Source organism: Phocoena sinus, chromosome 3, assembly GCF_008692025.1.
Source record: "Phocoena sinus isolate mPhoSin1 chromosome 3, mPhoSin1.pri, whole genome shotgun sequence".
Lineage (NCBI taxonomy): Eukaryota > Metazoa > Chordata > Mammalia > Artiodactyla > Phocoenidae > Phocoena > Phocoena sinus.
Window position 1 is genome coordinate 44,523,523 of NC_045765.1, and position 203,581 is coordinate 44,727,103.

At 44.1% G+C, this 203,581-nt stretch overlaps 3 protein-coding genes across 21 annotated transcripts; 2 read left to right on the top strand and 1 right to left on the bottom strand.

Moving 5' to 3' along the window:
- Positions 1-36,691: 36,691 nt before the first annotated feature.
- Positions 36,692-136,329, top strand: SLC36A2 (solute carrier family 36 member 2). 19 transcript variants are annotated; one of them, XR_004349411.1, is made up of 19 exons: positions 42,855-44,678; positions 47,886-47,976; positions 48,597-48,685; positions 49,227-49,322; positions 52,999-53,083; positions 56,362-56,580; positions 57,971-58,069; positions 68,687-68,856; positions 82,746-82,836; positions 85,314-85,402; positions 88,191-88,286; positions 92,076-92,160; positions 93,096-93,314; positions 95,868-95,966; positions 96,342-96,508; positions 114,104-114,273; positions 117,254-117,434; positions 131,392-131,585; positions 134,128-136,329. XR_004349411.1 is itself a non-coding variant. In XM_032628823.1 (18 exons), exons 4-18 carry the CDS (start codon positions 48,597-48,599, stop codon positions 117,520-117,522), a joined length of 2,043 nt encoding a protein of 680 aa, XP_032484714.1. In that variant the 5' UTR covers positions 36,692-36,925; positions 44,513-44,678; positions 45,168-45,220; positions 47,886-48,596; the 3' UTR covers positions 117,523-117,847. The 19 variants fall into 19 exon arrangements, 15 of the variants coding, with proteins under 15 accessions (XP_032484714.1, XP_032484707.1, XP_032484709.1 ...); XM_032628823.1 differs by lacking the exons at positions 131,392-131,585; positions 134,128-136,329 and adding exons at positions 36,692-36,925; positions 45,168-45,220 and having other exon boundaries at positions 44,513-44,678; positions 47,886-48,685; positions 117,254-117,847; XM_032628816.1 differs by lacking the exons at positions 131,392-131,585; positions 134,128-136,329 and adding an exon at positions 36,697-36,925 and having other exon boundaries at positions 44,471-44,678; positions 117,254-117,847.
- GM2A (GM2 ganglioside activator) lies at positions 128,544-141,910 on the bottom strand. The gene is made up of 4 exons (XM_032628840.1): positions 141,619-141,910; positions 136,358-136,519; positions 130,743-130,925; positions 128,544-130,404 (listed from the first exon to the last, which is right to left on the bottom strand). The coding sequence occupies exons 1-4, from the start codon at positions 141,706-141,708 to the stop codon at positions 130,249-130,251; spliced, it is 591 nt and encodes a 196-aa protein (XP_032484731.1). The 5' UTR covers positions 141,709-141,910; the 3' UTR covers positions 128,544-130,248.
- Positions 141,911-149,776: 7,866 nt separating this feature from the next.
- CCDC69 (coiled-coil domain containing 69) lies at positions 149,777-203,296 on the top strand. Its single transcript, XM_032626502.1, has 10 exons — positions 149,777-149,798; positions 163,617-163,840; positions 179,627-179,696; positions 182,734-182,840; positions 183,345-183,432; positions 195,349-195,422; positions 196,331-196,432; positions 196,918-197,037; positions 197,948-198,045; positions 199,017-203,296. The coding sequence occupies exons 1-10, from the start codon at positions 149,777-149,779 to the stop codon at positions 199,192-199,194; spliced, it is 1,083 nt and encodes a 360-aa protein (XP_032482393.1). The 3' UTR covers positions 199,195-203,296.
- Positions 203,297-203,581: the final 285 nt, after the last annotated feature.

The window sequence follows — 203,581 nt, forward strand, 5'->3', positions numbered from 1 at the left end:
CCCTAGCCGTACGTTAACACGTCTCACCGAGCATATGTTGCGCTTAATAATCGAGAAATAATGCATCTTTTCAAAACTTTAGTCATACTTTTAAACGTTTGCCCAAACGTGTGGTTGCGACTGGAAATGGGGCAGTGAGGTAAGTCAATACCCTCTTTTTAATATATTTTAAAAATGTAAATAACATTTTTTAATGGCAACGGGGGTGTATGTCTTATCTACGCTCCTCTTCCCTCCTCCTAGCAGATTTTACTTTTAAAAATTACGGAGCAAAAAAAAAAAAAAAAGCTATTGAAACAGGTACAGAATGGATACATCTTAATTATACTGAGTGAAAGAAGCCAGAAAAAAAAAATTCTGTTTATATAATATTCTAGAAATTTTAAAATACTCTACACCGACAGAAAACACATCAGCGGTTGCCCGGGAATGGCTGAGGAGATCAGGAGAGGAGAGAGTGATTATAAAGGGACATAAGGAAACTTTCAAGGTGACAAATATATTCATTATCTTTTAAAAAAATTTTTTTAATATAACTTTATTTATTTATTTTTGGCTGCGTTGGGTCTTCATTGCTGCACACCAGCTTTCTCTAGTTGCTGTGAGCGGGGGAGGCTAATCCTCATTGTGGTGCAGTGGCTTCTCCTTGCTGTGGCTTTTCTTGTTGCAGAGCATGGGCTCTAGGCCCATAGGCTTCAGTAGTTGCGGCTCACAGGCTCCAGAGCGCAGACTCAGTAGTTGTGGCGCACAGGCTTACTTGGTCCGCGGCCTGTGGGATCTTCCTGGACCAGGGATTGAACCCATGTCCCCTGCATTGGCAGGCCGACTCTTAACCACTGTAACACCAGGGAAATTCTTGCGTAACATTTCTAATAAAAATATGTTACTGCATTATATAATTTTTACTGAATATTTTAACAGCTTTATTATGGTTTAATTTATATACAATAAACTGCACATAATTAAAGTGTATAATTTGATAACTTTCAACATATGTATTCACCTGTGAAACCATCACCACAATCAAGATAATGAACATGGACTTCCCTGGTATATATAAACAGTGAAAATTTCCCTTCTCCCAAATTCACTCTCCTCTCCAAAGATTTACAGTTACCAGCATTTGAGTATTGTTTTCCAAACCCTATGCCATGTATTTATAGAAGTATCTATATATAGGCATGTACAGATGTGTGGTGTTAAAATTTAGAATCATGAATACCAGTACTTACTGTTTTCCTTAAGACTTTTATTCTTCACTGTCTGTACTGTTTAAATTATTTCATAAACATATATTACTTTATGTATGTATGTTTAAAATCTCTATATGTTCCATAACCTATATATATATTTTTAAAAATCTATTCCAGTTGATTCATTTCAGCAGGGAAAGAGAAAAGAATGTAGTCAAAATATGAGGATGACTGAATTCATCCCATCCCTGGTAGAAGTCCCCAGTTCATTGACTGCTCAGTGCTAGGAGCTGTGCTTGGAATGCTGCTGAGTCCAAGTCTAGGAATGCCCCCTTTAGGTCATCTCCCACCTCAAATTTCATTGATTCTGTGGCTCCTCCTAATCTTTTACCCCAGAAAGGCAGAGCTTGTGAGAACCACATAGCTCCCTATTGGAATTACTGATGGAGGTGGGACTTTGCCATCTGCACCTGGGATGCACTGACTCTAGATAAGGTTCTTACTTCTGTGGTGACCACTACACCTTTATCAGAGAGACCCTTGAGAAAAGGCTGCACAATTTTCAGATACTGTTAGGACTCTATCAACCTTATCATTTTGCAGCCCTAATTAGAAACAGGCATACAATAACATCTCCTTATCTTTCCCAGATAACTTTTCTCTAATATACAAATCTCCACCTCTGCCCCCACTGTTTACTCAGAAATATAAAGATTTCTAGTGCAAAATGGTTGTGTAAATAACCACTTTGACTTTTACTCTTAGAAACTGTACAAAAGCAAAAAGGAAAAAACTGCAAATTCTATTTACAGCAAAGCCAGAAGAGAAATATAATCCATAGTTACCAAAATACGTGTAAGGACCAACAAAAGCAGCTGAGATCAGACAGAAGCTGTGCAGGAGAAAGGAGAAGAAACTCAGAGAGGAGTGAGGGGACCCAGGGTGGGGGGTTAGGGGAGAGGGCAGATCTCAGAAAAGCATCAATAAAAACTCTTTCTGAAGGTGAAGAGCTCACTCAGAGCTGCACAGCTTATATCACCTTTGTTTGAAACGGCACTCTTGGACAGTTCAGCAAGACTAACAACAAAAACTCTCCTGAGTCTCATTTGGTTCAGGAAAGCCAAAGAGATGAGGATGACAGAAAGAACTAGACAGGTGAGCCATATTTGCAGCAGTCCATCTGTGGCAACAGAGAAGAAAAGAGTGGAAATACATGTGTTAGTGAGGATGTGGAGCAATTGGGACTCTCATCCCTTGCTGGTGGGAGTGTACAATGGTGCAGCCACTTTGGAAAACTCGTTGGCAGTTTTTTACGAAGTTAAATGCATACCTATCCTATGATGGAGCAATTTCACTCTTTTTTTTTTTTTTTTTTTTGGTGGGGTGGTACGCCGGCCTCTCACTGTTGTGGCCTCTCTCGTTGCGGAGCACAGGCTCTGGACGCGCAGGCTCAGCGGCCATGTCTTACGGGCCCAGCCGCTCTGCGGCATGTGGGATCTTCCCGGACCAGGGCACGTACCCGCATCCCCTGCATCGGCAGGCGGACTCTCAACCACTGCGCCACCAGGGAAGCCCGCAATTTCACTCTTTACCCAAGAAAAATAGAAGCATATTCAGTAGTTGTGCCTTGAGTGGAAAATTTAAGGAGGGGCTCCCTCTCGGGGTTGTGCAAGTGCAAAGTTGGCACTTATAGGTACACAAGAGTGAGGGCCTCCTTAAATTTTGTGAACTAGGTTTCCCGGCTTGCCTCACCCTAGTCCTGGCTGTGATCCATACAAAGACTTGTACTCACAGGTTCACAGCAAGCAGCTTACTAAAGCTAAATTAGTAACAACTCAAATATTCATTAATAGATGAATTGATAAACAAATTGTGGCATATATAGCAGGAAGGAACTACTGATAAGGATGAATCTCATTATGCTAAGTGAAAGAAGCTAGACACAAGAGACTACATGCTACATGATTCAACTAATACAATATATAGAATGAGCAAAAAACTAATCTAGTGACAGAAAACTGATCAGTGGTTGCTTGGGATGTGTGGGGTGCGGACTGACAGCAAAGGGACTTGAGAGCTTTCCGGGGCAGTGCTAAAATGCTACATCTTGATTGGGATGATGGCTACCTAGGCTTAAACGCTGGTCAAAAGCCATTACCTGGACAATTAAAATATATGAACTTTACTGTATTTAAAAGGTTAATTTTAAAATTTGAAAGAGATTACCAGACATCTGAGAAAAGCCTCTAAGAAGAATAATCAAATGCACAAACACATGAAAGCACGTTGGATGAAACTATGCAAAACATAAAAGCACAAACTGGTGTCCCTGGGCCAACAGTATCAGCATCCCCTGGGAACTTACTGGAAATGCAGATTCTGGGGTCCCACTCCAGAATCTGCATCAGAAACTCCAGGAGTGGGGCCCAGCAATCTGTTTCAATAAGCCCTCCAGGTGATTCTGATGTTGCCTCTTGTTGGAGAAATGCTGCCCTAAAAAAACCTCAGAGAGATAAGATGTTGTAATCATGAAATAAAAACAATATGCTTTAAAAAAGAATATTCTGAGAAAAATAAAAATTATAAATTTTATATTTTAAAATTAATTTTAAATTAAAATTAAAATTTGGAAATTTAAAATAACAGAAATTAAGAATCAAATCAAACAGTAAGAAGATAAGGATGAGGAAATGTGTTCATATTTTTATCAATAAGTATTTATTGAGTATCATTGTGCCAGGCTGTAGGGATACAACAGTGAACAAAATAGACAAAAACCCCCGCTCTTGTGCAGTTTATATTTTAGTGGGAGGAGACAGGCAACAGAAATAACTAAGAATAACTAAGTAATATACATATGTCAGCGGTGTATCTGCTGCGGAGAAAAATAAATCAGGAAAGTGGAAGAGGGAGTCTGGAGGCAGAGGGAAGGGATTGCAACTTTTAAAATAGTCAAGAAAGCTCTCACTGAGAAGATGAAATGTAAATAAAGACCTGAAATAGGTGAAGAAACAGGCCATGTGAACACTGGGAAGAGCATTCTGGGCCGAGGGAATAGCGTATGCTAAGGCCCTGGGGTGGGACTGCGCCTCATCCGTTTGAAGAATGACAAGGAGGTCACTGTGGCTGGAGCAAAGAGAGCTAGGGAAAGAGAAGTAGATTAGGTCAGAGCAACAACAAATGGGTGAAAATTGTATAGTGCTCTGTGAGCCACTTTAAGGGCTTTGGCTTTTATTCTGAGTGAGATGGGAAGATACTGGAGGAGTTTCAGCAGAGGAGTGCCATGATCTGATTTGGGCTTAAAAGGATGCTTTGTCTATTGGGTTGATATAGGCAAGGGCAGAAACAGCGAGACCTGTTGGGAGGCAGTTGTAGTAAGCCAGGATAAGATTGTGATGACTTGACAAGAGTGACAGCAGTGAAGGTGGTCAGTTTCTGAAAATAATTTTATCGTAGGTTGGACACATTGATGGACTGGAAGTGGAGTATGAGGGAGGAGCCAAACACTTTGGCCTGAGCAACGGGAACGATAGAGTTGACTTTTACTAGAACAGAAAGACAGTGGCAGGGCAGGTTTTGGTGGGGAGCAAGGGGAGACGGTTGTGTGTGAAGCGCCTGTTAGACATCTAAGGGAAGGGGTCAGGTAGGCATTGGGATGATTGTGGAGAGTAGAGAGGTCCAGCGTAGAGATAAAAAATTGGCCATTGTCAGCATATTTATGGTAGTTAAGCAAAGAGACTAGATGAGCTCACCAGGGAAGTGAGTGCAAATAACTATGGGAGGAAATCGAAAAATCAAGTCTAGGAGAGCATAGAAAGATGACTAGGAATGAGTAGAAGGAACCATGAAGGCTGAGCTAGGAGGCAAACCAGAAGTGGTGGTGTCTGGGAAGCCAAGTGAAGAAAGTTTTTCAAGGAGGTTAGAGACTACCTATGTCAAATGCTACTGCTTGTTCACATAAGAAGAGGACTGAAAACAGACCATTGTGTTTAGTAAAGAATGACCATTGATGGTGTTCAAAAGAGCAGATTTGATTGGCCGCTGGGAGTGAAACCAACTCTGTTTGGAGAGAGTTCTTGGCCAACATTATTTATCTGTATCCCAACCCAATACCATCACCACCACCACCACCACCCTGATTATCTATTCCCACCTAATGCCCCTGCACCCTAAATTATTTTGAAGCAAATTCCAGTTATATTCCTAAGGGAAAATATGAAGAGAATGGTGATACAGCCTTTTGTATAAAAAGGAGAGGGTATATGTTTATTGATTGTGTATGTCATATGAGTCCTGCTCAATTTCCCCTTTTTCTCTCCATCTCTTCTTTCAGGATCCCTTGGGTCCCCGATCCATTTCCTTCACACTCTATGACAGATGGGGGAAGTGCAGTCCACAGCCAATTACTTAAGGGGGATGGGAACCAAAGGTCAGTCCCCTGACTTTAAGGTGGGACCAGCTTATGATACAACCTGTGCTCCAGAGCTCCCTGTGGGATCAGGCTGAAGCTAGTCTCCACCTGAGACTGCACCCTCACTTAGCTTTTCCCTTTTCTTCCCTTCTGCTTCCCTCACACCCCTTCTCCTGAGAACACTCCCTTAGTAAATCACTTTCTCAAGAAACCCTGTCTCAGCTTCTCATTCTAGGCATAAGGCATTACCCCCATTTTACAGATGAGGAAAGTGGGCTTTAGAAAGATTTAAAACATTTAGGGTCGCACGGCTGATCATCGCTGAAGCCAGAGTGCCAGTGACCACGTACTTGACCATCTCACCGCACCCACCACTCAGCAGCACCCACGGTTAGTGAAGCAGCAGGGTGGGGAACGCCATCAAAGGGCAGAGAACACGCAGGAGCCCAGCCTCCCCGGAGAAGCTGAGCGAATGCCTCCCCAGGTTATGGGTACTGGGACAAAAGTGTTGAGATAGAGCTTCCCAGCCTCCTATACCCCTGGACACATGACATGACCTCTTGGGGCTTAACCTCCCTGGGCCTCTGCCTCCTCATCTCTCAGCCAGAAGAGGGTCTGTTGGGTTTCAGAGCACTTGGCACACTGTACGGATCAATATACCCACACAAGAGGTGATTCTCATTACTCTCACTGTCCACATCCAGTGGAGGGACAGACCTGGGTAGCATGGGGGGAACATATGTGCTTCGCCTCTCTGGGTTCTTCATTCAGGAACTGGGAGTTGTTTGGCTTCATGAGGATGTGAAGGGGAAGGGCGACCTACAAACACCTTAAAGGAAGGAGAATTCCTGCCCCCGCTGTCTCAGAAGGACTCCATGAAAAGTGCTGACAGTGACAGTAAGATCTCTGATTCACTGAGTGCTATGTGCTTTACAAACTCATTTACTCCCCACTGAGATCCTATGAGGTTGTTATTTTTCATTCCACTTAATAAATGAAACTGAGGCAAGGAGACAGGAAAACTATGCCCAAAGTCACACAAGAATATAAGTGATAAAGCCAGGAGTCAAACTCTGTATAACTCCACAGCCAGTGTTCTTAAAAAACATTGGGAATTGAAACCTATTTTTTAATAAATGAAGTCCATACTCACACTTTGTGAGTCTAGGCATCTTGCTGCTTCTTTCCTTTCCCCTTCTTTTATCAGCACGTATCTGCTCCTTCCCGTTTTTTTTCGTAGCTGTTTCTTTTCCTTCCCCTTTGTTCTCTTTTTCTTCTATTTACATCCCTAGACATAAAGAGAATGAGGGATTCTTCCAGGGAGCCTCCTTTAACTCTAGATTATCAGATCTGGAAAGCCCCTCTTGGGTCAGTGAGTCCAACCTCTCATCCTTAGTGGAGAAACTGAGGCCTAGAGAGGAGGGGCAACGCACCCAGAGTCACAAACGTCATATGTCTCTTGGTTCTGGCTTCCCAGCCCTTGGCCCCCACATACATGGCAGTTACAAAATAGCACATGTAGAATGAGCACATTTGGTTAAGGAAAAAACAAAAACACCCAGGGTACACAACACGGTCTCTGTATACATAGCTGCATTACATGTATTTAAGATGGTGTGGTATAAAAATGTTCATGAAGTCCTACTTCATATGCAGAATTTAGAGTATTTAGAATCCTACGCAAATTTAAACTTTCACGAGGTATCTCGTAATAGCCTGACTGATGTTCAAAAGACTGAACTGTAAAGTGTGCTACACTTCGGCTGGGACACAGAAGTGCCCACCCGTTTTTGTCAGAAACCAGAGAGAAATGCCGTTGTTCACATGGAACTTCTATGGGTGGATTGAGTAATTATCTGTAGTATAAGCATTCTTTGTTAGTGTAATTTAAAATATTCTGTAAGCCATAACAGTAGAATTCATTAAGTGGCACAGAGCCAAAAAGTTCACTTAAAAATTCTTAATTTGGGGGCTTCCCTGGTACACAGTGGTTGAGAGTCCGCCTGCCGATGCAGGGGACAGGAGTTCGTGCCCCGGTCCGGCAATATCCCACATGCCGCGGAGCGGCTGGGCCCGAGAGCCATGGCCGCTGAGCCTGCGCGTCCGGAGCCTGTGCTCCGCAACGGGAGAGGCCACAGCAGTGAGAGGCCCGCGTACCGCAAAAAAAAAAAAAAAGAAAGAAATGGCTATAGAAATTAGGAATTGTTATAAAGAAAGCCAAACACCATCATTATGTAACATGCTGATGACCAAGGAAGGTGCATCCTGTTCAGTAAATTAGCAACGTGGTTGAAATGAAAAGCAGCCGTTAAAGCAAGGACCCCACTAAGGGAACAAACAGCAGCTCAGATACTAGGAAAAGTGCTGGTGCCATATCTACACTACAGTGTGCCTCTGAGCCAAGCTCTTGTGACTTTTGATGATTAGAACGGAGGTAATGTTGATAAAATGTTTTACCACTAACGGCTTTGTGGTAAACGAAGTATGTTTAAAGAAAAAAAAAATGTGTTACAAAGTTAAGAGACGTATGCACTCTGAAGACCCAGAGAAAAATTTTGCAAGCTGTCTAAAAAGCCCATCCAGAGAATCCAACGGGACCTCCCTGCCACCAACACCGACACTCTTGGTGCCTGGGAGAATGCGCGAGGGATGGGGAATTCTGCAGGGACAAAGAACCAGAGGGCATATGGGAAAAGATGCCAGCAGTCTGACAACCTGAACTAACCTGCAGGCAGGATTGCAATGACAGGAGCGTCAGGGCATGTGTATGAGAACCCGGGTACACTCCTTGGAATTAAATGCTGCTCACACAGGAGCATATCAGAAGAACAGGCTTTAAAACATATTATATTGCTTTAGTGTAAGGAAGACTTTGCAGTGGTATGCAGTGGCCAATGGCGTACCATAAGTGGGTTATAGGGGTGCTGAGATGTTGATACTTTTGCCCCTTGGAGCAGCCAGCTGGGTCCTAACGTGGCCAGAGCTTCTGAGACAATTACCTCTAGTCATGAGTAGGCTTGTTCTTTTATCCTGAGGATCTATAAAATGTTATTGTTTTCCACATGTGTTATGGTATAAAAGAGATTGGGAAACATTGGATAAGTGGGGTGTTATAATTTTTTGTTCAAGTGGAGACACTTTTGAGAATAAAAGGGGCTGTATTAATATTTTTTTAAACATCTTTATTGGAGTATAATTGCTTTACAATGGGAGCTGTATTACTAGTTACACCAGGACACCAGGCATATAGTGGGACTGTTCCAGGTAAACTGGGATGAATGGTGGAGTAGGCAGAATAATGGCCCCCAAAGCTGTCCAGGTCCTAATCCCCACAGCCTGTGAATATGTTACCTTAGATGGCCAAAGAGACTTTGCAGATGTGATTAAGTTAAAGATATTGACAAGAGGAGATTATACTGGATTATCCAAGTCGAGCCTAATGTAATCACAATGGTTCTTATAGGAGGGAAGCAGAAAGGTCAGAGAAGAAAAGATGCTCCTCTACTGGCTTTGGAGATGGAGAAGGAGCCACAAGCCAAGAGAGTGCAGGAGGCCTTTAGAAGCTGGAAAAGCAAGGAAGGGGATTCTCTCTAGAGCCTCCAGAAAAAAACACAGCCCTGCCAACATCTTGATTTTAGGACTTCTGACCTCCAGCACTGTAAGACAACAAATTTCTCTTGTTTTATCCACAAAACGTGTAGTAATTTGCTAAAGCAGCAATAGGAAACTAACACAAATACTCTTTATAATTTAAGAAGTTTATCTTTATGCTTATATAATTTTTAAAAGTACAAAGATAGGTAAAAAAGAACTAAAAGTGAAATAATTATATTGGCAGGAGGAGTGGGGGAGATTAACAGGCATAAATTTTCATCTAACAGCATGTTGATTAGTTGAGAAATATCATTAAAGTGTATTATACAAAGAGATGGAGAACTGAAGAACTAAAACAAAAAACCAATTTAAAAAAAAAGGCTAGCCCCAGAAAGAGGAATGGAGAGGGTCAGATAAGGAGACTCTAGCTTTAATTATAAATCCTTTGATTAAAAAAGTTAAGGGTTTAACTATGGACGTCTTTTTAAAAATGTGAATTATATATATATATATATTTTTTTTTTTTTTGGCTGCGTTGGGTCTTTGTTGCTGCACACGGGCTTTCTCTAGTTGTGAGCGGGGGCTACTCTTTGTTGCAGTGCGCAGACTTCTCCTTGTGGTGGCTTCTCTTGTTGCGGAGCACGGGCTCTAGGCATGCGGGCTTCAGTAGTTGTGGCTCGCGGGCTCTAGAGCGCAGGCTCAGTAGTTGTGGCGCATGGGCTTAGCTGCTCCGCGGCATGTGGGCTCTTCCCGGACCAGGACTCAAACCCGTGTCCCCTGCATTGGCAGGCGGATTCTTAACCACTGCGCCACCAGGGAAGCCCTGTGAATATTAATTTTTAAAGTAGGAGTGTGTGGTGGGAAGCCTCCGAGAGCTTACTGGTCTCAGGTTCTCCAAAGCTCTAGCTTCCAATCTACCTGAAACCAACTTACAGCTTCCATCGTACCCACAGATCCTCCCCTAACCTCTTACTCAGCCAACAGCTTCCTTTATCTCAGTCTCGGCATAAGACAGCGCCAACTGGTAGGTCCTCCTGAAATAAGGCAGGAAAAGGCAGCATTGGGTGAGGAATATTCCCAGGATTGGGACCAAGCCCTCTAAGAGATCTGGAGCAAACCCACTAAGCCCCTGTAGGGCAGGCAGACCTTGGGGTTCCCTCACAATGGTAACAAAGGACCTGGGAGAGCTGAGAAGAGAGAACTGCCTCCTGTTGCCAAAAAAACACTGATGTAGGAGCCCAAAGGAAAGGGCTGAGGCTAGCTCTGCCATGTACTAGCAAGTCGCTTTCATCCGGGCTTCAGTTTCTCACCGATGAAATTAATAGGGGAAGAAATTCATCTCCCAAATCTTTCAGCTCTGTGCGTCCTTCTTTTCCCTGCTTCAGCAACATCCCTCCCTCGAAAGAAGACTGGATAGGCCCTCAGTCAGCCACAGAATCATTATATATTACACTTTAGAGTTTCTTTGAGATGGTCTGCTGCAACCCATTCATTTTTTTTTTCCTTTTTTCTTAGCCACACCACTTGGCTTGCGGGATCTTAGTTCCCTGACCAGGGATTGAACCCCAGGCCACGGCAGTGAAAGTCCTAACCACTGGACTGCCAGGGAAATCTCCCATACATTTTATATATGGGAAATTGAACCTCAGAGAGACAAAGGTGTTTGGTCAGGGTCACACTTGGTAAGAAGTGTGAGAACCTTTGGGTTCTCTTCTGACCCCTCACTTAGACCCTAGGGTTCCGTGGTCATGATTTGCCATATGAAGGTACAGAATAGTACCTGTTTAATATGCAAATAACTTGTGTCTGAGTTTTAAAAAATACAGTATGAGATGCCACTATGGAAAAAATATAACCATATAAAAGAAGATGAGTGGTTATATTAGTTTCCTATTGCTGTGTAATAAATTACCACAAACTTCATGGCTTAAAGTGACATACATTTATTGTCTCACAGTTTCTCTGGGTCAGAAGTTCAGGCATGGCTTAACTGGGTCCTAAGCTTATAGGGGCTTACAGGCTGCAACTACGTGTTGGCTGAGCTATAGTCTCATCTGGAGGCACAACTGGAAAATAATATTCCTCCAAGCTCGCTCAGGTTTCTGGCACAACTAATTCCTTTGCTGTTGTAGGACTGAGGGCCCCAGCTTCTTGCTGGCTGTCAGCTTCTTGCTGGCCCTCAGCTTCTTGCTGGCCCTCAGCTCCTACCTAACCATATGGGCCTCCTAACATGACCACTTACTTCTTTAAAGCCAACTAACTTTGAAGTCTCTAGAGTCTGCTAGTAAAACAAGACCTTATATGGCGATGTAATCATGAAAGTGACATTACATCATCTTTGCACATTCTATTGGTTAGAAGCAAGCATAGGTCCCACCCACACTCAAGAGGAGGAGATAAACAAGGGCATGGATACCATAAATATCAAAGGAGGTGGAATCTTAGAGTCTATCACCACAGCGGTGAAAATAGTGTGTGTAAAAAGGACTGAGGAGTTCCCTGGTGGTCCAGGGGTTAAGACTCTGCGCTTCCACTGCAGGGTGCGTAGGTTTGAGCCCTGATCCCTGTTCGGGGAACTAAGATTCCACATGACGTGTGGCACGGCCAAAAGGAAAGGGGGGTGGGGACTGAAATGTCTACTCCTGTCAAGTCAACTGAGAAGAGGGCTAAGTTTTAGCCATTGGATTTGGCAACAGGAACCATAGTTGCCACTGGCAAAAGCAGTTTCAGTTAAATAATAAGGTTGAAAGTCGGCTGAGGTAGATTCAAGAGAATGGAAAATGAGAAATTGGAGAGAGTGAATAGAGACTACTCTTTTAAGGAGTTTTGCTATGAAAGGAAGCAGAGAGATGAGAGATTAAAGGTACTATGATATGTTTATATGTTCATGGGAATGATGCCGTAGAAAGGGAAGGGCTGATGGTGCAAGAGAGAGGGAAGGATCATTGCAGGAGGAAGCATAACTTCCTAAGCATAACTCTTTAGGGGTCCATTTACTCAACATTACTGAGCACCTGGGCATCGTGGGGCTACAGCAGTGAGCACATAACATCATTCACGTCCCTGCCTCTAAGGCTCTCGCAGCCCAGGGAGGAAGAGATGTGCACACAAAACTGAAATAACAGAGAGGATGACATGGGTGAAGTGCCTCAAACATAGTTGATACTCAGTAACTGATGGACAAATTAACTTTTGAAAAACCTGGATTTACATATCAATTAATTTCAATATATATTACCATGTATAACTGAATACCATTCAATTGGATAAATGTATCATCATTAATTTCCCTAGCATTATGACTTGACAAATAGCTTGCTTATAATTTTACATGTATAACTAAGGCTGTGATGAGTGCCCTTGAGTTTACATACATGTTTGGAACACTCCCTATTATATCCTATAGGTAAACTTCTAAATATAAAATTGTTAGTCAAAATGTGCTAATTTCCATCTAATATATATTTTCCACTGTCTATTGGAAAGATTGTAACACACAAGGAAGAGGAAACCTTCAAGCATTTTATGGGAGGGGAGAGAACGTTGAACTAGATGGCTTCTAGGATGCTGGACAACCTGTAGTTAAGATCACAGAAAAACACACTCATTCCCATCCTGCTTTTGTGACTTCCATGTTAGCTGTGTGACCTTGGGCAAGCTCTCCCCATCTCTGAGCCATAGGTAAAATGGTGAGAATAAGTCCTATTGCTTAGAGTTGTTGAGAGGGTTAAAGGAGACAATGGGTATTAAGCACAATGTGGGTAGCACTTATAACAGGGATTTCTCCCTCAGATTGTGGGCAGGGCTAAGTCTGGTTCTGGCATCCTGTGAATTTTCTGTCACAACTTTACCCATTTCATGGGGAGCTTTCTCCTCAAGAGCCCACAAGGCAGCAGAGGAAGGAAATGTTCTTTATCACTTATCCCCAGAAAACCCCCAAATTAAGGTCAGGCCCCCTGTCCTGGAACCCTGAGTACAATTAGGGCCAGACTTAGCATCAGTGCCAAGGGAACAAGAGAGAGTAGATCTGAGAAGCCATGGGACACATCAAACTCACCTCTGCTTGGGCGAGTCAGGGCCTGGAGATGCAGCCAGGGAAGTGAGGGGCGAGCTGGGCCACCCCTTTCTCCTGCCAGCATCGCCACATGTCCCTCAGTAAAAACACTGGATTTCGAGGACTGCTTTTTCTGCCATGGAACAATGTGGAAAAGTCATAGAAATTGAGAGTAGGAAACTACATTGTAGGTTTTGCACATCCCTGCCTCCCATCATTCAGGGTTAGGGTAGGAAACCGTATTTTACGCAGGAAAATACCAGAAATAGATTTCATAATGGGAATTAGGGGCTTACAGAGCCATTAGGAGGGTCGGAGGAGGGGGCTGTAGACTGGACTTACAGGAAGGATTCTCAGAACAATGCCTCTGAAGTGGCACCCGGGGAGTCACCACCTCCCCCATAATCAGGAAGGCAGGGAAGCAGGAGACCCCTGGAACCACTGTGGTCAGGAACCCAAGGCTGCTGCTGTGACCCAGGGATTGGGACTGGGGCCTGCCGCGGCATGCCTCTAGACAACCTCGAGAACAAAGCCAGGATGACTCTATAGAAAAACCCCTCCTCTCTACAGCCTCTCCTGACAGCAGAAAACAGCCTGAAGCAGCAGATATCCTCCACCACCTTTTGACCTTCCTGTTTTATAGACAGAACTGTAGCTTCCGGGAGTATAGGAGATGTAACTAACTGTTCCCTTTCCAGCCTCTGCAATAGAGGAAGACACACCAAAAAGATGTGGGAATAGAAACTACCAGTCAACCGTGTCCCGCATACCTTGATCTCTGCTTGAATACCCTTACTGACAGGGACCTCACTACCTCAGCAGTCTTCTAGGGAGAATGTTGGAAAGATCTGAGGGCTTTCTTTTTTTTTTTAATTTTAGTATCATTGAATTACAATGTTGTGTTAATTACTGCTGTACAGCAAACTGACTCAGTTATACATATATATATATATATATACATATATACACATTCATTTTCATATTCTTTTCCATTATGGTTTATCACAGGATATTGAATATAGTTCTCTGTGCCATACAGTAGGACCTTGTTGTTTATCCATTCTATATATAATAGTTTGCATCTGCTAATCCCAAACTCCCAATCCAACCCTCTCCCACCGCCCCGCCCTTGGCAACCACAAGTCTATTCTCTATGTCCCTGAGGGCTTTCTTAGATTAGTAGGAAAGCTGCTGCACCATATGGCCTGCTGTTGACCTTCACCCCACCTGGATGCACAGCACTTTGTACTCCCTTATCTTAATGACAGCCCTTCAAGGAGGGGCAGGGCATGAGTCTGGCTGTCCTAATTTCCACAGAGTCCTTTCAAGCGCTTCTCCAAGACATGTTTCCTGGGCCCTGCCGTCTTAACTCTCACCTTCAGACAGGTTCCAGTCGTACAAGATCTTTGATAAAGTGAGGAATAGGAACCGAGTCCAGGAGTGCAGCCCCACAAGGAGCTGCCACTTGCACTCTTCAGAGACCGATCCAGGGTGAGAAGTGTGGCACCCAGCGCTTTGCTGGGATAGACAGAAACAGCCCCTCTCACCCTCGGCTTGTGGAAAGCAAATGAGTGGTACCCCTTGGAGGATAATTTGTTACTGTGAAAACTTTAAAAGTACATGCCCTTGACCTACCAAACCCACTTCCGAGAATGTATCTAACAGGCAAATTCTCATATATGTAGGAAATCAGATGTGCATAATTACCCGTTTCAGCTCGGGAAAGAGCCAAAATACTCACCAGTAGGGGACTGGTTAAATAACCCATGATGCAGCCTCTAACAAAATACTACACAGTTGTAAAAACAATGAAGAATGAGCCACATCTGTTACACACTGATGGGCACAATCTTGTTTTTTAAAAAAGTAAAGGTAGAAGTGAATTTAATACTGTATAAAGGGGTATAAGCATATGTGGCCCTCCTAAAAGGAACCTGCCCAAGTACAGTCACCCCTTCCCTGGCTCTTTTGAGTCTCAGTTTTCTCACCTATAAAAATGGGTATTGTGGGACTTCCCTGGCAGTCCAGTGGTTAAGACTCCGCGCTTCCACTGCAGGGAGCACGTGTTTGATCCCTGGTCGTGAAACCGTGCGCCGCTGATTGGGACTTGAACCCACGTGCTGGGACTCAAACCCAACCTAAACCCAGACTGGGACTTGAACCCACAGTCTTTTAATTAGAGTCACTCACCTGTGTCTGGACTTAACTGAGGCTCAGGTTCTTTGTGTCTCAGCGCAGAAGGAATTCAGCGAGAGGCAAGGTGATAGGCAAGAAGTAGATTTATTAATATAGGATGCTTGTGAGGGATACAAGCTGGCAGGTGAGGGGGCTCTGCCCCAAGGATTAAGCAGGCTACATTTTTATAGTCAAAGGAAAGTGGGGGAGGGGGAAAAGACCGCCTTCCTCATTCTTCGAGTAGGCTTACATCACAGGCTCCTCCTTTGTATCAGGCAGGAGAGTGTTTGACCCTATGAGGTCACATTAGCACTGTCATAGCGCTTACTCAAATCAGCAGCAGGGTGGTAACATATACTAAAATATGTTGAATAGTCTCAGGTTTCTGTATAATGAGGGTCTCCTACTTTGGAATGTCACCTTCCCCTTAAATTCCTGTCCTTGGTCCTAAGGATCCCCGTCTTGCTGAACTCTACCAGCAGAATGCAGACCTCATTTTTTTCTTTCACTTAATAACCTGGGCATATCTCATGTTTTTATTTATGGCTTTATAGTTAAACAAGCCTGCTTCGTTGCACGACGTTCCCGATAGTTCTTGAGCGATCATTAACTTACAGTGGTCTCCCAAAGTTCCCTAGGTTTCCCTCTCTATTTATAATCCCCTACTGGGACTTCTACAGCTACCTGTGATGGATAGAGTAAGATAGAGTACTATCCTACTCTATCCCTATCAGTGGAGGAGCTAAGATCCCGCATGCCGTGCTCAGCTGGCCAAAACAAAAAAGGAGGGGGCGGTGAGGATTAACAGCCTACTTATTGGAAAGATTAAGTAATGTATGCAAAGTTATTTTGTAAATGTTAGAGTACTTGACACTTAAATGGTTGGGGTTTTTTTTGTTTTGCGGTACATGGGCCTCTCACTGCTGTGGCCTCTCCCGTGCTCCGGACGTGCAGGCTCAGTGGCCATGGCTCACGGGCCTAGCCACTCCGCAGCATGTGGGATCTTCCCGGACCAGGCCACGAACCCGTGTCCCCTGCATCGGCAGGCGGACTCTCAACCACTGCGCCACCAGGGAAGCCCCACTATTACTTTTAACATAATTATTGGTTAACGATTCTTACTGAGTCTCCCTAGGCCATGGATCTTCTTAGGAATTTGATAAACGTCATGAAATTGTAGGCAAAGTTTAATGATTAATGTTTGCTTTTTCTCTGAGAGGATCAATTCTTTATCTCATGGAAAAAGAAATTTGTGATTCACAAAAAGAAGAAAAGTTCTGAATTTTCTGAACAGTCTAGTGGAGTGATAACCCTTTAATTTTTCCCTTGTTTTATAAGTCCATATTATCTTCCTCTAAATGCATTCTTATGTCCAGAGATCAGCCCCTAGAGTCTGTCCTCTGCCTTTCCTTCACCAATGATGTTGGAACCTCCACACCCTCCATCCTCTGAAGTTTGCTGTGCCCTCGGGGCTCTGCCATTGTTCTCTGTGATGTTAGAGGTAACTGGGAGAGTGTCCAAGGTCAGACCCATTTCCTGTCTAACATCAAGTGCTTTTATTTTATATTCTCTGTTCTCCACTCCCAGGCCACAGAAACTAGAGGCTCTTCCTGCAGAGTGGTGGAGAGGGAGGGCAGAGGAGTCTACCTTCTTCGAATCCTGATGCCACCACCGATCAGCTCTGTGGCACTGGTCAAGTTCCCTGATGCCACCACTGATCAGCGTTGTGGCATTGGTCAATTTCCCTAAGCCTCAGTTGCCCCATCTGTAAAACAGGGCTAATAGTAGAGAGTTGTTCTCTAGATTAAATAAGACAATAATACTTAGTAAATGGTTACTCTAATTAATTACCCTTATCAATGGTTACTCTAATTAATTACCCTTATGTTAGGAAATGTTCAAAAAGTTCTGCTCCCAGGAAATAATGCATAAAACCTTAAGAAATAAGAGACCCTTGAGAATTGCAAGCCCACTTTACACAAAGAGAAAATGGACCTAGAGAGCGGAAGGGACTTGTCCCAGGTTGCACAGCAAACCAGAGGCAATGCCAGGGTGAAAACTGGGCACTGAGCTCCCAGCACAGGGAGCTCCTGTGCCTCACACGCCCCACTGGATGGGGGAGAAGGGCAGTTACAAATTCTTTTTTTTTAAAACAATGGTTAGCATCTTTTTATTTGCAGGTATCAGGAGCACAAATATATATAGCCAGCTAGTATACTACTAGTCTCTAGTGTGTTGATGGAACCCCTGATAGGAGGGCTTGGTGCCCTTTCTTTATCCTGTTTCTCTTTTCCTTTTGGCTACTTACTGCTCCAGCCTACTCTCTGTAGTACCTTGTTGTCTGTCCATGTGAGACTAGTCATATACTTACATCATTAATATCAAACTAGAGTTCTTAGTACCCCTGTCTACATGTCTTAAATATTTGGAGGTTTCGGGGTTTTCTTTAATAGACTTTGTTTCTTTTTTATTTATTTATTTTATTTATTTATTTTTGCCGGAACTGGGTCTTCGTTGCTGCACGCAGGCTTTCTCTAGTTGTGGCAAGCGGGGGCTACTCTTTATTGTGGTGCGCAGGCTTCTCATTGTGGCTGCTTCTCTTGTTGCAGAGCCCAGGTTCTAGGCACAGTCTTCAGTAGTTGTGGCACGTGGGCTCAGCAGTTGTGGCTCCCGGGCTCTAGAGCGCAGGCTCAGTAGTTGTGGATCATGGGCTTAGTTGCTCCGCGGCATATGGGATCTTCCCGGACCAGGGCTCGAACCCGTGTCCCCTGCATTGGCAGGCGGATTCTTAACCACTGCGCCACCAGGGAAGCCCTCCATGTCTTTTTATGGCTTGATAGCTGATTTTTTTTTTTTTTTACTGCTGAATAATACTGCACTGTCTGAATATACCACAGTTTATCTGTCCACCTACTGAAGGACGTCGTGGTTGCTTCTAAGTTTTGGCATTTATGAATAAACCTGCTATAAACATTTGTGTAAGGTCTTTGTGTTGCCAAAAGTTTTCAGTTCATTTGAGAAGATACCAAGGAATGCAATTGCTGAATCATACGGTAAGGATCTGTTTAGTATTGTGAGAAACCACCAAACAGGTTTCCGAAGTGGCTGTTTCATACCATTGTGCATTCCCACCAGCAGTGTGAGTGTTCCCGTCACTCCACATTCTCACCAGCATTTTATGTTGTCAGTGTTGTGGATTTCGGCCATTCTAATAGGTGTGTAGTGATATCTCCATGTTGTTGTAACTTGCATTTCCCTGATGACACATGAAGTGAAGCATTTTTTCGTATGCTTTTTTTGCTTTCTGTACACTTCTTTTGATGAAAGGTCTGTTCAGGTCTTTTGCCCATTTTTTAATCGGGTTGTTCATTTTCTTATTGTTGAGTTTTAAGAGAGATAACGGTCCTTTTTCAGATATGCTTTTGCGAGTATTTTCTCTTAGTCTATGGCTTGTCTTCTCATTGTCTTCACAAATCCATTTTTGTCCTGTTTTTCATCCTAACATACCTCCTCAACTCCCTTCCTTCTGCCCACATCGTCCTCTCCATCTCGGTCCTGTCAGACTGTAGGTGGTAGGCTGTGGCCTTGCACCACAAGGGTGTCCTAATGAACTGTGCCTACCGCTTTTGCTGCTGGTGAGAGCCTCTGAGCCATCTCACAAAGAAGACTTCCTTTGCTTTAGTTCTAGCCTCAGGTTCTGCTGGTTCTCCTGCCATCTCTTTACACACATACCAGAACAAGCCCTCTTGACTGTGCTCCATCAGCCAAGAGTTTGTTCCATCACAAAAGTAGCGTCCTTTTTTCACTTTCAACACACACAGTTTTATTTAATTTATTTATTTTTTAAATATTTATTTGGCTGTATCGGGTCTTACTTGTGGCAAGAGGTCTCTTCGTTGTGGCATGCGGGCCTCTCTCTAGTTGTGGCGCATGGGCTCCAGAGCACGTGGGCTTAGTTGCCCCACAGTATGTGGGATCTTAGTTCCCTGATCAGGGATCGAACCCACTTTCCCTGCACTGGAAGGCGAATTTTTAACCACTGGACGACCAGGGAAGTCCCAACACACACAATTTTAAAAATAATATTGAATATGTGTTTAAAACTCTACAGGATTTAAAAAAATAACCTATTTAATATATATGTATATAAATTATTTATACATAATATTTATAAATATATTAAAAAGGCCTGGACTTAATCACACTACACTGTTAAAAGTAGTTACTTTTGAGGAAAGAAGTGGGAAGGAGAATTAGATTGGGATGAAGTGGGGAGAGGGGTATGAATACAGATGTTCCTTTTTTACGTATATACTTCTGTACCATTTGACCGTTGTATAATAATCATTCATCACCACTATATTTTTTAACTAAATGGGAAAAAAGTCACATTACTTCTCATTTCCTTGAAATTCTGATGTGCCCGTGGGAGTATGAACCCCTGCACTCCTGGTAAAAACTGTCATAGTAAGGGGTAGCGTGTATGATAATCTTCATTGCTAGCACAAAGACCAGCAATTTTTGTGGTGTCTGGGAAGCAGCAGGGTGTAATAGGAAAATCACTGTTGTGAAACCAGGAGATGTGAGGTCAGGTCTTGAATCAGCCGTGTGATCTGAGGTGCTCTGCAAACATCTTTACTCACCCTTACTGACTCTGTTAATTGTGGACCAGCCTACACAGAAAGAGCCAAGGGCCAAGGCAGGATAGGACCCAAGTGTAGGATGTGGGCAATGGAGGCCCTTCAGCTCCACTGGCTTCAGCAGCCAGGACCAAGAAGCTAGAAGTTGCAGGTAAGCACAAAAGGCAGAGGGGCCAGGTTAAGGAGGCCCAAGGGCAGTATAAGATGGCTCATGACCCTGAACAGCATGCAGCGACTTAAAGTCAGACGGAGCCTGTGTGTACTTCCTAGAAGATCAGTGCATCCACTGAGAAACCAGCATCTCGTTCACTCATCAGTTCATTCATCCACTTACTGAACAAGTGTCAATCGAGTACCCACTATAGATCAGGCACCATGCTAGCTGTTAGGGAGATAAGGATAAATGAAACAGGTATGATCCCTACCTTGATGGAGTTTCATGACCTAGTGGCAGAGACAGAAAATAAATAAGAAAAGAAGTAAATGTATAATTATGAATTAGGATAAGAGCTACAGGGGGATGGGGAAAACCTGTCCGAGGACGTGAAGTTTAAGCCAAGATATGAAGGACAAGAGCCGACCAAATGAAGAGGCGTGGGAATGGTATCAGCAAAAGGCCATGGAGTGGGAAGAGCTGAGAGTCCTCCAGAAGCTGGTGACACATCGGAGTGAGGAGGAAGAGATGTAGAAGGAAAGAAGGGAAAGGGAGGCCGGAGCCGATCATGTGCTAGAATGTTATTCCAAGAGTAGAGGAAAGCTCCATAAGGGTCGTAAGCAGAGGAAGGGCATGACATAATAATTTTTTTTTTTCGGTATGCGGGCCTCTCACTGTTGTGGCCTCTCCTGTTGCGGAGCACAGGCTCCAGACGCGCAGGCTCAGCGGCCATGGCTCACGGGCCCAGCCGCTCCGCGACATGTAGGATCTTCCCGGACCGGGGCACAAACCCATGTCCCCTGCATCAGCAGGCAGACTCTCAACCACTGCGCCACCAGGGAAGCCCCCATAATCAATAATTTTTAAAAGATATCTATAGCTGCTGCATGGATCATAGGTGGGCGAGCCAAAAGAAACAGATGCATTCCATGCGGTAAGAGGTGGCCTAACACTGAGCAGAGTGTTCAGTGTCCAAGTCAAGTCAGAATTTTCAGGGGTCAGAGCCTTCCTTCTTCAAGCAGATGAGACTGGGCAGCAGATAATGGGATAGGGAGGCCAAGGCAGGCCCTCGGCTCCATAACTACCTGGACACAGAGGTTCTGCCTGGGAACACACCTGGACACATGTAAAAAGAGCCTGCCAGGGCATTCCTGCCTCTTCTTGAGCAGCAGGAGGTCTGAGGCTGCCACAAGGCTTCCTACCTATGGCTGTGGGTAGCAAGGGCACCCAGGCAGGACAGGTGAGGCAGAGGGTAATAACTCCAGCACAGTGAGTAGCCCCATTTTCTCTCTGCCTTTCTTCTTTTTATAACCAATAATCTTCTCCTCCCAACACCCACATGCAATCATGTTCTTCCTCCTGCTTGTGGACTAGCTGGGATTCTTCTTTGTGTTCCTCATGTTTGTGGTAGATAAGTGTAAACAGGTAGGGCAAAGCCCTGGAGCAGAATTGCAAGATGGCAGGAGATATGCCAGCTTGAGCTTCCAGCAGCTCCCTCCCAATCAACCAAGTTAGTGAAAGCCTAACCAATTGAGCCTTTGCCTTTGAAAGCCTAAACAATTCAGTCCTTATCTCAAAGCAGCGACAGATAAAACCCGAGCATACCTTTTCTACTTGAGAATCTTCAAGGTCTCCCTACCGCACAGGATATATTCTAATCTGGCTCATAAGGCTGTGGGCAACCTGGCCCCCACCTAGCATCCAGCCTGATTTTCCACTTCTCTTCTGTATGTGTCCTATGCTCCAAAACGTGAGTTCTCTAGTGCTCCCACATATATCTCCTTTCCCACAATTGAGCCTTTACTTCTGCTGTTCTTCTCACATGCAATGTCCTTCCTCCTCCACTCTCTCTCTCCGAATATCTAAATCAGGGGTCCCCAACCTCCGGGCCGTGGACAGGTACCGGTCCGTGGCCTGTTAGGAACCAGGCCACACAGCAGGAGGTGAGTGGCGGGTGAGCGAGCGAAGCTTCTGTATTTACAGCTGCTCCCCATCACTCGCATTACCACCTGAGCTCCGCCTCCTGTCAGATCAACGGCAGCATTAGATTCTCAGAGCAGCGCGAACCCTGCTGTGAACTGTGCATGTGAGGGATCTAGGTTGCGCGCTCCATATGAGAATCTAATGCCTGATGATCTTCAGTGGAGCTGAGGTGGTGATGCTAGCGCTGGCAGTGGCTGCAAATACAGATTATCATTAGCAGAGAGGTTCGACTGCATAGAGACCATAGTAAATCAATTGCTTGCAGACTCATATCAGAACCCTACTGGTGAGTGGCAAGTGACAATTAAGCTGCAAGTGAGTTGATGTACTTCAGTTGTACAGCTGCATCTGATGGCAGGCTTTAAGTCAGAATCTGACACTTATTTTAGCTCGGGTGTGGCCTGCCCATTATTTTCTTTACCACTTCCATCCACGCCTCTTTCCCACACTGCACACTTGTCTCAGTCACAGTTTTGGTAAGTCCACAAGCTAACCCTAGCCAAAATGAGTGAAAAACAAATGTCGCTGGGGAGCTTCTTTGAAAAGGGGGAAAGACCCAATGATGAGACAGCAGAAGACTCTAAGACCTCCAACAAAAAGAAAGCTGCATTTAAAAGAAAATACCAAGAGTCCTACTTAAATTACAGGTTCATTGCAACAGGTGATTCACATTCTCCAAGACCGCTTTGTATAATATGTGGCAACTGGCTATCCAACAAAGCCATGAAAACTTTAAAACTGCTTCACCACATGGAGACCAAGCACCCTGCATTAAAAGACAAGGCTTTGGAGTTTTTCAAAAGAAAAACACGTGAACACGAAGAACAAGCAATTATTGAAGACCACCACTTCATCAAATGTATCTGCACTGAGAGCGTCATTCTTAGTGGCTAACCGCATTGCTAAAGCTAAGAAGCCCTTTACTGTTGGTGAAGAGTTGATCCTGCCGTCTGCTAAGGACATTTGTCATGAAAATTTAGGAGAGGCTGCAGTTCAAAAGGTGGCACGTGTTCCTCTTTCGGCTAGCACCATAACTAGACGATGAAATAGCAGGGGATACTGAGGCACAGTTGTTAGGATTAATGAGTCACCATGGTACGCAATCCAGGTTGACGAGTCTACCGATGTTGACAACAAGACAACGATGCTTGTTTTTGTGCAATATATTTTTCAGGAGGATGTTCATGAGGATATGTTATGTGCGCTTTTGTTGCCAGTCAACACCGCAGCTGCAAAACTATTCGAGTCTTCGAATGATTACATGTCAGGAAAACTGAATTGGTCATTTTGTGTCGGTACATGCACGGATGCAGCAGCTGCCATGGCTGGATGGCTTTCTGGTTTCACTACTCGGGTCAAAGAGGTCACTTCTGAATGTGGGTCTATACACTGTGTCATCCATGGAGAAGTGCTGGCTAGCCAAAAAATGTCACCTGAACTTAACAATGTTTTGCAGGATGTGATTAAAAGTATCAGTCACGTTAAAGTACATGCCCTTAACTCACATCTGTTTGCGCAGCTCTGTGAGGAGATGGACACAGAGCACACACACACACACACGTCTTCTCTTATACACAGAAGTGAGATGGCTTCTAAAGGTAGATCTCTGCCTAGAATTTTTGAGTTACAAGAGCTGCTCCAGAGATTTCTTTTAGAAAAACAGTCACCACTGGCAGCACATTTCAGTGACACAGAATGGGTCACAAAACTTCCTTACTGGTGTGACATATTCAACCTGCTCGACGAACTCAATCTGTCACTTCAGGGGAGAACGACAACTGTGCTGAAGTCGGCAGATTAAGTGGCTGCATTCAAAGCCAAACTGGAATTGGAGGGGGCGGGGCGACAAGTGAACGTTGGGATTTTTGACATGTTTCAAACATTAGCAGAGATTTTGAAAGAGGCTGAGCCAGGGCCTTCTTTCTCCCAGCTGGTGCATGATCACCTATCTCAGCTTTCAAAAGAGTTTAAGCATAATTTCCCAACCACAAAAGACCCCCGAAATGAGAAGGAAGGCATCTGAGACCCATTTGTGAATAAGCCAGGTGAATCAACTTTGTCCGTGCTAGAAGAGGATCAGCTGCTTGAGATCGCACATGACGGTGGCCTTAAAAGTATGTTTGAGACAACTTCAGATCTCCATACGTTCTGTATTAAGGTCAAGGCGGAATACCTGGAGATTGCCAGAAAAGCACTGAAAAGCCTGCTTCCATTTCCAACATCCTGTCTTTGTGAAGCAGAGTTTTCTGCAGTGACAGCAACCAGAACGAGATCATGGAGTAGACTCTACATAAGCAACACACTTCGGGTGCCGCTGTCTCCCATCACCCCCAGATGGGACCATCTAGTTGCAGGAAAACAAGCTCAGGGCTCCCACTGGTTCTGCATTATGGTGAGTTGTATAATTATTTCATTATATATTACAATGTAATAATAACAGAAACAAAGTGCACATTAAATGTAATGCGCTTGAATCATCCCGAAACCGTCCCCCCCACCGACCTGCTCCGTGGAAAAATTGTCTTCCACGAAACCGGTCCCTGGTGCCAAAAAAGTTGGGGGACCGCTGGTCTAAATTACACCCGTTCTACATGCTCACCTCCTCTGGGTATTGTTGCCTGATCCACACAGCAGAATCGCCACCTTATTTTTCCCTTCTCAATTCAACCCTATTTAAAAAAAAAAAAAAGGGAGGTAGATTTATTTTTTCCTTTAATTTATTTATTTAAAAATTTTTTTAGTTTACTGAGGTAACATTGATTTATAACATTATATAAATTTCATGCGTAGGACATTATATTTCGACTTCTCACCACCAAAATTTAGTTTCCATCAATCACCTGTTGATTTAAAAAATATTCACAACCTGAAAGTTGAGTTGTGTTTTATCCAGTGGGAATTTTTAGGACTCAAGGTGGCAGGAGGCAGCCCCTCAAGTAACCCTGAGAGAACTGCTTCAAGGAGGTGAGGAGGGGAGCCAGGTTATATAGAAGTTTTGCAACAAAGGGCAGGTAGTCTGGAACATCAGAAGATTATTGTTAATTAAAGAAAACCAGATACCCCAAGTTAAGGAATTTAGCACTTTTCTGTGTATGGGAAGATGCAAGAGTCTCGGCTCACTGAACTCATTCCTTTGATATGTATCTCAGCTATCTAGGGACAGTATCTTATATTTTCATATTCTTAGTTTCCTCAAGGCTCACAGTAGGGAGTGGCTGCAATCTGATGGCTGCCTAATGGGAGGTATTCTTTCCTTCCTGAGTTTCCTCAGGGCTCACCGGCTCACGTTGGAGGCCTGCAATCGCTGATGATTGTGACATCCTTTGTTTAAATATTCCATTTATCAGTCCCTCCTTTTGGTCCGAAATTTGATCAATGTTTGGGAGACATTTCATGACCAAATTTTGTCCCACAGTGCTGGGAGGCTCATCCCAGATCAGGAGAAAATTCTTGTTGCTATGCCATTCCAGGTGTTAATTTTTGGATTAGGCCCTGTTGGTAATTAAAGATTCTCTGGATCCTCTGTCTTACTAGTCTACTATGATCTAGGAAATATTTTTCCTTATCGTTTCTTCCCATACCTAGAATCACACTATTACAATTAGTTTATAAGAGTCATAAATGTGATTTATTTTTTCAAGATGTTTAGCCATCATCAAATTTGTTGGAGGCCTGGTTACCCACTAAGTACTGTAAGAGACAACAATCTTATAAGATAGACAGGATATAAGTAATGCAGCTAGTAATATTGACAAAGTCATAGTGCAGCAGGGAGACACAAGTCATCAACAATTCGGAAATAAGGAACAAATTAAAACAAGGATTAGTATAACTAGTTGTAATAAACCATCAAGTCCATAGGAGAGCCAGCTGGAGAAGTCAAATTATGGGCAGAATCAGGTACAGAGAAAAAGATAAATGTTTTATCTTTGTTTACAAAGGTATACTTTATCAAGTTGTATGTCATAGCATAAGAAAAAAGTTTTTTCTGAAAAACAAAGATTAAAGCTAGTATACTTCCCAAAGTCATAAAAGTTATAAATCATATTCATCAGTTCAGTTCATTCAGTCCCATGTAATTGATTCCTGTTGATCTGGATGAAGTAATCAGGTTTTCCGTCATTTGTTACACAGTAAAGGCCATCAGAAACTTACGTTTGTTAAAAAAAAGTTCTTTTTATGAGTCTTGAAAATCTTCATTTTGTAAAAGCATCAGGACAAAACTTAAAATAACGTGGTTAAAGATTTGAGAACAAGGCAATTAGTAGGAAACATGGATATTTCTGTGACATGTAACATTTTAGAATAACCGGAATTATGACTGATAACGTTACATCAGGGCATACCAATGTTAGGAATTCCATATAAATTTTGGAATATCTATATTAATGACATTTATCCATACACTATAACCTAATTTTCATCTCCAGTCACTTGACATTGTTTCTGAAGTAATTAAACATACGAAATAAACTTAGTTTAACATTCCTCTCTAAGATGTCTGACATGTTCCTTCAAAGCATCCCAGAGTCAGCTGGAGGCTAAAAGAGCTTTAATAGGATTTTAATATTTGGGAAGTTTGTTAAAAATATCAAAACATTTTAAAATATAACAGGTCACTGTGAAACAATATTTATTCATTTAACCAAAGTCACAAAAAGATTACTTAAGGGCACAGAAACTCACACAATCTGTTATCAAAAAGGAGCACTCTGAGAAACTTTGTTCAAATTCCAGTCTTGTACCGGCTTATTTAACAACAAAATCTATTTACTTAATTAACTTCAATCTAAATTTAGTTAATCCTGACCATGTATAAAACTTATTCCCCCACTCAGGGTTTTCTTCCACAACCTTTCATCACTTCTGTCTTTATATCAGCCTGTCCCTTATTTTTTTATCCAAATAAACCAACCAGCCCTAAGACATATTTTTTTCCTTTTCCCTCAATAAAATGTAATTCCATTCCTCAAACCTTCTTTACTGAAAACGCACATTCTACTTTCCTACTGTACACTGAAATGTTTCCATATTATTCCTGTTAGCTTTAATTACATGTTTAAATTGGAATCCTCAACTCTTAAAAACCTTAATTTCTAGTGAAAGTTAACAAGTAAGCAATTATGAACTGTCTTTCACATTAGCATTCTGTAGATTGGTGGACATAAATACCAGTGATGATTTCTAAAAACATTTGTTTTCTTATAGAGGACATCTCAGGGTGGCACCAAACATTTTCATTAATAGTCCTAAATACCTTTAGTTTCTCTATTTAGTAATTGATGTCTCAGTATCTTATTTTTTTGGGAATTATCTAGCTATTTAACAAACTTCCATCACTTAAATTAGCAGAACTCTAGAACTTTAAGGTATCAAGTATCTGTAAAGATCATTTTAACTAGACATTTCTAAAATATAATTAATTTTAAAGAGTTTACCCAAAAGTTCTTATCTCACTTACATTTACTTTAAAGTTTCAGCATATCAAGTTATTTCCTTGCAACAGGTATAATAAGGTCTTATTTGACTTCTATTACCTGGGTAATAAAGCATTATACTTAATGTTGATGACTAAGGATATGTCTATTAATTAGATCAACAAACAAACTTTAATACCAGATATCAACTTCATATTGAATATTTCCCAGTTCATGTGAACCTGAAGTCATTTTGGCCGGTTTCTTATTTGTAATCACTTTCCTTTAAAATTAAATAGAGCTCTTTATAATTCAATTTTGATAATACTTTCCAGAGGTAGAGATATTTCATATATATAATGTGTACATAGACACATAAACAGGCAAAACTGAGAGCTCATGGCTTCACTTTAAAAAAAAAAAGTTATGAATCAGTATTACAATATAACTTACCATTTACAAAGAAACAGTTGGAAGACGTTAAAGTTGCTTGCTCAGATGACTAAGGCTTTACTATTTGTAAGTTTGGCTGAGGGAGCATTCCCAGCGGTTTGAATTTTAAAACTGCCACTTTGCTATTTTTTTTCCTTGGATTCAGGTCTTGCCAGACTGAGCTATTATGCTCAGTCTCAGTTCCTTGTGGCCTGTATTTGCAGTTTCAGTTTGTAGAGATTTGCAACAGAAAGACAGTTGCTTTTAGTTTCCCAAAGAACAGGTTTGTTACCTAAACCATACTAAAAGGTTTTTTCAGTGACAAGATTTCTAACTAAACTGAAATTTATTTACGAGTTCTGTGTTCGAGAACTTTAGTGTTTAATTTCTCATGCCTTTAATGGTTTGTATAAGGCATTCAGCAAAGGCCTTCTTTCTGAGTTACAAGTTAAACCAGAGCAAAAATCACTGTTTTTCTTTTTATTAGTCCTTGAATGTTACTTCCCAGTTTTAACGTATTTTTATGGCTCAGGTAACACTATTGGTGGTCTTTAGTATGTTCAATTAATATTTCCTGAGGGGCGGACTTATATGCCTTGTCTTATAATACCATGTAGGAGAGGTATTTTCTAGTGAAGCATGCCTATCCCACAATATAATTAAACAAAAACAGATGTATCCATCTTATATAAAGGTCCATTTAAATATACCAATTTTATATATTTGTCATCTCAATGCCGTCAACTTTATACTTTTACTTTTCATTAGGATCCAATCAACAAGCTTACAGGAGGAGTTCTAGAAGTTTTTCTTTTTTTTGTTCCCTATGTTTATCTATTTTTATATAAAGGCTCTGGGATCCCCAGAGTGGGGTTGAGCCAAGGAAGCCCAGACCCTTTGGCCTAGCTGTTGTCCCAAGTCGTTGTTGGTCAGGCATCTCAGCGTTAAAAAAAAATTTTTTTTTCTAGCCCCTTAAATATATTTTAAAACTGGGGTAAAAAAAAAAAAAAAAAAACAAAAAAAAACTGGGTGAATAGAAACAGACTTGTTTGGCTTTAATGTTGGGGACCAGTAGGGGAGTCCCTTTTGACCCATTTAACCTTAGGTCATGTAGTAATGTCAGATACCTTGTGTTTTAATTACATAAATGTCCATTTTATTTATCCCTTTTTAAATAACCATCTAAAGATTTCTTTATTTATTTGACATGATTCCTTTAAAATTTCTACCTTGGTGGAAATAGTATCCAGACTTTCCTTCCAGGATTTTTCCTGTTAACATTAATTATTCTAATGTTTTTATTAGCATCTGTAAGACCCACTGAGGGAAAGCAAAGATCAGGAATGCAGTTTCCCAAACCAGTTTTCTACTTGTTTTAAACTAAAGAAGTTCTTAGGTTAATTCATTAGATGTATTTCTTTTTTCCACCTTTAATTGATTTTTTTGTTTTTATAGGCACCAGTAAAAACAGTTTGTTTAATATAAGAGTGCACTAGATTCACCAATTTGTTAGTTTCTCCAGTTTTAAAAGGATCCATCATTTGGCCATTAAAAACATATATGTATTTTATAGTGATTCAAATCATTAAGACGCAAGAGGCTTCCCATAAGAGAGTGGGGGAGATTGTCACCAAAGTAAATACGAGAGTTTACTCTCAGAAAACAGCATGGCAGAGGTCAAGTTTTCCAAACATATACATACACATATAGACATACATGGAATGTCCTAGGAAGATCAGGTAGAACATATACATCTCAAAGACACAGGAAGAGAAATGCAGGTTTCCCTTTACCAGGACTTTGTTTAAAGTCAGAATTCTGAAAAGGTATTTTTATCAAGTCAGCTTTTTAACCTTAATTTAACTTAACTGCCTCTGCACTAAAAGGGCCTCTTCATTTTTAGGGCGAGATTTACTTTAATTTCCAATTAAGTGAATACTAATTGATATAGATCTGAAAACCCGGGCTCATAGGTCCAGATGGTTAACTCAAATTCCTTAGCAAATCCCAATGGATTTTTTTTTTAATACTTATTTATTTATTTTGGCTGCACCAGGTCTTACTTGCAGCACGTGGGCTCTTAGTTGCGGCATGCGGCCTTCTTAGTTGCGGCATGCGGCTTTCTTAGTTGCGGCATGCATGCAGGATCTAGTTCCCCAACCAGGGATCGAACCTGGGCCCCCTGCATTGGGAGCGCAGAGTCTTACCCACTGGACCACCAGGGAAGTCCCAGCAAATCCCAATGGATCTTGACTTGGATCGGGAAGTTCCTTAGCCAAGGCTCTAAGTTCTGTTTCGGTCCAGGGTGTGTACCTAAGCACCAAGGATGGCTCACCTCTCCCTGTAATAGTTTCCTCCTTAAAGAGAGCTATAATCACTTCTGATTTTTTATCTATCGTTGCTGGGGAAGAGGGAGCAGCAGGAAGTGGAAGAGTTGGAAGAGAAAAAGAGATAGCGTCTGGGCCAGGGAATTCTGGTAGGAAAGGATACATGGGAGGAGCAGAGGGAGAGACAGAGTCAAAGACAGAGTGCTAGCAGGCTTTTTTAGTTCTGATGGTTTCAAAAAGTTACTCTATCATTTCCTCTTTTAGAAGCTTCTAGGTACCAATCAATGTAAGCTTTCCATTCAGTCTGGTTGGTCTTATGGCCGGCTTTTTCTAACTGTGCACACAAATATAGCAATTTTGGAATATCTGAAGAACCTAAATTTGGCCATTTTAGGTTGAGATCTCCTTTAGTATAATTTCCCCAATTAACTAGGTACTTGTAAGTATGAGCTCTGTACAGTGTTGTACGTGAATCTGGCTGAGGTGTTAGTCGGAGGTCGGTTTTCTGATGCCCCTCGTTTCTCTGTTTGAGAGATTCTGTTTCCCATTTTAAGTTGAATTTGTCAGGGATGAAATTTACTAGTGAAGTTGTGTCATGGGCCAGTGTGCTGCTTGTGAGCTTTACTCCTCTAGGCATCACCCTAGAGTCGTTTCAGCCCTCTTCTCCCTTCTGTGGTCTAAGACCACTGCAGGTGCTTGGATCACTGAATGGCCAATTCTTGTCCGCGACCCCTGGACGAGCAAGTGCTTTAATGAATGAGTAGATTTCCCTATGGGACCACTGCACGGGTATGAGGCCTCTGCCTCCACCACTCCCGTAAATTTCTCAGTTGCCTGAGAAAGCTGTAACCGGCCGGGGGCAGTCTTGTCCCTTTTCTTTAGAGCGAGGCTCTCATGTAATATCTTCACTTTTATCCCGACAAATTCTATTAAGGTAGCCAAACTGAGGAAAAGCGTCAGATCAACCTCTTACCTAACTACTCAGCCAACCACTCAGTCTCCTACAACTGAGCAAACCCTGGTTTCTTTCAACCGGGCACTCCCCCCACTCTACCCTCCCCCCACCCACTATCTTTCAACTGGGTGGGTATTTCCCTGGTATCTTTCAACCAAAGCCTGGGCGGGGGCAGGTACCCGCTATACACCACCAAATACAACTCAGGATCATCAACCAACATGGGAGATCCGAGAACCAGGAGAGACTTACCCAAATTCGTCTGAACTCTCCAAGGAGGCGGACGGGCACAAGGGGCCTCTGCTGGTACCAAGCCTCCGGTTCCTCATAGAGTTCAGGCAAAGGAGAGAAGTCCACTCTGGGTCCCTTGCTCATGGTCAACATAACTGTTGACTTAAAAAAAAATGCACAACGTGAGAGTTGTGAGTTAAGTTTTATTTGGGGCAAAATGAGCACTGCATCCGAGGAGACAGAGTTTCAGATAACTCTGAGAAACTGCTCTAAACAGGCAGGTTATATAGAAGGTTTGTAACCTGCCATCTAGCAGCCATCAGACTGGGGCCACTCCCTACGGTGAGCTCTGAGGAAACTCAGGACTTGAAAATACAGGATACTGGCCCCAGATAGCTGAGGTACATATCCAAGGAATGAGTTCAGGGAGCCCAGACTCTTGTACCTTCCCATACATAGAAAGGTGCTAAATTCCTTAACTTGAGATATCTGGTCTTCTTTAATTAACAATAATCTTCTGATGTTCCCGACTACCTGCCCTTGGTTGCAAAAACTTCTGTATAACCTGGCTCCCCCCGCTCACCTCCTCAGAGCAGTTCTCTCAGGGTAACTTGAGATGCTGCCTCCTGGGCTTGAGTCCAAAAAATTCCCTCCGAGTAACACCTAACTCTCAACTTTTAGGTTGTGAATAATTTTTTAAGTCAACACCTAATGGAATATTTCTCTCTCTCTCTTTTTTTTTTAAGGTAAGGTACTAGTTTTATCTATCTATCTATTTAATTATTTATTTTTGGCTGTGTTGGGTCTTAGTTGCTACGCGCAGGCTTTCTCTAGTTGCAGTGAGCAGGGATTACTCTTCGTTGCTGTGCGCGGGCTTCTCATTGCGGTGGATTCTCTTGTTGCGGAGCCACAGGCTTTAGGTGCGTGGGCTTCAGTAGTTGTGGCACGCGGGCTCAGTAGTTGTGGCGCACAGGCTTAGTTGCTCCGCGGCACGTGGGATCTTCCCGGACCAGAGCTCAAACCCGTGTCTCCTGCATTGGCAGGCGGATTCTTAACCACCGCACCAACAGAGAAGTCCCTCGCTATTTTTTAATGCCCAAACTTCATAGCATAGATATATCTCTCCCACTATAATTTTTCTGTACAATATTTATTTAGGAAACATTTACATTTATGTCCCCAGACTCAATACAACAGGTTTAACAAAACAATCTGTGAGAAATACCTTGAGATATTTCTTACGCTGTCTTACATCCCAGACACAGCCAAATGTTAGAATCCCACACAGACAGCCTAGAACACAGAACAGATGTCCACAAAGAGGATGTGGAAGATGTTACTGTAAACAAAGCAACTTTTTGTAACAAGCACATTAATTTGTGTTCAGAATCACATTGTAAGCATCTATAGCCTAACATCAGTTAATTACGTATATAGCAACACTCTACTGAGTTTTAGTTATGTTTCAAAATTGGCTGAGTGTTTGGGTTGATGTGTCATGTGACATAATCTTTCCAATTCAAAATAATAGGAACTTGATTATCAGGCATGTTTGCACAGGTCAAAATTTTAGGAGCAGGTTACTGATATTAAGAAGGGTTTCTTTTCCCCACAACAACTAGGTATTTTGTTTTTAGGGAAAAACTGTAATAAGGGGCTCTCATTCAACTCAACCTAAAGTAAATGGGGAACAAAAAGGAGACTGTATGAGAAAGATCTTGGGAATGTTCATGGAACGGTCAAGCCCCAGGAAGGATCCTGAGGCAGTCAGAGGTGGGAGCAGACACACCCAGGAGTCAGGTCATATCAGGGCTTCCAGAGCCTCTGCTCAGGTTGACTCTGTGTATTGGCTTCCTTCCTTCCTTTTGATGTGAATGAACTCTATCCACAGCTCTTGACTTTTACTTTTTACCAGAAGGAAACTACTCTGATGATGTCTGGTCCCAATAACCTAGGGAAGGGGCTTCCCTGGTGGCGCAGTGGTTGAGAGTCCGCCTGCCGACGCAGGGGACACAGGTTCGTGCCCCGGTGCAGGAAGATCCCACAATGCCGCGGAGTGGCTGGGCCCGTGAGCCATGGCCGCTGAGCCTGCGCGTCCGAGCCTGTGCTCCGCAACGGAAGAGGCCACAGCAGTGAGAGGCCCGCATACCGCAAGAAAAAAACAAACAAAAAAACAACTTCATTTAGAATTTGACTTGGGAAAGTTTGTCAAAGGTAACAAAAGGTTTTAAAACACTTGGTCAAATGGGATCGCAGGTCACTGAAATAATACTTATTCATTCAACCAAAGTGACAATAAAAGATTTAAAGACAACTATAGAAAGTTATACCAGATTGCTTAACGGTAAAGAAACTTTACAATATGTTACCAAAAGCAGATCAGTATTCTAAGAAAACTTTGTTCTCTTAACATAGAGAGAAAACCGAATTCTAGTTTTTGTACCAGCTTACTTTTAATATTAAAATTTATTTGCTCAATTAAATTTCACTATTATCCAGTCTTTCTTTTTTTTTTTCCCCCGAGAGAAGGAAGGATTAATTATTACTTGCAGCAAGTAAGGAGAACACTGAGGATCTTTTCCACAGCAGTGTCTCCCCAGACAGCAAAACTGGGGGCATTTTAAGCTAAGGGTACATGCATATTCATGAGGGGGCTTCAGCAGAGGAAAATCTAGCATAGAATTGGGGCAGAGGTTGACAGAGTGCAAGCTTTAGTTGGTTGAAATCAAGAGGTTCCACATCATCATTCTGTCCTCCATGTGGGTGGGGGGCCCTCAGTTCCTGCACAACTCAAAGATGTATTATTATGTATATCCTTTGGGAGGAACTAAGACTCTGCTTTACCACCACACGGTTGTTTGACTGCCATTTCTCTGTTCCTGCATTCCTTTGTTCCCTTAAGATCATTAGTTACTGAGAACTATTCAAGGACAAGCATTGCAGCCAGGCTTAGATCACAAAATTAGTGCAGGAAAGAAAGTGGGGCATGAGAGGGTGGTCACATCCCACCCAGGTCTCAGGCGAATCCCTAGGATGGCTGCTGAGTATGGGTTCTTGGCTCAGCACAGGAAAGAATTCAAGGGTGAACCAAAGTGAAAGAAGCCTCATTCAGGGAGATACACACTCCACAGACAGAGTGTGGGCCATCTCAGAAGGCGAGAGGCCAATATTAGCCAGTCTTGACCACGTACAAAACTTTTCTTGGGTTTCCTTTCCCACAAACCTAAAACTTTCTTTTTCACCTTGAGATTTTGTCCTGTGTTTTCCCTTTCTTTGTCTCTCTCCAGGACAAAATTACTTTCTTTTCTCTTAGCAAAATGCATTTCCATTCCGTATACCTTTTCCTTTCATATAAAAGTGTTTTCCTTATTTTCACTTAATTTCTAGTGAAAACCAAGAAGGAAGCAATTATGAACTGTCTTTTACATTAGCATTCTATAGATTGGTAAACTTATAAATATTATTTATGATTTTTTTAATGTGCTATTTTTATAGAAAAAATTCACTGTAGCACCCTGGTGCTACACTGAAATTTCAGTCCTAAATATCTTTAGCTTCTCTTTAAAAGGAAGCTTATGTTCAGTAATTAATGTTTCAGTATCTTATTTGGGAATGATATAGATATTTAATGAACTTCCATCATTTAACTTAGCACAACTCTCAGGTTTCAAGTTACCAAAAATCTGGAGAAAGTTAATTTTAAGTAGACATACCATAACATGTAAGTATTCTTAAAGAGATCACCTGAAAGTTCTTACCCCATTTATATCTATTTAATTCACTTGTTCCCAACAATTATGTTTAGATTACCCATGAAACTTTTATGAGACATTAGACCAACTCAGCCATTATTCTAAGCTATTTTTCTTACCAGTGAATTTTATTTATTTATTTTAATTGATTGATCAATTAATTAATTAATACTTTATTTTTGGCTGCATTGGATCTTTATTGCTGCACGCAGCCTTTCTCTAGTTGCAGCACGCGGGGGCTACTCTTCATTGCAGTGCGTGGGCTTCTCATTGCTGTGGTTTCTCTTGTTGTAAAGCACGGGCTCTAGGCGTGCAGGCTCAGTAGTTGTGGCTCGCGGGCTTAGTTGCTCCGTGGCATGTGGGATCTTCCCAGACCAGGGCTCAAACCCGTGTCTTCTGCACTGGCAGGTGAATTCTTAACCACTGCACCACCAGGGAAGTCCTTACTGGTGAATTTTTTTTTTTTTTTCTTTGTGGTACGCGGGCTTCTCACTGTTGTGGCCTCTCCCGTTGCGGAGCACAGGCTCCGGACGCGCAGGCTTAGCGGCCATGGCTCACGGGCCTAGCTGCTCCGTAGCATGTGGGATCTTCCCGGACCGGGGCACGAACCCGTGTCCCCTGCATCAGCAGGCGGACTCTCAACCACTGTGCCACCAGGGAAGCCCCTTACTGGTGAATTTTATAAGAGAGATAATATAACCTTATTTGACTTTTAGTAAACCTGTATTAATTAAACCAACAAACTCTAATAACAAATATTAACTTAATATTGAATATTTCCTAGATCATGTGAACTTGAAATTCATTTGGGTTAGTTTCTGTTACATTTAGAAATATTTAATTTGTAAGCACTTTTAAGTCAGTTAAATAGAGCTCTTTTATAAATTTGATTTGATAATACTATCTGAAGGTAGAGACATATCACATGTATAATGGACACACAGAATATAAACAGACATTTTCAGAGATCTCATAGCTTCATTTTAAAACTTAGTCATGGGCTTCCCTGGTGGCGCAGTGGCTGAGAGTCTGCCTGCCGATGCAGGGGACACGGGTTCGTACCCCGGTCCGGGAAGATCCCACATGCCGTGGAGTGGCTGGGCCCATGAGCCATGGCCGCTGAGCCTGCGCGTCCGGAGCCTGTGCTCCGCAACGGGAGAGGCCACAACAGTGAGAGGCCCGCTGTACCACAAAAAAAAAAAAAAAAAAACTTAGTCATGAATCAGGTATTAATGATACAGTTTAAACTTACTAGTTTATAAATAACCGTTGGAATAAGTTAAATTTATTTGCTTAGATGACTAAGGCTTTTTTACTATCTGTGGAGAAGACTTTTTAATCTTATTTTTATTTATTTACTTTGGCTGCTCCAGTCTTCGTTGTGGCACACAGGATCTTCACTGTGGCATGCGGATCTTTAGTTGTGGCATGCAGACTCTTAGTTGTGGCATGTGTACTCAGTTGTGGCCTGCAGGCTTAGAGCATCCTGCGGCATGCACGCAGCATCTATTTCTCCAACCAGGGATTGAACCCAGGCTCCCTGCATTGGGAGCGCGGAGTCTCACCTACTGGACCACCAGGGAAGTCCTGTGGAGAAGACGTTTAAGGTTTGTATTTGTTCTTAATAAATCTTTATGGAGACTGTGAATTAAGATTTTGGGGTGAGGGAGACTTTCTAGCAGTTTGAGTTTTAAAACCTTCTTTTTCCCTTTTTTTTTTCCCCCCCTTTGGTTTCAGGTTCTATCTGATTGAGCTAATTAGGCTCAGTCTCAGGTCATTGTGGGCTATATTTACATTTCTGATTTGTATAGATTTGCAAGACAAAGATACCTGCTTTTAATTCCCCCAAAGAACTGGTCTGCCACCTAAATTATATCAGAAAATATATTTGCTAGACTACATTTTCCTTAATTTGATTTTTTTTTTAATATCAGCAAGTAGATTTCCCACTAAACTGAAAATCAAGGGCTCTGTGTTCTAGAACTTTAGGATTCAATTTATTATGTTTCCAGAAGTTTGCACAAAGCATTCAACAAAGGCCCACTTTCTGAGTGCACAAGTTAAACCCAGAGCAATTTACCCTACGGGGAAAAAAGTCTCCATTATTGCTTTTATTATCGCTTGAATATTAGCCCCCAGTTTTTACTTCATATTGTGTGGGCTCTGGTAACTCTCTTGGTTTCTTTTAGTATTTTAATTGATATTGACTGGGGGGCAGATTTATACACTTTGTCTTCTAGTGCCAGGAATACTGTGCAGGTATTCCCCAGTGAGACATAATGTCTATCCCACAATATAATTAGGCAAAAGAGATGTAGCCGTCTTATATAAAGCCCATCAATTTTTATCAACTTTCATCTCAATTCTATTAACTCTTATACCTTTAACTTTAGCTCCATTAGGACCCATTAACAAGACTTGGTCTTACAAGGAGTCTCAGAAACTTTCATTTTTATCCCCTGGCCATTTTACCCATTTTTGTGTAAAAGGCTTTGGGGTCCACAGTGATGGGTTGAGCCAAGGGACTCAGGCCCTTTTGTCAATCTTTTAACTTGATTAATTGATCTAACTGTTGCCCCAAGCAATTGCTGCTCAAGTATCTCAGTGTAATTTTCTTCCAGCCTTACAAATTTTTTTGAACTGGGGTAAATAGAGCAGACCTGTTTGGGTCCCTTTAATGTTGGGGGGGAATGCTAATAGGGTCCCTTTGGCTCATCCAACTTTAGGTGGTTGGTGTTGTATCAAAGCCTTTGTTTTAATCCCATCAATTCATTTTATTTATCCCACTGCTTAATAACCATCTAAAGATTTCCGTCCTGTTGGGAGGAGTACTTTTAAAATTTCCACCTTGTTGGGGAGAAGTCTCTTGACTTTCTCCTCAGCTTCTTCTTTGTTAATCAACCTAATTAACATTAATTAATCTAATATTTTTATTAGCATCTCTAAGACCCATTGAAGGGAAGCCAAGATCACAAATAAGGCTTCCTAAACCACTTTTTTTTGTTTAATTTGTTTTAAATTAAGGGTGTTCTTAAGATTAGCTGTTATATTTTTTGTATCCACCTTCTAATTTGGTCTTTCCATGGTACCGATAAAACAGCTATTTTTAAGAGAACTCTCTAAAACTTTACCAATTTAGAAGTTTCTACAACTTAAAGGATCCATTGTCTGGCCATTGATGAGTAGTATTTTAATAGCAACTCAAACCAAGATGGCGCAAGAGTCATCCTCGAGAGAATTCAGAGGATGTGTCACCGAGTCCAGGCTCACTCTGCTTGCCACACGACAGGCCAATACATCGGGAGACGAGGTGTTGAGGCAAGGAATAGCGACTTTATTTGGAAAGCCGGCAGACCGAGAAGATGGCAGACTAGGGTGCCCCAAAACCATCTTGTCAGGGTCTGGATGCCAGTTTCTTTTATAGAACAGAGAGGGAGAAGAGGTGAGGAAATAAAGTAAAAAGGCCATTTATGTTGCAAAATAGGAGGGGATCTGTTAATTTCTTCTTTTCTGCAGCCATTCACAGGTGGGTAGGGTCAAAATGTCTCTGTGAGCTGAGCAAAGACACTTTGGTACCCTGTGGCAGGATGCTTACAGCCTTAGACAGTGATTATAATAACAAAAGCAATGAAAAGCGAAGGTTAAAGTAAAACAGACCCAACATGGATTCAGAATTGGCTCTTCCCTGTTACAGATGCAGCCTTCGCAAGATCCAGAAAGTTTACTCCCCAAAATAGTTTAAGAAAGTAAAGGCCTGCATTGTAGAGGCGATGCAGCAAAGGCTGAGATGACAAAGGCTCCTTATGGGCTGGGACCCCTTCTGATAAATTTCCCTGAAAACTGGCACAGTTAAAGAGACTGCTCGGAATCCCAGTCTATTTGACTGACTGCCAAATGTATGTATACCTTCTGGATGGCAGAGACCAAGCTCTCGAAACACAGAACAAAATGTCTAAAAAGATCAGTTAGAACATTTACATCTTAAAGGCATGGGGAGAGAAATGCAAGTTTCTCCTTTACTGGGGAAAGAGGAAGCAGCAGGAGGCAAAGGTGATGAAAGAGAGAGAGAGATGGCATCTGGGTCAGGCAGTTCATATAAAAGAGGATATGAGGGAGGAGCAGAGAGTGAGGCAGGGCTAACATTAGCAACTTTTAAAAAATTCTGATGTTGTTTCAAGCAATTTTTGGTTGATTTCCCACAAAGAAGTTAGTTTATCATTTCCTCTTCCAGAAGTTTTTTTTTTTTTTTTTTTTTTTTTTTTTTGCTGTACACAGGCCTCTCACTGCTGTGGCCTCTCCCGTTGCGGAGCACAGGCTCCGGACGCGCAGGCTCAGCGGCCATGGCTCACGGGCCTAGCCGCTCCGCGGCATGTGGGATCTTCCCGGACCGGGGCACGAACCCGCGTCCCCTGCATCGGCAGGCGGACTCTCAACCACTGCGCCACCAGGGAAGCCCCCAGAAGTTTTTAAATACCAATCAAAATAAGCATTCCATTCAGTCTGCTCTTTAACTGTAGACACACACACAAAAATTAATTTTGGAACGTGAAAAGAGCCCCAATTTGGCCATTTTAGGTTGAGGTTTCCTTTAGTATATTTTCCCCAATTAAGTAAGCATTTGTGAGTATAATTTTCACAGGTAGCATACATGAACCAAGCTGGGGTGTTAGCTGGAGGTTGGCAATCTGTTGCTCCTTTTTTTTTTTTATTTTGAAAGCTTTGTTTCCCATTCTGGGTTGGTTTGTCAGGATGAACTGCTACGGATGATTGTGTGGTGGGCCAAGGTGCTGTCTGTGAGCTTAACTCCTCTAGGTGTCACCCTAGAGTCGTTTCAGCTCTTTTACATGTCTTGGCTTTTCCCTTTGGCAATCTAAGACCGCCGTGGTTGCTCAGATCACTGAGTGGCCAGCTCTTATACGTGGTTCCCCAAAGGAGCAAGTTTTTTAAATTAAATAACTGGGTTTCCCTATGGGACTGCTACCTGGTATGAGGACTTGCCTCCACCACTCCTGCAAGTTTCTCAGTTGCCTGAGAAAGCCATTGCTGGCCAGGAGAAGATGTCCCTTTTCTTCTTTAGAGCTGAAAACTCTCATGTAACATTTTTACTTTTATTCTGACAAACTCAATTAAAGTAACCAATTCGAGGGAAAATAACAGGCCAGTCTCCTACCTAATCACTCAGTCTGAACCTACTTTGTATTTTTCAACTGGGGCAACCCAGGTACCTCTTCTTGAAACTAAGTTCAAGGAAGACCTACTCCTCACAGGGAGGGGTTTATCCACCACCATATAAAACTTAGGATCATCAGCCAATAACGGGAGATCCAGGACCCAGGAGAGACTCAACCAAATTCATCTGGAATCACTGACGAGGCAGACAGGCACAAGGGGCCTCTGCTAGTACCAAGACTCTGGATCCTCATAGAGTTCAAAGGAGAAGAGTCTTCTCTGAACCCTTTCATGGTCACCAAAACTGTTGACTGAAAGAAAAATGCACAACGTAAAAGTTGCGAGTTAAGTTTTATTCAGGGACCTTACTGAGGACTGTAGCCCAAGAGACAGCCTCTCAGATACCTCTGAGGTATCTTATCCAAAGAGCTAAGGGAGGCGCCAGGGTATATGAGTTTTTCTGCTGGAAAAACAAAAAAACACACAGTCAAACATCAAGAGATAATCACAAAGAACACACATCTCAAGCTAACAATTTTAGTGTTTTTCTTTGTATGGGAAGATGCAAGCATCTGAGTTCATTGAAATTATTCTTTAGATACGCATTTTAACTATCTAGAGCCAGTCAAAGCACAAAATGCTTCCTGAGTTTCCTTCAGGGTGAACTGTCAGTGGGCGACTGCAGTGGCTAATGGCCTAATCCTTGCGGAACTGGAATGGCAGGCCCTAAAATTCATTTGGAAATTTGATTGATGCGTGAAACCCCAACGTCTTGAACCACATAAACTATGTACATGGGAGGGTTTTGTTTTGTTTTAATTCTAGAGTTTCTACTATGCACTAGGGATATAAGGGAACATGGGAATAACTAAACTACAGCTTCAGAGGCTTGGATTCAAATCAGAGCCCTGCCTTTAGGCAAGTGAAGTAAACTTTTCTGAGCCTCGGTTTCCTCATCTAATGAGGATAATAAGAGTGCCTACCTTATGTAACACACTTAGTCTAGAGCTAGGCACATGTGAGTGTATTATCATTTTTATCTAGGCAACAGGAGAGCCATAGTAAACAACCACAGGCTATGGAAAGGTGGCTGAGGAAACAAGGATGGGGTAATAAATTCCACCTGAGTATTGGTTTCATTGTTGTTTTTGAAGTCCCTAACTTCCAGCCCAAAAGAGTACTTGTGTTCATTTCCACCAGATTATATTGGGTTGGCCAAAAAGTTCATTCAGGTTTTTCCGTAACATCTTACAGGAATCCGAACTTTTTGGCCAACTCAGTACAACCTCAGGCAAAGCATTCCCCAGCTGTCTGCCTCAGTTCTCTAATCTATTAAAGAGGGACAATTCTTCCTAGTCCATAGAGTAGTGGAACTCAAACTCTGGCCAGTATCAGAACCACCTGGGGAACTTGGTAAAAATAGAAAGGCTCGAATTCTCCCTACTTCAATAAGTCTGGGTCTCTGTGTGCTTTACTATCTCCCCAGGTGATTCTGATAACACACCAACTTTCCAAACTGCAATAAAAGAATAAAAAACACAAGGTTCTCTGTTTACTTTAAAGGGTCATAAAGATTCTCATTATTTAAATCCCATTTGTTCCACCTTCTATGGAGAGGTCAGGCAGTTCAGGCTGTCCTCACATAAGTCGTATGTGCCCCAACCCAAAAGGAGCCGGACCTGCATCTCAGCATCCAGTGGGAATGAAAAGCACAGGCCCTGGGGTCCTCAGTCCCTTGGAGGCCCTCTATAATCTAGTACCTATTTCACCAAGGGGGAAAGGGGTGCAATACCTTTCCCAGGATCACAATGGTAGAGCTGTAGTGGAACCCAGAGCTACAGTTGCCTGGACCAGTGTTAGAAGGGCTTATTTTGGAGCCTCTCATCCTGGAAGAATCCCTCTTGCCTGCTGACAGGTGGTACAACAAGTTGGAAGTATGCAGGCTGTGCCCTGCAAGTTTTCTTGTAGGTGATGATATCTGGGAAGGGCCCCAGCCAAATTCTGATATTCTAGCAGCCCTGTTCCCAAAGGCTTGAAGATTAACTCAGGGTTCTTCTCCAAACCTGGAGAGGAAAGCAAGAACTAGTCTTTTTTTTTTTTTTTGGCCGCACCGCATAGCTTGTGGGATCTTAGTTCCCTGACCAGGGATTGAACCTGGGGCCACCACCGCAGTGAAAGCGCCAAGTCCAAACTACTGGACAACCAGGGAAGTCCCAAGAACTATTCTTTTTTTTTTTTTGTGGTACGCGGGCCTCTCACTGTGTGGCCTCTCCCGCTGCGGAGCAAGTCTCCGGACGCGCAGGCTCAGCGGCCATGGCTCACGGGCCCAGCCGTTCCGCGGAATGTGGGATCCTCCCAGACCGGGGCACAAACCCACGTCCCCTGCATCTGCAGGCAGACTCTCAACCACTGCGCCACCAGGGAAGCCCCCAAGAACTATTCTTGTATCTGAACATCTCAAGACAATCTTATTTACTGATCTTGTTGCCTGAACAAGAAAAAAGATCGGTGGATCAGATCTGAGATTAGCATCACATTATGGAATCTCTGCCGCCCCACAGGCCAGGGATACTGCCACGTAAATGGTGCTGGACAAGGGAATAGAGGATGTTTCTCAAACCACAGTGAGTGTTTCAGTTGATTCAGGGCAAGAAACTTGAAGAGTGGGGCAAGGATTCAAACCAATAGGTCAGTGTAGTGGTCAAAGCCTCAGCCTTCAGAGATAGAAAGATCTGACTAGGGTAGAGTTTGGGCTCTGCAGAGGATTTGCTGTGGCCTTGGGCAAGCTATTCTTTACTTCCCTGAGCCTCAGTTTCCACATCTGTAAAAACAAAATAACAGTGCTACCCAGAGAAGTAGACAGGCTTTGTGGAGTCTGAAGCTTATACCACTGGGAAGGGGATTGAGGGTAGCAGTAAGGGGTGGAGAGAGCCTCTTTAAGAAAAAGAACACAAAATTACAAATTCAAAATTGCATGTAGGACCTTGGAAAGGGTCCCGTGTGAGGGAGGGGCCCAGACAAATCTGTCTCGAATGCTACCAGTTAGCTGTGAGACCATTTAAATAAAGCTCGTGGCAGATGAGATGATGACGTGGGGAATGGTGTGGCTTGAGTAAATGCTATCATTTTGAGGGAGGAGGAAATTTTGGCCTATTCATCTGTCACTGAAGCAGAGATAATGACAGAGAACGGAAACCTCCAAAGCCTTCTTTAGCTGCAGAGTTCTGTCCTGACTGCCACATGTGACCTTAGGCAACTCACACCCTCTCCTGCGGCCAGAGCTAGGCTAAGGGTTGAACAATCTCTGCCTCTCCGTCCCTTTGCAAAAGAATCCCCACTCCTCTCTCCCTGGAGCCTTACAGAAGCTAAGAAGCAGTTCGAGGTGAGTAAGTGCTCCTTTTTTTCCAGCTTAAGAAAGGGAGCTCCCAGAAGGATGCCTTAGAGCGGGCATGCAGCCAGTGAGAAGCAGAGCCCCTGCCCCAACGGAGGTGGCAGGGCGGGATAGATAGTCTCTTGGATGTAGAAATAGGTTATTGGCTAAAAAGCCTGACGCGTTGGGCTCTCATCCCTACTCTGTCACTTTTTTAGCTATGTGACCTTAGGCAGGTCCCTTTAGTTCAGAGCCTGATTTCCTCATTAGTTAATTTATAGGACTAAGTGAGAAAATATAGGTAAAGCACTTAGAAGAGCATCTACCCCTTAGTGAAGTGATAATAAATAGTAGTTATCAAAATGATCAGTGTCGTAGTCGCTGTTGCCGTTACTGTTGCTAGGTAAGCGGGGATGACTCCCTCCGCAGTGCCCTCCCCTCCTCTCCTCCTCCTCCTGGCCATTGCTCCTCGTCCACTGGGCTTCTTCGGGGCCGGAGGCGCACCCTCCGGCGGAGGTGGGCGGGGCCTCGTTCCCGCTTGGCCAGCACCTGCTAAGGGCACAAGCCGCAGCTGAGCTGGGGTTTGCACCTGACTGGACACCTTCCTGCTCAGTGCAGACCCCACCATCACCGGGAGCCCTCTCTTTGTGAGCAGCCATGTCCATGACAAAGAGTGCCGGGGGTCCCCAGGGAGCTGTTGACCTCAAACTGGACCTCAAGCCCTCTTCCGAAAGTGCCAAGAAGTTGCAGAACAAGGATTCCAGTTTCTTGGATGGAAGCCCTTCTGAGTCGCCGGACTTGGAAACGACCAAGGGCATAACGTGAGTGCTCTTTTCTGCCATCCCCAGTTCTGCCTTCCAGCCTGGAAGCTTGCAGTGGCAAAAACCCTGAGGCGGGTGTGTCTGACCCCCAACCCATCATGCAGCCTTGGGGAAACCAGAGCTGCAAAAGGTACAGTCAGAGACTGAGTCAACTTGAGAACTTAAAGGGGCAGGAGGGGAGACTGTCAGAAAGCCCTTAGGATAGAGTGTTGTAGCCCCCAACATGTGCAGGTGGGGAAACTAAGGCAAGTTACCCCAGGCCACGCACTGGCTCATTGGCAGGAAGGGGGCTGGACTCCAGTGCTGGCCCTAGAGTCTGTCTGTCTGTCTGTTTGTTTCTTTTTAATTGAAGTATAGCCCTAGAGTCAGTTTTGCTCCTGGCCAGTCCTGATAATGTCCGGGAGAGGGGCAGAATCCCCAGCCTCTTGGTGGAGAAGGTGACACTTGAGCTAAAACCACAGACAACCAAGCATTGCCTCCTTCCTGCAGTTACCCGGGCCTGTACTTCCATTGACCACTGCAGTGACAACATCAAGAGCACAGTATGTAGAACAGTCTAGTTTCTTCCACCTCCCTGGGGTATGTTTGGGTGGAAGTGAGGGGGGTCACTCATGAGGCTTTCAGACCGTGATAAGGAGAGGTGTACTGAAAGAGTTTCGGCAGGGAAGCCAAGCTCCAGCTCCCTTCGCCTCCACCATTCAAGCAGCGTGGCTAGTTCACTGAGGAAAATGGGTGGGGCGACTGGCTGGCGTGGTGGTCAGGTTCCACAGCTTGATGATGAAAATGTTGACCCTGTCGGAGTAGTAGAAAGGTCACTTGCATCCAAGGTGTGAATCTGCTCCTTCTTTCTCGAAGCCTCAGTTTTCCCCATATGCAAAATGGGGACACATTGTGAATTTAAGGAGGTTGCCTGTGGCAGTTACATCTGAAAGGTTGAGTGTTGTGTGGGTCGGGGGAGAGTGTGCAGCAAAGAGGGAGAAAGAGGCAGGCAAAGCTCCTCCCACTGCCACCCTGTGGGACCATTCAGGGATGGACACAATGACTGACGTTGTGACCGGGTTCACTTGCCCCAGGACTAGTCCCCCAGGGTTGCTAAGAATTCAGGATCCTGAGGGTGAGATCTCCAGGCCTTGGGGCCATCCACTGCTGAGGTGAGCTATTTCTCCATCGGAGGCCTTCAGGGAACCAGTCCTGAACGGTTGGGTTGGAATAGTGACATCTTATGGAAAAACCCGAACGAAATTTTCGGCCAACCCGATAAGATATGGTTTGATGGCAACTTTAGCTACTTAAGAATCAAAGAAAGAAAGCAAGTCAGAACTAGCTCCTGGCTTGGAGGGAGGTAATAAACAGGTTGGGTAAGCGTGATACCTATGGAGTTAGCTCACCGGGGTTTGAATTCCCACTTTAGCTACTTACCAGCCTGAGCAAGTGATAGAACGTAGTACTCTAGTTTCTCCCCTGTGAGATAACAGTTGGCTCCTTCCCAGGGTGGCTGCAAAGACAATTTGTGCAGGAAGCCCCCAAGCTTAGTGCCCGTAAGCCGACTACTGTGACTACCGTGACGTTCTGAAGTCACCAAAGGAGTTAAGGCTAGAACCCAGGTCTCCTGCCTCCCAGCCCAGTGCTTTGCACAACTCACCACATTATTAAGTTGTCTGAGTGGCCCAAAGTTAAATTCAGATTTCCTAAGTCCTTTAGTTAGAAAGTTCCAAGTGACCCTTTGACCCTAGTTGCAAAACAAGTCCATCATTGGAGGGCCGTGGGGTGCAGTGCTCAATCAGCGATGTTGACACCCACAGGGAGAGAGAAAGGGAAGCAGAGACTCTCCACCCTCTTTCTCCCACAGTTTTTCTTTTAACTCTTAACAAATAAATGGGCAGATCCTCAGGAAGCTAGAGGATTCAGGGATTAATATAAAGAACATTTATATCAATCCCTGAATGTTTGAGGCAGTTCTTCCAAAAATATTCCTCCTAACATTCATAGAGGCTCAGCAAAGTGGACATGTTGCCCAAGATAACACAGCTAGTTAAGTAGTAGATCAAACCCATGCCCCCGAAGTAGAGGTGTGGAGTCTTAACCACTGGACCACCAGGGAAGTGCAGCCTTGGGTTTTAATCCCTGGTTTGTCCAACCCCAGAGACCAGGCTCCTTCCATAATACCTCTGCTGTTCTTCACAGTAAGTCTCTTCACTTGGAAGGCTCTCATGGGGAATTTCTAAGGTTTCTCAAGTTATAAATGTTAACCCGGTACTCATCTTAGTTCAACCTTGTCCAGGTACAAAGAGGTGTAAAAATAGGTTGTTTAGTTAATTCACCACCAGAGAGGATACCTCCCTAGATCTTTACCCCGGCTGGCTTAGACCTTGTCTTCTGGACCACCTTCACATCTGTCTTAACAGTCTGAGTGTTGGGTTTTGTTTTTGCCGGAGGTAGGAGGAGACTTGCCATTCCCCAGTTTGATGTCCTGGCCTGAGGGAAAAAAAAAATCCCTCTGGAGCCCAAACCCTAAACAACCCTGTCCCAACAGACCCCATCTGGGGACCAAGTCATTTGACCTCTTCATTAGTCATAATGATTTCTCTTTGCTGCCTGCCCTTTCTCCTTTTCTATGAGTTCAGTCCTATATCTGCTACCAGTATTATGACCTTGGGCTGTTCGCTGCCCTCTCTGAGCCTTATTTCCCTCAATTATGAAATGGGGCTGTCCCTTTAACCCATCTCTCTGGGCTCCTTTCCCGGGGGGCAGTCCAGTAGAAGTGGGATGAAGAACAAAGACTCTGAGGCAGTTCTGGGTTCAAATTCTGGCTCCCTAGTATATCCTTAGATAAGTCATTTTTTAAAAATCTCTATTCCTCAGTTTCCTTATCTGCAAAATAAGGGCAATAACCTGCTTCCTTGTCTTGACAAGAGGATTAAATGAGATAATACATGTAATCCTTAGCATAATGTCTGTTATATAGTAAATGTTCTAATGGCATATATTGAGTGTTAGCTGATAAAACCAGGACAGTTCTGGGCAAACTGGGATGGTTGGTCACCCTACACGAGACCCAGAGTGCCAGCAAAGGCCGTGGAGACTGAGAGACAACCAGGAGCCCACCTATCCAGCTCAGCTCAGGTGTGGGCACGCTGGGAAAGAATGCCTGTTGGACCTCCTCACCTCTGCACACCCACATGCTCATGTCTTTTTCCTCTCCTTTAGATCATTCCAGGCCTTGGTTCACCTGGTGAAAGGTAACATAGGCACAGGGGTCCTGGGACTACCCCTGGCTATGAAGAATGCAGGCATCCTGGTAAGAGGGGCTGCCACAGGTGGGGCCAGTACAACTGGATGGTCGCAAGGAGGTAGGAGGACAGCCTCTAAAGGTTTATAGTGGCCTACAGTGAGCAATCTTTCTGAAAGGCCGCTTGGTCCAGACTTGGAGTCTAGATATCTAGCCTAGGTTTGAGTTCTGACCCTGCCACAGACTTTGAGTGGCCTCAGCAAGTCAGTTGTCCACTGTCCAGGCCTCAGCTTCCTCCCCTGTGGAATGCAAGGGTTGGACTATGACCAGTTTTCCAGCTGTGCTCTGTAGAGCACTAGCTCTCAGGGGCACCTCAGAGGCCACTAAGGACCGCAGTTCTGAGCCCTTACTCCTTCCACAATACCCCATTGTGATTGCCTTTTGCACTTTCCCAGAGTACGACTTGAGAGCATCTTTGCAAGAATAGATAACATTGTAAGTCAAGTATACTTCAAGAAAGAAAAAAGAAAAGAAAGAATCGCTGTTACTGCTAAAAAGGGTTTGCAAACCAGTTTGCTAGAAAATTCTTTGAGTCCGGAATAATATCTGCACTGCCAAATCTCTCCTGGCCGAGTTATTCACAAGTCCATTCTCTTCTCTCTTCCCTTGCCCCTTGGCCCTTCCTCCAGATGGGCCCTCTCAGTTTGCTGGCCATGGGCTTCATCTCCTGCCACTGTATGCACATCTTGGTCAGGTGTGCCCAGCGCTTCTGCCACAGGTGAGGAAAACACCGTCCTCTTGTCACTTCCTTTGGTACTTGGTTCTCAGGGACATCCCAGAAGCATCCCACATATAACAAGAGTTCATTTCTTCCAACAAGGCCAAGAAAAAGAGAAAAGCATTTGGGGCAGGGACCTAAATGAAGCTCTACCACATGACTCATTAGGTGATCTCAATCAGGCCATTGTGCTTATCTGCTTGGCTCATCTATAAATTGGGCATAAACAATCCATGCCTAACCCTGCCTCAGAGAATTGTCATGAGGATCCAATGGGATCAAGGATATGAGAACTACTGTACCCATGCGAGGTGTGTATTATTACCCATGTTATATAGTCACCATCCCACTTGACAGGTAAGGAAAACAAGCCACCAAGGAAATACCACCAGGTGTCAAAACCTGAACTAGAACTTGGGTTTCTGCCCCAGTGTTCTTTCCGTTCTAGCTGGGTTCTGTCTTGCTATGTGTCTCCTGACTTTTCAGTATATTATCTTAATTTAAACTGCCTCTTGATAACTGTATGCGGTCTCTCCTGCAGACTTAACAAGCCCTTTATGGACTACGGGGATACGGTGATGCATGGACTAGAAGCCAGCCCCAGCACCTGGCTCCGGAACCACGCACACTGGGGAAGGTACCTTGTTCTTGCTTTGCCCAAAGTAGGGAGGACCTGTGGCTGTCAGGGATGCTCTCTTCCCTGGAAAGTTGGCTCGTGTAACACAGAATGCTGGACTTAACATGAAAGGGATTCAATGGCAGTCTTCCTGATCCAGCCCCACTCCTTGTATATACAGGGTTCTCATTCCTTTGCTATGCAACTTGAATATCATTCACTTTTTTATTAAACCACATTTATCTAGTTGTGACTACGTACCAGGCCCTAGAAATACTGTGGGGAACAAGGCGAACAAAGCTTTGCCCGTGCAGAATCCATAGTCCAATGGGAAACACAGACCTTAAACAGTTTAGGACACAGTTACTTAATAGCCACTGGGATAAGTACCATGAAGGAAAGAAGTACTAGTTGCTACCAAGTAGGTAAGGAGATGTACATAGGTTCAGGTAGGCTTCCTAGGATGGAACAGTTGAGATGAGTTCTGAAGGAAGGCATTCTTAGGAATGAGGAATTACCTAGGGAAAAGTGGGCAGGAGCCTGAAGGGCCTTCCAGGAAGAGGAGCAAGCTATGAGGTCCTGAAGCAAGAGGGACTATGTGACAGTTTCAGGGTAAAGAACGACCAGGTAGCTTGAGGGCAGATAGGGAGATGATGCTGAAGAAGGATCCAAGGGCCCAAACAAGCTGTACATTTTAGACCCTTTTCAAGGTCTTGTTCTTTTCTTAAAAGCAACCAGGAAACCATTGGAGGGTTTTAATCAGAGGCTTTCCTGTTTTAATCATATTTGCATTGTCTGAAGATCTGTCTGGCTTCTGTAAGGAGAAGAGATTGTAAGGGAGCAAGAATAGACTTAGACCCATGAAGAGGCTGTTGACAATGTCCAGGCAGGTGACAGTGATGGCTGGGTCCAAGCTGGTGGCAGTGGGGATGGAGAAAAGTGAATTTGGTCATGATTTGGGCCCCAAGGTTGTGGGGAAAGGAAAGAAAGAGTCGAGGTTGACTCAGACTTCTGATGACTTCTGTTTTGCAGATTCAAGCAGAGATGTCAAGTGGGTAGTTATATGTATAGGTTTGAACCTGTCTTCATGCAGGAGACACTGAAGTCATCAGCTATGATGCCAGGGGACAGAAGAGGTCTCTTAGGGAGAGAGTATGTAGTGAGAAGAAAAGAGAGAAAAAGACCAAGACGTTGAGGGTTCCTTGGTGAGCTGAAGTCTACCTCCTGCAACCTCCACTTTTTTGCTTTTGGAGATGATGGAAACAGTCAACGCCTTCTGTCTCCTGGTACTTGGGACTAAATCTACCCTTTTGTCTTTGTTTTCCCACCTCTCCCCACCCTGTCTGTCTACTCTTTTCTACTCACTTCTAGATTATCAAAGTCTCTCTTGAACTGTGATACCCCAAACTGCACTACCTGAGGCGTGCCTTGCTCATGAGCATCATGGGTCTGGCACGTCTCTTGACCCAAAGCCCATTCACATACTGAATTAATAAATTCAGCCTATGAGCAGACTAGGAAGGCTATGGGATGATTTCTAGTATTTTCCCAATTGTGTGACCCAAGAGGTGGCTTTTGCCTGTCACAGTGCGTCAGATCCTTCTACTTATTGTTGGGCATGTAAGGTAGATTTTCCTAGGAATTTCACTCCACTAATTATCTCCTCTCCTATAACTTGAACTTCTTTTTTGAACTATGGGCTCTTCCTCTCAACATTGAAATGTGTTCATGTATCTCCATCTTAAAAATAATAAAATAAATTAATAAAGCCTCCTGGACCTTGTACCGTCCTCTATGTCATATTCATTATCTGATTATTCAACAGATATCTACTGAATACCTGCAGTGTGTCAGGAAGTGCTTTAGGCAGTGGGTTTACTACGATGAACAAAACGGGCACCTTCAAGACTGGAACTCACACTCTAGCTTTATGAAAGAATAGCCCACCCTCTAATTTTACATCCATACACCCCATTCACACCTCCTTCATGGGTCACCTGGCTTTCCTGTCCTATACTTCTACTGAAGTCCTTTCCACCAATGTCCTAAAAGACCTCCCTATTGTACCTTCTTTGCCCTAGAGAACCTCTCAGCAGCAGTGGGTACAACTGACTGTTCTCTTCTTCAAACATTCTCTCTTCACTTGGCTTCTGTTAAACCCTTTTTCATCCTAGTTTCCTACCTACCTCTCTGGTCATTGCTTTGCAGGCTTCTTTGTTTCTGTCCTCCCTTTAAATGTTGGTGTTCTCTAGGGTTTGGAATGCTGCCTTCTCTTCTCACTCTGCACACTTTCCAACACTAATTTGCCTTCTCAAGGCTTTATCCATCACTGACAAATCAACATTTCCACACCCCAATATGTGGTTGTCTCCTGAATGTCTCCTGTAGGAACCTCAAGCTCAACAATACAGGTACTGAATGTGCCATTTCTTCCTCTTCCCCTAAAACCTGTTCTTCCTTCTGAGTTTCCCAGTTCATTTTGTTGTCCAAGCTAAAAACTTGTCACTCACCTTAAGTCACTTCCTTTTTCCTTCCCCTAGATGTAGGTGGCCACCAGGTTCTGTAAGTTCTAGTTCCCTAGTATCCCTTAAAATGCTTTCAGTTCTGTCACCCTAACAGCTATGTCTTTGTCCAGGTGGCTGCCATCTTTCACTTCCATTATCTGGTCTTCCCATCCTGAACCTTGCCCCCTCCAATGGACTCTCCACATGGCAGCTAGAGAAATCTGCCTAATCCCTCTGCTGAAATGCTTTTTCCTCACTACTTCTTCACCATCTGCCCCTCCTCTTTATTCCTTTTTTTCTTCTCTCATTCTCTTTCCTCCTCTTCCCAAGGGACTCCCGCTCAGGTATTGGTTTTTTCTAAGAAGGCTGTCTGCTCTTTAATTCAGGTAAAATTCCCTTTTTACCATGGCCCTTAGTGCCATATTATTATTTTTTAAATTAATTAATTAATTAATTTCTGGCAGCACTGGGTCTTCGTAGCTGCATGCAGGCTTTCTCTAGTTGCGGCGAGCAGGGGCTACTCTTTGTTGCAGTGCATGGACTTCTCACTGCGGTGGCTTCTCTTGTTGTGGAGCACGGGCTGTAGGCATGCAGGCTTCAGTAGTTGTGGCTCGTAGGCTCTAGAGCACAGGCTCAGTAGTTGTGGCGCGTGGGATTAGTTGCTCCACGGCATGTGGGATCTTCCCGGACCAGGAATCGAACCCATGTCCCCTGCATTGGCAGGTGGATTCTTAACCGCTGCACCACCAGGGAAGTCCCGCCATATTATTTTTTATCCATCTCACCCACTAGTCTCTAAACCACTAGAGGAAAAGACCATGTGTTATTTGTCTGTGTATCTTCAGTGCCGAATATGGTGTCTGGCACATGGTAGGAAAAAATTTTAATGATTGCTAATAAGTTGTGCCTATTGCCTTACATCAGTTAGTATCAACACAGAGCTGGGTATGGGGCAAGGTTCCTGATGATGAAGAATTTTACCACTGCTGAGTTGAGAGTGTGGAGGTGGTTGAGAAACATGTTTTTCAAAGAACTATTGTTACATCCCTTCTACTGCCCCATTGTTGATTGTGGTAGCAGGACCGAGGGTGCTGGTCGAGGGTTACCAACCCCTGGGAATAGAAATGGAAATGACAAGCCAGCTCTTCTTTTATAACAAGTTTTTTTCTTTTTCTCTCTCTCCTCTCTTTCAGGCGCATCGTGAGCTTCTTTCTTATAGTCACCCAGATGGGCTTCTGCTGCGTGTACATTGTGTTTCTGGCTGATAATTTAAAGCAGGTAGAGTCTTCTAGAGAAGGCGGGAGGGAAAAGAACATGGAAAAGGAGGGTCCTCTTTTTCTAGTTGTTCAACAAATAGCTTCTTCTCTTTGGGCCCTAGTATCCTCATCATACAATGAAGAAAGTTAAACTGAGTGTTATCAGAGAACCCAGGCTTCCCCCAGTTCACATATCTGCAGATTTCTGTAAGTGGTTACTTTATCCACAGTACCCTTTGTCCAAGAGTTGTCTCTAAAACTGGACCTGTCCTCAAGGTTGGTCTTTAAAATTGAACTGGAAGTAACCTTGGATTTTGTCAATCGTCCTGCCTTGGTACGTAATTATCCTTAACTCTTCTTAAACTGATACAGGTCTTTTTGAATAATACCTAATCTTTGGGCCATCTGTATCTACCTTTAGCTGTTTAATCTCCTTGGTTTAACAGTTTCTTGTCCCCGAGAAATTCTTCTGATCTAACCCAATAGTTATCTTGGAGCAATTTGAGCAAAATAATGTGGGTAATAACAGAGGCTATCCTTAATCAATAAGCTTAAAAAAGAAAACTATTCTTCAGGGCTCTTTTTCTGTTTATAGTAATACCAGAAATTTGGAAATGTAAACAAAAAACTAAAAAGAAGGAAAAAAATAGTAAGAATTCAGAATTAGCTTCTATTATGTGTCAGGTACAGTGATCATTTTATGTTTTCCCTCATTTAATTCTCTCCATGGTCTTATCAGAGTGGGTACTATGGTTATTCCCATCTTGCAGATGAGAAAACTGATGTTATGAACTCTATAATGTATATAAATATGGTCACAGAACAAAGGTTAAAAACACAGGCCTTTTTAACATCACAGCTCAAGTTTTTAAACACTATGCTATACTGCTTCTCAAAATAAAACAAAATTATTCTTAATCCAACCACTCATGGATGGTTTTAAATGAGTATTAACTGATTAGCATTTTTAGATGTCCTTCAATTTTTTAGTGTAATTTTTAATAGTTTTATAATTTTCCATCATACAGATGACTTGGTCTTTTATCATCTGATATTTTCTGTTTTACTACTATAATCTGTACAAGTCTTTGTACAACCCTTTATTACTTTAGTATATGTTTTTTTTAAGTAAAATTACTGGGTCAAGGAATTTGATTTGAAAGCTCTTAATTGCCAGATTGCTGCTTGGAAATCAATCTGACATTAGCAGAACTTTATCAATCATCTGTCTAGAGACAAGGTAAGCACTGTCTCAAGGAGTTTGCAGACTAAGTGGGATGTGCTCTAAGATGTATAAAAAGCTAAATATCAATATAATATGTCGGTGTTGGGTCAGGACTCCACTAACACCCTGAGGTTGGGGATGCTTAATTGTGAACTAAGGGGCAGAAATGTATGGGAGCAGGAGAGATCATTGGAGCAAGAGAAGCCCCCCTTGAAGAGATGCACCTGAGCTGGGCATTGAAGGGCAGGTTGGAGAAGTAGTGGCAGCCAAGGTGGGAGGAGGAATAAACACCTGAAGGCAGGAATGTACGGGACTTGCTCAGGAGAGGCAATACAAGTGGTTGTAGAAGAAGGTGTGGGCCTTGGGAGAGGAAGAGCTTTCACAGTTGAATGGGTCCATTTATGGAAGGCCTTGAATACCTGGCTAATGTTCCAAGTATTTTTCCTACTGTAGTGAGGAATCAGAAAAAAACAAAACAATGATTTATTTAAGTATTCATGATGTGTTCAATGAAAAGGAGATTTTTTTTAAATTAATTAATTTATTTATTTTTGGCTACATTGGGTCTTCGTTGCTGTGCATGGTCTTTTTCAAGTTGCGGTGAGCAGGGGCTACTCTTCGTTGCGGTGTGCAGGCTTCTCATCGCGGTGGCTTCTCTTGTTGCGGAGCAGGGCTCTAGGCGTGCAGGCTTCAGTAGTTGTGGCACATGGGCCCCGTAGTTGTGGCTTGCAGGCTCTAGAGCACAGGCTTAGTAGTTGTGGCACACGGGCTTAGTTGCTCTACAGCATGTGGTATCTTCCTGGACCAGGGATCGAACCCATGTCCCCTGCATTGGCAGGCAGATACTTAACCATTGCGCCACCAGGGAAGTCCCGGAAAGGAGATTTCAAAATAAGAGTGTATACTATAATTTCAGTCTTGTAAAATAAAAAGGATGCGTGTAATACATGTAATTTGTGATACTGCATAGAAAATGTACAGATGAATATATTGCAAGGCATTACCATGGCAACCCATAGGTACTGAGATTATCATTGATTTTACATTTTCTTCCTGCTTAAATCTAGTTTCTAATTGTTCTGCAGTGGACTGTGTTGCTTGCACAATAAGACTGTAGCCATTAAGTCATGCTGATTCCAAAGGAGGGTGGTACCCTCCCTCCTACCACCACTTTGCTGGGAGGTATTTGTACAGCGTGCAGGGGGTGTTCCTTGTTTGTCACAGTGATGGGGAGATGCTAATACCTTTTACTGGGTGGCGCCCAGAGATGCTAAATGTCCTGCAATGAATGGTCAGATGCTCACAAGGAAGAGTTCTCTCACTCAAAATGTCAGTGTTGGTCCAATTAAGAAACAGTAAGTGATGAGCTTTTCTGGTTATAAGCAAAAGAAACAGATTCAGTGGAACTTCAGCAGAAAATGAGTTTAGTGGAAGAATATTAGCTAACTTCCAAAATGACAGAGAAAACTAAAAAAAAAAAAAAAAAAAAAAAATGGGTCTCAGAAAAGGACAGGAACAGGAACCAGGGCAGCTAGGGGGATGTCGATAGAATTGATGAGCAGTCTCCTCAGGGATTGCCTATCGTAATTACTGTTTACCCTTTTCTAGGTCTGCCTTGTGTCATTTTGCTTGTTATTTAGATTCATACTCCAGGGAGAGATGTGAGTGCCTGTGCTTGAGTCAAAGGCAGTGCTTTGGCTCTGCCACATGATTGTGATTTACAGTCCACCAAGGTCGTATTCAGGTGAGAGAGAATGCCCCAAAAATAAAAGAAAATCAGGAGGAATGGATTCTGCGTTGCCAAAAGCTAACAAATGGCCACTCTAAGTTTAGATATTTATGTTTATTAAGTTCGTTTTTTATTAAAGTTATTTCTGCAGCCTCTTTTGAGGAAGTATGGTACAGAAGATTTGCAATAAGAAGTCCTAAAGTCACTCTAACTCACTCTGAGACCCTGGCACGTGAGACATGCCAGCTCTTTGTGAGCGAGTCTGATTATGGGCCAGGCTCTGAGCTAATGATGTGGCCAGAAAATTCATCGAATCTTCTCCTTGCTTTTCCCATTTGTCTCCCAGGTAGTGGAAGCGGTTAATAGCACAACCAACAACTGCCATTACAACAGGACAGTGATTCTGACGCCCACCATGGACTCGAGACTCTACATGCTCTCCTTCCTGCCCTTCCTGGTGCTTCTGGTGCTCGTCAGAAACCTCCGAGCCCTGTCCATCTTCTCCCTGTTGGCCAACATCACCATGCTGGTCAGCTTGATCATCATCACCCAGTCCATCATCCAGGTTAGCACACCACACTCCTCACTCCTCTAGTGGGCAGAGCCTTTTATCAATGATAGACTGACACCTGGGGCCAGCCCTGAGGGTCGAAATGTATGCACTCCCCTCTTCAGCTTAGAGCTCACTTTACTGTAACATTTCTTCCACAAAGCTGTCTCTGCGCGCTCTCATTTTTCTGGGTATCTCCTCTTTGATGTTGCTTCTCCAATACTCGTTTTATGTCAAATCCTGGTTTTAGAAAAAAATTATGCTTTGCAAGGAAAATATCTTGATTGGTTAACTACAGACCATTCCTGTAATGGTTGGATAGCAGCAAAAGGCAGATAAAAAGCAGGATTTTCTACCACAGCTAAACCTTATTGAACTAGTCTTACATCCTCTAAGCTATAATTCCAAGTAATTGCAAAATTACCCCTAGGGAACTCAAGAGAAAACAACAACAACTAATATTTAGTCACAGAGGTATAAATAGAAAGTCTTGAAAGACCACAAACAAATCTGTCATGATGTAAATCACACGTCTTTGAAGTTGAGTATGGATATTCATTTTCCCTCAGTTTCCCACTTTTCTCTCCTTTCTAATTTTCATTTTATAATGGACAAGCCTACGTAGAAATTTAAATCCAGAAGACCCTTGGCCTGCCTAATACCTTTCAGATGTTTTCCTCTTTCAGAAGTCACAAGAAAAAAACGTTATTTTGTCCATGGAATTTAGTAAAAATAAGAGATTAGCCAAATATTTTAGGATAACCACAGATAAGTCTTAAGGCAATATTGATAGATTCTACAAAATTGAATTTCCCAATGAAATAGCTACCTCTGATTTATTTTTGGACTATTCCAGAGGTTGCTCAATTAGAGAAATTGTTCTGTCATTACTTTCACATACTAGGTCACAGGGTACATAAAATATTTATTCCACACACTTTTCTTCTCCTTCTGTTTACAGCTCATTGAAGAAGAAAAGGGGACTTTCATATGTAACGAATTACTTTGGGCTCCCTAGAATATCACTGTAACTATAGTCAAAGTAATTTCCCATGTCTGTAACCACTGGTACATTCAAAGTGTTCTCGGGCGCTTTAGGCTAGTACTAACCTGTGGTGGGCAAGATTGTCTTCTGGAGGATTCTGATAAACCAGACTCCCTCTGTGAGATCCCTGATCCTTCAGTACTTTGAGAATACCTTAATCTTTCTTTCCTCTGGCTCTTTGCTATTGGGAAGCGTTAAAATCAACTCTAATTGTGGCCTACTTCCTTGTGAAGTTTTCTGAATTGCTTGATATTCAATTTTTTTTTATAATTCAGCTTTACTCTCAGAATACTCTTCTCTTAAGGGATCCTAAACATGCTTTGACAGAAAATGTCTTGACCACATTTCTCTCCCCCATAGGGAATTCCAGACCCCAGCCACTTGCCACTGGTAGCAAACTGGAAGACCTACGCGCTCTTCTTCGGAACAGCCGTTTTTTCATTTGAAAGCATTGGTGTGGTAAGGTTTCAATTGGGGTAGACTTTCCAAGGTGCTGTGGGTGGCCTTCTGAACAGGAGCTGGGAGCTCTGGGCTCTGTGTGCACGGGAGAAACTAACCTCTGACCTCACTTGGGTCAGGTGGAGAAACTAACCTCTGACCTCACTTTGGACCAGCAGGATAAAGTAGGTTATAGCAGAGAGGTTAGAGCAGTCGGGAGAGTTTTATTCCTGTCCCAGTACATTTGTTAAACCTTTATCTTCATATCAACATGTCTTTATTAATCTTTAAAAATCAAGATAAATGGAGGTGTACAACTTAAATTACAGGATTTTTATGAAACATAAAGGAGTTTTAAACTGGAAAGTACAGTTTATTTACAATGGATTATTATATAGTCTCTACTTCCACACTTGAGGAAGGATAGTGCTGTGTATAATTTTTTTCTTCCAGTTTTATTGAGGTATAATTGACATACAGCACTGTATAAGTTTAAGGTATACAGCATAATGATGTGACTTACATATATCATGAAATGATTATCACAATAAGGTTAGTGAACATACATCATCTCATATAGATACAAAATTAAAGAAATAGAAAACAATTTTTTTCCTTGCGATGAAAACTCAGGATTTACTCAACTTTCATATGTAGAATAGTGTTAATTATATTTATAATTGACCTACAGCACTATGTTAGTTCCTGTTACTTACAATATAGTACTTCGATATTTCTATGGCTTTCAAAATGATCACCATGGTAAGTCTAGTTATGATAAATGTCACAATACAAAGATATTACATAGTTATTGACTGTTTTCCCTGTACTGTACATTTCATACCTGTGACTCATTTATTTTGCAAGTAGTAGTTTGTACCTCTATGCTTTTTAAGTTTACTTTTAATTTATATACAGTACAATTCACTTTTATTTGGTGTACATCTCTTTAAGTTTTGAGAAGTGCAGAGTCATAGATGCACCACAATCAGAACACAGAACAATTCCCCCACCATAAAAAGCTCCCTTGTGCTGCCCTTTTTGTAGTCAACTTCCCCCTACTCCCACTAACCCCTGGCATCCACCTTCTGTTCTCTGTCTCTATTGTTTCACTTCTTCCAGAATGCCATCCACATGGGATCATACAGTATGTAACCTTTTAAGCTTGGCTTCTTTCACTTAGCTGCATATACGGTCATCCACGTGGTTGCATGCATCAGGAGCTTGCTGCTTTCTACCGCTGAGCATCCACTGTGTGAGCAGTACCACAATTTGTTGAACCATCACCTGTTTAAGGAATTTAGGTTGTTTCTAGTTTCTGACGATTATGAGTAATGCTACTGTAAGCATTTGTGTACAGGGTTTTGTGTGAACATACGTTTTCATTTCTCTAGGAGTAGGTTTGTTAGGTGACATGTTAACGTATGTTTAACATTGTAGAAAATTGCCCAACAGTTTTCCAGAATTGCTATACCATTTTGCATTCCCACCGGACGTATGAGTGTTAGAATTCCTTTGCATCTTTGCTAGTTCTTATCTGTGTTTTTAGTGTTTTTTTAAATTTTAGCCATTCTGATAGGTTTGTAGTGCTATTTGATTGTGATTTAATTTGCATTTTACTAATGACCATTGATTTTGAGCATCTTTGTATGGGCTTATTTGACATCTGTATATCGTCTTTGGTATAAGTGTCTGTTCAAATCTGCGAATTTTTAAAGAACTGAGTTGTTGTCTTTTATTGCTGAGTTTTAAAAATTCTTTATATATGCCAAATGCAAATCCTTTATTAGATGTGTAATTTGCAAGTATTTTCTCTAGTCTGTAGCTTGTCTTTTCATTCTCTTAACATTGTCTTTCATAGAGAAAAAGTTTTAATTTTGATGAAGTTCAACGTATCAAAATTTTTCATTTATGGATCCTACTTAGTTTATCTAAGACTTTAGTTTTATCTAAAACACTTTGCCTACTCCAAAGTCACGAAGACTTTTCTCCTATATTTTCTTCTAAATGTTTTGTTTTCATTGTACATGTAGATCTATGATATATTCTGAGTTAATTTCTGTTAAAAGTGTTTATAGGTTGAAGTTCAATTTTTTTAAGGATGCCAGTTATTCCTTCATCATTTGTTGAAAAGACTATCTACTCTCCATTGAATTACCTTTGCATCTTTGTAAAAAGCTAATCGATATATGAATATGGGTCAATTTCTGGACTTCCTATACTGATTCATTGATCAATGTGTCTTTCCTTTCACGATACCAAAATATCTTGGTAACACAAGCTTTACCTTAAAATCATGTAATATTAGAGCTCCAACTTTGTCCTGATTAATATTTGTGTGATACATTTTTTTCCATCCTTTTAATTTTTTTACTGAGATAAAATTCACCATTTTAACCATTTTAAAACATATAATTCAGTGGTTTTCATTGCCTTCACAGTGTTGTGCATTCATCACCACTGTCTAATTCCAAAACATTTTCATCATCCCAAAAAGAGACCCTATGCCCAGTAAGCAGTCAGTCTCCACTCCCCTCTGCTCCCAGCCCTGGCAACCACAATCTTTGTCTTTTAACTGGTGTGGTTAGACCATTTGCAGTTAATGTAATTATTATGTTTATTAGGTCTGCATTTTATTATTTGTTTTCTGTTCTACCCTTCCTTTTGCTTTCCCATTTTCTCTTTTTACCTCCTTTTGGATTCTTTGAATACTGTTTAGTATTCTACTTTAGTTTGCCCGTCAGAGGTTTGACTACATCTTTTTCTATAATACTTTTCATGGTTGCTCTAGGGATTACAGTATACATATATAACTTTTCACAGTTTACTTACAGTTACTATTTTATCATTTCTAGTAAACTATAGAAATCTTATAGTTGTAGAGTTTTTTTTTCTTTCCCCACTTTTTGTTGTAATGACCATATGTATTACTGGTTTGGCCAAAAAGTTTGTTCGGGTTTTTTTAGGAAAAACTCGAAAAAACTTTTCAGCCAACCCCATACATCTAAATATATCAAAACACCATCAGAAAAATGTTATAATTTTTGCTTTCAGTAGTGCCACATGGCCCTTTTGATAAACTTACTGAGGGAAAAATAGTCTAATGTATCTATCCAGGTACCTACCATTTCTGTTGCTCTTTCCTTATTCCTGAAATCACAAGTTTCCCTCTGGCATCATTCCCTTCAACATGAAGAAACTCCATCATTATTTCTTTTAGACTGGTGACAAATTTTTTTCATTTTTTTTAAATTTCAGAATATCTTTATTTTTTGCCTTTATTCCTGAAGGATGTTTTTGCACAATATAGAATTCTAGGTTGGCAGTCTATTTTTAGCACTTTGAAAATATGGTATCCCTTCCTTTTGCCCTCAGTGGTTCTGGTGAGGAATCTGCAGTTATTTGAATCATTGTTCCCCTATATGTGATGTTTTTTTTTTTTTGTTTTTTTTGTTTTTTTTTGTGATGTTGTTTTTTATCTGGTTACTTTCAAGATACTTTTCTAAAAATCTTTGGTTTTCAGCAGTTGTATTGTATTGTCTGGGTTAGTTTTCTTTGAATTTGTCCTGTTTGAAATTCACTTAATTTCTTGAATCTGTGAATATATGTCTTTTACAATTTGGGAAGTTTTCTTTTTCAAAAACTTTTTTCTGTACCAATCTCTTTTTCTTCCCCTTCTGGGACTCCAGTGACCTGAATGTTAGACACTTTGATATATGTCCTGCTATTTTCTAAGGCCCTATTCATTTTTAAAAATCGTTTTTTCTCTTTTATGTTCAGATTCAATAGTTCCTATTGATCTATTTTCAAGTTCACGGACTGTGTTCTGTCATTTAACATTGGACCTCTCCAGTGGGGTTTTTCAGTTCTAAAATTTCCATTTGGTTCTTTGGTTCTTATTCCTTCAGCTTCGTTGCCAAGAACTTATATCTGTCCATTTGTTTCAACAGTGTTCTCCCTTACTTCACAGAGGATGGTTATAACACTTGCTTTAAAGTCTTTGTCTGATATTTCCATAATTTCTGTAATCTTAGGGTTGGCATCTGTTGTCTTTTCCCTTGAGCAGTGTTGAGATTTTCCTGGTTCTTTGTATGTTGATTAATTTTAGACTGTATCCTACACATTTTGAATATTATTTTATGAGACTCTAGAGCCTGTTAAAATCCTCTGGAGAATGTTGACTTTCGTATTTTAGCGAGCAGTCAATCTGATTAGATTCAAACTACAAGTCCTGATATACCTTCAGTAGACCATGGTTTTAATATCAGATTAGTTTTCAAAGACTTTGAAGTGATATTTGGCTTCACCTTGCTTATATGCTACCCAGGGGCCAGACGGTGGTCTGTCTACACAATAGTTCTCAAAGCCTTTACTTTGACGCTTCACATCAGTTCCATACATGTACAGCTCAGGGCTAAGCCCAGACTTCATTCACAGGGATGAAGGGAATCACTTTCTCTGGCTCCCTCCTTTCCGTGTTTTCCTGCACACTCACCAGTGTGCTGCACATTCACCCAGCAGCTTCTTTTTCTGGTCCTCTGGCTACAAAGCCAGGGTTTTAACCTCCTTATACTCCTATACACTTCTTGTGACTGGGCCTAACTCGAGCGTGACCACTGAGAGTAAAAAGAGAAGAAAAGAGCAATAGGGATTCCTTCCAGGTCTGGCTTCATGGGCATGTAACCTGTGTGGTCACATGGGCCTCTGCCTTTAAAAGGATTTCACACTTGGTTTAATGCCCTGTGTTCATCATCTTGAATTTCTTGATCTTTGACCAAGTAGCCTTGCATTGTCATTTTGCACTGGGCCCCACAAATTATGTAGCCAATCCGATTCCCCCCTTACCCTTTGGACTCCCAGAGTCCTCTTTCCCTGTTCCTCTGCTCCAAGAGAAAGAGTTTGTCTTGTCTCAGATTTTTAGGTGCCTAAGTAACTACCACAGTCCCTGATACAACAGATTGCTGCTTCGTGACTGAGACTTGCCTTGGGGAGTATGGCCTGGAGAGTAAAAAAGGAAACAGAATAATAGGGATTTTCTCCATGCTCTCTGTCCCACAGGGTCCCCTATTTTAGGTCCCTCTGGCCAGAAAGAGGGTTTCTTTTTGAGTTTTTCTCTCTGCATCCACTACATAGTTCTAGGATTTGGGCTCTCCTTGAGTCTAAACTAGGAGATACAAGAAGAAAAAAAAATCAGGAAACTCACTGCCATGATGGCCATTTTTACTGGTTTTGAGCAATTCACCTTCTATTATATACTTTTCAGAGTCCATGGATAGTTGCTTTATGTATTCTGTCCAGGGCTTTTAGTTTTAATTAGTGAGAGAGATATGGTGCAATGTGCTTACACCATCTTAATGGGACCGGAAGCACTTTATATTTAGAATTTTGAACAGTCATGGCAAAAAGAAGAGTGGTTGAGCAAATGACTTTGGAGGCAGAATGTGCTGGAATCTTACTTTAGTCACAGGCTAATCTCTGAACCTTATTCTTCAACTATAAGATGATGATTCTACATGTTCAGTAAGTGTTTATGAACATCTACTATGTGCTAATGATTATTAGTATCAGAGTTCAAATTACCTTTAGAAACCTTCTATTCCAGTCTCTAATTTTACAGAAGAGGAGCCTCACTCCAAAGAGGGATAGGGTCTTGAGATGCGTCACCAGTTGGGAACTGCTACAGCTGGTACTATTCACTCCCAAGCCAGAGACCTTCCCACTTTATGTGAATGGCCATTTAATCTCTTTGATTGTGGGGAGGCGCGGGGGGCGGAGGGAGAAAGCCAGTTACAGTAAATCTCCTACATACAAACCTTCAAGTTGGGAACTTTCAAAGATGCGAACGCAAGGAGTGAAACTGTGCAGCTTGCCTTCTGTCTCCTATTGCTGACGATACTTCAGCTCTACATCTCCCACCTCCTCTCCCTCCTCCAGTAAGTAACTCTTCTTGCCTGTTCACTCCATACCAGCCCCTGTATGCCATCTGTTGTACTGTGCTGTACTACTGTACTTTTCAAGGTACTGTGCTGTAAGATTAAAAATGTTTATTTTTTGTGTTTTTTATGTATTATTTGTGTGAAAAGTATTATAAACTTATTATAGTACAGCACTATATAGCCGATTGTGTTAGTTGGGTACCTAGGCTAACTTTGTTGGATCTATGAACAAATTGGACTTATGAACGCGCTCTCAGAATGAAACTCGCTCTTATGTAGGGAACTTACTGTACTTAGTATGAGCTGGCCTTGTAAAAAGATCATCTTTAGCCTAGGGAATTTATGCAACAAAAATGTATTGCAGGGTAGGAAAGCTCACGTTGGATTGCTCTTCACCTAATCCCCTGGACATTTTCCCAAGCACCTGCTGCATCTAGGAACGTGCACCTCACCCAGAAGAAAGTGGAAAGTCCCAGACATGCACTCCCCTCAAGCGTCTGCCATTCACATGGGGAGGAAGGGGAGGTGCATACAGGACAAAGAAGGATTTAACAATACAAAGGAATAGGTGCTAAGTTCTCACTGAGTAATAAACAAGCCCAGGGCTGTGGGAGTTTAGGCAAGATGGGGTAGAAGTACTTGGACTTTGGAGGACAGCCCTGGTTTGCAGCCTTCCTCTGCCACTTCCAAGCTGTATAGCTTGGTGTAAGTTACATCATCTTCAGAGCCTTGTTATAAAATAAGAATTACACCAAGTACCAGCTTCATAGAGTTGTGGTCTTTGCAGTATTACCAAATAATTGTAGTTAACATTTACTAAGTCCTTACTGTGCACCATTTCAATGCTCATGTAATTCTCCAAAAGATTCTAACAGGTAAGTTTTCAGATCAGGAAACTGAGGCACAGATCACCCTAATGGTGCATAAAGTGTGCTTAGCACATGGCTGGATCAAGGAGAAGGGGAAGGTGAGGGTGGGCCCTTGGTCAGTAGAAGTCTGAGGAGGAAATTATGAGATGAGGCCAAAGAGTTGGTACCAAAGATAGAAGAGACCTTGGAATGCCCAACAGGCCCAAGAGGCAGGCTGGCCGCAGTTTGGATTCTCTTAGAGCCAGATATGCATCTGGGGAAGAAGGATCCTGAGAACATGGTATGTGGGGAAATGTGCCTCTGGGGAGCCAGGGTGCTCTAGTCCCAGTGCTGCTGCCAGCCCACTGCATAACCTGAGTCTTGGCCTTCCCATCCGTACAGAGAGGGGCAAGTGCACTAGAATTGGGAGCCTCAAACTCAAGTGCTTTTGGAAGACAACGTGGGTGGAGAAGCCAGGTATATGTCAGTGTGAGAGGGAGAGGTGGGCCTGGTAGGTGGAGAAAGAATGTTGTGCTTAAAGGCATTCATATTCAGTTGTCTGAAAGACTGGCCAAACAAAATGCACCGGCTGGGCCAGATCAGGCCGCCCCAGGGAGTTGAGCTCCTTGGTCTGGTCAACCTGCAGGGTGCTTCCAGCTCTGAACGGTCCAGGGATCATCTTGTGACTGCAGGCCTTCCTTTCCTTTTTTTTGTTTTTAAATTATTTATTCACTTATTTTGGCTGCGCTGGGTCTTAGTTGCAGCACGCAGGATCTTCATTGCGGCATGTGGACTTCTTAGTTGCCGCATGCGGACTCTTAGTTTCAGCATGCATGTGGGATCTAGTTCCCCGACCAGGGATCGAACCCCGGGCCCGCTGCATGAGGAGCGCCGAGTCTTACCCACTGGACCACGAGGAAGTCCCTCTTTCTTTTTTTTTTTTTTTTTAATTGTGGTGAAATATACCTCACATAAAATTTACCATCTTAACCAGTTTTAAGTGTACAGTTCAGTGACGTAAAGTACATTCATATTGTTGTACAAAGATCATCCATCACTTTTCATCTTGCAAAACCAAAACCGTCTACCCATTAAACAGTAATTCCCCATTTATTCCTCCCCCCAGCCCATGGGACTCACCAGTCTAATTTCTGACTCTGAATCTGACTACTCCAGTTACCTCATATAAGTGGAATCACATAGTATCTGTCATTTTGTGACTAGCTTACTTCACTTAGCTTAATGTCTTCAAGAGTCATCCATGTTGGGGCATATGTCAGGATTTCCTTCTTTGAAAGGCTGAATAATATTCCATCGTATGTATGGACCACATTTTGTTTATCCATTCCTTCATTGGTGGACACTCAGCTTGCCTCCAACTTGCGGCTACTGTGAATAATGCTGCTATGAACGTAGGTATACAAATGTCTGTGCATGTTCCTGCTTCCGATTCTTTTGTGTACATACGCCGGGAAGGGGCATGCCTTTCTTCTTTATGCTTGTGTTCCTCTTTCTCCTCCTCTCTTCTTACATTGGGCGTCTCTGTAGGTTCTGCCCCTGGAAAACAAGATGAAGGATGCCCGCCGCTTCCCAGTCATCCTGTCTTTGGGAATGTCCATCGTTACTGCCCTCTACATCAGCATCGGGACTCTGGGCTACCTGCGGTTCGGAAATGACATCAAGGCCAGCATAACCCTTAACCTGCCCAACTGCTGGTAACTCTATGGGCTCTCAGGCGGTAGGGACTCAGGGCCAGTGGGAACAGGAACATATAGGTCACTTTCTCCTCCTTTCCGCAGAAGGTAAACTGAGGTCTGGAGGGTCTCCACAGGGAGAAGCAGAGCTGACACTGGAACCCTGGGCTCTGGATTCTCTGTCCAGGGAGCTCTTCTTCAGCAACAGCCTCCCATGTTGAGTGAGGCCTTGATAGCTAGCTTAGTATGAGGAAGGACATGATTTAGGAAGAGAGGGGAGAAGTCAGAGTCCTTGGTCACCTAAAGAGAGAAAGGAGGGGCACAGAGAAGGGCAAGAGGCAGAGAGTGGAGCCGGTGGGTGGCTCCAATTACATTTACTAAGGCTGTACTACCAAGTCCTGCAGAGTAGCTAGGATGACAAAGTAGTAAAACAAGAACCAATTGGGGAAGACCACTAGAATCTGGAAAATGTTTATATCAAGTGACCCAATTCATATAACAGTTAGCTGACCCAGACTTCAACACTGAATATTTAAATAGACAGATGAACCCCTATCACATTGTGCACTTTCTCCCACACTGAGGCATGTCATTAATTACCAGGTGCCTGTCTTTTTAAGGGTCACTTGGAGACTTAATTTGTCTAAATGGGGCTCCTTTCCCAAGTTGATCAATATCATTCATCAAGCATTTACTGCATCCCAATTACACGCAGATGCCAGTCTAGGCACGTGGTGTGGAGGGTGCTGATGTGAGTAGACTATGATTTTGAGCTTCACTGTCTTCCTCAGCTCATGGTCCCATGGGAATGGGGAATGGATAGTGTACGTACACAAACACAACATAGAACAGATAAAGAAGCCCTCCAGAATAGTGGAGAGGACTTGGGGACTCCCAAGGAAAGAAAGTACATTGGAATGGGAGAACAGGGAATCTCCCTGTCCAGTGAGAACTCCGTCCAAACAAGGACAACGACAGCACCTCTGAATCCAAGACCCAGTTACACCAACTCCTAGCTCATCATGGATGGTCATGGATGGTTTATTTAACTTCTCTGATGTTCAGTTTCCTCTTCTAAAAAGCAGAGTTATCATGGGATTAAGTTGGGCATGCCTAAAAGCATCTGCAGTGTAGTAGTACCTCCTCTAAAGATGGGAATTTTTAAAAATAGGTGGGGTTTGCACAGATGGAAGGGGAGTAGAGAGGGTGTTCCAGGCAGCAGAAATAGTGTGAGCAAGAAACACAGAGATGTGGAAGTTTGCCTTTTTAAGGAATGGACTAAATATACACAGACACAGTCATACAGGTTTATTTAACATGCCAGATGCATCTACCACATTAGTGGGCTAAATGAAAAAAGCCTTATCTCCATTGGTCAAAAAAGGCATCGATAAAACTCAGCATCCCCCATCACATGCTCTCCTGCCCCCAGTCTGAGGCCTGCAAGTAACCCTGCCTCTCCTTTTATCCCCCAACCCTCACACAATCCTCTGTGTAGACTACCTCTTCCCTCAAGGATTTGGGATTCTGCAGTTCATTCAATCACCTGGAAGCATTTGTTGAGAGCCTGTTATATGCCAGGTGCTTTGGGGGATCCAGAGAATTCCTAAGAAAAGAGATTACAGAAGACCAGATCTTTTAGACCCAGGTTTTTTGGTCTTCACCACTTATCACTTGTATCTCCCTGAGCAAGGTACCAGGCCTGAGCCTCTGTTTCCTAAAATCTAAAATTCAGCATCAAGTGATGATGGTTTATGAAGGTGTTATATATACCCATACCTGAGATTCTTTTTATGTAGAGATGACCCTCTCAACGGTTTCCGTTTGAATCTGTGATGCTTCACTCTATTTCCACTGCATGCTCTGCTGTGACTTCCTCTCATAGAAGGTCCCTCCCCATCATTTTCAGACAAGGAAACATTTGCCTATGGGACTGTTCCAAGGTCAGAGGTTAATGTTCAAGGAGGCCAGGGACTTCCCTGACAGTCCAGTGGTTAAGACTCCACACTTCCAGTGTAGGGGGCTTTCAATCCCTGGTCGGTGAACTAAGATCCCACATACCTTGCAGAGAGGCCAAAAAAAAAAAAAAAAAAAAGCAATAACGAGGTCAGGTGTCAGAGCACATTGGCCTTGAGAGCACTGCTCTGGTTTGTCCTGTAGGCTGTACCAGTCGGTCAAGATCCTCTACATAATTGGCATCCTGTGCACCTACGCCCTGCAGTTCTACGTCCCTGCAGAAATCATCATTCCCTTCGCCACCTCCCAGGTGTTAAAGCGCTGGGCACTGCCTCTGGACTTGTTCATCCGCCTCGCCATGGTCAGCCTGACATGTGAGTAAAGAGGCAGAGCACCTCGTTGCTGTTTTCCTGAGGGTTATCAGGAATCAGCCAGATGGTAGATAATAGTCATGATAACCAGCATTTATTGCATACTAACTGTGTTTCAGGGACCATTCTAAGGCTTTCCAAGTAGTAATTCATTTCATTTATGCTTTAGGGGCAACTTAATTCTTACATGTACCTAATTAGACAAATTTACCGGTGTCCAGCTTGAGGGAGTGACAACTTATCAAATAATAATCACAATAAGAACTGACTTTTATTAAACACCTACTATGTGCCAGCCACTGTGCTAAGCTGTTTCTGTTCCATATTTCATAGTATTTTATTCAGTCCTTGCAGGAACTCTTATGAGGCAGGACTGTGATAAACTCTACTTTGTAAATGAGAAAGCTGAAGCAGAGAGTGATAAGTAATTGGGCAGGAAGTGCCAGAGGTGGGATTTGAACCCAAGTCCAGGCCCATCACCCTTCACCTCCAGGACAGAGGTTGAAAATGGTGGCCAGTGAGTCTAATCTGGCATCAGAGGTATGTTGTTTCACCCTCATAATGTTGTATAAATTTGGGCCAACATTAAAAATGTGGGAGAGGTCTCACATACACATGCAGATTTCTAATGTTTGGGGGAATAATAAAATGATTTGGCAAACCTAGGGTCACATCCCCATTGGCAGCAGTTCCTTGGCCTCCGATGGGCTGGTATTCACCTGTTGGCTTCAACTGTCCCCACTCACCCACTCGGCAGCCCTCCTTGTGCTCCAGGCCCTATGATCCAGGGTGCCCCTTTCTGTAAGTATTTTAGTGGAGGCGAAGATGATAGAGATTCCTGTGTTGTGTTTGCCATGGCCCAGCTGTCCCTAAGCCTCCTTTTAATTGTGATTCTTGCTGTGCTAGACAAGCCCATATAAATCATGGGACACTGATTTTCTTCCTTTGAAGTTATTTGTTCCCAATTTGTCCTAGGAGGCAGGGACACTACCCTTCAGAATATTAGAGACTCCAGAAAGATCAATGAATTTGCCCCAGATATGAAGATAACAATTCCTTAAGCTTCTGTATGCATTGCCCCAGTCAGTACATATGCAAACAGTTACTTGCAAACAAGTAATAATAATAAAGTAATAACGAAATAATAACAAAAATAACTTTTCTGAGTGTTTTACACGAATTAACTCATTTAAAACTTTAACACCTGGGCTTCCCTGGTGGCACAGTGGTTGAGAGTCCGCCTGCCGATGCAGGGGATACGGGTTTGTGCCCCGGTCCGGGAAGATCCCACATGCCGCGGAGCAGCTGGGCCCGTGAGCCATGGCCGCCGAGCCTGCGTGTCCGGAGCCTGTGCTCCGCAACGGGAGAGGCCACAAGAGTGAGAGGACCGCGTACCGCAAAACAAACAAACAAACAGAAAACAACTTTAACACCATTTGCAGTATGACCCATAATACCTAAAAGGATAGCTACCATCCCCATTTGGCAGATAAGGAAAAAAGCTGAGAAACGGGTGGAGACTTACCCAAGGCCACACAGGGAGAAACCAGAATCCTGCCTTCCAGTCCTGTTTTGTTCTGTTATACCACATTCCATCTCAGGAAACCTGGGGGAGCCTCCTGGGCTTTCTTTGTAACTAGGAAAATTGTCCATCAGGTAAAATAAAAAATGTAAAAGCCCAGGCCTATAAAACAGCCTACAAAAAAAACTATATACATAATATATAATTATATATAAAAATTTAAACATATAATTATATATTACATGTAATATATAATTATAAAATATAATTATATAATTATAATTATATCACATATATGTATATATTATATATAATTTCAAAATCTTTATTTTAGCTTTTAGTATTTCTTTGTTAGATGTTTTCTGACATGTATATAAAACCTGGAGAAGATACTGCTTTAGAGGGACCCTGTGATCTTGTTCCCACCGAAGACCCCTTTCTATAAATAATTTCACATTCTAATTGTTTGCAAGTAAGAGGTTCTTGCAGTCATGTTACTTATTAATGTTAGTTCCACGAAGCTAGGGTTTTTTTTTGGTCTATTTTGTACATTGACACATTCCAAACAGCTGGACAGTTCCCAGCACTGTTATTTAGTGTTATTTATTAAGTAAGAGCTTAATCATTGAACACGTAGAGATTCGAAATGTACTTCCATGGCATAAAAATTATCTTAGGCTAAAAGCATTAGAACAAGCAGCCACAGGGGGCGCAAAGCCTTATCTAAACTTCCTTTGCTGAATTAAGCAGGAACTTCTGAAAAATACAGGCACCATAAATCCCCTTTCTGGGAGATTTTCAATCAGAAAGAAGACTAACCATCATCACAGACTGAGTAATTACTTAAATTATCAGAGAATGTCATACCTTCCACTTGTTCTTGCATGGAAGCTATTTCTCCCCCATCCAGTTCCCCTTCTTTGCTTGGAGAGCCAATTCATCTGAAGGCTCCCTAGCCCGAAATAAACTTTGTCTTTCCTCCTGTTAATTGCCTAATTGTCAGTTAAATTCTCAGGCCCCCAAACACTTGAACCTGAATGGGAAGCGGGAAGGTTTTTCTCCCCAACAATATGAATGTATATATTTGAACAATAATTGGTCGAAAATGATTGAAAAGAGACACACCAAAATTTTAATGTATAAACCTCTAGTGAATGTGATTGGGGGGTATTACAGGAGTTTCAACTTTTTCTTTAAGTAACTGAATGTATGAGAAACAACTGGTATATGTTTTAAGAAAAAGATTTTTAAAACAAACTTTAAAATTTTGGCTAAGCCTGGGAAGAGCCTTCTATCCCGTATCGTCTCCCACAGGCATCTTGGCCATCCTCATCCCCCGCCTGGACCTGGTCCTCTCTCTGGTGGGCTCCCTGAGCAGCAGTGCGCTGGCGCTCATCATCCCGCCCCTCCTGGAGATCACCACCTACTACTCAGAGGGCATGAGTCCCATCACCATCATCAAGGATGCCCTGATCAGCATTCTGGGCTTCGTGGGCTTTGTGATGGGGACCTACCAGGCCCTGGACGAGCTGATCCAGTCAGAAGACCCTCTCACGTTTTCCAACTCCACCATTTTTATTCAGTGAAAATGGCACTGCTTCTTACCCACCAGCACCTGACATTTAATGATATAAATCTCTTCTATATGCATTATCTATATTTTGCTGCTTTACCTTTCTCTGAGTCAAGTCACAGTGAAACAAGCACGGACTCACCAGCTACAAGGTCTAGATGGTAATTTAAAAAAAATTTTTTTTTAATTTATTTTCTTTCCATCTCTAGCTTTCCACTACACTGAGAGCTCTCTCACTGAAGGCTCTTGATTCCATTCGGGTTTTTGGTAATTCACACGATGAATTTCACACCTTGAGTGGGGCTATGCAAGAGGAAGCCACCAGGGGGCATCCAAGAAGCAGCACCTGACAGAAGGAGGTGCAGCCAGCTAAGGCTGATGGTGATTTGGTAGACAAAAGGGTGTCCTCTTTGCCAGATCTGTTTAAAGAGCAAAGATTAAGAGTGGGGACGTAATCCATAATCCAGCAAGGTGTGCACAGCTCCAGCGTCAAGATGGACAGGATCCACAGGTCCATGGTGAGCTGCAACTCTCAGACAGAAAGGAACCACCATATTTAAGTCAAGGGCAATAAACTTTCTAAACAACTGGATAAAGTTTTGGCCCAATTCAAAGATCTCAACAAGGGACAGTCGTCACAGAAATGGATGTGCCAATGGCGGGGGGTGGGGGGTAGGGTGGGGATGGACAATGATTATTTCATTATTTATCTCTTGATTCTTTTTTTTTCTTTAACCTCTTGATTCTTGCAACAAGCGTTCTTTCTTACCTACCACACACCAAGCATAGTTCAAAGTTCTTGTAATAGTTTGAAAAAATGGCGACAAATTCCTCTTGACAATGTGACATTGCAGCTCCCATCAAGAAGTGAAATCTATATCTCTACCCCCTAGAATCTTGTCTTGGCCTTGTAACTTGCTTTGGCCGATGGGACATTAGTAAATGTGACGCAAGCAGAGGTTTCGTGATGGCTAATGCATTGGAACTTTCATCGTGATGCTCTGTGTAGATAAGAGCACCAAGTGAAGAAGCCGGGGCTAGCCTGCTGGAGGAAGAGAGACCATGTGGAGCAGAAATGAATCATCCCAGTTGAGCCCCATCTCCCAGAACAGCCAGCCTGCCGACTTCCAGACACGTGAGTGAAGTATCCTAGACTATACACAGCCCCAGTCAACCTGGCCTGGACCATAAATATTGCTCAGATGATCCACAGAATTACGAGAAATAATAAATGTTTTTAGTTTTAAGCCATAAGATGTGGAAGCTTTTATGCAGCAAAAGCTAACTGATACATTTCTCTAAAGGGGATACACTAATGAGTGAGAAAAGAATCTCCGTCCTCCAGCTAGTCTGCTCTCCACTGGGGAATAATGACAGGTCATCAACTAAGTTAATACCATCATAGGTCCTTTTGAGGGCAGGGGGACACTAACTGCTCTGGAGTACTGAGCATGTCTTTCCACCGGTGGCACCATTAGAGCTGGATTTTGAGTAGAACTTGGGTCTCCCAACACTGAATCTGACCCTCCTTCCACTCAATCCTGCTGCCTTGACATTCCCGTGCCTTTTGTCATGTCTGAGCTTGGCTGAGAGCCAGGAACCCCTCAACCCAACACAGCACTTCACCCTTCTTGGTGGTGACGGCTCCCTCCCTCCTCCCTAAAATAACTAAAATTGGGGAAGGCATATAGATAAATGAGATGTTGTAGGCAGATCTGTAGTTTAGTGGGGGGTAAGGATGTTTCTTATTACACTCTCTATGGTGTTGGAAAGTGACCCATGCTTGTTTCAGCCTCAGTTTTAGGACACCATTTTAAACAGCCCTTTCCTGCTTATTTTTATCCATCATCCTCCCTTTGCAGCCTAGGGAAGTTACGGAGGGGTGAGGGGCGTGTCTGCCCCAATTCCCAAGTCCTGGTCTCCTGTTTTTGTGTGTTACTTTCTACCTGCTGGATTCCAGAAGGTACTTCATGAACACAAGCTCCACACCCAGATCCCATAGTCTGCAGAGTACTTGCTGGGAGATGGGACACTCATAGCCTCTGCAGTGGTCCACAGCCTATCTGGCCAGAGAGCTGGGTCATCATTTCTACATCAGAAATGTAAAAGACCCAAAGGACTTCCACTGATTGGTTCAGAGGCTTGGCAAAGTGGTCTTCCTCTCTCTGACCCTGTCTCCTCCACCTGGCTCAACTGTCACCCCACCCAACCTTGCTAAGTTTAAGATTGTTTTCTCTGTTATTAAAAAATGGTCACTCTCATTCTCCAAGGACAAGTCCCTACTGTGTAAGATGATCAGGTTAATCTTATCATTTAGACCAGTCTGGCTAAAGTTAAATCTTGGAAAGAAAGAAATAAATTTAGCAACATGGATATAAGCAATAAAAGCAATCTGGGGAGACTTATTAGTAATTGTCAGCAACACTAAAGATACCAACTATTAGAATTGTGTGAGTGTTGGGGGTATTAAAATTTTTTAATTGTTCGATACTGGGTTTTTACACACACACACACACACACACACACACACACACACACACACAGAGGCTTCCCCCTCCCTACCCGCCTACTGATTCTTTAACTTTGGGAGCTTGCTTTTGAATCAAGGATCAGAGAAAGTCATTCCATTCCTCAGTGAGCACTTTTTAAGTGTTTTGCATGTGCTTATCTCATTTAATCCTTACAATGAAACCATGAGGTATATATTGTCATTGTTCTCATTTTCAGATAAGGAAATAGGCTTAGAAATATTGAATAACTTGCTGACGATCAAACATGTAGTGACAAATGGGTTCAGGACTGAAGACTTTCCACACCAACACTCCTCACTGCTTTGTAGAGAGCCCAGGAGAGACCTTTGAATGATGGTAGTTAAAGTAAAAATGGGAAAAATGTGTCCAGTGGATTACACATTTAAAAAAATTAGAAACCCCACAGCCTCTCTTTATAAGTAATAAATCAGCTGTGAACTGAAGAGGGGATTTCTGGAGACTGTATGGTGATTCAGGAGCAAAGCAGGATTTCCTTGCCACCCTTCAAGTCTGCCTGATGCTATTTAAACTCTTCTCAGGCCTAGAGAGAAAAGAAAGTCTTCCCTACTTTTTATACAAAGATATCCTGATTCTGATACCAAAATCTGATAAAGCACACAGAAAAACCATGACCAAATATAAACATAAATACAAGCATCTTTGGGACTTCCCTGGTGGCACAGTGGTTAAGAATCCGCCTGCCAATGCAGGGGACACTGGTTTGAGCCCTGGTCCGGGAAGATCCCACATGCCGCGGAGCAACTAAGCCCACAAACCACAACTACTGAGCCTGCACTCTAGAGCCCGTGAGCCACAACTACTGAGCCCACATGCCACAACTACTGAAGCCCATGCACCTAGAGCCCGTGCTCCGCAATAAGAGAAGCCACCACAATGAGAAGCCCGTGCACCACAATGAAGAGTAGCCCCCACTCGCCGCAACTAGAGAAAGCCCGCATGCAGCAACGAAGACCCAACACAGCCAAAAATTAATTAATTAAAATATAATCTGCAAAATCATTATCTATCCTACATACTAATTGTCATCAAAAAAACAAAATGAGTGGAATGATATCAGCAACATGGAGTGAAGAGCTACCTCTCTCTCTCCCCCCTTAAATCTACAATCCGTCAAACATCCACAACTCAACAAAGGCTCCTCTGCCCAACACACCAGGACACTAGAGAATTCTAAACATCTGTATACCTAAAGGTGGGTAGACTGAAACACATAAAGGAGGCAGAACTGACTCTTACTGACTCTTACTGAGGCAGTAAGAATCTGCTTGCCAATGCAGGGGACAGGGTTCAAGCCCTGGTCCAGGCCAGGAAGATCCCACATGCCGTGGAGCAGCTAAGGCTATGAGCCACAACTGCAGTCCAGAGCCCGCGAGCCACAACTACAGAGCCCACGTGCCACAACTACTGAAACCCACGTGCCTAGAGCCTGTGCTCCGCAACAAGAGAAGCCACCGCAATGAGAAGCTCATGCACTGCAACAAAGAGTAGCCCCCGCTCGCCGCAACTAGAGAAAGTCAGCGCACAGCAACGAAGACCCAACACAGCCAACAATTAATTAATTAAATAATTTTTTAAAAAAGAAGTCAAAGACAAATACTCTATGATTTCACTTATATGTGGAGATTATATGTATTAAAAACTAATAAACAAACAAAAACAAAATAAATGAACAAACCAAACTGGACAAAAACAAACACATAGATATAGAGAACAGAACAGTAGTTTCCAGAGGGGGAGGGATGGGGGAGGGCAAAATGGGTAAAGGGCGTCAACTGTATGGTGATGGATGGAAACTAAACTTATGGTGGTGAGCATACTGTAGTGTATAGAGAAGTAGAAATTTAATATTGTACACATGAAACATATAATGTTATAATATTGTACACATGAAACATATAACGTTATAAATCAGAATTACCTCAATTCAAAAATAATAATAAAAATATATAAAAGGGGAGTTATTAGAAATCCTACACATAACAGGAAACAAGAGCACCTAGAAACAAACTTTTAAAATGTGCTATATCTATGTGAAGAAAAAGTCTACTAAGAGGCATAAATTAAGATTTCCATAAATAGAGTCATAATGCATGCTTTAGATGGGAAAACTCAGATTGTAAATATGACCATTTTGCCCAATATAATCTATCAATCTAACTTAATCTCAATAAAAATGCCCAACTAGATTTCAGTGGGGGGTTGAGGGGGTTAGGAGATTCTTAAAGTTATCTAGAAGGATTAATGGAGGGGGGAAATAAAATCATGAAAAAGGTAAAGTGGCCCTTTCTTATCAGATATTAAATATACTACATAATTAAAACAATTTGGTACTAGCATTAGAAAAGACTAACCAATGGAAAAGGAGAATACAAAAAAAACAGATCCAAGCCTACAGAGAAATTTGATTAATATGAGGGAAACCTTTCAAATAAAATAAGGAAAAGATAGATTATTCAATATATGGTGTTGGGAAAACTAGCTAGCCATTTAGAAAATGTATTAGCAACAGTAATAACTTATTGGTGCTTACCAGATGCTGAGCACTGTTCTAAATGCTGTACACATGTTAATTCATTTAATCTTCCTAACAATGCTGTGACATTGGTATTACTATCATACTCATTTTACAGATGAGGAATGTAAGGCACAGAAAGGTTAAGTGACTTGGCCATGCCACACAACTAGTAAGTGGCAAACCCAGAATTCTATTAAGAATTAAAAATTAGATATTTAAAGGCAAAAATTAATAGCCATTAAAAATATACATCTTTATTTTTCCAAAGAAGACATACAGATGGCCAGCAGGCACATGAAAAGATGTTCAACATTGCTAATCATCAGAGAAATGCAAGTCAAAACCACAATCAGGGACTTCCCTGGGGGCACAGTGGATAAGACTCAACACTCCCAATGCAGGGAGCCCAGATTCGATCCTTGGTCAGGGAACTAGATCCCACATGCATGCCACAACTAAGAGTTCGCATGCCACAACTAAGGAGCTCACACACCACAACTAAGGAGCCCACGAGTCACAATTAAGGAGCCCGCCTGCTGCAACTAAGACCCAGCACAACCAAATAAATAAATACTTTTTAAAAAAACCACAATGAGATATCACGTCACACCTGTCAGAATGGCTATCATCAATAAGACCACAAATAACAAGTGTTGAGGGTGTGTGGAGAAAAGGGAACCTTTGTACACTGTTGGTGGGGATGTAAATTGGTGCAGCCACTATAGAAGACATTACGGAGCTTCCTCAAAAAACTAAAAGCAGAATTACCATATGATCCAGCAATTCCACTCCTGGGTATATATCTGAAGAAAACAAAAACACTAATTTGAAAAAATACATACACCCCAATGTTCATAGCAGCATTATTTACAAATACCAAGAGATGGAAGCAACCTAAGTGCACATCAGCAGATGAATGGACAAAGAAGATTTGGTGTATATACAATGGACTATTAGTCATAAAAGAGAATGAAAATTTGCAACAGCATGGATCGACCTGGAGGGTATTATGCTTAGTGCAATAAGTCAGACAGAGAAAGACAAATTCTGCATGTTATCACTTATATGTGGAATCTAAAAACAAACGAATGACTATAACAAACTGTGAGGAAAGAGACTCCACAGATACAGGGAACAAACTAGTGGATACCAATGGGGAGAGGGGAAGGGGGAGGGATGAGACAGGGATAGGGGATTAAGAGGTACAAACTACTATGTATAAAATAAATAATATACTGTACAGCACAGGGAAATATGGCCAGTATTTTATAATAACTTTAGAGGCTAATCTATAGAAATTTTGAATCACTATGTTGTACACCTGGAACTAATATAATATTGTAAATCAACTACACATCAATTTAAAAACAAAGCCACTCCACCCCCACGCAGCGAAGGCGGCAGCCAGATTACCCTCTGTTGAGCCACACCTGCGTCCTGCGAGTCAGCAGCACCTTATTGGCCGGGCAGCCTCCATTGTGATGGTAGTTCTGGTTTCCTCCTTACCAAAGACAGACAAGCCCTGAGCCTGGCCCTACATCCAGGCACCAGAACCTCCAGTCCAATGCTGTCTTCTTCCTCCCAGTCACACAGTTCACTTTGCCCTAAAGCACTAAGGGCTAAACTGGGAGGGGCTGAAAGCCCGGGCGAGTCCCAGCGTGTGGCGGGGGCAATCACAAGGAGCCCTGAGAATCATCCTGAGATGAGACTCTCGTAAGTCCCCAAAGCCAAGTGAGGCATATAATCGACATCAGCGTCCCCCTCTCACCAGCGCCAGGGCCAGGCACCCTTGGGAATTAGGAGCCAGCGTCTCAGTCCTGCAGCTTTGGTTCCTCTGGAGAAAAACCCATGGGAGGCTGGTTCAAGGCTGTTACAGTCCTTAACCCTGAGCCACCACCACCTACCCACCATGCTGAAGATCTCATTGCGTGCAAGGGACAACAACAGCGAGCCCAAGTCCTTGGATGATGGGTCCAAGTCACTCTCGGAGAGTAGAAGTAGCATCACTTCAGAGAGTGTCCGCCCTGAAGAGGAAGCCAATGGATTATCGTAAGTGGCTGCATGGCCTTCCTCTATCTGAGGTCAGGCACTGCTGCCTTCACAGAGCTGGGCCACAACTTCCTACTTCTCTCTTCTTAACACGTTTATTCCCATTGAACAGGAGACACGTGGATTAAAGACGAAACCTTCAGAATCTAAGAAGTTTGACCCATGTGGCTCTGGGTATTACACCTGTTTCACAGGTTTTGCAAAATCGCGGAGAGTCATCCGCAACATGAGCTTCTTCTTTTTTTAAAAAAATTAAGTAATTTATTTATTTAACCTGTGCCAGGTCTTAGTTGCGGCGCTCCGGGATCTTAGTTGTGGCATGCGGACTTCTTAGTTGTGGCATGTAAACTCTTAGTTGCAGCACGCGGGATCTAGTTCCCTGACCAGGGATGAAACCCGGGCCCCCTGCGTTGGGAGAGTGGCGTCTTACCCCCTGGGCCACCAGGGAAGTCCCCAACGTGAGCTTCTCAATTCCCACAACAATTTTCTATCTCAGGCTGACTGTTCTTTCTTCAACAGTTTCAAGCTGCTTTCCTCTCTGTCGACTTCTGCTATCATTCATACTCTCTCTCCCTCTCCCTCTCTCCCTCTCTCTCCGCCCACCAGCCTCCCTCTCCCTTCCTCATACAAACCCATCCAGGAAATAGAAGTTCACCTCCTAGACCCATGTCCCTACTTTTACTCCCATAAACTCAGACACGTGGCTCTTTTCCCCAGGGCTGTATTGCCAATCAGACTATTATTTAGTAATCAGATCAGATAATATCCATGGTATAGAGAGATTGTAAATGACAATACCCAGTGTTGAAAGGATGTCAGGAAACGCCCTCTGTCGTGTCCTTTTGGGAAGAATTAAGCTAGTACCTTTCTAGATGGCGATGTTGTAATATATGTCGAATCCTAACACATATTTATATAAAACATACAAATACTTATTTGGCCTATGCTTTCTTTTAAAGTACACACACACACACAAACAACTGGCCGTAGTGGCTGCTTCTGGCTAAGAGAATTGGGAGACTGAGAGGCAGAGATAGAAGAGACATTTATGTTCACTACATAAGGTTTTTTTGGGTTATGTTTTAGTTTGTTTTACCTTTTGAATTTCATACTGTGTTACTTAGGGTTTTTGTTTTTTTTTTTTTTTTGGCTGCGTTGGGTCTTCGTTGCTGCACGTGGGCTTTCTCTAGTTGCAACGAGCCGGGGCTACTCTTCGTTGCGGTGCGCGTCGTGCTTCTCATTGCAGTGGCTTCTCTTGTTGCGGAGCACGGGCTCTAGGCGCATGGGCTTCGGTAGTTGTGGCACGCGGGCTCGGTAGTGGTGGCGCACAGGCTTAGTTGCTCTGTGGCATGTGGAATCTTCCCGGACCAGGGATCAAACCTGTGTCCCCTGCGTTGGCAGGTGGATTCTTAACCACTGTGCCACCAGGGAATTCCCCTACTTAGGGCTTTTTAAGCGTAAGTAAATATAAATAAATAAATCCTTTGATCAGTTATACCACTTCCAGGAATTTTTCCTAAGGAGACAATAATGCAGGTATGAATGATAATTTTATTGAAGCCAGATCTTAACCTCAGATCTGGTTGTAATACTGACAATTGAGAAACAACGAGAGATTATTTAAAGTATGATACACATAGTGGGATACAATACAGCCATTAGGAGCGATGAAGGAAATCTATGGTTGTGTGAAAATATGTAGGACATACTAGTCATAAAGAAAATTAAAATACAGTATTATAATGGTTCTCCTTGTGTACAATCTGTGTGCATTTATAGACAAGTAAGGATGCCTAGAGGAATGTTAAAGTGTTAAAAGTAGTTTTTTCCAATTGGTGGAATTTGAGTATTTCCTTTTATAATGACAATGTATCATTTTTCAAGGAAAAAAAAATAGAAACTTTTTTTTAAGTCCCTGGGAGCTCCCAACATGTGTTTTACTCCTCACAGCCCTGCTCTATGATGCTGTTAACTGAGGTGCAATGTTTTCTCCAAACCCTTATCTCACCCTTCCCAAGAGATTTGATCAGGTTGGGCAAGACGCTGCTATAGGAAAGAAATGAGAGATGGAGGGATGGAGAACAGGAAGGGGGCACATCTTTTGGAGAAATTACTATCAAAGAATTGACAAAAGATTGTTTTAAATAGGGTGGGTTTTTTGGGGTTTTTTTTTTTTTGACTTTGACATATTTTTCAAAAATTGCAGTTACCAAGAAATAGAAATTTCTGTTGGAAGTGAAGGGACAGCTTGTACCACCACCACCCCCTTTGCTTAGGTGAAAAGTCTGAACTCACAGAGATGCAGGAAGTCACTCTCTTCTCTCAGCCCCAGCCCTCTCCCTGGGCAATACTGAAATGCCAAAACCTGACCCAGCCCTGACACCCTAACCAGCAGGACAAGACCAGGAGATGTGAGCACTGACTCGCCATGTGACCTTGGTCAGTTTATTTCCACCCTCCGGGCTGCCTCCAGACAGTCCAAAGGCTGCACAAGGAGGTGCCTCCAATGTCCTCCTCCAGGTACCTTTTGTTACAGGAGGAGAGGGCCCCACTGCCTGCTTAAACCAGCCTTTGCTTGCCTTTTTTCTATCACCCCAGCTCTGTCTCCTCTTTAGGAAGCCGTTTCAAACAGGTGAGCACCATAAGGCCAAACCAAAGGTGGTGGTGGTGATGAGGATGATGATGATAATGATGGTGATGGTGATGATGCCTCACATCTGTGAAGCACTTCACAATTCCAAGATTCATTACGTCATTACCTCTTCTGATTCTTATTATATCCTTGGGAGGTAGGCAGGTCAAGATGAACAAACAGAAGATGTAAGCAGCTGAGGGGCCTTCCCAAAATAGTGATCAAACACAGTCGGTTAATGGCAGAGCTAGAACTCAGAGTCCAGTGGTCCTACCGCAGTTCAGTCCTTTGCAGTCAACTTTTGATTTCAATTCCTTTTTGATTCTCTTCTCAAGATCCTGTTCCACATTCCCCCTCCCTAGTGGACTGGTGGTGCCTGAGCAGGTGCTGCCAGCACTGGTGTGGAGAACATTTAGAACCCTGGTACCTAGCGCCCTGCCAGGCACATAGTAAGTGTTCTATATGCACGTTTAGCAACTGTTATTAAATTGTATCCGGTGCATAGCACGGAATAAGTTTGCAGTGAATATTGTTGAGTAATTGGATGAAAGAGTGAACTAGAACCAATAAATACTCCATATGTGGTGGCAGACGGTTGTTTCTCTAGTGAATGAATTAATAAATGACTGGGCAGCGATAATTACATGTAAATTGAGAAAATTCTTATTATTTTTTCCATTGTCTATCTAAATGCCAAACATCTAGTAGGTCTCAATACATTTTGAGTGAAAGTATCACGAAAGAAATCGTTGAATGCATTAATGAATAAACTGGTACTAGGGAGTTATCCAGAATAGTAGCAATGGTTATTAACTTTTTCTTTAGAGCCTAGTGTGTGTTAAATATTTGTTGAGTCACCTGAACAAGCACCAGCCCTTGATCAGAGGTTCCAGAACAGATCCTGGGAACTGAGAGTTAAACCAGAGTCCCCTTCATCTGGTTTTGTCTTCCCACCACAGGGTGCCTGGAGAGGCTGAAAGAAGCCTGAGTGTTGCATCTCCTTTCCCTCTGCTAACATACCCTTTTGTTGCCTTATGCTCCCCCTACAGGATTATGCAAACCTTGATTCACTTATTGAAATGCAACATTGGCACGGGGCTCCTGGGACTTCCTCTGGCCATGAAAAATGCCGGCTTATTGGTAAGATGGACCTGTGCAACGGGGACCAGGTCTACCCATTTGGGGGAAAGGGTTGGCGGGTCCCTAAGGCCTTAGTACTGTTTATCAATGGGCAATAAGCCTATTGCTTAGGGGGTCACCCTTTGGAATAGGAAATGAGCCTATTGGCATCAATCCACTGGAGCCAACCCAGAGCTAAATGGAGCATGCCTGGAGGAGACAAGCCATTCTTTTTTCTTTTTTTTCCAGTTTTATTGAGATATAATTGACATACAGCTTTGTATAAATTTAAGGTATACTGCATAATGACTTGACATACGTATACTACAAAATGATTGCCACAATAAATTTAGTTAATGTCCATCTCCCCATATAGTTACAAAAATAGATGTTTTTTCCTTGTGATGAAAACTTTTAGGATCTACTCTCTTTGCAACTCTCAAATATACCATATAGCAGTGTTAACTAAGTCATTGTGTTGTACAATACACACCCAGTACCTTTTATCTCATAACTGGAAGTTTGTACCTTTTGACCACCTCCATCCAGTTCCCCTTCCCCACCATTGTTATTAAAGACTCACCATACTTGCATACTGATGCAGAATCTACTTTGCCACAGTTCTCCCAACTCCCTAGGATTATATCCTTGGTATTTCATTCATTTATATCAGCAGCCTGGCCCCTCCAGGCATTTGAGTGTGTGACTCCTGTTTGTGATTGATTGTGAGAAAGTGGCTTGGAAGATGAGGATAACGAATTCTCTACCAATCCCCTGACACTTCCTATGCCCTCCCACCTCTGTCTTCTTGCATATGCTGTTACCTCCTCCCTTATTTCTGTCTTTTGAACTCCACCTCCTCTGTAAAATTTGACTGTTTCTGATTAAAATTCCTTCACCTTGTGTTTTTCTAGAACTTATATATACCTAACCTGGAATCCTTCTAGCACTTACAAAGATGAAACATGCTTATTTTTTAAAATACCTATCTTCCTCACTTACCTGAAAGCTCTGAGGGCAGGTACTCTCTAATTCATCTTTATACCTCCCCACAATACCTGCTATAGAGACTGGCACACTGGAAGTCCCAATTTGTGTCCATGGAATTGAATAGATAGTTTCCATTTAGTTGAAACTAATTTCTCCTTCTCTCCAGGCCTGCAAAGTGGCCCTCATGTCTAAAAAGGTCACATGGAGACCCTGACTACTGACATGACTTCCAATCTGAATCAGTTCCAACCCAGAGATGGGTTCCCCTTTAGAATTCTCAGGGTTCTAGAACTTCTGAAGAGCATTATTACCACATGGCCCTCAACCAAACTCTCTTTGCCAGTGTGGTCTTTGCTTTTTAAGATAACTCTTTTATCCTTTGATTTTGGTTCCTAAGAGTTATTAGGTGATTTCTTTACCCTCCATCTCCCATCAGAACCTGTAATCATGATTCATTTGAGAAATATATATTGAGCACCTACTATTCTTAAGCCCTGGGAATATAGATATAAACAAGACAAAAGAGTCTCTGCTATAGGGAGGCTACATCCTGGTGCAATCTAGTGGTGCTCTTCATCTCTCAAATTTCTTTGTGATATTAGCACAGGTCACATCTATAAAGGCACAGGTGTCCAGCACAAAGAGGGTAAGAGAGTCCCTCTTTGCTCTGTGCCGTTGTGATCACATCTGGGAAATAATGATTAATAATGAGCGCTGCTTTTTAATCTCATCGCACATAAAAAACATGGAGACTATGTGAGGAGGAGACTTGTTCATTAGCTTGACTCTAGTCATCATTTCTCTGTGTATGTATATCAAATCATGTTGTTCACCTTAAATACATACAATTTTTTGTTAAAAAAATAAAAGGGACATGGAAAGTAGACATACGAGAGCAGTGATTCTCAAATGAGGGTAATTTTGCACCCCCTTACCCAAAGACATTTACAATGTCTGGAGACATCCTTGGTTGCCACAACTTGGAGAGGCGGGGGAGGGAGTGCTTCTGAAATCCAGTGGGTGGAGGCCAGTGATGCTGCTAAATATCTCACAATGTATAGGACAGCCCCCTGCAACAAAAAAAAATCAGCTGGCCCAAAATATCAGTAGTGCCCCTTTTGATAACTTTGTACTAAAGGAAGGAAGCCAATCCCTAAAAGGAACCTTGGTCTTCAAGCGTCTTGGAGGAGGTAAGGGCTGGGATGTGAGAAGGAATGAGAGATCTAGAAGCGGAACTAAAGGCCGATGAGGAAAGGCATGGGCTGTCTGGGAGGTAGTGAGCTCTCTGTTACTGGAAGTATTGTAGCACAGGTTGGGCAGCCACTTTGCAGTGATGCCAAGAAGGGTATTCAGGCCAGAGCATCTGGGGGCACAAGGACATTCAGGCAGGGGCTCTCATCCCCAAATCTCTATTATGAGAGGGACCCTAGCACCCAGGCAGGGAGAGGGCCAGGTAGGGGAGCAATCCACCTGTGGCTCACTGTGCCCACATCTCCTTTCCCCTCCAGGTCGGTCCTTTCAGCCTGCTTGCCATCGGGATCCTCACTGTGCACTGCATGGTCATCCTGTTGAACTGTGCTCATCGCCTAAGTCAGAGGTTAGAGTCCTGCTTCTCTGTCACTTGGTGCCGGGTTCCATCTCAGGGTGTTCTAAGTTTCCCTGGATCGCTGACCCAGTTAGCTGGCCCCCTCTCCAGGCCACCACCCCTGCTCCTCTAGATACTGCAGAGGCGGTGGAGGGAGTGATTAAAATCCCACCTGGGAACTCCTAGGTCTGGACCCAACTCTGCTGCTAACTAGCTGGACAACTTTGCCAAGCTCCTGAACTCTCTGAGCCCAAATATCCCTATCTAGAGAAATCAAAAGGGATAAAGGACACAAATGTGCTCCTACATATCCATGAATATGCGAGATACTTAAGATGTCTTTCTTTTCCTCTTAATCTCCCCACCCCCATCTCCCCCCAACTCCAATACATGCACCTTCGAAGGGGAATTTTTTCCAGGTAAACCCTTCTTGGGACAAGTTAGTAACAGTAAAAAAACATAGTTAGCAATGAGATGAATAGCTCACAGGGATCTTAGGGATACCCCTAATACAGGGATCATTCACTTCAATCCCTAATAAAGTATACATACAACACTCAACGTTTATATATTTAAAACTGTAATGCAAAACAAAATTCCAGAAGGAAAACACAAATGCAGTGAAAACAAACAATGATGAGAATTTCATATTTATAAACTAGCAATTCATGGTGATTAGCAATTCTTTACAGCCAATAGCCTTATGGCTTTCTGTCCACAGGGCTCAGCTTCTCCCAAGGCAGGCAAATCTAAATATTGTCCTCATAGATGTGGAGAAAGTCCTCATGAGTCAAAGTAGGGATATTAAATGAAGCTCGTCATAAAGTCAAATTATCATAACCCAAATAGGTGCATCTGGAGTATATATCAATCACACCTAACTCGTGTGGTACTTTCCAGCCCACGAAACACTGTTAAGCGCATTTACTCATTCAGCCATTAAATTTATTGCAGAATTACTTGTGCCAGGTGCATGGCAAGAGCTTTGCAAGTCTTCTTTTATTTACTCCTTACAGTAAAATTTTATGGTAGGCACTATTTTTCCCGTTTTATAGATGATTAAACTGAAGCTTAGGTGAGTTTAATGCCTCGATCAAGGTCACACAGCTAGGAAGTGGCAGAGCCAGTATTCTAAGACCTGTCTGACTCTACCCCTTAACCTATCTGCAAATCTTTTTCTTCCCTCAAGCCTGCCAGGACCATTTTATCACCGTGCAGGTTTCCAACATCTCTGTCATTTATGACAACTTTTCCCTGATTTTTGCTTTTGATTATTTGTTTTTCCTTTTTTTCCTCTAATACAGAGGTTATAGACCCATGGCCTAAGAGCTGACAATGGTTTTCAAATATACTTAGGAGGACTTCTACTGTTTTTTTAAAAATATTTATTTAATTGACTGTGCTGGGTCTTAGTTGCAGCAGGGGGGCTCCTCAGTTGCGGTTCATGGGCTCCTTAGTTGTGGCATGTGAACTCCCAGTTACAGCATGCATGTGGGACCCAGTTTCCCGATGAGGGATCGAACCCAGACCCCCTGCATTGGGAGCACAGAGTCCTAACTACTGTGCCACCAGGGAAGTCCCTTGGTTTTTTGTTTTTCGCCAGCGTTTAAAAACCTGGGGATTTCACATAAAAAAAAAATCTGTACCTTCTTGCCAGTCAGACACTCTGCCACTTCTGCGGCTTCATTCCTTCATCATTCAGCTGGAGCCACATCCTGATCAACCCCTTTTGGAGCAAGACCTGTACCAGAGCCTAGGATACTGTCTCCACTATCCCCTATTCTGTCTCATATCCAGCACTTCTCACCACATTACTGATACCTTTCTGATCCCCATTGCTTTTGAATTTGTAATCCTCAGAGTAATGTATTTGCCAGTCCTATGCAATGTGACCTCGTCTATATTTCATATGCCAAGTGCATTGAGTAATAATAAAAACAGAAGCATCATGCCATGTTCTCAGTGCATCACCATATTCATCTCTTACTGGCTCCTCCCCAAAACCCAGACTGCATGTAAAAAAACTGAAGCCTGGAAGTATCAAGAGACTTGCTCAAGGTCTCCCAGCCATCTAAGGGGGTGTGTTGGGACTTAAACCCTAGTCCCTGACAAGTCTGGGGCCCTTTCCCTCTCCAAGCTACTCCCCTGAGTCATGCAATTAACTCCAGGGACCTGGGCAACTTGCTCCCACTTGCTCTGTTGACAGTCCTCAGCAGGGCCTTCCTGTCCCTTAGGAAGGACCACCTAGGGAAGGAGGGATGAGGGAAGAGGGATAGGCTGGAACTGGGGTGTCACATCCTACAGGGGTGCTGGGCAGGAGGCTAAAGATTACCTTTGCATGGTGTCTGGTCCGGGGCAAGCATCCCAAATGTTCCAACACCCTCAACAGTGGGAAGAAGGGAATGTAAGTCCAGAAAAGACAGAACCACTGTCTTGGCCATACTCATACCCCGTCCCCCTCCCTTCTCCTCCCTCTAACCAGGTGTGCACACCTCACAACTTTTGTATCCTCTCTGCCCTTATTTGCAGACCTAATCAATTCACAGCTACTGTCTACCTAAATAATAATAATAATATCCACTTAAATATTAGTGTTAAAAAAGACAACTACAAAAAAGAGGCAGAATTCTGAAACTTTTAAAAGTATACCATTATAAAATATCTCAATAACACTGTTGCTAGAAAATTACCAGAATGTCCCATATTAATATATGAATATATAATAATTACTCACTTCGGAAGTACAGTGTACTTTAAAAAAAAAATGTTTTAAGTTATTCATTGCTTGTCCTTTCCCTAGACTGCAAAAGACTTTTGTGAACTATGGAGAGGCCATGATGTACAGCCTCGAAACCTGCCCAAACACCTGGCTGAGGACCCACTCAGTGTGGGGAAGGTAGTAGTCATAGATGTCACAGTAGTAGTAATAACAACAAACAACAATAATAATAACCCTCACCTGTTTTTTCTTTATTTCTAGTAACACAATTTTAAATGAATATGGTCTTGTTGAAAACTATTGAACAATATAATCTCCTCTGATAGCTCCATCCCCCATCCCACTCTTCACCCAAGAAGTAATCACTGATATCTAGTCAGTAAACATTCCTCTAGACTTTTTCTCTGCATGTACTTTTTCTCTGTATATATGTGTACAAATGGAAATATATATTTTGTTTTGTATTTTCTTGTATATTAATTGGAATATTTTTTGCAAATTTGCTCTTTCATCTAATAATATGATTAATTTCCTTCCACATTGGGACATGGAAATTGACCTCATTATTTTGTAAGGCTCACGATGTTCCCCCGTGTAGATGGATCCTGTGGGGTTTTTTTTGCAGTACGCGGGCCTCTCACTGTCGTGGCCTCTCCTGTTGCGGAGCACAGGCCCCGGACGCGCAGGCTCAGCAGCCACGGCCCATGGGCCCAGCCGCTCCGCGGCATGGGGGATCCCCCCAGACCGGGGCACGAACACATGCCCCCCGCATCGGCAGGCAGACCCCCAACCACTGCGCCACCAGGGAAGCCCAATCCTGTGGTTTTATTTAATCCTTCCCCTAATGGTGAACATTTAGGTTGTAACCCTCGCTGGATAAAAAGTTTATGGTGTACAGAATGCTCTTCTCTGTCTGATCTCCTCTGATCATCTCAATGACCTTGTGAGGTAGGTAGGTGTATCTTTATTGGGAGGAAATATGGTGGTAAAGGCTCACAGAGACAGAATAATGTGTCCAAGGTCACAGGTATAGATACTGGTGAAGCAGAGTTTTGACCAAGCACCTAACATGTTAGCCTTTCCCAGCAGAGCCCCTCAGGAGGTAGTCCCTCACCTGCCAAGGTCCTTCCTGCAGCTCCTCTCTTGGGAATGTCAGTAGGTCACTGATCTCCCAATCAGGAGTCACTCTGATTGTCAGACAGGAAAGGCACGGGGCAGCAATAATAGAGATCTCGCAATTGTCCATCCTTTCTCACGAAGATTTATCAGCTTCTGATGACACCCTGAATAAAACTTTCAGGCAGGAAGGCTCCTTGGAGATCACTATATCCATGCCCATTCAAGTGGAGGAAAATGAAGACCAGGTAGAACAATAAAGCTGCTCAAGTTACCCAGGGATCAGAGCAAGGACTGAAATCCAGAACATTCAGCTCTCATCCACTATACTGTGCCATTTCTCTGGAGGCCCAGCAGCTGAGAAAGAATTGGGAAGCTATTTTATTTAAACGAATGATCTGTAATTTTTAGTATGCTAAGAAATACCTGGGGAGTTTGATTAAAAATTACCTATTCCACATAAGCAACAGTCATCAATTGATGCTCATTGTGAAAGGTCATTGGAAAACTATAAAGCAAGAATACACTGGCATCACCTGACCCCGTGTAGTCATCGACTCATGTCTAGACATGGGACAAGTGGAAACGATGTGTCTTATAATACAGTAGGGAGTACAGAGGACCACCTCTGAAATACCCTTGCCAGAAAGATAAATGAAGAACCTCAGTCTTATCAAACCACTAGATCTAATATCAGTTTACAGGGAACGCAGGGGATAGAAGAACAAGATAAATGATATTATGAATTCATCATCTGAATCTAGAAAGTGAAACGTACTACAGGGCAATTTTCTGGTATCTTCAACAGCAACCAAAAAAATTAAAGTTGCAAGGGAAAAAATAAATAAGGCAAGGGGAATGTAGCAGATTTAAAAACTTGAGACTTAATTACAAAATGCAATGAATAGACTTGTTTAGAAACCAACTGTGAAATAGACATTTTTGAAAAAATTGGGAAAATCTGACTATGGATGGAATATTAAATGATATAAGAAATTATTGTTAGTTTTGTAAGGGGTGATTAAGGACATGATGGTTATATTTTATTTAAATCCTTGCCCATTAAAGCTGCATACTGAATTATTTACAGGTGGAATGACTTGACATCTCCAGTTCGCTTCAAATACACCAACAAAATAAGCTTGTGTGCAGTGGGGGTGAAGGAATAGATGGAAGAGGATTGGCAAAAAGTTAATTGTTGAACCTGGGATGAGCACACGAGGAGTCATTGAATTATTATCATTGTTTTCATGTATGTTTGAAAATCTCAACAATAAAGAGAAAAAACATCCCTATTCTGAAGTCTTATGTGACACTGCCAAGCTTCTGACTCAACAGGCTGATATGAGAGCCAGGACTCTGTATTCTTACCATAAACCTCAGATGATTCTGATGCAATGGTTACTACAACCCGGTCTTGAAAAACATGGATCTAAACCTTAGAACCTAAGTAGAGGAACATATTTTTGTTCTCTTAAAAAATAAATGCAGGGCTTCCCTGGTAGCGCAGTGGTTAAGAATCTGCCTGCCAATGCAGGGGACATGGGTTCGAGCCCTGGTCCGGGAGAATCCCACATGCCGCGGAGTAACGAAGCCCATGCACCACAACTACTGAGCCCACACGCCTAGAGCCCGTGCTCCACAACAAGAGAAGCCACTGCAATGAGAAGCCCGTGCACCGCAACTAGAGAAAGCCCGCTCACAGCAAGGAAGACCCAATGCAGCGAAAAATAAATAAATAAATTTATTAAAGTAAATAAACGCATCTCCAAATATGGGACAATTTAAGAATCCAAAAGAATAACCACAATAACAGAGTTTAATATATTAAATAGAGAATAATTAATTGAATTTACTGTGATAAAAAAAGAGGAAAGGAGAATATATCTTTCTTAGACGTTAGCTAATAAACTTAGATAAAATGACAGAACTAGAAAATCACCACCTTGCAACTACCAGTGAAATAACTGATTCAGCAAGGATCATCAATGAATGTTAAAACCCTTGGGTTGAGGAGGATAGGCTATTCGTGGCATCTCAAAGTTTTTACCTCCAGGTTGCAATGTAGGAAATGTACACTTTCAGTAGAGAGGCCTAGCTTTCGCCATCACAGTGGACATCCTGTGCCTCCCAATGTGATGACACACAAGTACACAGTATCACCTATGTGTGTGCTTGCTTCTCTGAATCATGAGGAAACAGTCACTTAAGCCCACGATGTGGGACATTCTACAAGACAGATGGCTTAGATTCTTCCCAAAAAGCCAATGCCAAGGGAAACAAAAAAGGTGGATATGTACAGGGCAGCTCTACCCGAAAAAAAATACTAAACAAACATAGCCGAATGCCATATATGAAGCGTGATTAGATCCTGAATCAAAAAAAATTTTAAAACAGCTATAAAAGATACTTTGGAGAGAATTGGGTTATTTAAAATATAGACTATATATCTGAGTATATTGAAGTTGATTTTCTGGACATCATAGTCCTAAGGGAGGACTATGTTATGGTCTTTAGGGTTGACATGTTATAATATCTGCAATTAATTTTCAAGTAGTTCTGAAAAAATGCACGTGTGTGTGTGTGTGTGTGTGTGTGTGTGTATGGATAAACACATTCATCCATACATATTTAATGCAGTTAGGGCTAAACTTTAGCAATCAGTATATCTAGTTAAAGAGTATATGGATGTTAATTATACTAGTCTTTCAACTTTTACTGTGGACTTCAAATTTTTCAAAATTAAAAAATGAGGAAATACTAAAAATAATAAAAGAAATAATTGTCTCAAAAAATGCATTTAAAAATAATTTGTTTCTCCCTCTGTCTGCCTCTTGTTTTCCTTCTCAGGTACACTGTCAGCTTTTTATTAATCATCACCCAATTGGGCTTCTGCAGTGTTTATTTTATGTTTATGACAGACAATTTACAACAGGTAAAGAGGCCCCTTCTGGGCAGAGTGGGGGAAAGCAGACCTCCTGCTGCTAGGGTTGCATTAGCAAAATTATAGTTTTTGGATCATGGGAAGAGAGGGCTTCATTTCTACTCCCTGGTCAGACTACACTTGGGAGTTCTTTCAGTCCTGGGAATCACTCTTTAAACAGATCATAGGGAAGCCGAAGCAACATCTGAGGAGTGTAACCAGGACGGAAAGAGAGACTTGCAATCCTGTCCAATCAGAAATAATTGAGAATTTTTAGCCTGAAAAGTGTTGGTGAGCTTTTCTTTAGGCAGCTCAAGGTTGTCATGTAGACGACTTAAATTAAGGCAAACAAGTTGCAACATTGACTTCATTGCATTCCTAACAGGCATTATAAATGAATCACAGCATTCTTTCTTGGTTTCATGGAATAAAGGAAGCATACTTGTTTTCGTGCACTCAAACAGCCAGAACTATGAAAGGCATTATAGATGGAATATTCAAGCAGACAGATTTTGCTCACTATTCAGAACTTTCTAACTTTTAGGGCTATCTAAAGTTGAAGAAGATATTCCTGTGTAATCAATTCCTATTCTCTGGATGTATGAAGGAAAACCATTTGGTACGGAAGAAGAGCTTTGGCTAGATAAAAAAAAGGACCCTTCAGGCTTGAGATTTGATGATTCTAAGGGTTTCTGGTTGTCACAGTCATGGGTACTACGGTTTAGGGTTACCAGATTTGGCAAATAAAAATATATGACACTCAGTTAAATTGGAATTTCAGATAAGCAGCATATTTTTTTTTTTACTACAGGTATGTCCTTATGTAATATTTGGGACACACTTTTACTAAAATGTTATCTGTTAATTATCTGAAATTGAAACTTAATGGCATCCTGTGTTAATGTGGCACCTCTAACTACACTGCCCTTCCTTGTGTTCCACATCAGATGGTGGAAGAAGCCTACGTGACCTCCAACACCTGCCAACCCAGGAAGATCCTGGTGCTGACCCCCACCCTGGACATTCGTTTCTACATGCTGGCAATCCTGCCCTTTCTGATCCTACTGGTGTTTATCCAGAACCTCAGGGTGCTATCCTTCTTCTCAACACTGGCCAGTACCACCACCCTGTGGAGCATGGCTCTGATCTTTGAGTATATCGTGCAGGTCTGTGCCCAAAACTACCACAGAAGGGGGTCAGTGTCCAGGGCTTCTGAGACCCTTGGGGAGGGTCACTGTTGTCACGGGCAGATGAGAGTGAGGAAGGTGACCTCCTGCTCTGAGCAGCCCCTGCCAAAGTGATGTCCGTGAACACCTGCCCGTCAAGCTATAAAAGCTAGTCACCATCATTATCATCACACTGGACAATGGGTCATTCAACAAATAGTTATTGATAGCTTCTATGACCCAGGCATTGTGCAAGGGGTGGGGATTCAGTAGTAAGTAAAATTGATGAGGTGTCTGCTTTCATGGAGGTTACAATCACTTGGGGTAATAAATCTCAATCAAATAACCAACCAAAATTGTAGCAGTGATAGGTTGACAAGGGATACATGGATGATAAAGGAATTCGATTTACTTTGTGCCAAATTCTTTACATAGATTAAATCTTCACAATGATGCTATTTTGGAAGTAATACTACTTTATCCTCAGTCCACAGACAAGAAAACTGATAAACAGAAAGTAATTTTTCCACTAATTACAGTCATTTTGCCTCCCAAGCCCATGCTTTGCTATCATTACAGGCCCTGAAATTTCACCATTATAGTTTCATTTCTTTGAAAGTCTCTGGGGTTGTATTAGTTTCCTGCTGCTGCTGTGACAAATTACCATAAATCTGGTGACTTCAAACAGCACAAAATTATCTCAGAGTTCTGGAAGTCTCACTGGGCAGGACTGCATTTCTTTCTGGAGACTTGTGGGGAGAATCTGTTTCTTTGCTTTTTCTGGCTTCTAGAAGCTGCCCTCATGCCTTGGCTCATGGCCCACTTCCCTCTTCAAAACCAGCAATGTCAGGCCAAGTCTTTCTCATGCTGCCATCTCTCTGGTTCTCTCTTCCGATTCTCTCTTCCACTTTTAAAGTCCCTTGTGATTACATTGAATCTACCCATGTAATCCAGGATAACCTCGTTATTTTAAAATTAGCTTCAGGGGAAGTACAAGGCATTATCCACCTGTGCGTCTCACCTCTCAGTTGTCTCCTCAGTTGTCTCCTGCTGCTGCCCACGGCTCACATTCAAGTGCAGTAGCCTCAGTGATGTACGCTGTGATCACACCCATGCTGAACCCCTCCATCTGAGAAATAGAAATAGTCTGAGAAATAGAGACTTAAAGAGGGGCCTGAAATTGCTCTTTGGAAAGGAAACTATAAAAGGTCCTATTGTCCTAAGGGCAGAAGTGGTGCCTGTGATGGCAGAGCTCAAAGCCTGAGTCCAGTGTTGCCAGTCTTTGATCAGACTGTGGAAGTAGAACTTGCCTTTTCTATTTTTCTTGGAATTTCTACTTTGATTTTGACTCTATACAATTCACGTAACTCACCTTTAAGTTTTGTGATAACTCTGATATCCAAGAGTTTTTCCCTTTGTCATTTTCGTACTCTCCCAATTGTATTCCCAAACTTGGATTTGAAATATCTGGAAATTCCCATTTATCTCAAGGGACGACATGAATCTCTTAGGAATAATTTCTTCTCAAATAAAATATATAATACTGTGAACTAAATAAATGAATAAATAAAATTAGCTCGATTAGCTACCTTAATTCAGTCTGAAAACTTAATTCTCCTTTGCCATGTAATGTAACATATTCAAGGTTCCAGGGATTAGGATGTAGACATTATTCTTCCCACAGGAGTCTATTAAAATAATCATTCCCTCTAGATCTGTGATAGCTACTGTGCCAGCCAGAAGACTTCACGGCTCCGAGAGAAGTGATGGGAAAGAGGTATTAGAGAACTGGGAAACAGAAGACCTGAATTCTTATCTGGCTCTGCCACTCACTTGCAGAGTGGCCTTGGGCAGTTCCCTTCTTCTCCCTGGGTTCCATTTTCACCACATGTAAAGATGTGGTAAATCAAAGTGTAAATATATACAATGTATTCCTTAAGAAGGAATGAAATTCTGATTTATGCTACAACATGATGAACCTTGAGGACATTATGCTTAGTGAAATAAGCCAGCCACAAAAAGACAAATATTATATGATTTCACTTGTGAGAGGTACCTAGAATAGTCGAATTCATAAAGACAGAGAGTCGAATAGGGATTACCAGTGGGCTGGGTAATAGAGAGTTATTATTTAATGGGTGCAGAGTTTCGGGATGATGATAAAGTTCTGGAGATGGAATGTGGTGATGGTTGTACAACAATGTGAAGGCTCTTAATAGAGAGTTATTATTTAATGGGTGCAGAGTTTCGGGATGATGATAAAGTTCTGGAGATGGAATGTGGTGATGGTTGTACAACAATGTGAAGGCTCTTAATGCCACTGAATTATACACTTAAAAGTGTTTAAAATGGTAACTTTTATGCCATGTATATTTTACCACAATAAAAATAAGTAACTTGTTTAAAAGATGAGAAGGCTGACTCAGCTGTAGATACCTCATGGGTGCTTCTAACACTGTCTCTGTTGACGTCGGGCAAGCCCAGCTCTCTACCAGATTTGGGGAGACTTCTCCGCCTTGGCAAAATGAATGCCCTTCTTCTACTTCCTTTCAGGAGATTCCAGATCCCAGGAACCTACCCTTGATGGCTAGCTGGAAGACTTTCTTGCTGTTCTTCGGTACAGCCATCTTCACGTTTGAAGGCGTCGGTATGGTAAGATGGATGTAGGGTTTGATGGAATGGTCCCCAGTGCTCTCTATGAAAGCCAGTCATTGGTCTAGGTGTCTAAATAGTAGTATTTATGAAAAGTGCAGAATATGATCTTCTCCTGGTGGAAGGGGAAGTCAGTACCCATTTACAGGGTGCCACCTGCCCCATACACCACACCAAGCCTTGAAGACTGAGTGAGAATTTACCATCAGGCCAGATGGAGTGGGGCACTCCTGGCTGTAGAAAATGTGGGAGAAGATGAAAGGGGGTGTGGCCCCTTCCTGACTCTGGGCTGCCTGATGAAGGATGTCTGTGCTTGTGGGGGAACCTGCTAGCTTTCTTTCTACCTTTTCTTTCTCAACCTCCTTTCATCTCTAGGTTCTGTCTCTCAGAAACCAGATGAAGCATCCACAGCAGTTTTCTTTTGTTCTGTACTCGGGGATGTCCCTTGTCATCATCCTCTACATCTGCCTGGGGACACTGGGCTACATGAAGTTTGGGTCGAACACCCAGGCCAGCATCACCCTCAACTTGCCCAATTGCTGGTACGTCCCTGCCCATCTGGGGTTGGGGGGAAGGGGAGGGGAGTCACAGGGTCTGAGTCTTAGCAACAGAATGTGGCATCCCTGAGTTACCATTAGCAACAAATATTAACTGCTAGTATTAGTATTATAATAACAGGTACGTTTAATAACCCAGGCATTGTGTATTATCTCATTTAAGTCTCCCAACAGCCCTATGGGTTAGCATTATTATTATCAACTCCATTGAATGGATAAGGAAGTTGGTATGTGGAGAGGCTGTAAGTAACTTGCCCAGCTCACACTGCTTATGCGAAGTTGAAACTTGAAACTGAATCTGTCTGACTCTATGGTTCACAGGCTGTCAAACAGGAATGATCTGAGAGTGTCTATGAAACAGAAATAGCAACAACAAAAAGTATAACTCCAGAGTAATAATTGAGGGGCCTGCAAGTGGACTGCTACTCAGGACCCCAATTCCAGAAATGGGCCTAAGCTGCCACTGCTATGCCCCACTTGGTTCTTGGACTGGAGTTCTTGCATTCAGTCGTTGATTCACTTACTCATTCATTCATTCATCCAGGAAGTGTTTTGGGGACTGGCACGTAGCATTCATCTAGTATTAGCTATTGTCATTATTCTGGCAGTATTGGGTGCAGAATAACTAAGCAGTCAGTAGAACCAAGTGTTTAAGAGCACAGATTCTACACCTGAGCAATGGGATTTGATCCTGGTTCTCACGTGACCTTGGATAAGCTAACCTAATCTTGCAGACCTCATTTCCATCCTCCATAAAATAAGGATAATACTCTCGCCTATTTGTATCAGTCAGGATAGGTTGTGCTCTGGTAATAAAATAAACCACTCCAAAGTCTCAATGGCTGAACACACAAATGCTTAATTGTATGTTCACCCTACATGTTCTTTATGGGATGGCTGGGGCTCAGCTCTGCACCATCCCCACTCCAAGACCTAGACTGATGGAATAGCCACTCCCTGAAACATTGGTGGTTTCCATGGCAAAGGGCACATTGAATCATACCCTTTACCATGAAGCTGCTAAAGCTTCTCTAGGAAGTGACATATGTCTCTTCTGCTCACACTTCATCCGTCAAAGCAAGTGGCCACGCCTCACTCCAAGGGGCAGGGAAGTGAAATTCTACCATGTGTCTGGAAGACTGGGAGGTATTTGGCAAACGGCGCAAATGACTGCCATGCTATCTCAGGGAGTGACTGTGAGGGTGAATTGGCTTAATATACATAAAATGCTTAGAAAAGTGTCTGGCATGCAGTAAATGCTCATTGCATGTTAGCTATTATCACTGCTATGTCTCCGCGCAGCCTCGGTCTTTTGGAAGTGAGTAGGATGGTGGGGAGTTCGTTTCCCATAAGGCCACAGCTGTAAAATGAGAAAAATGTCACCAGTCCCACCCGCTTCACTGTGTTGTGGTAATGACTAGATGAGATAATAAACGTGGAATTTCTTTGAAGTGGTGACTTATTTTACACGAGTAAGGTATCAGCCTAATATGCTGTTATTCTGGGTAATTCGGGCTGCCACTAGCTACCTTGGGCAGGGCGGGTGCTTTCCTTCTGGGATATCAGCTGGAAAAAAACGTGCATCGGGTGCTGTGAGAACCTCACAGCTTCTCTGAACCTGGCTGGTGATGAGATTCTCCAGAGGAGGCTTAAAGAAGGAATGAACAAATATCCCCTCCCAATGAGCAAAAGACCAAAACCCAAGGAGAAATGGGCCTGAGCAAACAGTTCACAGGCAACTCAGAAAGTGACATTTTCTATATTTGAAAAGCTACTCTGTCTCCCTCATAATCATAGCAATGCCAATTTTACAAAACACAACGGCACAAACCAGCATGTGTTCACACACTGTGTTTTGCCAAGGATGGAGGGAAGCAAGCACTCCATTATACTGCGACAACAAATGTGCAATATGTCAAGAGTTATCAAAAAAAATTTTTTTTAACATCTTTATTGGAGTATAATTGCTTTACAATGGTATGTTAGTTTCTGCTTTACAACAAAATGAATCAGTTATATATATATACATATGTTCCCATATCTCTTCCATCTTGAGTCTCCCTCCCTCCCACCCGCCCTATCCCACCCCTCCAGGTGATCACAAAGCACCGAGCTGATCTCCCTGTGCTATGCGGCTGCTTCCCACTAGCTATCTACCTTACGTTTGGTAGCGTATATATGTCCATGCCTCTCTCTTGCTTTGTCACAGCTTACCCTTCCCCCTCCCCATATCCTCAAGTCCATTCTCTAGTAGGTCTGTGTCTTTATTCCTGTCTTACCCCTAGGTTCTTCATGACATTTTTTTCCTTAAATTCCATATATATGTGTTAGCATACGGCATTTGTCACTCTCTGACTTACTTCACTCTGTATGACAGACTCTAGGTCTATCCACCTCATTACAAATAGCTCAATTTCGTTTCTTTTTATGGCTGAGTAATATTCCATTGTATATATGTGCCACATCTTCTTTATCCATTCATGCGATGATGGACACTTAGGTTGTTTCCGTCTCTGGGCTATTGTAAATAGAACTGCAATGAACATTTTGGTACATGACTCTCTTTGAATTATGGTTTTCTCAGGGTATATGCCCAGTAGTGGGGTTGCTGGGTCATATGGTAGTTCTATTTGCAGTTTTTTAAGGAACCTCCATACTGTTCTCCACAGTGGCTGTATCAATTTACATTCCTACCAACAGGGCAAGAGGGTTCCCTTTTCTCCACAACTTCTCCAGCATTTATTGTTTCTAGATTTTTTGATGATGGCCATTCTGACTGGTGTGAGATGATATCTCATTGTAATTTTGATTTGCATTTCTCTAATGATTAGTGATGTTGAGCATTCTTTCATGTGTTTGTTGGCAGTCTGTATATCTTCTTTGGAGGAGTGTCTATTTAGGCCTTCTGCCCATTTTTGGATTGGGTTTTTTGTTATTAAGCTGCATGAGCTGCTTATAAATTTTGGAGATTAATCCTTTGTCAGTTGCTTCATTTGCAAATATTTTCTCCCATTCTGAGGGTTGGCTTTTGGTCTTGTTTATGATTTCCTTTGCTGCGCAAAAGCTTTGAAGTTTCATTAGGTTCCATTTGTTTATTTTTGTTTTTATTTCCATTTCTCTAGCAGGTGGGTCAAAAGGGATCTTGCTGTGATTTATGTCATAGAGTGTCCTGCCTATGTTTTCCTCTAAGAGTTTGATAGTGTCTGGCCTTACATTTAGGTCTTTAATCCATTTTGAGCTTATTTTTGTGTATAGTGTTAGGGAGTGATCTAATCTCATACTTTTACATGTACCTGTCCAGTTTTCCCAGCACCACTTATTGAAGAGTCTGTCCTTTCTCCACTGTACATTCCTGCCTCCTTTATCAAAGATAAGGTGACCATATGTGCGTGGGTTTATCTCTGGGCTTTCTATCCTGTTCCATTGATCTATCTTTCTGTTTTTGTGCCAGTATCATACTGTCTTGATTACTGTAGCTTTGTAGTATAGTCTGAAGTCAGGGAGCCTGATTCCTCCAGCTCCGTTTTTCATTCTCAAGATTGCTTTGGCTATTCAGGGTCTTTTGTGTTTCCATACAAATTGTGAAATTTTCTGTTCTAGTTCTGTGAAAAATGCCACTGGTAGTTTGATAGGGATTGCATTGAATCTGTAGATTGCTTTGGGTAGTAGTCATTTTCACAATATTGATTCTTCCAATCCAAGAACATGGTATATCTCTCCATCTATTTGTATCATCTTTAATTTCTTTCATCAGTGTCCTATAATTTTCTGCATACAGGTCTTTTGTCTCCTTAGGTAGGTTTATTCCTAGATATTTTATTCTTTTTGTTGCAATGGTAAATGGGAGTGTTTTCTTGATTTCACTTTCAGATTTTTTATCATTAGTGTATAGGAATGCAAGAGATTTCTGTGCATTAATTTTGTATCCTGCTACTTTACCAAATTCACTGATTAGCTCTAGTAGTTTTCTGGTAGCATCTTTAGGATTCTCTATGTATAGTATCATGTCATCTGCAAACAGTGACAGCTTTACTTCTTCTTTTCTGATTTGGATTCCTTTTATTTCCTTTTCTTCTCTGATTGCTGTGGCTAAAACTTCCAAAACTATGTTGAATAACAGTGGTGAGAGTGGGCAACCTTGTCTTGTTCCTGATCTTAGTGGAAATGCTTTCAGTTTTTCAGCCACGATGTTGGCTGTGGGTTTGTCATATATGGCCATTATTATGTTGAGGAAAGTGCCCTCTATGCCTACTTTCTGCAGGGTTTTTATCATAAATGGGTGTTGAATTTTATCGAAAGCTTTCTCTGCATCTATTGAGATGATCATATGGTTTTTCTCCTTCAGTTTGTTAATATGGTATATCACGTTGATTGATTTGCGTATATTGAAGAATCCTTGCATTCTTGGAATAAACCCCACTTGATCATGGTGTATGATCCGCTTAATGTGCTGTTGGATTCTGTTTGCTAGTATTTTGTTGAGGATTTTTGCATCTATGTTCATCAGTGATATTGGCCTGTAGTTTTCTTTCTTTGTGACATCCTTGTCTGGTTTTGGTATCAGGGTGATGGTGGCCTCGTAGAATGAGTTTGGGAGTGTTCTTCCCTCTGCTATATTTTGGAAGAGTTTGAGAAGGATGGTTGTTAGCTCTTCTCTAAATGTTTGATAGAATTCGCCTGTGAAGCCATCTGGTCCTGGCCTTTTGTTTGTTGGAAGATTTTTAATCACAGTTTCAATTTCAGTGCTTGTGATTGGTCTGTCCATATTTTCTATTTCTTCCTGATTCAGTCTTGGCAGCTTGTGCATTTCTAAGAATTTGTCCATTTCTTCCAGGTTGTCCATTTTATTGGCATAGAGTTGCTTGTAGTAATCTCTCATGATCTTTTGTATTTCTGCAGTGTCAGTTGTTACTTCTCCTTTTTCATTTCTAATTCTATTGATTTCAGTCTTCTCTTTTTTTTTCTTGATGAGTCTGGCTAATGGTTTATCAATTTTGTTTATCTTCTCAAAGAACCAGCTTTTAGTTTTATTGATCTTTGCTATCGTTTCCTTCATTTCTTTTTCATTTATTTCTGATCTGATTTTTATGATTTCTTTCCTTCTGCTAACTTTGGTTTTTTTTTGTTCTTCTTTCTCTAATTGCTTTAGGTGCAAGGTTAGGTTGTTTATGTGAGATGTTTCCTGTTTCTTAAGGTAGGACTGTATTGCTATAAACTTCCCTCTTAGAATTGCTTTTGCTGCATCCCACAGATTTTGGGTGGTCGTGTCTCCATTGTCATTTGTTTCTAGGTATTTTTAAATTTCCTCTTTGATTTCTTCAGTGATCACTTCGTTATTAAGTAGTGTATTGTTTAGCCTCCATGTGTTTGTATTTTTTACAGATCTTTTCCTGTAATTGACATCTAGTCTCATAGCGTTGTGGTCGGAAAAGATACTTGATACAATTTCAATTTTCTTAAATTTACCAAGGCTTGATTTGTGACCCAAGATATGATGTATCCTGGAGAATGTTCTATGAGCACTAGAGAAAGATGTGTATTCTGTTGTTTTTGGGTGGAATGTCCTATAAATATCAGTTAAGTCCATCTTGTTTAATGTATCATTTAAAGCTTGTGTTTCCTTATTTATTTTCATTTTGGATGATCTGTCCATTGGTGAAAGTGGGGTGTTAAAGTCCCCTACTATGAATGTGTTACTGTCGATTTCCCCTTTTATGGCTGTTAGTGTTTGCCTTATGTATTGAGGTGCTCCTATGTTGGGTGCATAAATATTTACAATTGTTATATCTTCTTCTTGGATCGATCCCTTGATCATTATGTAGTGTCCTTCTTTGTCTCTTGTAATAGTCTTTAAAGTCTATTTTGTCTGATATGAGTATAGCTACTCCAGCTTTCTTTTGGTTTCCATTTGCATTAAATATCTTTTTCCATCCCCTTACTTTCAGTCTGTATGTGTCTCTAGGTCTGAAGTCGGTCTCTTGTAGACAGCAAATATATGGGTCTTGTTTTTGTATCCATTCAGCCAGTCTGTGTCTTTTGGAGGGAGCATTTAGTCCATTTACATTTAAGGTAATTATCGATATGTATGTTCCTATTCCCATTTTCTTAATTGTTTTGGGTTCGTTATTGTAGGTCTTTTCCTTCTCTTGTGTTTCTTGCCTAGAGAAAGATCCTTTAGCAGTTGTTGTAATGCTGGTTTGTTGGTGCTGAACTCTCTCAGCTTTTGCTTGTCTGTAAAGGTGTTAATTTCTCCATCAAATCTGAATGAGATCCTTGCTGGGTAATCTTGGTTGCAGGTTTTTCTCCTTCATCACTTTAAATATGTCCTGCCAGTCCCTTCTGGCTTGCAGAGTTTCTGCTGAAAGATCAGCTGTTAACCTTATGGGGATTCCCTTGTGTGTTATTTGTTGTGTTTCCCTTGCTGCTTTTAATATGTTTTCTTTGTATTTAATTTTTGACAGTGTGATTAATATGTGTCTTGGTGTATTTCTCCTTGGATTTATCCTGTATGGGACTCTCTGTGCTTCCTGGACTTGATTAACTATTTCCTTTCCCATATTAGGGAAGTTTTCTACTATCATCTCTTCAAATATTTTCTCAGTCCCTTTCTTTTTCTCTTCTTCTGGAACCCCTATAATTTGAATGTTCATGTGTTTAATGTTGTCCCAGAGGTCTCTGAGACTGTCCTCAGTTCTTTTCATTCTTTTTTCTTTATTCTGCTCTGCAGTAGTTATTTCTAGTATTTTATCTTCCAGGTCACTTATCCGTTCTTCTGCCTCAGTTATTCTGCTATTGATCCCATCTAGAGTATTTTTCATTTCATTTATTGTGTTCATCATTGTTTGTTTCCTCTTTAGTTCTTCTAGGTCCTTGTTAAATATTTCTTGCATTTTGTCTATTCTGTTTCCAAAATTTTGGATCATCTTTACTATCATTATTCTGAATTCTTTTTCAGGTAGACTGCCTATTTCCTCTTCATTTGTTAGGTCTGGTGGGTTTTTATCTTGCTCCTTCATCTGCTGTGTGTTTTTCTGTCTTCTCATTTTGCTTATCTTACTGTGTTTGGGGTCTCCTTTTTGCAGGTTGCAGGTTCGTAGTTCCTGTTGTTTTTAGTGTCTGTCCCCAGTGGCTACAGTTAGTTTAGTGGATTGTGTAGGCTTCCTGGTGGAGGGGACTAGTGCCTGTGTTCTGGTGGATGAGGCTGGATCTTGTCTTTGTAGTGGGCAGGTCCATGTCTGGTGGTGTGTTTTGGGGTGTCTGTGGACTTATTATGATTTTAGGCAGCCTTTCTGCTAATGGGTGGGGTTGTGTTCCTGTCTTGCTAGTTGTTTGGCATAGGATGTTCAGCACTGTAGCTTGCTGGTCGTTGAGTGAAGCTGGGTGCTGGTGTTGAGATGGAGATCTTTGGGAGATTTTCGCCGTTTGATATTATGTGGAGCTGGGAGGTCTCTTGTGGACCAGTGTCCTGAAGTTGGCTCTCCCACCTCAGAGGCACAGCACTGACTCCTGGCTGCAGCACCAAAAGCCTTTCATCCACACGGCTCAGAATAAAAGGGATAAAAAGTAGAAAGAAAGAATTAGTAGAAGTAGAAAGAAAGAAAGAAAGAAAGGAAGGAAGGAGGGAGGGAGGGAGGGAGGGAGGCAGTAAGGAAGGAAGGAGGGAAGGAAGGAAAAAAAGAAAGAAAGAAGATAAAGTAAAATAGAGTAAGATAAAATATAATAAAGTTATTAAAATAAAAAAATAATTATTAAGAGAAAAACAAAAACAACAACAAGAAAAAACAACGGATGGATAGAGCCGTAGGACAAATGGTGGAAGCAAAGCTATACAGACAAAATCTCACACAGAAGCATACACATACACACTCACAAAAAAAGGAAAAGGGGGAAAAATCATAAATCTTGCTCTCAAAGTCCACCTCCTTAATTTGGGATGATTCGTTGTCTATTCATGTATTCCACAGCTGCAGGGTACATCAAATTGATTGTGGAGCTTTAATCCCCTGCTTCTGAGGCTGCTGGGAGAGATTTCCTTTTCTCTTCTTTGTTCTCACAGCTCCCAGGGGCTCAGCTTTGGATTTGGCCCCGCCTCTGCGTGTAGGTAGCTGGAGGGCGTCTGTTCTTCTCTCAGACAGGACGGGGTTAAAGGAGCCGCTGATTCGGGGGCCCTGGCTCACTCAGGCCGGGGGGAGGGAGGGGCACGGAGTGTAGGGCGAGCCTGCGTCAGCAGAGGCCGGCATGACGTTGCACCAGCCTGAGGCGCGCCGTGCGTTCTCCCGGGGAAGTTGTCCCTGGATCCCGGGACCCTGGCAGTGGCGGGCTGCACAGGTTCCTGGGAGGGGAGGTGTAGATAGTGACCTGTGCTCGCACACAGGCTTCTTGGTGGCGGCAGCAGCAGCCTTAGCGTCTCATGCCTGTCTCCGGGGTCCGCGCTTTTAGCCGCGGCTTGCGCCAGTCTCTGGAGCTCCTTTAAGCAGCGCTCTTAATCCCCTCTCCTCGCGCACCAGGAAACAAAGAGGGAAGAAAAAGTCTCTTGCCTCTTCTGCAGGTCCAGACTTTTCCCCGTACTACCTCCCGGCCAGCCGTGGCGCACTAACTCCCTGCAGATTGTGTTCAAGCCACCAGTCCTCTCTCGGCGCTCCTTCCAAAGACGGAGCCTCAGCTCCCAGCCCTGCCCAACCCGGCGGGTGAGCAGACAAGTCTCTTGGGCTGGTGAGTGCCGGTCGGCACCAATTGTCTGTGCGGGAGTCTCTCCGCTTTTCCCTCCACACCCCTGTTGCTGTGCTCCTCCGCGGCTCCGAAGCTTTCCCCCTCCGCCCCCGAAGCTTTCCCCCTCCGCCCCCGCAGTCTCCGCCCGCGAAGGGGCTTCTAGTGTATGGAAACGTTTCCTCCTTCACAGCTCCCTCCCACTGGTGCAGGGCCCGTCCCTATCCTTTTGTCTCTGTTTATTCTTTTTTCTTTTGCCCTACCCAGGTACGTGGGGGGTTTCTTGCCTTTTGGGAGGTCTGAGGTCTTCTGCCAGCGCTCAGTAGGAGTTGTTCCACGTGTAGATGTATTTCTAGTGTATCTGTGGGGAGGAAGGTGATCTCCGCGTCTTACTCTTCTGCCATCTTCCCGGAAGCCTCCCAAACTTTTATTTTTTATTTTATTTCTTTTTGTTGAGGTATAGTTGATGTATAATGTTATATAAATTTCAAGTGTACAACATAGTGATTCACAATTTTCAAAGATTATATTCCATTTATAGTTATTATAAAATATTGGCTATATTCTCTGTGTTGTACAATATATCCTGTAGCTCATTTATTTATTATTATTTTTTTTTTCTGGGTTAACATATCTTCAATTGGATTTTTTTTTTTTTTTAAACATCTTTATTGGGGTATAATTGCTTTACAATGGTGTGTTAGTTTCTGTTTTATAACAAAGTGAATCAGCTATACATATACATATGTTCCCATATGTCTTCCCTCTTGCGTCTCCCTCCCTCCCACTCTCCCCATCCCACACTTCCAGGCTGTCACAAAGCACCGAGCTAATATCCCTGTGCCTTGCGGCTGCTTCCCCCCAGCTATCTATCTTACTACGTTTGTTAGTGTGTATATGTCCATGACTCTCTCTCGCCCTGTCAAAACTCACCCTTCCCCCTCCCCATATCCTCAAGTCCGTTCTCCAGTAGGTCTGCGTCTTTATTCCTATCTTACCCCTAGGTTCTTCATGACATTTTTTTCCCTTAAATTCCATATATATGTGTTGGCATACGGTATTTGTCTTTTTCTTTCTGACTTACTTCACTTTGTATGACAGACTCTAGGTCTATCCATCTCATTACAAATAGCTCAATTTCATTTCTTTTTAAGGCTGAGTAATATTCCATTGTGTATATGTGCCACATCTTCTTTATCCATTCATCCGATGATGGGCGCTTAGGTTGTTTCCATGTCCTGGCTATTGTAAATAGAGCTGCAATGAACATTTTGGTACCTGACTCTTTTTGAATTTTGGTTTTCTCAGGGTATATGCCAAGTAGTGGGATTGCTGGGTCATATGGTAATTCTATTTGTAGTTTTTTAAGGAACCTCCATACTGTTCTCCACAGTGGCTGAACCAATTCACATTCCCACCAGCAGTGCAAGAGTGTCCCCTTTTCTCCACACCCTCTCCAGCATTTATTGTTTCTAGATTTTTTGATGATGGCCATTCTGACTGGTGTGAGATGATATCTCATTGTAGTTTTGATTTGCATTTCTCTAATGATTAATGATGTTGAGCATTCTTTCATGTGTTTGTTGGCATTCTGTATATCTTCTTTGGAGAAATGTCTATTTAGGTCTTCTGCCCATTTTTGGATTGGGTTGTTTGTTTTTTTGTTATTGAGCTGCATGAGCTGCTTGTAAATTTTGGAGATTAATCCTTTGTCAGTTGCTTCATTTGCAAATGTTTTCTCCCATTCTGAGGGTTGTCTTTTGGTCTTGGTTATGGTTTCCTTTGCTGTGCAAAAGCTTTGAAGTTTCATTAGGTCCCATTTGTTTATTTTTGTTTTTATTTCCATTACTCTAGGAGGTGGGTCAGAAAGGATCTTGCTGTGATTTATGTCATAGAGTGTTCTTCCTATGTTTTCTTCTAAGAGTTTGATAGTTTCTGGCCTTACATTTAGGTTTTTAATCCATTTTGAGCTTATTTTTGTGTATGGTGTTAGGGAGTGATCTAATCTCATACTTTTACATGTACCTGTCCAGTTTTCCCAGCACCATTTATTGAAGAGGCTGTCCTTTCTCCACTGTACATTCCTGCCTCCTTTATCAAAGATAAGGTGTCCATATGTGCGTGGGTTTATCTCTGGGCTTTCTATCCTGTTCCACTGATCTATCTTTCTGTTTTTGTGCCAGTACCATACTGTCTTGATTACTGTTGCTTTGTAATATAGTCTAAAGTCAGGGAGCCTTATTCCTCCAGCTCCTTTTTTCGTTCTCAAGATTGCTTTGGCTATTCGGGGTCTTTTGTGTTTCCATACAAATTGCGAAATTTTTTGTTCTAGTTCTGTGAAAAATGCCAGTGGTAGTTTGATAGGGATTGCATTGAATCTGTAGACTGCTTTGGATAGTAGAGTCATTTTCACAATGTTGATTCTTCCCATCCAAGAACATGGTATATCTCTCCATCTATTTGTATCATCTTTAATTTCTTTCATCAGTGTCTTATAATTTTCTGCATTCAGGTCTTTCGTATCCTTAGGTAGGTTTATTCCTAGATATTTTATTCTTTTTGTTGCAATGGTAAATGGGAGTGTTTTCTTGATTTCACTTTCAGATTTTTCATCATTAGTATATAGGAATGCCAGAGATTTCTGTGCATTAATTTTGTATCCTGCTACTTTACCAAATTCATTGATTAGCTCTAGTAGTTTTCTGGTAGCATCTTTAGGATTCTCTATGTATAGTATCATGTCATCTGCAAACAGTGACAGCTTTACTTCTTCTTTTCCGATTTGGATTCCTTTTATTTCCTTTTCTTCTCTGATTGCTGTGGCTAAAACTTCCAAAACTATGTTGAATAAGAGTGGTGAGAGTGGGCAACCTTGTCTTGTTCCTGATCTTAGTGGAAATGCTTTCAGTTTTTCACCATTGAGGATGATGTTTGCTGTGGGCTTGTCATATATGGCTTTTATTATGTTTAGGAAAGTTCCCTCTATGCCTACTTTCTGGAGGGTTTTTATCATAAATGGGTGTTGAATTTTGTCGAAAGCTTTCTCTGCATCTATTGAGATGATCATATGGTTTTTCTCCTTCAATTTGTTAATATGGTTTATCACATTGATAGATTTGCGTATATTGAAGAATCCTTGCATTCCTGGAATAAACCCCACTTGATCATGGTGTATGATCCTTTTAATGTGCTGTTGGATTCTGTTTGCTAGTATTTTGTTGAGGATTTTTGCATCTATGTTCATCAGTGATATTGGCCTGTAGTTTTCTTTCTTTGTGACATCCTTGTCTGGTTTTGGTATCAAGGTGATGGTGGCTTCGTAGAAGGAATTTGGGAGTGTTCCTCCCTCTGCTATATTTTGGAAGAGTTTGAGAAGGATAGGTGTTAGCTCTTCTCTAAACGTTTGATAGAATTCACCTGTGAAGCCATCTGGTCCTGGGCTTTTGTTTGTTGGAAGGTTTTTAATCACAGTTTCAATTTCAGTGCTTGTGATTGGTCTGTTCATATTTTCTATTTCTTCCTGATTCAGTCTTGGCAGGTTGTGCATTTCTAAGAATTTGTCCATTTCTTCCAGATTGTCCATTTTATTGGCATAGAGTTGCTTGTAGTAATCTCTCATGATTTTTTTTATTTCTGCAGTGTCAGTTGTTACTTCTCCTTTTTCATTTCTAATTCTATTGATTTGAGTCTTCTCCCTTTTTTTCTTGATGAGTCTGGCTAGTGGTTTATCTATTTTGTTTATCTTCTCAAAGAACCAGCTTTTAGTTTTATTGATCTTTGCTATTGTTTCCTTCATTTCTTTTTCATTTATTTCTGATCTGATTTTTATGATTTCTTTCCTTCTGCTAGCTTTGGGGTTTTTTTGTTCTTCTTTCTCTAATTGCTTGAGGTGCAAGGTTAGGTTGTTTATTCGAGATGTTTCCTGCTTCTTAAGGTGGGCTTGTATTGCTATAAACTTCCCCCTTAGAACTGCTTTTGCTGCATCCCATAGGTTTTGGGTCGTTGTGTCTCCATTGTCATTTGTTTCTAGGTATTTTTTTATTTCCTCTTTGATTCTTCAGTGATCACTTCATTATTAAGTAGTGTATTGTTTAGCCTCCATGTGTTTGTATTTTTTACAGATCTTTTCCTGTAATTGATATCTAGTCTCATGGCGTTGTGGTCGGAAAAGATACTTGATACAATTTCAGTTTTCTTAAATTTACCAAGGCTTGATTTGTGACCCAAGATATGATCTATCCTGGAGAATGTTCCATGAGCACTTGAGAAAAATGTGTATTCTGTTGTTTTTGGATGGAGTGTCCTATAAATATCAATTAAGTCCATCTTGTTTAATGTATCATTTAAAGCTTGTGTTTCCTTATTTATTTTCATTTTGGATGATCTGTCCATGGGTGAAAGTGGGGTGTTAAAGTCCCCTACTATGAATGTGTTACTGTTGATCTCCCCTTTTATGGTTGTTAGTATTTGCCTTATGTATTGAGGTGCTCCTATGTTGGGTGCATAAATATTTACAATTGTTATATCTTCTTCTTGGATCGATCCCTTGATCATTATGTAGTGTCCTTCTTTGTCCCTTTTAATAGTCCTTATTTTAAAGTCTATTTTGTCTGATATGAGAATTGCTACTCCAGCTTTCTTTTGGTTTCCATTTGCATGGAATATCTTTTTCCATCCCCTTACTTTCAGTCTGTATGTGTCTCTAGTTCTGAAGTGGGTCTCTTGTAGACAGCATATATAAGGGTCTTGTTTTTGTATCCATTCAGCCAATCTGTGTCTTTTGGTGGGAGCATTTAGTCCATTTACATTTAAGGTAATTATCGATATGTATGTTCCTATTTCCATTTTATATATTGTTTTGGGTTCGCTACTATAGGTCATTTCCTTCTCTTGTGTTTCGTGTCTAGAGAAGTTCCTTTAGCATTTGTTGTAAAGCTGGTTTGGTGGTGCTGAACTCTCTCAGCTTTTGCTTGTCTGTAAAGGTTTTAATTTCTCCATCAAATGTGAATGAGATCCTTGCTGGGTAGAGTAGTCTTGGTTGCAGGCTATTCTCCTTCATCACTTTCAGTATGTCCTGCCACTCCCTTCTGGCTTGTAGGGTTTCTGCTGAGAGATCAGCTGTTAACCTTATGGGGATTCCCTTGTGTGTTATTTGTTGTTTTTCCCTTGCTGCTTTTAATATGCTTTCTTTGTATTTAATTTTTGACAGTTTGATTAGTATGTGTCTTGGCGTGTTTCTCCTTGTATTTATCCTGTATGGGACCCTCTGTGCTTCCTGGACTTGATTAACTATTTCCTTTCCCATATTAGGGAAGTTTTCAACTATAATCTCTTCAAATATTTTCTCAGTCCCTTTCTTTCTTTCTTCTTCTTCTGGAACCCCTATAATTCGAATGTTGGTGCGTTTCATGTTGTCCCAGAGGTCTCTGAGACTGTCCTCAGTTCTTTTCATTCTTTTTTCTTTATTCTGCTCTGCAGTAGTTATTTCTAGTATTTTATCTTCCAGGTCACTTATCCGTTCTTCTGCCTCAGTTATTCTGCTATTGATCCTATCTAGAGTGATTTTAATTTCATTTATTGCATTGTTCATCGTTGCTTGTTTCATCTTTAGTTCTTGTAGGTCCTTGTTAACTGTTTCTTGCATTTTGTCCATTCTACTTCCAAGATTTCGGATCATCCTTACTATCATTATTCTGAATTCTTTCAGGTAGATTGCCTATTTCCTCTTCATTTGTTAGGTCTGGTGGGTTTTTATCTTGCTCCTTCATCTGCTGTGTGTTTTTCTGTCTTCTCATTTTGCTTATCTTACTGTGTTTGGGGTCTCCTTTTTTTTTTTTTTTTTTGCAGTACGCGGGGCCCTCACTGCTGTGGTCCCTCCCGCCGGGAGCACAGGCTCCGGACGCCAGTGGCCATGGCTCACGGGCCCAGCCGCTCCTGCGGCACGCGGGATCTTCCCGCACCGGGGCACGAACCCAGGTCCCCTGCATCGGCAGGCGGACTCTCAACCACTGCGCCACCAGGGAAGCCCCTGGGGTCTCCTTTTTGCAGGCTGCACTTTCGTAGTTCCCGTTGTTTTTGATGTCTGTCTCCAGTGGCTAAGGTTGTTTCAGTGGGTTGTGTAGGCTTCCTGGTGGAGGGGACTAGTGCCTGTGTTGTGCTGGATGAGGCTGGATCTTGTCTCTCTAGTGGGCAGGTTCACGTCTGGTGGTGTGTTTTGGGGTGTCTGTGGCCTTATTATGATTTTAGGCAGCCTCTCTGCTAATGGGTGGGGTTGTGTTCCTGTTTTGCTAGTTGTTTGGCATAGGTTGTCCAGCACTGTGGCTTGCTGGTCGTTGAGTGAAGCTGGGTGCTGGTGTTAAGATGGAGGTCTCTGGGATATTTCCACCGTTTAATATTATGTGGAGCTGGGAGGTCTCTTGTTGACCAGTGTCCTGAAGTTGGCTCTCCTACCTCAGAGGCAGAGCCCTGACTCCTGGCTGGAGCACCAAGAGCCTTTCATCCACACAGCTCAGAATAAAAGGGAGAAAAAGTAGGGAGAATTAGTAGAAGTATGAGTAAAGAAAGAAGGAAAGGAGGAAAGGAAGGAAGGAAGAAAGAAGCAAAGAAGGAAAGAAAGGAGGGAGGGAGGGAGGGAGGAAGGAAGGAAGGAGGGAAAGAAGGAAAAAAGACAGAAAGAAAGATGATACAGTAAAAATAAAATAAAGTATAATATAGTTATTGAATTAAAAAATATTTAGAAAAAAAAATATTTAGAAAAAAAATATTTAGAAAAAAAAAAAGAACCTGAGGACAAATGTTGGAAGCAAAGCTATACAGAGAAAATCTTACACAGAAGCATACACATACACCTTCACAAAAAGAGGTAAAGGGGGAAAAATCATAAATCCTGCTCCCTGAGACCACCTCCTCAATTTGGGGTGATTCGTTGTCTAAAGGAGGGAAGGAAGGAAGGAAAGAAAGAAAGAACGAAGGTAAAGTATAATAAAGTTATTACAATTAAACTTAATTATTAAGAAAAAGAATTTTTTAAAAAAAAGTCATGGAGGGATAGAGCCCTAGGACAAATGGTGGAAGCAAGAGTATACAGACAAGATCTCACACAGAAGCATACACGTACACATTCACAAAAAGAGGAAAAAGGAAAAAAATCATAGATCTCGCTCCTAAATTCCACCTCTTCAATTTGGGATCATTCCTTGTCTATTCAGGTATTCCACAGATGCAGGGTTTATCAAGTTGATTTTGGAGCTTTAATCCGCTGCTTCTGAGGCTGCTGGGAGAGATTTCCCTTTCTCTTCTTTGTTCTCACAGCTCACAGGAGCTCAGCTTTGGATTTGGCCCTGCCTCTGCGTGTAGGTCGCTGGAGGGCATCCTGGAGGATTTTATTGGATGTTATTACTGGAGCCTCATCATTTACTGATTCGACAGTCACAGAAAGAGTTTGAGGCAAACTCTGTTTTCCAAGCTCTGAGCTATTTGCAAAGGTGGTGAAATTGTCAAGAAGGTCCTCACTATCATCATGAACATAGGAAATCAATTCATTTCCTACTCCACCCTTTCTTCCAATGGAGCAATCCATTTATTTTATACACAGTAGTTTGTATCTCTTAATCCCCTACCCCTATCTTGCCCCTCCCCCATCCCTCTCCCCACTGGTAATCACTAGTTGGTTCTCTATATCTGTGAATGTGCTTCTTTTTTGTTATATTCATTAGTTTGTTTTATTTTTTAGATTCCACATATAAGTGACATCATACAGTATTTGTCTTTCTCTGTCTGACTTATTTCACTTAACATAATACCCTCCACGTCCAACCATGTTTTTGCAAATGGCAAAATTTCATTCTTGTTTAGGGCTGAGTAGTATTCCATTGTGTGTATCTGTGTGTGTGTGTGTAACATACATATATATATATGTATATACACACTGCGTTGAACATGGGGGTACATGTATCTTTTTGAATTAGTGTTTTAATTTTTTTTGTCTGTTATATACCCAGGAGTAGAACTGCTGGGTCATATGGTAGTTTTGTTTTTAGTTTTTTGAGGAACGCCCATACTGTTTTCCACAGTGGCTGCACTAATTTACAACACTGTATGACAGTACCGTTTTCTGAGAGCTATCAAAATGCTAAATCACATATACTTTTACCCAACATTTTTACTTCTGGGGTCGTATACTGTATGTGCATAGGTATATGTACAAGCATATTCTTTACTGCATTGTTTACTGGCAAAAGACTAGGAATAATCTAAATATCCATTAATTGGAGACTGGTTAAAAAATTATAATATATCCATGCAATTGGAATATCAAGCAGCTATTAAATAGAAGAGCCAGAGCTATGTATCTATGTGTACTGATAGGGAACAATCTCTAAGAAATATTTAATGACTAAAAGCAGAGATCAATGGTGTGTAGACGATGCTTCTGTGTGTGTGTGTGTGTGTGTGTGTACACCTACATTCTGTGTAAGTTTGTATCTATACTATTTCTGGAAGGGCTTCAAGAAAATTGTTTGAAGAGTTGCCTATGGAGAGAGGAACTGGAGACTGGGAATCAAAGGTGGGAAGGAGTCCTGGTATGACCTTTGTACTGTGAAATTTACTCCATACAGGTATACCTTTTTTAAAAAGTAAAAGAAAAAAAGAAAGGCACAGATTCCTGAGCCACAGGCCTATTGAACGAGAATATCCAAGAATGTACACTTTTAATAAGCTTCCCAGGTGGCTCTGGTGGCGGGTCAGGCTGAGTCAGTGGAAGTTAGGCAATTCTATAACTCAACTAGTCCCAGCTTCCAAGTAGTGGATGAGTCCTGTGCGGCCCTGCCCAGGAGCCACGTCGAATTTCACGTGCTGTCCCTCTCTCTGCAGGTTGTACCAGTCGGTCAAGCTGATGTACTCCATCGGCATCTTCTTCACTTATGCCCTCCAGTTCCACGTGCCAGCTGAGATCATCATCCCCGTCGTCATCTCCCAGGCGTCAGAGAGCTGGGTGCTGTTTGCAGACCTGTCTGTCCGCACGGCCTTGGTCTGTCTGACCTGTGAGTAAGATAAAAGGGCTCTCTTTGCCCAAAGCTGTGGCCGGGAGCCACATTGACAGCTACCCCCATCACTGGCTTGGCCACTAGCCAAGCAAGATATTTCACTTTCTGGAACCGCAACTTTCCAACTGAAAAGTGGGCTTAACAGAACTGTCACATAGTAAATGTTATAGTAATCTCTACCGTCTACACATAGAAAGAATACATTGACTGGTTTGAGGGAGAAAGAAGCGTCATTTATTCATTCCTATATGCCTCCTATATGTCAGGCACAGCACTGACATTATCTAAGACTCATGACAGCCTAACTATGTAATATGACCAATTGAAGGAACTATGACCCAGGAAATTAAGTAACATGCTAACATCATAAACAGCTGCTAAGCGACAGAGCTGGGATTTGAATGCAGGTTGTGTAGCACCAAAGTCTGTGTTTTCCATTGTGCCATATTCCTTCCTATCATAAATTAAAGTCAAGTCTCCTTAAAGTGGCGTTTAACTATAGAGAAAAACCCCAAGGGGCTGATTTGTGACAGTCTTGGAAGTCATTTTCTCCTCCCTTCCTCCGTCCCTCCCTTTCTTCCTTCCTTCCTGCTTCCTTCCATTCATTCATCCATTCATTACCTCACTCATTCTACATCAGGTGCCATTGTAGATGTTTGGGAAACATTGTGAACAGGGCTGGGAAACTCTTTCTCTGAAGCATGTTCAGAGAAAGAAGATCAAAACAGGTGTCCCATGAAGAATGAGGGAAAGAACTATGGAGGTTTTGCCTGGAGAAGCAAAGCCTTGGGTAAATTCTATATCTGGTCTCAAACACCTGTGGGATTATTGTGCAAGAGAGAGAGCAGATTTCATCTTAAAGTCTCCAGGAGTCAGTGTTTACAGTTGAGGGAATCCCATCTCAGTTCAGGGTCAGGAGAAAGTGTGTAAATCTTGGAGCAGACCAGCAGAACAATATACTACCAGATGCTATACTCCACATAACTGGAGTTCTATAAGCAGAAACAGCTTGGCCTGAGGTGTTGTTAGGCCAACTTGTTGTTACAGAGAGTTCCCAGTCTGTACCAAGACATCAGGAACCTGTAAATACATTGTTTTGAGATCTTTCCCAATAGGAAGGGTGTACATTGAAGAGAAACACTGAATAGTTCAGGCCACTTGGTATCAGGGAAAGGGTATCACTAGAGACAGCTGACTTTCAATGACATGTCCTGCTTCTGTTCTGTGCTGAATGACTACTTCTTCCTCTTTTATTCATCTGTCAATTCTGTTATCCTTCATTCAGTAATCATTTCTTGAACACCTACTATGTGCCTGACATTGTGCTAGGTGCTAGGGATACAATAATGAATCATGAAAAAGACATGGCTCCTGCCCCCATGAGGCTTATAGTTTGAGTGGGAAATATATGCAGGCAAATAATTATAGCACACTGTGATGAATGTTAAGATGGTACACAGTGATGTACCAGAGGTTAGTTAAGACTGTAAGAAGAGGCTACCCTAAGAGCACCTGAGAAGGTCCTATAACTTAGCCTGGGCCAGGTCAGGAAGTCCTCGCCACTGGAGTGATAGTTAAGACCTAAAAGATAATTAGGAGGCAGGTGGAGCAGTGGAGAATGTACCACGTGCAGTGAGCAGGCTCTGCACAGATTGGAGGCAAGTACTTACATACAGCCTCTCTGGAGAACTGAAAGCATAAGGAGTGATAAGACGCGAAGCCACAGGATTTGACAGGGCCCAAGTCCTAAGGGACCTTGTGCTAAGGAGATCAGGCAGTGGGGAAGGGCCCACAGCAGTGGGTTAGCATGACCAGATCTGACCCTTCTAGAGCACTCCTCCAGTTCACCGTGCATTGTAGCTTTCCTTGAGCATATCTTCTCTCTGCCCTGCCTGCATGAGCTCTCCTAAAGAACAGACACTGAATTTTCTCTGTACTTCCTCCAGTAAGCAATTTATTAAATATCTGATAAAGGAAAGCTGTGGATGAGGATCATCCCATCAGAGAGGTGATGGATTCTCAACCGTGAGAGTCTATGAGTCTCTCTTGTTCTCTGATTAGATGTGCTGGAGCAATTTCAGAAAGAGGTGATGTTTTCTTCAAGACCCAGAAAGCTAGTCTGAGTGCTTTCCAGAGCTGGTTTTCCCTAATTTATTCATAGGAAAATCATATGGCTGTATAAAGTTAAGTCACATAATTTATATGTTTATTCATTCAAATATCAAAATTGGACTCCCCTCGAAAATCCATGATATATGTTCATTGTATGTATAAAAGGTGGAAATCTAAGAGTGTCTATGGAAGAGAAGAGATGGTGAGTGAGCCGCCTAATGCTGTCTGCATGTTTTATATCCTCCTTAATTACCAGTTTCCTTCTAAGAGTAGGAAAACCAGTGGTTGAGAGTCTGAGAGCAGCAGAGCCATCTCTCATTGTTTATCCACCTTGCTTCTAGACAGCGACTATATTGTGTAGATTAGTACAAATTCACTGTAGATGCAGTGCCTGGGCAAGAGTCAAGCATTTATCAAGCACCTACTGTATATCAAGTTCTTTCACGTACATTAGAGGCAACCTAGTAGGGTGGAAAGGGCCTTAGATTGGACATTTCAGTGGCTTCTCATCTCAGCTCCGTGTCACCTTGGGCACAGCCCATTCCCTCTAGAGCTCTAGATTTCCCCAGCTCTGTGATGACAAGGTTATAATAGGTGGTAGAGGATCCTTTTCAATAAATATTTTATGTGAAAAACCTAATAGATAAAACATAAAAGGAGAGCATGTTTTGGCAGCTAAAACACAGGTGGGAGTCCAGAGCCACAGTGCCTGTTCTGCTCCAGTTCACAATGGGCTCCTTTCCCACCTCTCCAATGGTCTGTCAGGCACCTGTAGAATTGCACAAGTCTCCAAAGAAATGATTTGTTTCTGGGCTCCCTTCCTGCAGAAACGTTCAGCAATTCTAAACTTCTTTTTTCCCCGCAGGTGTCTCAGCCATCCTCATACCCCGCCTGGACCTGGTCATCTCCCTGATGGGCTCTGTGAGCAGTAGTGCCCTGGCCCTTATCATCCCGCCCCTCCTGGAGCTCATCACCTTTTACCCTGAAGACATGAGCTGTGTCACCATTGCAAAGGACGTCATGATCAGCATCCTGGGCCTTTTGGGGTGTGTATTTGGAACATACCAAGCCCTCTATGAGTTGATCCAACCCATCAACTATTCCATAGCCAACTCCACAGCTGTCTATGCATAATTATCTATTTTTATTCTGATAGTTCTCCCTTACTCCCATCCCCAATTTGACTTCTATCGTGGATGTTATATACATTCATCAAACCCCAACATCTCTATATTAATTAGTGGCTTCTTTATCTTTCCAAGAGAAATGCAGGTGACACAAGTCAGTACTGATACCTCTCAGGCTATGTCTTTTCTGTTTTTGGATTTCTCTGGAGGTCTTTTGTACCTCCTAACCAAAACCACATTCAACCGTTTGTATTATCAGCCTCATTTAATGGGAAAAAGGATGCCATTTGCCCATGATATCCCTGGAAACAGAGACCAAGCAAAAATATAAATGCAAAAGGAATTGTTTTCTCTATTCTGCAGTAACTACCCATAAAGCATCAGGTTTAGAAATGTGTATGTTGGGGGAGGAGGAGTTTCTATTTAGGTATGGTTCTAAGTGGAAGAGTCACAGAGCAAAAATAGTACTTAGCAGTAATTTTTGTAACCAATAGCTCTGACACTGATTTCCTATGGCATCTTTTTTTTTTTTTTTAATTTTTATCCTATGGGATCTCTGGCAAGTTTCTCTCCCTGTCCATCTCACTTTCCCATTCTATGAATTGAAGGATTGGATTAATTGGCTGTTACAGGCTCTTCCAGCTCTGACATTCTGAAAGTGAAAAACAAAGAAAAAAAGAAAAGAAAAGAAATGAATTTATCCTTTAACACATGTGTGAAAATCGAAGGGTTTTCTGCCAGCAAGTTACCCTGTTGCCCTGGAGACACAGGCATACCAGAAGTAGGTTAAAGGATAAAAACATATTTCTTAGCAATCTTTCATTATGGTGACCTCCCTACTGAGAAGGACATCACCTCTTTCTCTCTTTCTTTTTCTCTCTCCCCCCACCCGACCCCCACCTTCTCGGATATCTTAAGGCCACTTAGAGCTGATTTAGGCTAAAGGGGATGAGCAGTTTGTGTGAGGGAAAGGATTTCATCATGTGCAAGGACCACTGACCTTTTGAAAAATAATACTTAGTTTTGGTAAGGGTTCGGAAAAACAATCTTATACTCTGCAGATGGCAGAATACATTTTTATGGCTTTTCTGAAGGACAATTTTTATAATACGTAAGTTTTAAAATGCATAGCCCTCTGACCCAATTTCACTTCTGGGAGTTTATCCTAAGAATCTTTTATGTTTGCAAAAATGTATGCATTATTTATGTTGGAAACAAATATCCAACATTAAGTTAAATTATGATTCATCCAGAATAGAATTCTGTGATGACCCCAAACACTGCAAAAATGCACCTATTGATATGCAAATATATTTGTGATTTATCAGTGGAAAAAAAAAACTGGTTTAAAACACTCTGTGAAACAAAATTAGGCAAAGACATTACAAGAAAATAGAGCTACAAACCAAAATCCTTCATGGACATAGATGTAAAAATTCTAAACAAAATTTTAGCAAATCAATATAATCAATGTAATTCACCATATTAACAAACTAAAAAGAGAAAAATATATGATCATCTCAATATATACAGAAAAGCATTTGGCAAAATCTAATGTCTATTCCTAGAATAAAACTCTTGGCAACTAAGAATAGTAGGGAACTTTTACAATGCAATCACAAACCCAATGAAACAAATAGACCCTGGGTTGCAAAAGAACCTCTGGAAAAAGGAAGGCAAGAATATTTGCTTCTTGTGGCATTGAACAATCTGCAGATGGTGGATAGCCAACCCTGGCACTAAGGGTTGAATGCAGAATGGGGCAATATGCAAAATCAGATGAGGGAGGTAAGCTACCAGACAAGGAAACCCAGGCCACCATGTGACTGGTACAGAACACATTTACTGACTGCAGCCAGCACTGACAGGACGCAAATTGGCCTTTCCAGTTTCATCGGTGTATACTGAATTTTCTGCTGCCATGTGCTTCTTTGGCAAAAACTGGGACCTGGTAGCTGGAATAGAGATGTCTGGGAGGATACAGAGGCTGTAGGGGGATTCCTGACCCCCAGAACCTTCAGAATCATCTCCCACTGCATTTCTGGGCTCCACGAGCATGATCTGTCTCAACATGACTGAGATGGACTGTGGTTGGGGCATTGAGGGGAATGATATACAAAATCACTTTAAGGAGAGGCTGAATTCGGATCTTCAACAACCCATCGAAAGAAAGAGGAATGAGAGAGTTGAGATTGCTAAGCAACACAAGCCCTGCGTGGGGGTGGCAGCAGAAGTTGCCCGTGAGAAACTGAGGCATTAAGAGTTGGCTACCAAGTGGACACAAGTGACATGAGTGGCCTATAAGCCACCATGACCCTGAGAATGAAACTGACAGAGAACTCTATAAAGATTCACAAGATTTGTGACTAGCAAACAATGTCCAGACAGTGCCTGACTCAAACCCACGAAGGAGCACCTCAAGCAATTCCCTGAGCTCTGAGCTCTAATGTTATAAATAGGGTGTCGGGGGAGCACAGAACCTCTCCCTGGCATCTGACACCACTTGGAAGTGAAATTGCACTGCTATGATATTGCACTGAAAATTTTCTTAAGGGAAAATTTTCAGGTGGACCATAACTTAGGAAGTTGGACTTGCCAGTCAGGGAGATTCACACGTGAACGACAGGCCCTGTGATCTGGTCCTTCCCTACCTCTCTTGCTTCTGGCACGAATAGCACCTTTTCTCTCCATCCGCACCAGCCTTTGTCCAGTTTCCAAAAAGCAGCTCCTCCTTCCTGCAGGGCCTCGGCATATGCTATTCCCTCCACTTTGAACTCTTTTCCCCCTCTCTCTACCTACTTAATTCCTACTCATTTGTCAGATCTCAGTTATCACTTCCTCAGGAAAACCCTCCCTGACTTCACCCACTGACCCAGGCTCTGCCATTCCCGATAAGCTTCTATTTCATAACACTCCTCAGTTGTCATAGAAAAACTTCAGCAGTATATTTTTACAACTTTTTATTTTTTTTATTTTTTTTGGGGGTCGTTTGTGTCTCCATTACAAATTTTAAGATTTTTTTGTTCTAGTTCCATAAAAAATGCCATTGGTAATTTGATAGGGATTGCATTGAATCTGTAGATTGCTTTGTGTAGTATAGTCATTTTCACAATATTGATTCTTCCAATCCAAGAACATGGTATATCTCTCCATCTGTTGGTATCATCTTTAATTTCCTTCATCAGTGTCTTATAGTTTTCTGCATACAGGTCTTTTGTCTCCCTAGGTAGGTTTATTCCTAGGTATTTTGTTCTTTTTGTTGCAATGGTAAATGGGAGTGTTTCCTTAATTTCTCTTTCAGATTTTTCATCATCAGTGTATAGGAATGCAAGAGATTTCTGTGCATTAATTTTGTATCCTGCAACTTTACCAAATTCATTGATTAGCTTTAGTAGTTTTCTGGTGGCATTTTTAGGATTCTCTTTGTATAGTATCATGTCATCCGCAAACAGTGACAGTTTTGGCTAGGACTTCCAAAACTATGTTGAATAATAGTGGTGAGAGTGGACATCCTTGTCTTGTTCCTGATCTTAGAGGAAATGCTTTCAGTTTTTCACCATTGAGAATGATGTTTGCTGTGGGTTTGTCGTATATGGCCTTTATTATGTTGATGTAGGTTCCCTCTATGCCCACTTTCTGGAGAGTTTTTATCATAAATGGGTGTTGAATTTTGTCAAAAGCTTTTTCTGCATCTATTGAGATGATCATATAGTTTTGTTTTGCGTTACGTGGGCCTCTCACTGTTGTGGCCTCTCTCGTTGCGGAGCACAGCCTCCAGATGCGCAGGCTCAGCGGCCATGGCTCACGGGCCCAGCCGCTCCACGGCACGTGGGATCTTCCCAGACCGGGGCACGAACCCGTGTCCCCTGCATCGGCAGGCGGACTCTCAACCACTGCACTACCAGGGAAGCCCAATCATATAGTTTTTATTCTTCAGGTTGTTAATATGGTGTATCACATTGATTGATTTGTGTATATTGAAGAATCCTTGCATCCCTGGGATAAATCCCACTTGATCATGGTGTATGATCCTTTTAATGTGTTGTTGGATTCTGTTTGCTAGTATTTTGTTGAGGATTTTTGCATCTATATTCATCGGTGATATTGGTCTGTAATTTTCTTTTTTTGTAGTATCTTTGTCTGGTTTTGATATCAGGGTAATGGTGGCCTCATAGAATGAGTTTGGGAGTGTTCCTTCCTCTGCAATTTTTTGGAAGAGTTTGAGAAGGATGGGTGTTAGCTCTTCTCTAAATGTTTGATTGAATTCACCTGTGAAGCCATCTGGTCCTGGACTTTTGTTTTTTGGAAGATTTTAAATCACAGTTTCAATTACATTACTTGTGATTGGTCTGTTCATATTTTCTATTTCTTCCTGGTTCAGTCTTGGAAGGTTATACCTTTCTAAGAATTTGTCCATTTCTTCCAGGTTGTCCATTTTATTGGCATAGAGTTGCTTGTAGTAGTCTCTTAGGATGCTTTGTATTTCTGCAGTGTCTGTTGTAACTTCTCCTTTTTCATTTCTAATTTTATTGAGTTGAGTCCTCTCCCTCTTTTTCTTGATGAGTCTGGCTAAAGGTGTATCAATTTTGTTTATCTTCTCAAAGAACCAGCTTTTAGTTTTATTGATCTTTGCTATTGTTTTCTTTGTTTCTATTTCATTTATTTCTGCTCTGATCTTTATGATTTCTTTCTTTCTGCTAACTTTGGGTTTTGTTTGTTCTTCTTTCTCTGGTTCCTTTAGATGTAAGGCTAGATTGTTTATTTGAGATTTTTCTTGTTTCATGAGGTAGGCTTGTATAGCTATAAACTTCCCTCTTAGAACTGCTTTTGCTGCAACCCATAGGTTTTGGATCGTCGTGTTTTCATTGTCATTTGTCTTTAGATTTTTTTAAATTTCCTCTTTGATTTCTTCAGTGATCTCTTGGTTATTTAGTAACGTATTGTTTAGCCTCCATGTGTTTGTGTTTTTTACGTTTTTTTCCCTGTAATTCATTTCTAATCTCATAGCGTTGTGGTCAGAAAAGATGCTTGATATGATTTCAGTTTTCTTAAATTTACTGAGGCTTGATTTGTGACCCAAGATGTGATCTATCCTGGAGAATGTTCTGTGCGCACTTGACAAGAAAGTGTAATCTGCTGTTTTTGGATGGAATGTCCTATAAATATCAATTAAATCTGTCTGGTCTATTGTGTCATTTAAAGCTTCTGTTTCCTTATTTATTTTCATTTTGGATGATCTGTCCATTGGTGTAAGTAAGGAGTTAAAGTCTCCCACTATTATTGTGTTACTGTCAATTTCCTCTTTTATAGCTGTTAGCAGTTGCCTTATGTATTGAGGTACTTCTATGTTGGGTGCATATATATTTATAGTTGTTATATCTTCTTCTTGGATTGATCCCTTGATCATTATGTAGTGTTCTTCCTTGTCTCTTGTAACCTTCTTTATTTTAAAGTCTATTTTGTCTGATATGAGTATAGCTACTCCAGCTTTCTTTTGATTTCCATTTGCATGGAATATCTTTTTTCATCCCCTCACTTTCAGTCTGTATGTGTCCCTAGGCCTGAAGTGGGTCTCTTGTAGACAGCATATAGATGGGTCTTGTTTTTGTATCCATTCAGCAAGCCTGTGTCTTTTGGTTGGAGCATTTAATCCATTCACATTTAAGGTAATTATCGATATGTATGTTCCTATGACCATTTGCTTAATTGTTTTGGGTTTGTTTTTATAGGTCCTTTTCTTCTCTTGTGTTTCCCACTTAGAGAAGTTCGTTTAGCATTTGTTGTAGAGCTGGTTTGGTGGTGCTGAATTCTCTTAGCTTTTGCTTGTCTGTAAAGCTTTTGATTTCTCCATGGAATCTGAATGAGATCCTTGACGGGTAGAGTAATCTTGGTTGTAGGTTCTTCCCTTTCATCACTTTAAGTATATCATGCCACTCCCTTCTGGCTTGTAGAGTTTCTGTGGAGAAATCAGCTGTTAACCTTATGGGAGTTCCCTTGTATGTTATTTTTCCCTTGCTGCTTTCAATAATTTTTCTTTGCCTTTAATTTTTGCCAGTTTGATTACTATGTGTCTTGGCGTGTTTCTCCTTGGCTTTATCCTATATGGGACTCTCTGTGCTTCCTGGACTTGGGTGACTATTTCCTTTCCCATGTTAAGGAAGTTTTTGACTATAATCTCTTCAAATATTTTCTCGGGTCCTTCCTCTCTCTCTTCTCCTTCTGGGACCCCTGTAATGCAAATGTTGTTGTGTTTAATGTTGTCCCAGAGGTCTCTTAGGCTGTCTTCATTTCTTTTCGTTCTTTTTTCTTTATTCTGTTCCGCAGCAGTGAATTCCACCATTCTGTCTTCCCGGTCACTTATGTGTTTTTCTGCCTCAGTTATTCTGCTATTGATTCCTTGTAGTGTATTTTTCATTTCAGTTATTGTATTGTTCATCTCTGTTTGTTTGTTCTTTAATTCTTCTAGGTCTTTGTTAAACATTTCTTGCATCTTCTCGATCTTTGCCTCCATTCCTTTTCCGAGGTCCTGGATCATCTTCACTATCATTATTCTGAATTCTTTTTCTGGAAGGTTGCCTATCTCTACTTCATGTAGTTGTTTTTCTGGGGTTTTATCTTGTTCCTTCATCTGGTACATAGCCCTCTGCCTTTTCATCTTGTCTACCTTTCTGTGAATGTGGTTTTTGTTCCACAGGCTGCAGGATTGTAGTTCTTCTTGCTTCCCTACAACTTTTTATTTTGAAAAAACTTTAAAGTGGCAAAAATAATAGAGTCCCCATATACCCTTCACCTAGATTTCAATAATGTTAACATCTTACCCAAACAGAGCACAGTGATCAAAACCAAGTAATTAACACTGGTGAAATCCTATTTCTGGTCCTTTTTCTAATCCAGCATCCAATCCAAGTTCTCACAATTTCTATATTCTCTTCTAATCTGTGACTGTTCCTCAGTCTTCCCTTATTGTTCATGGCCCTGATGCTTTTGAAGACAACTAGCCAGTTATTTTGTATTGTTTCTCAATTTAGGTTTGTGTGATCTTTCTTTTTTTTTTTTTACATCTTTATTGGAGTATAATTGCTTTACAATGGTGTGTTAGTTTCTGCTTTATAACAAAGTGAATCAGTTATACATATACATATGTTCCCATATCTCTTCCCTCTTGCGTCTCCCTCCCTCCCACCCTCCCTATCCCACCCCTCTAGGTGGTCACAAAGCACCGAGCGGATCTCCCTGTGCTATGCGACTGCTTCCCACTAGCTATCTACCTTACGTTTGATAGTGTATATATGTCCATGCCTCTCTCTCGCTTTGTCACAGCTTACCCTTCCCATATCCTCAAGTCCATTCTCTAGTATGTCTGTGTCTTTATTCCTGTCTTACCCCTAGGTTCTTCATGACATTTTTTTTCTTAAATTCCATATATATGTGTTAGCATACGGTATTTGTCTTTCTCTTTCTGACTTACTTCACTCTGTATGACAGACTCTAGGTCTATCCACCTCACTACAAAAAGCTCAATTGCGTTTCTTTTTATGGCTGAGTAATATTCCATTGTATATATGTGCCACATCTTCTTTATCCATTCATCCGATGACGGACACTTAGGTTGTTTCCATCGCCGGGCTATTGTAAATAGAGCTGCAATGAACATTTTGGTACATGACTCTTTTTGAATTATGGTTTTCTCAGGGTATATGCCCAGTGGTGGGATTGCTGGGTCATATGGTAGTTCTATTTGTAGTTCTTTAAGGAACCTCCATACTGTTCTCCATGTGTGATCTTTCTTGTGATGAAATTGAGATTATACGTTTTGGGCAATACCAGAGAAGTGTCACTGTCCTTTATCAGTGCACCATATTGGGAAGTGCACAATGTCAGTATGCCTTACTGGTGATGTTAAATTTGATCAGTTGGTTAAGTGGTGTCTGCCAGGTTTCTCCACTATATTTTTCCCCTTTGTAATTGTATCCTGTAAGGAGATATCTTGAGACCATGCAAAATCCTGCTTCTCATCATACGTTTATCCAATAATTTTAGCACACATAGATGTTTCTTGTCTGCAACAATTCTTACAATGGCATTTGCCTAATGACGTTTTTTTCCCCATTTTTGCCATTTCTTCTACATTTAATTGGGATTTTGTTGTGTATGGACTCAAGGATGTTTATTCAATGGATTATAACCCATTACTGTCAATATTTCTTTTCTTGACTCAAGTTGTCCAAGATTTGGCCACTGAGAGCTCAGGTTGGTTCCTGTGTCCGTTCAATATGCCCCTATGCTCTCAGTGTCCATAATATTCATTTTCTCAATCCTAATATACACATGAAATACTTTCAAAATTGCTGACTGCTACTCCTGTGAAAAAACTAATTGACTAATTAGAGTACATTCAGTATTTGTGTGCAGTTCCTTTTTTCTGTTGCTTTATAGTACCCCATCAAAATACTGTAATTTTATTTTTTCCCCACCCACTTCAGTGTGGTTGTATTATTTGAAATGGGTTTTCATTTGAAATAGGTTTTGTTAGTTTGTATTCCATGTTAAATTTCCCTTATCTCCTGGTTGATTTTAATCATGATTTGGGAATCAGAAACATTATATGGTTGTAAGAGTCAGATACACAAAAAGATATACTCAGAAGCATCCCATCCTCTTCATCCTTTATAAACTGTTATCATTGCCCTCTTCTTTCCACTCTCTGTAAGTAAGCAATTCATTAGTTCCTGGCTCATTTTTCCTTATGTACAAATGAGCAGACACACGTCTATTTTTCTTACACTCTTTTCTTACATGACAAGTAACACTGACAAATTCCCCTCAAGGACTGAATCAGTTTGCATTCCTACCAGCTGTGTATGAGAGGACCTGTTTCCACACAGCCTTGCCTGGTGGGTTGTGGTGGTGTACTTATTTTTTACTAACCCAAGAAATGACAAATGTTATGTCAATATTGTTTCAATTTACATTTTTCTGACCTTGAAGTGAGTTTCAACATTTTTTTTCATGTTTAAGGGTCATTTTTATACCTTTGTGTGAGAGTTTGTCTGTTCAATTCTTTTCCCAGTTTTTCTATCAGGTTTTTGATCCCTTGACAATTCTTTTTTTTTTGGGGGGGGGGTAGGAGTTTATTTATTTATTTTTGCTGTGTTGGGTCTTCGTTTCTGTGCGAGGGCTTTCTCTGGTTGTGGCAAGCAGGGGCCACTCTTCATCACGGCGCGCGGGCCTCTCACTATCGCGGCCTCTCCTGTTGCGGAGCACAGGCTCCAGATGCACAGGCTCAGTAGTTGTGGCTCACGGGCCTAGTTGTTCCGTGGCACGTGGGATCTTCCCAGACCAGGGCTTGAACCCGTGTCCCCTGCATTAGCAGGCAGATTCTCAACCACTGCGCCACCAGGGAAGCCCCGACAATTCTTTATGGTAGGAATGTTATTAACCTTTTATCTATGATATGTGCTGTAAATATTTTCTTCCAGTCTTTTGACTGGTGTTTCTTGCCAAGCAATTTTTTTTTCATATGTAGTCAAATGTATCAGTCTTTATTGCCTCTGGATGTTTCACCCATGTTTCCTTTTAGTATTTGTATGGTTTCATTTTTAACACTTAGACCCTGGATTCACTTGGAGTTTATTCTTGCATATGGCATTAAGTATAGATCTAATTTCAACTTTCTCCAAATGGCTTTCCTTTTGGCTCAGCACCATTTATTAAAAAGTTCACTTTTCCCTGTGATTTGAGATTCTCACCATCTCCCCACACAACCTCTCACTGCCCCCCACCAAGACTTGGAGGAGCATCTGAGCCGAGAGCATGGCATGGCACACAAAGACTAACCGAACTATCGAGCTTCCTTCCGTGCAAGGATGCAACTGGGAGAATAATGCTCAACTCAAAGATTCAGGAGGGGGAAAAAAAGGGCTGGAGAGGTCACAGTGTGATGGGAAGGCAAAAAAACAACCAAGGAAGCTGGATGGTGATGAGACAGAATGAAGCTGAGATAACAAGCACAGGAGACAGAAACAGAAGAGTCAGTCCCTGGCATCGCCTCAGCTCACCTGTCCCACTGCCACAAACTCTTCTGGCAGAAACAGCCCAGAAAACAAGCTCCGGAAATCCCGAGATGTCACTCCAGTCAGAATGGGCATCATCAAAAAATCTACAAACAATAAATGCTGGAGAGGGTGTGGAGGAAAGGGAACCCTCTTGCACTGTTGGTGAGAATGTAAATTGACACAGCCACTATGGAGAACAGTAAGGAAGTTCCTTTAAAAACTAAAAATAGAACTACCATACAACACAGCAATCCCACTACTGGGCATATACCCTGAGAAAACCATAATTCAAAAACAGACATGTACCACAATGTTCATTGCAGCTCTATTTACAATCGCCAGGACATGGAAGCAACCTAAGTGTCCATCAACAGATGAATGGATAAAGATGTGGCACATATATACAATGGAATATTACTCAGCCATAAAAAGGAACGAAATTGAGTTATTTGTAGTGAGGTGGATGGACCTAGAGTCTGTCATACAGAGTGAAGTAAGTCAGAAAGAGAAAGACAAATACCGTATGCTAACACATATATATGGAATCTAAAAAACAAAAAAAGGTTCTGAAGAACCTAGGGGCAGGACAGGAATAAAGACGCAGGCGTAGAGAATGGACTTGAGGACACAGGGAGGGGAAAGGGGAAGCTGGGACGAAGTGAGAGAGTGGCATGGACGTATATACTCTACCAAATGTAAAATAGGTAGCTAGTGGGAAGCAGCTGCACAGCACAGGGAGATCAGCTCCGTGCTTTGTGACCACCTAGAGGGGTGGGATAGGGAGGGTGGGAGGGAGGGAGATGCAAGAGGGAAGAGATATGGGAACATATGTATAATTGATTCACTTTGTTATAAAGCAGAAACTAACACACCATTGTAAAGCAATTATACTCCAATAGAGATGTTTTAAAAAAAAAAAAGAAATCCTGAGATGTGATCAATGAGAAAATATGCAGCCACAACGAAGGAGGAATTCACCTCAAGTTAAAAAGATTTATTACAATTCTAGCCTTCATGTGAGCCCAGAACCCGGGGCTGGTCATGAGTAATTAAGTTGTCATGAGAGGACAGGACAGTGAACAAAGCCAGGCACGTGACATGAGTCCACCTCTCTTCGCTGGATCCCTGCTCCACAGAGTGGCTGCTGGCGGGTCCGCCTGTTCAGCCTCTGCCCCACTCACCCTGACAGTGCTCCAAGGCCAGGGCAGGCAGCCTCGTGATCCCTGAGCTCACAGCTCTGAGGCCGCCTCCACTCCCCCAGCACTGGAGGAGCATCTAGGGTCAGGCACTATGGCTTTGACCCGATGGAGGGAGACACAGTGGTGGAGGAGTTGTCTCAAGGTTAAAAGGACAAGGCATGCATGTTCTTATATCCAAGGCCACGAACTGGCCACCCATGAGCCAACCAAATTTCCCCAGTGACAAGTCTGTTTGGCCCCTTCTGCCTGCTCAGTATTTAAAAAAATAATTCGTTGCCAATATTTAAAAATTGATTTCATATAAAAGTCTGGATTTCTGGCTTCTCGAGTGAAAAAGAAATTGAGAATATTTGGCAATGCTGGGCCCATACTCTCCTGTGGTACTCACTAGCTATAGCTAGATAGCAGCTGTCCCTACGGACCAGATGTGCCCTTCCCAACTCACCCCACTCCCCACATCCCTGATTATACCCCCAGCTCGAGACTGGGCAGCAGCTGCCTCAGATCAGTTATGTTATACAAAGGAAAAAATGGAAGATGTGCCAGCGAACAACACGTTCCTCGTGGTCTCATCACGTACTGATGTCTTGCGCTTTGCCCTGCAGGTACCTGAGTTCGCAGACTATCTTAAACACAGAGCATTCTCAGATATCTCTCCCATCACATGCCCTGCCTCTCCAGGATACACTGTGCCCCACTGTTAACTGGGCAAGTCTAAAAAGAATACTAAATCATAGACGTTAATGGAGGAACAGACTGAGATCGACTCCTTCAGACCCTTCGTTGTAAGAGCGGGGTGGGAGTAAAATGAAAACTGTTAGTACTCTCACTCTGCTTTTAGGTCAGCGATGCACACAAAAAATCAATGAGAAAAATCATAAAGGTACTTCAGGAGACCAAGATTGGGTCAGCCTGAACGTGGGGTCACAAAACGTGTTAGCCCCCTTCCTTGACCATTTAGAAAATGAGTTGAGCTCTTAGAGAGAAAGCCATGGGGGTGAGGAGGAAAATGCAGTGGCCAGCCCAGTAGATGTCCTGGGCTGTCAAAAACCACCAGGCTCGGGGCTTTCCTGGTGGTGCAATGGTTGAGAGTCCACCTGCCAATGCAGGGGATACGGGTTCGTGCCCCGGTCCGGGAAGATCCCACAGGCAGAGCAGCTGGGCCCGTGAGCCATGGCCGCTGAGCCTGCGCGTCCAGAGCCTGTGCTCTGCAACGGGAGAGGCCACAGCAGTGAGAGGCCTGTGTACCACAAAACAAATAAAAAAAACCACGAGGCTCATTCTCCTTTAGGTTAGGGCTGCTGGCCCACACCTAAAAATTTTGTAGGTGGCATAAAATGACTTTCAGCGGGGGAGTGTCATCATTGTAGAAAGGGGCTTGAGAAAGGACAGAGAGTAGAATCTGGCCTTGGCCAACGTAAGACAGAAGAAGAGGATGCCTTCCTACATCCCCTTCATTCTGCTGTGGCAGGTGCCACCTTATTTGCCCTTTAGGGAGGCGGAGATTTTGACACAGCCCAGATGCTCCCCGTTGATGCTTAGGATGATCTTCGAGCGGTAGTTCCCACTGCTGAGCCAGCTGGGCAGCTCCAGGTCAGGCAGGAAGAAGTCAGACTTGGGAAGTGAGTAGGTACCCTGTGGGAAAGGCAGTGGACCACAGGTCAGTGAGAGCCTACAGATGGGACTTTCTCCTGGAGTGACCTCTAGGATTGCAGCTGCAAACCGCCCCTCCTCCCACTCTCCTAAGAGCCAGGTAGAGCATAGAATGTGACAGCAAAAGGACACCAGAGGTCAGATCGAGCTTCAGGTCTCCCATTCACAGTTGGATAAAACGAGGCCCCCAAAAGATAAGTGATTCAGGATAGATCATATCAATTTACACCCACAGACATCCAGGTCTGCAAGAGAATGTCTCCAAACCCCATGTCTCTACTCTAGTCACGGTGGGAATGCTCTCCCCTCCCTATACTTACTCGTTTGAAGGGACAGTGACAGGGAAGCCCATAGGTGTGCAGGGGTTCTGGGCAGGGATTCTCATCGGGAGTTAACACTTCAAGCACATTACAGAAGTTCTCGTAGGTGCAGCTGCCAAGTTGCTCCACACATGGGACTTTGACCCAAAAGCCAGCCACTTCCTTCTCCAGAGTTAGTACCACCTGGTGAGAGAGTTGGAGAAAGTGTAAAATTCCAAGGCAAACATACCAGTTCCTCTGCCTCTTTAAAAGGTCAGCCTTTTATTTTAACAAGAGTTTTTAATTGGATGGGCTCTGGGCGATATTCTGATCGAGAAATGACAGTATTGTGGCACGTGCTCCAACACTATCCTTTCCTGTGCCCGTGGCTGACATTAATAATCAAATGTAACATTTTTCCCCCTGCACTGAACCACAGTCTTATAATTCTTTAGGTAGTCACTACCCATTGGTTGAAGTTGAAATGCACTTGTCATCTCACTGCTAATTGGCTAACTGTGGCACTGCTTCTAGACTTTCCTTCTCAGCCCAATCTTGGCTTCAGAACCTTTTCCTTCAGAGGACTTCAGGCAGCTACCACCAACTGATTGGAGTTGGTTACCAAGATGAAACCCATCTGCTATTCTTGGATCCTATTTTCTCTGTACAGCCATAGAAGACAGAACTGAAAACAATAGGAATTTACAGAGGGATCATTCTGGGATTGCTATTAGGAAGATCTTAACAATCATAGCAAAGTTACAACAGATGGAACTACCTCAAGAAGAGATGGGCTGCCTGGACCCTGTTGCGGAAGCTACTAAAGGACTCCTGCACCCAGAGAGAAGCTGGATGGGGAGACCTGTGAGTACTTCACACCTCTGTGCTGCCAAGATTCTGCTCCTGTTCTGGAGGTGGGGGCTGACAAGTTGTGCATGGCACGGGCTAAGCATTCACTATGTGTTAGCTGCCTAAGAGCCAAATGAGTGGTGCCTTAGGGACCATGATCGTATCCCCCCAAAGGTGTCAGGGAAAAGTGTCGGGAAAGGGCAGGAGGAAGTCTGATTCTCTGTGGGTGTAATGGCAGGAAACCACTCTCAGTTGTAACATCACAGCATTCTATGAATCCCAGCCCCCAAGCTCACTTGATTCAGGGCTTTTGTTTCTAAGAGACAAATCCTGGATGGGCACTATTCCCCTTGAGCATGCTGGGCTCAGGCTGGCTCCCCAGGCTGTGGACTCAGTCCTCCAACTGCCCCAGGTGTCAGGATCCAGGTCCAGGAGGAAGGGATAAGTCCGCGCAGCCTGTATCCTGAGTGGACAAACTCAAATTTGCCTCATCCCACTCTGCTGACCCACATGTTATTCCCCACCCCAAGTCATGCACGGTCCCCTCCCAGCCCTCCTGTCTCCTCTCCTGCCAAACCTGCTTCAACCCCTTTGCCTAGAAAGAGCTGAGGGCCTGGAGTAGAATGCTACTTTGGCCACTTCCTACTCTTGTGCCCTTGGGGAATTTCTTCTGTCTCCATTCCCTTATCTCCAAAATGGGACATTTTAAGAGTGTCTGCCTCTCTCACAAGGTCCCACTGAGTGAGACAAAGCCTGTCAAACACTTAGCATAGTGCCTGAAATCCAAAAATTACTTCCTGCTGGACTTCTCCCCTCCATACCCCTCCTTGTTTTGCTAACACCCCAATGAAAATGGTTGAGCCAGTTCTGCCCTGAACAAGAAAGAACACCCAGCTGAGGGGACCAGCGGGGACCAAGTCCTGCCTGGGCTCCTCCCACCACACTGGAAGCCTGTGGGGCTGCATCCACCAGGAGCCAGGCCTCCCCCAGCCAGGACAAGCACAGCACAGGAGGTACTCAGCGAGGGCACCCCGAACTTAAGGCAACAGCCATGCCTGCCATTTGGGGATTAAAACCATGGCTGATTTTCCAGTCCTTGTTCTCAGTCTACTTGTTCATATGGCTCAGAAGAGCAAGCAGGGGGAGTTCCCTGGGCGGTCCAGTGGTTAGGACTTGGTGCTTTCACTGCCATAGGCCTGAGTTCAATCCCTGGTTGGGGAACTAAGATCCCACAAGACGTGTGGCGTGGGCAAAAAAAAAAAAAAAAAAATTCAAGCAAAGCTGAGTAATAAAGGACCATCAATCCCTCTACTCCAGGACTACCTTAGCACCTCCACAGCTCAACCTAAATAAACCCCTGTGTCATGGGACCTGGTTCCACAAGACAGAGGCACTGACGGGTAATGGAATCATGATCCCTGTACCCACCAGGGTGCTTGGGCAAGTCCCTTCCCCCCCTCAGGCCTCTGCTCCTCCATCTTGACCATCTTGGCCATGGAGTATTTGGATCTCATGATCTTGAAGCGACCTACCAGTTCTGACATCCTAAGAGTCCAAGTTTCTTGCAAGTTGAAAACAATGACTTTTCTCTTGGCCTCTAGCTCAGGGCTAGGCACACAAGGCTCTAGATAAAGACCCACTGATAGGGGCTTCCTTGGTGGTGTAGTGGTTAAGAATCCACCTGCCAGTGCAGGGGACACAGGTTCGAGCCCTGGTCCAGGAAGATCCCATATGCTGTGGGGCAACTAAGCCTGTGCGCCACAACTACTGAGCCTGTGCTGTAGAGCCCACGAGCCACAACTAATGAGCCTGTATGCCACAACTATTGAAGCCCACGTTCCTAGAGCCTGTGCTCCACAACAAGAGAAGCCACTGCAATAAGAAGCACATGCACCGCAACGAAGAGTAGCCCCCGCTCGCTGCAACTAGAGAAAGCCCACACACAGCAACAAAGACCCAATGCAGCCAAAAAAAAAAGACCCACTGTTAGCAACTGACTTGAAGGGGAGACATTTTGATGAGATCAGGGAAGGGGCAGTTATATCTCAATCACAGGGCTCAGGCAGGGGCATTGCAGGTACAGGACTTTAGAGGGAAAAAAAAAGGTAAACCATCAGGGCTGAAAGCTATGTGTCTAAAAGCCTGAAATAAGTGTACGTGCCAAATGTGGTAGCAATTTACGATTCCTGAGGATGGGGAAACCAAGGTCTCAGAGACTGGAACTTGAGAGCTCAAAGAAGGGAGTTGTAAATTATGCCAAATCCTGTGGAGCACATCAAAAGAAAAAGGCGTTCCTGTACAGACTCTAACCTTGCCCATGGCTCACAGAATCTGGCGCGTCCAACTTCTAAAAATTGTAGCTGGCATCAAGTCCATCCAGGTTCCAAATGGGACTTTTTTTTCCTCTTAATTTTTTGTTTAATTGATTTAATTGATTTATTTTTGGCTGTGTTGAGTCTTCATTGCTGCACGTGGGCTTTCTCTAGTTGTGGCGAGCGGGGGCTACTCTTCGTTGCAGTGCCCGGGCTTCTCACTGCAGTGGCTTCTCTTGTTGCAGAGTTTGGGCTCCAGGCACGCAGATTCTTAACCACTGTGCCACCAGGGAAGCCCCAAATGGGACTTTTGATTGAAGAGATTTCACTTCAGCAAGGTCAGAAGAGGAGGAGGCTTCTCTCCTGCCACTAACAGGTGCGTAGCCTGGACCAGTCACTCCTCTCTGGGCCCCAGTAACAAGGAGAGAAGCCATTAACCTTAAGAGCCCTTCAGGCTCATACAGTGCTTGCATCCTAGCAGCTCTCCTGAGGGGCGGGGTTCTTTGCTGTCACGGGGTAAGTCCTGGCATACTCCCCTGCTAAAACTCCAAGCACTAATTCCACCTCCCTGCCAGAAAGAGCTCAGGAATAGGAAACATTAGACAGATAAGGACACCAGCCTTGAATGCTGACCTGGGGCAAGTTGCATCCTTCTCTGAGCTTCAGTGTCCCTTATCTGTAAAAGGAGACTCATCATCTTTTCTCCTACCCAAGTGGTGAGAGGCTTTCATTTAATAGCTAGTATGCACATACCCTAAAAAGATAAAGGAACCAAATCAAAACTATATACATAAGAGAAATGTAGGAGGAAGCGAAGGGGCAGTGGGAATCTGAGTCCAATTTTAAAAAGCTCAATGGCCCAAATCTGTGACAGGTAATAAAGTACAGACTGATGATGGTTCAACTTACAATTTTTCAACTTTACGATGGTACAGAAACAATACACATTCAGTAGAAACTGTACTTCCTGTTATGAATTGTGATCTTTTTCAGGGCTAGCAATATGTAGTACCATTCTCTCTGGTGATGCTGGGCAGTGACAGGAAGCCACAGCTTCCAATCAACCATGCGATCACGAGGGTAAACAACTTAAACCATTCTGTACCCAGACAACCATTCTGGTTTTCACTTTCAGTACAGTATTCAATATTCAACACCTTATCATAAAATAGGCTTTGTGTTAAATGATTTTGCCCAACTGTAGGCTAATGTACATGTTCTGAGTGTGGTTAAGGTAGGCGAGGCTAAGCCGCGATGTTTCGTAGGTTAGGTGTATTAAATGCATTTTCGACTTAACGAGATTTTTCAACTTATGCTAGGTTCACTGGGACGTAAGTTGAGGAAGATCTATAATAGAAAATGGGTGGGGGGGAACCCATCTTAATGGCCTACAAAGAAGCCAGAAAAAGGCTGGGGGAAGAAAAAGGAGTTCACCAGCTTTTTCCTTCCAAGTCAGTTGTACTGCATCAGTGTTCTTGGAAACGTCTGCAGTTTGCATGGCAGTGGCAGAAGAGCAAGCATGATGGCCAGCTCGCTAAAGAGCGCTTTGCTCCAGACTCAGTGGAGGTAGTGTAGAAATGTGACCCTGGTAGAAAATCACTTGAAGAACAGCTAAAGAAAATGCAGTGACCTAGCCTGGAGAAGACTTGGGAAGAGGTGCTGGGCAAAGCAAAGCCTGAGAGCTGCTTGCACGTACAGGACTCTGTCTGGGTCAAAGAAGCCACAGGAAGAGATTGATACTAACGGAAATATTAACAAGGGCTAACATGTACCGAGCTGGTCTTGTGTGCCAGGCCCTGTGCAAGGAACTATCCATGTTATTAACTCAGTAATCGCTCAGAGAAATGTATGAGGTAGGGGCTGTGATTAACCAAGTCAAAGGGTAGTTTCAGGTACACAGATTCCAAATCAGAAATCCTTTTAAAGAGTCAAAAGGAAACTGGTACCAGAAGAGATCTGCACCAGGACAGGCTGAAGGCATACAAGAATACAGTATATGTCACAACTACTAAGCCCACATGCTCTGGAGCCCGCGTGCCACAACTAGAGAGAAGCCCCGCGCCCTGCAATGATGAGCCTGCATGCCGCAACTAAGACCTGATGCAGCCAAATAAATATTAAAAAAAATATATATGGTATAAAGGTAGCGATGCAAACCAGTGAGGAAAGGACTACAATATATGGAGTTGCAATGGATACACAGAAAGTTTCTATTGTTCTGTATGAAAACATGCAAATACCCACCCCCAAAGCAGGCAACAGGCATGAATGAACTGGTTATTCCTAAACAAAAACACAAAAGGCAAATAAACTTATGAAAGGACATTTAACAAATCCATGCTTCTTTTGCTGCTCTGGGATTCCAGGATTCCAAAATGATTCAGTTCCCTGAGCATACATGCCTCAGGGCCCTCCCTCTGGCCCATAGCACCTTCCCTCCAGCACCTCCCTGAACCTGCCCACCCCTGGGCTCACCTTCAGAGGATCTTTGAGGTACGCAGTGGTCCTGACCTCAGCACCGACGGTCATGTTCCCAGGAATGACAATGGGGTCAGGTTCCACAGTCAGGCTGTTGATCACCACAGGGTCCTTCCCTTCATCGCAGTTATCCCAGGAAAAGCTACTGAGCTGGGAGAGCTAAGGACAATAAGGCAGCAAGAAAAGAAGAGAAAAGAAAAGTTGACAAAAGGAACAGTCACAGGTTAGAAGGATTAACAGAGCAGCTTACTGACAGTGTGCCCATCGGCGAGGTACCTGCCCTCTATGAGCTTCATCTTCAACTCCACATCTGTAAACCTGGAATAACATCGGTCCTACCCATTTCATAGGCAGGACTAGACTAAAAGACAATCTCCCAAAAGTGTGCCGTGAACTATAGAGCACAGAATCACAGACCTTGGACTTCAAAATAGGAGACTAACCATATCCACCTTTGGTAGATACCTTCTCTGATCTCTCACCTCCCTGCTCTCCACTCCTCTCCAACTAGTCTTGGCATCTCCTTAGAGGGAGGCTTTTGGAGGATTCGGCTTTGCAGCCCACGCCCAGAACCTTATTCACGTCACAGCCCAGGCCCAATCCAGGGCCAGGAACGATAGGGAACACAAAACACGGTGGGAAACATAACAACATCTAACACCCTACCCTCAAGGAGGCACAATTAGCCCAGGGAGGGACTAGGACACACCTGAAAAGATCCCCAGTGGGCCATCTGTTGATGAGCAATCCCTAGTGAACAAACTTGCACAATCCTAACCAGTGCTCGCTTTTTTTTTTTTTTTTTTTTTTTTTGCGGTATGCGGGCCTCTCACTGTTGTGGCCTCTCCCGTTGCGGAGCACAGGCTCCGGACGCGCAGGCTCAGCGGCCATGGCTCACGGGCCCAGCCGCTCCGCGGCATGTGGGGTCTTCCCAGACCGGGGCACGAACCCGTGTCCCCTGCATCAGCAGGTGGACTCTCAACCACTGCGCCACCAGGGAAGCCCTAACCAGTGCTTTCTTAACTCCCATTGCGCATGCCCTGCCCTGTCCCACACCCCACGTCCTTCCCCTCCCCTCTGCTGAGCCATATCTCCTCCTCTTCCTCAACATCCCCCAAGAGGTCTCCTGATTCCTGATTCCACCATCGCGTCCAACTACACATGACCACTGACTCCCCACTCCCACAGAACCCTGTCTATGATCTTTAACACTTCCTATACCATGCAGACTCTGCCCACCCACTCACACCTTTCCCAGCCCCCTGAAGGCCACCTGCGAGAGACCTTCAGCATTCCCACCACGCACATCCCATCTTAGAAGGAAAACCTGCTAGTACCATGTCCCCAAGTTGACCCCCGTCATCAACACAGCCACAGGTAGATGGGCCAAAAGAGAATACTTAACCCAGGCCAGGCGGACAGATTCTCTCTGCCTCCAATTTGGGAAGTGAGACAGAGGCAAAATCATTCAGAGGACTTTGGGCTTTGAGCTGTCATGGGGTCATAAGCTTTAAGTCAGAGCCAGAACACCTAGACTCATGACCAAGCCAAAGGGACAAGAACTAAGGGCTCTGCTGGTCTGTGGAAAAGAGAACAGAGTCGCCCCCTGCCTCTGGCCCCCTATCTAAATAGGCAGTGAGGGGGGACAGCCAGGGGCATGGTTTTAGACTAAGATATAGGTAAATCAAGGCTTTAGTTGGCAGACATGGCTTGAAATCATAGCTCGACCCCCATATCATGTGACTCTACAGGCCAACTTCCCCTTTGGAGCTGCAACTTCCACATCTTTTAAGTGCAGTCATTTCTACTTCCCTCCCAGACCTGGTGCGAGGGTGAGAGCATGTACATAAAGCTCATGACACAATGCCAGGCACAAAGCATGAGCCAGCTCCCTAAATGACAGCCATTAGACATCCCAGCCGCTACTTCCTGCCATTAGTTCCACGAGATTCCTAGTATACCTGGAATAAACTTCCCTTTACTTGAGCTTCTTGAAATGGGCTTCTGTCCCTTGGAATGAAGCATTGGGCCATGACTAAGAAAGGCCTGATTCATCCCTGCATTCCCCACAGCCCCTTAGACAGGGTAGGTACCAACAAATGTTTCCTTCAACATTCATTCCGCAGATATTTATGAAACAGTGATCACAGGCCTGGGGCCAAGGGCTGTTCATAGAGGTAAACAATTAGAAATGTGCCTGCCCTTCGGTGAGGAGCTTACAGTCCAATGTAAATAACTATTACCCACTATGATCTCTGGGTGCCATAAAAGAAACAAACAGAGGGTCGTGTTGAGAGTAACAAGACTCACTTAAATAGGGCGATGAGGAAGTTATAATCCTGCAGGATGAGGAGTCAGCCACGCAAGTACTGAAAGAATGCTCAGGCAGAGGGAACATGGGCAAAGGCCCCGCACCGGGAAGATGCTCAGCTGCTCTGGGCCCTGCAAGGCCAGTGGGCTAGAAGTAGTGGATGAGGCACCCAAGTAAGCTTAGAGGGGTGGCAGGGTCATTTAATTCCTGCCAGACCTCATAGGTCATCCTCAGGAGGCTGGATTTCCTATATGTGCAATGGAACGCCATTGCAGGAGAGGGCCACGCTCTGGTTTACGGTTGAGAATGGACTGCAGAGGGTTAAGTTTAGAACACGGGAGATCAATTAGAAGGCCACTATCAAATGAAAGCATGCCTGGGATTAAGAGTTGGGCTGGAGGGTGGGTAGGAGGACTAGCCATTTTCTAGAGCTGCTTTCACAAATTCCAAGGCAGCCTGATTCACAGCGAGGATTGATTCCAGGCTGGAGGAAGTATCCAGAGTACCCCGCTCCTCCTGCCCTCAGGCTCTGGGGAGACTTGACAAGGTGGTTCCTCGATGGCTGACTAGAGGCTTCTGTCGCAGTTAATTCTGCAGCTGAGTCCAGGCTCATCCGGAAAAGGAGGCATGATGTGTTAGCACTGCCGACTAAGGGCAGGCCTGCCACCAAATATTTGTCATCCCAGCCTAGGCTAACATGTGGGAAAATGCAACGTATGGCAGAGGGCAAAGGCACAGCTGTGGAGGCAGAAATATGCGTCCAAATCACAGACCTGGATTAAAACCATACCTCAGCCACTCTCACTAGCTGAGAACATGCGTCAGTTGACCCCTCTTGAGGCTCAATTTCCTCATATATTAAATGGGCATAACTATATCTTCTCACAGGGCTACTGTAAGAGTGAGAAGTTTGTATACAGAAAGTACAGGTCACAACTCCTCAACATTGTCACGGCCATGAAAACACAAGTCTGAGAAACTGTCACAGACCAGAGGAGACTGGGGAGACAGGACAACACATGCAATGTGGTGCCCGAGACTGGATCCTGGAACAGAAAGAGGATGTTAACGGGAAAACTGGTAGAATTCAAACAAAGTCTAGAGTTTAGCTAGTGGTAATGTACCTAAGCTGGTTTCTCAGTCTTGACAAATGTACCATGGTAATACAAAATGTTAACATTAGGGGAAACTGAGTGAGGAGTGTGTGGGAACTCTGTACTGTCTTTGCAACTTTTCTGTAAGTCTAAAATTACTCCCCTAAAAATGTTCATTAGGGAAATAATGAGCAAAGCACCTGGCTCAACACATAGCACATAGTATGTGCATAATAAATGACATTAGACAGTTATCAGAGAGTCTATTAAGTACCTATTTTGCACCCAGCCTGGGGCTAGACATTCTCCCCTTTTATCTAAGGATCACCACAGCCCAGGGGCATGAGACTGGGTTAATGCTTTTGGAGGAACTGGAACTCCCGGTTTCCTGATGCTCAAACACTCACTATCACCCCACAGCCTTCATGTGGCCCAGGGTTTTAGCGTAAGGGTTCCGAATCACATGAGCCCAGAGAAGACCCGGTGATAGCAGATGAGAATGGAAAGTGCCCCTTGCTGTGTAATCTCAGATGAGTCCCCTATCCTCTATGGGGCTGGGTAAGGTGGGTGAACTCCCTGATGTCTCATGGCCTGTCTAAAACTGCCAACGTAAGACCCTCTGGTCTGGGACGGCATCCACAGCCAAGACGTGTAGGAGAGCGGGGATGTCGGACTGGTTCCAGACTTAGCCACACCACCTCATAGTGGTCAGATGGAGCCAAGAGAAACGTTCTCAACCTACACTCAGGGACTAACTGTGAACCCTCCAGGCCAATAAGGCCAAGAGTTCTTTGCTCCTCCATTCAATAGGCAAAATAGACTCCTTGCCCCTGGGGCAGGGTGAGGCCGAGCCCACTGGCTTCTATCACTTTATGAGTTAAAGATATAAGAGCTTTTCTATCCACGGAAGCATTTCCCTTCACCCACAACCATCAAAGAAAGGCAGGTTGGCACTATCCAGCCCATTGTACAGATAAGGAGACCAAGGCTTAAGGAACCCAAATGCCACTCCCATGGATTAGAGACAGGGGAGGAATCAGAAGCCAAGCCTCCTAGTACTATCCCACTTTCCCTCACACCGCCCTGTTCCTGGCTCTGACAAATATTTCCAAGGAGGTTGGCAGGAGGGGACCTAGGCTGGGCCTCTCTCTTTGACTGCTGCCAGAGATACCAAGTGTCTGGCCCCCAGGTATGCAGCAAAGAGGCCATGGAACTAGGCTTCTCTACTTCTCAGAATGACAGAACTTCCCCTTCCCCAGGGTCTGGAGCACAGGGTGTCTGAGAAGATAAGGAAGAAGCTTGTAGGCTGTTGCCTCTGCATGCCTCGCACCCAGGAGCAGGGCTGCACCTTTGTCGCCAGAGGAGCAAGTATGGACCTTCTGGCCTGAAAAGCCTCTCAAACCCACCCACCCACGAGGAGGAGCAGCGCCTCAGAGCAGTACAGAGGGGAGGGGAAAGGTTCCAGGCATTTTCATGGCGGAAAAGAGAGGGCACGTAAACGGGGGTGCGTCTCTGGGCCTGGGATTAGAGCCTTGGTCTTGCAGTTCCGTAAAATTTCACTCAGACGTTTGGAAAGAGGACAGGAGTACAGACGGGACTGAGATTAACCCTTCCAAAACAGTCTGGAGCAGAGCAAAGCCTTACAGCCCACCCCTCTGTACAGATGGGGAAACTGAAACCCGCAGAGAGCAAAGGACCCACTCAGAGTCCCACAGTTAGTGACTTTGGGAGGCTCTGCTGCAAAGAAGTAATTCTAGAGACCGGAGAGGCCACCCCCATATCCCACCCCAGCCCGCACATCCCGAGCTGGGCTGGGATGCTGGAAGCAGCCTCCTAAAGGATAGGATGCTCACCCGGTTCGAGAAGACGCGTGCAGCTGCCGCTGGGCCGGCGAGAAGCAAGCCCAGGGAGATGAGGAGAGGGGCCTGCATCAGAGAGCTCATCGCAAAGGGTGAGTCCTCACCGGGTTAACTACAAGGTTCGTGGAAGCGACGACGCCTTTAAATGCCTGCCTGTATTGGTTATGCAAAGCTGTGCATTGCTATGCAAAGCTGAGTGCGGCCACTTCCCCGTGCGTCCCGCCCCCTCCGGATCTGAGATTTCGGGGCCGGGGATTGGACAGAGCTCTCCCGGATCCGCCCCCCAAAGGTTCCTCCTTTAGCCCCGCACTTCGCCCGTGGGCGACAGGCCCCGCCTTCAGTGGCGAAGGCAGAGCCTGAGGAGGAAAGGGGTGGGCGAGTACGGGGCGGGGCGGGGCCGGAGCGCGAGGGAGGGGCGGGGCTGTTGTTTCTGATCTCACGCTGTGAACCGTCACTGCTGGAAGGGCCGTCATGTTTTCGTTCGCCCAAGTCCTTCTTGACAAAAATATCATGCTCCCTGTCGATACTACGCTTCCCCTTAGCTGTGTTACAAATCACTGTGTCTTTTAAATAATTATTATAATGATAACGATAATTTTTAGTAAGTGCTTTAATGCATGCCAAGCGCTGTTAAGCACAACGAGGGAATCCATTTTTTGGTCCCACTTTACCACTGAGGAAACATACATGATAAGGCAGGTTAGCTTTGCCAAGGTCACACAGCTAAGAAGTGATAGAGCAAGGATTCTGCTTATATATACCTCATCAGCCAAGATTTCCCTAAGCTACTACACTTCGTAGTTGAGGTTTAATTTTTTTTTAAAGCAATAGGGACCCTATTCCTGCCAAATTACCACTAGATTGTAAACCCCACAAGGGGTGGAACCATGACTTCTGGTCACTAGTAATGTGACACATAATAGGCAATCTTTGTTGAGTAAATGAACGCATTAATAGAATTTAAAACAACCTAATCATCTTTTAAAAGAAATTTTTAATTTTGGAATTAATTTTAGATTACAGAAAAGTTGCAAAAATAGTGCAAAACTCTCTCCTAGTTTCCTCATTGTTAACATTAAGATATAAGGGTATTTTTTATAAAAACTAGGAACCAGCATTGATGTATTAACTAAGCTCTAGACTTTACCTGATCTTTTAATATGCTTTTCTAATTGCACACCTTCCTCCCATTCTGATAATCCCTTCCCTCTCTCATCTAGCACAACCTCTTCATTATACACAAGTCCATTTTGAGGCCCCCTGAGTGAGAGGACTTGTCCAATGTCACATAGCAGAAGCAAAACTAGAACTCACTTCTCCTGAGGCTGTTCCCTCAGAGGTATAAGAGGTGTCAAACTAATGAAAGGGTGCATGCAATCAAGCACACATCTCGGTAGAAGGTTGCTGCTAGTCACAAAGAACAGATATCTTAGTCAATGGTTTTAGTGCTTTTCTAATTACAGGAAGATGCAAGAATCGGGTTCATAAAAATTCTTCCTGAACATATCTAAATATCTAAGACCTGTTCTGTCAGTTTTCCCAGAGCACAGAGTGTCTCATCCTAATCTCCTCCCTGAACCCCTTTCAGGCTGCACTGTAGGTAAAACTGGATGGTGGGCAACATTCTTTGTTTTACTCTTTACTTGCGGATTGCTTTTCTTGAATAGACCCTAGTTTTTGTGGAGGTGGGATAGGGTTATAGGAATGGGGGCAGGGCCTTTATTTTGTCAATTCCAAACTCCCTAACTATCCCTTCTGTTCACCCTTCCCCACTGGTAACAATAAGTTCATTTCCTAAGTCTGTGAGTCTGTTTCTGTTTGGTAAATAAGTTCATTTGTATCGTTTCTTTTTAGATTCCGCATATCCTTTGATATTTCTCTTTCTCTGTCTGACTTAACTTCATTCAGTATGACTGACAATCTCCATGTCATCCATGTTGCTGCAAATGGCATTATTTCATTCTTTTTAATGGCTGAGTAATATTCCATTGTGTATATGTATAAGGTGAAAGGTTAATCAGCAACTACCTGCATGATCGGCTGGACACCCAGCTAATGATGTTTCTAGTCCTTGAAGTAGAACGGCTCCAGTATGTTCAGTTATCAACAGGAAACAGTGGCCCCCTTGCAAGGGTTACTAACCCAAAGAGCTGGGTGGGGGGGAGGCTCCAACAGTCCCCCTGGCAACTAAGGAGCCCTTCTGACGTCATGCCCCCTGTAACTAATAGCCTCCTCCTCCCCTGTGTAGCGGAGATTGCAGCTGTGCCCTGCCAGCTGCCATCCGTACACAGTGGGGGGTCGTTCCAGGACATTTGCCTCTGACTTGCAAGATTCCCTGTCCAATAGTTGATGCCTCTGTCCCTGACTCCCTCTGGGTTCTTTCTTCAGTCTCATGGCTGGGCGACTGCAAGGACTGCAGGACTTCGGGGTGCAGCCCTACATCATTTCCTCCCAGCTCCTAAAGTCTCCATTCTCTCAGCCTCAGGCACGCTCCTTCACACAAGAAGTTGATGGTCTTGGGCAGTAAAAGGTCAAATCTCCTGGCCACTTAGGAGAACCCCTCAATGAGGGGGCACATCCCTTGGGAATCAGAGTGCCTGACATCTCCATCTGGAGGGCTTTGGAGGAGATTGTGCAAAGCCAGAGACACAGTGACTGGAAACCAAGACCATAAGGAAGATGCAAGAAAGAACAGGACAGTAGCTTGTTCAGAGTGCTTGCTTCCAGTCAGGCAGACCCAGGCTTGTCTTGTAAGAGCCTGAGCAGGGGCCTTAACCTCTCTGGGCTCAGTTTCCTCATTTGCAAAACAAGGATTAATAATAATAATAATAACAAGAACAAGCTATTCAAAAAATATTTATAGATTCAAGTCAGATAAAATAAAGGCCCTGCCCCTATTCCTATAACCCTACCCTACCTCCACAAAAACTAGGGTCTATTCAAGAAAAGCAATCCTCAAGTAAAGAGTAAAACAAAGAATGTTGCCCACCATCCAGTTCTACCTACAGTGCAGCCTGAAAGGGGTTCAGGGAGGAGATTAGGATGAGACACTGTGCTTTGGGAAAACTGATATAACAGCCCTTTAGATAGTTAGATATGTTCAGGAGGACTTTTTATGAACCTGATTCTTGCATCTTCCTGTAATTAGAAAAGCAGTATAACCATTGACTAAGATATCTGTTTCTTGTGACTAGCAGCAACCTTCTACCGAGATGTGTGCTTGACTGCATGAACACTTTCACCAGAATTACACATATACTGACCTCTCCCCCAACTCCCTCCACCTCTTCAGAGCAGTTCCTCAGGACTGAGAGGCTGTCTCCTCGGCTACAGTCCTCAGTAAGTCCCCAAAGAAAACTGAAACTCACAACTCTCATTTTTGGGTTTGTTTGATTGGTTGTTTTTTTTTTCTTAGTTGATAAGACAAACAAGATACTATCCAAGAGTATTAATACCCAAAGACAAGAAATCAGGTTAAAGTAATACAAAGTGCAGGTGGTCAGCATTCTTGAGTCTAATAACTCTCAGACCATCTGGGAGAAATAGAAACATCTGGGAGAAGAGCCATTGTAAAATTTTAAATGGTCCAGACCATCAGGCCATCATTCTTAGCCAGGACTGCACACTGCACTTCTCTGCAGAGCGTTTACAATTCCCAGTCGCCAGGCCATACTCCAGACCAACTACACCTAAATCTCTGGAGGTGAGACCCAAGGTTGGTTTTTGTTTTTTTTTTTTAATCCCAGACGATTCAAATGTATGACCAAGGTTGACATAAAGCACCTGGCATACAATAGACTCACACATACATAAAAGTGGCAATTACGGGACTTCCCTGGTGTTCCAGTGGTTAAGACTCCACGCTTCCACTGCAAGGGGCGCAGGTTCGATCCCTGGTCGGGAACTAAGATCCCGCATGCTGCATGGTGCGGCCAAAAAAAACCAAACAAACAAAAGTGGCAATTACTAAAACAAGACCATTATCCTTGAAGAACCCACATTTTAGGAGTGATGGGTTGCAACTTGAAAGTTGTTGCCACTCTAATGTTCATCATCATGGGCTTCCTGGAGGAGCAACTGGGTCTGAGCCCTGGAATAACACGGCTCAGGATGACCTCCCAGCCTTGCTTGTGTGTGGTTGGAGACCCAGTGTGAGCGTAAAGCCTGGTGTGGGAAGTGCCCTTGTTGCTGAACCCAAAGGTCACGCACCTGACACACAGTGAGGCCAAGCAAACCGAAACACTGGAGTGTGGAGCTGAGAAAGTTTTATTGCAGGGCCAAGCAAGGTGAATAGGCAGCGCCTGCTCAAAAGACCAGAACCTCCCAGTGGTTTTCAGGGAATAGTTTTTAAAGGCAACATTTGGGTGCCGGCTGCAGGGTGCATGACTTTCTTCTGATTGGTCGGTGGTGAGGTCACAGGGTGGTGTCCCAGGAATCTCAACCATCAGCCTCCTGGCTCCGAGCAGTCTGGGTTCTCAGCATGTCCTCAGCATCCTCATCTGGGTGGGAGCCTTAGTTCTTGCAGAGCAACTCAAAGACATGTGTCAGATTGTTGTGTACATCCCCTGAGAAGCTAGGACTCTGTTTCGTCACTGAACTACTTTTTGTTGGCGCTTTTCCTTTGTGTTTGCACTCCCTCACTTCCCTGATTAGTAGCTGCTTGAACTCAGGGAAGGTCTAGGAGACTAAAACCCTTTTTCTACAAACAAGAAACGGGGGACATGGAAAGGTTGTTGTACCCGGGAGTGTCCCGCAGGGTCCTGCTCAATTTCAGATTTAGTGAGGAATGCTTACCACCTCAAATGCATGTGAAGACGTCACAGACAGCAACACAAGCCTCAAATATCATTTGTTTGTGTATGTGGTATTTCTTAGAATTTTTACTTTTTTTTTTAATTGAAGTATAGTTGGTTTACAATGTGTTAGTTTCTGATTCAGAAACTATATACATATAGTGATTCAGATGTATATACATATATATGTATGTATTCTTTTTCAGATTCTTTTCCATTATAGATTATTACAAGACATTGAATATAGTTCCCTGTGCTATACAGTAGGACCTTGTTATTTACCTATTTTATAGACAGTAGTGTGTGTAGTTGGTTTTTACTTGGTTGTCAGTGTATAATAAAAGCAGGTGATTTCTCATTAAATTATGGACTTCCAGCTTTCCTGAAAAACTCAGAGAATCTGGAAACACTGGCCTGCATTTCTACAGGGCAACAGTCTATTGAAGCTGAGTTGTCACTGATGGGATTCTGCAGCCTCCAACAGCCCCTACAAGCTGTGCATCTCTCACTTTTGTTACTGCCTGGTCTCTGTGGGTTTCAATCCCCAATTCAGCCTGGACCTCTGGTTTTAAAATCTTAACTCTTTTTGTTATTAAAGGGTTTTTTTTTTTTTTTTTTGCGGTACGCGGGCCTCTCACTGCTGCGGCCTCTCCCGTTGCGGAGCACAGGCTCCGGACGCGCAGGCCCAGCAGCCATGGCCCACGGGCCCAGCCGCTCCGCGGCATGTGGGATCCTCCCGGACCGGGGCACGAACCCACGTTCCCCGCATCGGCAGGCGGACTCTCAACCACTGCGCCACCAGGGAAGCCCTAAAGGGTATTTTTTATTTATTAAAAAAAATTATTTACTTAATTTATTTATTTTTGTATGCATTGGGTCTTCTTTGCTGCGTGCGGGCTTTCCCTAATTGCGGCGAGCGGGGGCTACTCTTCGTTGCGGTGCGCGGGCTTCTCATTGCGGTGGCTTCTCTTGTTGTGGAGCATGGGCTCTAGAGCACCGGCTCAGTAGTTGTGGTGCACGGGATTAGTTGCTCCGCGGCATGTGGGATCTTCCCGGACCAGGGCTCAAACCCATGTCCCTTGCACTGGCAGGCATATTCTTAACCACTGCACCACCAGGGAAGCCCAAGGGTAATTTTTAAAAACAAGGTAAAATCATAACTCTTGTACAGATATGAAATGAGCATGCAGTAGTGATTTTATTTTTAACTCCTTCAATGAGGGAAACTGTGAGATGTTACAACCAGTGCAAAGGAGAGTTCAAAGAACAAACACAAGTATGGATCAGGAATATTGAGATAAAAGTAGAAATGGAGGCAAAATCGGCCTCTTCCATAGTGGGGGAGGGAAGTCAATTTAACCTCCACAGGACAAAAATGAAATGTCTATAGGCAAAGATTATTTTCTATTGTTATGGGTTATCTACAATTTCAGATGTAGATAACCTTCAATGACAGACACAGAGTCTGCATAGAACCAGAAGTAGATATGTAGAAGGGTATGCTTTAGACAATGAAGAGTTTTCCATTGAAGTCAAAAATTTTCTCTCAGTGGTAATGGTATTTCTTTTTTTATATATAAATGTATTTATTTATTTATGGCTGCATTGGGTCTTTGTTGCTGTGTGCGGGCTTTCTCTAGTTGTGGCTAACGGGGGCTACTCTTCATTGCGGTGCACGGGCTTCTCATTGTGGTGGCTTCTCTTGTTGTGGAGCACGGGCTCTAGCCGCACAGGTTTCAGTCATTGTGGCACACGGGCTCAGTAGTTGTGGCTCGTGGGCTCTAGAGCACAGGCTCAGTAGTTGTGGCACACGGGCTTAGTTGCTCCGCGGCATGTGGGATCTTCCCGGACCAGGGCTCGAACCCATGTCCCCTGCATTGGCAGGCGGATTCTAAACCACTGCACCACCAAGGAAGCCAAGGTAATGGTATTTCTGACTTAAACAATGCCTTTAACCTTACCGGGCCTCAGTTTCCCCATTTGTAAGAAGGTCCGATTAAACTAGATGACCTCCAAGTTCCCTTTCAACTTTGAGAGTCTGTCTACATAGTAGAAAACTGGAAGAAACACTAGAAGTTATTTCAATCTCCTCTGACTAGCCCATTTTAGAGATCAAGAAATTGAAGCCCAGAGAGGGACAGACCTTGCCGAAGGCCACCCAGCTGAAATGGGATGAGAATCCAGGTTTCTGGCCTCTTGGCTCAGGGCCACACCCCTGGGCAGAATTGCAAAGCTAATAAGAGCACGAACCCCTTTCTCACCTCACCCTTCTGAAACCTGAGAGCAGCTGGAGGCCTGACAGTGCCTTGGGGAGCAGGGGTTGGACTGGTTGGGCAGGCCCAGCAGGGCTGGGGAAGGTGCCAAGGGAGGGCCCAGGGTGGGAAGCCCCACCCAAATTTGCATTGCCTTGATACCCCCAGATTTTCATCTCATTAGAGCCTTTGCCTGGAGCTGTGATTCTCAATGCTGGTTACACACTGGAATCACCTCGAGAGCTTTATTTTTATTTATTTATTTAATTTAAAAATTTTGGGCTGCATTAGGTTTTCATTGCTGCGCTCGGGCTTTCTCTAGTTGCAGCAAGTGGGGACTACTCTTCGTTGTGGTGCGCAGGCTTCTCATTGCTGTGGCTTCTCTTTTTGCGGAGCGCGGGCTCTAGGCGCGTGGGCTTCAGTAGTTGTGGCATGTGGGCTCAGTAGTTGTGGCTCGCGGGCTCTAGAGCGCAGACTCCGTTGTTGTGGCGCATGGGCTTAGTTGCTCTGCGGCACGTGGGATCTTCCCGGACCAGGGCTCGAACCCGTGTCCCCTGCATTGGCAGGCGATTCTTAACCACTGCGCCACCAGGGATGTCCCTAAATCCTTCTTTTAAATGGCTGTAGCACCTGGAGAGCTTTAAACAAATCACCTGGGAGCCCAGGCCCAGACTGCTGCCCATGGTGGGACACATGCAGCAACATTTTTTAAAGTAACCCCCCAGAGGATTCCAAGGTGCAGCCAACTTGGAGAACTACTGGACTAAAGCAGCTTTTCTCTAGTGGTAATACACATGCAAAACACCTGGGATCTCATTAAAATGTCCTGGGCAGAGCCCAAGAATTTGCGTTTCTAAGAAACTGATGATGAGGCCAAGGCTGTTACCCAGAAGACCACAGAGTAGCAAGGGTCAGTACCAGACACTGTCTCCACCACTGAGTTGCAGGGTTGGGATACAGATGGAGTCGCTATTTCCTTCTAAGGAAGGCATCTGGTGAACTTTCCCCTTCTCCTCTGTTTACTGAAACCCAGCAGAAAGGACAAAGCCTCAGCTGTTCGCAGGTTCTCACTCTACACCTCATTGCCCTACTGCTTGTACAGGCAGGATGGATTCCATGATGTCTGAAGGTCAGTCCATATGCAGCATCCTTTGGTTCTGTGAAGTGTCTAGCTTCAGTGAGTTTATCAAGGAGAGCTGGGTGAATCCAAGCAGGCTGTCCTGAAGCCTGTTCTTTGAACAGGTCTGCTCAACCTTTGCTACCCTTCCTCCTGATTCCTTCCCTGCCCCTTGGCTTGTCTCCAAAGTGGTGCTAAAGATAATTTAGCCCGTTGCGGAGCACAGGCTCCGGACCCGCAGGCTCAGCGGCCATGGCTCACAGGCCTAGCCGCTCTGCGGCATGTGGGATATTCCCGGACCGGGGCACAAACGCGTGTCCCCTGCATCGGCAGGCGGACTCTCAACCACTGCGCCACCAGGGAAGCCCGACCCTGACTGTTTTTGCCAGTAATTTTTCAACCAAGGACAATCCTACTGACTTATCAGGAAGGAGGGCAATACTTAAGAACCTTACTTGTCTGATGACTCCCACCAGGGGTGGGGTTAAGGGGGAGGGTATGAGGATCTTGTGCTTTCTGAGGGCTTGGGACCTGGACTCAGGGACGGGCTCACAATGCGCTGGCAACACATTTCAGCCGGGCAGCACCACGGTCAAAACTCCTTCATGGGGACCTTGACAGTTGAAACCGAGTCCGCCTAAAACTGAGTTCCCTCTCTATCCAAAACTTTATTCCCTTTCTTGTCCCCTCTGACCTCAAGGCTGTGCTAACTGAACACTAATCAGCTAGAGTCAGATAACTAAAATTGCAGTTGTCGATAACATGTTAGCATTTGCTGGGCAGAGCAGTGCCAATGTCCCGACCCTAGGCTGTAAAACTGAATCTGCCAGCACGCAGAGTACTCACTCGTATTGCTCCAGGTGCCTCGCACAACTGCAAGGCTGGGCAGAAATGTGAGGGCGTCAGCCGCCACCTGTAGTTACGTATATTCTGCCAGCAGGGGGCGACAGCTACCCAATTCGGGCTTCTTGTTTCCTGACACACTGGCCCAGTGTGGACAGACCCGATATTTCAAGAGAAGCTGGAAATCCAGATTTTTATGTGAATGTTTCAAATCGTTAAGGACTGGGCAGCGAATTAAGATCCTAATGAAAGACGGTATGAGTCTGCAGGACAGATGTATCCTAAAGAACCCCAGTGGGCACTCTCTGAAGTTTTGAGTGTGGGATCCTGAATTCATTCAAAAATGCCAGCGCTTTACATCATTCGTCAAACGCCCGCATTTGACATGTGGGGAGACTGAGGTTCAAAGAAAAAAGGGACTTGCCCAGCTTTGTTAGGGCAGAGCCGAGAGTTGGAGTCGGGCGTCCTGATTTCTGGTCCAGGTCTTCTTGCGGTGGGAAGCTTTCCCACCAGAACCCTGGGGTCCTCAGCGACACAAGATTCTATAGCTCCGGCAAGGGCGGGCTCCGAGAGCTGGTCCTGCCCAGGGGAGCCCTGACGGGGCTGGGGAGGTCGCCAAAGCCCAAGGGCAGGAGGGGGAGCCAGAGTTTATTTTTAGCTGCCTAGAATGTGCTTCTAAGCCTTATTTAGACATCAGGCGGCAGGGTGAGCTGGAGGCAGCAGGAGGTGGGAGGAGGAGATGGCTGCCTCCCCCTCCCCGGGCTCCTCTTACAACTGCTCTTCCCTGCCTACCCCTTATCATCCTTTCTGGGGGCTCTGGGGCTGCTCTAAATAGCAGCCCTTGCTGGCATGGGCGCTGTCCTGCTCCGGCTGGCTGGCTGGCTTCCTCCTCCACCTCCACCCCTTTCTCCCCATTCCCCACAGTCCCACAGAGAAATAGAACTCCAGGGTCCTAGAATGTTTTCATCTTCTGCGGTCACAGATCCCTCTGAGAAGCTGTAGTAATTTACTGCAGTGGCTTAGAGCTTATTTTGTGGAGTCTCGTGGACCTGGGTTCGACTCCAGTATATGACCCTAAGCAAGTCCTTACACTCCCCAAACCCAAGGTTCCACTTTAGTACAGTGGAAATGGTAACCCCTCCAACCTCCCTCGTGGTTCCTGAAGATTAAATGTGATAAAATATGTACAGACCTTAGCTTGCTGTAACAAATCCTCAGTAAATGATGGCAATATTGATTAAAGCTACAGACCCTCTACCCAGAAAAAAACTGAACTGCTCATACATGCAGAGTTGTTAATGTAATTTCAGGAGGTTCAGGTAGCCTCTGAGGCCTGCTGATCCCAGTCCAACTTCGGACCCAATCCAGCTAATTCATCCATTCATTCATTTGTTCAACGAACCTTTGCTGGGAATGTTCTGGTGGTCCAGTGGTTAGGACTCCACGCTTCCACTGCTGGGGGCCGGGTTCAGTCCCTGGTCAGGGAATTAAGATCCCGCAAGCTGGGCTTCCCTGGTGGCGCAGTGGTTGGGAGTCTGCCTGCCGATGCGGGGAACGTGGGTTTGTGCCCCGGTCCCGGAGGGTCCCACGTGCCGCGGAGTGGCTGGGCCCGTGGGCCATGGCCGCTAGGCCTGCGTGTCCGGAGCCTGTGCTCCACAGCGGGAGAGGCCACAGGAGTGAGAGGCCCGCGTACTGCAAAAAAAAAAAAAAAAAAAAAGATCCCGCAAGCTGTGTGGTACGGCCAAAAAAAAATATATGTATATATACTGTAGGAGTTTGTTAAATTTACAAAAACAAAACAAACAAAAAACAAATCTTTGCTAGTGCTTACTCCATGCCAGGCACTGGGTAAAGTGTGGGGTGGGGAGATGTGAGGCCAGAGAAGTGAATGTATGTGAATTATCCAGGGTCAAAATGCAAATCGATAGCAAGCCAAGGATCAGAATGAAAGTCTCTCTCTTTTCTAAAACAACTTTCTTGAGGTATAAATGATATATAAAAAAAACCTGTACGTATTTAACATATATGATTGGATGAGTTTGGACATATGCATGCACCCCTGATACCATCACCACAGGCAAGGTAATAGACATGGCCATCACTTCTGAAAGTTTCCTTGTGCCCCTTTGTTTTTTGGTTTCGTTTTTGTGGTAAGAACACAAAACATGAGACCACTCTCTTAACAAGTGTTTCAGAGCACAATACTTTAGTATCGTTAACTGCAGACCCTATGTTGTACCACAGATCTCTAGAACCACCTTTCTCTGCTTCTCTGAGACTCTTTGAGATACAAGTGGAATCATGCAGTATCCTTCTGTGCCTGGTTTATTTCACTTAGCATAATGTCCTCCAGGTTCAGCCATGTTGTCACAAGTGGCAGAATTTCTCTCTTTTTAAAGGCTAACTAAACTTTGGTTGTATGCATACAACCATTTATCTGTCAGTGGACATTTGGGTGTTTCCATATCTTGGCTTTTGTTAATAATGTTTCAGTGAACATTGGGAGTGCAGATAACTCTTCATGGTCCTGATTTCAGTTCTTTTGGCTATATACCCAGAAGTGAGACTGCTGGATCATATTACCATATTTTTTAATTTTTTGAGAGCTGTCCATACTGTTTTCCATAGCGACTGTACCATTTTACATTCCCATCAACATGTACTAGAATGAAAGTCTCTTGAATGCCAATCTTTTTTTTTTTTTTTTTTGCGGTACGCGGGCCTCTCCCTGTTGCGGCCTCTCCCGCTGCGGAGCACAGGCTCCGGACGCACAGGCTCAGCGCCCATGGCCCACGGGCCCAGCTGCTCCGCGGCATGTAGGATCTTCCCGGACTGGGGCACGAACCCGTGTCCCCTGCATCGGCAGGCGGACTCTCAACCACAGCGCCAGCAGGGAAAACCCTTGAATGCCAATCTTGATTCCTTTGAGGAAGAACTACTGTCTCTGAAGGGGGGACCACAATAAATACCCCTTCCAGTCACAATCACAGTGAATCTGAGCACCCATTCCCTCAGGACCCCTATCTCAGCAGGCCCTTGCAGTACTTTCTCCAACATGCCCTATCAATGTTAGCCTCTCCTTGTATACCTCCCACAATGGGGACCTCACTTCCTGTCAAGCCAGACCCCTGAATCTTGGACCAGTTGGAAGGTCTTCTTCCCCAAGGAGCTGGACCCCACATTCCTGGGCTACGCTACCCACTAGTTCTGGTTTTCCAGGACAGCTCGGAACACTGTTCATCTTCAAGTGCTCTGGATGCAAAAGTGTCCTAAGGAAGGAAGAGTGGAAATGGGGTGACCTGGAGATCTGATCTCCTTCCACCTTGCCCATCTTCCAAGCCCTGCCTGAACTCGGGCTCTCCCAGCAATCCAAGTTCCGAGGCTCCCTCCCTCTGCAGCTACTTCTTTAAGAAGTACCACAGAGGCTGATCCTTGCTACTGTCCTTGGATCCTGTCCAAGGCGCTGATTTAAAAGGTATTGCAACGTTTTTTCAAAAACAAACATGTGTTGAAACCCAAGGCCAAGAGGAAGGGAAACTGCCCACTGCCTACCCCACAGCACCCAAGCTCCGCTGCCTCCTTTGCAGTACCTGCCTCATTACCATGGTATCTCAGGCTGGGAGCCCAGTGGGGGCAGGGCCAGAGGTGGACCTGGGGGCTGCAGGCTTCTGGACCGAAGTGCCTTTAGGAACCGCTCCGGTTCCCTCCTGAACCATTCCGGGAGATGTTTGACGGCTCCAGGAGAGAGCTTTCTGTCTGCCCTCCACCTGAGTCCCCAGAGTGACCGTGAATAACGCCAATCTGATCGTGCCGCTCCCACTGCCCACAGGATAAAGTAAGAACGTCCGAGAAAACCATAATTCAAAAAGACTCATGTACCACAATGCTCCTTGCAGCTCTATTTACAGTAGTCAGGACATGGAAGCAACCTAAGTGTCCATCAACAGATGAATGGATAAAGAAGATGTGGCACATATATACAATGGCATATTACTCAGCCATAAAAAGAAACGAAATTGAGTTATTTGTAGTGAGGTGGATGGACCTAGAGTCTGTCCTACAGAGTGAAGTAAGTCAGCAAGAGAAAAACAAATACCGTATGCTAACACATATATATGGAATCTAAAAAACAAACAAAAAAAATGGTCAGAAGAACCTAGGGGCAAGATGAGAATACAGACGCAGACCTACTAGAGAATGGACTTGAGGATACGGGGAGGGGGAAGGGTAAGCTGGGACAAAGTGAGAGAGTGGCATGGACATATATACACTACCAAATGTAAAATAGATAGCTAGTGGGAAGCAACCGCATAGCACAGGGAGATCAGCTCGGTGCTTTGTGACCACCTAGAGGGGTGGGATAGGGAAGGTGGGAGGGAGGGAGATGCAAGAGGGAAGAGATATGGGGATATATGTATATGTATAGCTGATTCACTTTGTTATACAGCAGAGACTAACACACCATTGTAAAGCAATTATACTCCAATAAAGATGTTAAAAAAAAAAAGAATGTCTTGGTCAGGGACCTCCCTGGCGGTCCAGTGGTTAAGACTCTGCGCTTGCACTGCAGGGGTCATGGGTTCATTCCCTGGTAGGGGAACTAAGATCCCACATGCGGCGTGAGAAGGGCCTTCGAGGCTGTCCTGTCCATCTGTGTCCCTCTCCTTCCCTAATCTCACCCAGTACTCCAGCCACACAGAGCGGCTGAGCCCCCCTAAAAACCAATGCAGTACTGCTCACTGGGCACGCATGTTCTCTCCACTTTCTTTTTTTTTAAATTTTATACATATATGTATACATAAGTATGTATGTGTATGTGTGTATATATATATATATATATATATATATATATATATATATAGCAAAATGATCAGCACGATGATGTAAGTTAACACAGTCATCCCCTCACAGAGTTACACTTCCCCACTTTCTTGACAAGAAGAATCCTGGCCTCAATCTACACAGCCCAGGTCAACCATCACATCCCTGAGGAAGCCTGCCCTTCCCTTTCCTCCCAGATAGAGTTCGTTACTCCTTTTGCTTCCATGGTATTTTTCTGTACCTCTTGTTACATTATTTGTCTACCTAAACCAGAAGCTATGTAACCTCCTGCAAATATTTTGTTTCGCTTGCATGATGGCATGTGTGTGTGTGTGTGTGTGTGTGTGTGTGTGTGTGTGTGTGTGTGAGAGAGAGAGAGAGAGAGAGAGAGAGAGAGTCTGAGAGAGAGGCAAATTTTACATTTAAAAAAACCCCCAGATTTCTAATTTCTCTTGACAAATCGGAAGGTCAGGCCAGCTTGGAGTTTCATTTCCTTCTAACAACCATCCACCACAACACATCCACTTGTGCTCCTTTTAGAGGGGTATGTGGCCCCAGTTTAACCCCACCCCTGTCTTATGCCCTCTTCTCATTTACGTACCTACCCAGCCTTGTAGATAGTTAGGTTTTAAGCCTTGGAGCTCGATCATGCTTCTCATGTGTTCTGTATCCATTTACAAATATCCCGCCTCCTTGTCCCCATAAACCGTTTAGCTGTCCTAGAAATTCCAATATGTTGGCAAAGAGTAAATGAATAGAATCAGGTCAATAAAGAATATAAATGTCACAAATTCCTTTGTTAGATCATGTGCTCCAATTTTTGACTTGGAAAACAGTCCCTGCCTCACCATCTTCCAACTCTCACTCCAGTTAGTTCCCTGTGGGTAAGATGCTCCCATTGGAGTGGAGCAAGGAAGGTGGCACCAGGGCAGGAAACAAGAGTTTTCCAGAAAGGAGAGGTTTAGGGCAGTTATCTGTTCAAAAAGGGTTGCTTAAATTTTGATTACATAGCAAATGATATAGGTGGGAAAATATTCATTTTCAAATGAGATGGGCTGGTGGAAACTGGGATTGCACTAAAAATATACAGTAAGTTTGTTTGGAACCGCATGGAATTGAGAACGTGATGTTGGGTGGGAACGTGCGGAAGGTGCAAACAGTCTGGGGCGTACAGGAGGGGACAGGTAGATGGCCGACTTCCAGGCAGACAAGTCAATATCCATCCTTGATATAGGCCCGGAAAGCTCAGCTAGTGTTGAAGTCCTGCTCATTCAATTACATTTTAAAAACTTTTTGATATTTATTTATTTGGCTGTGCTGGGTCTTAGTTGTGGCATGTGGGATCTTCGTTGCGGTATGTGAACTCTTAGTTGCGGCATGTGGATCTAGTTCCCTGACCAGGGATAGAGCCCGGGCCCCCTGCATTGGGAGCATGGAGCCTTAGCCACTGGAGCACCAGGGAAGTCCCATGATTCAATTACATCTAAACGAACAAGCTGATCATCAGGGGACTCTATCTGGAAGGACTCACCCTTAGTCCCTAGATGTGAGATGGCTCAGGGCCTGGCTCAGAACCCATGGAACAGTACTCTGTGTGTCACAGGAAGGGCACGGTTAGGAGTGGCCTGGAAACCAGACACTCAGCCCAGCCAAGGATGTCTCAAACACGGAAAATGGGGCTTACTGGAGACTCACTGAGCCCAGGACCTCACTCCATCTCTCATCTCTGTGCCCATTAAAAAATGGATGACAGGGACTTCCCTGGTGGTGCAGTGGTTAAGGATCCGCCTACGAATGCAGGGCACGCGGGTTCGATCCCTGGTCCGGGAAGATCCCACATGCCGTGGAGCAACTAAACCCATGTGCCACAGCTACTGAGCCTGCGTTCTAGAGCCCGAGAGCCACAACTACTGAACTCGCGTGCCACAACTACTGAAACCCGCACGCCTAGAGCCTGTGCTCCGCAACAAGAGAAGCCACAGCAATGAGAAGCCCAAGCACCACAACGAAGAGTAGCCCCCACTCGCTGCAACTAGAGAAAGCCCGTGTGCAGCAATGAAGACCCAACAGCCAAAAATAAATAAAATTAATTTTTTTTTTTTTTTTTTTTGCGGTATGCGGGCCTCTCAGTGCTGTGGCCCCTCCCGTTGCGTAGCACAGACTCCGGAGGCGCAGGCTCAGCGGCCACAGCTCACGGGCCCAGCCGCTCCGTGGCATGTGGGATCTTCCCAGACCGGGGCACGAACCCGTGTCCCCTGCATCGGCAGGTGGACTCTCAACCACTGTGCCACCAGGGAAGCCCTAAAATTAATTTTTTTTTAATGGCTGGCAGGAGGACATAACAGTTGAAAGTAGCTCAAACATAAGCACACATCAGAATTACCTGGAGGACTCATAAAACACAGATTCCTGGGCCCCATACCCAGTGTTTCTGAGGCAGCTCGTCTGGGGTGGAGCCCCCAAATTTGCATTTCTAACCATTTCCAAGAGATGCTGATGCTGCTGATCCCCAGACCACATTTTGAGAACTACTGATGTAAAGAAATGTTTACTAGCAGCCTCCAGACCCTAGAGCCCACTTAAAGAGGTGATGTGTAATTTTCCCTAGAATCCCTAGGTGATGCTCTGTACCCTCCTGGTCTGCATCACCACAGAAGCTCCTTGAAGACCTCCATCCAAACTTCATCGAGCAGAGAAAGCATTAACGAATGATTGGTGGCATGAATTCACTCTTGGTATAAAGAAAGTGGTAGAGTGAATCTTGCCACCTCTCCCAAGGCAGCCCCAAGACTCAAGCCACAGGTCTTCTGGGAAAATAGGCAGGGATGGCTTCTTGCTAATTAGCATTACCCACACTCAATTCTCCTTTCCAAGGCCCTCCCTATTAATTCAGTTCAACACAATTCGATATAATTAATGTAATAATTTGATTCCCTGGTGAGATAACCTACCACAACAACTGGAGCAATAAGCTTCAAATTTTATTGTGAAAATTCCTCAGACTCAGCCCTCCAGGGCCTGACTCAATAGATGGGAAAAGGATCCAGATGATTCTGAAGCACATGAGCCTGCCCATTCCCTGAGAAACACTCCAATAGAAGCCTAAGAACTCGACAATTTTAGGTCCCCTCTCATTTCCTTCTCTTACATATATTTCCAGGAGGAAGTTGTCAAAACCAACATTTCCATCAAGAGTCTGGCAAATCCAGGATAACTTTCTCAGCAGAGCCTCGTGTCCCACTTCCAGAACTGAAGCTGGGGTACATACAGTATCTCCAAGAGTAAATTATTCTAATTAAATTCAATATAACAAATGTTAATTAGTGACCTATGAATTGGTTAGAAATTGCATTCTGCTGCTAGTGACAGAATCTCAGTGGCAGTGATCTCAGTGGCGGTGGCTTAAACAAATTTGTTGTTTATTCTATTACGTGAAAATATTAGGAAGTGGTTGATCAAAGCTGGGACTGGGGTCTTCCCTGGTGGCGCAGTGGTTGAGAGTCCGCCTGCCGATGCAGGGGACACGGGTTCGTGCCCCGGTCCGGGAAGATCCCACATGCCGCGGAGCGGCTGGGCCCGTGAGCCGTGGCCACTGAGCCTGCGCGTCCGGAGCCTGTGCTCCGCAACGGGAGAGGCCACAGCAGTGAGAGGCCCGCGTACCGCAAAAAAAAAAAAAAAGCTGGGACTGGGGCTCCATCAGTTCATCAGAGATCAAGGTTCCTTCCACCTTCTTGCTCAGGGTAATAAAATGGCTGTATTCCATCATGTCTGTATTCCAGGCAGGAAAAGCAGGGGCAAGAAAAGGGGGAGACCTGCTCCCAGCTGAGTCATTCTTCTGTTAAATGTTGTCCTGGAAGTCCCAACCAGTAATGCCCCCTTACATATCACTGAGCACCCCTTGATGCAAGTGAAGCTGAGGAAGTAGCACACCCCTGACCCACAGACTATCAGGATTCCATCACTAAGGAAGAGAGAAGAATGGAAGTTGAATAAAGTGACTGGAAGTCTCTGCCATGACCTACTAAGGACCAGGTGGCATAAGGAGGCAGGCGGCAGAGCTGTGTAACCCGTAGTCCATTAGGGAGGACTCACAGAGCACACAAACAAGTAAAAGAGTTGTAGAACAGGTGCTGCAGGGCTTTTGTCAGGAGAGGGCATTTGAGTTGTTTCCTGATGTACAGGTAGAATGGTAACTCACACAGGTGGATAGTAAAGAAAGTTCCTCTGGGCAGACAACATGTTTGGGAAACAATTGGGCTCAGTCAGAACCCACACAGAGAAAGCTTTCAGGGCTAGAATGATGTTTAGTGACCACTGCATTGAGAGGTTCTTAACCTGGGATCCACACACAGCCCCACTGTGTGGGCTGCAGAGAGCCCTGAAATTCCTGAAATTCTAGGCGAAACTTTTTATGTGTGAGTATATTGTACTTTTCATATGAAAGGTGTTCAAGATAATTCCAATATTGTTCTTTCCAATCTTTCCCCCAAATTGCTCACCCCATCCTCCACTTTTGTCCCTTTACACACAACTTAGTCACCAACACTAATTCCTCCTTTTTCCCCAACTCCCCAACCTCCACCCTCTACCCTGACTTGACCCATGCTGTTCCTCCCTCTTGTGATTACTCCTTCCTGCTTCTCCTCTTCCCCCTAGATATGGAAAGATAGGTAGTGATTTCCCCATCACTGGAAGTATTCAAACATAGACTGCACAAATACAGTAGGAAAGGTAATTACAGAAGGGAAATTATAAAAGAGATTTATCTGAGTTAGAAGCAACAGAAGTGAAGCATCAGATCCCATCCCAGCCTGAGATTCTAGGATTCCTTTTGCCATGAATGGCTTTTGGCTTTAGTATTTCTCCAGGAAGTCTTCCTTTCCCATTCCCATCCACCACTGTCTCTTATGTCCTTTTAATGCTAATACTTCCTGCATGCAATATGCAACTTGACATTTGCTTTATAACCTGTTTTTGTAAGTTTCCCATCTTTTCCTATGTATAGGTCTAATGTCAAGAAAATAGATTATAACTAATTCAAGACAAGAACTGGGTCTTCACTGTCCTTGCCCATAGGGTGACCAACTGTCCCAGTGTGCCTAGGACTGAGGAGTTTCCTGAGACATGGGACTTTCAGTGCTGCAAGTGGGGAAATCCTGAGCAGACCAGGATGAGTTAGTTACCCTACTTGCCCAAGAAATGGGCACATCATAGTACCTGCTTGTTGATTGCTAACTGTGGTAGACATTTCTGCTGTTCACCAGTATTTCTGGTTCTCTTCTCCTTCTGGGCACACATTACACTTCTCCATCCCCTTGAAGTTGTGCATGACCATGCGACTTGCTTTAGCCAATAAAATGTGAGTGGACTTAATGTGTGTCACTCCTGAGTGGAAGAATTTAAGACCCCATGCACCATTCTCCATACACTGTCTTCTCTTGGCCTGGCAAACCCTGATGCCATGGAGTTGGGATGGCTGCATCTTAGAATGGTGTCGGATATCTCTGTGAAGCAGAGCCCTCGGCCTCCCCATGCTAGATGGGTCGTGTGAGCAAAACTTAGCTTCACTCATAAGTTGCTGAGATTTGCATGTTTTTCATCACTGCAGCAAAACCTTACCTAACCTGACTGGCACGACCACCACCAGAAATCTCATTAGCAACTTATTTAAACTCAAGTTCCTAAAGCAAAAAAAAAAAAAACTCCTTAGGGTTTTTTCTCAGGTGGAACTTCAAAGCACATAACCAAAAAGCCAGTTGTGTGAACATAAGAAATCTGAGCCTGGTCTCCCAGGAAGCTTAAAGAAGCCGGAGGCAAGAGCTCCTGAGAACAGAGTCTCTGGGAACAGAATTTGCCTTCCTGGTTCCTACCCACCAGCCCAAGTTACTGATTCCAACTGCTGACATTAAAAGTCCAGATCATTTTAGAAAGTTCAACTCTTCGATGTTCAGATGGGAAACTCTCCAAAAAGAGAAACAACAGGTTCAGGATCACCCAAGACATTACTGGTTATGATCTCCCTACACATTTTTGGCCCTGTTTGTCCTTTACATTGCTTTCCTACCTAGTTCATCACAATCATTGTCTATTTCCTTGGGATTTCACATCCTTACCCACTTGATGGTGAAAAACTAGTCTCAATCTTATGCCTGGGTTTAAAAACATAAATATTTTTTAAATTTATTTATTTTTGGTTGCATTGGGTCTTCGTTGCTGCACGGTGTGTGGGCTTCTCACTGCAGTGGCTTCTTGTTGTGGCACGTGGGCTCAGTAGTTGTGGCACACGGGCTTAGTTGCTCCGCGGCACATGGGATCTTCCCGTACCAGGGCTTGAACCCGTGTCCCCTGCATTGGCAGGCGGATTCCCTGCGCCACCAGGGAAGCCCTAAAAACATATTTTTTAGAGAACATTTTTCTTATTATGACAATAATTTTCTTCTTATAATAGTAGAAGTGTATACTCATTTTTTTTAACATAAGAAAATGAATATCCAAAATCTCACCCTCATGTAGAGGTAATCACTATTAACACTTTTAAAAAATAAATTTGTTACATTTTATGACATTTAAAAACTTCATCCTCATCAGTATTTTAGCAGGTTACATGATATTCTATTTTTATGGATATATCATAATTTTTTTAAAAATTTATTTATTTATGGCTGTGTTGGGTCTTCGTTTCTGTGCAAGGGCTTTCTCCTGTTGTGGCAAGCGGGGGCCACTCTTCATCGCTGTGTGCGGGCCTCTCACTATCTTGGCCTCTCTTGTTGCGGAGCACAGGCTCCAGACGCGCAGGCTCAGTAGTTGTGGCTCACGGGCCTAGTTGCTCCGCGGCATGTGGGATCTTCCCAAACCAGGGCTCGAACCTGTGTCCCCTGCACTGGCAGGCAGATTCCCAACCACTGCGCCACCAGGGAAGCCCCTATATCATAATTTTTTTAACCAAGCTCCTTCTCTTGGATATTTACTTTGTTCTGGTTTTTTGCTTGTTTGTTAGTTTGGGTTTTTAGTAAATCATGAGCACTGTTTCATAATCATTGTTAATTTAAGTAGATACTCTTTCCTCATTACCTGTTCAGCGCGTCCTACAGCAGTGGTTCTCACACATAAGCATGGCTCAGGATCACTGGGAGGGCTTAGGAAGCTAGAGATTGCTGAGCCCCATCACCAGAGTTTAGGATCTGTAGGTCTGGGTGGGGTCTGAGAATTTGTATTTCTATCAAATGTTTCTGGTACTGCTTATGCTGTTGATTTGGGGGCCACACCTTGTGAACCACCGTCTTATTCTTCTTCCCAATAACCTCATATCACCTGTGTCCTCAGTTTCCTTTCTTTGAACCTGCTGCAATTGGGTTTTTACTCTGTGGAGGGGGAAGTTCTGTAGTGGTCTCACATTCTTTTCCCTTTCAAGACTGTAAGTCCCTTTCATCAGCACATCTTTCCAAGTGGTACACACTCACACTGATTTTCAAAGTTAGGTGTCTTTTTCCTGCATTGCCACTCCCAGAAACCTCAGCTAGTAACAAAGCAAGGGTAAACAAAAGTTCTTTTTCCCAGACTTTGACATTTTACATCCCTTATTCTCCCTGCATCTGCCTGTCTGCCTCACAAAGTTGTGATGGGCAACATCGATTCAAAATGGATAGAGTAGAATATTACAGGTGTTTGTGAGCTGGAAGGAGCTGTGGACCCAGAAGTGGGGAGGCATTACAATTAAACTTCCCATTATTATGTATTTGTAGGGAAATGGTTGGAAGCTTAGGTTCTGGAGTTAGAACTGGATTTTTATCTGGGCTCTGATACTTACTAGCTTTGTGAGCTTAGGCAAATCACATCTCGGAGCCTGATTTTCCTCACCTGTAAAATGGAGGAACTAATACCTTTGTTGCAAGGAGATTGCAAGAAATCGAAATAATATGTGCAAAGAAGCCGGGACAGAAACAACTCAATAAATGGTAGCTGTTGTGTTTACTAAATAATTGTTTTAATTTTTTTTTTTTTTTTCCCTGGCCTTTTCTCTGCTGCGGGCCTGGAAAGGAATCCATTGATCGTAGGGATCTTTTCGGCCCTGGCCCGAGTTTTCTATCATTTACAAAGATTCTGGTCACCTGCTCAGGCGGCGGCTCCGCGCGCCCCGCCGGCTTCGCTGAGGCCCTGATTTTCGAGTATTTACGGCGCGCGGCCGTCCTAGCTCCCGCTCAAGTCTGCGCTCCCAGGTTCAGTCTCAGGGTCTCGCCGGCAGCCCCGGCCGGCGGGCGCGGAGCCGGCAGCGGGGCCAGAACGGCAGGGTCCTCTGGGGGCCCCGGAGTTGGGAGGCGGCGTCCGGGAGTTCCCCGAGGAGGATGGGCTGCGGACACAGCAGGCTGAGCTGCTGCAAACCCCCCAAAAAGGTAAAGGGCGCCGGCGGAGAAGTTTGTCTTCGGAGGGGAAGGAGGGTGCGGAACCACTCCGCCTCAGGGGACCCTCGGCGCCCCGGGTTCCCCCGGGTCGGCCGGGGATGCCGGACGCAGAACAGCTAGAGGCCGGCGCGGAGGGAGGCGGGGAAGACTCGGTCGGGCGGCGCTCTCTCCCTCACGGCCCTGGGCTCAGCCGCGCGGGGCAGCCGAGTTTACAAACACGGCCCCAGGGCCCGGGAAGGGCGGCTGATTCCGGCTGGCGGGCTGGGGAAATGTCTAGTGCCTATGGCAGGTGCCTTTTCCTTCGGTCTGGGGCTGCTCGCTGTGTGGCCGTGGACATGTGACTTGACCTCTCTGGGCCTTGGGTTTTCCCACCTTTAAGAGGCAGATTATCTCTAGGGCCGCTACTCGCACGCAGAGTGGTCCACGGCTTTACATCATCGGCATCACCTGGGATCTGTTAGAAATGCAGAATCTCTGGCTGTGCCCCAGACTTACTAAAATAGAACCTTTTAACAAGATGCCCAGGTGATTACAAGTTTGAGAACTGCTGGTTTAGAGCCTTTTCAGGCCCCGGAGCCGGTGCATGTGGGCTGTCCTAAGAGTAGCTGGGAGGGGCCAACGAGGTGGGGGGGAGATTTACCGCCTTCTGCTCCCCTTCCCTCCCTTCCTGTCCCTCCCCCAAGGGGCCTCCGAGCTGGGGCAGGGCCCAGGAGACTCTACTCGGGTTTCTTGCAGTGGGACCAGCTGCCCCTTGGGTTCTGACAAGTCCAGAAGGTCAGAGTCTGGAACCAGAGGACAACCTGAGGCACAGAGAGGGAAGGGAGGACCCTCAAGTCCTGAACCTTTTTCCTACGACTGCCTGCCCACCAGCCAGGTGGGAATAGGTGGTCCTATAAACTTGATGATCAGTCCCCTGAGACCTCAAGAGCCGCCCACCCCCCCCACACATACACACACACCCTGTGACACTATTTAGTCATTTTTCATTGAACTTGAGTGTCTGCTGCCTTGCCTGTGCTTGAGCACAAGCTTTTCTACTTATTGAGAATGCAGGACTGTCCCCAACCTGGGTGATTCTATTTCCTGCCTTGTGCCTAGTCCAGGGAGAAGAGTTTCTGTCCCCAGTACAGTACCTCCTCCGCTTTCCTTGCTCTTCCTTTATTCCCAGTTCAAAAAACCTCACCGAGCTCTGACCCAGAAACCCTCCTGTCTTCCCTGGCTCCAACAGGGAAACTGAGGCTTGCCTCCATCAGTGGAAGCAGAGGCTGGCTGATGGGATGATGCGCACATAAACCTGAGCCTGGCTTGAGACTTAGAACAAACTGGTGATAGGTGGACATGATCCTCAGTGTTAATCCTAGCTCTGCCACAAGCATCCTGTGTGACCCCAAGTAAGCCATTAGCACTCTCTGGGCCTCAGTTTCTCCCTCTATATGGAGAGGGAGGGCAATGAGCAGGATGATTTCTAAGAGTCTGAGAATCTGTGTTCTCTGCACCTGTGTTCTCTGCTCTCTTAGTCTGCAAAGTGGGCCAAGGGTGAATTCCATCTACACAGTGGTGGGAGGAGACTGGAGGAGGAGCCCTGTTCCAGGCCTTGACTCTTCCATAGTCCAGAAGAGGAGACCACAGTGAGCATGGGTTCCCCTGCCTCGTGGCCTTTCTGAAAGCCTCGCCAGCTGTCCCTGTCTGTCCCTGGCACAGCCTGAACTGGACCCCCTGTCTCAAGCTGTGAAGGGCAAGTGAAGTCAGCAGAGACTTTCCCTGTGGGAAAGGGCCTTGGGTACCACCTGGGCTGATGCACCCAACATACAGATGGGAGGTTAAAGCCTGGAGAAGGAGGGGTCTTGACTGAGGTCACAGAGCAACTTAGAGTAGAGCCCAGGTGTCCAGTCCCCTAGCCCAGTGTTCTTTGTCTCTGCCCCTACTCGGTGCTCCCAGTGGCTTCTTGTTGATTCCAAAGCCCTTTGGCATTTAAAGCCTTTACCCTGTTGCCTCAGAGCAGCCTGGCTTTTCTTCCTGCCCCAGCAGTGCCAGGCCCCTGCCCCTGAGTGGCAGGATTTATAAGCTGATTTTGTTTAAAGTTCACGCCCGTTTCCATCCCTTCGTGCTGTGCTCCTGCCCAGTTTCTCATCCAAGTGCCAACCCCTAGAAGGCGTGAGCTTCCGAGCTCATCCCCAGTAGGCTCTCAGCCCCCTGGGGGGGAGGGGGCCTCTGAGGATGGGATGTACAAAAATGAGCTCAGACCGCAGGAGGCTCAGGTCACGACAACAGTGACTCACCCTGAGTGGCAGTTGACAGAATACTTTCACATCCTGCCGACTTCACGGCAGCCTGGAAGCCAGGCTGAGCTGCCGAATCTTCCCCACTTTATAGGGGAGGACACTGAGGTTCAAGGGAGGAGTGATGTCCCATAGCCAGTTGGTGGCCAAGCTTTGCAGCGGGGCCTGGTTTTCTGCCCTCCCCGGCTAGTGCCCACTGCCCCGCACAGAGCCCAGAGCAGGTGCTACATAAATATTTGAGTGAGTGAATGAGGGCCACATGAGAGCCAGACTAGGGGTTAGCCCAGGGTGCAGCAGGAGTATCTCATCCAGCTTTGGGAGACACAGGAAGGCGTCTTGGATGAGGGCTGAGCACGCCTTGGCTGAGTGTTGAAGGTTCGGTAGGAGTTACCCAGTCGAGGTAGAAAGGTCAGTCTGAGCAGCCGCTGAGCCTGAGAAGCAGAGTGACAGTGCTGGTTGTGGAGAGTGGGCGTGGCCAGCTGTGAGGAATGAGGCCGGCGCTCTCAGCGGGGACTTCGCTGGCTAGGGACAGGGGCTTGACCACTAGGACTTCTCAAGGTCCCTCCAGGGGCCAGGCCCTGAGGGCTTGCTGAGTCCTGTGGTCAACAGTGCCTGGTGGCCTTAGCCGACCAGCTGTCCTAGATCCCACTGAGAGGCCTGACCTGGGGCTGTTACTGGGACTTTTGGGGAAAGTTGAAATCCTGGTGAAAAAATGAGTGAGGATCCCTAAGCAGGCTGGATGTGGATACCGAAGAACCACCTGCATTGTGTGGTCCTTCCAAAACCCTTTTTGGCAGAGACTGTGGCTGATGTGGCCACATCCCTGGGAGGATTTGGGAGAAGGCCGGACATAAAGGGGAAGGGCCGAGGAAGCAAGCCCATGGACTTGCCTGTAGGAGTGACATGGAGAGTACGCAGGGGCCTTCCATCCCCAACAGGTTACCCGTCTGGGCCCAAGGTGGGGAGGGACAGCTAGTGCCCCATGGTCAGTCCCCTGTATGTGTGCCTGGTGCCCCCAGGGCTTCAGCTCTGGCGCCACAGCTCTGAGCAGCGCATCAGAGACCCTGGCTCAGCACTGCTCCCGGAGACATGCCTCGCGCAACAGATTCTCTGTGGTTAGTAGCCCTTCAGGAGGGTTTCCATGTAGCAGGCCAGGTGAGAGGCAGAGATGCAGAAGTGAACACCATGGGAGAGCCTGGCATGGGCACAGCTAATTCTGAAACAAAACCATAGACACTAGTGACATGGGCTTTAGAACTGGGTCCACATATTCATTTATTAACTCAGCTGTCTGACTCTGGGCCAGATGCCACTTCAGTCCTGGCTCCGTCGTGGATCCATTAAGTGACCGTGGAAGGGACTTGGCTTTTCCGTGCCTCAGTTTCCTCATCTGTAAAATACGTGTGATGTTAGCTCCTGAGTCATAGGGTTCTAAGATTAGATGAAAGAATGCATGTAATAGAGCCCCTGATACACCAACTGGTAAGTGGCACACCCTCGATAAGATAGAATGTGGGTGAGGACATCACCGCCTGGATTGTACCCAAGGAAAGCAAACAGGGTTGCGGAAGACAGGGGGACGTTAATGTTCTTGGCAGGCTGTTGGGTTAGGAAGATGAAGCCTGGAGCCTGGCCACTGCCTTCCAACCTCTGAAGTGTTGTCAAGAGGCACGGGCACAGGGCACAGCCTTGTACTCTGGTTTCGGGAGGCAGAGTTGTGGCCAATGAGGGGAAGCTAAAGGGAGCCAGATTCTACTTCTCACCAGGAAGAAGGGTAGTGAGTTCCCCATCCTAGAGTAGTTCAACCAGAGGTCAGCTGCGATTGTGGCAAAAATAGAAGAGGGGACGCAAGCCTCGGACGAGGAAGCACTTAGGATTCCACTTGAGACATCTCATTATTGTGATTACTATAATGTTTGAGGCAAAATTTCAGAATTTGGAAAAGTATAAAGAAGTTTTAAAGTAGTTTTTAATCTCACCATGAAGAGGTAGCCTCTGTGTACATTTCAGTGGCATTCTTTCTACTGTTTTCCTCCATGTATGATATATGTGAATGTGACTATTTTTGCAGAATTGGGAAAATATTTTATCTTATTTATTTGATATATATTCATTTGTTTTTTGGCTGCGTCGGGTCTTGGTTGCAGCGTGTGGGCTTCTCTCTAGTTGTGGCGTGAGGGCTCCTGAGCTCGTGGGCTCTGTAGTTGTAGCGCGGGGGCTTAGTTGCCCCACGGCGTGTGGGATCTTAGTTCCCCGACCAGGGATCGAACCCGCGTCCCCTGCATTGGAAGGTGGATTCTTAACCACTGGACTGCCAGGGAAGTCCCTGGGAATATATTTTAAATGATTATATTCTAGTTACTTAATATTTTGTTGGGGGCGTTCTCCCATGTTAAATAGTCCGCGGAAATGTGATTTTTAATGGCCACCTAATGTTCTGTGGCTTATTTAACCAGTTTGGACACTTGGTTATTTACACTCCCCACTGCTACCCACCCTTGTGTTTTCATCCTAAGCTGGGAGACTGTGCCTTTTTGTCAGAGGGGAGAGGTTGGGGGAGGGAGGGCCTCCAGGGAGAGATGTCATCTTGGCTGGGTTTTGAAGGTGAATGGGGGCCAGACGCTTGTGTCAGGGTGAATGGGGTTCACAAGAGGCAGGGCCCCTGACACCTGGTCGGTAGGAGCAGGGCAAATCTGACCTTTGAACTTGCTTTGCTGAGTGTGGGACAGAGGGTCTACGAAAGGAAACTGCCTTTCCCTGGCACTGAGTCCTCTGTCCCAAACATTGTGGGGACGTGGCTGTATATGTGGCCTCTGAGCTTTGCCCAACCCCCAAAATGATGCCCCCCCAACCGGAAAAATCATCCTAGTTAAAGTCAATACAGGCTTCCATATGACCTCTGACAACCTTGTGAGGTTCAGTGCCAGATTTCTATGTTATAAAGAGACATCTGTGCCCTGTGACCTGAAACCCATCAGAATAATTCCTAATAAATCCTTGCCTTGGACACACAACCTTTGGTAACACACTTTCTGCACATGTACATGCTTTTTAATTCTGTTCCTTTGTAGCTGAATTCCCAATCAGCTAGCATAGGTCCCTGAGAGCCTGAGATGCCCCCAGGCACCTCAGGATTTCCATTGCTGCCTCAGTTGGGTGTTGAGTTTGGGGCCCATGCTCCACGTCATCACTTGTGTTTTTTTATTATAAAAAGGGCCGAAAAGATAAAATTTCAAATTGTTCGTCCGGAAACAGGATGCCATATAAGTCAAGATGGTGACACTCCTGGTAGGAGGGGCTGCCACTAGACATCTCAGTGTCCATAGGTTGGCTAGTAAGCGAAGGTCTGAAATCTACCTGAAAAAGAGTTCCAAGAGACCTCAGTATAACATTCACGAGTGTTCATGTTCAAAAACCAAACTTGGAAAAAGTTGGGTAGCCCCCATAAAAGGAAGAGTCTGATGGATGGCCTGAGTCCTGGCTCTGACATCTCGGGGTGCACTTGGGTTTCCCCCCTCAAGGCCTGTACTTTGTCCTCTCAGTATCCTCCACCCTCAGAGCACTGTGAGCCACCCCGGATGACTGATCGACCAGGGACTGGGCCAGGAAGGGAGCAGGACCTGCAGGTGGGTGCAGGGGGAGCTCCCGGGGCCCCACCCCAGGCAGAGAGAAGGAGAGAGAGAAAATGAGAAATTCCACCTATCTTTAGCATAGATAGATCTAAATCTATCCATCCCCCGAAGACAAGCCATCGACTTCTCACCAGGTAAATGTGAATCCTTAAAAATCATTTATCTTGTGTCACTTTATTTTCAAATCTGAATCTTCCAGAACATCTAGGCCAAATGCCTCACAATACATCCATCCCACACCCATGCTTTCCCCCCAGATACATGATGTACAAACTGACCTACTTCCAGTTTTCCTTCCTCCCCAGCAGAGAAGTTCTTTTTCAGTGTACAACGAATCTTGTCATTTTCCACCGCCCCGTGCAACCCTACCCCCTGCCGTCTCCTTGAGAAAACAGCTTTGACATCAGAAAAGTTATGTGTAATGGATTTTTTTATGTTTGTTTATTTGTGGCCGTGCCACGCGGCATGCGGGATCATAATTCCCTGACCAGGGATCAAACCCGTACCCCCTACAGTGGAAGCACAGAGTCTTAACCACTGGACCGCCAGGGAAGTCCCTTTAATGGGTTGATTAGTGTCCCTACCCAAACTCATGTACACCCAGAACCTATGAGTATGACCTTATTTGAAACGGGGTTTTTGCCAATGTAATCAGTCAAGATGAGGTCATACTGGATGATGGTGGGCCCTAATCCAAGGACTGGTGTCCTTGTAAGAAGAGGGAACTTTGGACACAGATACACGGGGAGAAGGCCATGTGATGACAGAAGCAGAGACTGGAGTGATGCAGCTCCAAGCCAAGCAACTCCAAGGATTGCTGACAACCACTGACAGCTAGGAGAGAGGGATGGAACAGAAACTCCCTCAGAGCCTCCAGAAGGACCCAACCCACCTGATACCTTGGTTTGGGACTTCTAGCCTTCAGAACTGGAAGAGAATAAATTTCTGTTGTTTTAAGTCACCAACGTCGTGGTGATTTGTTACAGCAGCCCTAGGGAACATATGTTTTAAGGTTAATTACTCCCCACCCTCTCTCACCCCTCCCCAACCTTGCCACCAGTAGAAATGGGCAGGAAGAGCCCAGTGCCTCCCCTTTGGAACCATGGCTTGGCAGAAAGGTAGGGAGCACTGCAAACAAGGAGGTGCTTGGACAAGGCCCAAATGCTGTTGGACACCAGCTGCAGTACCTGCAGAGGAAAGCGCACTGGGTCGGGGGTCAGGAGTGGGTCCCACTCCTGCCTCTGTCACTAACTTGCTGTGTGATCTCAGCTGGTTCTGTCCCCGGGCCTGATACCCCCACCAGTAAAATGATCGCCATGGCTGCTTTTAGGTTCCAAGAGAGGTATTTATTCTGCCTGTTGTTGTTCATTGTACACAAGTCAAACGTGAGTACACTATTGTTTGAAAAATTCTAAGAATTTAGGCAAAACTGAAGCTCCCCCTCCTTGACTGCAATAATTCTAGTCCTTTCTCTAGAGATGATGACTGACTGCCATCAGTGTGCGCCTTTCTAGGTAGTTTTTCCTGTGCATTTACGTACAGTAGAAATAGTTTATTTTGCCTATTCATATTCTACCAAATGGCTTTCCACTGTTGTCGGTAAATTCCTACTTGGTTTTTTTAAACATATGAGTGGCACTGCCTAGTGTTATATACCTTAGTGTATTGAGCTGGTGCCCTGTTGTGGATATGAGCCTGGTTTCCAGCGTTTCCCTGTTACAAGTGACCCCGCCCTGAGCACCCTGGAGGAGCCACCGTCCTCGCTAATGGGTGCCGGTCTCTGCTGGCCGTGCTATGGCAGGGTGGGGGTGCTTTGCCGCGTGTACCTTGCGAGGTAGCTGCTGGGCTCTGTCATCTTCTGCTCCAGGCACTGCAGCGCCCCCTTTTACATCCTCTCCACAGGAGCTGCTCAAGAACAGAGGGTGGTATGAAGGGTTCAGGACACCCCCCAGACCCTCCTGAGAAATGCCCCTCCTTCCTTGTCCTGCAGAGAAGTCCTCTCCATGCAGCGGCTGACAGCTGAGTGTGTCCAACTGTCAGCTCTGCCGTGCCTGGAGCCAGCGAGCGTGACAGGACTGATAGAGGATGAGGTGTCAGGGTGACCTCACTCTGCCCCTTCTTTTCAACCCACAGCATACCAAAACCAGAAGGGCCCTGATGTATCCCATTGCCCAACTCCATGCCAGAGAGAGGAGGAAACAGAAGCCCAGAGAGGGGAGGGTGCTTCCCCAAGGTCACACAGCAAGCAAGTAGCAAGTCAGGGGCCTGACTCTGGACTCCGACTGGGGAGTTTGCCATTGGGTTGCTGAGACAGGTGGATATCCAGCCGTGTACGTCCCTTCCCCCGCTGTGGCCACTGACACCGTTTTCTGTCCCACTCCTTTAGGGTCCTTCTGCCTGGCGGACTGACCCAAATGCTGGAGATGGTACCGAGTGCTTCTGCCAGCTCCAGGCGCTCTCAGGCGAGCAGAGCTGGCAGACCCCCTGGGAGGCTGATATGGGACAGGAAAAGGTGGGCTCTAGGGAGGAAGAAAGGGGATGTGGTATACTGGAAACTCTTTCCCAGGCCTCAGCCTCTCCATCTGTGAATGAGGGGTTGGGCCCTGCACTCACTGTCTGCCATGGGTGGGCTCAGCAGGTGCGTGGGAGGGAAGTGGTTCTGTCCTCCCCTGAGATCTGTTTCGTCAGCTGGTCAGATGGGAGGGATGGAGGCCACATCCGCCCCTGACTTGGGGTGTTCTAGGGGCATTGCAGGTATTCAGAGAATAGGCGGGGCCTCCTGACACAGCTGAGAGGTACTGGCTGGTGCTCCTACCTTTCGTTCGGTTGCGTGGTCACGTCGGTATGTCCCCAGGCAGGCACTGGCTGATGCTGACGCCGTCATGTGTAAAATGAACAAGTTGAAGTAAATCTTTGGCGTCCCTGGCCGCGTGAAAGTGAAATCACATTCAGGCATTGCTTTGGCAAAATACTTCTGCCCATCTTAGAGATGGGGAAGCTGAGGCCTGTGATTATGGTGTTCTTACATCCGAGGCTCTGTACTTTGGGTGTGAACGCTAACATTTCTCACCAGCCCTGAACATTTAGGTCCTGCCTCTCCCCCACCCGAAGTCCTGGAGGGGCCCCTTGGGCCTCCGCCTCCACAGGCCGCCGCCGCCACCTCCTTCCTGCCTCTACCCTCAGCCAATGGGCTCTGCTGTGGTTGTTCAGATCCCGAAACCACGCTGAGTTCTGACACCGGAAAGGCAGCTCTGATACTGCAGAGGGTTGTGACATGAGTCCCTTGAGGCTCAGAATCCCCTAATCGTTTGGCTACTTGGATCAATCTGGCGTGTGCACGAAGGACGCGGAAGGGGCTCCGCCTCGAGTCTGGATTCCCTTTAGGGCTCTGCTCCCTGCTTTGTGGCCTCTGACAAGCACTGCTCACCTCCCCTCTGGGCCTCAGTTTTTCCATCTGGAAATAGGAGGTGAGGATTGGAATAAACTGTCTCCAGGGGCCCTTCCATCCCTGTCTTCTGGGTCCCAGTAAGCCTTCCTCAGCGAAGGTGGGTGTGACAGAACTATGCAGCCAAGGGAAGCCAGGGCTGTGGTTTATGGGGTTGGCAGAGGAGCTTGGTGAACTCTTAAGCGTCCTTTGATTACTAAATTCTCGAAGCTAAGCAGGATTAATGAGGCCATAAATCACACCATTCAATCAGAAATACACAATGCCTAAAGGCCCATGAAGAAGATGGAGTGATGGTCCCTAAAGCAAGGTTAGACCAAGTGTCTTCAGGAAAGGCCAAGCCAGCCTCAGGGCTTGGCTTCCATCCTAGCGGGATTCCCAAGGGAAGGAATAGCTGGGAAGTTTCTATCCAAGTTGCTTCTGCCTTCCTCATTCTTTCCTGATGAGGCTCGGAATTTGAGGGAAGTGAGGAGTCTATCCTGGACACTTCAGTATGAGACTATGAAAATTCACCCCAAAGTACTGCAACCTGAATAATACTCAACAGAGCCCCCTGGGACTCTGTTAATGTTGGTGGGTTTTACGTGCCACCTGCACTAGCTAAACACTTGATGCTTACCAGAGGTCTTGTTGAACATCAGGGATATTTTATAGAATTATTGATGGTTGGAGTTGAGGGCCCTCTGAGATCACTCAGTCAGTCCAACCTGCAAAATGAAGTTTGCCTCTTCTTGTATGCTACCAGTGACAGAGAGCTCACTACCACCACCCCACCCTCCAATAAGGCAGCCTATCTCTATTTGGGACAGTTCTGAGATTCTTCATATTGCACTTGAAACTTCTAGTCTTTGGACACCATCTTGCCCTTCAAGGCTGTGGACTACACACTAGCAGCTTCTACCTCATGGCAGTCCTGCAGAGGTTTGAAGACGGAGTCCAGAGTTTTTTCTTTTTGTTTTTGTTTTTTGCCTATTCTCGAGGCTGATAACTATTGTTAACAGTCCCTCCTGTCACTTGGTTTGAATCTCCTACTACATCCTGTCAGCTACTCTTGCACACCTTCCATTTGGTCAGTTTACCCTCCAAAATGCAAGCATATTCGAGAGGGTCTCACCAGGCCCAGTCCGAGCTTGCCTGGTTTCCTCATGGCTCTGGGCCCTGTCCTCATGCTCTGCCTGGACCCTGTCTGCTTTCGGAGCCGTGTTCTACCGCGGACCAGGTTTGCTTCTGGTTGACCCCAGAGCAGAGCTCTGGTCTGCTTGACAGCAAGGAGCTGGGCCCCAGAACGGTGCATGTCACCAAGATAGAGGGGCCCTGTTTCCAGCCCTCTTAGTTGAAGGGCTGCCCTGGAGCCCAGAAGGACTGAGGAGAACATCTGTTCCAACCCTGACCCATCACAGATAGGTCCAGAGAGGGGACAGCACTTCCCTCAAGTCACACAGTGAAGCTGGAACCTGGGTCTCCTGGCCTCTCCCCCAGTCCTGGGTTCTCCCTCTATCCCATGCTGCCAGCTGCCACCTCATAGCTTTCTTCGCCCAAGTTTCCATTGACACAGGAAGCTGCCATCCTTCTTCCAGAGCTCAGACCGGATGCCCCTCCCAGTCTGAGGCCTGCCCCACTCTGCTTTTGGAAGGGAAAATTTTTGTGGCCCCCTCCCAGCTCCTGTCCTCTCCCACTGCAGGGTGAACTCTGCTGCATGACCTCTGAGGAGGAAGTAGCCAAGGCCCCACCGTGGGAATTTTCCATGCAGTAGTTGCTTATCGATTCCCGCTCAGCTCCGGGCTGTGTGTCCTCAGGCTTTGGCGAGCCTCACAATCACCTGGATGGGTTGGTAGATCAGAGCTTCCCCGCACACACACACACCACCCTCGGATGCTGTAGGTCTAGAACTGGGCCTGGGAGCTGTGTTAAGCAAGGACTTCAGGTGGTTCTAATACAGGAGACCCTCTATTAGGCCTGGAAATTCCTAGAAATATTGTTCTGGGCATCATAACAGATACTGGGGCAAATCCAAAGTCGATTTCAAAAATGGTCCCTGTCCTCAGGGAGCCCCTTGGACTAGCAGAAGTACAGGTAACTGGGTAGCTACTCACATAGGTGTCTGAACAGGCCCTGGAGCGTAGCGCTGATAGGAGCTAACTCAGCCCTGGGGAGAGACCAAGTAGAAATAATATATGAGCGGGGCCTAGAGGCCTGAGAAATTATTGACCATGTGTCATGCTGGGATGGTCTTGAACACACGGTTGTGCATCTTGCGGCCAGGAGCACAGTAGGTTGTTTTGGTTTGGTTTTGGCCTAGCAAATTGGTCAACATGAAAAAAAATTTTTTTAATTAAAGAAAAAAAAAGACACTAGTCCATGTAGACAAGGTTGTAGTGAAACTGGCCTTCTGTGTGTTATTAGTGGGTGAGTTAATTGATAGAACTTTCTGGAGAGTAGAGCCAGTAATTTTATTTTATTATTATTATTTTTTAATCTTATATATATATATTTTTTAATTTTTATTTATTTTTGGCTGCATTGGGTCTTCATTGCTGCACGCGGGCTTTCTGTAGTTGAGGCAAGCGGGGGCTACTCTTCATTGTGGTGCCTGGGCTTCTCATTGTGGTGACTTCTCTTGTTGCAGAGCACAGGCAGAGCCAGTAATTTTAGATGTGTGAAAAATTTTATAAATCAGTATGTTCTCTAAAGCATGATTTGGAAATTAAAAAATGGAAATAATGTATATATTCAACAGTGGATTTTATTTTTCGGCTGTGGCATGTGGGATCTTAGTTCCCCAGCCAGGGATCGAACCTGTGCTCCCTGCATTGGGAGCGCGGAGTCTTAACCACTGGACCACCAGGGAAGTCGCTCAACTTTTTTTCCCTCAATGTGAAAAAAAAAAAGATGTGGATATTTTTTTCACATCTGGATTTATGTTTATTCACATGTGGGAGGGAATAACATTTTACAGTTAGATCACAAATATCAGAAAGCTACTCAAAGTGGGAGCTTCATAGAAATGTTAGAGAGTGGAAGGAGATACATGAAGGCATTATTTTTTTTAAAAAGCAAATTCTTTGCGGTCAACATATTCTTGCGAACTATTTTGAAAATGAAACACTCAATTAGATATTGAGTAATATTAATGATTTAAAACCAGTGGAGGTTGTATGGATTAAAAAACCATTCAACTGTGGTTTATTGATTAAATGATTAAATTCACCTGTAAGGATGTCATACTCAAGTCATTAAAATTAATATATTTACAGAATATTTAATGCCATGTAGTAAATGCTCATATTTGAAAAAGTAAGATGTAAGAAAGTATATATAATATTCCAATAATGAATAAATATGTATTACTTACTACCACTATAATTGGAAAAAGATGTTTACCAATATTTAAATATTAAGAAAATGGAGAGAACAATAGAGTGAGGACAGATTATGAGTCTTGAATGTCATTCTGAAGGAGTTATCCTGGGGGCAGGGGTGCCATCAGGATCTGGAGACTCAAGCACAAGGCCATGTCCTGCCTAAGGTCTGGAAGCTGTTAGTGGAGAAGAGTTTTCCACCTTCTGTGGTGGTTATTTGGGAGAAGACAGTTTCTCATGAGCTTTATGAACTTTTTTCAGGCAACCTGAGGCCAACGGCAGCCCAGAAGATCTAGGAAAGCACTGTGCGTCTTTGCTCTTGCCGTGCTTTTCAAACATAATGTGATAACTGTCATAATGCCATGTTTGAGATCTTAGAATATGCCAGACGTTATAGGTGGCTTATCTCATCTAATCCTTAAAATAACCTCCTGAGGAAACCAAGGCTTGGAGAGGCCATGTAGTCACACGGTGTTGGATTTAGTATTTGAATCCAGATCTGGGTGATTTTAGACTCCCACAGTTCTTAACCATACTGTTCTGGTCTCTACTGTTCTGAGACCTTGTTCTTATGCTGATTTTGACATCGAGGTCCCGTTAGACAGTGTCTTACCTCCCCAGCTCCAGTTTCCTCCCTTGTAATAACCCTTGCCTCTCAGTACGGTTGAGAGGATCTGAAATGAGACACTCAGAGTTTGAACGCCATGGGCGTCGTTGGGTGAAACTAAGACCTCCTCACCTCCACTTCACAAAGGAGGAAGTGGGAGCCCGGAGGAGAAAGGAGACTTGTCCAAATTTGTGGAAAAGCCAAGACTGGAATTCTGGAAATCTCACTCTCATAAAAACGTTGACCAGATTAGTGTAACCAGTGGTGGCAACAGGGACAAGACAACCGTTGATGTTTATCTCCCTCCTTCCTCCGGCCCAGGGTGGAGAGGCTGCCTCCTGTCATTTCCCCAGAATCCTGTGTTGACAGCTTGTGCCTGGGCCGGGCGTCCCCTCTCCCATGGGCAGGAGGGCGGAGACTTCACAGGGTGGGTGGAGGGAGGGTGACAGGCGTGCCAGCCACTGAGCAGATGTGGGGACCAGGGCCTGGGGGAAGCACTGTGCCTTGCTCAGTTTGCCGGGATTTCACGCAGCACCAGGCCCTGTGCCAGGCACTGTGGGGCAGGAGCAGAATGTTCTAGAAGCCTTCCCTTCTCTTCCTTCCTCAACCGGAAGTATGCTTTCTAGCAGCATTTCATTCATTCTCAAGTTCAGGAAATTGTTAATAATTTTTATTTTAGTAATCTATTATTACAGAAAAAAGTAAAGCTTTTCCTTTACAATGATAATTCACAATTGAATGCTTTCGTAGCCTTTTCACAGGCTGACTTATTGAAGTGATTTTGAAAATGGGGCCTAGGCACTTTCCTGGTGGCGCAGTGGTTAAGAATCCGCCTGCCAATGCAGGGGTCACGGGTTTGAGCCCCGGTCTGGGAAAATCCCACATGCTGTGGAGCAACTAAGCCTATGCACCACAACTACTGAAGCCCGCGCACCTAGAGCCCGTGCTCTGCAACAAGAGAAGCCACTGCAATGAGAAGCCCGCACGCTGCAACAAAGAGTAGCCCCCACTCACCGCAACCAGAGAAAGCCCGCGTGCAGCAACGAAGACCCAATGCAGCCAAAAATAAATAAATTTTAATTAATAAAAATAAAATGGGGCCTAGAATATCTTTTTTTTTAAATCAGAACACTTTTTCAAGGTATAGTTGAGAAGTAACATATTAATTTCAGGTGTACAACCTAAGGATTCAATATTTATATACATTGTGAAATGATCACAATAAGTCTAGCTAACATCCTAGAGCATTTTGAAAAGTATACAAAATAGCTTAAATTTTTTTTCTACCCCAGATCCTGGTCCAGTGGCCAGTGCCAGACTTTGACCAACTTTTCACCTCTCTGGGGTGAAATGAGAAAATTAAAGGTGTGAATGTGTGTGTAACGTTGAGTAAGATGTTACTTCACCTTTCCTGGAAGAACTGTCTTGAGCTTTCCTTAATATACTTTGGAAGGTTAAAATGTCTTCTGTTTTATGAAATGATAGTGATAGTCTGCAAATAATTTTTGTCAGCATCCTTTCTTGTCAACCCATATCAATTCTCCTATTTCAAAATATTATTTATGGAAACTGAAATCTGGGAGCCACTGACACTGCCTTGTGGTACAGAAGGCCCTTTTGCCTCAGTTCTCTCCTATGATCAGATTCAACCCACACTGGCCAAGGTTGGTTAAAGTGCCCACTAGGTATGGCTCAAATACTTGACTCTGCCAGTTGTCCCCTGATTTACCTTGATGGACTCCTCACCTGCCTCAGCCTTGTCATCTTTAAATTGGGGGGCATTCGAATTTCCCAGAGTCCTTCTAAAGATTACCGGAGATAGTATAGATAAGACAGCATAGTGCCTGGTACATCCTGGCTGCAGTATCTCACCCCCATCTGTCACGTTAAGTAACGCTGTCTCCTTATAGTTGGGGAAACAGCCCTTCTAGCAGAGAAGAAGCATAGTAAAACATGGCTCGAACTTTGAGGCTCTGCTTTCAATACAGGGAAGTTGGCTGGAAGTTGTGGTAGCCACAAGCCCCGAGAGGGAAGGGGAATTGTCTCTGAACTGGGAGTTAGGAAGTTTTAGGACACCTAAAGGCCATAACTGGGGTGAGGGTAATAGCAGAAGGTCTGGCCAAGTCCCTAGAGAAGGAAGATAAGGGCAGAGAGGGGCCCATGGTTGGTGGCCAAGCCAAATCACAAGAATCTAAGGAGAGACCAACCAGCATCAAACTCCCCACGGAGGGTTTCCCTGGCCAAGATGAGAAATTCTGCTCTGAGAACCCTTTCCCCACAGAGGGAGTGCTGCCTCGGTATGGTGAGGAAGGAAGCTAAGTGAACTGGGCCTAGAGCCGAGTTTGGCATGACTGGAATTCCTGTCTTGCCTTTAGAAGAATCTTACCATAGCATCCATCCTCACACTGACCTCCTACCTTCTCCTTCTTCCTCATTGTTGTCTCATCTCTTCCAGAGGTGCCAAGGACCAGATCAGCCTCCCAAACCAGAGCTGCAGGAACTGGGTCCCCTCAATGGTGACACAGGTGAGTAGGCAGCCCTGTAAATGCCCTCCCTGACATCTATGAGATTTCCTACTTTATAATCAACAGACATGATATGGCTATTTAATTATCTCACAAGATTTTACTTAGGTTACATTAATAGGAGTATCATGTCTTAAATCAGGGAGGTGATAGTTCTTCCCTGTTCCCGACTATTCATACCACACCTGGAGTGCTGAGTTCATTTCTGGAAAATACATTTTCAGAGGAATCCAGAACAATTGGAGAGAGTACAATGGAGAAAGATGAGGCTGGTGAGGAATCTGGAAACCATGTCTTGAAGGAACAGTTAAAGAAACAGAGGATGTTGCAATAAAACACAACAGTTCTCTCCAAGTGACTGAAGTGCCCTCATGGAGAAGAAAGATGAGGCTTGTTCAGTGACCCAGAGATCAGTACTAGGGCCTCAATGTAGCAGAAACAGGCTGGCAGAATTCAGTTCAATCTCAAAGGATTTTTCGTGTAGTTGTTGGTTTAACATCATCAGAGGTACTTCATAATAGGATGAGCTCTCCATCTCTGAAAGTGTTTCATTAACACCTGGAGGCTGTCAGGGATATTGTAGATGAAGTTTAAGTACCAGATAAGCAACTGGGTCAGAATTCAGAGGTTCTCCAATCTGAATGTACATAAGAATTACCTGGGGTGGGTGATTTTCAAAAGTACAGATTCTGGGGCCTCACCACAGGCCAACTAAATAAGGATCTCTGGGAGCGGGGCTGAAAACTCTGCATTGTTAGTGATGATAAATCTTTTTAATAAGCTTCTCCCCAGTTGGGGCCAGTCTGGTACTGCTGACCAACGTTTGGGACCCCGAGCCAGATGATTTATGAGAGCTGATCATGACCACTGCCTCCACCCAGGACCCAGGGCTCAGACTTCCTATCTGATGGACTGACCACAGCCTGTTTCCTCACATTTCTCGTCATATCTTGTACCCAACCTGGCCTATGAAGTTCTGTAGTAATATTACTACTACATTTCCTTTTATTTATTTAGTTATGGCTGTGTTGGGTCTTCATTGCTGCCCACGGGCTTTCTCTAGTTGCAGTGAGCAGGGGCTACTCTTCGATGCAGTGAGCTGGCTTCTCATTGCAATGGCTTCTCTCGTTTCAGAGCACGGGCTCTAGGTGCGCAGGCTTCAGAAGTTGTGGCACGTGGGCTCAGTAGTTGTGGCTCGCAGGCTCTAGAGCACAGGCTCAGTAGTTGTGGCGCACACGGACTTTGTTGCTCCGTGGCATGTGGGATCTTCCCGGACCAGGGATCGAACCCGTGTCCCCTGCATTGGCAGGAGGATTCTTAACCACTGTGCCACCAGCGAAGTCCCTATTACTACTACATTTATAATAATGCTAACAGTGCTAGTATTAGCCTCCAATGCTTGTCATGAACACTGAGGAATATTTAGAGAACATTTAGTGAACAATGAAGAGTACTTACTGAGCACCTCCAAATGCCTGGCACTACACTTAGTGCTTTTTAAAATTCATTCGTTGTGATTTTTAGATTCTACATATAAGTGGTAACATACAGTATTGGTCTTTCTCTGACTTAGTGCACTAAGCATAATACCCTCTAGGTCCATCCATGTTGTTGCAAATGGCAGAATTTCATTCTTTTTTATGGCTGAGTAATACTCCTTTACATGTATATACTGCATCTACTTTATCCATTCATGTGTTGATGGACACTTAGGTTGCTTCCACGTGTTGGCTATTGTACAATTACTGCTTTTTATGCATAAGCTGGTAGAACAAGGTGGTAGTTCAGAATGTTTGCTGTGGAATCACATCGTGTAGGTTCACAGTCCTTTATCCCGATTGTAAACTGGGTAATCTTGCATAGGTTGCATGATTTCTTTGTCCCTCAGTTCCCTCATCCGTGACATGGGGATAATCACAGTGCCCACCACTCTGGGTGGTTGTGAGGATTCAGTGAGTAATACCTGTGAGATACTTGGAACAGAGTTGGGCGTGTTTCTGAGCATGGTAAGCGCTCTTTATTGTTTACCTGCTGTTGTTATTTTTATCGCCCTTGTTTTCTGACTTAACTATCTCAGTAGCCCCCATGAGGTAGGTATTATCATTATCCTGATTTAATTGAAGCCCCGAGAGGGTGGGTCCCTGCCTTAGGTGAGACCCAGAGCCTGTTGGACTCAGAGTGGCATCACCAGGCCTGTTTGGGGGTTTCCTGTTTGCGTCTCCTCACTGTTCACAGCAGCCTCTCTGCCCCCCCGCTTCGGGGGATGCTGAAGGTGAGGGGTCACACACTCAGACACAGGGCCCAGCAGGTAACGTGTGTGACCAGGTGGCCCCTTACACGCGTCCTCTGTGAGCAAAGGGCAGAGCCACATCCTGGACGGAGGGGAAGGCAGCTGCCCCTCAGCCCAGCTCCTGCTTTGACACTAAGGCACACACCGCCACTTCTTTGGCTTCTTCAAAATAAGTTGGAAATCTGTCGTATTAAGTAAAATCTGCCCAGTTATTAAGCATCAGCCACTATTTGTTTTTAATTTAGATATTGGGTAGAGCAGCGTCCCCAACCTTTTTGGTACCAGGGACCGTTTTCGTGGAAGACAATTTTTCCAAGGACTGGGGCATGACGGGGGCGGGGGGATGGTTTTGAGATCACTCAAGTGCATTACTTTTATTGTGCACTTTATTTCTATTATTATTACATCAGCTCCGTTTCCGATCATCGGGCATTAGATCCTGGCGGTTGGGGACCCCTGGGGTAGAGCAAATAGCACCTTTATGGGCTGAACATGTCCCGTGAGTTACCGGCTCTGCTATAGATCCCAGGGGCAAAATGAGACCCCTGGCTTCTGCACTTTATGAAGGAGGGTCTCCAAAGCCAGGGAGATTTAAGGAGCTGCCTCTGGAGGTTGATCCCCGAGCTGAGACCATTCTTGAGGAGGAGACAGGCTCCCCAGCCCTTAGCTTGAGCCTCATACACCCTCTCTGCTGGGCCTGGTCCCAGCCTCTGCTCTGTGATTGTTTTTTTCCTCCCTCACCTATAGCCACAACTGTCCATCTCTGTGCATCTGAGGAGGCTGGGCAGCACCAGAAGGCTCTCACCAGAATTCTCCAGCAACACGAAGAGGACAAGAAGAAATGGGCACAGAAGGTAAGGCCTAGCCCCTCTCTTTTCCTCCTGCTCTGCTGACCATGTTAAATCCCAGAGTGAGGCCATCTTTTGTTCTTATTGTTGGTGTAAGTATCTCCTACTTGTTTTGCCGGGAAGAGAGTCCTTTATCTGTTGAACAAATATTTGTAACTGCTGGCATATAATTCATTATATTTATTCTATGCAATAAAAGGTGGGGAAACACTAACATAACAAAGGGCTTCCTGCCCTCAGTGGCATCAGGATTAGAAGATTCCAAAATCCCTTTCCACCTGGTAAATCTCTGGGAACCCCCTTCTAAGCCCTAAAGAGGGCAAAGTCAGCCACACCTGCTATGTCTTGGCGGCCTTGTGCCCTCTCTGCGCACACGTCATTCCCTTCACTCCGATCAGCGGGTAGGACTCTGATCACCAACCTCCAAAAGGCTCCAGTGTCGGTGAGTGAATAAGTGAGGCTGCCCTGAACCTACTCAATCTCATCCTGCTCTGGACCCTCCGCCTGCAGGTGGAGAAGGAGAGGGAACTAGAGCTTGGAGAGAAACTGAATGAACAGCGAAGAGTCCTGGAGGGAGAGCACGCGGAGGCCCTGAGAGGTAAGGACAAGATGCACTTGGGAGGGTGTGGAACGGACTCCTTCTGTTCCACCAGCTGAGTTCACACGGGACTCCCACTGTCCCCTCCCTCCCAGCTCTGGTCCATAAGCAGTTGGTCACTTCAGGGCTGGAGTTTGCAGCGTCCTTCGACTTGTCCTTTCAGGCATGTAAAATCTGACCCCATCCTTTGTTTTACCTTAGTTGAGAGGTGTTTTTCCTTTCCATTTTAAAAGCAATTTGTATTCATTACAGGAAATTTGGAAAACCTTGACAAATAGGAGAATTTAAAAATATCTGTTTTCCTTCCCCACAATGATGACGGCTCTTACAATTTATGGTTAGGTTGATTCTTTTTTTCAAGTAACTTTCTTTCCTTTTACATGTGATGTGCTCATCAAAGAAAATTTAGAATGTATGGATTAAACAAAAAGATCTTACAGCATAATGGTTGGATCTCAGACTCTGCAAATGGTCTCTGGGTTTGAATCCCAGCTTCACCATTTACCAGCTGTGTAACCTTGAAGAAGTGAGTTAACCCTTGTTCATAGGGTCTTTATGAGAATCAAACAATTTAATTTATAGTTAGTTAGATAGATAGATAGGTAGATGAAGGAATCTAGAACAGTCCCTGATAGTTCACAAGATACTTAGCAAGTATTTATTAGTATATTTTTATTACTGAGAAAATTTAAATTGTGTATAATTCCACCCAGAACTAATCACTGCTACCCCTTTGATATAGATCCCTTTTACTTCTTTTGTGTGTATTTACCTAGAATATATATTTACGTAGAATATATATCTGTGTGCACACACACACTTTGGGGGGAGGAGATAAATGGATTTTTTCACTTTGAACTGTATTAACATCTTGTCATTAAACTCCTGTAGCACAGTTTTAGTAACTACGTAGCATTCCAGTGTGTACCCTCGCTCATTTAACTGAGCCCCTCTGGTTAGGCATTTCGGCAGTTTCAAACTTTTGCCATTGTTTATAATAGCAGTGATTCTTACACAGTGAACCTCATTTTGTAAAATCTTTGCCACACTCATGATTTTATCATTAGAATAACATCCTAGTAGGGTTGGTATGGCAAAGTTTATATACATATATCTTTTAGTTTGGTAAAATACACATAAGATTTACCATTAGTGACATTTACTCCATTCACAGTGCCCTGCAACCATCACCACTGTCCACTTCCAGAACTCTCTCATCCTAAAGGCAAACCCCATACCCACTAAGCAGTCACTCCCAAACCCCACCCTCACCCTTCCAACCCCCCAGCAACTATCAGTCTGCTCTGAGTCTCATGGCTGTGCCACCGCGGACACTCATGTAAATGGAATCATACAACCCCTACATCTGGCTTCCTTCACCCAGCATAACATTTCCAAGGCTCATCCATGCCGCAGTGTGCATTTGCACTCCATTCCTTTTTCTCCCCCCATTTTAAAAATTATTCCATCCCTTCTTGTGGCTGAATAATATTCCATTGCCTGGGCACCCCACACTCTCTTATCCATTCACCAGTTGATGGGTACCTGGGCTATGAACCAGTGCCACCAGTACAAGCCCCTGCTTGAACACCTGCTTTCAGTTCCCCTGGGTGTACGCTTAGGAGCAGAACTGCTGGGTCACATGGTAATTCTATGCTTAACTTTTTGAGAAACCACCAAACTGTTTTCCACAGTGGCTGCACCACTTTTCAGTTCCAACGTCATTGCACAAGGGTTCCAATTGCACCACATCCTTGCCAACACTTGTTAGTTTCCATTGTTGTTGCTATTATTATTATTGCCATCCTAGTGAGTGCAAAGTGGTATCTCATCATGGTTTTGATTTGCATCTCCCTAATGACTGATTTTTCTGAGCATCTTTTCATGTGCATGTTGGCCATTTGTATAGCTTCTTCGGGGAAGGTTATCTAGATTTTTTTTTTTTCTGCTGTACGCGGGCCTCTCACTGTTGTGGCCTCTCCCGTTGCAGAGCACAGGCTCTAGACGCGCAGGCTCAGCGGCCATGGCTCACGGGCCCAGCCGCTCCGCGGCATTTGGGATCCTCCCGGACCGGGGCCCAAACCCGTGTCCCCTGCATCGGCAGGCGGACTCTCAACCACTGCGCCACCAGGGAAGCCCTATCTAGATTTTTGATACTATTGAAATTGACCTTGAAAATGTTAAGCCAATTTTTCTTTAATCATCAGTATTTGTATGACTTTCCCCCAGAGTTATTTATCTTTTTAAAAACACAGTTAAGATTATTTTATATGTAAAATTTTATATCTTGTTCTTTTTATTTAACATTGTATCAAACATGTTTCCAAGTAATTCTTCTGCTACTAAAATGTAAAATCTAGACCACTGCATACATGGTTTTCCTTATTTCCTGTGAGTCTAGACATATAGATTTTTAACTGTTGTAAGTAACACTGCACTACACGTGTTTTGCGTAAAGATGTGCCCACATTTTACATTATATCCTTAGATTCCCAGAAATGGAATAACTAGAACAGAGGTCTGAACAATTTTAAGAATCTTGAAACATATTGCAACATTAGCGCAATTTTGAAATAGAATTGAAGCCCTTGCCCTGGGAATTTGAAGGGTTGCATTTTAATACTAATACACCCCGTGAAACTGGGTCTGTCACTGGACCTTAGTTCACTTTCTGTATCTCTAAACCCTACCTTGAATCTCCTTTCAGTATGTGTATCTCTAAAATCTTCCTTCCCTCCCTCTCAAGGCTATTATGGGAAAAGAACTTTCTTCTCCAAGCAGAGCATTGCTTTGATATTAATTTTAGCATTGTAAATATATTGATAAGAAAATTTTCCTACGTAACAACCCCAGAGGGGAAGGGACTGCCTGTCTCGAGTTCTTCCCATCAGTCAGAATTCTTTCATAGTTACTTTCAAATTGCTTGGCACCAATTAGGTGCTGCCTAAGTGTGTATTAAATGAATGACTAAAAGCACAGCATGGGGGAAGTATAACTGGGAGAGGCTAGTGGTGGTTATTCACATTTGATAACCTTGTTGTCTTTTATTTTCTATTTTTGTTTTTATTTTTTAATTATTATACATTAAAATTGACTTTCTGATATACAGTTTCATAAACTTTAACACATGTGTAGATTCGTACAACCATCACCATAATCCAATATAGAACAGTTCCATCACCCCCAAAACACTCTCTCAGGCTGCCCATTTGTATTCACATCTTCTCCCACCCCAACCCCTGACAACCACTGATCTGTTCTCCACCACTATGGTTTTGTCTTTTTGAGGCTGTTAGAGAAACAATATAATTTTTAACATTGTCTTCTTTCCCTCATCATGATTGCTTTGAGAGTCATCCAAGTGGCTGGGTGTATCAATAGTACCTTCTTTTTCATGGCTGAGTTGTGATCTAGTGTTCACTCATCCCCTTGTCCCTGGGGGGACAGGTCGTTTCCAACTTGAGGCAATTATGAATAGAGCTCTTCTAAACATTTGTGTACAGGTCTCTGTGTGTTCTTAAGTTTCTTGGGTAAACACTTAGGAGTGGAATGGATATGATAAATGTATGTTCAGCTTTATGACACATGACTAAACTGCTTTCCTAAGGGACCATCATTTTACATTCCCATCAGCAATGGATGAGTTCCACTGTTCCTTTTCACCAACACTTGTCAATACTTTTTATTTTTTGCTGTTCTAATAAATAAGCAGTGATGACTCACTGTGGGTGTTATTTGCATTTCAGTAATGACTAATCATGTAGAACATCGCTTCTTGTGTTTATTTGCTGTCTGTATAACTTCTTTGGTAAAATGTCTGTTCAAATCCTTTGCCCATTTTAATTAGCTTGTTTGTTCTTACTGTAGAGTTTTGGTTTTTTTTTAACATCTTTATTGGAGTATAATTGCTTTACAATGGTGTGTTAGTTTCTGCTTTATAACAAAGTGAATCAGTTATACATATACATATGTTCCCATATCTCTTCCCTCTTGCATCTCCCTCCCTCCCACCCTCCCTATCCCACCCCTCTAGGTGGTCACAAAGCACCAAGCGGATCTCCCTGTGCTATGTGGCTGCTTCCCACTAGCTATCTATTTTACGTTTGGTAGCGTATATATGTCCATGCCACTCTCTCACTTTGTCACAGCTTACCCTTCCCCCTCCCCGTATCCTCAAGTCCATTCTCTAGTAGGTCTGTGTCTTTATTCCCGTCTTACCCCTAGGTTCTTCATGACCTTTTTTTTTTTTCTTAGATTCCATATATATGTGTTAGCAGCATACGGTATTTGTTTTTCTCTGACTTACTTCACTCTGTATGACAGACTCTAGGTCCATCCACCTCACTACAAATAACTCAATATCGTTTCTTTTTATGGCTGAGAAATATTCCATTGTATATATGTGCCACATCTTCTTTATCCATTTATCCGATGATGGACACTTAGGTTGCTTCCACGTCCTGGCTATTGTAAATAGAGCTGCAATGAACATTTTGGTACATGACTCTTTTTGAATTATGGTTTTCTCAGGGTATATGACCAGTAGTGAGATTGCTGGTTCGTATGGTAGTTCTATTTTTAGTTTTTTAAGGAACCTCCATACTGTTCTCATAGTGGCTTTATCAATTTACATTCCCACCAACAGTGTAGGAGGGTTCCCTTTTCTCCACACCCTCTCCAGCATTTATTGTTTGTAGGTTTTTTGATGATGGCCATTCTGACCGGTGTGAGTTGATACCTCATTGTAGTTTTGATTTGCATTTCTCTAATGATTAATGATGTTGAGCATTCTTTCATGTGTTTGTTGGCCATCTGTATGTCTTCTTTGGAGAAATGTCTATTTAGGTCTTCTGCCCATTTTTGGATTGGGTTGTTTGTTTTTTTGTTATTGAGCTGCTTGTAAATCTTGGAGATTAATCTTTGTCAGTTGCTTCATTTGCAAATATTTTCTCCTATTCTGAGGGTTATCTTTTGGTTTTGTTTATGGTTTCCTATGCTGTGGAAAAGCTTTTAAGTTTCATTAGGTCCCATTTGTTTTTATTTCCATTTCTCTAGGAAGTGGGTCAAAAAGGATCTTGCTGTGATTTATGTCATAGAGTGTTCTGCCTACGTTTTCCTCTAAGAGTTTGATACTGTCTGGCCTTACATTTAGGTCTTTAATTCATTTTGAGTTTATTTTTGTGTATGGTGTTAGGGAGTGTTCTAATTTCATAAACATTTGTGTACAGGTCTCTGTGTGTTCTTCTAAATTTGTGTTCTTTAAATTCTTCTAAACATTTGTGTACATGTCTCTGTGTGTTCTTTAGTTTCTTGGGTAAACACCTAGGAGTGGAATGGATATCATAAATGTATGTTCAGTTTTATGAGAAATAACTAAACTGCTTTCCTAAGGGACCATCATTTTACATTCCCATCAGCGATGGATGAGTTCCACTGTTCCTTTTCACCAACACTTGTCAATACTTTTTATTTTTTGCTGTTCTAATAAACAAGCATGATGACTCACTGTGGGTGTAATTTGCATTTCAGTAATGACTAATCATGTAGAACATCTCTTCATGTGTTTATTTGCTGTCTGTATAACCTCTTTGGTAAAATGCCTGTTCAAATCCTTTGCCCATTTTAAGTAGCTTGTTTGTTCTTACTGTAGAGTTTTGAGAGAGATTTATATATTTTGGATACAAGTCCTCTGTATTTGCAAAATATTTTCTCCTAGTCTGTGTGGGTGTTTTGGTTTTGTTTTGTTTTCTTTTCTTTTTCATTCTCTTAATGGCTTTCACAAAGCAAAGCTTTAACTTTGATAAATTCCAAAGTTATTTTTTCTTTTATCAATTATGCTTTTGGTGTCATATCTAAGAACTCTTTGATGAACTCTAGGTAACAAAGATCTTCTATGTTTTCTCCCAAAAGCTATATGGTTTTAAGTTTTACATTTAGGTCTATGATCCATATAATCATGTGATTTTTCTTTATACTGTCAACATGGTAGATTGCATTGATTTGAGTTTTCAAATTTTGGACTTGTGTTACAAAACCCCACTTGGTCTTTTTATATATTGCTGAATTTGATTTGCTAATATTTTACTGAAGATGTTTGTTTCTATGTTCATAAGGGCTACTGGTCTGTAGTTTTTTCTTGTACCATCTGTCTGGTTTTAGTATCAGGGTAAAGCTTGCCTCGTGGAATGAGTTGGGAAATGCTCCTTCCTCTTCTATCGCTAAAAGAGACTGTATAGAGTTGGTACTTTATAATTTTTAAATATTCAGTAGAATTTGTCAGAGAAACCTAAAGATTCAAACAGATACTTGACCAAAGAGGATATACAGACAGCAAATAAACACAAGAAAAGATGGGCTTGGACATTTCCTTTCCAGAAAGTATTTAAGTACAGATTTAACTTCAATAGTTAGAGGAATGTCCAGGTTATGTATTTTTTCTTGGATGAGTTTTGGAAGTTTGTAGTTTTTCAGTAATTGGTACTCTTTATCTAAGTTGTCAAGTTTATGTGCGTAGGAATTGTTCATAGTGGTCCCTTAGTATTGTTTTAAATATCTTCTGTATCTATAATGCTATCCCCTCTTAAGTTTCTGTAGTTGGTAATCTGTGCATTTAATTTTTTTTCTCTGTCAGTCTTGCTTGAGGTTTATCAATTTTATTAATCCTTTCCAAGAATCAGCTTTCGGTTCCATTGATTTCTTTTTTCTATTTTTCTATTTTCAATCTCACTGACTTCTCTTTTTATTTCCTTCCTCCTGCTTGCTTGCTTTGTATCTAGTTAGCTCTTTTTTTTTCTAGTTTCTTAAACTAGAAGTTTATTGATTTGAGACCTATCTCCTTTTCTAACATAAGCACTTGGTGCTATAAATTTCCCCCTCAGCACTGCATTATCTGCATCCTACAAATTGATGTTTTATATTTTTATTTTTGTTCAGTCCAAAATATATTCAGGGGAGATTACCTTGAGACTTCCTCTTTGGCTCACTGAATATTTAGAAGTGTATTTCCTTCCAAGTGTTTGGACATTTTCTAGTTCTCTTTACTGGTTTCCAGTTTGATTCCATTATGGTCAGAGAACACAGTTTGTATTTCATTTCTTTTATAATATTTTTCAGCTTGTTTTATGATTCAGGATATGGTCTATCTTGTGAAAGTTTCATGTGCACTTGGAAAGAATGTGTATTGAGTATTTTATAAATGAATCAATTAAAACAAGTCACTGACAGTATTGTTCAGTTTATATTTTTACTGTCTGTCTACCTTTTCTATCAAATACTGAGGAGTGTTGACGTCTTCAACTGTAATTCTGTATTTGTTTCTCCTTTCAGTTCTGTCAGTTTTTGCTTCATGTAATTTGAAGAATGACTGTTCATGTATAAATATTTAAGGTTTGTTATGCCTTCCTGGAGAATGGACCCCTTTATCATGATGTAGTGTACATCTTCATCCCTGAGAATCTACCGTATTCTTTTTTTTTTTAATTTAATTTACTTATTTTTTGGTGGTGCCAGGTCTTAGTCACAGCAGGAGGGCTCTTTAGTTGTGGCTCACCAGCTCCTTAGTTGCAGCTCGCAGGCTCCTTAGTTGCGGCATGCATGTAAGATCTAGTTCCCTGACCAGGGATCGAACCCGCATCCCCTGCAGTGGGAGGTGGATTCTTAACCACTGCACCACCAGGGAAGTCCCGAGAATCTTCCTTATTCTTAAATGTTTCTTTTCCATTCTTACTTTTAACCCACCTATGACATATTTAACGTAGGTTTTTGTAGGGACCCTGGTGGTCCAGTGGTTACAACTCTGTGCTTTCACAGCTGAGGGCATGGGTTCGATCCCTGGTCGGGGAACTAAGATCCTGTGAGCCTCACGGCACAGCCAAAAACAAACAAAAAAAGTAGGTGTTATATCATGTCAATAGCACATAGTTGGGGTTTCTTTTATTTGGAGTGTTTAGGCAGTTTAATGTTGTTATTGATATGGATGTCGTTTTGGTGTTTGTCTTCTGTTTGTTCTGTTTTTTATCCTCTATTTTCCCTTCCCTGCTTTCTTCTGGAGTATCTGAACATTTTTTAGTATTCATTTTTAACTTACCTATTCTCTCTCTTTTTTTTTTTTTTTAGATGTTGGGGGTAGGAGTTTATTAATTAATTAATTTTTGCTGTGTTGGGTCTTCGTTTCTGTGCGAGGGCTTTCCGTAGTTGTGGCAAGCGGGGACACTCTTTGTCGCAGTGCGCGGGCCTCTCACTATCGCGGCCTCTCGTTGCGGAGCACAGGCTCCAGGCAGGCTCAGTAGTTGTGGCTTACGGGCCTAGTTGCTCCGCGGCATGTGGGATCCTCCCAGACCAGGGCTTGAACCCGTGTCCCCTGCATTAGCAGGCAGATTCTCAACCAATTTGCCACCAGGGAAGCCCCCCTATTCTCTTTTACTGTATCTCTTTGTGTATGTATATATGTGTGTATATATGTATTAGTGATTGCACTAAGAATTACAATATGTGTAACAGTCCACTTAGAATTAATATCTTACCAGTTCAAGTGGAATGTACAAACCTTATCATCATATAGGTCTATCATCTCTCCTTTTTGTTGTACTTAGTCTTATGTATTACATCTGCATACACTGAATACCCCGTCAGACAATGTTATAATTTTTGCTTTTACCCATCATATTTTAAAGAGCTCAAAGGAAAAAGAATAGTCTATTACATTTACCCAGGTGTTTACCAGTTCTGTTGTTCTTCCTAAATTCCTGAAGTTTCAAGTTGCCCTCTGGTACCATTTGCCTTCTATTTAAAGAAATTCCTTGAGCAGTTCTTTTAGAGCAGGTCCATTGGTGATGAATTTTTAGTGTTTCTTCATCTAGAATGTATTTATTTCACCTTCGTTCCTGAAGGATATTTTTACTGAAGATAGGATTCTTGATTTACGGTTCTTTCATTTCAGCAGTTTTAAAATGTTCTTATGCCTTCTAGTCTCTAAGCTTTCTAATGAGAAATCCATAACTCATTCAAACTTACTTCTTCTATGTAGTGCACCATTTTTCTTTGATTCTGTTCCAGATTTTTTATTAGTTTTTTTAACAACTTTATTGGAGTATAATTGCTTTACAATGGTGTGTTAGTTTCTGCTTTATAACAAAGTGAATCAGCTATACATATACATATATCCCCATATCTCCTCCCTCTTGCATCTCCCTCCCAGCCTCCCTATTACACTCTAGGTGGACACAAAGTACTAAGCTGAGCTCCCTGTGCTATGCAGCTGTTTCCCATTAGCTATCTGTTTTACATTTGGTAGTATATATATGTCCATGCCACTCTCTCGCTTTGTCCCACCTTCCCCTTCCCCCTCCTCAAGTCCATTCTCTACATCTGCGTCTTTATTCCTGTCCTGCCCCTAGGTTCTTCATAACCTTTTTTTTTACATTCCATATATATGTGTTAGCATACGGTATTTGTTTTTCTCTTTGACTTACTTCACTCTGTATGAGTCTCTAGGTCCATCCACCTTGCTACAAATAACTCAATTTCGTTTCTTTTTATGGCTGATTGTTATTCGTTTTTAAAAATGATACGTCTGAGTGTGGATTTCGTTGGGTTTACTTTGATGTTCAGTGAGCATCTTTAATCTGTAGGATTATGTTTTGCCAAATTTGGGAAGCATTCAACCATTCCTTCCTATAGTTTTTCTGCGCTGCATCCTTTCTGAGTCTTTGACTCAAATGTCAGATATCCTGGGATTATCTTTCGGGTTCCTGAGGCTCTGTCCATTTTTTTCCAATATTTTTTTCACTTTCTTTCAGATTGGGTAATTTCTATTGATCTTCAAAAGTTCACTAGCTCTTTTTTATGTCATTTCTGTTCTTCTATTGAGCCCACCAAGTGAGTTTTTTACTTCATTTTTTGGTTGTAAAATTCCCTCCTTTTTTTTTTTTTTTTTTAAGAAGATGTTGGGGGTAGGAGTTTATTAATTTATTTATTTATTTTTGGCTGTGTTGGGTCTTTGTTTCTGTGTGAGGGCTTTCTCTAGTTGTGACAAGCGGGGGCCACTCTTCATCGCAGTGCGCGGGCCTCTCACTATGGCGGCCTCTCTTGTTGCGGAGCACAGGCTCCAGACGCGCAGGCTCAGTAGTTGTGGCTCACGGGCCTAGTCGCTCCGCGGCATGTGGGATCCTCCCAGACCAGGGCTCGAACCCGTGTCCCCTGCATTAACAGGCAGACTCTCAACCACTGCACCACCAGGGAAGCCCCCTCCTAGTTTTAATGTTTGATTACACTTTCTAGTTTTCCATCGTTTTGAAGAGTGTTCACCCTTATTTCAGAGCATTTGTATAGTGGCTTCCTTAAAGTCCCTTAATAATTCCAATATCTTTGGCACCTCACTGTTGGCATCTGTTGAATGTCTTTTCTCAGGAGGATTGAGATTTTCCCACTTTTTTGTATGCTGAGTACTGAGAAGTGCAAGCTGAGCAATTTTGTATTGCATTCTGGAGACATTGGATGTTTGAATACATCAGATTCTGGGTCTTGTTTAAATTAAATGTACTGGTTGAGTGGTACTTTGAATTCTGATCTTCTTGCCCAGTCTGCCTGCTACCGTTTACCTTTCAGAGTCTGAAAATAGTTGTTCCATTCATTCTGTCCTGGTTTTTTTTTTTTTTTTTTTTTTTTTTTTGCGGTACACGGGCCTCTCACTGCTGTGGCCTCCCCCGCTGCGGAGCACAGGCTCCGGACGCGCAGGCTCAGCGGCCACGGCTCACGGGCGCAGCCGCTCCGCGGCACGTGGGATCCTCCCGGACTGGGGCACGAACCCGTGTCCCCCGCATCGGCAGGCGGACTCCCAACCACTGCGCCACCAGGGAAGCCCCTGTCCTGGTTTTATAGCTAAATTCAGTAGACTGCATGGAGTGTGCTTCCTCCATCTTACCTGGAAACAAACCTGTCTTGATAGGCCAATTAATTAAGCCCATAATTTATGAAAATTAAGCCTGTGGTTTTTATATAGCTGATCTTATCCATTTTTGACAGCTCGATCACATTTATGTTACTGAACATTCTTTTCCTTGTGTCACTGCCCACTGTGACACAGGCCCCTTATATACCTGGGCCTTTGGCTGTACTACACTTTCCTGTTGTCTGTCCTATTTCCCATCCCACCCAGTGACTAGTCATTTCCCTCTTATCTTCTTTCAGCCAAGAGAAGGTTGGAATTTTCCAAAAGGAACTTTGTAGAGGAGGCAGGATGAAAAGTAAACTCTGTGAATTTGGAGAGTGATAAGTCCAGCTCTGCACAGCACTGCCCAGCCTGGAGAGAGCCCTTGCATGTCCTTTTCTCACCCCTTAGAGACAACTAGGCCAGGCTTATTTTGACCCGTTTCACAACTGAGTCAACAGGAGTTTTAGGTATTTCAAGTGATCTCCTCCAGGTTTCTCAGTTTTAGAGAAGCAGAATTAGGACCAGGTAGATTTCCTGGCCCCAAATCTAATGTACTTACTGTAGTTTTGTGCCACAGTTTGACAACAAATGAGTCAATGATTTTGTGATTTGGCTAACCCGACTTATAGAACATTGGCCCTGTGCATTTTCCACAGCATGCTGTGGCCTGAGATTAACAGCCTGCCCCAGATCTTTGGATCTTCCCCTCAGCCAGGTGTGGGTGGCACCCACAATCTGGTAGGGTTCACAGTTCTTCCCAGGATCTCATTTGTTTCCCCTTCCATGAGCTTCTATTAAATATCTACTATAGTTCTGGTACATCCCCAAGCCCATGAGATAGGAGGAGGAATAAAAGCATCCTCAGACTCCTGGTCCCCATGATCCCAGGGGGTCACCTGGGCTCTCTGAAGCTCATGGGGCCTGTCGGACAGCTTTAGGGTGAAGTGTCAGGGATCTGAGCTCACAGTGGTCTCCTTTCCCTCCAGTCCTCCAGGCCTCCCATGAGCAGGATAAAGAAGCCCTTACCCACTCCTTCCAGGAGGCCAAGGCGGCCCTGCAGGTGAGACGGGTTGGGCCATGTCAGTCTCTGTGATGTGGCCACCACACTATTATATTAGCTCAGGAGGACTTGGTCTGAGATAAGGGTTGGCCTGTTTTTCAAGGACCGCTGGGAGCATCTTGGAGACTTCATGGGCCTGGTACCACAGTGTGATTAGAGCGATGGGTGGATGCACAGGGACCTGTGGAAGCAGGAGAGGAGGTGTCCGACCCAATCTGGCTGGTCAGGGACTTCCAAGAGGGATTGAGATCTAAGCTGGAGTCTGAGGGTGGGTTAGAATTTTTCAGATGAAGAAGGGTAGGAAGAGTGCCTTCGGTAGGAAAAATAAAATAAAAAGTGTTTAAAGCCATGGAGGAAAGGGAAAAAATATAGAGTACCTGTGGAACTGAAACAAGTCCAAGATGACTGGGTATAGAGTATAAGTGGGAGATAGCTGAGGCCAGAGAGGGAGGCAAGGACCAAAAGGTGGGAGTCTGTGAGCCATAGTAAGGGGGTGCACTACCCTAAAGGCAATGGGCAAGGTTCGGGTGGAAGAAACCCTTGGCAGGGGAGCAGTATGGAGACAGGAATGCACCTGGCAGCTGGAAGAGTGATGTGATGTTGGCTGCAGGAGAAGGCGTGTAGAGGGAGCAGTGAGAGAAGAGAAAGGGCAAGGACACCGAGGCCGGTTTGCGTGTATTTTGAATGCCAGACTACCACCGGCCTTGAACACCCTGACATCGTCCCCAAGGGCATGGAGAGGTGGGGCTGTGTGTTTCGGGCAGTGGTTGAAGTAGCTAGAGCCTGCACTGTCGGGCAGAGCAACAGACTGAAGAACCCAATACTGACCCCTCTCTGTGGGGTGGAGAAGTCCACCTCCAGCCTTATGGGCCAGGGTTTCATCATCTCCATCCCACTCCCTTCTCCAGGAGACCACTGACAGACTGACCGCACAGCTGGAGGCCTTCCAGGCCAAGGTGAAGAGGGTAGAGGAGTCCATCCTAAGCCAAGACTACAAGAAGCACATCCAGGTAGGCAGCAGTTCACCCGCAGCTTCTCCTTCCATCTCCAGGGTGGTCCAGGTCTGGGCAACAGGAAAGGCCAGTCCCTCTTCAAGGACAGGGCTCAGACCTGACACTCTTTCCTTCACAAGGGTCTGGAAGAAACAGTGTCCCCATGTCACTGAGGGGGAAGGTAAGGTTCAGAGAGAGGCATATGGGATGGTCAAGTGCTCAGGCTCTGGACACAGAACTAGGTGCAAAGAGCAAACCTACCACTTAGCACAAGCGACTTGACGTCTGTGAACCACGGTGTCCCCATCTGTGATGGTGTGAGCACAACATGCACTATTGAATAGAGTGAGATAAAGCGCATTAAGCACTTTCCATGGGCCAGGAGAGGGAGGTGACTTGTGAGAGTCAGAGCTGGGGGCAGAGTGGGTAGGAGGGAGGCCGCCCGTGCCCCGCTGCCCCCTCTGCCGGATGGTCTGCTGAGATCGCTCTGTGCTCCTGTCTAGGAGTACGGGAGCCCCAGCCAGTTCTGGGAGCAGGAGCTGGAGAGCTTACACTTCGTCATCGAGATGAAGAACGAGCGAATCCATGAGCTAGACAAGCGGCTCATCCTCATGGAGACAGTGGTCCGTGGCTGGCGGCGGCTGGTGGGGGATGGTAGCGGGGGCAGCTCATGCTTCTACTTTCTGGGCACTTACTCTGTCAGGTGTGCAGAGGGAAGGCACTTTGAGGAGGGCCCAGCCTGGTCCATACCAGCTGTGACCTGCCACCTGTGCTGGCCCTTGAGCCGCTGAGGCTGGTCTGGGTCCAACAGTGCCTCCTTGTCATCCGGGTCCTATACATTTCTTGACTGCTCATGTTGCTGTCACTTGGGTGACGCTGGGCAGGTAGCCGGGCTAATCAGGAGGGGCTGGCAGATGTCACAGGTCGGGCAGGGGCTGAGGAAGGAGTCAAGGCTGAAAAAAAAAAGTCAGACAGATTTGGAAAGCCAGAGTCAGCAAGGACAGGCCTGGGCAGTGGTGGGCATCGGGGACACAGGTGGCTTTGTCTCCAGGAGAAGGGAGGCCTTGGGAACCTAGGGTTGAATCCAAACGGATTATGTTACGTTGTCCTGGAAGAAGTTCCCTGTCCTCTTGTGTGGCGCACAACGTAAATTTTAAATCAGACCATCTCAGAGCTTCCCTATAAATTTTTTTCAACCATTTCTGTGGAATAGCATAACAGGTACACCTACATTTTTATACATTAGATACTTCTGACTTTTGGAGAACCAAAATACTCTTGTGAACTGATGGAGATTTTAAATAGTAGTGGCGCTCTTCCTTTTTTAATACTCATCTGGCAAAGTGAAAAGCTGGCAGTCCTGTGTTCATGCCTTAGCTGCATTGTTCCAAGTAATCTTACTGCTTCACGAAATGTGACATTTGGTCTCAAGTAAATCAGTGTTTTCAGTGAGCACAGATAAGAGGGAGGTGACAGCACACATTGTGTCGAGTGAGGTTGGTGGCTTTCTGAGCTCGCTCTTATTTGTCACAGAAAGAAAAAAACCTGCTGTTGGAGGAGAAAATCACCACCCTGCAGCAGGAGAACGAGGACCTCCATGCCCGAGGCCGCAACCAGATGGCTGTGTCCAGGTAGCTGCTCCCACCCCCCCTCCTCCCATCCCCACCGCTTCTTTTGTGAACTTCCAGTTGGGAGAGTCTCCAAGAGGCCCTGGGAATGGATTGACGTGGGCCCAGGCCGGTCTGGGGAATGCGGCTTCTCTTTGCTTGGGGGTCAGCAAAGGGAAATCCCACAGGACCGGCTCTGCCCGGAAACAGAAGTCACAGGGCTGATTAATATCTGTTTGTCTCCATCCTGGCTAAGTGGGCTTCATGGGAAAGCCCAATCCAGGAAGAAGGAACAGGAAGCGTAGGGTTCAAGAGGCCAAATGAATGAATGAATCGGTTGTAAGGGATCCGTAAATAAGAGCTAAGATCATGTGTCAGATGTAATTTGTTGACTACACATTATCTCATCTAATCCTCGTAATTACTCTAACAGCCAGTCCTGTTATCGTTCCCATTTTACAAATTCACCGAGAGTGAATACCTTGTCCAGAGTTACACGTCTCAGTGGTGGAGCAGATCTGAACCCAGAGCTGTCTGCTAAACTTCAGACAAGCCTAGAATGGGACACTAGGGCCGTCTGTTCAGTTCCCCCAACTGGTTCAGAGGCTGAGAAAAGGCCAGGGTGGGAGTGGGGCTTGGGGGGGGCGGTGTCTGAGGGCCACACTCCTTGGTCAACAGCTTTTTTTTTCAACAGACCAACAAATTACATCCGACACGTGATCTTAGTTCTCATTTACGGATCCCTTACAACTGATTCATTCATTCTTTGGGCCTCTTGAACCCTAAGCTTCCTTTCCTTCTTCCTGGATTGGGCTTTCCCATGGAGCCCACTTAGCCAGGATGGAGACAAACAGAGTTGCCTTTTGGGACAGGCAGACGGGGCGGTGGGCCCCCCGGGGAAGGCTTCCTGGAGAAGTGGGCTGGTCACCGCAGTTGATGGAGACCCCGAGGGGCGGTTCCCCGCAGGCAACCCTGGGCTCTGTCTGTGTCCACAGGCAGCTCTCTGAGGACCTGCTTCTCGCCCGAGAGGCCCTGGAGAAGGAGTCGCAGTTGCGCCGGCAGCTCCAGCAGGAGAAGGAGCAGCTGCTGTACCGGGTCCTCGGGGCCGACGCCTCCCCCGCCTTCCCGCTGGCCTCTCTCACCCCCACTGAGGTCTCCTACCTCGCCACATAGCGCCTGGACCGCCGGGATGCTGTGGTCACAGCTTTCTCTTGAGGACTTGGCAGAGAAAACAGCAGGGGCCTCTTGTCCCTAGGAGGGGACAAGGGTGGGAGTGAGACGGGGAGCCAGGATGTGCGGCCAGTCAGCCCTGGGGGCTTGGGCCGCGTAGACTCACCCTCGGGGCTTCGGAGGCCCCTCAAGTTGGCGCAGGGGACAAGCAAGAAGAGCCCTTTCCTCCCTCCCCTTCTGTCTGTTCAGATCGGGGGGTTCTGAGGCCTTCCCCAGGGGCAGCCATGCCATATTGGTCATCTGACCAAGAGGAGACAACCCACTGGTCCTCACTTCCCGCAGCCATCCCCCCAAGCCCCACTCCCGCCCCGGCCTTTTCTCAGCCTCTGAACCGGTTGGGGGAACTGAACAGACGGCCCTAGTGTCCCATTCTAGGCTTGTCTGAAGTTTAGACTAGGGGCTGGGGGGCAGGGGAGGACAGGGGCCACATGCTGTGAATCAAACTGGGGAGGGTGAGTGGCTGGGAGGGGGGCACTGGAGGCCCTGCCGACTGGGCAGTGAATCGGGCATGGCACCGGTCCCAGGCCCAGAATCCGGTCAGTCTAGGGGTTACCGGCAGAGCTGCTGCTCCTGGACCGGGCAAGGCTCACTGCCCTGCACTCCCGGTCCCTCGGCCTCAGTGCCATCAGGACACGGGGGCCACCTAGTGGATCTAAGTACCCTGGACAGCCAGAGCTGGAACCTCATTCCTGTACTGATGAGGAAACCAAGGCGGGGGGTGGACCAGCAGAGCCAGGACTAGGGCCTCACCTGTCATCCAGGTTTCACCTTATCATACTTTTTCTTCCTCCCCAGGCTCTGGGAGGTCATGTCTGAGACTTGGTCTTTCTCCTCCTTGCTCTGACTGCCCCCCACCCTTACCAGTGCTCTCTTTCATTCCTGCTCTCCACTTAATTCCTTCTACCACCCCTGACCCCAGGCCCACGGATCCTGGCCCTCAGCCTCCCCGTCAGTGCAAAGGGGTGGCTCGAATAACTAACCCCAGCAGGCCTGTCCAATCCTGACTGTCTGTGGATTCAAGATTCTTCTCAGGAAGTGTTGGGTCATCTGGAACCAATAACAATCCCACCCCTGTATAAGCATTTTAATTATAAGCATTTTAATTAAATGCTTTCATACACACCTCTCTCCTTGATCTGCAAAAGATCCTCAAAGCAGGTTCTTACCCAGCTTTAGCAGAGAGCAAACTGAGATCACAGGAGCCAATGGGCCACGCCTGGGGTCCCCCAGCCCCCCGGACCATCACGTAGGAAAAGTCAACTCAACAGGAACTGAGGTTTCCTCTGTCATCCCAGACTGCCTTCTTCATTCCCCCAGATGTGGGCTTCCTCCATTTCTAGTTCTAGGGGTTCAGATGTGACTCTGTTTCTTCAGCCCTGGGCAAACAGGTTTTCCAGGAGCCTTGGGGACAGCTCTGGAGTGAAACACACACATACTTCTTCCTATAACTTTTCCCAAAGGCTGACTAGGATAGGCTAGTTCATTGGACGTTAATGGTCACAACCAAGAAAAGAATGGGTAGCCAAGTAATTTGGGAAACTCTAGGTTCACTCAAGTTAAACAGCTCTGCAAACCGCAGGATTTCTCAGAGCCTTTAAGATGCTAACGTGCACTGCAAACTCCCAAGGAGGAAGCAAAGCGTCCAGCATCTCCTAAACATCTTTGACCAAGTTTCTCCCCCAACCTGAGCACTTCAGGCTGCAGGATGCACTTTAGAAAACATCATTCTAATTGAGAGAGTTGAGGGCTGGAGAAGGGGCAGGTTGTGGGAAGTGGGGTTTCCCTCATGCAGCCCGTGGGGGTTGTGAGGAGGTGAACCGAGGTCCTACCCTCACCCTGGGGCAGGCAAGCTATGGAAACTAAAAAACACGTGATAGGGCTTCCCTGGTGGCCCAGTGGTTGAGAGTCCACCTGCCGATCCAGGGGACACAGGTTCATGCCCTGGTCTGGGAAGATCCCACATGCCGCGGAGCGGCTGGGCCTGTGAGCCATGGCCGCTGAGCCTGCGCATCCGGAGCCTGTGCTCCGCAATGGGAGAGGCCACGACAGTGAGAGGCCCACGTACCACAAAAAAAACAAAAACAAACAAAAAAAACCACGTGATACTGCCTTGATTTGGCCCCTGTTTTTCTGGGAGAGGGTGGAGGTGGGTCCTTACTCAAGGCCTCTGCTAGGGGCAGGGATCCTTGAGGAGTAAGTCCTGGGGCCTGGGGGGACTCACCAGCAGTTCTGGGCTCCTCCTCAGTTACTGGGGCCCCACGGGCCCTGGCTTTGCTCAGGCTTGGCATAAAGGCTGGCTGTCAGAATAGGGTGAGGCCTGGAGTGAGGCCATGAGGCTGAAACAAGAGGTGAAAGCAGTGATGGGCTGGCAGAGTGTAGGGGTTGAACGTGAAGGTTCTTTCTGCTCTGCCAGGGGCACCTCCTTGGCATCAAAACCACCGAGGTTCATACGGTCACCTACCCCTGCTTCTACCTCCTGCTCTACACCTGGATGCCAGGGAGCGAGGGAACACAAGGACACGGGTGGTAGCTGTCCCTGGGCCCTGAAGGTGCATGGCCTGGCACGTGTCAATGCCCGGCCCAGGTCTCTTCCACATATAGGGTGTTCCCTGCATCCTACCTGGCTTTCCTGGCATACCTGTCCACATCGCCATGGGCCTGCTCACTGACATCAGCGGGCGGATCCAGCTGCATCCCCGGCCCAGGTCTCTTCCACATATAGGGTGTTCCCTGCATCCTACCTGGCTTTCCTGGCATACCTGTCCACATCGCCATGGGCCTGCTCACTGACATCAGCGGGCGGATCCAGCTGCAGAGACAAAAAAACCTGTCCATCAGCTGCCCCAGGTGCCATCTCTGACTGGGGCACAGTGGGCAGGTTAGAGGCACAATGTACCCCTTCAGGGAAAGGAGGAGTGACTTGGCCAAGGTCACACCTCAGTGTTAGAGCACCTGAAAGGCCAGGTTCTCTGTGGAAAAACAAGCTGTTCAAGTCCCTGGGGGGAAGCTGGGGTCTCCTCCCCGACTCAAGGAGAAGCAGGAGGTAACGGCACTTTCCGGTGTGGGTTTTATTGCCCTCTGCTTCTGTGGGGATGTTAAGGGGTGTTCCCTCCGCAGAGCGGGGGCAAAATTGTTTGGTAAATAGTCAAGCAAAGTGAAACTGGGGAGACTCAGACCACTGAGTCTAACACGTGTCCCTGTATGTTTTGAAGCTCCAAGGCAAATGCTTTTAAGAGGCAGTGTTTTCCCAAGAACGCTTTTTTTTTGGGAGAAGGGGGTGGTATGATTTTTTTGGTTTTCTGACATTCCGAGGAACATGTCTGTGGAAATGCCGGCCTAGCAAAGCCAGTGTCTCCCAGCCACCGGGGTGTTCTTTTCCCTTTGTTGGGTCTCAAGTTTCCACTTTTGACAAGTGGGAGAATGATACCTCACTCTCTCTACTTCCTAAGGCCTCCGGGGGACTCACCTTCAAGTCTCTGCCCCTCAAATTCCGGCCCCTCCAGGAAGGTCTTTTAAGAATTCCTGAAGTCCGCGTGGTTGGTAGCCTACTGCTTATTAGCACAGTTCTTCTTGAGATGTCTGAGGTTATGGGTTAAGTTCCTTGAGAGAAAAGATCACCACCACCACCACCTGGGGAAGGCCTGGGCCCACATGGGTTGGTCACGAAACAGTTACTAATGCATTTAGTCCATTTCCTATCACATACACACCCAGCCACAGGGCATGAGCATTTGTTCGAGACCCATTTTCATGGGATTTGGGCCACTTTGGTCTCAGCTTGAGTGTCACCTCAGAAGACTCCCTGACCACTATCTCAGTAGACCCTCTCACACTGTATCCTCGATAGAGCACTTAGTACTGTGTAGATGAGCATGTTTGCTCATCTCCCACTTCTTCCTCCCCATTTGGACTGTGAGCTTGCAAAGCGGGGGGAGCCATCTTTCTCTTTAATTCGTCATTGTAGTCTCAGCACCTAGTTCAGTGTCTGCTCTGTGGTGGGTGCTCAATAATTGTCAGACAAATTAAAACAAATTATATATTTTTATACGATAAGCTGATAAGTAGTTCTACTTGACAAATGAGGAAACTGACGCCCAGAAAAGGAAGTGACTTCCCCAAGGTCACTCAAAGCAGCAGTGTCAGAGTTGGGACTAGAATGCAGATTGCTCAGATTCCCAGTCAAGCCATGTCTCCCCTCTGGCTCCTGGCCCTGATCCCAAGCCTTCACTCCCACGCCCCTGCCCCGATACACCACCACCACATACACACTCTGCCTCCTCTTACCTTCTGCCCTGGATATTCCCAACTCAAGTCCACAGCCACCTCTGGC

Coding starts and splice junctions, on each gene's coding strand:
- SLC36A2 (XM_032628816.1), top strand. CDS start 44,515: ATGTCCATGACAAAGAGTGCCGGGGGTCCCCAGGGAGCTGTTGACCTC. Junction 48,686..49,226: donor GCCCAGCGCTTCTGCCACAG/GTGAGGAAAACA, acceptor TCTCTCCTGCAG/ACTTAACAAGCCCTTTATGG. Junction 85,403..88,190: donor GCTCATCGCCTAAGTCAGAG/GTTAGAGTCCTG, acceptor TCCTTTCCCTAG/ACTGCAAAAGACTTTTGTGA.
- GM2A (XM_032628840.1), bottom strand. CDS start 141,708: ATGAGCTCTCTGATGCAGGCCCCTCTCCTCATCTCCCTGGGCTTGCTT. Junction 136,520..141,618: donor CACGCGTCTTCTCGAACCGG/GTGAGCATCCTA, acceptor TATTGTCCTTAG/CTCTCCCAGCTCAGTAGCTT. Junction 130,926..136,357: donor ACCTCAAAGATCCTCTGAAG/GTGAGCCCAGGG, acceptor CTCTCTCACCAG/GTGGTACTAACTCTGGAGAA.
- CCDC69 (XM_032626502.1), top strand. CDS start 149,777: ATGGATTCCATGATGTCTGAAG. Junction 195,423..196,330: donor AGGCCAAGGCGGCCCTGCAG/GTGAGACGGGTT, acceptor TCCCTTCTCCAG/GAGACCACTGACAGACTGAC. Junction 198,046..199,016: donor AACCAGATGGCTGTGTCCAG/GTAGCTGCTCCC, acceptor CTGTGTCCACAG/GCAGCTCTCTGAGGACCTGC.